At 43.0% G+C, this 288,358-nt stretch overlaps 4 protein-coding genes and 1 long non-coding RNA gene across 16 annotated transcripts; 4 read left to right on the top strand and 1 right to left on the bottom strand.

Annotated features, from left to right (window-relative positions):
* Positions 1-65,813: 65,813 nt before the first annotated feature.
* Positions 65,814-187,076, top strand: LOC118391197 (voltage-dependent R-type calcium channel subunit alpha-1E). 4 transcript variants are annotated; one of them, XM_052458081.1, is made up of 46 exons: positions 65,814-66,815; positions 72,036-72,141; positions 73,298-73,437; positions 104,169-104,272; positions 104,871-105,029; positions 107,303-107,493; positions 141,643-141,746; positions 141,968-142,083; positions 142,218-142,271; positions 147,104-147,193; positions 147,567-147,776; positions 148,034-148,146; positions 148,836-148,948; positions 149,255-149,386; positions 149,896-149,965; positions 155,789-155,906; positions 156,022-156,089; positions 156,200-156,291; positions 159,271-160,011; positions 160,201-160,445; positions 160,653-160,764; positions 165,233-165,362; positions 166,332-166,391; positions 166,705-166,811; positions 168,619-168,715; positions 170,355-170,515; positions 170,693-170,830; positions 171,115-171,316; positions 171,816-171,980; positions 172,526-172,636; positions 172,746-172,826; positions 172,930-173,049; positions 173,288-173,353; positions 173,484-173,575; positions 173,664-173,826; positions 174,295-174,422; positions 175,560-175,656; positions 176,499-176,604; positions 176,734-176,841; positions 176,960-177,060; positions 177,160-177,266; positions 180,873-181,017; positions 182,912-183,040; positions 183,593-183,737; positions 183,982-184,163; positions 184,283-187,076. In XM_052458081.1, the coding sequence occupies exons 1-46, from the start codon at positions 66,547-66,549 to the stop codon at positions 184,832-184,834; spliced, it is 6,840 nt and encodes a 2,279-aa protein (XP_052314041.1). In that variant the 5' UTR covers positions 65,814-66,546; the 3' UTR covers positions 184,835-187,076. The 4 variants fall into 4 exon arrangements, with proteins under 4 accessions (XP_052314041.1, XP_035638254.1, XP_035638245.1 ...); XM_035782361.2 differs by having other exon boundaries at positions 159,133-160,011; XM_035782352.2 differs by lacking the exon at positions 175,560-175,656 and adding an exon at positions 174,734-174,830 and having other exon boundaries at positions 159,133-160,011.
* A 7,296-nt stretch (positions 187,077-194,372) lies between these two features.
* On the top strand, positions 194,373-224,003 carry si:dkey-21p1.3 (collagen alpha-1(I) chain). 3 transcript variants are annotated; one of them, XM_035782299.2, is made up of 66 exons: positions 194,373-194,517; positions 194,894-195,089; positions 199,335-199,436; positions 199,780-200,980; positions 201,218-201,288; positions 202,056-202,109; positions 202,319-202,438; positions 202,621-202,659; positions 202,884-202,937; positions 203,064-203,117; positions 204,336-204,443; positions 204,549-204,602; positions 204,933-204,986; positions 205,211-205,255; positions 205,392-205,445; positions 205,537-205,581; positions 205,684-205,737; positions 205,821-205,865; positions 205,955-206,008; positions 206,181-206,225; positions 206,339-206,392; positions 206,509-206,553; positions 206,844-206,900; positions 207,075-207,182; positions 207,302-207,355; positions 207,451-207,504; positions 207,633-207,677; positions 207,874-207,927; positions 208,125-208,169; positions 208,310-208,363; positions 208,458-208,511; positions 209,779-209,832; positions 209,931-209,984; positions 210,112-210,165; positions 210,293-210,337; positions 210,434-210,478; positions 216,307-216,414; positions 216,525-216,578; positions 216,690-216,743; positions 216,920-216,973; positions 217,064-217,171; positions 217,286-217,339; positions 217,457-217,564; positions 217,690-217,743; positions 217,829-217,882; positions 218,051-218,104; positions 218,210-218,263; positions 218,351-218,458; positions 218,562-218,615; positions 219,245-219,298; positions 219,406-219,459; positions 219,566-219,619; positions 219,725-219,778; positions 219,911-219,964; positions 220,076-220,129; positions 220,244-220,297; positions 220,384-220,437; positions 220,562-220,615; positions 220,730-220,747; positions 220,830-220,892; positions 221,021-221,095; positions 222,613-222,757; positions 222,908-223,014; positions 223,228-223,308; positions 223,396-223,605; positions 223,836-224,003. In XM_035782299.2, the coding sequence occupies exons 1-66, from the start codon at positions 194,378-194,380 to the stop codon at positions 223,983-223,985; spliced, it is 5,718 nt and encodes a 1,905-aa protein (XP_035638192.1). In that variant the 5' UTR covers positions 194,373-194,377; the 3' UTR covers positions 223,986-224,003. The 3 variants fall into 3 exon arrangements, with proteins under 3 accessions (XP_035638192.1, XP_052314022.1, XP_052314028.1); XM_052458062.1 differs by having other exon boundaries at positions 199,780-201,288; XM_052458068.1 differs by lacking the exons at positions 194,373-194,517; positions 194,894-195,089; positions 199,335-199,436; ... (3 more) ...; positions 202,319-202,438; positions 202,621-202,659 and having other exon boundaries at positions 202,894-202,937; positions 203,064-203,121.
* Positions 224,004-225,570: 1,567 nt separating this feature from the next.
* On the top strand, positions 225,571-235,433 carry soat1 (sterol O-acyltransferase 1). 2 transcript variants are annotated; one of them, XM_035782310.2, is made up of 16 exons: positions 226,841-227,003; positions 227,689-227,825; positions 228,715-228,773; positions 229,881-230,029; positions 230,153-230,215; positions 230,363-230,470; positions 230,568-230,850; positions 230,965-231,043; positions 231,147-231,240; positions 231,363-231,408; positions 231,517-231,646; positions 231,825-231,922; positions 232,077-232,175; positions 232,376-232,511; positions 232,624-232,769; positions 232,925-235,433. In XM_035782310.2, exons 1-16 carry the CDS (start codon positions 226,942-226,944, stop codon positions 232,997-232,999), a joined length of 1,764 nt encoding a protein of 587 aa, XP_035638203.1. In that variant the 5' UTR covers positions 226,841-226,941; the 3' UTR covers positions 233,000-235,433. The 2 variants fall into 2 exon arrangements, with proteins under 2 accessions (XP_035638213.1, XP_035638203.1); XM_035782320.2 differs by lacking the exons at positions 226,841-227,003; positions 227,689-227,825 and adding an exon at positions 225,571-225,660.
* Positions 235,434-235,908: 475 nt separating this feature from the next.
* LOC118391160 (tyrosine-protein kinase ABL2-like) lies at positions 235,909-287,921 on the top strand. 5 transcript variants are annotated; one of them, XM_035782273.2, is made up of 12 exons: positions 236,496-236,645; positions 236,991-237,299; positions 243,024-243,098; positions 270,388-270,552; positions 271,909-272,204; positions 272,376-272,648; positions 272,948-273,032; positions 273,148-273,510; positions 273,608-273,760; positions 273,921-274,010; positions 275,847-276,038; positions 283,963-287,921. In XM_035782273.2, exons 2-12 carry the CDS (start codon positions 237,212-237,214, stop codon positions 285,735-285,737), a joined length of 3,555 nt encoding a protein of 1,184 aa, XP_035638166.1. In that variant the 5' UTR covers positions 236,496-236,645; positions 236,991-237,211; the 3' UTR covers positions 285,738-287,921. The 5 variants fall into 5 exon arrangements, with proteins under 5 accessions (XP_035638150.1, XP_035638158.1, XP_035638175.1 ...); XM_035782257.2 differs by lacking the exon at positions 236,991-237,299 and having other exon boundaries at positions 235,909-236,645; XM_035782282.2 differs by lacking the exons at positions 236,991-237,299; positions 283,963-287,921 and adding an exon at positions 275,565-275,657 and having other exon boundaries at positions 235,913-236,645; positions 275,847-275,987.
* Positions 278,753-280,827, bottom strand: LOC127906328 (uncharacterized). 2 transcript variants are annotated; one of them, XR_008060898.1, is made up of 3 exons: positions 280,579-280,827; positions 279,007-279,040; positions 278,753-278,863 (listed from the first exon to the last, which is right to left on the bottom strand). It is a non-coding gene; the product is annotated as an uncharacterized LOC127906328 (long non-coding RNA). The 2 variants fall into 2 exon arrangements; XR_008060897.1 differs by lacking the exon at positions 280,579-280,827 and adding an exon at positions 279,246-280,449.
* Positions 287,922-288,358: the final 437 nt, after the last annotated feature.

Genomic DNA, 288,358 nt, shown 5'->3' with positions numbered 1-288,358 from the left:
TGCTCAAACCTTCTCCAACCTATCTCCTGATTCTGCCTCCTCAACCCTCCTCTCCTCCCTTTCTGCATCCTTTGACTCTCTATGCCCCCTATCCTCCAGGCCGGCTCGGTCCTCCCCTCCCGCTCCGTGGCTCGACGACTCATTGCGAGCTCACAGAACAGGGCTCCGGGCAGCCGAGCGGAAATGGAGGAAAACTCGCCTCTCTGCGGACCTGGAATCCTTTCGCTCCCTCCTCTCTACATTTTCCTCTTCTGTCTCTGCTGCTAAAGCCACTTTCTACCACTCTAAATTCCAAGCTTCTGCCTCTAACCCTAGGAAGCTCTTTGCCACCTTCTCCTCCCTCCTGAATCCTCCCCCCCCCCCCTCCTCCCTCTCTGCAGATGACTTCGTCAACCATTTTGAAAAGAAGGTCGACGACATCCGATCCTCGTTTGCTAAGTCAAACGACACCGCTGGTTCTGCTCACACTGCCCTACCCTGTGCTTTGACCTCTTTCTCCCCTCTCTCTCCAGATGAAATCTCGCGTCTTGTGACGGCCGGCCGCCCAACAACCTGCCCGCTTGACCCTATCCCTCCTCTCTTCTCCAGACCATTTCCGGAGACCTTCTCCCTTACCTCACCTCGCTCATCAACTCATCCCTGACCGCTGGCTACGTCCCTTCCGTCTTCAAGAGAGCGAGAGTTGCACCCCTTCTGAAAAAACCTACACTCGATCCCTCCGATGTCAACAACTACAGACCAGTATCCCTTCTTTCTTTTCTCTCCAAAACTCTTGAACGTGCCGTCCTTGACCAGCTCTCCCGCTATCTCTCTCAGAATGACCTTCTTGATCCAAATCAGTCAGGTTTCAAGACTAGTCATTCAACTGAGACTGCTCTTCTCTGTATCACAGAGGCGCTCCGCACCGCTAAAGCTAACTCTCTCTCCTCTGCTCTCATCCCTCTAGACCTATCGGCTGCCTTCGATACTGTGAACCATCAGATCCTCCTCTCCACCCTCTCCGAGTTGGGCATCTCCGGCGCGGCCTACGCTTGGATTGCGTCCTACCTGACAGGTCGCTCCTACCAGGTGGCGTGGCGAGAATCTGTCTCCTCACCACGCGCTCTCACCACTGGTGTCCCCCAGGGCTCTGTTCTAGGCCCTCTCCTATTCTCGCTATACACCAAGTCACTTGGCTCTGTCATAACCTCACATGGTCTCTCCTATCATTGCTATGCAGACGACACACAATTAATCTTCTCCTTTCCCCCTTCTGATGACCAGGTGGCGAATCGCATCTCTGCATGTCTGGCAGACATATCAGTGTGGATGACGGATCACCACCTCAAGCTGAACCTCGGCAAGACGGAGCTGCTCTTCCTCCCGGGGAAGGACTGCCCGTTCCATGATCTCGCCATCACGGTTGACAACTCCATTGTGTCCTCCTCCCAGAGCGCTAAGAACCTTGGCGTGATCCTGGACAACACCCTGTCGTTCTCAACTAACATCAAGGCGGTGGCCCGTTCCTGTAGGTTCATGCTCTACAACATCCGCAGAGTACGACCCTGCCTCACACAGGAAGCGGCGCAGGTCCTAATCCAGGCACTTGTCATCTCCCGTCTGGATTACTGCAACTCGCTGTTGGCTGGGCTCCCTGCCTGTGCCATTAAACCCTACAACTCATCCAGAACGCCGCAGCCCGTCTGGTGTTCAACCTTCCCAAGTTCTCTCACGTCACCCCGCTCCTCCGCTCTCTCCACTGGCTTCCAGTTGAAGCTCGCATCCGCTACAAGACCATGGTGCTTGCCTACGGAGCTGTGAGGGGAACGGCACCTCAGTACCTCCAGGCTCTGATCAGGCCCTACACCCAAACAAGGGCACTGCGTTCATCCACCTCTGGCCTGCTCGCCTCCCTACCACTGAGGAAGTACAGTTCCCGCTCAGCCCAGTCAAAACTGTTCGCTGCTCTGGCCCCCAATGGTGGAACAAACTCCCCACGACGCCAGGACAGCGGAGTCAATCACCACCTTCCGGAGACACCTGAAACCCCACCTCTTTAAGGAATACCTAGGATAGGATAAAGTAATCCTTCTCCCCCCCCCCCCTTAAAAGATTTAGATGCACTATTGTAAAGTGGCTGTTCCACTGGATGTCATAAGGTGAATGCACCAATTTGTAAGTCGCTCTGGATAAGAGCGTCTGCTAAATGACTTAAATGTAATGTAAATGTAATAAGTCAAGGTGTATGAATACTTTCTGAAGGCAGTGTATATCTACAATCAAAATATTCATTTTCGGGAGGGAACATTTTTTCGGGATGAAAAAAGTATGTAGAAAAGATAAGGGACCTATATCTTTTTCAAATAATATAATCTATGTTAACTAACACACCAAAGTAAAAGCTGGACAGTCAGGAACAATTGAAAATTCCCCAAACAATGAATTGAGCAGTATTCATTTTGTTATTATGTTTGAGCAGGACAAAGCATTAGCCATGGCAAAATGCATAGAATTGCAGGAAACTAGCACATTTTCTCTCAGTTCCATGGCAGAATATGTAGAATCGCAGAAAATTACCTTTAAAACTGCAACATTTTCTCTCAGCTGCATGCGCAAAATGTGTAGATTTGCAGGAAATCAGCTTTAAAAAGGCAAAAGGTCTCTGGCTGGAACTAGTCTGATTGGAGCATCCTCCAGGGTTTTGGCTGCTACAAACAAATAGATTAACAGAGATGGACATATTGATACACTCAGTCACAAGCACACACACACATACACGCACACCACACACACAAGGCTCTTCGAGACTCATCCAGAAAGACTCACAGCTGTAATCACTGCCAAAGGTGATTCTAACATGTATTGACTCAGGTTTTTTTTTATATACAAATGTTAGAATTTTTCTTCCACTTTGGCATTATATCATTGACAAATAAATACACTTAATAATTAAACCCATTTTTAAACCCATTTTTGTAAGACAAAAAAATGTGGAAAAAGTCAAGGGGGTGTGAATACTTTCTGAAGGCACTGTATATAATTTTAGCAAACATATTTAAATGTACTTTAAGCCTATTGGACTCTCCACCTATTCAAAAATGAGGTTACCTTCGCACATTCATCCAAAATAATTCCAGCATCCGAACAGTACACTGTGCACCCGCCAACTTCCTTTCAATTGACACGGCTGAAACTACTGTATCTCACCGGAGAAAGCATCCGAGCAAGCTAAACAGTGCCCCTCTGTCTTACTATATGTAGCCCATGTATCTGATGTTGTCTGGCCGGAAAGAGTATGAAATGCTATAATCTTTTTGACCAGACAGCATCAGATACATGGGCTATACATACTGAGACAGAGGGGTGCTGTTTCGCTCGCTCAACTTCCTGTACGTGCCACAAGCCTATTCAAACCATACTGGGTACCTATAGATCTGAGAGGATTGGATAGGTGTAAGCAATATGGTGGCAGGGTAGCCTAGTGGTTAGAGCGTTGGACTAGTAACCGAAAGGTTGCAAGTTCAAATCCCCGAGCTGACAAGGTACAAATCTGTCGTTCTGCCCCTGAACAGGCAGTTAACCCACTGTTCCTAGGCCGTCATTGAAAATAAGAATTTGTTCTTAACTGACTTGCCTAGTAAAATAAAGGTAAAATGTAAAAAAATTGTAAATGTATAACTCCATCTTGCCCTCTGCCATACTGCAGATGCCTATCCTCTCAGACCTCCAGTGCCTATGCTACGGGTTGATTGGCATTCAGATTGGCAGCAGTTATGTTCATGAGCCCAGGTTGACGACCACGGATATGGGAGGAGACAATAATCAACTTAACTGCTCTTTATCCCTATTTTTAAAGTTGGAGTTATGCATCATTAAGATCGGGATGCTTGTATTTTAGGCCAGGAAGAAAAAAAGGTTATTGCGATATGATTGGACAGTGGAGTAGTCTGAAGAATCCTGTCATAATCCAATGAGTCACCTGCCTCCATTTACTTCTCTTTGCACCTAGTGCTTCTTCAGCTTTTGATGTCATTATGTAGAAATGGCCTATTAATAGCTCCACTTTCCAGACCAGCTTCAGTACAACCTGTTTTAGTAATGTTCCATGTTCGTATGACTAACCATAACCATAACAAAGTGCCACAGAAGTGCCACAAAACTGAAACAAGGCCAAGTGCTTGTGTAACTGTCTCTGTTTTTAAAGATATTTTGGTCACGCTTTTCAAAGGACTTCATGTTTCAGTAAGTTTCATGATAGTGTGCATTAATCCAGACTTTACCCACATGAATTAAATAGTCTTAATAAGAAAGGAGGCACAGACTAGATCATTTTAAGAGCTATGGTGTCGGGAAGAGAACCTTTCCAACACAATAAGAGAGGTGGAAAAAAAGCAATGATTACCATAGCTAGACAGAAGAGGATTAAAGACAATACTATGAAATGAGCTGGGACTCCTAATAACTAAATCTAATAACTTTGCAAAGTTCCATCTAAAGCACTGAAAATCTAATATAGTACAGTCCATATTCATAAAAAAAGTCACTGTTGTAGACATTCAGATTTTGCATAACATTACATTTGTAGCATTATGATAGTATCAGTTGTTTACTAGCTAATGAAATGTGTGTAGTGATGTATGTACTAACTTAACTTTTGGTAATTAAATGTACAATTTTAGCTATGGCATGTTTTCTTTGAAGTCTGCTGAGGTTGACAGCAAAGCAGCAGCTATAAAAAGTTATGTTTGGGTGGAAGATGACGGTCCTTTGGGCTCAGTGTGCTTATTGAGGCTTCCTCACTTCACAGACCTCTCTTCTGAACCTGGGGTCAAACCTGCTACTTCCTGAATGTTGCAGGAGAATGAAAACATACTGCTGTTGGCTTTTGGATCCAGAAGAAAAATCAGCAGTGAGAATATCAAACTTTGTTTTGTCATTATAAACGTTGATTATTTTTTGTCAAGTTCATGTTAGGTTTCATGTTTTGATTTAACACCCTGTCCAGTTTGTACTGGTGATAATTAGATTTATCAAGTGCAAATTAAAGCCATGTGTGATGAGGGAAGACATCAGGAAGTTGATATAAAAGCAATGTGTTTTCACCCCACCAGTTAAACAAAGCCACTATCAGCTGAACTAATCCTCTGTTAGATCCATTTACATCGCTAACAAATGCCTGCTACAGACATTTTGGCTTCATGTATGAATGCTCTGATTATTGCTAATTGAGACTTTGTTTCAGGCCCAACATTTTTTAACATGTGGACCAATTATTGAGCTTTGAGAGCAGACTAGATTCTAGAACAAGGAAGTTACTTGTTCAGACACCTTTTTTTTAATCAGACAAATGACAAGTCCATGTTCCTCAGACAAACCTCAGCACAGTCCCACCTCTAAGGCAGTTCTCTCCTCATTAAGTTTAAACAGTTGCTTTCTTTCATTGAAGTTAGAACATTATTAGATTCAATAATGGCTGTTAATTCAAGAGTGTACTTTATTAGGTCATTTCTCAAAATGTTGCATTTGCATTTCTGAGTGTAATACATTTTACAAACAGATCTGTTTACAAACAGTATTTTATTGATACAGTTCCTCTTCTATCCCTGAAGCAATACTGAAAAATTACATATTTTAAGAGCACAGCATGCCGTTTTTGGCTCTTGCTTGATTCTGTAAAGAAGCCTACATTTTCCTGTTGCTATTGGATACATCCATATGTTCTCTGTTCTCCCTACAGCAATTAGGCTAATTGAAGGTAGTAGGCTTATTTGAAAGCTATTTGATGTTATGGTGAAATACCTTTGAGAAGCTATCAGTGTAATTTATGAAATACGTTTTATGGACCTTTGCCTTAAGTGTATGTGCAAAGATGTATAAATGAGGCACATGTATGGTACCATACATGTGAAATACAAGGAGACATGGTGAGTGTGCAGACAGGACACTTACAGCAAAAAACATGTCAAATTTGCAGTTTCACATGTGAAATAGCTGCTTTCACATGTTGAACTTAAAGTTCCCATGTGAAACCATATTTTCACATGTATTAAATGTAAAGTTCACATGTTAACACCACCTTTTCACATGTGAGGAGAATACTATGTTTTCACCTCACATGTCAATTACACTTTCACATGTTAAAAACCTTCATATGTGATAATTGGATTTGCAGTTTCCCAAATATGGTTAAAACCGCCGGATGCGGATGTGGTGCTCGATGAGGATCGTTCGGCTCGGATTCTCAGAAAACACGCCCATGTTCCAATCGATGAGCTCCCGGAGCACTTTCTTCTGGGCCGGTCCAAGGTCCTCTGCTCGGGACCATTCGACATCCCTGGTTTTGACCACAACATGGCCAAGGCTGTCCTCACATGCCACCTCTTCAACAGGTTCACATGGTAAATCTATTGGGGTTTCCGTCTCCCCGGCTGCGGTCTCCCAGGCTGCCTTACACGGTAATTTACTGGTCCCAGCTTCTCTGTCACCTTGTACGGCTCATGCCATGTTGCCAGGAACTTACTTTCTGCGGTGGGGATTAAAACTAGCACCTTGTCACCCCCATAGAACTCTCGGGGCTGGGTACCCCAATTGTAGACCTTGGCTTGGGCGCGCTGGGCCTTCTCCATATGTTTCCTTACCAATGGCCATATGGCTGTCATCTGCTCCCTCATTATCTCTATGTTTTCCACCACGCTGCTTAAGGGGGTCGGCTGGGCTTACCACACCTACTTGGCGAGACCCAGTTGGCCGCGTGGTCTCCTCTCGTAGAGGAGTTCAAAAGGAGTAAACCCAGTGGAGCCCTGGGGCCTGAGGCCACATTAGATGGGGTAGTAGCTGGTTCCAGTTCTTCCCATCCCGCTCGATGACCTCCGCAGCATTTGTTTGAGCATCTTATTGAACTGTTCGACAAACCCATCCGTCTACAGATGTAAGACGGAGGTCCGGATCTGCTATATCTGTAGGAGAGCACACAAATCTTTCATTAGTCGAGACATGAACTTGGTACCTTGGTCAGTCAGGATCTCATTCGGGATGCCCACCCGGCTGAAGAGGTGGAACAGATCCCGGGCAATTCTCTTGGAGACTGCCGCCCATAGGGGAGAGAGCTCAGGATATCGAATGGCATAAGCTACTATTACCAAGATTACCAGTGTCCTCGGGCTGTTTTTATCAGGGGGCCCCCATTCTCCACTCCGATGATCAGTACGGGAACCAGCGGGTTCCAAAAGTGTGCTTTTGGGGTGGAGATTTGACGCTCTGGGCATCTGCGATAATAGTCTTCACAGCCTGCCTCATCCCGGGCAGCGATCCGTTCCTGGGTCTTCTCCATTCCCAGACGCTCCCCCAACAAATGGGTGTGGGCCAGTTGAAGAACGGTTCCGACGTAACGGCGGGGTAGCAACAGCACCTCTTGAAGTTCTCCCTATTCGTGCAACACCTGATACAACAGGTTATTTTTTAATTGGAAATGGGGGTATCGCCAGTCACTCACCCTCGGAAGAAGCTGGCCATCCACAACTATCACTTGGGCTGCAGCAGCTTTCAAGTTTGGATCCTCCCATTGGACAGTCCCAAACTGTCCTCTCAGAGGGCTCAGGGCAGGTGTCTCGGCGAGTCCCTCGAAAACAAGGAGGGGGAGCATGGGCTTCTTGTCCGGTTGTTCACCTGGTGAGGTTGGTTCCAGCACCCCTTGGACCTTGACGCTGGGTCCGTAGACACGGGATTGGCAACCGCTTGCTTCCTCACTGCTCTCGTCAGTCACCGACTCATACTCTTTTTCCCAGCTTGTGGCGCGAACAGTGGACAATCTCATCCCACGAGGAGGGGTACCGGCAACTCAGGTACGACACCCACCGCCATCTGGCAGCTACCTTGTGGCGTCATGATGGTGGCCTGCCCAGGCGAATACTGCTTGTTGTCGCCGTGGACACAGGAGAAGGACATCTCCTCACTACTGTCGGTCGGATGGGCCAGTAGATGTGCTTGTACAAGTGTTACCACACTCCCGGAATGCAGAACAGAGCGTGGGTGTCATGACCGCCGACTTTCACCGGGACCATGGGTGCTGCACAACACAACATACACTGAGTATTACTTTTTAGCTACAGTATACATATCTCCCTGGCATATTACATAATTTATGCAGCAGCATACAATACATTTTTTGACTTACCTTGTTGTGCTGTGCTCACTTGAACAGGACGGTGGAGCGGCAGTCCTTCGTGGGCAAATTTTGTCATCAAACTTTTTCACCAAAGTCTGGCATTCTCTGGATTTATGGTGCTTTCAAGACAACTGGGAACTCGAAAAAAAACAAGGTCGAATCAAGACGTCGGAGCTGTAGAAGGAGGCCCGAGTTTTCGACTTGGAATTCCGAGTTGGATGACCGGTCAAATGTTATTTTTCCAGTTATTTTCCCACTCACTTTCCGAGCTCCCAGTGGTCTTGAACTCACTGAAGTCTGAGATTTCCCAGTTCTGAGTTTCCAGTTGTTTTGAACGTGGCAGAAATCATGCTGGTTTGACAGCATGGCTAATGTTGAATGTTTATCCCTTTAAGCTTTGAAAAGATACCCGTAACCCCAGGCATGAACCACACACCCACTCACTGAATAGCAGGCTAGTGATTGCTTTGCAATGCTTGTGTAACAGTATAACTTTAGACCATCCCCTCGCCCATACCGGGGCGTGAACCAGGGACCCTCTGCACACATCAACAACAGTCACCCACGAAGGATCGTTACCCATTGGTCCACAAAAGCCGCAGCCCTTGCAGAGCAAGGGGAACCACTACTTCAAGGTCTCAGAGCAAGTGACGTCACCGATTGAAATGCTATTTAGCGCGCACCACCGCTAACTGGCTAGCTATTTCACATCCGTTACACTCACCCCCCTTTTGACCCCCTCCTTTTCCGCAGAAACCCAGGGACCCTCTGCACACATCAACAACAGTCACCCACGAAGCATCGTTACCCATTGCTCCACAAAAGCCGCGGCCCTTGCAGAGCAAGGGGAACCACTACTTCAAGGTCTCAGAGCTTGAGTGAAACGCTATTTAGCGCGCACCCCCGCTAACTAGCTAGCTATGCTATGTCCAATGGCCGATGAGCACCGATACGTTTTATCTATAATTTCTCGTTATAATTTATTTTCATATGAGGATGAAAGGATTGAAAAGGATTTGCCAGTAGATTGTCACTTGATTCATGACGATGACTGCTTGCTAGCTAAGATTTTGAAAGTATGACGTTGACATGGTCAGTCCAATCAAAGCTACGGTATATATTTTTTTATTTATTTCACCTTTATTTAACCAGGTAGGCTAGTTGAGAACAAGTTCTCATTTGCAACTGCGACCTGGCCAAGATAAAGCATAGCAATTAGACACATACAACAACACAGAGTTACACATGGAATAAACAAAACATACACTCAATAATACAGTAGAACAAAAGAAAACAAAAACTCTATATACAGTGAGTGCAAATGAGGTAAGTTAAGGAAATAAATAGGCCATGGTGGCGAAGTAATTACAATATAGCAATTAAACACTGGAATGGTAGATCGGCAGAAGATGAATGTGCAAGTAGAGATTCTGGGGTGCAAAGGAGCATATGTGATTTGACGTCATTTTATGCCAATGACCTTGAGCCGTCTTGGATGGGCGCTTGTAATGTAACTCTATGGCAGCACCCAAGGTGCTTGAATTTTCAAGCTCTCCCTGTAGATTTGAAAACACTGAGCTAGGCTGAAACACCTGCATTTTGCAGCTTCCTTACTCAAGAAATCAAAAAAGAGACCACGTTTGTATGAGGCTTTATTAACTCAAAGATTATATATTTCTTTACATTGTTTGCAAACTGATATGTGACATGTATTAATGCCTAAATAACATGCTAAACAAGTGGGGCTTAAAACAGATGGGGCTCTGCCCCACCTGCCCTGAATGACAGGTCGCCACTGCTATGAATTTATGTAAACGGGAAAATTACCATATCTAATTGCTAGCTTGTCAAAAAATGTACAATAAAGGTGTCACGTTCTTCCTGGGGGTGTATATGAACACATTTTTATAAGATTTCATGTTGCCAAAATGCTGTCAGTTCCACTTTAAGCTAACCAAGACCAACAACACAAACAAACTATACAGCTACAAGTAATGAGGAGTTACAAACAAACTATACTAAACAAGTTAAATGTCTTACCTATGATGAAATGTTTTCCACACCGGACCCCACATTTCCCAATCTCCCACTCTGAATAGCCTGAAGCCACAGGGCTCTTCTAGCAGGCCCTATTTGCCTACGTTGGAGCATTGTGTACCGCAGGTCAGGATCTTTGACCTGGTTACATGTGCATGGAACAACACAGCAGCTTTTTGCTATGTTTTGTTTTTTCTGTACAACAAAAACAATCACTGGGGGTCAATGGGAAAGAATGTTCGTTTTCCCCAATTTGTGGGCATGGTTGAGGGGAATTCCTTATTATTACATGAATATCGACTCGGACTATCAGTTGATACTGTAGAACATTCTAAAATTAAATTAAAAGGATTGCATGACAATATCAGGCAGCCATTGCGAGTTTACCAGTCAAATTGCCAGGGTTAGTGCTTCCAAGGCTGTTCTGTTCATTCTATTTCTATACTTTTTGACCCCCTGACACCTTTTTGACGCTCCTGAATACCTGCACCTATTTCAATCCAAGTCAAGCACTCTGTATATGTCTGCTTAGTCCATGAAAAGCTCAGTAAAGGCATCTCACAATACAACATGCAACTTCTATCCAATATCTTCTGCTGAGTATAATAGGGGCATAATAGCTTCCGTGAAGCCACGGCATACATTGTGCAGATAATAATTTTGATTTAACATGAACATTCACTAACCTGATGCTCTATGTTCCTCGCGTTTCCTCCAGTTATTTGGGCCTGATTGTTGATGTTGATGTTTTTCATGTGGTCATCATGTTATGTGCCATGGTGGCAAAACAAATCGCAGTATCTGAGCGGGGGCACAGACCTTTTCTTTCCATCATCTGCAGAAAGGCGGCATGAGTCTGACAGAAAATTGACACATTTGATTATGAGCCTTTTACTGTATGAGTTAACCTTCTGAGTCAGGTTGTTTATGAACTAAACTGCATTAGTTATACATGCTAGGGAGCTGAAAGATACATTTGCACTCAATTGACTGTGTCAGGAGCATTGGAATTATCTATTTACTTCATCCTAAAACAAGATGTGAGCCATGACTGTGGCAAGTCCCTCAGCAAGTGTATGCTGAATGAAATGGAACCCCATAGTTCATTCATTGCACCGTAATGCTGAGGATTTGTTATGACACAAGGACAGGGACAGGGTGTGCAGAGTGCAACATTATATGATGTGCGATCCAAGAAGAGTGTCCAAACATGTCGTTCAATTGGACCACCCACACAGCCCAGCAAGCACATTTGGTTCCTTGGAAATTGTGGGAATATATGTTTTTGGTTTCACATTGGTTGTGGGAACGAAGCCATACATTTCCTGACCGGTAAAACTCAATGTTTTTAAACATTCTGAGAACAAAAGTAAGCATTTTTGTCTGTTCTGGGAACATTTATTTTTAGGTTGCAGGGAGGTTCTGCGAACATTTTACTCTGGTTTCTTGAAAGTTTTTCTGGGAGGTTTTATTAACTCTCTGAGAACGGAAATTATATAATAGTTAGTAATAACGCTTCTAGCTTTGGGTTCAATTTTTTTACTCCAAGCACTGATGTGACACATGGAAATTCATTTCATTAGGCATTAATCATGCAAATACATCTCTTTTTTTAATTGTGATATGGCGAGACAGTGAGTTTCAAACCTATAATATTCTGTTCTCTATCTATGGAATGAGTTCACTGCCCCACCAGGATGATGCTAGCATGCCATGTGTTCATTTTAGTCTATTCAAACAGACCCCATTTTTAATGAAACAAGCATTCATTAAGATCACACCTGAACACATTTAAGATAGAGGATAGAGAGAGTATTGTTAATGCTGAGAACGGAATGTATATATGTGTGTGTGTGTGTGTGTGTTCTGAGGCGCATGTGCATACCAATAGGACACATGGGGAGGGAGTAGCTCGACTTTGTACCGTCAAAACTGTGATTATATGTAGAAGCCAGACAACATAGTTTAATTCATCCTTTCAAATCAATAGATCAATATATCCCCAAGCAACCAGGAGAGAATGAGTGGTGAGTTATATACAACAGCGAACCAATCTGTGGGTAAATTGACGCTACGACTCGAACCCAACAAGCCATGGCTTCCCTTAGAAGAAAAAACAAAGAACAATTTGGAGATGCAAATGAGAGCAACGAACATCTGAAGGATATCCAGGAAAACATAGCTAAAATTCTCTCAATACTCTGGCCTTCTGGAAATAAAGGTGCAAACTTTAGAATATGAACTGGACCAGCTAGGTAACAGAACAAGACCAAATAATACGAGAAGATTGTCCCTACCGGAAGATGAGGAAGAAGGATACTTTTCAAGCTAAGTGATCAAGGATCTTGGTGTGAATATATTACCGGAGGATTCAGGATAGTCCTGAATGAATCATGAATAATGATGAGTGAGAAAAATGCTAACCTCCCCTGTTATTGTAATGGTGAGAGGTTTACATGTCTTGGGGGTATGATATTTGTGTGTCTAACTTTCCCACTCATCATTATTCACAATATATTCAGGACTATCCATAATCATGGTAGCATCCGCATGAATGTAGAAGTGTTTAGAAACATATTCTTACTTACAATAAAAGTGACTCCAAAATTACACAATTAATTATTTACCGTTCAAATTTTAAATGAAACATAATACAAAACAAGAAACACGAACACCATACAGACAGGAAACGGTCATAACAGATGGGCAAATAAAATGCATAGGATAAAAAGGAAACTTTTGCATCTTCCTAAGTCTGAGGTGATTTTAATCTTCCAGACTCAGAATTGTATCAACTCACTACCCAAGGCTTTTACTTTCAACATATAGTTATTTTCACTAAAGAGGAACAATGGGTACATTTTGAAGATGAGCATTCTCATCCCCAGAATCTTTTTACCACTTAACATCTTCATAGTTAAGAACACAGTAACAATATAGAAGAAAATGAAATGTATTATACAAGAGCCCATATCACTCCCTAAAAACACAATCTTATGGAACAATCCTTGGATAGCTTTTCAGAATTCACCGATATATTGGTCCATATGGAAAACTAAATGCTGAGAAACAGTAAATGATTTGGTTTCAGGAAATACATGTATTTCCATGACAGAATTAAAACATTAGTTTGGACTGACCAATGTAGACAGTTTCAGATACATGCAACTTAAAACAATGACATTTCACCTTGAAATCTTTTAGACATTAGAGCAACCTTGAGGGAATATTATCTGAGTCCAAAAATGATGTTTATATGATAGGGAAGATATGCAAAACCTTGTAGAGAGCATATCCAACTGACAATCTCTTTGAAAAAACAATTGGAATCAAGACTGATGTTGGCACAAGACGGAGGGAAAGTTGGAGCATAACTAACACATTTACAGCTAATATAAATGTATCCTTAATCCAGGATAAACAACTGTATAGAATGTATTTTACAGGAGGAACAATTCACTAATTCTACAGCACAACGGCAGTCATGTCTTAAGTGTAAAAATAATAATTACTCAATAATCCAGCGGTTCTCAAACTAGTGAGGTCGCCTGATATGAAAATGGGGTGGTGGGAGAATTTCCAAAATACTGAGAAAAATAAAACCTTAAAAATGTAAATTAAAATGGTTTAAATCTGAAAGTAAAATACAACCAGAGCGCGCCCTTAGATCATGGGAAAAGACCGCACTTGACCGTTGCACTTGAAATCATTCCCACGCTGAATGGCTAAACAAGCTAGGTTATGAAACGTCACATTATTGCAGAGACTTTGATATTACCGGCCGCAATTGATATGGTCAAAACAATATGTGGGGAGGCAGAGGCACAGAAACTCACATCAATACCTTTGTCAGAAAGCACTGTGAAACTAAGAATTGATGCTATAGCTAGCAAGCAAGGGGAAACTCTTACTGAACAGCTCAATAACTCCCCACTTTATAATCTCCAAATGGACATTAGTTGTGAGGGCCGAGATGCCTATGCATTGACTTTTGTTCACTACTTGTTTTTATTTTTTATTTTTTTTATTTTACCTTTATTTAACCAGGCAAGTCAGTTGAGAACAAATTCTTATTTTCAATGACGGCCTAGGAACAGTGGCTGTTCCACTGCCTGTTCAGGGGCAGAACGACATATTTTGTACCTTGTCAGCTCGGGGATTTGAACTTGCAACCTTTCAGTTACTAGTCCAATGCTCTAACCACTAGGCTACCCTGCCGCCCCGTTTGGGGGATACTATTCACAATTAAATTCTGTCCCACGATTCCCGAGCATGAAACGGCACAGGGGATATGTTGGCTGTATTAATGAAAAACAGATTCCACAGATTTGCACAGATGGGACTCCCTCTGCCATATGGGCCCATCGTAAGATACACCCACTGAGCTATAATGGATACATCAAGAGCAACTGGCAGCAAAAGAGCTGAGCGCAGAACTCAGAGAGATGCAGCAGGTGACTTTGATTGTAAACTACATTAACTACATCTACTGGCAAAACTATGTTGAGATATGGGGTCAGAGCATGACAATGTTCTATTTCACACCGAGGCTTGCTGGTTATCAAGGGGGAGTGTCGGAAATATTTTTTAATTGAGAGAGGAATTGTTGTCATTTGCAATTGATGTAAAAAAATACTTTCTGTGTAATGAAATTAAATGTGTCTCCTTACCTATGTAGCAGACAAATTTGGGAAACTGAACGAACTGCATGCCAGCAGGCAGGGGAAATACAAAAAATGTATACAGATGTGAGAGACGGAATCAGCTGATCAAGCTGTCATGTGACTGAATTCTGCAGACATCGCTTTCACGAGAGACTATGGAGGAGTTTTGGTTCATGACTCAAAGCGAATACTGTGCTGTCTCCCCCCGCGCATTAAAACTCACGGTATGCTGATTCAGTGCTCTCGTCTGCATTAAAAACAAATATCGATCCAGGTTGGATGTGACAGCAGGGATGAGGTGCGCACTGTCGGCCACACCCCATGACTTTTAGAAACTCCGACGCGACATGCGTCAAGCACACACATTTCATGAGTGATGGTGAGATAAGATAAATTATATCAGACTCATTTGCAATTGACTGTCATAGCCCCACATTAAAAGTAAAGTATATGATAGTAAGTTGAGAATACAATCAGAAATACTGTTAGAATGTTTTGCAATTGACTGCCGTAGCTCTAATTTAAAAAGTTAAAATTGATTGTTAATTACATACTTTTTTCCACATGGTTGGGGTTGTGAGAATTTTCAGATATCACAATGGGGTCGTTGGCCGAAAGAGTTAAGGAATCCCTGCTTCCTGGGAATGCTATAATCTCCGTAAATTGTGGGTTGAGCACTTTGGCTGTCAGAAGTATTACAATGTAAACATGTTTATTTATTTGTATATTTTTACCCACTTTTTCTTTCATGATTTCGATCTTGTCTCATCATTGCAACTCTCCACCTAACTCAGGAGAGGTGAACGAGTCACTAGAGCGCAATGAGTCAAGTAAAGCCACCCCCGGCCAAACCCTTCCCTAATCCGTACAACACTGGGCCAATTGTGCGCTGCACTATGGGACTGACGGTCACGGCTGGTTGTGACACAGCCTGGGATCAAACTCTAGGCTGTTCTAATGCCGCAACACCGCGATGCAGTGTCTTAGACAGCTGCACCGCTGCACCATTCAGGAGGCCCTGTAAACATACTTTAAATCTGTCTGTCTGCCTATTTCAAGACATGTCATATGGGGGTGTAGTGAGATACCCAATGGGCTGGACAAGTATTTGATACACTGCCGATTTTGGAGGTGTTCCTACTTACAAAGCATGTAGAGGTCTGTAATGTCCCTCTAAGGTTCTTCTGCTAGCTTGCTAGCCCCGGCCTGCTAGCTGCCTGAATCGCCGTGTCTCCAGCCAGCCTAACTACTCACTGCACCCATATGATCACTCAGCTACGCATGCCTCTCCCTAATATCAATATGCCTTGTCCATTGCTGTTCTGGTTAGGGAGTATTGTCTTATTTCACTGTAGAGCCTCTAACCCTTCTCAGTATTCCTTAACCAACCATTTAGTTCCACCTCCCACACATGCAGTGACATCAGCTGGTTTAAATGTTTCTAGAGACAATATCTGTCTCATCATCACTCAATGCCTAGGTTTACCTCCAATGTATTCACATCCTACCATACCTTTGTCTGTACATTATGCCTTGAATCTATTCTATCACTCCCAGAAACCTGCTCCTTTTATTCTCTGTTCCGAACGTACTTGACGACCAGTTCTTCTAGCCTTATCCTACTCCTCCTCTGTTCCTCTGGTGATGTAGAGGTAAATCCAGGCCCTGCAGTGCCTAGCTCCACTCCTATTCCCCAGGTGCTCTCATTTGTTGACTTCTGTAACCGTAAAAGCCTTGGTTTCATGCATGTTAACATTAGAAGCCTCCTCCCTAAGTTTGTTTATTCACTGCTTTAGCACACTCTGCCAACCCGGATGTCCTAGCCGTGTCTGAATCCTGGCTCAGGAAGATCACCAAAAACCATGAAATTTCCATCCCTAACTATAACATTTCCCGACAAGATAGAACTGCCAAAGGGGGCGGAGTTGCAATCTACTGCAGAGATAGCCTGCAGAGTTCTGTCTTACTATCCAGGTCTGTACCCAAAAAATTCAAGCTGCTTCTACTTTAAAAAATCCACCTTTCCAGAAACAAGTCTCTCACCGTTGACACTTGCTATAGACCTCCCTCTGCCCCCGGCTGTGCCCTGGACATCATATGTGAATTGATTTCCCCTCATCTATCTTCTGAGCTTGTGCTACTAGGTGACCTAAACTGGGACATGCTTAACACCCCGGCTATCCTACAAACTAAGCTTGATGCCCTCAATCTCACACAAATTATCAATGTACCTACCAGGTAAAACCCAAATCCGTAAACACGGGCACCCTCATAGATATCATCCTGACCAACTTGCCCTCCAAATACACCTCTGCTGTTTTCAACCAAGATCTCAGCGATCACTGCCTCATTGCCTGCATCTGTAATGGGTCTGCGGTCAAACGATCACCCCTCATCACTGTCAGAAGCTCCCTAAAACACTTCAGGGAGCATGCCTTTTTAATCGACCTGGCCCGGGTATCCTGGAAGGATATTGACCTCATCCCGTCAGTAGAGGATGCCTGGTTATTCTTTAAAAGTGCCTTCCTCACCATCTTAAATAGACATGCCCCATTCAAAAAATGTAGAACCAGGAACAGATATAACCCTTGGTTCACTCCAGACCTGACTGCCCGTGACCAGCACAAAAACATCCTGTGGCGTACTGCATTAGCATCGAACAGCCCCCGTTATATGCAACTTTTCAGGGAAGTTAGGAACCAATATACACAGGCAGTTAGGAAAGCTAAGTTAAAACAGAAATTTGCATCCTGTAGCACAAACTCAAAAAAGTTCTGGGACACTGTAAAGTCCATGGAGAATAAAGAGCACCTCCTCCCAGCTGCCCGCTGCACTGAGGCTAGGAAACACTGTCACCGCCGATAAATCCACTATATTTGAGAATTTCATTAAGTATTTTTCTACGGCTGGCAATGCTTTCCACCTGGCTACCCCTACCTCGGTCAACTGCCCTGTACCCCCCACAGCAACGCGCCCAAGCCTCCCCATTTCTCCTTCACCCAAATCCAGATAGCTTATGTTCTGAAAGAGCTGCAAAATCTGGACCCCTACAAATTAGCCGCGCTAGACAATCTGGACCCTCTCTTTCTAAAATTATCTGCATCACTACTCTGGACGGTTCTGACTTAGAATATGTGGACAACTACAAAACTTCCTGATTGATGTCTTGAGATGTTTCTTCAATATATCCACATAATGTTCCAACCTCATGATGCCATCTATTTTGTGAAGTACACCAGTCCCTCCTGCAGAAAAGCACCCCCACAACATGATACTGCCACCCCCATGCTTCACGATTGGGATGGTGTTCTTCGGCTTGCAAGTCTCCCCCTTTTTCTCCAAATATCACAATGGTCATTATGGCTAAACAGTTCTATTTTTGTTTCATCAGACCAGAGAACATTTCTGCAAAAAGTACGATCTTTATCCCCATGTGCAGTTGCAAACCGTAGTCTGGCTGTTTTATGGCGGTTTTGGAGCAATGACTTCTTCCTTGCTGAGCAGCCTTTCAGGTTATGTTGATATAGGACTCGTTTTACTGTGGTTATAGATACTTTTTTACCTGTTTCCTCCAGCATCTTCACAAGGTCCTTTGCTGTTGTTCTGGGATCGATTTGCACTTTTCGCACCAAAGTACGTTCATCTCTATGAGACAGCACGCGTCTCCTTCTTGAGCGGTATGACTGCTGCGTGGTCCCATGGTGTATATACTTGCGTACTATTGTTTGTACAGATGAATGTGGTACCTTCAGGCATTTGGAAATTGCTCCCAAGGATGAACCAGATCAAGCAAAGAGGCAGTGAGGTTGAAGGTAGGCCTTGAAATACATCCACAGCTACCCCTCCAATTGACTCAAATCATGTCAATTAGCCTATCAGAAGCTTCTAAATGCATGACATAATTTTCTGGAATTTTCCAAGCTGTTTAAAGGCACAGTCAACTTAGTGTATGTAAACTTCTGACCCACTGGAATTGTCATACAGTGAATTATAAGTGAAATAATCTGTCTGTAAACAATTGTTGGAAAAATGACTTGTTACATGCACAAAGTAGATGTCCTAACCGACTTGCCAAAACTATAGTTTGTTTACAAGAGATTTGTGGAGTGGTTGAAAAACTAGTTTTAATGACTCCAACCTAAGTGTATGTAATCTTCTAACTTCAACTGTATATACACACTGTATTAGACACGTATACTGTTCATGTCAACAGTCATGTCATGTTTTAAAAGCATGCGGCATAGACTGTTTATAACCTGTTCTACTGTGTTTCATGATTTGGGCTCAGTTCATCAATTCTTAGATGCCTATGCGGTCTCCATTCCCAATGAATATTCTACATCTCCTGTTTTTGATTTTCGAGAGTTGCTGTGTGTAGTGATGTCAATATCACTCTAATATTTCCCTATGATGCTTTTTCTATGAATTACATCTCTTAATTAACCTCAATGTTGTTTTTTGTAAATAATGGGAATAACCTCACATAAACTAGAGCTACTCAACGAGATGTATATACGGAATTTGCATACTGTATGTTTATGTGTGCCCATTGAGATGCAGAAAACAATTGAAAGTTGTACATTTTCCCTATAGATGTTGGCCCCAGGCCATGCACCCTGTCACGGATTATAGACAACTGTAATATTGGCGAGTAATTCTGTCAGTGTAGAGATCGAGAGGCCCAGAAGAGAAACATAATATTCTACCAAGGCAATATTGCTTTGCAATATAAGTAAGAACATGTATTTTTTTTGTTCTTTACATTGCTCTTCTAATGTTGTAATTGTATTTCACCTTTATTTAACCAGGTAGGCTAGTTGAGAACAAGTTCTCATTTGCAACTGCGACCTGGCCAAGATAAAGCGTAGCAATTCGACACATACAACAACACAGAGTTACACATGGAATAAACAAAACATACAGTCAATAATACAGTAGAACAAAAGAAAACAAAAAGTCTATATACAGTGAGTGCAAATGAGGTAAGTTAAGGAAATAAATAGGCCATGGTGGCGAAGTAATTACAATATAGCAATTAAACACTGGAATGGTAGATCGGCAGAAGATGAATGTGCAGGTAGGGATACTGGGGTGCAAAATAAATAAATAAATACCAGTATGGGGATGAGGTAGATAGATAGGCTAAGTACAGGTGCAGTGATCTGTAAACTGTTCTGACAGCTGGTGCTTAAAGCTAGTGAGGGAGATGTGAGTCTCCAGCTTCAGAGATTTTTGCAATTTGTTCCAGTCATGGGCAGCAGAGAACTGGAAGGAAAGACGACCAAAAGAGGAATTGGCTTTGGGGGTGACCAGTGAGATATACCTGCTGGAGCGCGTGCTACGAGTGGGTGCTGCTATGGTGACCAGTGAGCTGAGATAAAGCGGGGCTTTACCTAGCAGAGACTTGTAGATAACCTGTAGCCAGTGGGTTTGGCGACGAGTATGAAGCGAGGGCCAACCAACGAGAGCTTACAGGTCACAATGGTGGGTAGTGTATTAGGCTTTGGTGACAAAACAGATGGCACTGTGATAGACTGCATCCAGTTTGTTGAGTAGAGTGTTGGAGGCTATTTTATAGATGACATCACCGAAGTCGAGGATCGGTAGGATGGTCAGTTTTACGAGGATATGTTTGGCAGCATGAGTGAAGGATGCTTTGTTGCGATATAGGAAGCCGATTCTAGATTTAATTTTGGATTGGAGGTGCTTAATGTGAGTCTGGAAGGAGAGTTTACAGTCTAACCAGGCACCCAGGTATTTGTAGTTGTCCACGTATTCTAAGTCAGAGCCGTCCAGAGTAGTGATGCTGGACGGGCGAGCAGGCTGCGGGCAGCGATCGATTGAAAAGCATGCATTTAGTTTTACTTGCGTTTAAGAGCAGTTTGAGGCCACAGAAGGAGTGTTGTATGGCATTGAAGCTCGTCTGGAGGTTAGTCAACACAATGTCCAAGGAGGGGCCAGAAGTATACAGAATGGTGTCGTCTGCGTAGAGGTGGATCAGAGAATCACCAGCAGCAAGAGCAACATCATTGATGTATACAGAAAAGTAATGCTGAAAGCAGTCTATGTACTTGATCATCTCCAGCATTTGTGTGTTGAATTGAGCTCTGTTAACATGTCCTGACAGCCTTTGGCCACAGCAAAGGGAGATGAATCAACAGTGGAGAGGAAGAGATGAGACATACATGGTTAATCAGGCTCTGTCGTGGGTAGCAGTTTATTCTCCTCCTCGCTCTTGTTCTTTTCACCCCGTAATAATTAGCCACTCTTGGATTTGACTTCAAAGTCTTCCGATGAGCATGAAACAGGATTGTATGTCTGTGAGTTTATCTTTCCACTCAGTTTGACGTTATCAGTTGGTAGTTGGTGTAGAAAGCAAAGTGACTGGTGTGAGACAAGGGCTTAGGGCTGGGGGTTTGAAAGTAATGATAATGGTCATGAGGGAGGGTAATGAGAGGTGGTTGTTACACAGCTGTTCAGCTATGATCTACACACACAAAACACACACACACACACAACCAAAGGAAATGCCTCTTCCTCTTTCTGTCAGATGTTTTTTTCACCCATTCACATTCAGCTCTACCAACCTAGGATTATATGATCCATGAACAATATGTGTCATCCAGTCTTGCAAACATGTTTGCCTGGCCTATACAGTACCTTCAAAATAAAGTGGGATAAGTCAGGAAACATAAGTGGTGGTTGTTAACCAGTGATCCACAGCCCTGAGTTAAAGAAATACAAACAGTGTTCGCAGATAAGACTTGGATTGACCCTGGTCTGGTGCATTTACAGTTGAACTCGGAAGTTCACATACACCTTAGCCAAATGCATTTAACCTCAGTTTTTCACAATTCCTGACATGTAATCCTAGTAAAAATTCCCTGTCTTAGGTCAGATGGGATCACCACTTTATTTTAAGAATGTGAAATGTCAGAATAATGGAAGAGAGAATGATTTATTTCAGCTTTTATTTCTTTCATCAAATCAAATCAAAGTTTATTTGTCACGTTCGCGGAACACAACAGACCTTACAGTGAAATGCTTACTTAAAAGGCTCTAACCAATAGTGCAAAAAAGGTATTAGGTGAACAATATGTAAGTTAAGAAATAAAACAACAGTAAAAAGACAGTGAAAAGTAACAGTAGCGAGGCTATAAAAGTAGCGAGGCTACATACAGACACCGGTTAGTCAGGCTGATTGAGATAGTATGTACATTTTGATATGGTTAAAGTGACTATGCATATATGATGAACAGAGAGTAGCAGTAGCGTTAAAGAGGGGTTGGCGGGTGGTGGGTGGGACACAATGCAGATAGCCCGGTTAGCCAATGTGCGGGGGCAGTGGTTGGTTAGCCCAATTGAGGTAGTATGTACATCAGTGTATAGTTATAGTGACTATGCATACATGATAAACAGAGATCAGCAGCAGTGTAAAAAGAGGAGTTATGGGGGGGTCTCACAATGCAAAGAGTCCGGATAGCCATTTCATTACCTGTTCAGGAATCTTTCATCACCTTCCCGGTGGGTCAGAAGTTTACATACACTCAATTAGTATTTGGTAGCATTGCCTTTAAATTGTTTAACCTGGGTCAAACGCTTCGGGTAGCCTTCCACAACCTTCCAACAATAAGTTGGGTGAATTTTGGTCCATTCCTCCTGACAGAGTTGGGGTAACTGAGTCAGGTTTGTAGGCCTCTTTGCTTGCACAAGCTTTTTCAGTTCTGCCCACACATTTTCTATAGGATTGAGGTCAGGGCTTTGGGATGGCCACTCCAATACCTTGATTTTATTGTCCTTAAGCCATTTTTCCACAACGTTGGAAGTATGCTTGGGTCATTGTCCATTTGGAAGACCCATTTGTGACCAAGCTTTAATTGTCACGAACCTCGCTGAAGAGGGTGCCTCTTCCTGTTCGGGCGGGGCTCGGCGGTCGTCGTCACCGGCCTATTAGCTGCCATCGATTCCTTTTCCGTTTGTGTTGGTTAGTGGTTAATTGGGTACACCTGTTTTGTATTAGGGTTTGTTTGTAGGGTATTTAAGGGCACTAGGCCCGCTGGGTATTTGTGCGGGTTTGTTTATTGTTACTCTGTGTTTGATGGTGTGATTGGTTTTCGTATCTTTATTCTGTGGTCTATTTGTCCTGTTGTTTTGGACTGGCAACTTATATACGCCCTGTGTGTTGACGTGATCATTTCGGTTGCACCGGTGTAATAAATTTGATAAACGACAGAACCCTGCTCTCTGCGCCTGATTCCATCCACCACTCATAGTTATTCATAACATTAATTTCCTGACTGATGTCTTGAGATGTTGCTTCAATATATCCACATAAGTTTCCTACCTCATGATGCCATCTATTTTGTGAAGTGCGCCAGTCCCTCCTGCAGAAAAGCACCCCACAACATGATGCTGCCACCCCCATGCTTCACGATTGGGATGGTGTTCTTCGGCTTGCAAGTCTCCTCCTTTTTCTCCAAACATCACAATGGTCCTTATGGCCAAACAGTTCTATTTTTGTTTCATCAGACCAGAGAACATTTCTCCAAAAAGTATGATCTTTATCCCCATGTGCAGTTGTAAACCGTAGTCTGGCTTTTTTATGGCGGTTTTGGAGCAGTGGCTTCTTCCTTGCTTAGCAGCCTTTCAGGTTATGTTGATATAGGACTAGTTTTACTGTGGTTAGATACTTTTGTACCTGTTTCCTCCAGCATCTTCACAAGGTCCTTTGCTGTTGTTCTGGGATCGATTTGCACTTTTCGCACCAAAGTACGTTCATCTCTATGAGACAGAATGCGTCTCCTTCCTGAGCGGTATGACGGCTGCGTGGTCCCATGGTATATATACTTGCGTACTATTGTTTGTACAGATGAATGTGGTACCTTCAGACGTTTGGAAATTACTCCCAATGATGAACCAGACTTGTGGAGGTCTACAATTTATTTCAGAGGTCTTTGCTGATTTCTTTTGATTTTCCCATGATGTCAAGCAAAGAGGCACTGAGTTTGAAGGTAGGCCTTGAAATACATCCACAGGTACACCTCCAATTGACTCAAATTATGTCAATTAGCTTATCAGAAGCTTCTAAAGCCATTACATCATTTTCTGGAATTTTCCAAGCTGTTTAAAGGCACAGTCAACTTAGTGTATGTACACTTCTGACCCACTGGAATTGTGATACAGTGAGATATAAGTGAAATATCTGTCTGTAAACAATTATTGGAAAAATGACTTGTGTCATGCACAAAGTAGATGTCCTAACCAACTTGCCAAAACTATAGTTCCTTAACAAGAAATTTGTGGAGTGGTTGAAAATGAGTTTTAATGACTCCAACCTAAGTGTATGTAAACTTCCGACTTCAACTATAGTTTTATGAACTGACAGTGGCTTTGTTCAGTGCTGTATGTGATATGGAATGACTGATTTGTGTTCTCATGCCTACCTATTGATAGAAGTCTGATTTCTATTTCATATAGAGTTCCTTGTTAGTAATGACTATGTTACTACAGTAATCTATTACAGTGTGTTGATCTCAAAAGGTTTCCCTTCTGCTGTCAATTTGTCATGATTTTTCTGCGTTGTTACCTTCAGTGGGGAATTGTTCATATTATCAGTATACTGTTTTGGCTCTGGTCTATAAAATCTACATAGATTTGCTTCACACTGCCATATTTCTCCCAGCCAGTTGAGCTGGCTTTCCCTGAAGCCACGTTGAAATGTAATTTTCTAATGGATAAGTTAGGCTCCAGATCAATGAATGACTCTGCATTTTTGACATGGCCCCTGTGCCAGAAACCTGAATAGCTCCATTGTTTGAACAAATTCATATTTATTCTACTAGGGTGCTCTTCATTCTGATATTGCCAAACACAAGTGCAGCTAAAGAGTCTAATTAGGCTCCTTGGAGGAGACTTGGCCGCGGCAGGTGTACCGTTTTCTGACTCTGTTGGAGCACATTCATTATTATGCAGCTGCAAGTAATCTGTCTGATTTCACTTTCCTGGAATCCAGTGCTGGTGTCATCAATCAGCCTTTCATTATCTCCAAAAGCCACATACAGCAGGGCCACATATAACAGGGCCACAAAGAACAGGGCCACCTAGAGCAGGGCCAGATAGTACAGGGCCGCATAGAACAGGGCCAGATAGTACAGGGCCATATAGAACAGGGCCATATAGAACAGGGCAATATAGAACAGATAGAACAGGGCAATATAGAACAGATAGAACAGGGCCATATAGAACAGATTGAACAGGGCCATATAGAACAGGGCCATATAGAACAGGGCCAGATAGTACAGGGCCATATAGAACAGGGCCATATAGAACAGATTGAACAGGGCCATATAGAACAGTTAGAACAGGGCCATATAGAACAGGGCCATATAGAACAGATTGAACAGGGCCATATAGAACAGGGCCATATAGAACAGATTGAACAGGGCCATATAGAACAGATTGAACAGGGCCATATAGAACAGATAGAACAGGGCCATATAGAACAGTTAGAACAGGGCCATATAGAACAGGGCCATACAGAACAGATAGAACAGAGCCATATAGAACCGGGCCATATAGAACAGATTGAACAGGGCCATATAGAACAGATAGAACAGGGCCATATAGAACAGGGCCATACAGAACAGATAGAACAGGGCCATATAGAACCGGGCCATATAGAACAGATTGAACATGGCCATATAGAACAGATAGAACAGGGCCATATTGCACAGTTTGATTAAGGCCATATAGAACCTGGCTATATAGAACAGATTGAACAGGGCCATATAGAACAGATAGAACAGGGCCATATAGAACCGGGCCATATAGAACAGATTGAACAGGGCCATATAGAACAGGGCCATATAGAACAGATAGAACAGGGCCATATAGAACCGGGCCATATAGAACAGATTGAACACGGCCATATAGAACAGATAGAACAGGGCCAGATAGAACAGATAGAAATAACAGGGTCAGCTAGAACAGGGCCATATAGAACAGATAAAAATAACAGGGTCAGCTAGAACAGGGCCAGATAGAACAGATAGAACAGGGCCATATAGAACAGGGCCATATAGAACAGATAGAAATAACAGGGTCAGCTAGAACAGGGCCAGATAGAGAAGGGACACTACTTTCACTGCTCAGCGAGCCTTCATGCGGCAGTCAAGTAGGAGTTATGTAGATGGGAATGACTGATGTGAAAATTTTAAAAATATCTGTTGTAATGGTTGCTGATGTGTGGCTGACACAGTAAACGTTCTGTGTATCTCTCCATTTTCGAAATAGAATATCATGGCTGGGGCGGCACGGTAGCCTAGTGGTTAGAGTGTTGGACTGGTAACTGGAAGGTTGCAAGTTCAAACCCCCGAGCTGACTGTCGTTCTGCCCCTGAACAGGCAGTTCCTGTTCCTAGGCTGTCATTGAAAATAAGAATTTGTTCTTAACTGACTTGCCTAGTTAAATAAATAAAGGTAAAAATTAAAACTCCCAAGTGTTTGGTTTTCATTATACAGTTGAAGTTGGAAGTTGACATACACCTTAGCCAAATACAATTAAACTCAGTTTTTCACAATTCCTGTTCATTTAATCCTAGTAAAAATGTCCTGTTTTAGGTCAGTCACACGGATTAATTTTGTCCCCCCACACCCAACGTGACCACGACACGCAGGTAATAATACAAAATAAAAAACTCTGAACCAATTATATTAATTTGTGGACAGGTCGAAAAGCATTAAACATTTATGGCAAGTTAGCTAGTTAGCTTGCACTTGCTAGCTAATTTGTCCTATTTAGCTAGCTTGCTGTTGCGAGCTAATTTGTCCTGGGATATAAACATTGAGTTGTTATTTTACCTGAAATGAACAACATCCTCTACTCTGCCAATTAATCCACACATAAAACGGTCATTTCTAGTCATCTCTTCCTTCCAGGCTTTTCTTCTCTTGACTTTATATTGCGATTGGCAACTTACATAAATTAGGTGCATTACTGCCACTAACCTCGTTCGTCTTTCAGTCACCCACGTGGGTATAACCAATGAGGAGATGGCAAGTGGGTGCCTGCTTCTATAAACCAATGAGGAGATGGGAGAGGCAGGACTTGCATCGCAGTCTGTGTCAGAAATGGAACTGATTTCTATTTGAGCCCTTGGCAACGCAGACACTCTTTGGTGCCCGCTAACAGTGTGGGTGCAATAATTGAATAACATAGATATCTAGATTTATTTTGCAACGCTCGCGCACGCGACGCAAGCTGTGTAGTCAGCCTGTTAGGATCACCACTTTATTTTAAGAATGTGAAATGTCAGAATAATAGTAGAGTGAATGATTTATTTCAACCTTTATTTCTTTCATCACATTCCCTGTGGCTCAGAAGTGTATTTAGGTGGATGGAATGTAGCGTAGTGGTTAGAGTGGTGGACTTGTAACCGTAAAAGTTGCAAGATCAAATCCCCAAGGTAACAATATGTCGTTCTGCCCCTGAACAAGGTAGTTAACCCACTGTTCCAAGGCTGTCGTTGAAAATAAGAATTTGTTCTTTAACTGACTTACCAAGTTAAATAAATATGAAATCAAAAAATAGTTGGCTATTCAGAAAATGTTTTTGCCAGGGAGTTTTGCTCATCTACCCCGTGTGTACACGTATGTGTATGAACCTGTTCCCTGTTTTTACTAGAGATTTGGGCCACAGTAAAGATAGGAATGCAAAACAAAACACCCTACTAGCACTGTCACCAACTGCTCCACTTTCAGTTGTTTTAATGAGCTGCAACACTAGCTGCATCTAGGATCAATGTGATGGATTACTGCACTCCAAGGCAAAAGATTAATATATTTCTTTGTCACAATGTTTTATTTATTCCATCTTTATAATTTAGGTCGTGTCAGTGTGTGCTTCATGATTTAGAAAAATGTGATACTGGATCATTATGGTCATGACATATGTTTTTATTAACAAACTGTTTTCTGAAAAATGATGCTGAACAATATTTACTTCAATTAACCCTCTTCATGAAAGAAAATAAAACAGTCTGTGTTTTCGGAATTGTCCCTTCGATTCCTAGGCAGTCGTGATCAAAGGACTTCCTGGAATCAAAATGACAGTACCATCATCAACTCAAGCGAGTCACAGCAATTTACTAGTGCTCTTTTAACGGTGGTTTCTTATGTCATTCTCAGTAAGGCAGCACAGATGATATTGATTCTTTGCACTCTTGTGGACGTCTGAAGGCCAGCTGGAGAAATATGTATCCCTCTATATTCACCATTTAGCTGAAGTTTTTAAGTATTACATAAAAGTCCAATACAATGTTATTATTCTCTGGAGGATGGAGCTTCAGTCTAAAGATGAGTGAGTCGAATCCTTAGAGGACCTAGTTGTGGAAGAACAGGTGTGATGAGTATTCCTGTTGCTCCTAAGAAGCATATCACTGGAGATATTAGATAACCACATTTGTTTACTCTCCATTTAATTGGTTCCCATTCTAAGGGGCTGGGGAGCCTGCTACAGCCTTAGTCATTTTAAAATGTTAAAATGAGTGCTTCATTGGCAAATTACCTTTGAGGCGTTGCTGAACAAATGAACGCTACTAAAGCGGCATTTATCATCTGGCCCTGTTGATTCATCCACTGGCCCTGTTGATTCATCCACTGGCCCTGTTGATTCATCCATCCATACATCACATTCCACCATTAAGTGCTCCATCCCTCAGTGTAAGATATCTCAGTGTACACAGTTCTATTATTGAAAATGACAACACTTATTGTAAGCTTTTTTATGTTGTACAACATTTGAATTGGGATCTGTTGAGCTCTCAATAAGTTAGTGTGTGTATGTGAGAATAGACCTCTGCCCTCCCACTGGGAGATCCTTTAGTAACCCCACCTAGTTTTCCCCATTGTGGTGTGTTAACTCTCTCTCTCGCTCTCCTCTCCACAGCACTATGCTAAGTGCCTGGCCCCAGCATGTTGGAATTGGGCTCCTGTTCAGTCAGTGCTCAGACCCTGGCGGACCACAATGCCCTGGCGGTGCCCCATCTGGCCAGGGGGGGCGTCTGTGGGAGCAGCAACCCACGCCACTACATCCTCCACCCCGAGTCAGAGAACTGGCGCAAGCACCGTCTGGGCCTGACCGAGGGTTCCCACTCCTGCTCCCTGCTGGAACCCCAGAGCCTGTCAGACAGCCTGCTTTCCCACACATCCAGCTTCAACACCCTCTACCTCCCCCACAATGCTCATGCCCCCCATGGCCTCTCCCCGGATGTGGCCAGCTCCTACGACAGGGCCGGGGAAGCGCTGGTGATGGACCCGGACCGACCTGTCAGCCCCATCGTCATTAAAAGGCGCCGGGGAGGACTGATCGAGCAGCGGGACATTGTTAAAGCCCACCAGGCTCATAAGATTCAGAGCACCCCACAGGCCCTGCGCAAAGAATGGGAGTAAGTACTACGTGCCTCTCCTCTCTAAGCAAGTTACATAGGATATACAGGAATTAGTATATACAGGAAGTATATACAGGAATGGGTATATACAGGAATGAGTCTGTGAAACATCTTTCTATTATTTTTTCTACTTCTATTCACGGATGTAAGCCTAGCTTCACCAAAGAACAAGTTTTTAATATCACCTGCACAAATACAGCTCCATACCCAACAAGCTCCATACCCAACAAGCTCCATACCCAACAAGCTCCATACCCAACAATGCAATAATCAATATCAACGTAGAACTCAAATTAACATAAGGTAGAACAAAAACAAAGTAAGCTATATACAGGGTCAGTTCCAATACCTATATTTACAATGTGCAGGAATACTGGATCAATAGAGGTAATAATAGTGAGGGAGAAAAGTACTTTATCCCCTGCTTATTTTGTATATTTGCCCACTGACTAAGATTGTTGTTAAATTTACCAGGCAAGTCAGTTAAGAACAAATTCTTATTTTCAATGACGGCCTAGGAACAGTGGGTTAACTGCATGTTCAGGGGCAGAACGACAGATTTGTACCTTGTCAGCTCAGCAACGTTCCGGTTACTAGTCCAACGCTCTAACCACTAGGCTGCCCTGAGGATCAGTCTATAATTTTAATGGTAGGTTTATTTGAACAGTGAGAGACAGAATAACAACAAAATAATCCAGAAAACCTCATGCCAAAAATTTTATAAAATGATTTGCATTTTAATGAGGGAAATAAGTATTTGACCCCTCTGCAAAAAAAGTACTTGGTGGCAAAACCCTTGTTGGCAATCACAGAGGTCAGACGTTTCTTGCAGTTTGCCACCAGGTTTGCACACATTTCAGGAGGGATTTTGTTCCTCTCCTCTTTGCAGATCTTCTCCAAGTCATTAAGGTTTCGAGGCTGACGTTTGGCAACTCGAACCTTCAGCTCCCTCCACAGATTTTCTATGGGATTAAGGTCTGGAGACTGGCTAGGCCACTCCAGGACCTTAATGTGCTTCTTCTTGAACCACTCCTTTGTTGCCTTGGCCGTGTGTTTTGGGTCATTGTCATACTGGAATACCCATCCTGGCTGAGGGAAGGAGGTTCTCACCCAAGATTTGACGGTACGTGGCCCCGTCCATCGCCCCTTTGATGCGGTGAAGTTGTTCTGTCCCCTTAGCAGAAAAACACCCCCAAAGCATGATGTTTCCACCTCCATGTTTGACGGTGGGGATGTTGTTCTTGGGGTCATAGACAGCATTCCTCCTCCTCCAAACATGGTGAGTTGAGTTGATGCCAAAGAGCTCCATTTTGGTCTCATCTGACCACAACACTTTCACCCAGTTGTCCACTGAATCATTCAGATGTTCATTGGCAAACTTCAGACGGGCATGTATATGTGCTTTCTTGAGCAGGGGGACCTTGCGGGCGCTGCAGGATTTCAGTCCTTCACGGCGTAGTGTGTTACCAATTGTTTTCTTGGTGACTATGGTCCCAGCTGCCTTGAGATCATTGACAAGATCCTCCCATGTAGTTCTGGGCTGATTCCTCACCGTTCTCATGATCATTGCAACTCCACGAGGTGAGATCTTGCATGGAGCCCCAGGCCGAGGGAGAGTGACAGTTATTTTGTGTTTCTTTCATTTGCAAATAATCGCACCAACTGTTGTCATCTTCTCATCAAGCTGCTTGGCGATGGTCTTGTAGACCATTCCAGCCTTGTGTAGGTCTACAATCTTGTCCCTGACATCCTTGGAGAGCTCTTTGGTCTTGGCCATGGTGGAGAGTTTGGAATCTGATTGATTGCTTCTGTGGACAGGTGTCTTTTATACAGGTAACAAACTGAGATTAGGAGCACTCCCTTTAAGAGTGTGCTCCTAATCTCAGCTCGTTACCTTTATAAAAGACAACTGGGAGCCAGAAATCTTTCTGTTTGAGAGGGGGTCAAATACGTATTTCCCTCATTAAAATGCAAATTAGGATATATGATAAACAGAGTAGCAGCAGCGTAAATTATAATTGTAGGTGTGTGTGTGTGTGTGTGTATGTGTGTGTGGAGTCAGTATAAATGTGTGTGCATGTTATGTGTGTGTTGGCGTGTCAGTGTGCACGAGTGTGTAGAGACCTGTGAGTGTGCATAGAGAGTGCAAAAATAAAATACAAGGGTCAACTCAAATTTCCCGGCAGCATCCTCCTTGTGTGGCCGTATTGCCCCCCTAAAAATCCATGCCTTTTTTTTGCGAAAGTGGCAGTTGTGCACTTGGGCTGAATATAATATGCTAATTATAATTGATTTAGCCAATGACCGTCATGTGATCGGGTCCAACTCACAGGCATTTCAGAAAAGAAGTAGACTACAAGTAAATGAATGCAGACACATCGTGGGTCCCTCTTATCGAATTCAGAAGCAAATATTGAAGATGTTAGAACGGTCCACATTTAGCCTACTTTTCGTCAGCCAACAAGATGAGTAGGCCTAACAAACATCAAAATACTAGCTTATGTCAGTCTACTATCCCCCATAGTACAAAAGTTGACCTATTCTATTCTGTCTGGGACAGAGGTGGGATGGGGTGGATCCCAAAAACACTTTTTTAAGCAATGAGGCTAATACAACAGATCAGAACGGTTAGCTTAAAATTTTGATGAACTATTAGGCTATTTCTTCATATTATACACATAATGCATTCATGGCAGTAGGCTATAAGCGCAAATGTTCCATTAGCGGGAAAACACCATTCTCAAAAGTGAGGCAAATGTGATTATGCTTTTATTGCAAAGGTGCATTTTTATGGAGAAAATTATCTTCCCAAAACTTGAAACTCACGTGCTGCACACGTGCTGCCAGTTAGTGTCACGACTTCTGCCAAAGTCAGTTCCTCTCCTTGTTCAGGCGGTGTTCAGCGGTTGGCGTCGCTGGTCTTCTAGCCGTTACCGATCCACTTTTCACTTTCCATTTTTTTTGTCTTGTCTTCCCACACACCTGGTTTCAATTCCCTCATTACATGTTGTGTATTTAACCCTCTGTTCCCCCCATGTCCTTGTCCGGAATTGTTTATTGTAAGTGCATGTGCACGTTTCTTCTGATGTGCGACAGGTTTTGAACCCATTGATTGTTTGTTCTGGATGCCGGTGGTTTTATGCATTAAACTGCTCCGTTGTAAACCTAGTTTTTGCTCTCCTGCGCCTGACTTCCCTGCCGCCAGTACGCACCCCTTACAGTTAGGCTCTATATCCATTGTAAAGTGGATTAATGTGCTTCATTTTAAGAAGTAATTTGACTACTTTAGTTGTGATACAAACCTCACCAACCCATATAGGCCTATGGGCTAGGCTACATGAGATGTGCGACTATGATTTTAAAAAGTTGCAAAAAAAAGGCATACGTTCCTGCACAAGAGCTGGGCATCGTTCACAAGTGATAATATATCATTGACAAGTGTTAGGCTAATATTGTCACCCATCACACTATTACTGATTTAATCTTGTCTTCACATATACTAAATCATATATGTGCGAAATTTGTTTTGATTTAGAATGGACCATTATCATGCACCTGTCTTGAAACGGGCAAGAGGAAAAAATGCATGTCATCTATGCACTTAAATAGCGAATACAGGATGCTTTTCTCGTGGTTCATTTTCATGCCAGCCAGATAGGCTATACTCCTGTTGTAAAGAGAAACAATGCGCTTAATATTAGGAAAGTTGAGAAATAAATATAGCAGGTCTAGCCTATAGAAAGCTGATGGAATCCTCCTCTTTATAATAGAGGCCATCACTCTATTTTCTCACGCACTTGCATAGCCTATATATTGATGTCAGAATGATTAGAGGGACAATAGAGTGCTGAGTACCAGCACGTTTGGTAGGCTACTAATCAGCAGCATCAGAGTTTGGAGAAACCTAATTACCGTGACTAAGCTGTTGACTGCCATCCTGACTCTGACCACTGGGTTGGCGACAATACGGTCATTGAAACAGCCCTAATCCCTACCATCAGAAACAATGGAGAAAAATACATCCCATAACATTTAAACATGGAAATTGCTGCTCTGTCATTCAACCTACATTAGCAGCAAATGTGTGGTTTTCAATCTAGGCCTACATTCAATGAGACTTTTGAAGAAAAAAACATACAGGGCTCGACGTTAACCTGTTCATCCACTTGTCCTTTAGACAAGGAGGTGACTGAAAATGTTGTGTTGTTTGATGCAAGAAACCACTTTACAAAATAACATTCATTATCAAATTCATTATTATTCCCATACCATTATTACAGAGAATCAGACAAATTATGCTACCCTCTGCCCATTGGCTACTTCTCTTATTCAAGACCACTCAAAATACAACACTGCCACTTTAAGATATATAAAAAAACCTCTTTACCGGACTGCACACATGTTGTGCTCCTGTAGGCCTACTGCAGCTCTGATTTGTTGCACTGGCCTGTGTAGAGTATGGGCCTGCTTGTAATTGCAGTAGAATCTTATTTTATTTATTTTTATTTCACCTTTATTTATTTGCAACTACGACCTGTCCAAGATAAAGCATAGCAGTGTGAACAGACAACAACAAAGATTTACACATGGAGTAAACAATAAACAAGTCAATAACACAGTAAGAAAAAAGGAGACTATATACATTGTGTGCAAAAGGCACGAGTAGGTAAGCAATAAATAGGCCATAGGAGCAAATAATTACAATTTGGCAGATTAACACTGGAGTGATAAATGATCAGATGATCATGTGCAGGTAGAGATACTGGTGTGCAAAAGAGCAGAAAATTAAATAAATAAAAACAGTATGGGGATGAGGTAGGTAAAATGGGTGGGCTATTTACAGATGGACTAAGTACAGCTGCAGAAAGGTAAATAAATAAAAACAGTATGGGGATGAGGTAGGTAATATAATAAATAATAATATATGCCATTTAGCAAACGCCTTTATCCAAAGCGACTTACAGTCATGTGTGCATACATTCTACGTATGGGTGGTCCCGGGGATCGAACCCACTACCCTGGCGTTACAAGCGCCATGCTCTACCAACGGAGCTACAGAAGGACCATAGGTAATTGGGTGGGCTATTTACAGATGGACTATGTACAGCTGCAGCTATAGCAGGTGTTTAAAGTTGGTGAGGGAAATAAAAGTTTCCAACTTTAGCAATTTTTGCAATTCGTTCCAGTCACAGGCAGCAGAGAACTGGAAGGAAAGGCGGCCGAATTAGGTGTTGGCTTTGGGGATGACCAGTGAGATATACCTGCTGGAGCGCGTGCTACGGGTGGGTGTTGTTATCGTGACCAGTAAACTGAGATAAGGTGGAGTTTTACCTAGCATGGACTTATAGATGACCTGGAGCCAGTGGGTCTGGTGACGAATATGTAGCGAGGGCCAGCCGACTAGAGCATACAGGTCACAGTGGTGGGTGGTATAAGGTGTTTTAGTAACAAAACGGATGGCACTATGAAAAACTGCATCTAGTTTGCTGAGTAGAGTATTGGAAGCTATTTTGTAGATTACATTGCCGAAGTCGAGGATCGGTAGGATAGTCACTTTTACGGGGGTAAGTTTGGCGGCGTGAGTGAAGGAGGCTTTGTCGCGAAATAGAAAGCCGATTCTAGATTTGATTTTGGATTGGAGATGTTTAATATGAGTCTGGAAGGAGAGTTTACAGTCTAGCCAGACACCAAGGTATTTATAGATGTCCACATATTCTAAGTCGGAACCGTCCAGGGTGGTGATGCTAGTCGGTCGGGCGGGCGGGTGTGGGCAGCGAACGGTTGAAAAGCATGCATTTGGTTTTACTAGCGTTTCAGAGCAGTTGGAGGCCATGGAAGAAATGTTGTATGGCATTGAAGCTCGTTTGGAGGTTAGATAGCACAGTGTCTAAGGAAGGGCCAGAAGTATACAGAATGGTGTCGTCTGCGTAGAGGTGGATCAGGGGATCGCCCGCAGCAAGAGCAACATCATTGATAAATACTGAGAAAAGAGTCGGCCCGAGAATTGAACCCTGTGGTACCCCCATAGAGACTGCCAGAGTACCGGTCAACGTGCCCTCCAATTTGACACACTGAACTCTATCTGCAAAGTAGTTGGTGAACCAGGCAAGGCAGTCATTAGAAAAACGAGGCTACTGAGTCTGCCGATAAGAATATGGTGCTTGACAGAGTCGAAAGCCTTGGCCAGGTCGATGAAGACGGCTGCACAGTACTGTGTTTTATCAATGGCGGTTAGGATATCGTTTAGTACCTTGAGCGGTGGTGCACCCATGACCGGCTCGGAAACGGGATTGCACAGCGGAGAAGGTACGGTGGGATTTGAGATGGTCAGTGATTTGTTTATTAACTTGGCTTTCAAAGACCTTAAATAGGCAGGGCAGGATGGATATAGGTCTGTAACAGTTTGGGTCCAGGGTGTCTCCACCTTTGAAGAGGGCTTTCCAATCCTTTGGGATCTCAGACGATATGAAAGAGAGGTTGAACAGGCTGGTAATAGGGGTTGCGACAATGGCGGCGGATAGTTTCAGAAATAGAGGGTCCAGATTGTCAAGCCCAGCTGCTTTGTATGGGTCCAGGTTTTGCAGCTCTTTCAGAACATCTGCTATCTGGATTTGGGTAAAGGAGAAGCTGGGGAGGCTTGGGCGAGTAGCTGCTTTTGGGGGGAGGAGCTGTTGGCCGAGGTTGGAGTAGCCAGGAGGAAGGCATGGCCAGCTGTTGAGAAATGCTTGTTGAAGTTTTTGATTATCATGGATTTATCGGTGGTGACCGTGTTACCTAGCCTCAGTCCAGTGGGCAGCTGGGAGGAGGTGCTCTTGTTCTCCATGGACTTTACAGCGTCCCAGAACTTTTTGGAGTTAGAGCTACAGGATGTACATTTCTGCTTGAAAAAGCTAGCCTTTGCTTTCCTGACTGACTGTGTGTATTGGTTCCTGACTTCCCTGAACAGTTGCATATCGCGGGGACTATTCGATGCTATTGCAGTCCGCAACAGGATGTTTTTGTGCTGGTCGAGGGCAGTCAGGTCTGGAGTTAACCATGGGCTATATCTGTTCTTTGTTCTGCATTTTTTAAACAGGGCATGCTTATCTAAGATGATGAGGAAGTTACCTTTAAAGAAAGACCAGGCATCCTCAACTGACGGGATGAGGTCAATATCCTTCCAGGATACCCGGGCCAGGTCAATTAGAAATGCCTGCTCGCAGAAGTGTTTTAAGGAGCGTTTGACAGTGATGAGGGGTGGTCATTTGACCGCAGACCCGTAGCGGATACAGGCAATGAGGCAGTGATCGCTGAGATCCTGATTGAAGACAGCGGAGGTATATTTGGAGGGCAAGTTGGTCAGGATAATGTCTATGAGGGTGCCCATGTTTGCAGATTTAGGGTTGTACCTGGTGGGTTCCTTGATGATTTGTGTGAGATTGAGGGCATCTAGCTCAGATTGTAGGACTGCCGGGGTGTTAAGCATATCCCAGTTTATGTCACCTAACAGAACAAACTCTGAAGCTAGATGGGGGGCAATCAATTCACAAATTGTGTCCAGGGCACAGCTGGGAGCTGAGGGGGGTCGGTAGCAGACGGCAACAGTGAGAGACTTATTTCTGGAGAGATTCATTTTAAAAATTAGATGTTCGAACTGTTTGGGTATGGACCTGGAAAGTATGACATTACTTTGCAGGCTATCTCTGCAGTAGATTGCAACTCCTCCCCCTTTGGCAGTTCTATCTTGACGGAAAATGTTATAGTTGGGTATGGAAATCTCAGAATTTTTGGTGGCCTTCCTAAGCCAGGATTCAGACACGGCAAGGACATCAGGGTTGGCAGAGTGTGCTAAAGCAGTGAGTAAAACAAACTTAGGGAGGAGGCTTCTGATGTTGACATGCATGAAACCAAGGCTTTTTCGATCACAAAAGTCAACAAATGAGGGTGCCTGAGGACATGCAGGGCCTGGGTTTACCTCCATATCACCCAAGGAACAGAGGAGGAGTAGGATGAGGGTGCGGCTAAAGGCTATCAAAACTGGTCGCCTAGAGCATTGGGGACAAAGAATAAAAGGAGCAGATTTCTGGGCGTGGTAGAAAAGATTCAGGGCATAATGTGCAGACACTGGTATGGTGGGGTGTGGGTACAGCAGGGGTAAGCCCAGGCACCGGGTGATGATAAGAGAGGTTGTATCTCTGGACATGCTGGTTATAATGGTTGAGGTAACCGCATGTGTGGGAGGTGGGACAAAGGAGGTATCAGAGGTATGAAGAGTGGAACTAGGGGCTCCATTGTAAACTAAAACAACAATAACTAACCTGAACAACAGTATACAAGGCATATTGACATTTGAGAGAGGCATACAGCGAGGCATAAAGTAATCGCAGGTGTTGATTGGGAGAGCTAGCTAAAACAACAGGTGAGATAACAACAGCTAATCAGCTAACACAACAACAGCAGGTAAAATGGTGATAACTGGGCAGAACATCTCTGCCTACAAGAACATCTCTTGCATAGTTTGTTTTGTTTCAGTATGCTTCATTGAAAGTGGCACATTTTGCATTTATTCGAGCACAGTAGAGCGAAACGTTGATAGTGTTAAGGGGAAAGCTCTAGAAAGTTGAGTGAAGTTCAATCTCGTGCTTCTCTGCACGAGCTGATATTTCTTCTGCGTGGCAGTCCAAGGGGAGCTGCACGCTTGCAGCTTAGAGGGAACATTGGATATCACACTGAGTAATATTATCAGGCTTAGCATAACATATAAGCAATAGCAGCAGACAAATCAGGTTGAAAGCAGCATACTGCAGACTGAACTCTCTCACCACCATGCTAATACCCAACCCAGCTATGGAGGAGGAGGGGAGACCGGCATCTTCCCTCCCCGTGGTGCTGTGGAATCTGTGATTTCTGACAGTGATGATTGCCTCTCTCTCGCTGTGGAGCAGCCCTCCAGTGACCCTGCCTTCCTCCTCAGCACCCCATGCACAGGAAGACTTGCCTGGTTGGGGAGGGAGAGGAAGATGGGGGTCTTTAACTGGAGCTGATGGTGTCCTTAATTGCTGCTTTAATTCTCTGCCCTGACCCCTCCCCTTGGTTTTCATTAACAAGGTGTCAGGGGAGGAGGCAGGGAGCAGGGAATCCAGACATGATTTAAGCAGCTGATAGCATAGTAGTAGTATGTGTTGTGAAAGTAGAAAATAGATAGTTAATCAATGGTTAATTCCTGCATCATCTGGCCGGTTCAAATGATTGTCACAGTTTGGTTTGATAATTGATGTTACTCTATTTGGGACAATAATCTACCTAGCCATGTTATTACCATGGCCTTCACTGTCATCTTCTCGGAAGTATTAAATCACCCAAACAACAGTACTTAAAGGCCTAAACTGCAAATGATAATGACAGTACTCTTGCAGAGTTGATCTGACATTTCTTTGAGCTGAGAATTAGGTTGGAGGGCATACAGGAAGGCTATTGGTTGACTATGGTAAATCATGGCTGGATCGAAGTTACACTATACAGTACATTTATTTAATAGTTTCTTTGCGCTTTGACCTAAAAAGAACTAGGAGACACAGCCTTTGAATGATGTGCTTTACTTTGTTCAACTTTTATTTTTATTTTAATGCGTAAATAGCAGAGTCACAGATGAAAGAGAAAACACTAGGCCCAAGACAAGTTGTTCAACAAGTGAGCTCCTCCCCTCAGTGAAAAAATCAACACAGAGGATTTGAAGACCGACATTCTTGCTGTCCATTTTATCAATACTCAAGGAGGCGCTCAGTGAGGGCTTTAATTTTATTAAGTCGAAGGCAGTGAGATCGATACTTAAAGCTCATTAAAGAGCAGTGATACTATCAAGAGCAGTGTGCGGGTTCCCTCTTTTTTCAAATTTTATTCAAATGTTACCATGCACCTCTAAAACCGATAGCTCAGATGTGCGAGTGTCTTTTGAATTTTGAATTAAGTCGGAGTTACAAGCAGTCAAGAATGAACTCGCAAAGCATACAGCATGTCTCTGACATGGAACAAGGCTTGTCAACATGCTCAGACAACACAACTACGCTACAAACCATAGTTAAGAAGCTTGAAACGGATGTGGCTAGCCTTAAGGAACAATGCATACATTTACAAGGTTATATGCGAAGAGCCATTATCAGGATCATGGGGGTAGCTGAGGACCCGGGCTCAAGTTCTACTTCATAGGTCTCAAAGTTATTGAAAGAAGCCGTCAAATTGGACAAAGAGATCCTTGTAGACCGCTCACACCAGAGCTCTCAAGCAAGAAAGCCTTTCGGAAAACCTTGCGTCATTGTGGCTAAACTACACTACTATCAGGATTGTGGTAGATGTTCTCCAGAGAATTTGACCCACTTTGATGGAACAGAGCACCCATCTCTAACTTCCCAGACTATGCCCCAACCGTTGCTCGTGACTGTGCCTCTTTCAACGATGTCAAGAGTCTGCTCCGTGGACGGACCAACGTTCGGTATGGTGTGGCTTTTCCTGCCTGCCACCGTATAACATACAACGGCACGAGAAAGAGTTCCAAGACCCCCATAAAGCGATGGCATCTGTAAAGGCCAACATTCTACCGAGGTCGGACGAAGCAAATGGTTGAATTTTCACCTGTTTGACGATTATGGTAATAGACGAATGTGTCTACCACTGCAGACTCGGTTTCTCTTTCGTAGATACTGTATAGCGTTGCCAGTGGTATCAGTTGATATTGTTATTATTAGGTAATGTTAATGCCTTAGTTCTGGTGAGTCAATTCTCTGTTTGTTTTAACGTTTTATTTTATTACCATGAAGCTGCTGAGTTCTACTTCTCGATGGTACCCGTATCCAGGGTAGATAAAGCATAGTTCTATTATTAGGTTATATCATTTCTTTAAAGACGTTGCTGCTAACTTAGTGGTATTGTGGTAAGATGTGATTTATAAAAATGTATTATACTTTCTTGTAAAACAGCTTAGTTCTGGGTTGTAAATAAGCATTTATTATTTATTTATTATGTGCAACTTGTTTTAAAGTCCTTCACTATTTCAGCAGGGCTCTCTACTCGATATGTTTAGTGTTCCCCACTACAAGCACATCATGTGTGGATATCTTTACGTGCGGATTAGTGGTTACCTTGTTCTATTAAGTGACCAGGGTGGGTTTTCTTTTTCATACCAGACTTCAGAGTATTGTTGTTGTAATCTGGCATCTATCCTTTGCCCACCTGACTATACATGGCCTAATATCATGAGAGGGACAGCTGGTTGCTTTTGCTCGCTGGAATGTTAAATCTTTAAATCACCCAGTGATCATTTAAATCACCTTAAAGTACATATCGCCTTTCTTCAGGAGACACATCTCCGAACTTTTGACCACTCTCGTTTAAAAGCAGGGTGGATCGGTCAATCATATCATTCCAATTTTCATTCTCAAACTAGAGGAGCTTTGAATATAATGAGTAAAAACATACCGTTCGCAATGTCAAGTGTAGAGGCACAACTCAGCAGGCCGTTTCATTATTGTAGTAGGAAGATTATATAATACACCTGTTTTCTTGGCTAACATTTATGCACCAAATTGGGATAACAGTGAATTCTTCACAAATGTATTTTCTCGATTACCAAATATGGACACACACCACATACTAGGTGGTGATATTAATTGTAGATCTCCTAATGTATCATCTATCATCTTCATCAAAGACAGCATCCACAATTCAGCTATTTCTTAAGACATATGTATATATTTTTCACCTTTATTTAACCAGGTAGGCTGGTTGAGAACAAGTTCTCATTTGCAACTGCGACCTGGCCAAGATAAAGTAAAGCAGTTCGACACATACCACAACACAGAGTTACACATGGAATAAACAAACATAGAATCAATAATACAGTAGAAAATCTATAAACAGCATGTGCAAATGAGGTAGGATAAGAGAGGTAAGGCAATAAATAGTCCATGGTGAAAGTAATTACAATATACCAATTAAACACGGGAATGGTAGGGTGTGCAGAAGATGAATGTGCAAGTAGAGATACTGGGGTGCAAAGGAGCAAGATAAATAAATACAGTATGGGGATGAGGTAGATTGGATGGGCTATTTACAGATGAGCTATGTACAAGTGCCAGCTTCAGATTTTTTTGCAGTTCGTTCCAGTCATTGGCAGCAGAGAACTGGAAGGAGTGGCGGCCAAAGTAGGAATTGGCTTTGGGGGTGACCAGTGAGATAAACCTGCTGGAACGTGTGCTACGGGTGGGTGCTGCTATGGTGGCCAGCGAGCAGAGATAAGGCGGGGCTTTACCTAGCAGGGTCTTGTAGATGACCTGGAGCCAGTGGGTTTGGCGATGCGTGGCAGTATCCTTTTTTCCCGTCAGTTCATAATAGCTTCTCACGTATAGACTACTTTTTCCTAGACAATAGATTTCTGCCACTTATCACGTAGTGTGATTACCTAGCTATAGTAATTTCGGATCATTCTCCTCTTACTATGAAACTACTTATAATAAATACACAGCCTAATTATCACACTTGGTGGCTTAACTCACTACTATCAGAATAATCCTTTGGAGCTATTTGGAGCTATTTGTTGCTATTTGTTGCTATTTGGAGCTATTTGTCAAGCTTAATCAAACCCCTGGAATGTCTCCTACAACAGTATGGGAATCAATGAAGGCTTATCTAAGGGGCCAAATGATTTTGTACAGCGCAAGATTAAGGAAGTGCAATATTTAACACCTAGGGGAACTTACAAATAAAATATTGGCTTTGGATATGGCATATTTACACTCTTCATCCGCAGATTTACTAAAACAACGTTTGACACTTCAGACAGAGTCTGAAGAGTCTTTCAACTCGACAAGCTGAAAATCGAGTTAGTAAATCTCGATACAAAAATGATGAACATGGAGAGAAATCAGGGAAAGTGCTAGCACACCAGCTGCATCAGAGAACCGCAAATCAAACCATACCTGAGATAACTGACGAGCTGGGTATCAATTCATGCTTTCACAACTTTTACTCATAATTATACACTTTGGAATCCTCTGGTAATGCTACCTTACTCGACACCTTCTTTGAGAACTTAGATATTCCTACATTTAAACCTGAGATAGCTGCTGATTTAGAAGAAAAGTTCTCCGTAGAAGAGATTGTGTTGGCAATTAAATCTTTGCAGTGTGGTAAATCCCCTGGACCCGATAGATTTCCCAGTACATTCTTTAAAAAATTCAACGCTCTCCTCTCTTGCGTTCCGTATTTGAGGAATCATTCTCCTCAAACTCTTTACCCTCAACAATGAGACAAGCATGGATTTCACTTATTCTGAAAAAAAAGAAGTGCGTGTGGTAAATTTAGGCCAATTTCTTTACTGAATTGCGATGTAAAGATACTTTCTAAAGATGATTGACTGCCGTTTTGAGTCAGTCTTTCCCTCCATTATCTCTACAGATCAAACTGATTTCATTAAAAATCGTCATTCTTTTTTCAACATCAGACTTTATAACATACTTTATAATCCCTTTTCATCTGACACTCCAGAGATCTTGTTATCACTTGATGCTGAGAAGACGCGTTTGATCGGGTGGAGTGGGATTATCTATTTTATACTTTCAAACAATTTGGATTCGGTTCCAATTTTATGTCCTGGATCAAAGTTCTTTACTCCTCCCCTATAATATATAATATAATATATATGCCATTTATCAGACGCTTTTATCCAAAGCGACTTACAGTCATGTGTGCATACATTCTACGTATGGGTGGTCCCGGGGATCGAACCCACTACCCTGGCGTTACAAGCGCCATGCTCTACCAACTGAGCTACAGAAGGACTGCAGTGCTCACAAATAATAACCTTTCATCCTATTTCCAACTTCAACGTGGGCAAGACAGGGTTGTCCTCTATCCCCTCAGCTGTTTGCCATGGCAATTAGGCCTTTAGCCACAGCAATACATCATAACACCACTATCAAAGGTATTTGAAGATGGAGCTTAGAGCATAATGTTTCACTCTATATGGATGACATGCTATTATATATGTGTCAGGAGAATTCTATACTCCTGTTCATTTATCAATTAAATGAAGTTACCCTTAGTCTGTTATATCAGGATTTGTAAGATACTGATAGAAAAGGAAACAGACAGAGGCCCAGTCTACCAAAGTAAAATGTTTATTCACGGGAACGTTCTGAAGTCAAGAATACAAATCAATTCATTTTATACTGACTTCTCACGCCCACACATACACACAATCATAAGCACACACATACACACAATCATACGCACACACATACACACAAACATACGCACACACATGTCCTGCTACACACACACTGTCTGTCTCACTTCCCAGCCGACAGAGATAGTGACTTTGTCCTTGATACGTACTCCCCATTCTCACCCAAATCTCTAGTCAGGTCGGCACCAAGCTCAGACAATCTGTGTTTAGAATACCATAAAGGCATATTGTTTCACCCTAATTCTGACTAGGACTACACATTTATTGATTAGGATTTCATACATTATAATCAATTCCATACAATTATATGTTTCAGGGCGGAAAATTCTAATAATTCAATTAACAGACAATTCTCACCTATCAATATGTCTGACCCTTTAACTGGTCTTCCAGAGATGCACGTTCTACTAATGACATTTGGTAAAATATCCAGGTATAAGGTTAATCTACAAAAAAGTTAATTGATGCCTACTAATCCTTCTGCCATGCAAACTTATTTTAGTCATGTGCCCTTCAGAGTAACTACACAGAAATTTAAATATTTGGGAATTAGGATCACACACAATTTCAAAGATCTCTATAAAACCAATTTCCCAGTGTCACGAACATCGTCTTGAAAATGACCGGACCAAGGTGCAGACAAGACCCTGCCATGGAAACAGGCGGAAACAGCAAGTAGTCACGGCAACAAGGAAAGCACGAGAGGCAGCCCCATTTTTTGGGGGGAGTGGGCACACAGGGAGAGTGGCAGAGTCAGTGTTCAGACCTGAGCCAACTCCTGGTGCTTACCGTGGGGAGCGAGTGACCGGTCAAGCACCATGCTACCCGGTTCTGCACACCATGCCTTCAGTACGCATCAACAGCCCGGTGCGCTCTGTGCAAGCTCCCCGCAGTGGCCGTGCTAGAATGTGCATTCAGCCAGGACGGATTGTGCCTGCTCAGCGTTCCTGGCCTCCGGTGCGTCTCTTCGGCCTAGTTTATCCTGCGCTAGCTCTACGCACGGTGTCCCCGGTTCGCCAGCAAATCCCTGTGCAGCCTGTTCCAGCTCCCCGCACTTGCCGGGCTAAGGGGGATTTCCAGCCAGGATGAGTTATGCCAGCTCTGCGCTCCAGACCTCCGGTGCACCTCCACGGTCCAGTGCGTCCTGTGCCAGCTCTCCACACTCACCGAGTTAGAGTGGGTATCCAGCCAGGACGTGTTGTGGCAGCTCCACTCACTAGGCTGCCAGTACGTCTCCTCAGCCCGGTGAGACCTGTTCCAGCTCCACGTTCGAAGCCTCCAGTGATGATCCATGGCCCGAAGCCTCCAGTGATGTTCCAAGGCCCGAAGCCTCTCGTGATGATCCATGGCACGAAGCCTCCAGTGATGATCCACGGCACGAAGCCTCCAGTGATGATCCATGGCACGAAGCCTCCAGTGATGATCCATGGCCCGGAGCCTGCAGTGAGGATCCATGGCATGAAGCCTCCAGCGTTGGTCCCCGGTCCGGAACCTCCGGCAAAGGTCCCCAATCCAGAGACTCCAGCGACGTTCCGGAGCCTCCGGCAAAGGTCCCCGGTCCGGAGCCCCCGGCGATGATTGGTGGTCTGGTTCCGCCGGCGAAGATCTGCAGCCCGGTTCCTCCAGTGAAGGTCCATGCACCAGGGCCGCCACCAAAGCAAAGGGATCTGTGGGCGGAGAGATGCCCACCCAGACCCTCCCCTTTAGAGTCAGGTTTTGCGGCCGGAATCCGCACCTTTGGGGGGTACTGTCACGCCCTGGCCATAGAGAGGCTTTTATTCTCTATTTTGGTTAGGCCAGGGTGTGACTAAGGTTGGTATTCTAGTTTCTTTATTTCTATGTTTTCTATTTCTTTGTTTTTGGCCTCGTGTGGTTCCCAATCAGAGGCAGCTGTCTATCGTTGGCTAAGTAGCCTTTTCCACACCTGTGTTTTTGTGGGTAGTTGTTTTCTGTATAGTTGATTTGCCTTACAGAACTGTTCGTTTTTTCTCTTTGTTATTTTGTTTGAGTGTTTTGAGTAATAAATAATCATGAACCCTTACCACGCGGTGCTTTTGTCCATGCCTTCTGACGAGAGACGTAAAACCCCCCCAAATTGTATTTGTCACATGTGTCGAATACAACAGGTGTACAGTGTACAACCTTACAGAGAAATTCTTACTTACAAGCTCTTAACCAGCAATGCAGTTTTAACAAAATGCCTAAAAAAGAGTAAGAAATAAGAACAACAAATAATTAAAGCAGCAGTAAATAAATAAATAATAGCCATTTGATTAGCTGTTCAGGAGTCTTATGGCTTGGGAGTAGAAGCTGTTTAGAAGCCTCTTGGACTTGGCACTCCGGTACCACTTGCCGTGTGGTAGCAGAGAGAACAGTCAATGACTAGGGTGGCTGGAGTCTTTGACAATTTTATGGCCTTCCTCTGACACCGCCTGGTATTGAGGTCCTGGATGGCAGGAAGCTTGGCCCCGGTGACTTACCCAGCCGTATGCACTACCCTCTGTAGTGCCTTGTGATGGGAGGCTGAGCAATTGCCATACAAGGCTGTGATGCAACCCGTCAGGATGCCAAGGAACTTGAAGCTCTCAATCTGCTCCACAACAGCCGCGGTGATGAGAATGGGGACATGCTCAGTCCTCATTTTTCTGTAGTCCAGAATCATCTCCTTTGTCTTGACCACGTTTAGGAAGAGGTTGTTGTCCTGGCACCACATGGTCAAGTCTCTGACCTCCTCCCTATAGGCTGTCTTGTCATTTTCGGTGATCAGGCCTACCACTGTTGTGTCATCTGCAAACTTAATGATGGTGTTGGAGTCGTGCCTGGCCGTGCAGTCATGAGTGAACAGGGAGTACAGGAGGACTCTGAACACGCATCCCTGAGGGGCCCCCGTGTTGAGGATCAGCCTGATGGATGTGTTGTTACCAACCCTTATCACCTGGGGGTTGGCCATTCAGGAAGTCCAGGATCCAGTTGCAGACGGAGGTGTCATTTAGGCAGGTTACCTTGGGCACAGGCACTATGGTGGTCTGCTAGAAAAACATTGGTATCATAGACTCAGAGAGGTTGAAAATGTCAGTGAAGACGCTTGCCAGTTGGTCAGCGCATGCTCGGTGTATACGTCCTGATAATCCGTCTGGCCCTGTGGCCTTATGAATGTTGACCTGTTTAAAGGTCTTACTCACATCGGCTGTGGAGAGCATGATCACACAGACGTCCAGAAAAGCTGATGCTCTCTATGACTAGGGGGAGTGAGACTGTACTTGCCTCGAAGCGAGCATAGAAGTTATTTGTGGTCCTTCTGTAGCTCAGTTGGTAGAGCATGGCGCTTGTAACGCCAGGGTAGTGGGTTCGATCCCCGGGACCACCCATACGTACAATGTATGCACACATGACTGTAAGTCGCTTTGGATAAAAGCGTCTGATAAATGGCATATATTATTATTATTATTTACTCGTCTGGTAGGTTCATGTCACTGGGCAGCTCTCGGCTGCGCTTCCCTTTGTAATTTGTAATAGTTTGCAAGCCCTGCCACATCCGCCAAGCATCGGAGCCAGTGTAGTACGATTCGATCTTAGTCCTGTATTGATGCTTTGCCTGTTTCTTATAAGCTTCCGGGTCAGAGTCCCGCTCCTTGAAAGCGGCAGCTCTATCCTTTAGCTCAGTGTGAATGTTGCCTGTAATCCATGGCTTCTGGTTGGGATATGTACGTACAGTCACTGTGGGGATGACGTCATCAAATGCACTTATTGATGAAGCCAGTGACTGATGTGGTGTACTCCTCAATGCCAATGGAAGAATCCCGGAACATATTCCAGTCTGTGCTAGCAAAACAGTCCTGTAGTTTAGCATTGGCTTCATCTGACCACTTTTTTATAGACATAGTCACGGGTGCTTCCTGCTATAATTTTTGCCTGTAAGCAGGAACCAGGAGGATAGAATTATGGTCAGATTTGCCAAATGGAGGGCGAGGGAGATCTTTGTATGCGTCTCTGTGTGTGGAGTAAAGGTGGGCCAGAGTTTTTTTCCTTCTGGTTGCACATTTAACATGCTGATAGAAATTAGGTAAAATATATTTAAGTTTCCCTGCATTAAAGTCCCCAGCCACTAGGAGTGCCGCCTCTGGATGAGCGTTTTCCTGTTTTCTCATGGTGGTTACAGCTTATTGAGTGCGGTTTTAGTGCCCGCGTCGGTATGTGGTGGTATGTAAAACAGATCTGATGAAAACTCTCTAGGTAGAATGTGTTGTCTGCAACTTATCATGAGATACTCTACCTCAGGCAAGCAAAACCTTGAGACTTCCTTAGGTATCGTGCACCAGCTGTTGTTTACAAATATGCATAGGTCCCCGCCCCATGTCTTACCAGAGGCTGCTGTTCTATCCTGCCGACAGAGTGCATAACCCGCCAGCTGTATGTTATTAATGTCGTCGCTCAGATACAAACTCGGTGAAACATAAGATATTACAGTTATAGATTTTAATGTCCCATTGGTAGAATATACTTGCTTTCAGTTCATTCCATTTATTTTCCAGTGATTGAACGTTAGGTAGCAGTACAGAGGGCAACGGCAGATTAGCCACACTTTGCCTGATCCTCACAAGGTACCCTGATCTCTTTCCGCAAAATCTCAGTTTCCTTCTCCAGCGAATGACAAGGATGTGGGTCTGTCCGGGTGTTTGGAGTATATCCTTCTCGTCTGACTCATTAAAGAAAAACTCTTTGTCCAATTCGAAGTGAGTAATCGCTGTTCTGATGTCCAGAAGCTCTTTTCAGTCATAAAAGGCGGTAGCAGCAACATTATGTACAAAACAGGTTACGAACAACGTGAAAAGAAAAATAGCACGGTTGGTTAAAAGTCAGTAAAATGGCAGCAATCCCCTCCGGAGCCATCTTTCTCCTTTCTGCATTATTTGGAGTGGCGCCAGAGGAGGCCCCTCTAAACAGTTCTAAGGGCAACATACTGGCATTTACTATGCTTCTAACTTGACGTCTTATACAATTTAAGTTAAAGGATCGGTTTCCTCCTACTTTTAACCATTGAAAAAAGGATGTTATGCAACATCTCAAGCTAGAGAAAATACGCTACTCCATTAGGGGATCTTTAATTACATTTTAAAATATCTGGAAACCACTCCTTGTCACGTTTGTTTGAATGATTGGACCAAGGCGCAGCGTGCGTACAATTCCACATGTTTAATAAATATGACACTCGCCAAACAAAACAGAAGAAAATGAAACGTGACGTTCTGGGCTGCTCACAGGCAGCTACAAAAAAACAAGATCCCACAATCTAAGGTGGGAAAAAGGGTAAACCTATAAGTATTGTTGTAATTGTCATTGTTACAAATAAAATAAAAAAATACATATAAAAACGTCCGATTAATCGGTATTGACTTTTTTTGGTCCTCCAATTGCCTCTGATTGGGAACCATACTGGGCCAACAAAGAAATAGAAACATAGATATGCCCACCCAAGTCACACCCTGACCTAACCAAATAGAGAATAAACAAGGCTCTCTATGGTCAGGGCGTGACACTCCTATCCTTTGTAGAAGACAGGAACCCATCTAATTTCACAAATCCATAAACCAATCCAAATTAATATTTTGTAACTTTATGTTTTATAATATGTATTTCTTTTTACTATTTGATTATATTACTAATTTTACGGTATATGCCTGCTGTAAGTCTGGGTTTGGGGTTGGGCTCTATTAGAGCACGGGGGTGTTGGGGTGGGTTTGATTTGATTTGGTATGGTATGGGGATCCGTGTGTGTTCTGCCCTCTACCTGTTCTGTCTGTTATCTGTAGAATCATAAAAAATGCCTAAAATACAAATAAAAATATTTCATAGATGACCAGCAGGATCAAATAATAATCACAGTGGTTGTAGAATCAATCCTCAAGGTGTTTTTCACATATCTATTCGATGATATATCATTCGTGGAAGTTTGGTTTCTCCTCTGAACCACATGGGAAAATGCATGCAGCTGGAAATTACGCAATAATTTCGAAGCGGACACCTGGTAAATGTAGTCTCTTATGGTCAATCTTCCAATGATATGCCTACAAATATGACACAATGCTGCAGACACCTTGGGGAAACAACAGAAAGTGTAGGCTCATTCCTTGCGCATTCACAGCCATATAAGGAGACATTGGAACACAGCGCCTCCAAAATCTGGGGCATTTCCTGTTTTAAACATCATCTTGGTTTCACCTGTAGCATCAGTTTTGTGGCACTCACAGATAATATATTTGCAGTTTTGGAAACGTCAGTGTTTTCTTTCCAAAGCTGTCAATTATATGCATAGTCGAGCATCTTTTCGTGACAAAATATCTTGTTTAAAATGGGAACGTTTTTCACCCAAAAATGAAATACTGCCCCCAGAGTTTCAAGAGGGAGTTGATAGGCTTGAAGTCATAAACAGCTCAATGCTTGAAGCACAGCGAAGAGCTGCTGGCAAATGCAGGAAAGTGCTGTTTGAATGAATGCTTACGAGCCTGCTGCTGCCTACCACTGCTCAGTCAGACTGCTCTATCAAATATCAAATCATAGACTTAATTATAATATAATAACACACAGAAATACGAGCCTTAGGTCAAACCTCTTGCGACGAGCAATCCCGTATCCGGGAGCGTAATTATAGCCTCAAACTCATTACCATAACGCAACGTTAACTATTCATGAAAATCGCAAATGAAATTAAATAAATATATTGGCTCACAAGCTTAGCCTTCTGTTAACAACACTGTCATATAATAACACACAGAAATACGAGCCTTAGGTCATTAATATGGTCAAATCCGGAAACTATCATTTAGAAAACAAAATGTTTATTCTTTCAGTGAAATACAGAACCGTTCCGTATTTTATCTAACGGGTGGCATCCCTAAGTCTAAATATTACTGTTACATTGCACAACTTTCAATATTATGGCATAATTATGTAATTATGTAATTAATTGCAGTCTTTGCTAGGAAAAAATGGTCTTCACACAGTTCGCAACGAGCCATGCTGCCCAAACTGCTGCATATACCCTGACTCTGCTTGCACAGAACGCAAGAGAAGTGACACAATTTCCCTAGTTAAAAGAAATGTATGTTAGCAGGCAATATTAACTAAATATCCAGGTTTAAAAATATATACTTGTGTATTTGATTTTAAAGAAAGGCGTTGATGTTCATGGTTAGGTACACATTGGTGCAACGACAGTGCTTTTTCGCAAATGCGCTTGTTAAATCATTTGATTTGACTTACTGTTGGGCAGCTCTAGCAAGGCAGAAACTGACTTGTTGGGAAGGTGGCATCCTATGATGCTGCCATGTTCAAAGTCACTGAGCTCTTCAGAAAAGCCATTCTACTGCCTATGTTTGTCTATGGAGATTACATGGCTGTGTGCTCGATTTTATACACCTGTCAGCAACGGGTGTGGCTGAAATAGCCGAATCCACTAATTTGAATACTTTTGTGTATATAGTGTGTATAACTTTTAATGGAGGAGGAATATGCATGCGTGTTATGTCCCCCCCAGTTTAACTACTGACACTGTAGAATACTACTGTAAAATACTACTGACACTGTAGAATTTTACTTAAATGGTGGTGCGTAACAGTCATCTACGTAATTATTTACTTTACTTTACTCTTTACTTATTCATCCGTGGAAGATTTGTATTCATGGATGTGTACATTTCAGTGGAATGTTGACTTTGAGGGCAGGGTAAGGAATTCACCTTGTAGATGTAATTACTAATTGACTGGGTCTGTTGAGTGGATGAGGAATAGTTTAAATAGTTTGATAGCTCCCAGAGGCTCCCATAGCAATATGTGTAATACAACATCAAGTTATGGATCTGTTGTTTTCTGTCAGCCAAGTGTAGCTGAGGGATGCAGTGCCCTACTACCTAATAATCTCACACCATCATCACTTATCTGTAATGACTTTTATGGTGGGACTATAACACTGAGTGGCTGCTCACTGGGGTGGAAATGCACATTTATCATCAAACCCAAACAAAAAAGAAAGGCAAGAAAAGGAATGAAAGTGTTTTAGCTCTACCAATATGCTGCCTAATGCCTGAAAACACTCATAAAGTATCCTTTCAGACAGCAACTCAAGCATACCTTTTCTAGTCTGTCATTATGTTTGCTGTGCACCTCTCAAGTTATCTCCATACCCAGAAAGTATGAGTGATTTACCTTCCTAGTTCCCTTTCTCCTCCACACAAACACAGGTAAAGATAATTATATACTCAAACAACTACCCCTAGAGGTTATTCTTCTCAAAGGATAACTGCAATATGTGTGTGTGTTATTTTTCAGTTTACTGGGCATGTTGTGTCATGAATAGGTTTGCCAACTTGCGGCTCCTCATGTACAACATGCAGAAGACCAGAGCAAAGAAATTAGAGACATAAGAGGTGGCTAATATGAATATATGACAAGGCATCAGTCTGTGTTGTACTTCCTCATTCAATCAGATGATTCATATTCATTGGCCCCAAACAAATCTATTAATGTCCCCAATTGGGTGATGGCGGTATGTGGGAGTTACTCACAGAGCCACGAGTCTGGCTTTTTATCATCTCAACAGTGTCCCTCTTACAGATATAGGATCTTCATTTGATCACTCTTTTGTTGCAGATGATTTTCCTGCACTGCAGGAAATACAAACTTGTCATGTCTTTGAGTTTCAAAAAGGCTTCTAAAGTTTGTCATTTCCACTTAGACATTTCAGACTTGATTTGCGGTAACAAAATTGTATCAACCCCTTCAAAAATATCCATTGATTATAGTCCACATTATAATTCACATTTCCTGTTGATGGAGGATTATTTCCCTGCCCTAGCAAACTGGCTCAAATGAAGATCCTACATCCTACATGTGTCATAAAGATAATTGATCAAATTTTCTACTACAACAAAATATGCTTTCTGTTGTCATTGTCTTCAGGTTACAGTGCTAGACATGCGTAGGTTGGTATCTGCAGAGTAGACATTTTTGGGGAAGTTAAATCAACAATATACAGTTGCTGTACTCTACAGAGAAGCAGGAAGACTCTGCCCCTGGACATGAAAGTAAGAAACATCAGATCAGCATCAGTTAACATAGCACACCATGTTCAATTCTGTTCTTGACCTTGCTACAAATGATCCTGGTCCTGTCCATAACTATATCTCCATAGAAACCACCATGTGTTTAGAAAAATGTTTCTAAGAATCTTGGTTCTGAAACGCAGTCAAACGTAATAACTTGCCTCAGAACCTGTAGCTATGGTTACCTGGGACAGGTAGAAAGGTGAGGGGTCTGTTCTAGTGAACACAGCAAGTCCACTATTCTAATGTCTTCCTCAAATCGGTCGACTAAGAGATTGAGAAACAACAGATTTGTGAGACTGCTACCATGTGACCATGAGATTGTGATTGGGAATGGCACATGGAGGTTGCACTCAAACACAGGGTTCTGGTTGATTGTGGTGATGGTATGAAGGGCTCTCACAGTGCCAGGCATGAGCGTAGTGTGCAGTAGTGTGCTGCAAGGTGGAGGTGTTCCTGTGTGCACAGGATTTGGGTTGACCAGGTCCCGACACAGGGAAACTGAAACCCCCGGCTTGTTTTCTGTCATGGTTTCTCAGTATATCTCTGCCCATTGACCATGCTTATAGAAATGGCTGCACTTTGTATCTGTGAATGAAACTCTCTGTTTAGGTTATCCTCAGATCACTTTGTTTTGAGGCGGTCGTATAAGCTTGATTACACCAGTCAACAGCAGACCCAGAGGTCATCTGTAAACCTGTGAACAATATGTAAGACTCAACATATTAATCCAACTTCTACACAGACTACTCCATTGCTTTCAATGATTCCCCTGGCCCCTCTAGATCAAGAGAAGTCATAGATAAGCTTTAAAACGTCTTTCATCAGCGTTTGGAGCTCTAAGGTGAAGAGTGGGCCAATAGTGCAATAGATTTGGCCTTTATACGACTGCATCTGATACACAGCTGAAATAACTTATTTCTCAGTTGTTGTCATCAGCCTATAGATATACACTTTGCCTCAGAAAAGCAGCAAAGTGTAAATGTCAGTGGTTTGTCACAGCTGCATTATTTATGTTGACATATTGAGAAGGCCTATTCATCAGCCCTATCTGATGTATCTGGCATCCAGCATAAGGGTAAAACAGAAAATATGTAATAGAAAAGTACAGTAACGCATTGCCACTGGCTGTATCACAGTAATGTTTTAATTTATATGGTTTAACGTCTTCATTTATGACATACGGACTGTTTGAGCAGGACGGAGAAGACTGTCTGAGTGATGGACTACACTCATTGTCTGCATTCATCTCTGTGGCTGTGGTGGTGGTGCAATGGTGTTGTGTTCAGGCAAGCTGCAGAGTGTCTAAGAATTGATTATCTGAGCCCAAATCATGAAACACAGTAGAACAGGTTATAAACAGTCTATGCCGCATGCTTTAAAAACATGACATGACTGTTGATATGAACAGTATACATGTCTACTACAGTGTATATATACAGTTGTAGTTGGAAGTTTACATACACCCTAGCCAAATGCATTTAAACTCAGTTTTTCACAGTTCCTGACATTTAATCCTGGTAAAGATTCCCTGTCTTCGGTCAGTGAGGATCACCACTTTATTTTAAGAATCTGAAACGTCGGAATAATAGTAGAGAGAATTATTTATTTCAGCTTTTATTTCTTTCATCACATTCCCAGTGGGTCAGAAGTTTACATACACTCAATTAGTATTTGGTAGCATTGCCTTTAAATTGTTTAACTTGGGCCAAACGTTTCGGGTAGCTTTCCACAAGCTTTCCACAATAAATTGGGTGAATTTTGTCCCATTCCTCCTGACAGTGCTGGTGTAACTGAGCAGGTTTGTAGGCCTCCTTGCTCGCACACGCTTTTTCAGTTCTGTCCACAAATTTTCTATAGGATTGAGATCAGGGCTTTGTGATGGCCACTTCAATACCTTGACTTTGTTGACCTTAAACTATTTTCCCACAACTTTGGAAGTATGCTTGGGGTCACTCCTAAATGCAGGTGTTTCAGCCTAGCTTAGTGCTTTCTGCCAGGGGAAAATATTGAGTGTGGGGGTTGGTAATGTTCTCTTGTTGCGCCGTGATTGGCTCAGTGTTCTGTCACTCATGGAGACACTATGTCACCGCAAAATCTACGGGGACAGCTCGAAAATGTAAGCTTCTTGGGTGCTGCCATAGAGTTACATTAGAAGTGCCCATCCAAGAAAAACAACTTGGAATTCCAAGTCGGGAACTCTGGCGTCTTTCTAGAGCTCCGACCTGAGGATCACCAACGTCATAAATCGACCTTGTTTTTTTAAAGTTCCCAGTTGTTCCCAAGTGACTATGCATAGATGATAACAACAGAGAGTAGCAGTGGTGTAAAGGAAGGGGGGCAGTGCAAATAGTCTGGGTAGCCATTTGATTAGGTGTTCAGGAGTCTTATGGCTTGGGGGTAGAAGCTGTTTAGAAGCCTCTTTGACCTAGACTTGGCTTTTGTACTGCTTGCCATGCGGTAGCAGAGAGAACAGTCAATGACTAGGGTGGCTGGAGTCTTTGACAAATTTTCGGGCTTTCCTCTGATACCGCATGGTATAGAGGTCCTGGATGGCAGGAAGCTTTGCCCCGGTGATGTACTGGGCCGTTCGCACTACCCTCTGTAGTGTCTTGCCGAACAGTTGCCATACCAGGCAGTGATGCAACCAGTCAGGATGCTCTCGATGCTGCAACTGTAGAACCTTTTGATGATCCGAGGACCCATGCTAAATCTTTGCAGCCTCCTGAGGGGGAATAGGTTTTGTTGTGCCCTCTTCACGACTGTCTTGGTGTGCTTGGACCATGTTAGTTTGTTGGTGATGTAGACATCAAGGAACTTGAAGCTCTCAAACTGCTCCACTGCAGCCCCGTCAATGAGAATGGGGGAGTGCTCAGTCCTCTTTTTCCTGTAGTCCACAATCATCTCCTTTGTCTTGATCACATTGAGGAAGAGGTTGTTGTCCTGGCACCACACGGACAGGTCTCTGACCTCCTCCCTATAGGCTGTCTTGTCATTTTCGGTGATCAGGCTTACTTACCACTGTTGTGTCATCGGCAAACTTATTGATGGTGTTGGAGTCGTGCCTGGCCATGCAGTCATTAGTGAACAGGGAGTACAGGAGAGGACAGAGCACGCACCCCTGAGGGGCCCCTGTGTTGAGGATCAGTGTGGCGGATGTGTTGTTACCTACCCTTATCACCTGGGGGCGGCCAGTCAGGAAGTCCAGGATCCAGTTGCAGACGGAGGTGTTTAGTCCCAGCGTCCTTGATGAGGCTTATTGATGAGCTTTGAAAGCACTATGGTGTTGAATGCTGAGCTGTAGTCAATGAAAGGCATTCTCACATAGGTGTTCCTTTTGTCCAGGTGGGAAAGGGCAATGTGGATTGCAATAGAGATTGCGTCATCTGTGGATCTGTTGGGGCAGTATGCAAATTGGAGTGGGTCTAGGGTTTCTGGGATAATGGTGTTGATGTGAGCCATTACCAGCCTTTCGAAGCCCTTCACGGCTACAGACGTGAGTGCTACAGGTCGGTAGTCGTTTAGGTAGGTTACCTTAGTGTTCTTGGGCACAGACACTATGGCGGTCTGCTTAAAACATGTTGATATTACAGAATCGGACAGGGAGAGGTTGAAAATGTCAGTGAAGGCACTTGATATTTGGTACAGTACATTTCGCTGTACACGTCCTGGTAATCCGTCTGGCCCTGCGGCCCTGTGAATGTTGACCTGTTTAAAGGTCTTACTCACATCGGCTGCGGAGAGCGTGATCACACAGTCTTCCAGCTGGTGTTCCCATGCATGTTTCAGTGTTATTTGCCTCAAAGCGAGCATAGAAGTAGTTTAGTTTGTCTGGTAGGCTCGTGTCACTGGGCAGCTCTCGACTGTACTTCCCTTTGTAGTCTGTAATGTTTTGCCAGCCCTGCCACATTCGACGAGCATCAGAGCCGGTGTAGTACGATTTGATCTTAGTCCTGTGTTGATGCTTGGCCTGTTTGGTTCGTCGGAGGGCATAGCAGGATTTCTTATAAGCTTGCGGGTTAGAGTCCCGCTCCTTGAAAGCGGCAGCACTATCCTTTAGCTCAGTGCGGATGTTGCCTGTATTCCATGGCTTCTGGTTAGGGTATGTATGTACGGTCACTGTGGGGATGACGTCATCAAATGCACTTATTGATGAAGCCAATGACTGATGTGGTGTACTCCTCAATGTCAACGGAGGAATCCCAGAACATATTCCAGTTTGTGCTAGCAAAACAGTCCTGTAGCTTAGCATCTGCTTCATCTGACCTTTTTTTATTGATCTAGTCACCGGTGCTTCCTGCTTAAATTTTTGCTTGTACGCAGGACTCAGGAGAATAGAATTTGCCAAATGGAGGGCGAGTGAGAGCTTTGAATGCTTCTCTGTGTGTGGAGTAAAGGTGGTCCAGAGCTTTTTTCCTCTGTTCGCACATTTAACATGCTGATAGAAATTAGGTAAAACAGATTTAAGTTTCCCTGCATTGAAGTCTCTGGCTACTAGGAGCGCCACCTCGTTTTCTTGTTTGCTTATGGTGGAATACAGCTTATTCAATGCTGTCTTAGTGCCAGCCTCTGACTGTGGTGGTATGTAAACAGCTACGAAAAATACAGATAAAACTCTCTAGGTAGGTAGTGTGGTCCACAGTTTATCATGAGATACTCTACCTCAGGCGAGAAATAGCGCAAGACTTCCATAGATATCGTGCACCAGCTGTTATTTACAAAAATACATAGTCCGCCGCCCCTTGTCTTACCAGACACCGCTGTTCTATCCTGCCGCTGCAGCGTATAACCAGCCAGCTGTATGTTGATAGTGTCGTCGTTCAGCCGCGACTCCGTGAAGCATAAGATATTACAGTTTTGAATGTCCTGTTAGTAGTTTAATCTTCCGCATAGGTCATCTATTTTATTGATTGCACATTTGCTAGCAGAATGGAAGGAAGCGGTGGTTTATTCGATGGCCTACGAATTCTCAGTAGGCAGCCCGCCCTCCGGGCTTTTTCTCCACGTCCTCTTCACGCCAATCACGGGGATCTGGGCCTGTTCCCGAGAAAGCAGCGTATCGTTCACGTCGGCCTTGACAGACTCGTTAAGGGGAAAAAAGGATTCTGCCAGTCCTTAACGCAGTCCTGATGTCCAGAAGTTATTTTCGGTCATAAGAAACGGTAGCGGTAACATTATGTAGAAAATAAGTAAAACAATAAGTTACAAACAACGCAAATAAATTAACAAAAAAACATAATCGATTGGGAGCACGTAAAATGCCGTCTTCTCCGGCGCCATATTACTGTGCCTGTATTTCGTTTTCATGCATGTGAGGGCCGGGAATCCACTCTCACATAGGTACGTGGTTGCAACGGTTCATGTGATTGGATGTTAATTGTTTGACTAGGCTATCTGTATTTGACATTGTCTTGTTATTTCGCTGAACACTAGATGGTTTAATTTTATTTTTGGCAGTGAAACGAGGCTAAACAGGCGAGAGAAAACAACTCACCTAAATGTATAGCCCCTTTGAAAAATATAAATGAACTGTTGAAAATGTGAAGAATTTATTATTATGTTTTTAATTTTTTAAAATGTGAATCACATTTTGAATTGGGCGTACCCCCGACGGCATTGCACATACCCAGTTTGGCAATACCTGCTTTAGATGTTTATAACAGCTGAATCTGAAATCAGTTCACATTTAGCCTTGAATACAGGAAGTGTTATATATAAGTGATTAAATTGGAGAAACAAAAGGGGCCCAGAAAAATAACGTTTTTTGATCGGCACATTCATTAGCTACCACTGCATGGCATTTGCAAGGCCTTTAACAATAGTAGTGAGTGAAGACGTAACACACTCCAGGTCCTATAGCTTGTCAATGTCAGGCATAATGGCAATGTGAAGAGGGCTTAATTATAGGCCCATTTGTTGGAAGAGTCTGACTAATTTGTCATTTTTAGCTGTATTAATAAAGAGATGTTAGGAAATTGAAAACTGATTTAGAATGGGCTGTAATTATTCGTTCTATGGATCAAATCTTACAGACTAATTTGTGCAGAGGTCGAACATTTTAATCCAATCTAAAGGAAATTAAGACAAACCTATATGACCTAATGGCAGGTCCATTTTCACTTTGTGTTTTTACTCTTCTATAGCAAAACCTTATCACCATACATCTCAGGCCTCTGCCCCACCAACACAGCACAGCGTCTCTAGAGAGAAACCTGTGAAGTATGTCCATGGCCCTCACATTCAATGTGACAACACGGTCATGTGCACTATACTGCGCCCACATCGCTGTCTGTGTTTCATTATTAAAGGGTACCAATTTATTGATATCTCACTGGCTGCAGGCAATATCTTGAAATAACCTGTCAGCCACTGTTTGATGGGGATATTTCAGTTGTAATTTCATCAGTTTCTTAATATCTATGTGTTGAGCAGCTGACTACTCTCAGACACATTTTGTCTTTAAGAATCTTCTCAGATGAGTTAATTCATTGCTTACTATAACCACTTAATCTGATTTCATTTCAGTAGCTTTAATAATAAATAATAATATATGCCATTTAGCTGACGCTTTTATCCAAAGCGACTTACAGTCATGTGTGCATACATTCTACGTATGGGTGGTCCCGGGAATCGAACCCACTACCCTGGCGTTACAAGTGCCATGCTCTACCAACTGAGCCACAGAAGGACCACAATTTTATTAGTCACAGTCTTTAAAACAATACACTCACAAACATCACAACTGCTACAGACCCCTTTGCACAGAGAATAGACATTAATATGTTTTTAGTGAGATTGAAATACACCCTAGATATGAGCAGGCAGCGACAAGTGATTTTTTTTCACCATCTAATGACCTCACATCTTGCTGGGTGATATTAAACCATCCAACACAGTCAAAGGCCACATTAGACACACAACTTACTCCACAACTGACAATATTGTTTCAATTACAGATATGCAGCTTGCTTCACCTGTGGGTATACTAACTGTAAAGATATTAAATAAGATAGCCTAGTGGTTAAGAGCATTGGGCTGATAATCACAAGGTTGCAGGTTCAAATCTCTGAGCCAATTAGGTGAAAACTTGTCAATGTTCCCTTGAGCAAGGCACTTAACCCTAGTTGCTCTGGATAAGAGTGACTTTTAAATAATGTAAATGGCATAATAGTTAAGTGAGGGCTTAGTGGATAAGTATTGGTGTGTTCTCCAGAAGCAGTACTAGGTCCTGATGCCATTTGCTAGAGGCTCTGTCAAATCAGATTTTATTGGTCACATTTACATATTTAGCAGATTTTATAGTGGGTGTAGCTCAATGCTTGTGTTTCTAGCTCCAACAGTGCAGTAATTCCTAGCCTACCTTGGCTTGCTTTCCTAGTCTCATGGTCTCAACATCTGGGCTCTCATGTAAGGTACAGTAGGCTACGTAGTGAACAAGACAACTGTAGCTTAGTCCTAATGCCCCATTTGAGAACTCTCTCCCGTTCTCTCTCTTTCTTTCTCTCTCTCCTCCCTCTCCCCCTATCACTCTCTCTCTCTTTCTCTCTCCTTTCTCTCTCTCTCCTTCTACATCTCTCGCTCTCTCTCTCCCTCCCCTACTCCCTCTCTCTCTCCCTCTCTGCATGTGGGTAATCTATCATTTAGACTCCCCAAATCACTAACAAACAAATCTAAATGCTCTAGTGTGGTGACTAATGTTGCTCTTGGGAACTGTTTGACAAATAGCTGACGCACATAAAGCATCAATCCCACCATGTCTTTATCAATCCACTGACATCTCTATATATCTATATATCCCTGCTCCCTCTTGTGGAGCTATGGGGAACTGCTTACAAGAGCACAGGTTGATTTGTTTTCCATTGGAGTTTATTTTTTCAATGAATCTTGTTGCAAGCACTAGCAGTCGAGGTGATTTTATATACCCCCAATCAACTGATAAAATGCTGTATTTGACACACACACACACACACACACACACAGTGAGTAGGTCTATAATCAAAGGGCAAACATGTTTATCCCTCCCCTGTCCTTACTAAACAGGATGAGAGGGAGAGCACTGCTGTAATAGATTCTGATAGCAGTCATAATACGCCATTGTCATGATGATTCACAACACAACAGGTTGGGCACATTCATCAGAAAGGAATGGCAGCACTTGAAAATCCATTAGTGTTATTTGCCACTTCTCCTGGACTGATGACACATACAATCCCCGTACAATGTGGGAGAAACTTTCAGAGTTTATGCTGTTTTATCAACTCAAAAACTCTGATGACTTTGTGATTTGATGTCCTTAAGGTGGGGGTGCAGTCCACCTCTCTATTGAAGATAGTAGTTGCATGGACAGAACAAGCCTAATCCCACATCAGTCTTTCATTAACGCAGGGCTCATGCACATAATGCCTCTCTCCTCTGCTCAAGGATGTCAATCACGCTGGGAGATGAAAAGAGTTATGTGTTTTTATTTATGGGTGCTAGTAGATTTGTGAGGTGGGTGGAGTGGGGGAGAGGGAGAGACCCTTCAATCTGGCAAAGACACACAGTAGTCTCTCTCTCTCTTTCTCTCTCTCTCTCTCTGCCAGGCCAATCTTCCTGTCTTCAGTTAGGTACCAGCTCTGTCTATTAAGCGATCTGCTGCCTAGCCCCCGTCTCAACTGTGGAGCTGCCCTTCGCTGGTGGAGGGAGGGAGCCAGGCAGGTTCAATGTGGGGGCCACCAGTAGGTTGCCTCCTGCCCTGGGTCTGGTGCAGTGGCCTGGCAGGGAGGGCTCAGGGGAACCGTTTCTGATTAGCAGACTACTGTGCCGGGAGGGAAATGTACAGTCCACTCTGGACAATATTGATCTGATGTGCTGCCAGCATGACAATTCATATAACATTCCTTTCATTCTTTTAATATTTAGTCAGATAGAGATATGATTGTTTCGTTAAAAAGGTTAACTGCAGTGAGAACTTACTCACTCTTCAGATTAAACATTGCATATTCTTGGCAGTTTTGATTACTCCCCAAATCATACATCATTTCTCTCAGCAGTTTTTTTTTACGATTTCTTCACAGTCATAAACTTACCCTCCTACTTTTGAGTGTAAAGAAGCCTCCTTCATGTTGCCACAACCATTTCCCATGGATTCATTCCTTCTCCAAATAGAGAGATTGCATAGCTTTGGATACTGCCTTTGTTTATAGGCCACAGCAATGTGTATAACTAGTGCAATGGGTCTATCCATATGGCAAAGAAATGCTGACTACTAATTACATTTCATCTCTGGTATGAATAAATGTTTGTGTTGACCATTTTAGAGACAGTACTTACAGTACTCCACCAGAGGGAGGTAAAAGCTCAGAGAACACCTTATCCCAAGAATTACAGCCACAATCAAAGACAGCCACAACGCAAATGCTAATATTGCCACATTTAACTGCCTATGGGTTAATGTGCCTGAAACTGTTATTTCCAAACTGAAATGATTAGTTTACCTTTATTTAACTAGTCAAGTCAGTTAAGAACAAATTCTTATTTACAATGATAACCAAGGAACAGTAACTGCCTTGTACAGGGGCAGAATAGATTTTGATAGATTTGATTGATTTTTACCTTGTCAACTCTGAGATTTGATCTAGCAACCTTCCAGTTATTGGCCCAACGCTCTAACCACTAGGCTACTTGCCGCCCCATGAATGGTAAACATAAGACTGAAAATGATCAATCTATCCTTTGTTTATTGTGCTACGTTTACAGAGGCTACTAGTCTACTAGTCTAAATACATGTCATACAAATATTTGATAATCACATCCTTTGGAGTATGAAGCATTGTGACTGTGCTGCAAACAATATGGCTCTGTGTGAGAAGCAGGCCTTTGTGGTGGAGGTTTGGGAGAGAGAAGAATCCCAGTGTTGGCAAGTAGGATGACAAATCAGACATTCATGGGTGTACTGTCGCTATGGAAACTACTGTTAAGATGACAAGGAGGCAGCATTATGCAGTAGCGGGAAATCTTTCAAGCTGATACTCCTTGGCTAGCTGCTTAATTAAAAAGGCTTGCGTAGGGAAGCAGAAACATTTGCATTTAATCATAACTTTGATCCACCTGGAGATGATTAACATCAGGTATCCTGACACTGGCCTGACTCGTCTGTGGTAATACTCTCTCTTTCTGTCTAACAGAGCTGCTTGGCTCACAAAGTCAAATGTAACATTTCCTTATAAACTCCAAATGCAACAGTTTGTAAGTTGTTTTGAGAGTGTATAGATCAGTTGGAAAAGTGTGTTTGCTACTTTAATGCTACCATGTCATGACAATATTTTCAAGCCAGTGTCTGAGCATTTTTTTCTCTCGATTTTGTGTTATTGACTGCGTCTCCCATGCTTTTCATCACATGCATTCAGTACATTATGAAAAACTGTTGACATGTTGTACACGAACACACATGCTCATAGACACGCTCACACACACACACACACACACACACACACACACACACACACACACACACACACACACACACACACACACACACACACACACACACACACACACACACACACACGCACTTTTGTTTTACAGAGATGTACTTTACCGTTTTATTTAATAATTGGCCTTTCAGAAAAGGCTTTGACAGCTTAGGGAGGCTGGGGTCTTTGTGTTAGGAGAGCTCTGTGGTTATACTGAGAATACCTTATTTACAGAGCAGGTCTATTCTATCCACAGAGCCTGTCAGCGTCAGCATCTGCAAGGCTCTGTCCCCAACAGAGACTTATTTAGTTCAAGACTTATTTTCACAAACATCAGTCTCATAATCAGGTTTGAGAGAAGAACCAGTTTTGACCTCTATGGGATCGGTGTCCCCCCCCCCTCGTGGGACGGTTGAGCTAACGTAGGATAATGTGATTAGCATGAGGTTGTAAGTAACAAAAACAATTCCCAGGACATAGACATGTCTGATATGGGAAGAAAGCTTAAATTATTGTTAATCTAACTGCACTGTCCAATTTACAGTAGCTATTACAGTGAAATCAAATCAAATGTATTTATATAGCCCTTCTTAAATCAGCTGATGCCACAAAGTGCTGAACAGATACCCAGCCTAAAACCCCAAACAGCAAGCAATGCAGGTGTAGAAGGACACAATTTACCATGACATTGTTTGAGGAGAGAGCACAGTTATGAACTTGAAAATGTATTAATAAACCAATTAGGCACATTTGGGCAGTCTTTATACAACATTTTGAACAGATATGCAATGGTTCATTGGATCAGTCTAAAACGTTGCACATACACTGCTGTCATTTAGTGGACAAAATCTAAATTGTGCCTGGGCTGGAATAACACATTATGGCCTTTCTCTTGCATTTCAAAGATGATGGTACAAACAAACAAATACTGTTTTTTTCTTTGTATTATCTTTTACCAGATAGAATGTGTTATATTCTCCTACATGAATTTCTCAGTTCCACATACTTCAAAGTGTTTCCTTTCAAATGATATCAAGAATATGCATATCCTTGCTTCAGGTCCTGAGCTACAGGCAGTTAGAATTAGGTATGTCATGTTAGGCAAAACATTTAAAAAGGGGTCTGATCCTTCAATGACAGGTGCTTTCATTCTCTGAATGGTCTCATGTATATGAATTTGTTCTGTAGCTGTAGGTTTGTGATCCTTTGATCTTAACTAATGGATATGGCAGGACCAATATTGAAAACTAATCACATAGGACAGATAACACAAATCCAATGTGTCTTTAATCTTTAACATTTAACACGCCCTCTCTCTTTTAATTAAAAAAGGCTTTAAAATCCTTCTTAAACCTGTCTCCTACCCTTCATCTACATTGATGGAAGTGGATTTAACAAGTGACATCAATAAGGGATCATAGCTTTCACCTGGACTCACCTGGTCAGTCTGTCATGGAAAGAGCAGGTGTTCCTAATGTTTAGTACACTCAATGTATTTGCACTACATATTTGATGGACAACAGGATAGATTTTCCATTCTCCTTGTGGATTTTGGCTTTAAAAAAACATAGATGTAGCTTCACAATGACACTCTTTACCTTGGACAAAGTAAAGCATGATTTCCCATGTGTTCTATTTCTGCCCTCCATGCTCTGCAGCTGTCTTTTTAATGACCTTGATATGAGACAATACTGGGTCTGTTACTGGATCACTGCCCTCGCCATAATAATTCATTAAACCGGAGCCTATTGGCCAAACTGTGCTAGTTTAACTCTGCAAAATATGCTTATTAGCCTCTTACCTTTCGCCCCACATCATCATCATTTTAATCTCGCCGTTGACGATATTATAAGGCCATGCATAATGATTTCCAAGTCCTCGCACGCGGGTTTCTGTGGGTTAGTCTAGAAAGTTTTAGCTTAATTTCCCTTCTCAGTATGAAATATTTTAAGGTTTTTTTCTTAGCTCTCAATGAGTTTCAATGCTTGTTTGAAATAAGACTGCCTGTTTGCTCCACACATCAAAATATAAATTAAATAGTTGATGGATATATATATATATATATGTTTTTTTTTGGAACTGCCATTGTTTCTGTTAAATATGCTAGCAGCCTCCCCTGACGTGTGCACACTCCACACATCCATTTCCCGTTCAGAAAATACAGCAGCAGCAATACTCCCACTCACTAGGAGATCATGTCCTGAAACAGTGACTTTTACCCAGCAATTACCTTTGATCTTCGCGCAGACTGTCTCATAGTGGAGAACCTACTCGAAAAATCTATCACGCCTCCCCTGTAATGAATTTCTAGCAGGTGTTTGCTCTACATTTTGGTGCGTTGACTTCCACATTATGAAAGTTTTACCTGAATAATATTTACATTAAATATGTAGGCTATGCATGAATGTAACTTGCATTAAATACCCTTTATTTCTAGGCTTTGAAGGCGGCCTTATATAAGGGCAGCTAATATAAAAAATGTTAATAAACTTTTGAATTAACATCATGGCTATTACAAATATTGTTTTATTCTCATGGTATTGAATTTGAGACACATAGCCTATTTGAAATGTATGGGCTGGAGATAAAAGGCAAAAATAAGCCAAAGCATATAGTAGAGAGACGCATTTTCTGTGAGTAGTGTAGCCTAGCCCTAGAGCCTTGTGCTTTGCATAACCAGTTGACACCTCATTGCGGAGAAACCCTCTAAAAAACTGCGCGGACATGGTGCCTGTACCTTGTACTTGTGTGACTTCCAGTTTAGCTTGTTGCGCATCATCGCATGCCATCTACTCTTTGAGAAGTGGTGGGGTCCTTGTGGCAACGAAAAGCGAAGCAAGATTTTAGAAAATGCAAAAAGTTTGCTCGGTGCTTATTTTTTTGCAGTGGGAATATGTTTATGACAGATGTGCAAGGGAAAATGAGAGAGTGAGGACAGGGATGTCGGTGTATCCATGGACCCATACAAAATGCTCTTGTTCTTCTCTCTCATGAGGACAAACCTTCGGGAGACGTGACTTACGGCGGTTTTGTGCTGAGAACACTTCCAGTGGGATCTGGATTGATTTTATTAACATTTGTTTTAGTGAACAGATTTAAGTTAGAATTTGACATTTTGAGTCTCGAATGATATTTTTTTATATTTTTGCTTATTGGGTTTGAATTTTATGCGGACAATTGTTGTGTTGCTTTATAACCTACCCACTCGATGTAGACGTGCGTCGACTTTTATTCACAAGAAGTGCTATAGCCCACGGTCAAAGAAGTCAAGGCTTGAATTCTAACTTCAAAACGGAGGAATATTTATTTGTGAACAACTCGACATGGGGATATTAATATTTATCATCACTTGTTGCCTTGGCTAAGAACATTATGATGGACTAAAACAAGTATTTCTTCTGTCAGATCTGTTGCTGTAACCTACCCCGCCCTGCTTCCCAGGGGCTAACCCTTTCCCCTCTATTCTGTTTTCCTTACTCCTCGCAGAATGGCCCGGTTCGGAGACGACGTCCCCGGCTTGTTGGGCTCTGGGGATGGGGGCTCTGAGCGCAACAGGACCCGGGAGGGACCGGCTCTGTCTACAGGTGGTGGAGTGTCCCCAGCCTTCAAACAGACCAAGGCGCAGAGAGCCCGCACCATGGCCCTGTACAACCCCATCCCTGTCAGACAGAACTGTTTCACCGTAAATAGATCACTCTTCATTTTCGGAGAGGACAACATTGTTCGGAAGTACGCAAAGAAGGTCATAGAGTGGCCATATCCTTTGTGTTTAAGTGTAAACACACACACACACATTCGACAAAAGTTCTTAACTATATTGAACTGTCTATCTATTATGTTAACGTTTCTTTTATAATAATGAATACCGTGGACAGTAGAATTCAGCACCATGGACAGCACCAGCAGTGGTTGTTAAACTTATTATAATTCCACTGAAAATTAGGCGAATACAAATATTTTACCTATAGTACAATCTTTTTACAAATTAAGTTCCAAAATGTAACACCTAACAGGTCCACTTCACTGACCACTCACAATCCACTCAAGGTTAAGGCAGACATATTTTAAACCATGATAACTTCCCACTGAGTAAAGTTGCTGTTCATGATGCTGAATGATTTCCACAGGAGTAGACTTCAGGGTTCTGCTGTGTGTCATTGATCAAAAGTCCTACAGGTATTGATATCCCCAACGGAATAAAAGGACACAACCAAATGGAAATGCATGTGATGAGTCAGAGTCAAGAGATGTGTCTGGGCAGAGCACAGACAACAGTATAACACTGTCAGTGGCCCCTTCTTTGTGGTGCTACTAACACAGCCCTTGTTAACCTGTTGGGATTCAAGCCTCAGTCTCCTGGTGGTGAATTAGCATGATGGAGCACGACAGGACAGGCTGTCGTAGAGGCAGGCAGCAGGATGCAGGATAGGTCTGGCACTGTAATTGACTGCCAGGAATGAGCATAAACCACGATGAAGTGTTTGAGACTGAAGTCTTGTTAGTTGACAGTGTTTTACTCAGTCGTAATTCTTATAGCAATACAGCTCTGGGTATAGATCTTTATTATCAGTAGATTTCAGATTCCTTGTAATTCTACCTTTACCTTTGCATTATAGCTGATGGGCTTCATTACCACCCCTCTACCTCTGGTCTGTCCATCATTTTATGGTTAATTCACTGTGTTGAGATAAATTGATTTACCTAAATTGGATCAATATCCGAAGGCACTCTTGAATATCATTTAATGTCACCATTTTCCACTATTCTAAGGTTATTTACAATGGTTGATTTGACTATGAAAATAATGTAATATGGTCTAAGCATTTTTCAAAATATCATAGAGGATTTGCATCAGATTTTAAGGTGTGTATGATGATCAAAATGCATGAACAAAATAATATGTGTTATCATTGGAAGACTGCTGTAGAGTATGTAAGGCTTAACATGCATGGTTGTCTTTGCCTTTGTCTCTCAGTGGGAGAGCGTGACTCACATGTCAGTCAGTGGAAAGTGAATTACACACGTAGACCTCCATTCTGCTCCATGCAGCACTTTCTGTCAACAAGATGCAGGTGTTGTTGAGCGTGATGATCACTGGCTGTATATTTGAGGAATATCACCACATTACCACATGTCACTGAGGAGAGGCGATGGAGGGATGGAGAGATGGAGGGATGGAGAGATGGAGGGATGGGAAGATGGAGGGATGGAGAGATGGAGGGATGGAGAGATGGAGGGATGGAGAGATGGAGAGATGGAGGGATGGAGAGATGGAGAGATGGAGGGATGGGAAGATGGAGGGATGGAAAAATGGAGAGATGTAGGGAACGAGAGATGGAGAGATTGAGGGATGGGAAGATGGAGGGATGGAAAAATGGAGAGATGGAGGGAATGAGAGATGGAGAGATGGAAAGATGGAGGGATGGAGGGATGGGAAGATGGAGGGAACGAGAGATGGAGAGATGGAGGGATGGAAAGCAGAGACGGTCACGAATAGCCTGCAAATGACTTTGCAAAACACCAAACCAAATGTATGGCCATTTCTTAGTGAAAAGGAAGCAAAACAATGCCCTTCTGTTGGTCAGCTACTGTTAATCTACACTACAACAGGTGTCCCAGTTGTGTTGTTATTGTGCTGCCTTGCTGAATGGCTTTTTGATAGACTATTATAGCAAAATAGTCCTTACGCTATAATTTTCATGGGAGTTCATATTTGTGGTCTGATTTCCCATTATTAATTCAACATCGAACCCACTGTTTACCCATTGAACATATCAAATGAGATTGTAGTATGTGGTGAGGGTAGCCAACATGTGGAGGAGTTCAATCCATATATCATTGTGACTGCAAGCATATCGTTGTTTATGCAGTTCCTGACTGGTTCTCTGCAGTTTGTGGCTATCTTGCTGTTTTGTTGTGTGGAAATTGCAGAAACTAACCCCAAGGTTAATGTGGCATTGTGTGGGGAGTGTCTCATATTATCTAATTGACTTTGCCAATTTAATTAACAACCATTACATCTAATGACATCTGATCAGTTTGCTGTATCATGTGGTATAAAGTGATTAGAACTGTAACTGAGGATCTCATTCAGAGTAGTTTCCTATCATGATGTGGCACAGCACAGGCTGATGTTGGTGAGCTTTAGATTCAGCATTTAGAGAGCGCTGGCAAATATCCAACATGAACCTTGTAAGACATCCTCACTTGTTCACACACACACACACACACACACACACACACACACACACACACACACACACACACACACACACACACACACACACACACACACACACACACACACACACACACACACACACACACACACACACACACACACACACACACACACACACACACACACACACACACACACACACACTCTCTCTGCATGACTTATCAGAAGGTCATGGCTGTGTGCAGAACAACATGCTCCATGGCATAAGCAGTTCTTTATTTTTGAGTGCTCAATTAAAACCAGTGATTGATGAGGGGTTTATTTCCAGGCTTCCATAACTGGCTTGATGCAGGAGCAGCAGGGTTGTGTCAGGGTCGATGTGGAGGCTGGCAGGGACTGGGTGGAGGAGCCAGGCAGGCCTAATGAAATGTGGCCCACTCTGGTGCAGGTGGCCTGGGGAGGACGAGCAGCTGCTCACCCTGCCTGATGCCCACTGGGAGGCTGCTACGGGAAGTGCCCCGGGGTGTAGATACTCCTTTAATAATTGATCCTGCCCATTGCAGAGGAGGTCTGAGGGGCGTGGAGCTGACACCACCCTCTGTAGACACACCCAACCTTTAGCGTCACATTCACTGACAGCAGCAAGACTGGCAAATCACAATTGATCTGGCATTGGCACGTCATTATATTTGCCTTTTCTCTTGGTTCCTGTATTCTTGGTTGATCTATGCATCATTTTATTGCGATCATTCAAAATTATATTAGCAAATTTCTTAAGACAGCCTTGCTATTCTAGATCGAATTCCCTCAACAAGTTGCCTTCCATCAATCCAGTAACCTTTACATTCATAAGATAATGGTAATATACTTTCAATCAGAAAGGTACTTAAAAGGCTACCTGTTGTGTTTCAATGTCTTTGTTTACTATTATAATCCATCTACAAGCACTATTTGGCATTTTCTCATGTTTGTTTAAAATCATGTTCCCCTCTTCAGTAACCCAGAAGTGATTTGGTTATTTTCCTCCATATGTGTAATAAGGTTTGAATCCAGTCTAAAAACACAGATGCACCCTGTATCACATTCCATATCCACTGCTATTTTTAACCTGTTTGAGAAGCGGGAGCCAGCGCAAACTTGTCAATATGACTCACACGTCCCCACGAGCCCTCATCACAAAGTCCCTTCGTGGATAAATGACACAGTTTCCTCAGAAGACAGTTTGTGAATGATAAAACTGAATTATACATATTGAGATAGAAAACCTTGAGGTTTCTCTGCAGCCCCATGCCTCCTCAATATAGGCTGATTATAAGATGATACTGTAGATACACCTGTCCCTGGTGAAATCACACTTCTCTCATTGGATGATAATAAAAACACATGGCTTTGTGTATGTATTTGATATATTGTGTGTGACTCTGAGTGGAGAAGAGATTTTAAACGCAAATGAAATGAATAAGGCAGGGTTGGATTGTCAGGAGGGTGGTTGCAGCATGTGGGCCGTCGCTCTGACTGACGCCCATTAAATGTGAGCGCTGACTTTTGGCCGAGAGGAGCCTGTTGCCGTGGATACCTCTCTCTCTATCTCTCTGTTCTCTCCTCCCCTCTCTCTGAGTGCAGTGTCAGTGCTCTTGTGTTTGAGGGGATGGGGGTAGGGTGTGGTTGTAGAGGAGTGCCCATAACAGAAAGAGCCATGGGAGTTTGGGTCCCATTTTGTGAGACAGTAATAGCTACAGTAGCACAGTTTTCTATAAGTCCTGGTTGAATATAGTTTGTTCAGTGCTCCCATTAGAGCAGGCCAGTAAGTATTTAAACCCAGCAGAATGGTAAAGGTGTGACGGTATGGGAGCTTCTGTTTATTTAGTTCTTCAATGCTCAGACGATGAGGGGCGTCCCTGTGTGACCCTCCAGGCAGCAGCTCCAGCTGCCAGCTCTGTTTGCATTGATCTCTTTCTCTTCCTCCCTCTCTCCCCCCCTCTCTCCACTGAGGAGATTTAGGCTCCCTCGTTCTCTACCTCTTTTTTCCAAACAGCCAAAATAAATTCAGTGCCCACGCACAACATTTGAGAAATACACATCCTTGGTGTCATCTATGTGCTCCATTTAAACCTCCAACCACCAGGGGTCCCTTGGTACAAGTTGTACGCTTGTAGTAAAGTGCCCTTATTTGTAGGATCAGACTCCTGATCTTCCCACACATCCCCAGTGTGCCTATACTCGCCTCTCCTCCAGCTCTCCTACAGCTTTCAGGGTTATGGCCTGTCTCCTGCTACTGTCCCCAGCTATTGTGCACAGCAGTCTCATGCCCCTCTCCATGGCTGGCTGGCTGGCTGGCTGGCTGGTTGGACAGCCTCAGGGCATTGTGAGGAGCTGACAGCCAGGGCCTCTGTGTGCCAGCCAGCTGTATGGAGGAGAGGAGGAGGCAGCAGCACTCTGCCAGGTGCTCAGCAGCAGGCTAGATTCACACTGGTGTGCCTGACAATGGAGAAGTCAGAAGAATAGATACATCCTGACATTCAATCAATGAGAGGGATTGTCATCAGATGTCTTAGGAGGGTGGTGTTTTAGATAGGGCTGATGATACTGTCATCCTTGTCAATCTGTATGGGGATTATTAGGCCTCAGCACTCTATGATATATCTCTCTCATGGTGGGACTGAAATAATGCATTATGTTTTTGAATATCACAGGTTACTGTATTTGGAAAACTGTGATTTTGAAATTAGATAGAAGAACAGTATTTATGTGAGGTATATTGTGACACAGGATTCTTCCTTAACTTGTTGCTTCACTCCGTTTGAGTACATGATCTTAGCCACCATCATCGCCAACTGTATCGTACTGGCTTTGGAGCAGCACCTGCCTGGAGAGGACAAGACTCCCATGTCCAAGAGACTGGTGAGTCAACCATCTACTAATGCACTGTGTCTTTATTCAGTTATTATCAGTGGGATTCTCTAACCTTATGGAGTCTTGTTTAAAAAACACTAATTACTTCAAAATGTCTTCTTCATGAAGCTTGATATTTATTTAAAACCTGAAATGTTCTCCAAAGATTAAGTGGATAGTTGCAGCAAAACGAGAACACAAAATCTTGTTTTATTTCTTTATAGTACATTGTTAGCTTAGAAATTAGTATTTTGTGGAAGGCATGTCCCATATTTCTGAGTTACTGTGCGGTGTTGCTACATTGTTTATTCATGAATTCTGATTTCAGTATACCCGTTAAACCAGGTCCCAACCGGGCTGTATCCTCTCAGTTCCCTACTGTCTGTGAATGCCCAACACAGAAGAGTACAAATAACTGTGTACTACTGTGACATTTATTATAAACCGGGTAATTTGGGTCCTGGATGGTGATTTGCTGAAATAGCTTTCAGGCGTGTGTATATTTGACAATATGTCATTGGTATGATGTAAAAATACTTGTTTACTGTTTTATTTATGTTGGTAACCAGTTGATAATAGCTATAAGGCATCTCTGGGGTTTGTGGTATATGGCCAATATAACACACACCCTTTGGGCCTTATTGCTTAAATATAGCCTGCTATTATATGGGTGTTTTGGCAAGTCACAGTTATCACCTCTAGCTTGTTTGTAGCTCGTTAGTTTTGCAGTTGTGTTTTACAGCTTCCTCCAGTAGAGTAAGAAACTAGCTGGATTAATTGGTTCTCATTCTATAGCTATTAGAGCCACAGCCCTCCTCTATATTATCATGCCTAGTGCATCTGAGCGCATGAGAGTGCTTACCTACCCGCTGAGAGAAAGTGTAATTAATCCTTTCCTGAGCATGTGTAAGGGTTAGAGAGAAGCTCTTGGCAAGGGCAAACAGCGATGATTAGAACAGTATTGTTTGTTATGTAGTACCTATATTCAATAGGGTTATAGTATATGCATCTCCTTTTACACAGATTTCAGTGTTTTTTCTAAAGTGTGATAAATATGTTCACACACACAATGCTGTTATTGTATAAGCCTCTGTTCTGTGACCTTTCATCTTAACATGGCCATTTTGTGCTCTATTTGTCTGATGTGTCCGTTTTTAATTCACAGGAAAAGACAGAGCCTTACTTCATTGGGATGTTCTGCTTTGAAGCTGGGATTAAGGTTGTGGCGTTGGGATTTGTATTCCATAAAGGATCCTACTTGAGGAACGGCTGGAACGTCATGGACTTCATTGTGGTTCTGAGTGGGTGAGTACCTTGGCCACTGAGACACTACAGGACTACTACTGCTGTATTACATTCTGTATTACATTCTGCATTGCATTCTGTATTGCATGCTGTATTACATTCTGTATTACATTCTGTATTACAAGCTGTATTACATTCTGTATTACATTCTGTATTACATTCTGCATTGCATTCTGTATTGCATTCTGTATTGCATTCTGTATTACATGCTGTATTACATTCTGTATTACATTCTGCATTGCATTCTGTATTGCATTATGTATTGCATTCTGTATTACATGCTGTATTACATTCTGTATTACATTCTGCATTGCATTATGTATTGCATTCTGTATTGCATTCTGTATTACATGCTGTATTGCATTCTGTATTACATGCTGCATTACATTCTGTATTACATTCTGTATTACATTCTGTATTACATGCTGTATTACATTCTGTATTACATTCTGTATTACATGCTGCATTACATTCTGTATTACATTCTGTATTACATTCTGTATTACATGCTGTATTACATTCTGTATTACATTCTCCTGTTTTGACACCCTGTTTATGGCTGCTGCCTCAAAAAAGACAGTTGTGTTGCACTTGCACTAGCCTAGTTCACAAAATAGATTTTTGTTATTTTTTTAAATTGAATGTACGTCAATGTTACTGGTGTGTTTAATCTACTATTTTATATGTATTAGACTTTATCGGATGGATGGTTATCTGTTGTTAATTTCCTGGAGGGAGTTGAATACATTTCTGAGGCAAATATCGTGGCACATCTTCTCAGTTCTAAAAACACTGTCCATGGAATAATCCGATTTTGCGGAGGCATAGCTTTAGGGCTCTTGGTGTCGTCCACTAAAATAACACACAAGATTGCAGTTTACCTTTTACAAACAAGGAAAGGAATGAACTGTCTCGACTCCTGGAGCAAATTATTGCAGTGGTCAATGGAAAGGTTACTGCAGGTTATTTGCAGAGTGGTCTTTGATTTACAATACAATACCTAAAAGGGGTAAGGGATTCTCTTGAAAGGCTGAGGTATGGAGGACAGAGACAGTTTATGTTCGTAACAGCACTGCCTGTTAAAAACAGGGGGGGCAACGCTGGTTACCTTCTGCTCCAAATCAAATAGAAATACACACATACGTTCACAGATGAAATATTCATCCATTACAAAGTGTGGCAAGGCTCTTACAGAATTGTACATGTTTCTCTGCGTTTCCTTATTAATGCGTGCAGGCTCACAGTGCTGAATGAGGCCCAGCCGTCTGCTGAAAGGAGGAGAGGAAAAGAAGGAGAGGAGAGAGGGATGAGGTGGTGAGAGAGGGGTGTCAGACTGGGGCTGTGGAGCTCATTTTGGCATATTTAACAAAAGGCTTGTAACTCAGAATGAATTTGTAGCACACTATAGGTCCAATGAATAAGTCCTATGAGTTATTTTCAGAATAACCAGAGCATATAACCAGCACTCTATTATGGTCAGTAAAAATGTATATTGGCTCTAATGTTGGAGCGTATGTACAGTACTAGAATCAAAAGAATCAAAGTATGTATTGTAACAGTGTCACGTCTCCTAGGAGTAGTGGGTTTGGTCTTCTAGGAGTAGTGGGTTTGGTCTTCTAGGAGTAGTAGGTTTGGAGTCAGGAGCAGAGAGCAGAGGGTTCGGACAACCGTATTTTGTTCTGGTACAAAAGGTCACCCCAAAACACTAGGCGCATAACACTGACCGGCCCAAACACAGGACCCAAACAGTCCGGAAAAAATAGAATACAAATGCACATCCACAAACGAACAGAGGAACAATCCCACACAAACATAGGCGGGCCTAACAGGCTTAAATAGACATAAATCAAGAAACAAAATAAGAGACAGGTGCAACCAATAAGACCAAACGAGCAGAAAAGGAAAAAAGGATCGGTGGCGGCTAGTAGACCGACGACGACGACTGCCGAGCCCCGCCCGAACAGGCAGGGGAGCCCCCTTCGGTGGGAGTCGTGACAAACAGTGAGCAGAGCCCATCTGCTACTGCCTAATACGACAGGCTTGTGCTATAACACACTCCACATATGGCTAAAATCACACTCTTAACATGAAATGTTCCTTGCCTCCTTCCCTCTGTGCCCCATTGGAAGATCCAGCAGACCAACATTAGTAGAACACCAGAAATGTAGTCTGGAGCCTCCCGCGGCCATTTTTGAAAATAGGCCTCCTCGCCACTGGAAAGTCATCCCCTGAGCCAAACTGGTGCTCTGTGATCATTTGAACCGGTCATGGCCTTTAAGGTATTAAACATAACAGTGTTGTGTTTGGCCTACAGCAGGATTCAGAGTAATCACTCAGCGGGAAACTCTGGATCTTTCTGATGAGGCTTGAAATATGCTCTCTGGCTTCGAAGATCAGTGAAATACGCTTTTATGATTTTCTCATATCCACGGGGCAGAGAGTAACAGTGTTATAGTGATCAGATGTTAGGTGGCTCATTTCTGTGATGCCGTGTCCTTAAAGCTCTGATAATGTCTCCTCAACCACACTGCCCTTGACCCCCTCCTCACCCCTCCTCCACTCACCCCTCCTCTCTGGCTGTGTGTCGTGATGTGTGTGTAGATGGTTGTGAGTGGAGATGTTAGACTTGTCAGATAATCCCGCCAGGTGAGAGGAGGGTGGTCTGGCTATAGCTATTCTCTCTTCTGCATTAATTACCGCACCACAGCCCAAATTAAAGATTGGATTAAAACACAGCAAGGAGCAGATAATTCAAATTGATTGGTTTACTCCGGTTCACTTTCTCTGTAGACTCCTTCTCATCTGGTCTCATTTCCCCTTAAATTACCTGCCGTGTCTAACCTTTGAGATACATGATTAACACTCTACTCAGACATTTGTCTTCTCACACTGTGTATATTGATAGTCGTACATCTTCCTTTTCAGGCTTTACTGAACATTACATTATTTTCAGGGATACAGTTGAAGTCTGAAGTTTACATCCACCTTAGCCAAATACATTTAAACTCAGTTTTTCACAATTCCTGACATTTAATCCTAGTAAAAATTCCCTATCTTAGGTCAGTGAGGAACACCACTTTATTTTAAGAATGTGAAATGTGAAAAATTACTTGTGTCATGCACAAAGTAGATGTCCTAACCGACTTGCCAAAACTATAGTTTGTTAACAAGAGGTTTGCGGAGTGGTTGAGTTTTAATGACTCCAACCTAAGTGTATATAAACTTCCGACTTCAACTGTATGTGCCGGATGAGTAAATTCCAGACTCTTGATACTTGATAGACCAATATCTTGTACTTTTAATGTCAGACAATAGTGATGTAAATTGAATATAAAATTCATATAGTGTGGGGGGAGCAGTCTGCTTCTCAGATGATTTCGCCAAATTCCTCAAGTTGCTTGGCTTACCAGGCGTACAGTATGTGTTGTTAGATGACTGTATTTGGCAGTAGTTTCTTACCTCACCTGTCAGTGACTGGCTCTTGCCAACTGATCTCAGCTTCCAGATGTGACATTCTTGCGTTTCTTTAGATTTCATTACTCTTGGTGAACCCTTTCCACTTTCCAGCACTGACCACTAGACAGGTTGACATCTGTGTCATATTTTCTCCACTTTGAATGTACAGAGAGAGTTGAATGATTCATGGACCTGGATGCTAGAAGACATCTGCTTTCTGACTGATAGTAAATCTGGGCACATATCAGCTTCCAGTCAAGCATGACATCAGTCAAGGAAGTCATCAGGTCTGGCATACAGCATGATCAGTATATTTCACATGAAATGGTCCACAGCATGAATACAGTATGCCCCGATCTCATCTTGAAAACATCCCCCTCTGTGGGGGATTTGATGTAGTCTGGAGGTCATTTGCTTGTAGGTTTCATTGGATTCATTTTGAGTATAATGAAGTGACGTTGAGATGATTTGTTTCTTTATTATTGTTCTGTCCACGGCAACCGTAATGTAATGCAATGAATTTCCCTCCCGCTGTTGTTCTCTCTCACAGACAATCACACTCACAATTCCGGCAGGGGTTTGCAACCTTGTTAAGAAATGAGTGAAGATTATGAGATTTGGTGGTAATAGGGGATGAGTCATCAGTATCCATTCGTTATTAATTAACAGATGTGCAGACAGCGGTCAGAGGGAAAAGGAACGGTCTAAGGACTCAACATTATATTTCTCTGCAACCTAAAGGATTTTACAGTATTGCTATTCTCTGCTGTAGCCGAAATGTATTTCACTACAAGTGAAGTGAAAGAGAAAGGGATTTTGTGCGTTCACTTGTGTTTATGTGAGAGATTTCTACAACTGTACTCAAATGTCTTCCCACTGGGCACACCACGTCATTTCAACGTGGAAATGTGGGGAATTTTTGGTTGAGATGTTGATAAATGGGATTTCAACCTTTATTCACCCACTCAACAAGACAGACAGAAGTGTATTGAATTCCCAAAGTGTTATCACTGCACTTTCAACCATTTAAAAGCACCCCAACGTTCAAATGAGAATACAATGTGAGATATTTTGTATTTATGTTATCACTGTGCTTCATCTAATTGCACAACTAAATGACCTGGATTGTAGTTGGGATTACATTAAAAGTACATAGTGCACGTGATCAAGGCTGTTTGAGATACTGCACAGATATCTATATTGTGAAGATCTCCACAGACCTGCAACCTTTGCATGCTATCTTGAACATGTATGCTTTCTATGATTACATAAGAAGTCGCAGTAACCTCTATGTGGCCATGGATGAGATAAAACATTTTAAGGTTGACTAAAAACTGTTACATTAGTTTGTAAGATAGCCTTAACTTTAGGCTATTTACTGTATTACAAAAGTCATATTGAATAGTGTTCATGTTGACAATGCAACCAAACATCAACATTTAGAGATGTATCTAATGCTTGGATAGTATCATCTGAGCCAATGGCTTAATCCTATTCTTTAACTTTATTTTTGGTTTAGTTAAGACTAAAGTTAATAGGCTATGTAATGTATCGCAAAAGTGATATTGAATTGTGTTTGGTTGGCAATGCAACCAAATATCGACATGTGAAGGAGATATACACTACTGGTCAAAAGTTTTAGAACACCTACTCATTCAAGGGTTTCTCTTTATTTTTTATATTTTCTACATTATAGAATAATAGTGAAGACATTAAAACTATGAAATAACATATGGAATCATGTATTAACCAACAAAGTGCTAAACAAATCTAAATATATTAGGGCTATGTTCTGTAACCCCCCACACACACACACACACACACACACACACACAACTGATTGGCTCAAATGCATTAAGAAGGCACACCTGTTAATTTAAATGCATTCCAGGTGACTACTTCATGAAGCTGGTTGAGAGAATGCCAAGAGTGTGCAAAGCTGTCATCAAGGCAAAGGGTGGCTATTTGAAGAATCTCAAATAATAAATATTTGGATTTGATGAACACTTTTTGAGTTACTACAAAAAGTTAAAGAATTTAACGAAGTTAAAGAAAGGGACTAAAATCTAACTTTAAATGCACTTTAAATAAAGTTTGATTTGATTTAGTCTTATTCTTTAACTTGTGGATGTGAATCCAACATATTCAGTATTATCTTTGAGATTACATTTGACATCAACCAAAGATTGAAACTTTAGGCTTATATGTATTGTCTATTTTTAGTTGAAATTAAACAATAGCTGTTGGTTGATAACTTTGCAAATGCTACATAGGCCTAAATAGTATTAAGAGTGATATATGACTTATAGATAGAGTATGGTTACATTTCATTTGCAATGTTAAACCTATCCTTTGGAATGAATTCAAGAGCAACAGCAAATCTATTAAGAGATCTCTCAATAATAGTTCTGACAATAGCACATTGGTTATAGTCATTGACACATATCAAAGCTAAGCAACGCTGGTTTTGGTTTAAATCCTGCTGATAGTGGATATAATGTTGAAGATCTGACATTGTTTTAAAGGTTCAAATTCAACATATTTTATACACGGTTTGTCTATGATGAATATTGGTTACCATGATGATACAATTATGTGGTTGAAATTCCCCCCTGAAAACAACAATTGACTTTTTGCAAATTCAATGTGCACAACATTACTTAAAGAATGTGGACACGTATTCGTCGAACATCTCATTCCAAAATCATGGGCATTAATATGGAGTTGGTCCCCCTTTGCTGCTATAACAGTCTCCACTCCTCTGGGAAGGCTTTCCATTAGATGTTGGAAAATCGCTGCGTGGACTTCCATTCAGCCACACGAGCACTAGTGAGGTTGGCCGCTGATGTTGGGCAATTAGGCCTGGCTCGCAGTCGGCGTTCCAATTCATCCCAAAGGTGTTCGATGGGGTTGAGGTCAGGGCTCTGTGCAAGCTAGTCAAGTTCTTCCACACAAACCATTTCTGTATGAACCTCGCTTTTCACACAGGGGCATTGTCATGCTGAAACAAGAAAGGGCCTTTCCCCCGAACCATGAAAAACAGCCCCTCTCCATTCTTCCTCCTCCACCTAACTGTCAGATGGTGAAGCGTCATTCATCACTCCAGAGAACGGGTTTCCACTGCACCAGAATCCAATGGCGGTGAGCTTTACACCACTCCAGCCGATGCTTGTCATTGCGCATGGTGATCTTAGGCTTGTGTGCGGCTGCTCAGCCATGGAACCCCATTTTAAGAAGCTCCTGACGAATGGAGCGCTACGCGCTTCAGCACTCCCGTTCTGTAAGCGTGTGTGGCCTATCACTTTGCGGCTGAGTCGTTGTTGCTCCGAGACGTTTCCACTTCACAATAATAGAACTTCCAGTTGACCGCGACAGCTCTAGCTGGGTAAAAATTTGATGAAATGACTTGTTGGAAAGGTAGCATCTTAAGGACAGTACCACGTTAAAAGTCACTGACCTCTTCAGTAAGGCCATTTTACTGTCATTGTTTGTCTATGGAGATTGCATGTCCGTGTGCTCGATTTTATACACCTGTCAGCAATGGATGTGGCTGAAATAGCCAAATCCACTAATTTGGTAGGTTCACATACCTTTGCATATATAGTGTATTTTCCACATACTGTAGATTCCACATCACAATATGTTGCAAATTACATTGAAACAACGTTTATTCAACCAGTTTGTACCCAGTGGGTTGTGTGTTTGTGTAAGCTTAATACAAGGTAAACACAGGAAGTGCAGATTTGCCTACCACACTATAGCAGTAGATTAAAAAATACCTGATTAGTGCAGTGAATGTGAGTGGGAGGGTTAATGGATTGCCAATCAAGCCTAACGCCTGTTATCGGCCAGCTGTGGACTGTAGTGAATTAAATGCAAATACAATGTTGCTAATCTTAGGCCTGGTTACAAGTGGAAACGTCCCCAGCACCATGTAGAAGAGAAGACAAGAATCCCCCCATGTGTAATGGTATTAATTGGCACCTTGGTCCTGGTGGCACGCAGCCCCTCTATTAGACTGAGAACACAAGACACTGAGCTCCTCCCTCACAGGCCTCACTGTGACAATGGCACTGCTCTGAGTGTGTCACTGCTCTGTGTCACAGTGCCGTGCCACACTCACACTGGAAAGAGTGAGTTCATCCATATAATTCACAGTATTTAATTGTGTCTGATTACATCAATTTCTGGAACCTTGACTTGAGCTTCAGATTACTAGAATAATTGGTAGATATAAGATCTACAGATGCCAGAATACACTGACAATATTTTGCGAAAGCAGCAGTTACTTTTCCTAGGGTCCACACAAAACATAAAACATGACACAATACATTAATAGACAAGAACAACTCAAGGACAGAACTACATCCATTTAAAAAGGCACAAGTAGCCTACATATCAGAACATACACACAAACTATCTAGGTCAAAATAGGGGAGAGTCATTGTGCTTTGAGGTGTTGCTTTATCCTTTTTTTAAAAACCAGGTTTGCTGTTCATTTGAGCAATATGAGATGGAAGGGAGTTCCATGCAATAATATATATATATAATATATAATACTGTACGCTTTCTTGATTTTTTTCTGCATTTGGGGACTGTGAAAAGACCCCTGGTGGCATTTCTGGTGGGGTAAGTGTGTGTGTCAGAGCTGTGTGTAAGTCAGTGGCGGTTGGTGTCGTTTAAGATGAGGGAGGATGCTACATTTTTTTTATGAACATGGCCTTATTTCTATTACAGCATATTGGATGACTGTCATTCATATTCCATTCACCTAGCTCAATGCAACATCGGTTAGGGAAGTGCTCCCGCTATGGGGATCAAATCAGTGGAAATTTCAAGTGCGCCACGTATAGTTTTTGATAAAACTCACTTTCATTAAAATGCACATACAATGTACTGAATTAAAGCTACACTCGTTGTGAATCTAGCTACCGAGTCAGATTTGTAAAATGCTTTTCGGCGAAAGCATGAAAAGCTATTATCTGATAGCATGCACCCAAAAGTACTGGAACTTCATCTAAAACGACAGATTTTGCGGTAGCCGGTCCTAACCAAAACGCAGAAATAAAATATAAAACATTCATTACCTTTGACGAGCTTCTTTCTTGGCACTCCTAGATGTCCCATAAACATCATTTGGGGTCTTTTTTCGATTAAATCGGTCCATATATAGCCTAGATATCGATCTATGAAGAGTGTGTGATCAACGAAAAAAAATAGCGTTTTTTAACGTAACGTCATTTTTTAAAATTAAAAAAGTTAACGATAAACTTTCACAAAACACTTCGAAATACTTTTGTAATGCAACTTTAGGTATTAGTAAACGTTAATAATCTATCAAAATGATCACGGGGCGATGTATATTCTTTAGCTTCACGTCTTGAAATCATGTCCGGATATATCTCAACCAAAACATCCTGTCGGAGACCGGAAGAAATCGGCTTCCTTGTGTCCGTTTGACCAAGAAACAAATCCGAGACAAATGACAAGACTGTTGACATCGTGTGGAAGCTGTAGGTATTGCAACCTCGGCTTCATTTAATGTGGGTCACTTTTAACAATTGGTTGAAGTTGCGCATGGATATATTTTCCCATTTTCAGTGATCAGATTTTCCTGCACTTTTCGATGAAACGCACGTTCTGTTATAGTCACAGCCGTGATTTAACCCGTTTTAGAAACGTCTGAGTGTTTTCTATCCACACATACTAATCATATGCATATACTATAGTCCTGGCATGAGTAGCAGGGCGCTGAAATGTTGTGTGATTTTTAACAAAAAGCTTCCTTAAGAGGCTTTAGGCTACTACATGATACTCAAATTTTCCCTGTACCCATCATGAGGTTGCTACAACCTAGCCTACGAAGGAACATTTACAAAAGTAGGTGCACAGGTCGGGAGAATTTTGAGTAATCAAGATGACAGACAGTGACACATTCAATACCACATTGCACACTCTTGCCTGAATCTAGCTGACCTAGGGTATAATCATTAGTCCAACAACATCAGTCCAAGAGTTTCTATTGGACAAATTTAGGTATGTTTATCCCCGTTGTGTTTTTCAGCCGAATCGGTGCTATGAATACACACCTGATCACATGCAAACACAGTTCACTTTCATACGAGACACATACAAACAGCTTGTTGTATTTATAATTCCTTCCTGCATCTATCTGGAAGGCAGGGTATCCTAGTGGTTAGAGCATTGAACTAGTAAGTTCAAATCCCCAAGGTACAAATCTGTCATTCTCCCCCTGAACAGGCAGTTAACCCACTGTTCCTAGGCCGTCATTGAAAAAAATAATTCGTTCTTAACTGACTTGCCTAGTTAAATAAAGGTAAAATTAAAAAATCTATGCACTCTCCTTCTCTGACCTTTTCCCTTCGCTTGTGGACTTCAGTGCAGAACACATTGCTCTCTATGCCTTAGCTAGCCATTTTGTTCTACCTCCCACACATGCAGTGACCTCACTTGGTTTAAATGTTGTCTCTAGAGACAAAACCTCTCCCATTGTCACTCAATCCCTAGGTTTACCTCCACTGTATTCACATTTTACCATACCCTTGTCGGAAAATTATGCCTTGAATCTATTCTTCCACGCAAAGAAACCTGCTCCTTTTACTCTCTGTTCCGAACGCACAAGACGGCCAGTTCTTATAGCCTTTAGCCGTACCCTTATCCAACTCCTCCTCTGTTCCTCTGGTGATGTGGAGGTTAATCCAGGCCCTGCAGCGTCTATCTCCACTCCCATTCCCTAGGCGCTCTCATTTGTTGACTTCTGTAACCGTAAAAGCCTTGGTTTCATGCAAGTTAACATTAGAAGCCTCCTCCCTAAGTTTGTTTTATTCACTGCTTTAGCACACTCTGCCAACCCGGATGTCCTAGCCATGTCTGAATCCTGGCTCAGGAAGGCCACCAAAAATGCTGAAATTTCCATCTGTAACTATAACATTTTCCGACAAGAACTTCCGAAGGGGGCGAAGTTGCAATCTACTGCAGAGATAGCCTGCAGAGTTCTGTCATACTATCCAGGTCTGTGCACAAACAATTCAAGCTTCTACTTCAAAGAATCCACCTTTCCAGAAACAAGTCTCTCACCGTTGCCGCTTGTTAAAGACCACCTTCTGCCCCCAGCTGTGCCCTGGACCATATGTGAATTGATTTCCCCCCATCTATCTTCAGGCCTCGTACTGTTAGGTGACCTAAACTGGGACATGCTTAACACCCCGGCCGTCCTTGTGGAGTTTGGAGTGTGACTGTTTGAAGGTTGTGGACAGGTGTCTTTTATACTGATAACAAGTTCAAAGAGGTGCCATTAATACAGGTAACGAATGGAGGACAGAGGAGCCTCTTAAAGAAGAAGTTACAGGTCTGTGAGAGCCAGAAATCTTGCTTGTTTGAAGGTGACCAAATACTTATTTTCCACCATAATTTGCAAATAAATTCATAAAAAATCCTACAATGTGATTTTCTGGATTTTCTTGTCTCATTTTGTCTGTCATAGTTGAAGTGTACCTATGATGAAAATTACAGGCCTCTCTCATATTTTTAAGTGGGAGAACTTGCACAATTGGTAGCTGACTAAATACTTTTTTGCCCCACTGTATAAGTATAGTTTTATCTAAAACTTTTTAATGTTTCACTATTTTTATTTTTATGAAATTCACTGAGAAGCATGATCCTCCTCTTCCTCTTCTGGGGAGGCCCCACTGGTGTAAGTTGACTATGCAAACTATTTTGAATTTCAACACTAATGTTTCTTATAAAAAGAAGACGTGATGCAGTCAGTCTTTCCTCAACTCTTAGCCAAGAGAGACCATCATGCATAGTATTTATATCAGCCTTATAATTACAACGAAGAGCAAGACGTGCCGCTCTGTTCGGGGCCAGCTGCAGCTTTACTAGGTCTTTCCTTGCAGCACTCGACCACACGACTGGACAATAATCAAGATAATACAAAAGTGTCTTGCTTTTTGGAGCATGTCTTTGTTACGGACAACCCACTCCCCATCTTTACAACCATTGAATCTATACTGAACAAAATTATGAACGCAACACGTAACAATTTCAAACATTTAGCTTAGTTACAGTTCGTATAAGGAAATCAGTCAATTTAAATAAATAAACCCACGGTATCCAATCAGAATGATTTTTTTCCCCACAAAAGGGCTTTAATTGGACTCCCACTTCATAGGACTGTCTCTTGCCTCTGGAGTTTGAGGGGATGAGCCTGTCCGCTGGAGGGGCCCCTCACTCAGATATGAAAATGCGTAATGCATTCGGAAACAAGGGTGCCTATTTCGTCACATATACACTTCGGTTAATTACAAGTGAAAACTATATAGGTCATGCGTGCATATCATGAATCCTACCCTTGATATGCCCTTCTGTCACCTCGTTGTCAATGTGTTATTAATCATTAGCTAAAATAAATGTTATTAACGTGACCATACATAATGTGTCCATAAAGAACACATACTTTTGGCTACTCACCCTTGCTCAGCATTGGGGGAAAATATGGAAGACATTTTACCTATTGCAATGTCAACCATAACAACCCAATCAATATGTCCTAACAGCTCGCAGTAACTATTAAGTCTGTTAAATCCGATTAGTGTCTTCCACCTTCTTGATGGAAATGCCTGAGTCTCTCTCGGATGTGAACGTCCTCTCAATGAGGTGATTTCCTTCTTTTTCTGTGACTCTGCTCGCCGACAACGATCTATGGGATGGCCTGCTCTAGTCTTTCCGCCGGTGAAGAAGTCTTTCTTCTTGTGGTATACTCCACTGGGATGTCCTTGACTTCAGGTCCTCAGCCGCCTCGTCTGCATGCTCGTATGTAACCTGGCCATTATCCAGAAATACCTGCATTTTTGCCGGGAATGGTTTTTGGAAGCGAATACCTTTCTCTTTAAGTATCTCACCCGCGTAGTCATGATCAAAGAACACTCGTTGGCCTTTGAAGTTAACAGGCTTTCTGGCTGCATGTAAGACTTTCTCTTTGATGGAGAATTTTAGGAACCGTAGTACTATGGATATAATATATAATAAAAAATATATATATGCCATTTAGCAGACGCTTTTATCCAAAGCGACTTACAGTCATGTGTGCATACATTCTACGTATGGGTGGTCGCGATAATCAAACCCACTACCCTGGCGTTACAAGCGCCATGCTCTACCAACTGAGCTACAGAAGAACTCTTGGTGGGACGTCGCTGGAAGGTTTTGAGGCCAGAGCTTGGTGTGGTCTCTTGATTCCCAGGTCAATGTCGTCTTCAAGTATTTCTTTGAATAGACCCTTCACAAATTTGTGCATAGAGTCTTTTTCTGCAACTTCTGCTGCAGAATAAGGTCTAAGGTTGTTTCGACATGAAAATTTAAAATCATACAATGTGATTTTCTGGATTTTTGTTTTTAGATTCCGTCTCTCACAGTTGAAGTGTACATATGATAAAAATTACAGACCTCTACATGCTTTGTAAGTAGGAAAACTTGCAAAATCAGAAGTGTATCAAATACTCGTTCTCCCCACTGTATATGGTTGAATGATCAGTATACATGGACACACATACTTTGTTTAATGCCAGTAGCAGTTCATTGGTCAAAATAGAAATGGTAGAGGGTCTAGAGAGCTGCCCTGCGGTACACCACACTTTACATGTGTGACATTAGAGAAGCTTCCATTAAAGAAAAGTTATATTAGAAAGATAGCTCTGAATCCACGATATGGCAGAAGTTGAAAAACCATAACGTATAGTTGAAGTCGGAAGTTTGCATACACTTAGGTTGGAGCCATTAAAACTTGTTTTTCAACCACTCCACAAATGTCTTGTTAACAAACTATAGTTTTGGCTAGTCGGTTAGGATATCTACTTTGTGCATGACACAAGTAATTTTTACAACAATTGTTTACAGACAGATAATTTCACTTATAATTCACTGTATCACAATTCCAGTGGGTCAGAAGTTTACATACACTAAGTTGACTGTGTCTCTAACAGTTTTAGAAACTTCAGAGCGTTTTCTATCCAATGCTACCAATTATATGCATATCCTAGCTTCTGGGCCTGAGTAACAGGCAGTTTACTTTAGGCATGTCAGTCATCCGAACTTCCGAATACTGCCCCCTAGCCTTAAGAAGGTCTTACAGTCAGTTTCTTAACAGGTGCATGTTTATAAATAATTGGAAGAAGCAATTTCATAAATTCATCAAGTCCAATGTCTAGATGCTCATTATTAATCGCCTCAATCACATTTTTGACATCATCCACATAAGAGTCACTGCCAAATCTTTTGTATGATCTCTTATACACTATTTTAGCTTTATACACTCCTTTAGGCCCAGGTTTTGGAACTTTGTCTTTCTTGGATATAGCCACTATACTGTGGTCACTGCATCCAATGGGTATGGATACAGCTTTAGATCAAAGTTCTATAGTATTAGTAAAAATGTGATCAATACATGTGGAGGATCTTGTTTTTGTAGTGTTTGTAGACATCCTGGTAGGTTGATTAATAACCTGAAACAGATTCCAGGCAGTGGTTACAATGATAAGCTTCCTCTTAAGTGGACAGCTTGATGAAACCAGTCAATATTCAGATCCCCAAGAAAGTAGACCTCTCACATACACTATCTGTTTGTCTGTTGCCAGTTCGTATGGTTTGTCAAGTCAACCAACGTTTTGTTTCTCAGCTCCTGCTTTTCCCCAGTCTCTCTTTTCTCGCCCTCCTAGTTTTGACCATTGCCTGTCCTGACTCTGAGCCTGCCTGCCGTCTGGTGCCTTTGTCCCTACTCTGGATTACCAACCCCTGCCTGCCTTGACCTGTCGTTTGCCTGCCCCTGTTGTTGTAATGAACATTGTTACTTCAACACAGTCTTACCTGAGTCTTACCTAAAACGTGATACTATCAAGCATTTAAAATCAAATCAAATCCAAATCAAATACCTCTCTGGTATTTCACACATATTATTTAGATACTGACTGTTAGCACTTTGTAGCCTATACCAACACCCCAAAAGAGAAGGTTTTTGATGTTCCAAGTGAACCTGCAACCACAACACTTCAATAAAACTTGACATGAGATATTTTACAGGGATTTGGCTCTGAATATATACAGCAACACTTCCCCCATAAGCATTCCTTTCTCTTCGATAGGCGTTATTTCCCTGTACTGCTACTGATGTATCATCAAATGAATTATCTAAGTGAGTCTCAGAAATGGCTAATTATGAATGTTATCTGATGTTAGCAAGTTATTGATTTCATGAACCTAATTTCTAAGGCTATATATATTAAAATGGGCTATTTTCAGCCCTGTCCTGGGTAGCTTATCATAATATCGAAAAGAGCAAACAAAGCAAGAGAAAAAAATATACATTCAGCAGTCCATTAATCAGTTGGTGTGTGTAAATAAGTATGTGTGTGTGCTGCAGGGTTGAAACTACAAATCCATTGGCTTGGCTCTCTCATCCCTTCCAGGCTTTTGGGAGGGAGGGTAGACAATAAGCCTGTCATAGCGGATGTAAGCAATGTCCCCACGCGCTCTGGCAGCTTTCATGGCTGGGATAAGTTCTTTCCTCTTCTGGCGCAGAGCTTCGTGATAGTCCTCATTGAGGAAGATATACTGTGCATTCAGAAAAGTATTCAGACCCCTTGTCTTTTCCATTTTTTTCCAATTACAGCCAAATTTTTTCCAATTACAGCCAAATAAAATTCATTAAATATTTTTTTCCTCTCATCAATGTACACACAATACCCATTTTTTCGCTATTTATAAAAATTGTAAAACTGAAATATCACATTTACATAAGTATTCAGACCCTTTACTCAGTACTTTGTTTAAGCACCTTTGGCAACGATTACAGCCTTGAGTATTCTTGGGTATGACGCTACAAGCTTTGAACACCTGTATTTGGAAAGTTTCTCCTATTATTTTCAGCAGATCCTTTCAAGCTCTGCCAGGTTAGATGGGGAGTGTTGCTGCACAGCTATTATTAGGTCTCTCCAGAGATGTTCGATCAGGTTCATGTCCGGCATCTGGCTGGGCCGCTCAAGGACATTCAGACTTGTCCTGAAGCCACTCCTGCGTTGTCTAGGCTGTGTGCTTAGGGTCGTTGTCCTATTGGAAGGTGAACCTTCGCACCAGTCTGAGGTCCTGAGCTGTGTGGAGCAGGTTTTCATCATGGATCTCTCTGTACTTTGCTCTGTTCGATCCTGTCTCCCAGTCTCTGCCGCTGAAAAACATCCACACAGCACAGCATGATGCTGCCACCACCATGCTTCACTGTAGGGATGGTGCCAGGTTTCCTCCAGACGTGACACTTGGCATTCAGGCCAGAAAATCTTGTTTCTCATGGTCTGAGAGTCTTTAGGTTCTTCTTGGCAAACTCCAAGCAGGCTGTCATGTACCTTTTACTGAGGAGTGACTTCCTTCTGGCCACTCTACCATAAAGGCCTGATTGGTGGTGTACTGCAGAGATGGTTGTCCTTCTGGAGAGTTCTCTCATCTCCACAGAGGAACTATAGAGCTCTGTCAGAGTGACCATCAGGTTCTTGGTCATCCCCTTGACCAACGCCCTTCTCCCCCGATTGCTCAGTTTGGCCAGGCAGTCAGCTCTAGGAAGAGTCATGGTGGTTCCAAACTTCTTCCATTTAGGAATGATGGAGGCCACTGTGTTTTTGGGGACCAATGCTGCACAAATGTCTTGGTACCCTTCCGGGGGATCTGTGCCCCGACACAATCCTGTCTCGGAGCTGTATGGACAATTCTTCCAACCTCATGGCTTGGTTTTTGCTCTGACATGCACTGTCAACTGTGGGCCCTTATATAGACAGGTGCGTGCCTTTCCATCATGTCCAAGCAATTGAATTTACCACAGGTAATTTGTGGAAACATCTCAAGGATGATCAATGGAAACAGAATGTACCTGAGCTCAATTTTGAGTCTCATAGCAAAGGGTCTGAATACTTATGTAAATAAGGTATTTCTGTTTTTTATTTTTAATATATTTGCATATCTCCTCTCAAGTTCTTGGCTCTTTCCAGAACAGCTACCTTGTCCTTGAACCTCAGGAACGTGACCTCTTTCAGCCTGGGCCTGTCACCTGGGCCGATGGTGGGTTTTCCATTTCTGTGGGTGCGCTCCACCTCAATCTGTCCACAACCATGTTGTTCCACCTTGATTATCCCTCGAGACAATCTGATTTCTCTGTCATTGTTATCATGGATTCACATACAGAACTGATGTCCTCTCCCAATAATTTACAGATTGTGTTCATTTTGCTCTTCTCCTGTTTAAACTCATCGAGCTGACCCTGGGAGATCTGCAAACTGTTCTTCAGGTCTCTGGTCAGGTCGTCCATTCTTTTATTAGTTCACTCCACCAGTATTTGGACAAAACACTTGAAGCTATATTGTTGTTGTTGTAACAACTGCTTGTATAATTATTTTTGTTCGTTTAAATTATCCTTCACCTGTAATAGAGAGACACCACTGTCCTCAACGGTGCTCCTGCCGGCTTTGGTCTTTGTCATGGTAGTAAAGTAGGTTACGCTCTTACTCCCCGCAGTTCCAGACAGGGCAGGTTGCAGGGAAGATTGAAAACAACAACAAACAGCAGGGCTCCAGACAGCCACAAGCCCGGGACAATCCACGGTCCCAGCCACAATGGCTAACCGTATCACGGGCTGCTTTCTAGCCCTCAAGAAAACCCTGTTAACTTGTTTGTTTTAAACTCTAGTCTGCACTTTGTTTCTCTGTCTTCAGGGACATTGTGACATGAATGATTTGGACCTGCTTCACCTCCATCCAGATCTGGCTGTGTATCAGCGCTGACTTATGACCCGTGCTGCAGACTGAGACATGTATATGGCAGAGCTTTGAAAAGTGGGGCAATTCAATCCTTGACTCTAGGCAGGATTTACAGCTGTGTCTGAGAGTAGAGGAGAGGAGAGACGGATGTGACGGAGCGGGACGGTGCAGGAGTGTCCACACAGACAGGACAGACAGACAGGACAGACAGCTATCACAGCTAGCAGGCCCATTGTTCTTCCTGGGCTTTATAGCCAGGCAGCTATTTTAAAAAGGCTTCTAATGGGAGAGTTTCTCAGTTTCCGTCCTGTCACAGCATCAGCAAAGAAACTAGCACTGGCAGAGCCGACAGAGCCATAATGACGGGAAGAGGAGTAAGTATTGGGAGCCCATGGTTAGTGTCACATTTAGGAGTGAGCAGGAGGAGTGAGCAGATGAGGGCTGACTGTACTTTGAGTGTGCCGTGGGTCTGGTCACAGCTCCATGAAGGAGTGACTGTGTTAATCAGACATTCAGTCTGTTGGTTCTCTTCACCATGTGATTCGGGTGCTGTGCTGATCTGTTCACACACTATTATTATCTCAGGCTGACTTAAGAGAGGGTGTTCCGTGACAATGTGGCTCTGGAATGGGCTGGCCAGAGGCAATGCTTTACTGAACCTAAGGGAGGATCCCAGACAGTGTAGGCTTCTATCATTCAGCCGTCACGCACACACGCCCCTGCCCACATATGCTCACACACACACACACACACACACACACACACACACACACACACACACACACACACACACACACACACACACACACACACACACACACACACACACACACACACACACACACACACACACACACACACACACACACACACACACACACACACACACACACACACACACACACACACACACACACACACACACACACACACACACACACACACACACACACACACACACACACACACACACACACAGTCTCAAGAGTCCATCTGCTGTGTGATCCATTGATGAGTATGGACAAGGCAGGGGAGTTTGTGTCTCCTGGAGCAGTGCCCATGGTGACCCTCCACTATGTCCCTCTGTTCTGGTCTGACCACCAGGGACAGCATGTCAATAGACTCTGTTTGGAGGTTTCACATAATGCTTTGGGACATCCAACTGGTTCAGGGAGTAAATCATTATTTCTGGACAGAAAGAGTATTATTGACCCCTTTATATTTTTGTGTGGACTGTTTTCACTTCATTCAACAACATTATGAATTGTGTTAGAGTAGGCAATGGAGTGAACGTGTTTTATCTCTTATTTAGGATTTGTCTAGTGAATGATAATCGGATTGGTCAAGTACCCACGGTGAGCACTTGTTGCTGTGCTTCAAAGAGAGGATGAGTGGGAGAGACACAGGGAGAGATTTTAGAGAGCTGTCTGCTCCTCTCTACACAAGTGCACTGGAAAGCTTTTGAAATCAGACAAAACAGTTATGATTTTTAGGGTAGTGTACATTATTACTTGTTAAAGGTTTGGTAAATTGCTGTTAAAGTGTCACAGTTTGTTATATTTGTGAGAGAGATAGGCCTCCTCCACAAACTTAAGGCATTGTTCAAGTTTTGTAAGATGGAGAGAACATGTACTTCTCTAGGAAGAAAGGGGCTGGTTCTCTGTACTGCTTCTCTATATCACAGCATGATACAAACAAGCCCCCTTACAGATATTTGAAAATTATCAGGATGTTAAAGGTCCCTGTTTCTGTCCTCTGCTCTTTGTCACCGTGTATTGATAATGAACTAAATCAGTTTATACTGTATCCTCAGAAAGAAAAGTGAAGGCAGATTAACCACAAACACAACTGAATTATACTCCTCTTGTCTTTGCTCAGTCTCTCTATGGTCCCCTCTAAAGGATATAGTACCCTGAACTATAATAGATATGACCAGTATATTGAATTTGATCAACCTTTCTGTTTCCCATCTGGTCTCAGTGTTCAACATATAGTACAAAAAAATATCCAGCCATGTTGTAACTCTCAGAGGACTTATAGGCTATTATAAAACGGGTGGTTCGAGCCCTGAATGCTGATTGGCTGAAAGCCGTGGTATATCAGAACGTATACCACGGATATGACACATTTGTTATTTTTACTGTTCTAATTATGTTGGTAACCAGTTTGTAGGAGCAATAAGGCACCTCAGGGGTTTGGGGTTTATGGCCAATATACCAGTGTCACGTCTACTCCCGCTCCTCCTCTCTGGCGCTCGTAGTCGCTAGTTTTCTTATCATTACACACACCTGTCACCATCGTTACGCGCACCTGCGCCTGATGAGACTCACCTGGACTCCATCACCTTCCTGATTACCTCCCCTATAACTGTCACTCCCTTTGGTTCTTTCCTCAGATGTTATTGTTTCTGTTTATATGTTTCATGTCTGTACGCTACTCGTGTTTCTTGTTTTGTTCCATGTTCGTTTATTTATTAAATTCACTCCCTGTACTTGCTTGCTGATTATTAGTGTATACGTTACAACCAGGGCTAAGGGCTGTTCTTAGGCATAATGCAACTTGACCATATACCACAACCCCTTGGGCCTTATTGCTTAAATATAGCCTGTGCTTTCAAGTGACAACACTGGGATCATGCAGTGTTAACTTCTGCAATGTTAACACCCTTTGGGCTTTGGTTGGTATATGAATTTGAGGATGCAATTTCCAACCAAATCCTAAAAGACATGGAATATATTTTTTCTATGTGGGTTATTACATTTGTATGCTGCTGTAAAGAAACCAGATGGCTCTACTGTATAGTTCTTCTACTGTTTCTCTTTCTATTTACCTCTTGATCAGACAAACAAAGACACCTGGCATCTGCTAAGGATAATTAATATCTATAGCAGCACAAATGATCAACCTGTGGTTTTATTCCCCGTGGTGTGGGTTTGTGGGGCAAGCAATGTTAAGGTAACTCACCATTCTCCCTTTTCCTGTAGAAATGTGTTTTGTAATTGTTTTGGAGTCACATTGTTTCACTGGGACACAAGGTATTTGCTGAAATTGTCCTCAGGGAGCTTCAAATGGCCCATTTAGGTGAAATTGCGTTTTCACTTCTGTAGGATGCCTTTTCTAACTCCTCTCTATGAATAGTACATGTTTTCATTATTGGCTGTATTGATATCCATGTTCTACAGCACATATGTCAGAGTCAAGGCCCGCGGGCCACATCCGGCCCGCGAGAAGGTTTTTTACGGCCCCTGGGATGATCTTGATTTATTATTAGAACCGGCCCGCAGACCGCAGCAAGCCGGCAGCCCGCAGATCTTTTACACGCACCAATACTACATTTCCCACAATGCAACGGTGACGCACCGAGCAGTAGGCTGCTTCATTTCAATATTTATTGGCACAGCAGTTGTCAGCATCACAGTAAAATTAACTTTCAGATACCCATCAAAAATGGCAAAACGGAAGGTGGACACTGAGAACCGGGGTTTCAAACAAGGTGGGAGTCGGAGTATTTGTTCACGGAGGTAGCTGGAAAACCTGTGTGTCTTCTGTGTGGAGAAAGTGTGGCGGTACTGAAAGAGTATAATCTGAGACGACATTATGAAACGAAACACGCGGACAAAAACAAGAATATGGACATGGAACAAAGGCTACAAAAGGCAGAGGAATTAAAACGAGGCCTCAAATCTCGACAGGCTCTGTTCAAAAAAGCCAAATCACAAGGCCAGGCTGCTGTCAAGGCCAGTTTTATTTTGGCAGAAGAGATCGCTAAATCAGCCCGGCCATTTACGGAGGGGGATTTCATCAAAACTGCATGATTAAAGTTTGTGACGAAGTTTGCCCAGAAAAAAGGCAACTCTTTTTAAATGTGAGTCTGAGCAGAAACACCATTGCCGAGAGAGTAGACCAGTTGTCCATCAATCTAAAAGAGCAGCTTGTGAAAAAGGGAAAAGATTTCATTGCATATTCCTTGGCTGTGGATGAGAGCACCGACATTTCTGACATTGCCCAGTTGTCAATTTTCATCCGCGGAGTGGACTCCAGCCTAAGCGTGACAGAGGAGTTTTTGGCTTTACGTCCTATGCATGGCACAACTACGGGGCATGATTTGTATGAAGAGGTGTCAAGATGTGTAAATGAGATGGAGCTGCCTTGGGAAAAACTCGTGGGTTTGACAACCGACGGAGCACCTGCGATGTGTGGACACAGGAGCGGACTGGTGGCGAAGATACGGGAAAAGATGCAAGAGGAAAACGCGACAGGTGAGCTGACAGCTTATCATTGTATCATACACCAGGAAGCGTTGTGCGGTAAAGCCTTGAAAATGGAGCATGTAATGAGCATCATCACGCGCACAGTTAACTTTATCAGAGCCAAAGGTTTGAATCACCGCCAGTTCAAGGCATTTCTGACGGAGTTAGAAACGGAGCATGGTGATTTGCCTTATCACACAGAGGTGCGATGGCTAAGCCAGGGAAAGGTGCTTCAAAGATGTTTCGAGCTTCGTGAGGAGATTTGTCTGTTCTTGGACAGCAAAGGGAAAGACACAACACAACTCCGAGACGAAATGTTTCTGTGTGAAATGGCTTTTCTGTGTGACATTACGAGTCATCTGAATGCAATGAACTTGCAGCTGCAGGGTCGGGATCGTGTCATCTCTGATATGTACAGTACAGTGAAGACATTTAAAACCAAACTGACTCTGTGGGAGACGCAGATGCGGAAAGAAAATTTGAGCCACTTTCCCAGCTGCCAGACCATGAAAGAGAAGCTCTCTACCAGTGCGTTCCCGAGCGCACAGTTGGCTGATAAAATAGGTATGCTTGCCGCTGACTTTCGACGCCGATTTGCTGACTTTGAAGCACAAAAAGCAGGTTGGAACTGCTCGGTAACCCATTTGCTGTTGACGTGGAAAGCTCACCACCAAACCTCCAAATGGAGTTGATTGACCTCCAATGCAATGATGCACTGAGGGCAAAATATGCGGCAGTGGGTGCTGCGGAGTTCGCCCGTTTCCTCCCCGACACAATGCCCCAGCTGCGCATCCAGGCTGCTCAAACGTTGTCTATGTTTGGCAGCACATACCTGTGTGAACAACTGTTTTCTTTGATGAACTTGAACAAAACATCACACAGAAGTCGACTTACTGCTGAACACCTCCACTCAATTCTGAGGATTTCCTCAGCTCAGAGCCTTACCCCGAACATTGATGAACTTGTGGAAAAGATGGGACACCACCAAGTATCACCCTCAACCTCAAACAAGTGAACATTACTGTGCAATCACATATTTAGAGTTTTTACTCAGTTCAAGTTTAAAAGTTAAAGTTTAATATTTGTTTTCACTGCATGTTACTTCTCCTTAAACAAAGTGTTGTTTTTGATTAATAGATTTTTGCACTTTATTTTATTGTATTTCAATCCAATTATATTTTTAAAATATTTCAGTTGAGTGGATGATAGAAAATTGCTATTATTGTTTTTTTCTTTGAAGTAAATTTAGCCCACTTTTGCTAAAATAGAAAATATAGGCTACTGATGGTGCCTTGAATACCGGTTTCTTTCATTTAATGTTCATGTTATGGGGATTTTTATATAAAGGAAATTTGTCTTTTGTGTCTGTTGAAAATTAAAGATTACTGACAGAGCCATAAGAAAATATTGCTTTATTTATCTGATCATATTGGAATATATTTGTTAGGTTTTCAGTAGGTTCAATTAGGTTCACTAGACTATATGCGTCATTTAAAAATTTTTCAATGAACATTCGAACAGTCCGGCCCTCGGCTTGTAGCTAAATTTTTTATTTGGCCCTCCGTCCATTTGACTTTGACACCCCTGTTCTACAGGATACCTTAGATATAGTTAGGGTGTTTGACTGTGTTTGACCAAAGCGTTTGGTTTGGGGACACTGAAATCAAATGGGCCTTCCTTAGCACAGGGAGGTACAGGCTTCCTCCTGCTACACACACATCATGGCCTTTGATAGCTGCCCACTACTGGACTGTCTGAAAGGGCTGGTATCCCTGGGTGTGGATCCAGTTCCCACACATAAAAAGTGCCCACAGACTGCAAAACAAATGACTGAACTCAGCTTCAACTTTTGTTTTTAATGTAGTGGCTTTAGGGCCTGTAGTTGTAGTATACAGTTAGCTCAGGCCCTCTGGTCCAGTGGGAGATTCAGGGGTGAGGCTGGGCAAGGGCATTCCTGGGATGCATGGAGATACAGACAGAGATTATGAATGAAATAAAAGGCTCTTTGACGTCTGCATGTGGTAGTTATGTAATGGAGGAAGAGACTCACCCTGCTGGGTCAATATGGAGTGTAATATAGTTGAGACATTCAGTTTAGTATTGTAGGCTACTAGGTGATACAGTAACCATTGATGTCAGATGCCTGAGAGTACAATTTTTGAGAAAACATGATTTCATCCTGGCATCCTGGTGTAACATAAGCTATTTTTCACAGCAGATGGCCGCCAGCGAGAGAATGCTCTTCCAAATACAGTATTTTGCTTAGAAACTGTCATGTGTCAAGGTTCTCTGGTACACTATAAACATATAGAGCAACAGAATGAATTTAGCATATTATGTTTCAGTTTCAATTTTTATTGTCATGTGCACAAGTAGGGTGAAATGCCTTTCTTGCAAGCTCTTTCCCAACAATGCAGTAATAAATAACCTATATCTACAAAAGTATGTGGACACCCCATTCAAATGAGTGGATTCGGCTATTTCAGCCACACCCATTTCTGACAGGTGTATACAATCCAGAACACAGCCATGCAATCACCATAGACAAACATTGACAGTTGCATGGCCTTACTGAGGAGCTCAGTGACTTTGAACGTGGCACCGTCATAGGATGCCTCCTTTCCAACAAGTCAGTTCGTCAACTGTCTGCCCTACTAGAGCTGCCCGGTCAAAACGTCTAGGAGCAACAACGGCTCAGCCACAAAGTGGTAGGCTACACAAGCTCACAGAACAGGACCGCCGAGTGCAGAACCAGGTTCCAAACTGCCTTTGGGAGCTACGTCAGCACAATAACTGATCGTCGGGAGCTTCATGAAATGGGTTTCCATGGCCGAGCAGCCCCACACAAGCCAAATATCACCATGCGCAATGTCAAGCATCCGCTGGTGTAAAGCTCGCTGCCATTGGACTCTAGAGGAATAGAAACGCGTTCTCTGGAGTGATGAATCCCGCCTCACTATCTGGCAGTCCAACAGGACAATTTAAAAAAAATAAAAAACAACAACATTTTTACCCCTTTTTCTCCCCAATTTCGTGGTATCCAATTGTTTTAGTAGCTACTATCTTGTCTCATCGCTACAACTCCCGTACGGGCTCGGGAGGGACGAAGGTTGAAGGTCATGCATCCTACGATACACAACCCAACCAAGCCACACGGATTCTTAAGACAGCGCGCATCCAACCCGAAAGCCAGCCGCACCAATGTGTCAGAGGAAACACTGTGCACCTGGCAACCTTGGTTAGCGTGGCAACCTTGGTTAGCATTGTCATGTTTCAGCATGACAATGCCCCCGTGCACAAAGAGTGGTCCATACAGAAGTTTGTCGAGATTGGTGTGGAAGACCCCTCAGGAAACTAAAAAGATTTGGTATGGGTACTCAGATCCTCAAAAGGTTCTACAGCTGCAACATCGAGAGCATCCTGCCTGACTGGTTGCATCACTGCCTTGTACGGCAACTGCTCGGCCTCCAACCGCAAGGCACTTCAGAGGGTAGTGTGTACGGCCGGGTACATCACTGGGGCTAAGCTGCCTGCCATTCAGGACCTCTACACCAGGTAGTGTCAGAGGAAGGCCCTAAAAATTGTCAAAGACCCCAGCCACCCCAGTCATAGACTGTTCTCTCTACTACCGCATGGCAAGCATTACCGGAGTGCCAAGTCTAGGACCAAAAGGCTTCTCAACAGTTTTTACCCCCAAGCCATAAGACTCATGAACCGGTAATCAAATGGCTACCCGGACTCTTTGCATTGTGTGTCCACCCAAACCCCTCTTCTACACTGCTGCTGCTCTTTGTTTGTCATATATGCACTTTAACTATACATTCATGTACATACTACATCAATTAGCCCGACTAACTGGTGCCCCCGCACATTGGCTATTTATCATATATGCATAGTCACTTTAACCATACCTACATGTACATACTACCTCAATTTGCCTAATTAACCGGTGGTGCCTGTATATAGCCTCTCTACTGTATATAGCCTCTCTACTGTATATAGCCTCGCTACTGTATATAGCCTCGCTACTGTTATTTTTCACTGTCTTTTTACTGTAGTTTTTATTTCTTTGCTTATCTATTGTTTACCTAATATCTATTTTTTACTTAAAAATTGCACTGTTGGTTAGGGCCTGTAAGTAAGTAGTTCACGGTAAGGTTGTTGTTGTATTCCTGTTGTATTCGGCACACGTGACAAATAAACTTTGATTTGATTTAATAGGGGCCAAATCTTTTCCGCAAAACTAAGTGATGAACATGTGAACAAGCAGATAATGCACTTTGTCTTCATAAAGTACATGATAATGAGGTCTTCTGAAATCCCCAGTGAATCAGAGCAGTTTGGAAATAATCTGTAAGCTCCAGTTATTCATATGAAATCGAGGTGTCGTCATTGACACTTCTCTGTCTCTCTCTGTTGTCTCTCTATCCTTGAGTGTCTATCACTGGTTCTCTATATTACACCTTGTGACAATTAGCTAAGTGTAGATCTGGTGGTGAGTGAATGATTCATAAGACACAGAGGAACAGAGCAGGGTTGGTGTGAGACGAGCCCTCATCAAAACACAAGGCTCTCTCTCTGAGTACTGTAGAGTAGACAGGTTATAGAGCGGTTATATATAGGTGCAAATACACAGAGTGCTGGCTAACATTTGGCCATGTGTCTTACTGGTCCATATGTATTACTGGTGATGGCTTATGTCATTGAAGGTCCCCACCACCTTATTTAATCACCATGGTCACCATAGTCTTGCCACGTGAGTCATTGTATTTGTCATTGCATTTGAATATTGTAATATATACTGAGGAGTGATGCAGGCCTGTTGTGACTGGTGTGGGTCGTGTGTTACCATGACAACAGCCCAGGGTCAGGGTGACTGATTGAGACAGACGGTGTTTGTTGTCTGTCTCTCAGGCTATAAAAAGGCCCCATCACACTTACCACAGACACACCATCATGGGCAAACACATAAAAGGTGTCTTGTCGAAACGGTGAAGGCACAAAGGTAGGCCTTGGTTACAGCAATCTGTCAAAAGCAAAGACTTCAATGACGCAGCTGAACTCTCCATGTCCTCCCTATCAAAGTAGTCAGTTAGATAACTTCCTAACCTAGATTTGCCCTCAAGAAATTACAGCTGTCTGTCATTTGACATAATGTTAATGACAGGTGTCAATCATGTCACGATATTGATAGTATTATGACTTACAGTATGTCACTGTCAAGTGAATTACTATTGTTGTTTCTTGTGTGTGGATTTACAGTTGAAAATGACACCAGCGGATCATTATCAGAAACGGAGGTAAATAGGATCAGTAATGAGTGTGAATTCTGCAGCTGAGGGTCCAAGTGGTGTTAAAAGTGAACAGCTTTTGTTTCCTGGCATGATGCAGTAAAATCAGTGACAATACATTGTTCCCTTGCATGCAGTGGTAGCAGTGACAGTGGATCGTCCTTACCCAGGCTTTGTGCTGCTGAGGTACTCCCACACTGCTCTGCTTTCTGGCACAAAGAGATAGCATCCTTTCCTTCTGGAGCCTCCCACAGTGTCTTCACTCCTCACAGGGTTTTAACATGCTGGATTATTCTCCTAGGTTGAAAACTTAAAAAACAAACACCGTTGCTTCTGAATTTTGTTGCGTAAATTGTATTTGCTGAATGAAATATTAAATTGTAGGAATGTGCACCATCTACATAGATAGGGTTTGTCCAGTATCCAGATTTTCATACTGTCATACCGTTTCTGTATCATACCGGGTTATACGGTATTATAATATACATTATTATAGAGCCACTTGCACACATATTTTTTTTATCAATATTATTTTTGACACACAAAACAATTTAGGCAACAGGGATCTTGATCCAGGAGGGGATTGAATGTCTCTAGTCTGGGTACCAGTCTCTTTAGCTAACATTAACCTCATTGCCACTCCATGTCATTACCAAAGAGACCTTCGTTTCGCAGTGGTTTAAAATACTTAAGTAAAAATACTTTTAAAGTACTACTTAAGTTGCTTTTTTTTTAGGCATTTGTACTTTACTTTACTATTTATATTTTTGACTACTTTTACTTTTATTTCACTACATCCCTAAAGAAAATAATGTACTTATTACTCTATACATTTTCCCTGACACCCAAAAGTACTCAAGTTACATTTTCAATGCTTAGCAAGACAGGAAAGTAGTCCAATTCACTCACTTATCAAGAGAACATCCCTGGTCATCCCTACTGCCTCTGATCTGGAGGACTCACTAAACACAAATGCTTTGTTTGTAAATCATATCTGTGTGTTGTAGTGTGCCCCTAGCTATCTGTAAATAAAAAAACAATTTGGTTTTCTTATTATTAGCAATTTGAAATTATTTATACTTTTACTTTTGATACTTAAGTATATTTTTGTAATTATATTTACTTTTGATACTTAAGTATATTTAAATCCAAACTACTTTTAGACTTTTACTAAAGTAGTAGTTTTCTGGGTGACTTACTTTTACTTGAGTCATTTTCTACGAAGGTATCTTTACTTTTACTCAAGTATGACAATTGGGTACTTTTTCTGCCACGGGCATTTCAGCAATCTCCATATGCAGCTGGATTTATGGTGGAGTTGCTCATTGGTTGTTGGAAACATCATTCATATTTTCAATGACAAAATGTGTAGCCTCAAAAATAGCATTACAATTAGAATAAAGTGAAAAACAAACATTTAGCTGCTAGCTAGGCTGAAAATCAAAGCAGGGGTTTTGTGGTTTCAATTGCAGTATGTATTTAGTTTTAGACGTGAGTTAGCAACTTTTGACAGAATGGTTTCATCTGTACAAACAAAAAATGGTTGCTTAGCAAACGGTATTGAAATCATACCGTCAGTTTTTCAAAATATATCTGGTATACAGTGTAAACGGTAAATTACGTAAATCGAATGTAAAGTTCTCTTTGTACTTTATTTATGCCTTCTGTTGAATGGGACTTAACGGCTACACATGTACTGTAACTATGTATCATCAAGCTCATGTACCGAGCCTACACGTGTGTCTGCCCAGTGGCCACTCTCTCTGTCCATTAATATAGACCAGACCAGAGTACAGCTCACCTGGCTGGCTCCTCACAAATCACAAGGGTGTCTGCCTGAGCAGGAAGTCCATCAGCAGAATAAATGGGGATTACATTTTTAGCTCCTAGATCCCCCAGTCTCCATAACAACTAAAGAGCAGGCCAGACTTGGTAATGATTTGGAGAAGGGGAGGAGGCTCTGTCTGTTCTCAGCTCATCCTAGATGGAATAATATCATTTCTGTCTCTGTATGGACGTGCTATTTTAAGATCTCTATCCAGTCTTAATTAAAATGGCTGACACCCCAGATGTGACTAATCTTCAGGCTATAATTGGATCTATGCCATATTCAATGTACTCTGTATTATTTATGTGTAACACTGTGTTAACAGAAAATGACAAAACAGGGATATAGCAATTTACTAATGTTGAAAAAAGTACCCCCTTCTTTGTTGTTTGAAGACATCATCTGCAGCCGCACGTCATTTAATCTCTGTATCTCTGAATTCAGACCTCAGGTTTTTACTTTGAAATTTGTTCTTGGAACTAAGCCTTAGCATCTCTCTCCAGTAAGTCCTGCTTGCTGTGTTCAGAGGGGTCCCAGACTACACAACACTGGCGTCCTGTCGGATCTGGACAGAGAGAATTGAAAGGCAAAAATGAATGAGGGCGAAAACAGTGAGAGGGGTGACCACGGGTTGTCTATCACTCCCATTATGGTGTAAAGTGAGTCGCGCTGGAAGTGTATTTAGAGAGAGAGGGATGAGGAGAAAACGGGGGAAGGGGGAGCTGAATCCCCCCGAGTGTGCACAGCAGCCTAGTGCCACTAACACGTGAAGGAGAGGAGGGAAGGAGTAATGGAGGAGATTGGGAGTACACAGTAAACATTTAGGCCTCCCTGAGCTGTATCTACAATGTGTACCCTCCTATTAAGAGGCACATCAGAGAAAGGACAACATTTGCATTTTATAATGAGCTGCTTCACATGTGCTGCAGGTAGCTGCTGTCTGTGGACTGCACCATTTTATCCAGGGTGCTGAAACTCTATGCCCAATGCTTAAAGTATTGAAACTCTGTGATCTTGTTTTCATTCAGTGTTTTAGTATGTAAGCCACAGCAAGAATACGATTCAATAATATATGTATCTATTTAACAGTTTACAGCATATTAGCCAGAATGTGCATTGCCTTGATAGAGCTGCAGCCTTCATTTCCTTAATAGAATTTGTCCTTCCTCCTACGCAGTGCAGCCAAAAAGAAGACTTGTTTTCTCCTGCATTCACTGCCTGTTGTAGACCCTCACACTCCCTATTATTTGTGTCTGCGTGCAGGCACACCTGTGTGCCTTTCACAAACAAGAACCAGTGAAACCAGATTGCTTGAACAACAGTACCCCCTTCCCCTCCCTGCTCCTCCTGAACCTTCGGAGAGGGACACATCTATAATGGCTGGTGTCATTTTACTCCAGTCTGATGGGAAAACATACCTAATGTGGTTAGCTGCACACATGTGACAGATGACTCCGATGATAAGACCCAGAGATGAAGTGCTAGGATAGCTGCTGAATGTTAGCTAAACAGAGTAGGAGCAGAATTACACTAATGGACCATTTCACTGCAATATTGATCTGTCAATCATATGTGTTGAGTCTTGACCAATGCTATTTTATTGTTTAAAATCAGGAATTTTCTAAGATTCTAGTATTATCCATGAGTAATAGCCACGAATAGTCTTAAGTGTAGACCAATTTGTAAAATATAACAGCCTTGATAGACTGTGTCGTGTTGTTTTGAGCCAATTTTGTTCTAATAGCATGAAGGGGACACACGGTTCTAATTGCGTAGGTACATAGTTTAATTAGAGCTAATCAGACTGTGTCATGAAGAAGTGTCATGTTTTCCTGGGGAGCTGATGTGATGAATATACCGCCAACAAGTACTTTATTTGGGGGCACCAGTGCCAATACATTACCCTCTCCCCCAACTGTGGTACAGGTTCAGTCATGACCGGTCCTGGACCTGCACAAAGAAATGTATCACACAATGCCTGATTCAGATCATGTTTGACATTACATTCAGACCCCTCTTTGAAATATTAATGGAATATTAACGGTGTATAAATGATTTAATAATTCCCTGTGTTGTGTGTGGTTTTATGCAGGATTCTGGCCACAGCGGGAGCTCACATGAACATCCCAGTGGACCTGCGGACCCTGAGGGCCGTACGCGTGCTCAGACCCCTCAAACTGGTCTCTGGAATCCCCAGTGAGTAGCTTACACCACCAGATGTACTGGGTGTCCATGGATCTGCTCTGCCTATCTAAATCTATACTAATGGAGGCTGGTGGGAGGAGCTATAGGAGGACAGGCTCATTATAATGGCTGGAATGGAATAAATGGATTGAGTCAAACATGTGGTTTCCATATTTGTTTGATGTGTTTGATACCGTTCCATTTATTCCATTCCAGCCATAGCATTGAACCCATCCTCCTATAGCTCTCCCCACCAACCTCCACTGATGTATACAGTACACATATAGGTATCTGCACTGGTTCTACTGGTGTTTTCTGGACCCCTGTCTAACCTCAATTTGGAGTCCGTAAAGTTAGTCCTAATGAGTTCTTCTGTTGGCAGAACACATCTGAGTCCGACTGACAACTAGCAGATGCAGTAGTGACCCACTCCCAAAAGGCAACGATGTCTTAGGGGGATTGTTGTGTTAGCCAAAGTGAGAGTGCTGACAGTATCTGCTTGAAGTGGTTCCCACACTTACCATTTACAAATGTTTTGTGCTGTTACTCATTGTTGGCACTTATAACACATGACAGTTGTCTCTTTCTCTATCTTTCTGTGTGTGACCAGGCCTGCAGATAGTCCTGAAATCCATCATGAAAGCCATGGTGCCGCTGCTCCAGATCGGCCTGCTGCTCTTCTTTGCCATTCTCATGTTTGCCATCATCGGCCTGGAGTTCTACAGCGGAAAGCTCCACAACACCTGTCTGCCCATGCCAAATATCCTGGGTAAGACAGAATATGCATCCCAAATAACCACTGTATTCCTTTTGTAGTGCACTACTTTTGACCAGGGAATATATAGGCTATAGAGTACAATTTGGGACTCACCAGGACAGAGAAAGGGCACTTTGAGCTCCAAGCCTTAGAGAGATGCCATCAAGTCTGCAGTCATCTAGGACGCACACTGCTCTGCATATCAATTCGGGTTGGTTCTGTAGCTGTTGGTGTCCCTTTATGAGGTTGAATCTGTTGTATGCAGTGTATTTATACCTGTACTTCCTTATAGCCTATGCTTGCATTGAACACCTAGCTACATAGAATTGTTTTAAACAATGCTGTGATCCTTCGCTCTGTTACATGTATACATTTAGGGTAAGTTATCGTAAACATCCTTCAAGCCGATCATTTATCAGCAAGGTTTTACTGCGCCTACACAACAAGTGGATTATTATTTTCTACGAGGCTTCCTCAGCTGTAATGATAAGCCTACAAATGTCCTGTGAGTGCTCTCTGCTGTTCCCTCCCACCCGCCCAGTGTAATGTATTGTCAGTGGTCAGGATGACACTAGCTGTGTTACCCAACAGACCTGAAACACACAGTACCAATCCTGACTGCACCTGTAAATGTAACCACAGCCAACATGACTGCCTATGTAATTAAACCCCACAATATAGCAGCTCAATACAGTACCTCGACTAATTGTAAAGTCATAGATGCATGAATCATGTTATAATAAAGTGGGTTACACAGTTCTATTCACACACATGTTTATCTCCTGAACATAATTTGTTATTCAGGTAGTGTGGTCTTTTAATTAACAAGCTTACTGGGGATTTGTTCCTTCGTTTTTTTTACATTATAGGAACTTAGTTGTCACAGATAGAGAAGATGATGAAGTTATCTTTCCTTCTCAAAAACGTTGTCCTTACCTTCAGCTTATCTTTTGTCGAGGGTTCAATATCACTCACAGCTTGACTTGGTTATAAAAATGTTCCTTGGTCTGCCATTGACAGACTGTAGGGTGTTCACTCACTGCTGTACAATGTGGAATAAAATCTGGCAATTCAAGAGGGTGCTACGAAATGAATGTCAAAACATAGTTGTCTTTGCCCTGTGTCATTATAAATGACATATAATGCATCATTAGATCATTTTCTACAATATTATAACCTTAATACACTAGTACTTGACAGTGTTGATGAAATAAAGTGTTCATTTACTGTGACCATTGCTCGTTTAGACTGCGCCGCTTCTATATTTAATGTTGTGATGTTGTACCATTTGGAGGTGTTTTCGCTGGTTGGACCAATCAAAATCAACTTTATACCTTTGTCATTTTCATCTCCAGATCCTTGGCTTTTATTGCCTTTTTTATTGCCTATATTGGCGATATATATATATATATATATATATTTAGTCGCTATTTAGTTTTATATTGAGCGGATTTCATTTAGAAAAAGCCCATATTTTCACTCACGAACCTGCAGCCACAAGTTAGCTTGTTAGCTGATGTTCGAAGTTAGCGCTGTTCTTCCGCGGAGCAGCACCACAGGGTTTTATTCAGCAGTGACGACTTATTTGATCATGCCTGTGATGACCTTCCATTCACATGCTACATAAACATGCTACATATTTCTATAAATATTTGTATAAACCTTGAAGGAATTAATCATTTTATGGGTGAACACTCTACACTCTGTCTCGGTGGTTTAATACAGTAAAGAGTTATATATCATATATTCTAGTATTCCTTTACTACATTTCAAATATATCCGATTTAATACAGTACCCAATTGTATCAAACAACATACTGTCATTTTTAAGATGACATCATCATAAAGGTTATGTGGGGACCACACTGTACGAGTTAACATTATTTACCCCCTATTGGCTTTAGAGAGATTATTTATTATAATCACACATTGCACAAATCAAATAGCATATTATTAGTGTCATCTTTCACAAGGGTTCAGGAAAGGACTTTCACACAGGGAGCTGCTGCTGCTCACTTCATTGATCGAGTCATGCATTACATTACAATCATCATATTGTGCTACTTATTCATGCATCTCCAGTAGATGCAAGTCATTTCTCAGAATTGACCCATTTCTCTGAAGTCATCATATCTCTCATGGGAAAAACACATTCAGTTAGATTGGTTTCAGTATTGCATCGTTTTTAAAATCTTTAGCCTAACCTACACATCCTATAGTGGACTCTGACTCGGGGACAATAAGAACAAGTTGAGGAACTTTATTCTCTCTTGTCCCTCTGTCAGAGAATGAGACGGTGGACAAGTCGGAGTCAGAGTTCCCGTGTGGGGTGAGGAAGTGCCCTGACAAGTACGCCTGCAGTGAAACCTGGATCGGCCCCAACGATGGCATCACCCAGTTTGACAACATCCTGTTTGCTGTGCTCACCGTCTTCCAGTGCATCACCATGGAGGGCTGGACCACCGTGCTCTACAATGTGAGTCACACCTGCTTCTGCTATAGATGAGGGAAAAATAAGCCTATTATTTGACCTGGTAATATATTTCTTTGATATACCTCTCCGAATCCTAGCTAGCTGTTTTTACCTGTCATTACTAAAGCTATTGGATATTTGTTGCAAGATGCACTCAAACATCCCTTACAGTAGCTTCCCTGTTCTGTGATTGTGAACACAATTGATTACACACCATACCTGAGAAATGATTGAAGCTTTGCACAACGATAAACAAACACACCATTTAGGCTGCGTTTACACAGATAGCCCAATTCGGATCTTTTGCCCAATTATTGACAAAGCAGCTGATCTGATTTGTTTTTTTGTTTCTGTTTTTTAGAGGGTAGATCAGCTTTAATATTGAAGATAGAATGTGGTTTCTATCAATGTCGGAATCATTTCCAAACACCTGGAACACCCAAACCAGATGGGATGGTGTATCACTGTGGTAGCCATGCTGGTTAAGTGTGCCTTGAATTCTAAATAAATCACTGACAGTGTCACCAGTAAAGTACCCCCACACCATCACACCTGCTCCTCCATGCTTCACGGTGGGAACCACACATGTTAACCTACTCTTACCTAAACGAAAATCTCAAATTTAGCCTCATCAGATCAAAGGACAGATTTCCACTGGTCTAATGTCCATTGCTCGTATTTCTTGGCCCAAGCAAGTCTCTTCTTATTATTGGTGTCCTTTAGTACTGGTTTATTTGCAGCAATTCGACCAAGAAGGCCTGATTCATGCAGTCTCCTCTGAACATTTGATGTCGAGATGTGTCTGTTACTTCAACTCTGTGAAGCATTTATTTGGGCTGCAATTTCTGAGGATGGTAACTCTAATGAACATATCCTCTGCAGCAGAGGTCTTTCTTTCCTGTGGCGGTCATCGTGAGAGCCAATTTCATCATAGCGCTTGATGGTTTTAGCGGCAGCACTTGAAGGAACTTTCAACGTTTGTTAAAATTTCCGGATTGGCTGACCTTCATGTCTTAAAGTAATGATGGATTGTTGTTTCATTTAGCTTATTTGAGCTGTTCTTGCCATGATATGGACTTGGTCTTTTCGGGCTATCTTCTGTATACCACCCCTACCTTGTCACAACACAACTGATTGGCTGAAACGCATTAAGAAGGAAAGAAATTCCACAATATAACTTTAACCTGTTAACTGAAATGCATTCCAGGTGACTTCCTCATGAAGCTGGTTGAGGGAATGCCAAGAGTGTGCAAAGCTGTCATCAAGGCAAAGGGTGGCTACTTTGAAGAATCTCAAATATATTTGGATTTATTTAACACTTTTTTGGTTACTACATGATTCCATATGTGTTATTTCATAGTGTTGATGTCTACACTATTATTCTACAATGTAGAAAATAGTAAAAATTAAGAAAACCCTTGAATGAGTAGGTGTGTCCGAGCTTTTGACTGGTACTGTATATTTGTAAAAATATTTTCCTTCTCTAATATTTTCCCTTGACCCTTTCATCCCTAATTGGAGTATAATAATGTTTCAAGTTCTAATGTCTCATGCACAAGTGCAGTGAATTGCCTTTCTTGCAAACTGAAAACCCAACAATGCAATATTCAATAACAAGTATTACTAGAAAAAAATACACAAGAAAGTAAGTAAGTAAGCTTACTATATACAGGAAATATTTTAAAAGTCAGTTCCAATAACATATTTACATGTGCAGGAATACTGGAGTGATGGAGGTGCATATGTACAGTATAGGGGTAAGAGGACTAGGCAACATGATATAAGATTAACAGAGTAGCAGCAGGTTGTATGTGAGTGGGTGTGCGGGTGTGTAGAGTCAATATAAATGCATCTGCATAATATGTGTGAGTGAGCAAATGATGGAGTGAGTGTTTGTGTGTGTGTTGGAGTGTGTGTGTGTGTGTGTGTGTGTGTGTGTGTGTGTGTGTGTGTGTGTGTGTGTGTGTGTGTGTGTGTGTGTGTGTGTGTGTGTGTGTGTGTGTGTGTGTGTGTGTGTGTGTGTGTGTGTGTGTGTGTGTGTGTGTGTGTGTGTGTGTGTGTGTGTGTGTGTGTGTGTGTGTGTGTCGGGCCCTTTGAGTGTGCAAAGAGACAAGGTAAACTTAGATAGTCCATGTAGCTATTTTGTTAGCTATTTATCAGTCGTATTGCTTGGGGATAGAAGCTGTTGAACATCCTGTTGGTGTCAGACTTGATGCACCGGTACCTCTTGCCGTGCGGCAGCAGAGTAGATAGTCTATGGCTTGGGTGGTTGGAGTCTGACGCTTTTACGGGCCTTTTTTTCACACCGCCTGATATAGAGGTCCTTGATGGCAGGGAGGTTGGTCCCAGTGATGTACTGGGCTGTCCGCACAACCATCTGTAGGTCCATGCGATTGAGGGTGGTGGTATTGCCATACCAAGCAGTGATGCAGCCAGTCAAGGGCCCATGCCAAACTTTTTCAACCTCCTGAGGGGGAAGAGGCACCGTAATGCCTTCTTCACAACTGTGTGTGTGTGTTTGGACAATTTGAAGTCTGTAGTGATTTGGACACAGAGAAACTTGAAGCTGTCTACATGCTCCACTGCCACCCACGTCAATGTGCTCTGAAAATGTGCCCTGGAATACCGTTGGGGCATGCGGCCTTGCAGGTGTTGACCTGATTAAAGACCCTTCTCACGTTGACCTCAGAGAGCGAGTTCACCTAATCCTCTGGGTCGGTGACGGCCTCACACCTGGCTCGATGTTGTTGTTGTCAAAGAATGCATAAAATGCATTGAGTTTGTCTGGTATTTGGCATTTAGTATTTGATTAGGATCCTGATTAGCTGTTGCAAATGCAGCAACTACTCTTCCTGGGGTCTACACAAAACATGAAACATAATACAGAATGACATAATACAGAACATCAATAGACAAGACCATCTCAAGGACAGAACTACATACAAAAATGTAATGGCACATGTAGCCTACATATCAATGCATACACACAAACTAGCTCGGTCAAATAGGGGAGAGGTGTTGTGCCGTGAGGTGTTGCTTAATCCATTTTTAAACAGGTTTGCTCTTTATTTGAGCAATATGAGAAAGAACGAAGTTCCATGCAAAAGGGCTCTATATAATACTGTACTCTTTCTTGAATTTGTTCTGCATTTGGGGACTGTGAAAAGACCCCTGGTGGCATGTCTGGTGGGATAAGTGTGTGTGTCAGAGGTGTGTTGTTTTTGCAAATGATTTGGGATTTCCAACACATTAATGTTTCTAATAAAAATAAAACGTGATACAGTCAGTCTCTCCTCAACTCTTAGCCAAGAGAGACTGGCATGCATAGTATTTATATCAGTCCTCTGATTACAATGAAGAGCAAAATATGCTGCTCTGTTCTGGGCCAGCTGCAACTTAACTGGGTCTTTCCTTGCAGCACTGGACCACACGACTGGACGATAATCAAGATTAGACAAACTAGAGCCTGCAGAACTTCATTTTTGGAGTGTGGTGTCAAAAAATCAGAGCATCTCTTTATTACGGACAGACCTCTCCCTGTCTTTACAACCATTGAATCTATATGTTTTGACCATGACAGTTTACAATCTAAGGTAACGACAAGTAATTTATTCTCCTCAACTTGTTCAACAGCCACACCATTCATTACCAGATTCAGCTGAGGTCAAGCACTTAAGGAATGATTTGTACCAAATTCAATGCTCTTAGTTTTAGAGATGTTCAGGACCAGTTTATTACTGGCCACCCATTCCAAAACAGACTGCAACTCTTTGTTAAGCTTTTCAGTGACTTTATTAGCTGTGGTTGCTGATGAGTATATGGTTGAATCATCAGCGTACATGGACACACATGCTTTGTTTAATGCCAGTGGCAAGTCATTGGTAAAAATAGAAAGAGTAGAGGGCCTAGAGAGCTGCCCTGCGGTAAACCACACTTTACATGTCTGACATTAGAAAATAATCCATTAAAGAAAAGTTGTATTATATAGATAGCTCTGAATCCACGATATGGCAGAGGTTTAAAAGCCATAACACATAGTCAAACACCATTTTTTCCAACAGTTTGCTAAGAGCTGTCAGCAAGCTCATAAGTCTGCTGTTAGAACCAGTAAAGGCTGCTTTACCACTCTTGGGTAGCGAAATTACTTTGGCTTCACTCCAGGCCTGAGGACAAACACCTTCCTCTAGACTCAGATGAAATATATGACAGATAGGAGTGGCCATAGAGTCAGCTACCATTCTCAGTAGCTTTCCATCTAAGTTTATGCAAGAGGTCTATGCAAGAGGTTTGTCATTATTGATCGATAACAATCATTTTTCCACCTCTCCCACACTAACTGTACAAAATTCAAACTTGCAATGCTTTTCTTTCATTATTTGTTTTTTTATGCATGAATAGAATTGCTCACATTTTGTTGTTGGAATTTCCTGCCTAAGTTTGCCCACTTTGCCAATTAAATAATCATTAAAGTAATTGGCAACATCAAATGGTTTTGTGACGAATAAGCCATCTGATTTTTTTATTAAAAAAAAAAAATGTGTACCTTTATTTAACCAGGTAGGCTAGTTGAGAACAAGTTCTCATTTGCAACTGCGACCTGGCCAAGATAAAGCATAGCAGTGTGAACAGACAACACAGAGTTACACATGAAGTAAACAATGAACAAGTCAATAACACAGTAGAAAAAAAAGGGGAGTCTATATACATTGTGTGCAAAATGCATGAGGAGGTAGGCGAATAATTACAATTTTGCAGATTAACACTGGATTGATAAATGATCAGATGGTCATGTACAGGTAAAGATATTGGTGTGCAAAAGAGCAGAAAAGTAAATAAATAAAAACTGTATGGGGATGAGGTAGGTAAAAATGGGTGGGATATTTACCGATAGACTATGTAGTGCAGCGATCGGTTCGCTGCTCAGATAGCAGATGTTTGAAGTTGGTGAGGTAGATAAAAGTGAAAGATGTTGTTGAATTTGTCTGTCTGCCAATAATTCTGTCTGCCAATAATTTAATTTAAAGTACTCCAAAGTTTTTTCCCCATCTTTCTTTATATCATTGATCTTGGCTTCATAGTACAGTTTGTTCTTCTTTTTGTTGAGTTTAGTCACATAATTTCTCAATTTGCAGTAAGTAAGCCAGTCAGATGTGCAGCCAGACTTATTGGCCACTCCTTTTGTCCCATCTTTTTCAACCATAATGTTTTTCAATTCCTCATCAATCCATGGATCCTTAACAGTTCTAACAGTCAGTTTATTAACTGTTGCATGTTTATCAATAATTGGAAGAAGCAATTTCATAAATTCATAAAGTGCAGCGTGTGGATGCTCCTCATTAATCACATCAGACCAACAAATATGTTTAACATCATCCACATAAGAGCAAAATCTTTTGTATGGCCTCTTATACATAATATATGTCATTTACATTATTTCACATACATTACATACATTACATACATTACATACATCACATACATTATTTTAGGCCCAGCTGTTGGAACTTTGCCTTTCCTGGATATAGTCACTATACTGTGATCACTGCATCCAATGGGTACAGATACAGCATTAGAACAAAGTTCTACAGTGTTAGTAAAAATGTGATCAACACATGTGGATGATCTTGTCCCTGTAGTGTTTGTAAACACCCTGGTGGGTTGATTTAATAACTTGAACTAGAATACAGGCACTGGTTACAGTGAGAAGCTTTCTCTTGAGCGGACAGCTTAATGAAAACCAGTCAATATTCAGGTCCCCAAGAAAGTAGACCTCTGTTTACATTACATACACTATCAAGCATTTCACACATATTATTTAGATACTGACTGTTAGCACTTGGTGGCCTATAACAACACCTCCAAAAGAAAAGGCTTTAGATGTGCCAAGTGAACCTTCAACCACAACACTTCAATAACACTTGACATAAGATCTTCTCTAAGCATTACAGGGATTTGGCTCTGAATATATACAGCAACACCTCCCCCATAAGCATTTCTGTCTCTTCTATAGATGTTATATGCTTGTATTGCTACTGATGTGTCATCAAATGAATTATCTAAGTGAGTCTCAGAAATTACAAATGTTGTCTGATGTTAGCAAGTTATTGATTTCATTAACCTTATTGCTAAGGCTACATATATTAATATGGGCTATTTTCAGCCCTTTCACCCTGGGTACAATGTCACCAATGCTTTTTCTAATGTAGCCGGTGACGGAGGTGGTTAACTTGTCCATGTTTTCGGCGGAGTCTCGTTACATAATCCAATTAGCGCAGTCCTGTAGCATAACCTCGGATTCTGATGACCATTTATAAACGGAGCGAATCGTTGGTTCTTCCTGTTTCAGCTTCTGCTAGTAAAGAGGAAGCAAGAGTACAGAGTCATGATCTGATTTGCCGAATGGCAGGTGAGAGAGGGCCTTGTATGCTTGCTTGTGTTTAGAATAGCAGTGGTCCAGGACTTTATCGCCCTTGGTGGCGTTGGAGATCTCTTCGTGTTGGAGTCTCTTAGTGATGCCAATCGCCGACAACCAGAAAGGCAGCCACTTGGTGTAGGTTATCCTACTTGTTTATAGCCTTGTACAGTTCATTAAGTGCCAGCTTGTTATTTTTATTGTCCTGAGGTGGAATGTATACAGCAGTCACGATAACAGCTGAAAACTCCCTCAGGAGGCAGAAGGGTCGGCATTTGACCATCAGGTATTCCAAGATGGGTAAACAGTGGGTCGACACTTCCACCGCGCTGGAATTAGAACACCAGTTGTTGTTGATGAAGAAGCAAACCCCTCCCCCTGTCAATTTCCCTGGCCACACGGTGAATGAAGAATCCATCGAGTTGGATAGCTGTGGGGGGTATCTTGTCCGAGAGCCATGCTTCTGAAAAGCAAAGACTATTGAAGTTTCAAGAGTCCTGTTTTTAGTAAATCCGTGATCGTAAGTCATTCATCTTATTATTAAGTGTCTGTACATTACCCAATAGAAGGGAGGGAAGAAGTGGCTGGTTTTCACTTCACCTTAATCCTACAAGGACCCCCCCCCTCCCCCACTTGCCTCTGTAACGCCGGTGTTCCCTATTGGGTAGCCCGACAATTGGATTGGAATTACTTAGAGAACCCAGGGTAGATGAGTCGAAGTAGATGCCGGAATTGGGGTCAGTAACTGCCATTCTGATGTTCAAGAGTTCTTGTCGGTTGTAAGAAATAACAGCAGAAACATTTTGTGAAAATAGAGTAAAAATAAACAACAAAACAATTACAAAATAGCAAAGTTGTGTTGGAGCTTGCAAAACGGCGGCCATCCAATACGACGCCAACAATACTTAGGTTTCTACTTCCAGCTTATACATACTATATACAGTTGAAGTCGGAAGTTGCACTTAGGTTGGAGTCATTAAAACTTGTTTTTCAACCACTCCACAAATTTCTTGTTAACAAACTATAGTTTTGGCAAGTCGGTTAGGACATCTACCTTGTGCATTATTTTTCCAACAATTGTTTAAAGACAGATTATTTTACTTATAATTCACTGTATCACAATTCCAGTGGGTCAGAAGTTTACATAAACTAAGTTGACTGTGCCTTTAAACAGATTGGGAAATTCCAGAAAATGATGTCATGGCTTTAGAAGCTTCTGATAGACTAATTGACATAATTTGAGTCAATTGGAGGTGTACCTATGTTTGTATTTCAAGGCCTACCTTCAAACTCAGTGCCTCTTTGCTTGACATCATGGGAAAATCAAAAGAAATCAGCCAAGACCTCAGAAAGAATATTGTAGACCTCCACAAGTGTGGTTCGTCCTTGGGAGCAATTTCCAAATACCTGAAGGTACCATGTTCATCTGTACAAACAAAAGTACAGAAGTATAAACACCATGGGACCATGCAGCCGTCACACCACTCAGGAAGGAGATTCGTTCTGTCTCCTAGAGATGAACGTACTTTGGTGCAAACAAAAGTGCAAAATCAATCCCAGAACTGCAAAGGACCTTGTGAAGATGCTGGAGGAAACTGGTACAAAAGTATCTATATCCACAGTAAAACGAGTCCTATATCGACATAACCTGAAAGGCCACTCAGCAAGGAAGAAGCCTGCTCCAAAACCGCCATAAAAAAAGCCAGTCTATGGTATGCAACTGCACATGGGGACAAAGATCGTACTTTTTGGAGAAATGTCCTCTGGTCTGATGAAACAAAAATAGAACTGTTTGGCCATAATGACCATCGTTATGTTTGGAGGAAAACGGGGGAGGCTTGCAAGCTGAAGAACACCATTCCAACCATGAAGCACAGGGGTAGCAGCATCATGGTGTGGGGGTGCTTTGCTGCAGGAGGGACTCGTGCTCTTCAAAAAATAGATTATGTGGATATATTGAAGCAACATCTGAAGACATCAGTGTTAAGGGAATTTTAATCAATGATGACTAATTATGTATACATTTCAATCAGGACTGACTAATCAGAATACTATGATGTTACTGTATATGTACTAATCAGAATACTATTATGTTACTATATATGTATGCATTTTATTTTTAATCCTAGTACTGAATATAATGTGTGTAAATATAATCAAGAATTAGAACAATGACTGTCTGTTCCTTGGTAGAAATGAATGAACTATATCACCAGAAGGCTTACCTTCAGAAGCATGTCCTTGGCTCGGTCGTATATTATCTTAATAGGGAGAGATATGTGAGAACCATGCAGCCCTTGTATTAGAACGGAGATAACACGGGTTGGTGCTGGAACTAATGACATCATTTTAAGTTTATAACCTGTGGTAAAATGTGTAAGGAGTAGTACTCTCGTGAATCAAATCTGCTGTTTGACCTTAAGACTGGGCTCTGTCCATTACTATAAAATAAGGGTCTTACAAATCCTTATGAATTGACAGAGTGTTTAATTTTAATTGGGTGTTAAAACAGAGCAATTTAATTCAGTCAGGAAGTTAAAGCTTGGTCACAAATGGGTCTTCCAAATGGACAATGACCCCAAGCATATTTCCAAAGTTGTGGCAAAATGGCTTAAGGACAACAAAGTCAAGGTGTTAGAGTGGCCATCACAAAGCCCTGATCTCAATCCTATTGAACATTTGTGGGCAGAACTGAAAAAGCGTGTGCGAGCAAGGAGGCCTACAAACCTGACTCAGTTACACCAGCTCTGTCAGGAGGAATGGGCCAAAATTCACCCAACTTATTGTGGGAAGCTTTTGGAAGGCTACCTGAAATGTTTGACCAAAGTGAAACAATTTAAAGGCATTGCTACCAAATACTAATTGAGTGTATGTAAACTTCTGACCCACTGGGAATGTGATGAAAGAAATAAAAGCTGAAATAAATGATTGACACGCAGGCGTCCCATCTAGACATCTGGAAATGCAAATGCGCTACGCTAAATGCTAATAGTACTAGTTAAAACTCAAACGTTCATTAAAATACACCTGCAGGGTATTGAATTAAAGCTACACTCGTTGTGAATCCAGGCAACAAGTCAGATTTTTAAAATGCTTTTCGGCGAAAGCATGAGAAGCTATTATCTGATAGCATGTAACACCCCAAAAGACCCGCAGGGGACGTAAACAAAATAATTAGCATAGTCGGCGCTACACAAACCGCACAAATAAAATATAAAACATTCATTACCTTTGACCATCTTCTTTGTTGGCACTCCTAGATGTCCCATAATCACTATTGGGTCTTTTTTTTTCTTCGATTAAATTGGTCCATATATAGCCTAGATATCGATCTATGAAGACTGTGTGTGACTGTGTGTGATAAACGAAAAAAATAGCGTCTTATAACGTAACGTCATTTTTTTTAATGAAAAAAGTTGACGATAAACTTTCACAAAACACTTCGAAATACTTTTGTAATGCAACTTTAGGTATTAGTAAACGTTAATAATCGATCAAATTGATCACGAGGCGATGTATATTCTATAGGGGTACGTCTGGAAATAATGTCCGGGTAAATCTCAACCAAAATATCCGGTCCGAGACCTGAAGAAATGGGCTGTCTCTTCTTCGTTTGACCAAGAAACAAAGCCTAGGCAAATGATAAGACTGTTGACATCGTGTGGAAGCTGTAGGAATTGCAACCTCGCCTCCAGGTAATTTGCTTTCCCATAGACAATCCATGCAAGTGGCGCATTGATATATTTTCCAATTTTCGGTGATCAGATTTTCCTGCACTTTTCGATGAAACGCACGTTCTGTTATGGTCACAGCCGTGATTTAACCAGTTTTATAAACATCTGAGTGTTTTCTATCCACACATACTAATCATATGCATATACTATATTCCTGGCATGAGCAGCAGGGCGCTGAAATGTTGCGCGATTTTTAACAGAATGTTCGAAAAAGTAGGGGGTAGGAGTAACAGGTTAAATGTCAGGAATTGTGAAAAACTGAGTTTAAATGTATTTGGCTAAGGTGTATGTAAACTTCTGTCTTCAACTGTACATTTTATGGACACAGTATATTTTACATTAGTTATCTTGTTTTTTTGTTATTTTTAGTCCCACCTTTCAGCTCCCCTCACACCTCCCATCTTTGTCTGAACACCATCTAGTTTAGATTTCTGTTAGACATATTTCTTTCAACTGTGCTGTGAAAAAGTCCTGAACCTTTCTATTCTCGTAATTTCTACAGATTGTAAATTAAAGATAAAATATTTTGCTAAGAGTATAATTATATTATTGATGAATTGACTATAACTTTTCAAATCACCCAGCAGTGCTATTTGCAGAGTTAGCTCCAGATAAATGATGTAAATCTTTAGCCATTCCTGTACCTGCGACCAAAACAAGCTACATATGGGCAGTACCAAACAAGTGTTCAAGAGCTGATCTGATTGTTTGAAAGACATACAGTACCAGTCAAAAGTTTTGACACACTCATTTTTTATTTTTTTATTTTTTTTATTTAACCTTTATTTAACCAGGTAGGCCAGTTGAGAACAAGTTATCATTTACAATTGCGACGTGGCCAAGATAAAGCGAAGCAGTGCGACACAAACAACAGAGTTACACATGGGATAAACAAACGTACAGTCAATAACACAATATAAAAATCTATATACAGTGTGGGCAAATGTAGTAAGATCAGGGAGGTAAAGGCAATAAATAGGCCATAGTGGCGAAATAATTACAATTTAGCAATTAAACACTGGAGTGATAGATGTGTAGAAGATGAATGTGCAAGAAGAGATACTGGGGAGCAAAGGAGCAAAAAAATTAATAACAATATGGGAATGAGGTAATTGGGTGGGCTATTTACAGATGGGCTGTGTACAGGTGCAATGATCGGTAAGCTGCTCTGACAGCTGATGCTTAAAGATAGTGAGGGAAATATAAGACTCAAGCTTCAGTGATTTTTGCAATTCGTTCCAGTCATTGGCAGCAGAGAACTGGAAGGAAAGGCGGCCAAAGGAAGAGTAGGCTTTGGGGATGACCACTGAAATATACCTGCTGGAGCGCGTGCTATGCGTGGGGGCTGTTATGGTGACCAGTGAGCTGAGATAAGGCGGGGCTTTACCTAACAAAGACTTATAGATGACCTGGAGCCAGTGGGTTTGGCGACGAATGTGAAGCGAGGGCCAGCCATCGAGAGCATACAGGTCGCAGTAGTGGGTAGTATATGGGGCTTTGGTGACAAAATGGATGGCACTGTGATAGACTGCATCCAATTTGTTGAGTAGAGTGTTGGAGGCTATTTTGTAAATGACATCACCGAAGTCAAGGATCAGTAGGATAGTCAGTTTCACGAGGGTATGTTTGGCAGCATGTGTGAAGGATGCTTTGTTGCGAAATAGGAAGCCGATTCTAGATTTAATTTTGGATCGGAGATGCTTAATGTGAGTCTGGAAGGAGAGTTTACAGTCTAACCAGACACCTAGGTATTTGTAGTTGTCCACTTGAATATGTGGACACTCCTCCAACACTCTGCTCAACAAATCAGAACCGTCCAGAGTCGTGATGCTAGACGGGCAGGCGCGAGAGGGCAGCGATCGGTTGAAGAGGGCTTTTCTTTATTTTTACTATTTTCTACATCAAAACTATGAAATAACACATATGGAATCATATAGTAACCAAAAAAGTGTGAAACAAATCAAAATATATTTTAGATGTTAGGTTCTTTATAGTAGCCACCCTTTACCTTGATGACAGCTTTGCATAGTTTTGTCTTCAATATTATTTTAAAATGTAGAAAATAGTGAAATTAAGAAAAACCCTTGAATGAGTAGGTGTGTCCAACCTTTTGACTGGTACTGTATTTGCGGCTACCCATCCCGGATCCGGTATCGTGACTACGGCTCAAGCTCATTACCATAACGCAAAATGCAAAAAAATATTCTTAGAAATATTTAACCTCCACACATTAACAAGTCCAATAGCTCAAATGAAAGATAAACACCTTGTTCATCTACACAGCAGGTCAGATTTCTAAAATGTTTTACGGCGAAAACATAGCACATATTTATATTAGATCACCACCGAAACAAAAGACAAGCGGCGGCCATTTTGTCCCAGAAAAAATACAATTTAAAAGTAGGATTAAAAAATAAATAATTCACTAACCTTTTGAAAATCTTCATCAGATGACAGTAATATTACATGTTACACGGTACATTTTTTTTTTTTCAATAATATGCCATTTATATCCATAAATCTCTGTTTACAATGACGACATTTCAAAAAATGCTACTCAAATGTCCGGAGAAATGATGATAGCTCCGACAGATAACGTCAGATAACAAGCAATAAACATGACTAAATATACATGTTCTACATATATTTACAAAGATACACTTCTTCTTAATGAAACCGCTGTATTACATTTATTTTTAACGTTACAGACATCGTTCACTGGGCTATACAATGAGACGGCGCTCAGATATTAGCAGTATGTCTCCTCTACGTTTGGAGTCCACAGAAACCCAAAATAACCACATAAATATTCCCTTACCTTTGATGTTCTTCCATCAGAAGACGTAGAAGGAGTCATACTTACCCAATACATCGTTTGGTTTCACGTTGTGTTTCTCTGTATTAGCATATGCTAACAGCTTCAGCTGAAATGCATCCAAAATGACTTCTGGTCCAGCACTCTTGCGCATCAAAACTTCCAATTTACATATTATATGTCGACTAAACTGTGAAAAATTGAGCTTTATGATGTTTTTAGCATGTAGAACAAAGATCAGCGCGAACAGACAAACCGGCTTCAAATGCTGGATCATGGAAAAGAACGTACTCCAAATCGGCCACGCGCAATAGAGTGCATGTTTTTCAGAGGGACACGAGCAATTTCGCCCGCCAAACGTCGAGGGCTCGTGGGATTCTCACAATGAATGCGCCATTTGAAAGCAGGCATCGCGCTGAACAAATACATACTGTTCCCAGATCGGTAGCTGCCTGGGAAGGGTGGGGGCGATGACGTCAAAGTTGACCCAACTTTTCTCTCCACAAGAGAGAGTTTGGGAGAAAGGCTGCCCTGAGAGTTCTGCTTTACATACAGACATCATTTAAACGGTTTTAGAAACTTTAGAGTGTTTTCTATTCAATACTAATTATTATATGCATATATTAGCAATTTTGGGAAAATATATTTTCAGTTTACTATGGGCACGCACTTTCTCCAACGGGGGCAGTATTGAGGCCTAGTCTTAAGAGGTTAAAAAATATCATAATTGGGCTGCCTGGCTAAACGCAGCCATAGAGAAGTCTATCTGTGTCAAGTGAGTAGGGGAATTAAATTCAGTGAATGGGCTAGAGCATTAGGGTGGTCATTAATTCTCCTAATCTCCCAGCCAACCTCCCTCCACTGACTCACTACTAACATCTGCCTGCCCACGGACCCACTTCATCTAATCCCACTAAATTACATCCTAAGCACATGGGCATGATTGGGCCGGGCTGGAATATTGCTTGTAGACATTTAATGCTGACACAATTTTTTAAATTATCAGTTACACTCATTATCTGTATGTTAGATCAGTTGCTTACAGATTGACCATTGTGTCATGATAATAATCGTGTTAGGACATTATAAGCATGTTAGGATATTACTGAGTTCAAACTGGTTCTCTTTCAATAATTAATTTCAATATCTCACATGTGGGATACACCTGAATCTCAGAAGCTTGATGCACCTGAGTCTCAGAAGCTTGATGAACCACATGTCTGTCGGAGGCAAATTAGATGAGCCCCTCCCCTCATGATAAGGAGCCACTCGCCCTCCGTATGGTCATTCTCACCTTTGTTCCTGACAAAGAGTACCTACAGTATATAAGCTCTCCTCAGCATGACTTGATCCCTGTTTTCCTGCTTAACTGTTCACCGGTGTGCTGCGAGGTTACACTTCCGAGTGCAGATTTTTCATCTTGTCTTTTGTGTTGGGTGACTTTACCAAAAGGAAAGTTTTCACTTCGAATAAGAATTAGCTTTTCAGCTTTTTCTTCCCTTTGTCTCAGTAACATCACACGGAGGCTACTGAGACTTGGCTATGCAAGGCTTAGCTAACCTGGCTAGCCCGGCCGCAAAGCTAGCTACCCTAGCAACTAGCTTTTCTACCTGGAAGGGTAGAATTACAAGCTTGCTCTCTCATTTATCACAAGCCACTACCGTGCCACGTTGACTAGACCGTAGTGCTGAGCAATTAACAAAATGTAGGTTATTTTTCTTTTTTTTAAAGAACTAATTGACCGCAGTCTGTTCAATTATTTGATTTCCATTTATTTGTTCATTATTTGCTCAATGCGCACATTGCTCAGTTTCTCTAGAGATCAGAGTCAGATCAAGCCTGAACTGTGCGATGCAGTAGGGAGTTGTAGTTTTCAACAGGCCAATATTCTGCATAGTTTAGTGCAGACAACATGGTAATTAACCACAATCCATTGTGCACCTACTTGTTCGGTCGGTCTGTGTGTTTCTTTTACACCTGCTAAGTTTGGTTACAGTGGAGCAGACATGAAGACAAAGAGAAGAGACAGAAGAATGTGCGATCGAGAGGGATAGAGAGCAGTTGCTTCTACCTGAAAATACATGATCTAAGTGATTGATAGTTGGTATTCAGCAGTCATAAAAGTATGCCTTATTTACTAATAAAATAGTGATTTTGTCAAAAAGCATAGGCTGCAGCTCTATAGAAATTATATGATGACTTAGAATCAAATCAAATCAAATTGTATTGGTTAGCAGATATTAATGTGAGTGTAGCGAAATGCTTGTGCTTCTAGTTCCGACAGTGCAGTAGTATCTAACAAGTAATCTAACAATTCCACAACAACTACCTAATACACACAAATCTAAAGGGAGGAATAAGAATATGTACATATAAATATATGGATGAGTGGCGTAGATGGTATAAGGTACAGTATATATACATATGAGATGAGTAATGTAAGACATGTAAACATTATTAAAGTGACATTGTTTAAAGTGACGAGTGATCCATTTATTAAAGTGGCCAATGATATGAGTCTCTATATAGGCAGTAGCCTCTCTGAGTTAGTGATGGCTGTTTAGCAGTCTGATGGCCTTGAGATAGAAGCTGTTTTTCAGTCTTTCGGTCGCAGCTTTGATGCACATGTACTGACCTTGCCTTCTGGATGGTAGCGGGGTGAACAGGCAGTGGCTCGGATGGTAGTTGTCCTTGATGATTTTTTGAGCCTTCATGTGACATCAGGTGCTGTAGGTGTCTTTGAGGGCAGGTAGATTGCCACCGGTGATGCATTGTGCAGACTACGGCACCGTCTGGAGAACCTTGCAGTTGAGTGCGGTGCAGTTGCCATACCAGTCGGTGGTACAGCCCAACAGGATGCTCTCGATTGTCCATCTGTAATAGTTTGTCAGGGTTTTAGGTGACAAGCCAAATTTCTTCAGTCTCCTGTGTGTCTGTGTGGACCATTTCAGTTAGTCTGTGATGTGTACGCCGAAGAACTTAAAACGTTTCACCTTCTCAACTACTGTCCCTTTGATGTGGATAGGGGGTGCTCCCACGGCTGTTTCCTGAAGTACACAATCATCTCCTTTGTTTTGTTGACGTTGAGTGAGAGGTTGTTTTTCTGACATCACACTCCGAGTGCCCTCACCTCTTCTCTGTCGGCTCTGTAGGCTCTGTAGTTGTTGGTAATCAAGCCCACTACTGTTGTGCTATCACCAAACTTGATGATTGAGTTGGAGGTGTGCATGGCCATGCAGTCATGGATGAACAGGGAGAACAGGAGGGGGCTGAGCACGCACCCTTGTGGGGCCCAATGTTGAGGGTCAGCGAAGTGGAGATGTTGTTTCCTACCTTCAACACCTGGGGACAGCCCGTCAGAAAGTCCAGGACCCAATTGCACAGGGCGGGGTTGAGACCCAGGGCCTCCAGCTTAATCATGATCTTGGAGGGTACTTTGGTGTTGAATGATGAACTGTAGTCAATGAACAGCATTCTTACATATTCCTTATGTCCAGATGGGATAGGGCAGTGTGCAGTGTGATTGCGATTGAATATTGAATATGTCCGTTGTTAGAGGAATCCTAAATTCCTATATGTTTTATAGCCAAAATCAAATTCGCACTCTCTCTAGTTCATTAATGAGTTGTAAATTCATTAATTATGCATGAAGTAGATCGAGACCAGTCTTAAAAGCCAGGTAACAGCGTTTATTGCAAGAGAGTACTGCCACATACACATATTTCCATAGGTTATAAACTGAAAATGACGTCAGCGTTTTCTAAACATTCTATCTATTTCACCAGTAGAGGGGCCCTCTAGCTCTCGAGCCTTCGCTCCACGCCTGAAGTCAAGGTCAGTCAATATAAATCAGCATTCTAGACAGTCTGGAGATAGTCCATTCCTGCCACCTGGAGATTGTACAAATGAATGAACTAAGGAACAGACCTTCATTGTTGCTAAATATTGATCAAATATTATACATTCAAATCTACATCTAACTTTATCAAACATAAAAATAAAAATATTAACCTACTAATAACTAACCTTATTATAAAGGTTTATCATATTATCACATGAATAGACACATAACCAACATTATTATAAATATTTATCCGACTCTTCACCCATCATTAATCAAATCTAACCTTAACTCCAACTTAACCCTTAAACCTACATCAGAATTATAACTCTTCTTAACAGGATTTCTGTTACAATCTTTATTAAAAAACAGTCTATACATTGAAATAAGGAAACATCTAAATTTCCTAAACATCAAATATTGTCTCCTCGCGAGTGAAAGGATCCGGATTCTTCTATTACGTCCAAGCCATGTATTTTGTATTCCACTGGTCAGAGCTTAGGATTGGTCCAGATATCTCCATCTGAAGTGTCATCGATTTCTCCAGAGTCCTGGAAATGATAACTTTCATACATACACGCAATCAACCACGTCCGTGCAAAACTAACACAGTCACACAGGTGAAGGTAGCCCATAACACAGCAATCATAACATTTTTCCATCTTTCAAACACACTGTCAACCCAATTTAGTCAGATCCACCCCTGAGTTTATTTCCAACTCGTGAACTAGGGTGTGTAAACCAGACAAGGCCTTGGTCACTGATCCATCCTAACTGTATATCCTGGAGTCAAACTACCTATACACCCCACCCTCTTCAGCCAGCAAACATCCAAGACTATTCTATTCTGCCATGTCATTCATTACATCTCTAAAATAATTGGTGAAGCGCTGTGGATTTTTAATAGATATAATTGATCCAATCCACATTCTCATTGAGAGTGGACCACCAAAAAATCCTTGACTCTAATCCTGCCAGGATCTAATTTATAGCTTTGATCTCATCTGCCACCCTTGGATCCACAATGTTATTAATACCAACCCTATCATCAAAAGACCCAGTCGGAGTACTTCTTTTCTCCCGTTTAGTCAACACCATGTCATGGTGTTGAATGAGCGTAAAAGGCATTCTCAAAATGTTTCAGTACACATACCTCTGTTCAATTAGCCAGTAATACTCCGCCATCCTGTCATTCTCCCACACATTCAACAGATATGAGCCCTGAGCCTCCTTATCTTACTGAAATACCCAGATCTCAACCAGTCTGCCAAATCACTCATCACCCCATCAGTAGTAATATTCTCTGTCTCCTTGCAGGTACTGACTTCCCCTACATATTTCCCATAAGCACTATACCGGGCCAGACAGTAATAATCTCCTCTTGTCACTTTGAAAGGAGGAAGCATAGATTTCAGAGGAACATGTGGATATAAATAGTGCAAATCCACACAACTGTTGTTATCCTCTTGCTTTTTCTACCTGGAATGCACTAGGTTATCAACTGAAACCATTACTTTCACTACACTCCATCTCCTTCCATGCTGGGTATGTCACATGATGTGAGCTATAACTTGTTTCCATGAACTACAGAGACTTGCATATATGTCTTCCATAATAGCTACTCTTAGTCCTGTACTGCCAAGGAGTCAGACACCACTTGGTTTACATAGAACTCCACTGAGACAGCCCTCCCTATCCTACTCTCACTTCCTGTTTATCCAGATCAAGTGATCTCTTATGCTTGGTTAATACTAATTTCTCGTTTAATTATGTCAATATTACCCTCTAGCCTTCTCGGGTTCATGTTGTAGGAATAAGATCTCCAACCATACAGTTTAGGATGGACAGCTCACCTATAAAGCCCCACCCTCTTCCAGAAAACACATCATTAGCAAGAGTCAGACACATTTTCACTTCTATGAACAAGAACAGTGAGGAAAGGACAGGTAAGGTATTTTTCATTCGAGAGATGGCCCCCAGAATTCTGTTAATTCCAGTTCTCCTCACGAACTCTGTTATTGTTCGACAGTGTCATGGTATCTTACCCTCCCACAGTGTGATATGAATCCGGGTAGTTCTTTCTGCTAGCTGTCACCAGGAGTCCTTAGTATGGTCCCCCCAACAGGCCTCAGGGACTGGATTGAGTGACTTCACCTGTAATTCACCTGTAGTGCATAAAATCTTGGACATACAGGTTTGGTTAACAAACAGTTTCTCATTTGTTCTGTTTATTAGCTAATTTTTTTTAATCAGTTAATTATCCCGTAGGTCACATCCTATTCTAGAACACAATTTACCCATCCCCCCTTTGTTACCTGGCTCTGCCCGGGTAACAACCTTGCCTATACTTAAACAAAGACTTAGGTAAGATTAGTAAATTATCCTTATGTCTGACATCATCATGTAGGAGCCCCTTTTAATTTTCCACATGTCCAATTCTCCCTTGGGCGTCCATTCATGTCGATCCTGTACCAATTCCCTGTCAAGTTTCTTATCTACTTTTAAGAACTATATGCGCTACTTATATATTTTCTTAAATATATATATATTCCCGATAACCCTTTTCTCTCATATCTCTCAAATTCCACTAAGCTTCTAACTGTTTGACTTTATCTACAATCATTGATTTTAGAAAAAACATGTCTATGAGCGGCTTTTCTCTAAAGTCCTTACATTTCCTTAATCAATCTATCTTAATCCTAACAATAATCCTAAATCATCACAGATGTCCTATATTCCTGTTAAACGTAATACTATTTAAAAACGTATAATAATCAAACAAAGTCTAATAAATGCTAACCATATTAAAAATTCTTCCTACACTAACAAGCCCTCTCCTTCGGGGACCCTCAGTATTCTATCTGACAATAACATGGATTTAATATGTGTTGCAAAGTGTGGAATACCTTATCTACAGTAATTTATCACTCCTAAAAAACTGCAACTTATTTTTCTATGTAATTCCCTGCCCTATTGGCTTAATCTATTTTATCTTCCCCTATTTATTCTCAATGATAAATATGACTTTTTCTCTGTTACAATACCAAATCATTAATAGCCCATTCAAAAACTTCACAGCTAATGTTGTAAAACAGAATCCTGAACCACTTTCTCATTTGCGGTTCAAACAATAATTCTAACCCCTCAACCAAAACTCCATTATAATGAATTTACCTTAAAACTAGTAACTCAATATGACCACATTCATTATACAAATGACTCTCCCCTGAGGCTGATCAGACCTCAGAAGACAGTCACAATAAGATCAATAGGTCATAAAATTTAAAGAGAATTCACTTGTATAATTAAAACTCTTAATGTTCCATATGTGAGTGTGCCTCTTTAAAATACCTTTGCACTAAAACAAATAGTCCTAACAATGGTTTTATGTGTATATACTTGCAGACCTGTTTTAATTCGGTCGTTTATGGCCTCATTCTCCCCAAGATTACAATCCCAGGAAACATCTAAAATTGAGACACCTTAAACATAAATGTTCCCAGAAGAACACAACACTCCTAACTAGCATTCACTATGCTAATTCCGATTCAGAAACTCAAAAGTGAACTATAAACCAAACCTAATGCTGATTCCCCTTTAACTAAAATCATTAATCATAAGTTTTAAACAACGTCAATGTATGTGTTTACTCGTACATTTCTCAGTGTAAGAAATCCGTAATTTAATCCCCGATATTTAATAAATATGCATTCGCATTCTCCCATGGCTCCTTTAATTGACTTATTTTAGATAACTTCCATCCGTCCCGGAATGAAGAATCCTACTTAAGCACGCATGTCTACGTATCAGGGGAAAAGTTCGAATAACCAAATTCAACCTAGCTTACTTCCCAAAACATATGCAGTTATGTTTTTCTATAGAGGTTGCTTTTCAAACTTTAAATACCCTAACATGGTTCCACACAATTGAAAGTGCTCAAATTCACTGGTGTTACATAAACAATCAAACCTGGAATCACAACCATGGAATCCATTACCACGATGTTTTACGATTCATACATCCAGTCTCTCTCTCCCTAACATGGTTCAATCCAATCAAATGCCACAAACCTTGATGCCTACCTAGGTATCAGCTGATAGTTTTTAGCATCTTTCCTGACTATCCTGGCAACTCTCAAATTACTGTTAAAAATGTATTTTGTCATTTATATCAACTTCTGAAAAGTTACTCGAAACACCAATACACACACTAACAGACAAACAATTTTCTCCGTTATCCCCAGTCCCTGGCGACAAAAGTGCCTCGCTAGTGACGTCATCATCAAGAGCTCAACCTCAGCCCAATTCGTAGCGACTTTAAATTAATTGTAAATAATTATTGTTCGATTAACCAAACCTAATTTATCACATCTGTTCAAATCCTGAATTATAATTTACCACCCCAACCAATATCTCTACATTCGCTAATTTTATAAAAACATTTCGATGGGCATAAATCGTAATTGTCTCTTTGTTATCATTTAGAAAATATATATTCCCTATTCAGATTTTGTTCAGTTTTAAATTCTAATCATCAAAGTGAAACCAACCCAACTTCTCAACTTACCATACTCTAACATTTAAATGTACCATGTTTTGTGCTTAACTTATCATATGTCAGTCGATTCATATATAGCTATAACATCCGGATAGCCCGAAATTGTATCGTATCTCTCCGTTATTCCCTACATTTAACTTTAGGTGACTTTCTCTTCTATGATACATTTATTTAAATACGACTCCCATCTCAATACATTATTCCACCAGATCATTTTGGGCAATATAGCGTATTACATCGAAATTGTCTCGCCATTATTTTTAATGACTTATTTTTTCAATTCTATCTAAAACACATAATAAACATTCATTTCATATCTTTTGCAAACACTGGCGACCGTATTTGTCAGGCAAAACATGCAAATAGGTCAATTACGATCTAAAATCAATTTTAGTTAACCGCCTCGGCCGGGAACCGAACCGTGGATTACCGTTGGTGAGACTGCTGCGCTCACCACTATACTACCAGCGCAATGGAAATGACTGAGACTCTCTGCAAATTTACCCATTTTACAGTTATCTGTATTTGTTAGCCCCAATTTAAACGCCCAAAGTTTTCCCTCAGTTAGAATTCTCGTTAATCTCGCTCCCTTTGTATCTGAACCTTCTCTTTCTTTACTCGATTGTCGCCTCTGACTTCCCCACAGTTAAATTACAACCTGTTGACGACTTTTGCGGGGAGTGTTACACTCCCGGGCGAAATGTCCAATTTCGTTACAATTAAAACATCTTGTATTTTTTTTTGACTCACCTTATCCATTTTTCTCGACTTTATTATTATAATGTGGTCCTTCTGTAGCTCAGTTGGTAGAGCATGGCGCTTGTAACGCCAGGGTAGTGGGTTCAATTCCTGGACCACCCATACGTAGAATGTATGCACACATGACTGTAAGTCCCGTCCGCTAAATGGCATATATTATAATTGTCCGTAGTCCCAAAACTTCGACACCGGGAATTCCCAGAAAATCGTCCTAATTTAAAAAAACCCTTCCTTGCCATATTCGTAATATCAGCTTCCATTCAGGTTCTTTGTCTGAGTCAGATTTTGGACACCTCCCTTCCATTCTCTTTGTTCTCCTATTACGGTAATCTTCCGCTAGTTTCGGGGCTTTCTTTGAAGCATTCCCACCCATTCTAAATCCTTGCCGTTACTAGTAGCTATGGTATCTAATCACTTATCTATGTCTTTCTATATAATTTTTAATTCTATGTGCGTGCAGTTCTATAAATTTGTCATTTACCGTTACTTAGTTACTTTTAGTTATTTTTCTGTCTGCCTATGTGTGTGTTCCTTTAAAAATAATCAGTATGTATTTTCCATCCTGTGAACCGCGTCCATAGAAGACTTTTGATCGGACATCACATTTCACCCATAGGATATTCCTTTTGGGACTTTCAACATTAATGTCTCATATCTCACTACTCTAGACTAAGTTGACCTCTCTTGTGAACCACGTCTATAGAAGACTTTTGATCGGACATCACATTTCACCCATAGGATATTCCTTTTGGGACTTTCAACGTTAATGTCTCATATCTCACTACTCTAGACTAATCACTTTTGATATTAATTTCTTTCAGCATTGTACAGGTTCAATTATTCTGTTCGACTAGAATTACCCTGCCTTCTCACCAAGCCTAATTTATCTTTATTTAGGTATGTCTTTTGAAGTATTGGCCATCCTATTTGTACGGAACAAGCGTCCTAATTCTCCAATGCGTACTATATCACTCCTTAATAACCTTCTGGCTTGCAAGACCAGGCTTTATTAAGCTCTAGTTTATTTGATGGTAGCGCACCTTACCACAGGTCAATTTCGGGCCTGCTTCCCTCCTATTGATTTTGGTTAATACCCCCGGTAGAAACCCATTTTATTTGTTCAGAATATTCAAGCACCTATTATTGATCAAATTCAACTCCTTCATAACATTTTAATCAATAAATATCCTAAATAATCCCTCCCAAATTCGAGAATAAAGGCTACTTTACCTGCTGCCGACTGGGATAAGCACTGTTCGTTGTGGTAGTACGCAGGCCTGGATTTTAACCACAATTCAGTGGTCAGGTCTTTTTAGTAAAACGAGTCAAAAACTCGTCCGTGCACGATTTTCAGCGTACTACCTCCAGATAACAGGGAGGGGTTTTCTAAACGTTCTATCTATTTCACCAGTAGAGGGGCCCTCTAGCTCTCGAGCCTTCGCTCCACGCCTGAAGTCAAGGTCAGTCAGTATAAATCAGCATTCTCGACAGTCTGGAGATAGTCCGTTCCTGACACCTGGAGATTGTGCAAATGAATGAACTAAGGAACAGACCTTCATTGTTGCTAAACTCCTGACTACATTATATACAATTGGGAATGGGAGCAAGAGAGAAAATTCATATGTACAGTACATTATAGCATTTGGACGAGTCAGTTCTGATTGGAATGTATACATAATTAGTCATTTCAACCATAATTTCCTCTAACATCCGTAAACACACCAGCCAGCTTGTCTGCACATGCTCTGAGCTAGCCTTGCGTGGGATAACACATTTAAATGTCTTACTCACGTCAGCCATGGAGAAGGAAAGGGGAGGGGGCCGCAACGGTGGCATTGTATTTTCCTCAAAGTGGGCAAAGAAGGTGGGCAAAGAAGGTGTTTCATTTGTCTGGAAGCGAGAAGTTGGTGTCCGTAACGTGGTTGGTTTTCTTTTTGTAGTCCGTGATTTCCTGTAGACCCTGCCACATACGTCTCGTGTCTGAGCCGTTGAATTACGACTCCACTTTGTCGCTATACCAACATTTCACTAGTTTGATTGTCTTGCGGAGGGAATAACTTCACTGTTTATATTCGGCCATATTCCTAGTCCTCTTTCCATGGTTAAATGAGGTGGTTCGCACTTTCAGTTTTGTGTGAATGCCACCATCTATCCACAGTTTCTGGTTAGGGTAGGTTTTAATAGTCACAGTGGGTACAACATCTCCAATGCACTTCCTTATAAACTCACTCACCGAGTCAGCGTATAGATCAATGTTTTTACATGAGGCTACCCGGAACATTTCCCAGTTCACGTGATCAAAACAATCTTGAAGCGTGGATTCCGATTGGTCAGACCAGCATTGAATGGTTCTAGTCACGGGTACATCCTGTTTGAGTTTCTGCCTATAAGACGGTTGGAGCCAGATGGAGACGTGGTCGGATTTGTCAAAGGGAGGGCCGTGTATGCATCGCGGAAGTACCAGCGATCAAGTGTATTTCCTGCACGAGTGCTGCAATTAATATGCTGATAGAATTTAGGTAGCCTTGTTTTCGAATTTGCTTTGTTAAAATCCCCAGCTACAATAAATGCAGCCACAGGACGTATGGTTTCCAGTTTACATAGAGTCCAGTGAAGTTCCTTGAGGGCCGTCGGGGTGTCTGCTTGAGGGGGTATATACACAGCTGTGACTATAACGGACAAGAGTTCTCTTGGGAGATAATATGGCAGGCATTTGAATGTAAGGAATTCTAGATCGGGTGAGCAGAAGTACTTCCTGTATGTTGTAATAATAATCAAGTCATCAATTTAAAAAAATTGCAATATACACAACACATGAAATATTGTATTAAAGTAAAGTAATGTGAATGAATGATGGTTAATAAGTGATAAGCAGTAATGGGCAGTCGTTCATTCATTGTTTTATTCTGTGTTGTTACAGCATTCAACACACATAATAAAAAATGGATCAAAACCGAAATCGTCATTTTTTAAATAATTGAACTGAAACCAAACTGACCACAAAAGCACAAATTTCTCCCCAATACTAGACTGACCGTCCTAGCCTCACTGCTTATCAGTCGAGAGACACGCTTTTGTTCGTTACACTGACTAGTAGGACAGGAGGAAACTCCCCTCACACCGTCCCAGGCAAGCAACTCCTCCCAGCCATCCCAGCTTGCGTGGCAGAAGCCAAACGTAACTGGGACAGACTTTTTGCCAACATGAATGTCAAATACATGGAAGAGCTGGGACACCAGTGGTAGAGTAGCCAACCAACTCAACCCTGCTAGCCTACCAATCTGTTTTGATGCTACCGGATAAATTTCTCTTTGCATTGTATGAAAACGTTTTCGCTGGCACACGCTGTTCGCTGGCACACTCTTGGCCGAGGGTGCTGCTTTACTCTTTTCCTCCTCTAACCCTCATACACCCCAATCTATTCAAAGTGAGAAAATGCCTCGATTGCCAGGCAGATCGTTCTCTTGCTGTACGACAAGCCCTGGCAACTCCAGTTACGCAGGGATCTTTTGACCCAAGCAAACTGATATTTTCCACTCTCACCTGGACACCATAACCCTCTGGGCCTGGTCCGTGACAGGTTAAATCTGGATATGACAGGGTTGCCTCTTGGAGTCATTGAGACTATCCAGAGTGCCAGCCAATGTTACCTCAAAAAAATGGGGCACTGAGCAAATTTCAGGTTTGCTGAGCGCAAACTTGAACGTTGTGAAAATTCTATGCAACTTCCTGGGTGCGTTTACTGTGAGCACTGAGGCTGTACCCACTTTAAGTTACAGTTTTAACAGTGGCCAAGTACGCTACTGTGGCTATTTGATCGTCGTGTAGGCTTAACATTGTGGCCTATCATCAAAAACAATGGAGAAAATTAAATGTTAATTTGGAAATAGATGTTCATTTAGCCTACAGTAGCAGCCAATGTGTGGTGTTCAAAATAGGCCTACATTCCATGAGACTTTTGAAAAAAAAATACACAGGGCTTGTCTCGGGGCTACTGCATGCCCAAAAACAGATAATTCATTACCAATGCTCTGTATCTGAGGTTTTATGCTTTTTGTAGGACCGCAAAGTGAGTGAGTGAGCTGCATGAACTGTCAGTTCACCATTCGTGCCTAAGGTTTGCCCCAGGTTTTTCCAAGGTTTCCTTGTTGCTCAACCCTGCTTTTATGCCTATGGTCAGCGACTATTACAATTGAGCTTGTGACTTTCCACCCACCGCCCTTCACTTCATAATATTAGAGAACCGGGGTAACGAAAGTAACCTTGAGTTTTACTCTGTCAGGATGGTGTATTGGAGACAGAGGTCAAGTGTAGGAGAGCAGATACAATGAACAGGGGAACTTTTATTATAGTTCCAAAAATGAGAGCACCACATGAAACAAAAAGAACATAAAAGTAGAGCGCGTAAACTAACACCACCTAACATGAAAACAATTACACACAAAACATTATGGGAAACGGAGGGTTAAATACAAGTAGATTGATTGTGGAAATGTAAACCAGGTGTGTATGGAAACAAGACAAGACAAATGGATATACGAAAAATGGAGCAGCGTTGGCTAGATAGCCAGTGATGTCGATCGCCGAACGTCGCCCGAACAAGGAGAGGGGCTGACTTCAGCAGAAGTCGTGACATACTCAATGATCTGGGCTTTCTGTTCAGTGCAGCTGATTGATTTCTGATTAGAGTCCTGGAAGCTAATATGAAATTCTGATTACATGATTTTTCTCCTTCAGATTCAACGAGCAATATGAAATGACTGAGATGATGTTGTTGACACTGCAGAGAGTTGTGATGATTCTTACATGTCTGACTGCTGCTTCACAGCTTTTGATTTCCATTTCATTACTGATTATCTTGGGACTCTGAGGGATGAGAATACTCTCCTATATATAGCACACTGTTACTCTCCCCTTCTGTTGCTGCCAAATGACAGCCAACAGTTATCCATATTACAGTATACGTAACATAACACTTCCTCAATATTATACTATACATGGATTCAATATGAAAAGGGTACAGCCGCTGGACTAGGAGGAGCAGTTGTATTAGTGTGTTTAGTTTAATGGTTAACTCCCCCTGTCCTCCATCCATAGATTCGTCAGCAGCATACCACCCTGCATCCCACTGTTGGCTTGCTTCTGAAACTAAGCAGGGTTGGTCCTGGTTGGTCCCTGGATGGCACACCAGATGCTGCGGAAAGTGTTGTCGGAGGGCCAATAGGAGGCACTCTTTCCTCTGGTGTATTTTTTGTATATCCCAATACCCCAGGGCAAGGATTGTGGACATTTCCCAGTGTAGGGGGCCATCTTTCGGATGCGACGTTAAACGAGTGCCCTGACTCTCTGTGGTCACTAAAGATCCATTGACACTAATCGTAAGAGTAGGGGTGTTAACCCTGATGTCTTGGCCCTCATACCATGATGGCCACCTAATCATCATGGCCACCTAATCATCCCCAGCATCCAATTAGCTCATTCATCCCCCACTCTTCTTCCCTGTAACGAATCCACAGGTCGTTGCTGTAAGTAAGAATGTGTTCACAGACAATCTTACCAGGTAAAATAAGGGTTACATAATAATAATAATAATAACATTCTGTCTGACGAAGATCATGTCACTGAGCGTTTTCTTAGAACGTCCCCCATGTCCAAACCACCAGTGCCTGACTGGCTGGCTGGTGTTATGTTGCGGCAGGCAACGTCTATTTATGGAGGGGTGCAGAAAGACAGTGTAGGAATTCCCTAATCTGATCATCTGCCTGCCCAGTTCAAGCAAACTCAATCATGTTCGCTCTTCTCCCTCGGCAAGCTGAATCAGTTCTCATCATTAAAGATGGGATCCGCAGTAGGGGGAAACAGCACCGTTGTCAGCCTCACAAGCGTTGTTATTGTCTTTGTTGCCGAGCTGAGGAGCGTTGTGTGGAGTGGTGATTTTGCCTGTAAATCTTGGTGGGGCAAACTCCCACCCAGAATGTTTGATGCATGCCAGCAAAGCCACTACACTACACAACACAACAATAAACAGTACATGAATTACACTATAATGGTGACGAACGGTGCCCACAAACTGTTAGGACCTACATAAAGCTGTCCCAACAGCAGTCCCAACACCTTCCTATTGCTACCCCTGGCTATCAGCAGAGCCTTGTCTGGCAGCGAAAAAGTTCATTTATTGCCTTTTAAAAAATATAGTTGATATGGCTGACCTGCTTTAACAAATGTGGTTTCTACTGTCAACTGAGATGGACAAACTATGACATAAGGGGACGACGAGTAGATAAGAGGCAATCCGTAATTTCGATAATGACATTAATGAGCTAACTAGGATGGACATACAGTTGTCAATATAACTATTTGTTCAGCAGAGCAACATAATTCAGAACATGGGACATCCTTAAAGTATTCTCCATGTACACCAAGTCAGAACCGTAGGATAAATAAAGGGTGCATATAGGCAGACAACGAAAGCCATTACAATATTTATAATTACATTTCTCTAAAACAGGCTGTAGGCTACATGTGCACCAGGGAACAAATTATTAGGGTGAGGCACATTGGCTCCTAACAGCTTACCACACAACATACACTTAGTATTACTTTCTTACAGTATACAGTGCCTTCAAAAAGTATTCAGACCCCTTGACTCTTTTCACATTTTGTTACATTGCAGCCTTATTCTAAAATGGATGGAAAAAATATTTTAGCAATCGACACACAATAACCCATAATGACAAAGTAAAAACAGGTTTTCAGAATTTCTTTCAAATGTATTACAAATAAAAAAAAACAGCTATCAAATCAAAACCCTTATTTACTTAAGCATTTGCTATGAGACTCAAAATTGAGCTCAGGTGCATTCTGTTTCCATTGATCATCCTTGAGATGTTTCTACAACTTGATTGGAGTCCACATGTGGGAAATTCAATTGATTGGACATGATTTGGAACGGCACACACGTCGATATGGATCAGCACACACCTGACAGAGCTTGAGAGGATCTGCAGAAAAGAATGGGAGAAACTCCCCAAATATACAGTAGGTGTGCCAAGCTTGTAACGTCATACCCAAGAAGACTTGGTGCTGTAATCGCTGCCAAAGGAGCTTCAACAAAGTACTGAGTAAAGGGTCTGAATACTTATGTAATGTGATATTTCCGGGGGGGGTTAATTTGCAAAAATGTCTAAAAACCTGTTTTTGCTTTCTCATTATGGGGTATTGTGTGTAGATTGAAGAGGGAAAAACAAGTAAATACATTTTAGAATAAGGCCGTAACGTAACAAAATGTGGAAAAAGTCAAGGGGTCTGGATATTTCCGATGGCACTGAACATATCTCCCTGGCATATTACATAATTTGTTCAGCAGCATACAATACATTTTTGGATTCAAGGCGGCAGGTAGCCTAGTGGTTGAAGCGTCGGGCCAGTAACCAAAAGGTTGCTGGATTGAATCCCCGAGCTGACAAGGTAAAAATCTGTTGTCCTGCCACTGAGCAAGGCAGGGTGCGCCGAAGAACCCCCTGTTTTCTGGGTGCCAAAGATGTGGATGTCGATTAAGGTAGCCCCCCGCACCTCTCTGATTCAGAGGACCAATTTCAGTTGAATACATTCAGTTGGACCACTGACTAGGTTTTCCCCTTTGCCTTGTGCTATGCTCACCTGAACTGGAAGGTGGTGCTGCAGTCCTTCGTAGGCTAATTTTGTCATCAAAGTCTGCCATTCTCTATAAACTCTGAAAAAAACAAGGTCGAATCATGATGACGTCAGTGATGATTTAGAAATGACAAACTTCTACTGTGTTGGATAGCATCTACCACAAGTGTAACTTTTTGAACGTGATAGCAATAGCATTTTGTCAGCTTGTATCTATTTTTTTTTTCTAGACATGGTGATGGCACTGGTTTCAGAGCAAGAATCAATGAGTTGCCAATTGAAGACGGTTGAAGCCCTCTTGCCTTTTTGTGTTGACAAAATGAGTCAATATAGTGAAAAGGGCCTGGACACAAGAACATAATATTTTATCTCATTTCAGCAATTTATCAAATGCTAATTTGAAAATGAAAATGCCTGTGGCTTTACTCTGGATAACATGCTTGCCATATGCTCCACAACCTCTGAAAACCACTGTCCTCACCAGGGTAATCATACAGTTTAGATCAAAGATACCCTGGGATTGAGATTCACGGAAAGATTATCCTAACACATCTTCCGTAAGGTAGTGGAAAATACATTGAATTGATTTTGATTAAAGATGTCATTTCCACTGCTTGACTACCAGTGTAGCACAGTGTATAATAGGCCTACCCACAGAGCATAGATGCCAGGCCATACTTTCTGCTCACTGCTTTCACGGCTCCTTATTTAAATTGATGGAAGCAGATGATTTTCTGCTGTGATTATATTATGTTGACTGACATTATGGTGAATGTAATTTATTAAGGAATGAAGAGAGACAGTGGAGGGTAGAGAATGAGAGGCTGCTCTGGTGGTTAAAAGGGCTAGCAGACAAGATAATCTCTAATACAGTTTGCTGTTTTATATTCCTTTCTACAGGAATGCAAACACTGCATGCACGTACACACACACACTCAGTCAAACACTGCATGCACGTACACACACACACTCAGTCAAACACTGCATGCACGTACACACACACACTCAGTCAAACACTGCATGCACGTACACACACACACTCAGTCAAACACTGCATGCACGTACACACACACACTCAGTCAAACACTGCATGCACGTACACACACACACTCAGTCAAACACTGCATGCACGTACACACACACACTCAGTCAAACACTGCATGCACGTACACACACACACTCAGTCAAACACTGCATGCACGTACACACACACACTCAGTCAAACACTGCATGCACGTACACACGCACACTCAGTCAAACACTGCATGCACGTACACACACACACACTCAGACAAACACTGCATGCACGTACACACACACTCAGACAAACACACGTGCACATGAAGAGTGTATTTCCAAAACGCTACATCCACCAATTTTTCAGATTTTGTTTTTTTCATCAGTAATGATTGCTTATGGGTTCCTTCATGTGTGTGTAAAATATTACTGCTTTCTTCAATTTGTAATTGGAGATTTATGTATGAAAATGTGGTTTTCTGCAAAACGCTATATATCCATTGTTTAACTGGAATGAAATGTTCTAATCCAAAATATTTGACTCTGATATGTGGTTGTCTCACCTAGCTATCTTAAGATGAATGTACTTACATTAAGTCGCCCTGGATGAGCATCTGCTGAATGACAAAAATGTCAAATGTAAATGTTTTCAAGTACCCAACAATGCAATAATCAATAACAATCAATAACAATGTATTACTAGAAAAAACACATGCAAAGTAAGAATAGGAAATTAGAAATACACAATAAAGTAATTACGTAAGTAAGCATACATACAGTACATAAAATATTTACAAAGTCAGTTCCAATAACATATTTACATGTGCAGGAATACTGGAGTGATGGAGGTGGATATGATATGTACAGTATAGGGGTAAGAGGACTAGGCAACAGGATATAAGATTAACAGAGTAGCAGCAGGTTGTATGTGAGTGGGTGTGCGGGAGTCAATATAAATGTATCTGCATAATATGTGTGAGTGAGCAAATGATGATGGTGTGTGTGTGTGTGTGTGTGTGTGTGTGTGTGTGTGTGTGTGTGTGTGTGTGTGTGTGTGTGTGTGTGTGTGTGTGTGTGTAGGGTCATGTTAGTGTGCAAAGAGACAGTGCAAATATTGAAATAAAAGGTCAATAAATATACTAGGTACACTCAGATAGTCCATGTAGCTATAGTGTTAGCTATTTATCAGTCGTATTTCTCGGGATGAAAGCTGTTCAAGAGCCTGTTGGTGTTGGACTTGATGCACCAGTACCTCTTGCTGTGCGGCAGCAGAGAAAATAGTCTATGGCTTGGGTGGTTGGGGTCTTTGACAATTTTCCTGGGCCTTCTTTTCATAGTGCCTGATATAGAGGTCCTGGATGGCAGGGAGCTCGGCTCCAGTGATGTACTGGGCTGTCCGCACAACCCTCTGCAGCGCCATGCAATCGAGGGCGGTGCTATTGTCATATCAAGCAGTGATGCAGCCAGTCAATATGCTCTCAGTGGTACAGCTGTAGAACCTTTTTAGGATTTGAGGGCCCATGCCAAATTTTTCTTTCTTTTTTTTACATACGGTACAGAGCTCATATTACTGTATTGAATTATTTTAAATAATAATAATAATAATATTGTACATTTCTTTATAAAATGTTTAGCTATTTGTTACATTTGACTGTGTAAAACCTACTGTGTAAAAGCTAGCAGTACTACTTATTTATAAGAGTGAAGTGCAAAAAAACGTGATTATTTGCCTCTCCGAAATGAAACCATCATGTGATAGATTTTAAATTAAACAAATGTGTGTCTGTCATTGAACAACCCCATGCCTTGATAAGATAGTGAAAAAACACACCAATCTCTTTCATAATTTCTTTAAACAATAAAAACTAATTTACCAACATTTCTGAAAGTGGAAACAGTATATAGTGTTTTGGAGTGAAACTCTTCATATGTACACTTACACAGACTCTTAGTCAGTCAGTAAGTCACTCACAAACAAACCGATCCATCCACTTCATTGCAGTCTGCTAAAACAAGGTTGAGTACAGATGCTGCTCTTTATTGTTTTCATTGCATTCTCTGATACAGAATCCACTTACTGCCATACAGGATCCAACCTCCCCTCTCATGTTGGCCCAGAGCTAATCAATACTTCTGTTCTCTCTAGGATTGAGACACCAGCAGGCAGTTGTTGCCTCATCCTCCCTGCTGCACACTATATCCTTCTGTTTTATTTAACGCAGATCAAATTGCTTTTCAGTTTCATATATATCCATTATGTTCCCCAAAGTCCACATTCAGTGAAAACCGTTTATACAGTGAAAACCGTTTGTGAATCGTGGACAAAGGGAATTGTCACATGGAGGTAGAGAACAGAAAAGGCCCCCTCATAAAGTTATTGAGAGCTCTGTATAACTGTGAAACTGAGAATTTGGGGTACAGCCTAATAGCTTGTTAAAGACTACCACTCTCTGACTCTGAATGCTGCTGTCTGATAAAGCACAGATACCCAAGGTGCAACAGCATGCAGACAGTGCACAGCAGGTCAATGGAACTCAAGCCAGTACGCTTTACACTGGCTTTAGTCAGGAGCTCGTCATAGCCATGTTTACTTGTTAACAATTGCTTGGGATCGTGGTAACACCACCTTTTAGATAATTAAGGGATAGCTCACCCAAATTACCAAATGACACATTGGTTTCCTTAACCTGTAAGCAGTCTATGGACAAGCTAATCCATGCCATGCTTTGGTCTTATTTCCCTGGGACTGTTTCCAAATGCTGTTTAAGCATTTGTGGCACCAATCCCAACCAGGTCCTAGCACCAATGTTAGCATTTTTCACACATCATGTCCAAATCATCCAAAAATATCTAAACTTGATTGTGAAGATCAACAAAGTCATAGATGATTTGAACATGGTTCACACAAAAATATAATATTGGTACCATGACTTTGTGGTATTTGTGCCGATATTATACATTTTTGTGTGTGTGGACGGTATCTGGAGCCCAGACTGTTTACGGCTCCGTCTGCAGCTCTGCACTGCCTCAACGCTTCAGGAGCATTCCCTCTGGTTCCTCTCTCATGGCGTCCCACTCTCACTAATGGATGAATAAACTCTGACTGTAGGATGGAACAGAGCCAGAGACATGCATGTCCATATTGGGCTCAATCCTGTCTTGAGACAGGACTGTAACTTGCACTTTGCACAAATCATGCATTGATGATGATGTCAAAACATGATTTATAATCATGGGTCTCAGGTGCAGAACAACAATGTGGGGCTCCATTTTTTGTGTTGGTATGTAGTATAACAACACAGTGCTTTCTCCTGGATTCAATAGCTCCTGGTTATTGTCTGCTGTTTGTTTTTTATCTCTACAGACCAACGATGCCTTAGGCCCCACGTGGAACTGCATGTACTTCATCCCTCTGATAATCATCGGCTCCTTCTTCGTGCTGAACCTGGTTTTGGGAGTTCTCTCAGGGTGAGTCCAACTTAACATTACAGCCGGGGTGGCTGACATGTATGTTTTCAAAAGGTGAATGCACAATATGCTCTAATTAACTGCATGGGAAGGAGACAAGGTTAGAGTCTCTCTCCTCCACACTACTTCTCTCCCATGGTGTCTGAATGATGCAGAGAAGAATAAGCGCTGAACAGCAGGTCCCAGAACAGTCATTATCTGCTGTTGTGTTTGGCTTGCAGGGAGTTTGCCAAGGAGAGGGAGCGGGTGGAAAACCGCAGGGCATTCATGAAGCTCCGGAGGCAACAGCAAATTGAGCGGGAACTCAATGGCTACCGAGCCTGGATCGACAGAGCAGGTACTAAAACCACTGTCTGTATTACACTATAGACCCAATACATGTTATGCTTTTAAAAGGTTACCTCAGAAATGTCCTTAATATTTACTTTCATACTGTATGAATCAGACTTCATTGTTGGGTCTGCTTTGCAGAAGAGGTGATGCTTGCGGAGGAGAATAAGAATTTAGGACCTTCCGCTCTTGATGGTAAGAATGGAAAGATGGCCCCATTGGTTATATTGTCTTTAGACCCCTGCATTAGTTTACAGTTTATCTGTCTGTACTGGATTATTGGCATTCTGTTTTGTACACATGACTGTCTACCATGAGAATATTTCTCATCTGCCTGTCCTCTAAGACAACCACACATAACCACACATAACTAAAACATTGGCTGAGACTGAAACATATAATTTGTAGAAAATTGTAATTGTTATTTGTAATTTAATAATATCATATTACCCTATGCGCTGTGCATGATACATACAGTGGGGCAAAAAAGTATTTAGCCAGCCACCAATTGTGCATGTTCTCCCACTTAAAAAGATGAGAGAGGCCTGTAATTTTCAATGACAGACAAAACGAGAAAAAAAATCCAGAAAATCACATTGTAGGATTTTTTATGAATGTATTTGCAAATTATGTTGGAAAATAAGTATTTGGTCAATAAATAAAATGTATCTCAATACTTTGTTATATACCCTTTGTTGGCAATGACAGAGGTCACACGTTTTCTGTAAGTCTTCACAAGGTTTTCACACACTGTTGCTGGTATTTTGGGCTATTCCTCCATGCAGATCTCCTCTAGAGCAGTGATGTTTTGGGGCTGTTGCTGGGCAACACGGACTTTCAACTCCCTCCAAAGATTTTCTATGGGGTTGAGATCTGGAGACTGGTTAGGCCACTCCAGGACCTTGAAATGCTTCTTACAAAGCCACTCCTTCGTTGCCCAGGCGGTGTGTTTGGGATCATTGTCATGCTGAAAGACCCAGCCACGTTTCATCTTCAATGCCCTTGCTGATGGAAGGAGGTTTTCACTCAAAATCTCACGATACATGGCCCCATTCATTTTTTATTTTACACGGATCAGTCGTCCTGGTCCCTTTGCAGAAAAACAGCCCCAAAGCATGATGTTTCCACCCCCATGCTTCACAGTAGGTATGGTGTTCTTTGGATGCAACTCAGCATTCTTTGTCCTCCAAACACGACAAATTGGGTTTTTACCAAAAAGTTATATTTTGGTTTCATCTGTCTGACAATATGGCATTCTCCCAATCTTCTTCTGGATCATCCAAATGCTCTCTAGCAAACTTCAGACGGGCCTGGACATGTACTGGCTTTAGCAGGGGGACACGTCTGGCACTGCAGGATTTGAGTCACTGGCGGCGTAGTGTGTTACTTATGGTAGGCTTTGTTCTGGGATTTTTGCTCACCGTTCTTGTGATGATTTTGACCCCACGGGGTGAGATCTTGCATGGAGCCCCAGATCGAGGGAAATTATCAGTGGTCTTGTATGTCTTCCATTTCCTAATAATTGCTCCCACAGTTGATTTCTTCAAACCAAGCTGCTTACCTATTGCAGATTCAGTCTTCCCAGCCTGGTGCAGGTCTACAATTTTGTTTCTGGTGTCCTTTGACAGCTCTTTGGTCTTGGCCATAGTGGAGTTTGGAGTGTGACTGTTTGAGGTTGTGGACATGTGTCTTTTATACTGATAACACGTTCAAACAGGTGCCATTAATACAGGTAACGAGTGGTGGACAGAGGAGCCTCTTAAAGAAGAAGTTACAGGTCTGTGAGAGCCAGAAATCTTACTTGTTTGTAGATATGATTTTCTGGATTGTTTTTCCTCATTTTGTCTGTCATAGTTGAAGTGTACCTATGATGAAAATTACATGCCTCTCTCATCTTTTTAAGTGGGAAAACTTGCACAATTGGTGGCTGACTAAATACTTTTTTGCCCCACTGTGGATAACCACACATTGTTTTACTTAGGTAAGTGCTAGCGAGGAAAAGTAGGTGTTTTGATTCTCACTGTTACTTTCAGTCTCTCCTGAGGCCTGATATGTATACATTATGTCTCATTGAGTGTTGGAACTTACAGTACAATCTGTTTGGTTGACTCTGAAAGTCATTTACTAACACTTTCTCATGACAGTGTAACTACTTTGAGCAGTTTTGTCTCGCAATACTCTTAAACGTGTGTGCTATCCTGTTTTTGTAATATATCTGGGCTTGTGTGTACTCACGATATACAGTACCAGTCAAAAGTTTGGACTAACCAACTCATTCAACTCATTATTTTTACTATTTTCTACATTGTAGAATAATAGTGAAGACATCAAAACTATTAAATAACACATATGGAATCATGTAGTAACCAAAAAAGTATTGGTAGCCACCATTTGCCTTGCTGGTTCCATTAGTGCAATTCTCTCAACCAGCTTCATGAGATAGTCACCTGGAATGCATTTCAATTAACAGGTGTGCCTTCTTAAAAGTTTATCTGTGGAATTTATTTCCTTCTTAATGCGTTTGAGCCAATCAGTTGTGTTGTGACAAGGTAGGGGTGGTATACAGAAGATAGCCCTATTTGGTAAAAGACCAAGTCCATATTATGGTAAGAACAGCTTAAATAAGCAAAGAGAAACAACAGTCCATCATTACTTTAAGACATGAAGGTCAGTCAATCTGGAAAATGTAAAGAATTTTTAAAGTTTCTTCAAGTGCAGTCACAAAAACCATCAAGTGCTATGATGAAACTGGCTCTCATGAGGACCGCCACAGGAAAGGAAGACCCAGAGTTACATCTGCTGCAGAGGAAACGTTCATTAGAGTTACCAGCCTCAGAAATTGCAGCCCAAATAAATGCTTCACAGAGTTCAAGGAACAGACACATCTCAACATCAACTGTTCAGAGGAGACTGCGTGAATCAGGCCTTCATGGTCAAATTGCTGCAAGGAAACCACTACTAAAGGAAACCGATAAGAGGAAGATAATTGCTTGGGCCAAGAAACATGAGCAATGGACATTAGACCGATGGAAATCTGTCCTTTAGTCTGATGAGTCAAATTTTGCGATTTTTGGTTCTTTGTGAAGCGCAGAGTTGATGAACGGATGATCTCCCCATGTGTGGTTCCCAACGTGAAGCATGGAGGAGGAGGTGTGATGGTGTGGGGGTGATTTGCTGGTGACACTGTCTGTGATTTGTCTATAATTCAAGGCACACTTAACCAGCATGGCTACCACAGCATTCTTCAGTGATATCCCATCTGGTTTGCACTTAGTGGGACAATCATTTGTTTTTCAACAGGACAATGACCTAACACACCTTCAGGCTGTGTAAGGGCTATTTTACCGAGAAGGAGAGTGATGGAGTGCTGCATCAGATGACCTGGCCTCCACAATCACCCAACCTCAACTCAGTTGAGATGGTTTGGGATTAGTTGGACCGCAGAGTGAAGGAAAAGCAACCAACAAGTGCTCAGCTTATGTGGGAACTCCTTCACGACTGTTGGAAAAGCATTCCAGGTGAATCCAGTTGAGAGAATGCCAAGAGTTTGCACAATTCTTGAAGATTATAAATACATTGTATAATAATATTGAAGACATCAAAACTATGCAAAGCTGCATCAAGACAAAGGGTAGCTACTTTGAAGAATCTCAAATATAAAATATCTTTTGATTTGTTTGACACTTTTTTGGTTACTGCATGATTCCATGTGCGTTATTTCATCGTTTTGACGTCTTCACTATTATTCTGCAATGTAGGAAATAGTAAAAATAAATAAAAACCATTGAATGAGTAGGTGTGTCCAAACTTTTGACTGGTACTGTATATCTATTCCAAAGACATATTTAGAAGCAAATCTTCACAAGAATAGCTATGCCCAAAATACCATTGTTGTTGCTTCTGATGTGGTGTACTTCAAAAACAACTTTGGTTAGGATTATTGAGGACCATGCATGCTGTACCCCCAAAATAATCATCTCTGCTACCTCAATATCAATATGGACTTTTAAACCTTCAAGACAAGCCCATGCACAAAGCTATGCCTCTATCAAGTGAAGCATGATTCCCCCCCCCCCAACAAACAAACAAACAAATCGTTTTTATTAAATGTTGATTGACAGCTCCCAAGAGGCTGTCTGAATGGAATACAGGCGGTAACCATGGTGAGGAACAACTTCTATTCTACACTTACTTGCCACCTTTTGTTCCTTTTCAACAACTCAGTCTGACTTGAACATTTAAATAAAGCCAGCTATTGTTCCACAAACCACACTTACAAATAAACCACGAGCCATTCTGAACTTCAAACATTTAATTTGGCACAAGCGAACCAAAAGTAGCCGTAAAAAGTTCCAGCTGTTCCAGTGGAAACAAATTCAGAAGATGTAATAGCTTTGAGAGAGTGCGCCAGTGTTGCCATAGCAACTCAAATTAAATGTCTGGGTGTCAGCCAGTGTGTGCCTCATGCAAACACTATTGGTTCACTGGCTTATTAAAAGGGAGAAAGTCTAGGTAAATATTAATAAATAAATGAGATTCTAACCAAAAGGTGGTGGGGGTGTACGAGGGTTGGCTGGAGGAAGAGTTCAACTTACCCTGATAATTCATGGTTATTTCCGCATTAGGCACATATAAAATTATATGTGTGCATCAATACAGCTCTTTTGAATGCTTATGGTATGATATTGTCTCAAACGTAATGTGAGTGTGGGTTATAGCCCAGATAATAGAACCAACAAAAACAACGATTAGTTGAAGTTAATAACAATAGATGCATATTTTAATAACACCATGTTGCTGTAATCTGTTGCACATGTCTACTAAATGCATATGTTTGTACTCTTGTTTCACACTACCCAGAGCACCAAACACAGTGGCATGTAAATGCATTTATTATTTTCACCATTCTCTTCTTGTTAGTAATGCCCTCATGATCTTGTGTGTCTCATGACATGTTTGGAGTGTCAGACACGTTGTGTTTTGTGTGGGCTTTCTGCGGGGTGACAATGTGAAACCTTTGGCTGCAGTGCTGAAGAGGACCACCATCAAGAGGAGAGGGGTGGATGCCGTCCATCGGGGCCCAGAGGAGGAGCAGTACGGTGACATCTCTTCTGTGGGTGAGTGTGTGTGTGAAGCCACTGAAAAAAGCTGTATGTTGTAGCTAACATCCCAAATGGTTGAATGATCTGCCATCAGGCAACAGGCACCCCCTCCGTATTAGACTCTGTAATTACAGAGGAGATTGTCATTGTCGTATTGGGAATAAGACTGGAAATGGCAGCTCATCAGTTCCAGCCATCATTACATGTTACAGTCAGTGGCGAAGCTAAATGGACGAGAAGGCCTTTGGCTCTTTGTTTTCCTGTTGGAGAAATTGTATCTATTGTGCAAGTGAAACAATTGACAGAGGAGAGATCTAAAATATACTGTCTTGTGATTGCACTACTAGGGGGATTTTAGTAATGATCTTAAATGGGCTGTCCCCTCCAGGCATCCCGATGACCAGAGCCAGCATCAGGAGTGCTAAGAGAGGACCCACGGCTTATTTCAAGCGGAAGGAGCGTCTGCTGCGTATCTCTATCCGCCGCATGGTGAAGACACATACCTTCTACTGGACCGTACTGGGCCTGGTGGCCCTCAACACACTCTGTGTGGCCATCGTCCATCACAACCAGCCCCACTGGCTGTCTGTGTTCCTCTGTAAGTCACACACACACACACACACACACACACACACACACACACACACACACACACACACACACACACACACACACACACACACACACACACACACACACACACACACACACACACACACACACACACACACACACACAGGTACATACCATCATCTCCATCCAAAATAAATCAAGTCGAGTGACATTAATCTTTGAGATGATTGTTTTCTGCTGTGTTTATGAGTGTTGTTGTTGCTGTTGTTGTCTGCATTTCAGACTATGCAGAGTTTCTCTTCCTGGGTCTGTTTCTCACTGAGATGTGTTTAAAGATGTACAGCCTGGGTCCCAGACTCTACTTCCACTCCGCCTTCAACCGCTTCGACTGCGGCGTGAGTCCCTTTATTTTTCTGCCTCATCTCTAACCAACATGGAGACACCATGCCAGATGGAAAGACAGGGACATACTATAGATTATAACATTTCCCCCAGTACGAGGGAGTGAGAGGAAATGCTTAACTTAAAACATTGGACAGTGACTTAAAGGGGCAATCCGCAGTTGTTGCTTCCATTTTAAGACTTATGAATTCATTATATATACTCATTGATTCTTGAAGAATATAAATGCAACATGAGCTTAGTTCAACCGTTGTACCCCATCAGAACCGAATATATAAACTGTTTTACTCCTCAAAATGTGCTTAAAACAAGAATTGTGACATCTTGGATGGTCAGTCCTTGCATCAGTCGCTCTGTCTTTGAATGAGTGGCTACATTTCTCCAGACCCATCCCTCAGAATTTTTGCCAAAACCGATGTGGGGTGTCTGCTTTGTTAATTTTTGTTAACAAAATTTTTGTTAACAACAAATTGCACCTGTAAAGACTTTTTAATGAAAGTGACACTGATGGGTGTAACTTAGTTAATGAAGTGCAGTAAATGTCCCTGTTCTGTTTCTGTCACCTCTGCACTCAGCTGTGAACGGACATTCTTTGTCTCTCTGTATACTTACTGTATGTTAAAGGCTGCTGTTGGTGTGCTGGTACATCTGGTGACTATGTTGTTTATGGCTCTGTTGACAGGTGATAGTGGGCAGTATCTTTGAGGTGATGTGGGGGTTCTTCAGGCCTGACATGTCCTTCGGCATCAGTGTGCTGCGCGCTCTCCGTCTGCTGAGGATATTCAAGATCACCAAGTTAGTCCAAGGCCTCCTCATTGGTTTCTAACATTCTTCCTGCAGTATGCAATGAGGCAATGCACTGGCACCTAGCTATCAATGTCCTAGATTATGAAGATGCTGGGTGTCACGCCTGTGTGATATTTGTAGCCTCCTGCTAGGGATAGGATATACAGATAAGTGTGTTCATATCCAGGCTGGCTACAAATAATTGAAAACACTCACAATAGCAACATTTAGACACTGTTAATTAAGCAATTTGTCTCTTATTTCGACGGAATTCAAATGCACCCAATCCCGCCCCCGGTTGGTTGTGATTGACAGGTACTGGGCGTCGCTGAGGAACCTGGTGGTATCTCTGATGAATTCTATGAAGTCCATCATCAGCCTCATCTTCCTCCTCTTCCTCTTCATCCTGGTCTTTGCTCTGCTGGGCATGCAGCTATTCGGTGGCAGGTACTGTACCATAGACACAAGGACGAACTACTACTGCCCGTCTGTCAGATCTCATCACAAACTATGATGGACATTGGCAGTCAATGTAATCAAAGTGGATGTAGTACAACTGATTGTTTGATTTGTGTCACCATGACCTTCTCCTTGTGACATTTGATATTACAGAGGACATTCTCATCCCCTGTGGCAATGTAAAAACACCCTGATAGGGCTCAGTCTTTCCCAAGAAGATTCTGTCACACATCAAGTCTTAGCTGTTGTGCCGCTATGTTCCCACGGATAAAGGACCATTTCTGTGAAACTGTCACTTCAATGAATGCAGTGCATGCCGGAGACGTATGTTGCCTGGTCACTGGAGTACAGAAAAGAAAACAGACTTTGTGGAAAAAGTCCCCCCTCTATTACCGAGAAAAGGAAAATGTTTTCTCTCTCTGGGAAAAAAAATATTTTAAAATCCTGGCTCAACTCGATGTCCTCTCTGTCCTCTCTGTCCTCATCCTTCTATGCAGGTTCATCTTTGAAGACTACACTCCTACAAACTTTGACACATTTCCTGCTGCCATCATGACTGTCTTTCAGGTCTGGCTCAATTCAATTGTTTTGATTGAGTAAAGTTTTGTGTTTTTGATTAAGGTAACAAAGCTTTGCATGTGGAAATCTTAGAGTCCATATAAATAGTTGGATTGTCATGAATTTACAGATGATCTACTCTGTAGCTTGTGAGAGAATCCTGTGATACAGTATGTGGTATTTCCAGTCGCTAGTGAAATTCTACACACCCCTTGCACAATCTTAACATTTTGCTGTCCTAAAATGTAAAAAATGTACATGTATTGATTGTGTGTCTTCACACCCCAGAGTTAAAACTTGGAGGAAGCACCTTTGGCAGCCATTACAGCTATGAATCATTTTTAATAAGATTCTACCAACCTTGCACAACTCTACCAACCTTGCACAAGATGGAGCCGAAGAACATAGCTGACGTTTTACATTCTCCCAAACAATTGTGCAATTTTGTTCTTTTTTTGCATTTTGTGTAACTTCTTTTTTCACTTATTGTGTACATAATGTTGCTGCTACCGTCTCTTATGACCGAAAATAACTTCTGGACATCAGAAAAGCGATTGCTCACCGGACTGGAAGAAACCTTTTCCTTTAACTAGTACTTCGAGAAGGATATCCTGCTTTCACTGGAATAGGCCCAGATCCACGCCTTTTGCGTAAAGAAAAGACGCTGGAAAAGGGGACGCAGATCGGGGATCCTTCTGAGAAGCCGGAGACGAGCGAGTAAACTCCCAATGCTTTCCATTCTCCTTGCTAACGTGCAATCGTTAGAAAGTAAAATTGATGACCTACTATTAAGATTATCCTACCAACGGGACATTAAAAACTGTAACATCTTGTGTTTCACCGAGACGTAGCTGAAAGAAGAAACGGCCAATAGAGCTGGTGAGATTTTCCATGCACCGGCAGAACAGAGACCCTACCTTGAGGAAGACGAGGGGTGGGGGTGTGTGTCTTTTTGTCAGTAACAGCTGGTGCGTGATGTCTAATATTAAAGAAGTCTCGAGGTATTGCTCGCCTGATGTAGAGTACCTTATGATAAGCTGTCGACCACACTGTCTACCAAGAGAGTTCTCATCTCTATTATTCATAGCCGTCTATTTACCACCACAAAGCGAAGCTGGCACTAAGACCGCTCTTAGCCAAATCTATAAGGCCATAAGCAAAGAAGAGCGGCGCTCCTTGTGGCCGGGGACTTTAATGCAGGCAAACTTAAATCAGTTTTGCCACATTTTTACCAGCATGTCATATGTGCAACCAGGGGGGGGAAAAATTAATCCTAGACCACATTTACTCCACACACAGAGATGCATACAAAGCTCTCCCCCGCCCTCCATTTGGCAAATCTGACCACAATTCTATCCTCCTGATTCCTGCTTACAAGCAAAAACTAAAGCAGGATGTACCAGTGACTCGCTCAATACGGAAGTGGTCAGATGTTGCGGATGCTACACTACAGGACTGTTTTGCTAGCACCGACTAGCATATGTTCCGGGATTCATCCAATGGCATTGAGGAATACACCACCTCAGTCATCGGCTTCATCAATAAGTGCATCGATGACATCGTCCCCACAGTGACTGTACGTACACTCCCAACCAGAAGCCATGGACTACAGGTAACATCCGCATCGAGCTAAAGGCTAGAGCTGCCGCTTTCAAGGAGCAGGAGATTAATCTGGATGCTAATAAGAAATGCCGCTATTCCCTCAGACAAACCATCAAACAAGCAAAGAGTCAATATAGGATTAATATTGAATCCAACTACACCGCCTCTGATGCTCGTCGGATGTGGCAGGGCTTGAAAACTATTACGGGCTACAAAGGGAAACCCAGACGCAAGCTGCCCAATGACGCGAGCCTACCAGACGAGCTAAATGCTTTTTATTAATCTCCCGTTCCAACACTGAAGCGTGCACGAGAGCACCAGCTGTTCTGGATGACTGTGTGATAACGCTCTTGGTAGCCAATATAAACAAAACCTTTAAACAGGTCAACATTCACAAAGCCGCTGGGCCAGACGGATTACCACGACTTGTACTCAAATCATGCGCAGATCAACTGTCAAGTGTCTTCACTGACATTTTCAACCTCTCCCTGACCGAGTCTGTCATACCTACATGTTTCAAGCAGACCACCATAGTCCCTGTGCCCAAGGAAGCGAAGGTAACCTGCCTAAATGATTACTTCCCCGTGGCACTCACGTCGATAACCATGAAGTGCTTTGAAAGGCTGGCTCACATCAACAGCATCCTCCAGGACACCCTAGACCCACTCCAATACGCATACCGCCACAGATGACGCAATCTCAATCCCACTCCACACCGCCCTTTCTCACCTGGACAAAAGGAACACCTATGTAAGAATACTGTTCATCAACTACAGCTCAGCGTTCAACACCATAGTGACCATGAAGCGCATCACTAAGCTAAGGACTCTCGGACTTAACACCTCCCTCTGCACCTGGATCCTGTACTTCCTGATGGGCTGCCCCCAGGTGGTAAGAGTAGGCAACAACACATCTGCCACGCTGATCCTTAACACTGGGGCCCCTCACGACAAACGGGGCAACAGGGGCAACAGAAGTTGAACAGCAGAGGGGCTAATGACTTTGCAGATGGGAAATGGGCCAATAAACCGTGTGGACAGCAATACCTTCTGCCCTAGCCGATACCGGGGAGCCAGGGTCCAGTGGCAATCTACTTGTCGTCGATACCTGGAGGTGGTCTTGAGGAGGACCAACCGGGCTCTCCTCCAGGTATGACGACAGCGGTGGACAAACATCTGGGCAGAATTTATGCCAACCTCTACTTCCTGCTCAGTGAAGAGCGGGGGCTGATACCCCAGGGAACATTCAAAAGGTGATAGGCCAGTGGCAGAGCAGGGAAGGGTGTTGCGGGCGTATTCAACCAACACAAGCTGCTGGCTCCAGGTGATGGAGTTGGTGGAGACCAGGCAACACAGAGTACAGAGTCTCTAGTTCCTGGTTGGCTCGCTCTGACTGGCTGTTGGACGGGGGTGGAACCCAGATGACAGGCTGGCCGATGACCCAATGAGGGTGCAGAATGCCTTCCAGAACTGGGACAAGAACTGAGGACCACTGTCAGAGACCATGTCTACTGGTAGACAATAGGTCCGGAAGACATACTGCACCATGAATTGGGTAATCTCTTTGGCAGAGGGTAGTTGGTGGAGAGGAAGGAAGTGGGTGGATTTGGAAACCGATGCACCATGGTCAGGACGGTGGTATTGCCATCAGATGGGTGAAGACCATGACAAAGTCCAGGGAGATGTGAGACCAGGGACGGTGAGGAACAGGCAGAGGTTGGAGGAGACCAGCTGGAGCTTGCAGAGGAGTCTTGTTCTATGCAGACACATCAGGGACCATGGTAGGCCACCAAAAGCGTTGTCGAACAAAAGCCAGGGTCCAACGGGAGCCCAGGTGGCAGGCTAGCCTAGAGGAGTGGGCCCACTCCAGGACGGCGTCAGGAACGAACATCCAGTTATCAGCGCATCCGGCTTGACATTCTTGGATCCCGGCCGGTAAGAGAGGGAGAAATTGAACCATGTGAACAGCAGGGCCCATCTAGCCTGGCTGGAATTGAGGCGCTTGGCGGTGCGGAGATACTCCAGGTTCTTGTGGTCGGTCCACGCGATGAACGGCCGTCCCTCACCCTCCAACCGGTGCCTCCATTCCTCCAACGCCATCTTCACAGCGAGAAGCTCACGATTCCCCACATCGCAGTTCTTCTCCATGGCGTTGAGGCAATGGGAAAAGAAGGCGCAGGGATGTAGCTTGAGGTCCAGGGCAGAACGCTGGGACATGATATCCCCCACACCGACATCCGAAGCATTGGCCTCTACCAAGAACTGACGGAATGGGTCAGGATGAACCAAGATGGGAGCTGTGGTGAAGTGATGTTTGAGGTTCCAGAACGCCCGGTCAGCAGCTGGAGACCACATGAACAGAACCTTGGGCGAGGTGAGTGCTGACAGGGGAGTAGTAGGCTGGGGCCAATCCACCACCGCTCTCACCTTCCCGGGATCCATTTGTACATTCCCTGCAGCAATGATGTAACCCAGAAAAAGGAGGATGGAACTCGCACTTCTCTGCTTTTACAAACAGCTGGTTCTCCAGGAGGCGTTGGAAAACCTGTCGGACATGGACCACAGGTTCTTGGGTGGAGCGGGAGAACATCGTTAACTAGAGTCTGGAACACAGCAGGGGCGTTGGTAAGGCCAATTGGCATGACCAGAAACTCGTAGTGACCGCTGGCCATGTTGAAGGCGGTCTTCCACTAGTCCCCTTCCCGTATCTACACCAGATCTGTCCCCCTGGAGCGGCTCGAAGGCCAAGGAGATGAGGGGTAGCGGGTATTCACCGTTATGTCGTTGTGACCCTGGTAGTCGATGCACGGGCACAGGGTCTTGTACTTCTTCTCCACAAAGAAGAACCCTTCGCCAGCGTGAGAGGAAGAAGGATGGATGAATCCTGCAGCGAGGGAGTCCCCAATGTAGGTCTCCATCGCCTTGGTCTCTGGTCCCGACAGAGAGTACAGTCATCCCCGGGGCAAAGTAGTGCTAGAGTCCTGCGGGAGTCCTGCCGAAGCTGGAGTAGCTTCCGGGCCGCCTCTCTCCCGGAGAATGGGGCATCAAACACCTTCTTGACCTCTCCCACAAATTCATCCAGACTGATGCATATGGCCAGCTGTTGCACCATACAGCTCTAGCCCAGGTGAGTGCCGTCCCGGACATCAGCGTGATAAGGTACGCTATCTTAGAGCGGTCCGAGGGTAAAGAGGAGGGCTGAAGCTCGAAGATGAGGGCACACTGAGCTAGAAACGCCTGACAGGTGCCCGAATAGGCTCCCGGGAAGGCAGAGTGACCGGTGAGGCGACGCTGCTAACAGCTGAGGTACTGAGGGGCTGTGAGGTTACAGTCATAGTAGGCTGCCTCTCAGCCAACCCGCGGAATTGCTCCAGCAAGATGTCCAACGCCAAGTCATGACGTTCGGCCAAGGTGTGGACCCCCTCCATGAGGACACGAAGCAATTCCTTGTGCCTATCAATGGTGACTCCTTGGGAGAAGATGGCGTGGCGCAGCTGGTCCGAGTCTGCTGGTTCAGTCATGGCCAGTTCGTACTATCATGTTTCAGGTAAGACCTAGATGCAGACAACGTCGAAGTAACAACAGATTATTAATCCAACAGGGGCAGGCAAAAGGCAGGGAAAAGGTACAAGACGGCAGGCAGGCTCAGGGTCAGGTCAGGCATGCTCAGGGTCATGGCAGGCAGAATGGTCAACAGCGGGGAAACTACGAAAGAGGAACAATAAATACACAAGGGATAATGGGGAAGATGGGCGACACCTGGAGTAGGGTGGAGACAATCACAAAGACAGGTGAATCAGATCAGGGTGTGACAGTATTGTGTGTAGATTGATGAGGGAAAATGTGAATTTAATCCATTTTAGAATAAGTCTGTAACATAACAAAATGTGGAAAAAGTCAAGAGGTCTGACTACTTTCCGAATGCACTGTATGTTCCCCTAAGAGGTTAGTAGAATCTTATTCAAAATGATTAACAACTGTAATGGCTTCCAAAGGTGCTTCTACCAAGTATTAACTCTGGGGTGCCAAGACATGCGCAATCAAGACATCTTAGCTCTTTTGTTTATTTATTAATTTGGCAAATGTTTTGTAACCTTCTTTCACTTTGAAAATGTGGAGTAGGTTGTGTAGATCTGTATGAAAAAACCCAAATGTAATCTGTTTTTAAGGCAGAAAACTCTGAAGACTGTGCAAGGGGTGTGTAGACTTTCACTAGGCACTGTATATCTAGATCCTGACAGGAGAAGACTGGAATGAGGTGATGTACAATGGGATCCGCTCCCAGGGAGGAGTGAAGTCAGGAATGTGGTCCTCCATATACTTCATTGTGCTCACACTCTTTGGTAACTGTATCCTTTCTCAGCTAGCAAATCACTTTTCACACTGTCAGTATGATTAGATTACATGTCTGATGTGTGGATTTTGTAGATCAGACATGTAGGTCCTTGACATGAGTGTGACCAGACACACTGCTGAATGTCTTCTTGGCCATTGCTGTGGACAATCTGGCTAATGCCCAGGAACTAACCAAGGTAAAAAATCTCCTTTCAACAATTCACTAGTCTTCCCATAATTGAAGATGATACCCGCTCTCAACAGCATCTGTGATTATTTATTCTGTTCTATGCAATCTTATATCTAGGACGAAGAGGACGAAGAGGCTGCTTTCAATCAGAAACATGCTCTCCAAAAAGCCAAGGAAGTTGGGGCCATGTCTTCCCTGATGTCATCACAGTAAGTGGTGTGTGTACCCCTGCTGCCTGTTCCCCTTCTTCTCTGTCTCCCTCGGGACTCTAATAGACTGCTAACTAACCGTACTAACACTGTGTAATCCCACCAGAGGCTATTGCTGCAGCACAGACAACACTAAAGGAAGGGAGTGGTTGAGGCTGACAGAACGACAGATTTGTACATTGCCAGCTCAGGGATTTGAACTTTCAACCTTTCAGTTATTAGCCCAACACTCTAACCACTAGGCTACCCTGCCACCCCTAACCAGTGCACCTGGCACCTACTACCATACCCTGTTTAAAGGTCCTTAAATATTAAGTCTTGCCCATTCATCCTCTGAATGGCACACATACACAATCCGTCTCAATTGTCTCGAGGCTTAAAAATCCTTCTTTAACCTGTCTCCTCCCATTCATCTACACTGATTGAAATGGATATAACAGGTGACATCAATAAGGGATCATAGCTTTTACCTGGATTCACCTGGTCAGTCTATGTAATGGATGAGCAGGTGTTCCTAGTGTAGTTTGTGTTACTGGTAAATTATAGTTTATTTAGTCAGTTTGATCGAGGCACAGGCTACTGTAATTGGAGCCTTATAATGGAGCCCCAGACAGTCGTAGTGCCCTTCATAATGATGTTTATATTGCTGAAAATATGTACTGGAAACAACTGAACTACTAATGAGGTATTGATATGCCCTTCATGATAAGGTCTATAGGTCTGCTTTAGCTTGTACCTATATAATTTGCTCTAAATTCAACAGTGTGTCACCATGGCTACCGGCAGTCTTCCCAGGATCTGCAGGGATGAGCCTATACCGTTGTCATAGAGACAGCATTACTGGCATCCAAATTAATATATCATTCCCATTAGAGAAATATACTGCAGTACTTAGTCACCCTTACTTTCACAATACTGATTTTTTTTGTAATCATTATGTTTTTGGAATAAGTAGAAGAATTACCAAGTGTCAGGAAGTGATCTAGACATGCCATGTTGGGTTATAACAGACAAGAGTAATAAAGTAATGTTATTTCATCAAAGCCCACGGTATTGATTTCCTATATGAATGGTCTGACACCCAGTCTGTCTGGTGGAAGTGCATGTACTTGGGCATGGTGCAACATAGAGAGATGGTACGCATGTTGAAAATGAACAGCATATTGCATGGTCATTCAAACCACATGCACGGAAAAATAATTAAAAAATGTTTCATAATGAAACATTTTGGTCTCATGCTGTGCAGCATTAGTTCTCCTTGGAAATACGTTAGTACAGCAGGAGTAAAGATTAGCAGAGCTGTGGTGATACAAATATAAACAGTTCCATGAATTGCTTATGTGGAAAGATCAAACTGCAGGATTTTTGCCTCAGTATCTTGAAGTTGTTGGTTTTTCATCTAGGTTCACCCAGGTTGAGGCATAGATATACGTGCAGGGTTTTGCAGTGTACCTTATGACATATTCAGGGTCAGGCACTTGTCGAATCACATTGATGAGATTTGAATACCATAGGGTTTTCCAGCATCTGTGTTTGGAGAAAACTTTGAACTTTGGTAGCATTGCATCATGTCAGTGATGTTTGGGGTGAAATGCTATAACTGTCTTCCTTCCGGGGGCTCTTGCACAACTGACCTTCAGAGCATGATGATGATGATGATGTTGACTAAGTGAAAAAGGTTGAAGCATGTCTGAGACTCCTGATAATGTAGAGAGCGGTGGGTGCATGTCTCTCTGACCAGCATGACCAATGAGAATGTTACCCTGGCACAACTTTGGAGAGGAGCGCTGCACACATAATGCAAACTGATATGGTTGCTTTGCCTAAACGATCTCCGTCTCTGTTCTGTTTGTGCCAATGAAGGCCATTTCTGTGTTTTATTCCTGTGCCATACTGTATCTCTGAATGTCTTAAACATTTCAAACTTCCTGAATATTTTATATGTTGCACCTGTTGATGTTAATGTTGTTCTGATCTAATACTGCAGCCATCCTGTTTGTCATGTGGCGCTTTGCCTGGCTAGAGGCACAATACAAAACATTTAGGCAATATTCATTTGGCTGAATCATTTAAGAGGATTTCCTACTTGGTAATACAGAAAATAATGATTTCGGCTTTACAGAAATACAATGCAATAGACTATAGTCGAATAGTGATCCATTGAAATTGGTCATGTGTTTTGAACTGTGTCTCAGGGCCTGTTTTGTCTCTGCTCACAAAAGCACTAATGTCTTGTTTTCAACCAATCGCTTATTGATAACACGGACCACACAAGAGTACAAGTACGAGTAAGTATTAACACTGTCTGTTCATTTCAATTTCAAAACAAACTGCCTGATTTTCTTAACTGGGTAAATCTTCTGTTCTCATTTTATTACATTCCTCGTTTTACTTCCAGAATCTTACAGTACTTGGCCCTGCATTTAATATCAGTTCCACTGGTTTCTACATCTCCCACTTTCATTATAGTTATGACATTTTGCTTAATTTATTACATAACATCTTCATTGATCCAGTGAATTGTTTTTCATCAATGCTTAATTAAAATTCTGGATCTTGTTTTACCAAGCTTTGAAAATCAGACTAGATTGCCTTTTCTTGAATGTGTTCCAACTGCTCACTGGTTTTGTACAAATGTTGTATTTATAAATGTATATTTCATAAACATTTGTACACAAGCAAGTAAAATAAATAAAAAAACAATTCTAACACATTTTGGAATGGGTTGAAAATAAAAAAGTAGAGCTTACAACATTCAGTGTATATCACTGTTTTAGACAAGTACTGTGTTGCTATCTCCCTTATTGCTCATCCTGACAGTGTTGTTGTCCTCTCTCCCAGCAGGAGGAGGAGACCTTACCTGTACAGGAAAAGAGCGATACACAGGAGCCGGCCTGCCTACTCTCTGGAGGAGGCTGAGAGCCTCGCCGAGGGGCCCCCCTGCCCGCCACTGAATTCCTCTAACTCTTTCATGTCCAGGGGAGAGAGGAGAAGACGGATGACCATGTCTGTGTGGGAGCAGAGAACCAGCCAACTGCGCAGGCACCGGCAGATGTCCAGCCGAGAGATCCTCTTCAGCAGCCCCAGTGAGGAGCAGGAAGCGCCCCCTGGATGCCCCCACAGCCTCAAAGCCACAGGCACAGGCAGCCTGAAGCTGGCTGACCCCACGGCTGACCCTACGGCCTCCACAGCTCAGCCCCCCAAGCCCATGGACCAAACTCTAGAGGAGCCACCCCTGTCCATGGGGGTCCTTGAGGCCCCCTTGTCCGTCCCTTTAGCAGAGCCACCCATACCCATCGACAGTCCCCTGCCTGACCCCCCCACGTCCACAGTTGTGTCCATTCCGGAGCCCACTGAATCTGAGCCATGCCCAGAGGGCCAGCTTGATGACACCGACCACTGCCACCCAGGTCTCAATGGCCGCAGGAGCCCCAGGTTAAATGGGGAGAGAAGGCAGAGAGCAGTGCGTAAGTTCCGCCCTCCTGCTGGTGACACCCTGACCCCTGACATGGCAGCGATGAGGCTCAGGAGGCCAAGGGGCACAGGGCACCAGGAAGCCCAGGTTGGGGCTAGAGGCCTGGACTCACCCCAGGGGGAAGGGAGCAGTCGCTCTGTCAGCAAGGAGAGAAAGACCCCAGAGGAACGACAGGACAAGGAGAGGAGAGCCTGTAACACGGGAGAGACCAGCCAGCCTTCTGAGACCAGAGAAGCTGAACACAGGTGAGGAGGAACTGACACTGACGTACAGCTAGTTCTATTAGTTCAATAAATAGTAGACTGTTTGTATAGTATTCTGTAGACAGTTTTCTGCTATGTTCAATGTATCAGACTTCAGGGTGCCCAAAATGCAACAAATCCCCAGTGAATCCAGACTCCAAGCCAATATCTTGTCCCTCTGCTCCTCCACAGACAGGGTGACCCTAACCAGGCTGGGGGTCCTGAGCTGCAGAAGAGGGAGGAGGGTCCACAGTCAGAACCACCCCCCATTCAGCCATTTCAGGCTGCAGTACCGGAGCTCCCAGAGGGCCAGACAAGAGACAGTGATACTGGTAACAACGCCACCACTCTGATCCAGGATAAGTCCCCCATGAGCTCCAGTATCTACATAGAGGTGACCAATGTTCAGTCTTCATTAGAGCTCACCCCCATCACAGGTAACACCTTCAAGTGTGTCCTTATTCTATCACATATGTGCATTCAGTGTGCTCTACTCACATTAAAAATAGTTCAGCTGTGAGGTGTATGAAATGCCTTGGTGTATGAAAGCCTCCATCTCTTGGGGGTTGGAGATATCTCTGATATCACAGCATGGTACCACAATCAGAGCACAGCAGCACACCCACATTCTCTACCTCTTCCAGGTAACAGTAAAGACATGGAGGCGTCCAAGCCTGTGAAAGAAGAGGAGCAGTTGACCAGCCCAGCCAATATTGTCACGCCTGACAGCATGTTCATCTTCAAACCTGGAAACCCGTAAGTCTCCCTCTGTTCCTCTCTGCTACTCCTATTACATTGTCCTAACACCATCAACCTAACACCATCATCCGAGTACCATCATCCTAACACCATCTACCTAACAACATCATCCTAACACCATCATCATAGTACCATCCATCATCATAGTACCATCATCTCAACACCATCAACCTAACACCATTAACTTAAAACCATCAACCTAACACCATCATCCTAACATCAAATCAAATGTATTTTTAAGGCCTTCTTACATCCGCTGATATCTCAAAGTGCTGTACAGAAACCCAGCCTAAAACCCCAAACAACAAGCAATGCAGGTGTAGCCGAACGGTGGTTAGGAAAAACTCCCTAGAAAGGCCAGAACCTAGGAAGAAACCTAGAGAGGAACCAGGCTATGAGGGGTTTCCAGTCCTCTTCTGGCTGTGCCGGGTGGAGATTATAACAGAACATGGCTAAGATGTTCAAGTGTTCATAGACGACCAACAGGGTGAAATAATAATAAGCACAGTGGTTGTCGAGGGTGCAACAGGTCAACACCTCAGGAGTAAATGTTAGTTGGCTTTTCATAGCCGATCACATTCAGAGTATCTCTACCGCTTCTGCTGTCTCTAGAGAGTTCTACTGCTGTCTCTAGAGGGGTCAGGTGGACTGGGGACAGCAAGAAGTTATCAGGCCAGGTAGTCCTGAGGCATGGTCCTAGGGCTCAGGTCCTCCAAGAGAGAAAGAAAGAAATAAATAGAATTAGAGAGAGCATACTTAAATTCACACAGGACCCCGGATAAGACAGGAGAATACTCCATATATAACAGACTGACCCAAGAGCCCCGACACATAAACTACTGCAACATAAATACTGGAGGCTGAGACAGGAGGGGTCAGGAGACACTGTGGCCCCATCCAACGATACCCCAGACAGGGCCAAACAGGCAGGATATAACCCCACCCACTTTGCCAAAGCACAGCCCCATACCACTAGAGGGATATCTTCAACCACCAACTTACCATCCTGAGACAAGGCCGAGTATAGCGCACAAAGATCTCCGCCACGGCACAACCCAAGGGGGGGCGCCAACCCAGACAGGAAGATCACGTCAGTGACTCAACCCATGCAAGTGACGCACCCTTCCTAGGGACGGCATGGAAGAACACCAGTAAGCCAGTGACTCAGCCCCTGTAATAGGGTTAGAGGCAGAGAATCCCAGTGGAGAGAGGGGAACCAGCCAGGCAGAGACAGCAAGGGCGGTTCGTTGCTCCAGTGCCTTTCCGTTCACCTTCACACTCCTGGGGCATACTACACTCAATCATAGGACCTACTGAAGAGACAAGGCCGAGTATAGCGCACAAAGATCTCCGCCACGACACAACCCAAGGGGGGGCGCCAACCCAGACAGGAAGATCACGTCAGTGACTCAACCCACTCAAGTGACGCACCCTTCCTAGGGACGGCATGGAAGAACACCAGTAAGCCAGTGACTCAACCCCTGTAATAGGGTTAGAGGCAGAGAATCCCAGTGGAGAGAGGGGAACCGGCAAGGCAGAGACAGCAAAGGCGGTTCGTTGTTCCAGTGCCTTTCCGTTCACCTTCACACTCCTGGGCCAGACTACACTCAATCATAGGACCTACTGAAGAGATGAGTCTTCAGTAAAGACTTAAAGGTTGAGACCGAGTCTGCGTCTCTCACATGGGTAGGCAGACCAGTCCATAAAAATGGAGCTCTATAGGAGAAAGCCCTGCCTCCAGCTGTTTGCTTAGAAATTCTAGGCCTGTGTCTTGTGACCGTAGTGTACCTGTAGGTATGTCCGGCAGGACCAAATCGGAAATATATGTAGGAGTAAAACCTTGAAATCAGCCCTTTCCTTAACAGGAGGCCAGTGTAGAGAGGCTAGCACTGGAGTAATATGGTCAAATTTTGGGGTTCTAGTCAAGAATCTAGCAGCCGTGTTTAGCACTAACTGAAGTTTATTTAGTGCTATATCCAGATAGCCGGAAAGTAGAGCATTGCAGTAGTCTAACCAAGAAGTGACAAAAGTATGGACTAGCTTTTCAGCATCATTGTTGGACAGAAAGTTTTTAATTTCTGCAATGTTACGTAGATGGAAAAAAAGCTGTCCTTGATATGTTTGTCAAAAGAGAGATCAGGATCCAGAGTAACACCGAGGTCCTTCACAGTTTTATTTGAGACGACTGTACAACCATCAAGGTTAATTGTCAGATTTATCAGAAGATCTTTTTGTTTTGTCCGAGGGTAAAAGTAGAAAATTTGCAGCCATCCACTTCCTTATGTTTGAAACACAGGCTTCCAGCGAGGGCAATTTTGGGGCTTCACCATGTTTCATCGAAATGTACAGCTGTGTGTCATCTGCATAGCAGTGAAAGTTAACATTATGTTTCCGAATGACATCACCGAGAGGTAAAATATATAGTGAAAAAGATAGTGGTCCCAAAAAGGAACCTTGAGGGACACCAACATTTACAGTTGATTTGTCAGAGGACAAACCATCCACAGAGACAAACTGATATCTTTCCGAACAGATAAGAACTAGAAGCATAAGCATTTTATTACACTCACATTAACATCTGCTAACCATGTGTATGTTACAAATAAAATTTTATTGGATTTTGATTGGATTTGGAAGTGAGGGATCTAACATTAAGTAGCCCTATTTTGAGATATGAAGTATCACAATCTCTTTCAATAATGGCAGGAATGGAGGAGGTATTTATTCCAGTGAGATTGCTAAGGAAAACACCGCCATGTTTAGTTTTGCCCAACCTAGGTCGAGGCACAGCCACAGTCTCAATGGGGATAGCTGAGCTGACTACACTGACTGTGCTAATGGCAGACTCCACTAAGCTGGCAGGCTGGCTAACAGCCTGCTGCCTGGCCTGCACCCTCATTGTGGAGCTAGGGGAGTTAGAGCCATGTCTATGTTCGTAGATAAGATGAGAGCCCCCCTCCATCTAGGATGGAGTCCGTCACTCCTCAACAGGCCAGGCTTGGTCCTGTTTGTGGGTGAGTCCCAGAAAGAGGGCCAATTATCTATAAATTCTATCTTTTGGGAGGGGCAGAAAACAGTTTTCAACCAGCGATTGAGTTGTGAGACTCTACTGTAGAGCTCATCACTCCCCCTAACTGGGAGGGGGCCAGAGACAATTACTCGATGCCGACCAATCTTTCTAGCTGATTTACACGCTGAAGCTATGTTGCGCTTGGTGATCTCTGACTGTTTCATCCTAACATCGTTGGTGCCGACGTGGATAACAATATCCCTATACTCTCTACACTCGCCAGTTTTAGCCAGCACCATCTTCAGATTAGCCTTAACATCGGTAGCCCTGCCCCCTGGTAAACAGTGTATGATCGCTGGATGATTAATGGTGGGAGGCTTCAACGTCTCAGACGCCGTAACAGGAGGAGTAGAGACCAGAAAGGGCTTGGCCTCTGACTCGCAGCTTAATGAGGAGAACTGGTTGAAAGTTTCTGTCGGCTGAATGAGCGACACCGGCTGAGCATTCCTACATCATTTCCCTCCAGAAGCCGTGAGAAAGTTGTCCGGCTGCGGGGACCGTGCGAGGGGATTTATACTACTATCTGTACTTACTGGTGGCACAGACACTGTTTCATCCTTTACTACACTGAAATTACCCTTGCCTAACGATTGCGTCTGAAGCTGGGCTTGCAGCACGGCTATCCTCAACATAAGACAATCGTTCTCCTGTATATTATCAGTACAGCGACTGCAATTAGAAGGCCTCATGTTAATGTTACTACTTAGCTTCGGCTGGTGGAGGTCCTGATGAACCACGTCCAGATAAAGCTTCCGGAGTGAAAAAGTTGAATGAAAAAAAGTAGAGCAAAAAAGGGAAAAACAAAAAATATAAACGTTAATTAAAAAGTAAAAACCGTAAAGTTGTCAGGTAGCAAAGTAAGGTTAGCAGCAAAACGCACAGCAGCACGTAAACAAGTCTGTAAATTGTGACTGGAAATTACAAAAAAAGAGTGTCCATGACAGACAGCCATCATCCTCACACCATCAACCTAACATCATCCTAACACCATCATCCAAGTACCATAATCTCAACACCAACAACCTAACACCATCATCCTAGTACCATCATCCTAGTACCATCATCCTAACAACATCATCCTAACACCATCATCCTAGTACCATCACCCTAACACCATCTACCTAACAACATCATCCTAACACCATCATCCAAGTACCATCATCTCAACACCATCATTCTAGTACCATTATCCAAGTACCACCATCCTAACATCATCATTCTAGTACCATTATCCTAGTACCATCATCTAACACCATCATCCTAACACCATCATCATAGTACCATCATTCTAGTACCATCATCTAACACCATTAACATTACACCATCATCATAGTACCATCATCCTAACACCATCATCATAGTACCATCAACCTGTGTCCTCTGTTCCTTCTCTAGGATCCGCCGGGCCTGTCACTATGTGGTGAACCTGCGTTACTTTGAGACATGCATCCTGCTGGTGATCGCTGCCAGCAGTATCGCCCTGGCTGCAGAGGACCCCGTGTCAGCCACCTCTAACTGGAACAAAGTGAGAGCCAGTCTGGTCACTGGGCTATACATGGACTCAACAGATGGCTGTTTTCCTCGCTGACCTTGAGCCTCACTATTCTAACTGTCCTTCTCCACAATGGTGGCTAGGCTATTGTCTTTGGTGTGTGGTTGCTTTTGTTTTGCTTTGTTTTCCTCTGCTGTATTATCTTTCTCTCAGCATAACGAGTGGTGCGAGCGTGCGCCCACTGACGGGGATTGTGTCTGCGTCTGACACTCTATCTGATCTATATTAGAGTTGTCACTCTCTGCTCACACTGAGGAGCCAGATTGAGGAGAGGAGGGTGTTGTGGGGTGTAGAATCATCACATCACATTCCCTACAGCTGCCTCTGCTTTAGCCTCTTCACACGACAACAAACCAAACAGATAGCACATCATTTTTTTTGATGCCATTGTTTTGTATGTGGTTACAGAAGTTCCTTCAAGTAAAAACAAATCCTTGGGAATGTGTGCCTGGGGTCTCATATCTGGCCCTGTACTAGCTGAATGACTAAATGAAAGCATTAATTAAACTGCTTTGTGAGGGTCTCCCACGGTGACTTAATGGGGGGTCTTCTCTGGATGTTGGTGATTGAGGCAGATTGAGTTGGAAATGAAATGGGCCTGTGTGATATGCAAGGAAGATAATCAAAGCACATATTCATCAGAAGGGCGCCACTTAAAAGCATCGTCTTAGAAATAAAAGGCCTTCGGGGTAAACGTAATCAATGTGACCATTAAAGAGATAAGTTGTTTTCCTAAAAGCAAAATGTGTCCCTAGTTCAGTGGTGAAGAACAGATGCAACACATTAAACATAGTGTCTCAGAGTCTCTCTCTGGTCATAAGTGGTTTTTGTTCTCATGTAATGTATGAGCTAATGGCAAATAATTAAATGTTCTTCATCAACCCCTGGAGTCCAATATTGTGATTAATGTATTAATATATTTGTCTACTTTGTACCCCACAGGTTTTGCGTTACTTTGACTACGTGTTCACAGGTGTCTTTACATTTGAAATGATAATAAAGGTGAGTTATTCAATCAGCAGGAATCCTGTTTTAAAACAGTGGACATACCATACTGTAGTGGTGTCAGTTGGATTTGACAGATGTTACATGAACATGTTTGCCATAAGCTGTTACCCACTGGGCACACACTGGTTGAATCAATGTTGTTTCCATGTCATTTCAATGAATGACGTCTGTGCCCAGTGAGTAGTCCAGGGAAAATGTCATGTCAGATAGACAGAATGTACAGTATTTTGCTAATTAACAGTGAGGCCCCCCTATGCCAATATTTAGTGCTGTTTTCAAATGACTTAATAAGATGTGTATTTGACAGATGATAGACCAGGGCTTGATTCTCCATGACGGCTCCTATTTCCGGGACCTGTGGAACATTCTAGACTTTATTGTGGTGATCGGAGCTCTGGTGGCCTTCGCCCTCACGTGAGTCATGTGACCTTGCATATGTTATAACTTCCTGTGTAGTGGTTTGTGTAGTGTACAGTGCTAGACTGTAAACTGCCAGTGTAGCTTGACTGGATTGGACATAGCATCGCTTTTCACTCTGTTTTGTGATATACATGTTTTTCCCACCCTGAGATGTACATGTTCAGTATCATGTCTTTCTCTCTGTTATCCTCTGCTCCTGTGGATTGTGTTGCTGTGGGACTGCCAGGAATGTGTTGGGGTAAAAACACTTTCTTCACTCCCTTTCTTTCTGCTCATTTCTTAACAGTTGCCAACAGCATCCTGTCTTTCCTCTTTCGTGCTATGAAAAAGTATTTGCCCCCTTTATAATTTTCTCTACTTTTAAATATTTTTTATACTCAATGTTATAAGTTCTTCAACCTAAACCTAAAATTAGAATAAAGGAAACTGATTGAACAAATAACACAACAATTACATACCTCTTTAATTGATTTCATAAACAAAGTTATGCAACACCAAATTCCACTGTGTGAAAAAATAATTGCCCCCTTACACTCAATAACTGGTTGTGCCACCTTTAGCCGCAATGACTCAAACCAAACGCTTCCTGTAGTTGTTGATCAGTGTCTCACTTTACTGTGGAGGAATTCTGAACTGCTCACATGAACTGCTCGTGTCAAGTTCTGCCACAACATTTGGGATTAGGTCTGGACTTTGACTAGGCCATTCCAAAACTTCAAATGTGTTGCCTTTTAGCCATTTTCATATAGACTTGATTGTTCGTTTTGGATCATTGTCTTGACCCAGCTGCGCTTCAGCATCAGCTCACAGATGGATGGCCTGACATTTACCTGTAGAATTATCTAATACATAGCAGAATTCTACTCTACCACCACCATACTTGACCGTTGGTATAAGGTTCTTACTGTGGAATGCAGTGTTTGGTTTTTGCCAGGCATAATGGGACCCATGTCCTCCAATAAGTTATACTTTTGACCCATCTGTCGATAGCACCTTCTTCCAAGGGTCTTGCTGATCATCCAGGCGCTTTTTGGCAAACTTGAGTCAACTTTTTGGACGAGGTGGGTCCCATTATGTCTGGCGACGACTTGCCTTAATAGAAGGAATGATAAATTCTGCTTTGTATCAGTGAATTCTACAGGAGAATGTCAGGCCATCTGCAGCTGGGTCACGCAGCAAGTCAATGATCCCAAACACACAATCAAGTCTACATGAAAATGGTTCAAATGCAACAAATATTGAGATGTTGTAATGGCCTAGTCATTCCAGACCTCATCCCAATTGAGATATTGTGGCAGGACTTGAAACTAGCAGTTCCTGCTTGAAAACCCACAAATGTCACCGAGTTAAAGCAGTTCTGCATGCAAGAGTGGGCCACAATTCCTCCACAGCGATGTGAGAGACTGATCAACAACAACAGGAAGCATTTGGTTTCATTCATTGCGGCTAAAGGAGGCACAACCAGTTATTGAGTGTAAGGGGGCAACTACTTTTTCACACAGTGGAATTTGGTGTTGCATAACTTTACTAATTAAATAAATAAAGTAAGTGTACTTTCTTTTTGTTATTTGTGAACTCAGGTTCCTCTTTATCTAATATTAGGTTTTGTTTGAAGATCTGATAACATTCAGTATCAAAAATATGAAAAACTGAGACAATCAGAAAAGGGGAAAATACTTTATGGCACTGTATCTCTTTCTAATCCGAGATGTAAAGTACAGCAATACATCTCCTGTAATATGGTTAGCTCAGTGTTGGAGTGAGTTTATCAGGTCTTCATTCTATGTGTTTTTACTTGTAGAAATAATAAAGGACGGGACATCAAAACCATCAAGTCTCTTCGGGTCCTGCGTGTCCTGAGGCCCCTGAAGACCATCAAGAGACTACCGAAACTTAAGGTAACCTTTTCCATTTGCTTTCTCAGCAATTGCTTCCCATGTTAACAGTGCCTGCCCCAGTCAACAGTTGGAGGGATAGACTACAGAGCTGCTCTATCAGGCTGTTCAGGGTTTATCAAGGCTGCAGTACTGTCTATGTGTGTGGTATAACGGTATCAGGTGGCAGTAGCCACTGCCACACATCCATTTAGTCACACCTATTTCCACATGAGGGTTTCCAGGCAGCAGAGAATCATCTAGAGAAAAGATTGATAGATGAGGTGATAAACCTGAGCGTTCGAGCATGAAAACATTTTGTGAAGACTGAATTTCCCAAACCTCACACATTCCATTTCTGCTGGTGGGGGGTGGGGGGGGGTTAGTGTGTATCTGTCAAGGGGAATGAGGAAATGAGTCCGACTGATATCTGTGTGAGTGGACCAGGGAGTCAGTCAGTCAGCTGATACCAGACACACTGCAATCAATAGACCTGATTGTCCTGGGAATGGAAAGTGAAATAAAGATCTACAGGGTCATACAGTCCTCTTCCAATCACTCATGTAGCAACAACAGTTTGGGATCATATTGGACAAGTGTATGCTATTTATACCACTTGAGTTAGAAGTCAGCGTTAAGGGCCTCCCGAGTGGTGAAAAGGTCTAATAAAATCAAATCACATTTAATTGGTCACATAGACATAGTTAGCAGATGTTAATGTGAGTGTACTGAAATGCTTGTGCTTCTAGTTCCGACAGTGCAGTAATATCTAACAAGTGATATAACACCACAACTACCTAATACACACAAATCTAAAGGAATGGAACAAGAATACATATATGGATGAGCGATTGCGAGGCATATAGACAGGTGCAATAGATGGTATCAGATACAGTATATACATACAGAATGAGATGAGTAATGTAACATATGTAAACATTATTAAAGTGGCCTTAGTTAAATTGACTAGTGATCCATTTATTAAACTGGCCAATGATTTGAGTCTGTATGTAGGCAGCAGCCTCTCTGTGTTAGTGATGGCTGTTTAACAGTCTGATGGCCTTGAGATAGAAGCTGCTTTTCAGTCTCTCAGTCCCAGCTTTGATGAACATCTAAGGCACTGCATCGCATGTGCAGCCTGGGATCGAACCAGGATCTGTAGTGACGCAGCTAGCAGCAACTGGGAGACCCATGAGGCGGCACACAATTGGCCCAGCATCATCTGGGTTAGGGGAGGGTTTGACCGGCTGGGTCGTCCTTGTCCCATTGCGCTCTAGCGACTCCTGTGGAGGGCTGGGTGCAATGCACACTGACACGGTCACCAGGTGTACAATGTTTCCTCTGACACATTGGTGCACCTGGCTTCCGGGTTAAGTGGGTTTTGTGTCAAGAGGCAGTGCAGCTTGGCGGGGTCCTGTTTCGGAGGACACACAGCTCTCGACCTTCGCCTCTCCTGAGTCCGTATGGGAGTTGCAGCGATGGAACAAGAATGTAACTACCAATTGGGGAGAAAAATTTGAAAATAAATAAATAAAAGTCAGTCTCAACAAATCACTGGCTAACTGGACGAAAGCTGAACCCCCACAGTTTTAGTGTATCACTTTCTTTGACTCTCTTTTTCAATTGCCTTCCCTCATGCTTCGTCCTCTGACTGTGTGTGTAGGCAGTGTTTGACTGTGTGGTGACCTCTCTGAAGAACGTCTTCAACATCCTCATCGTCTACAAGCTCTTCATGTTCATCTTCGCCGTCATCGCTGTGCAGCTGTTCAAAGGGAAGTTTTTCTACTGCACAGACGGATCCAAAGACACAGAGAAGGACTGCCAGTAGGTGTCTGCTGAGCTGCCTGTATACACTCATACACTGGGCCTTACAGAACACTAACATACTGTAGTTGTGGTGGATGGAGACCTATTGGAGACCTACAGTATGGTCATGTTTTTTACTGCTTCTTTGTCCACTGAATGTCTATTGTACACTGTGTGTCTGTCTCTTCCTTTCAGAGGCTTCTACATTGACTATGAGAAGGATAAAAAGGAAGTGAAGAGAAGGGATTGGAGGAGACATGACTTCCACTATGACAACATAGTCTGGGCCCTACTCACTCTGTTTACTGTCTCCACTGGGGAGGGCTGGCCACAGTAAGTCTCACTCTCTCCATACACACTTTCCACTACATTACAACAGCACCTTGTGGACTAGTGGTTAGAGTGTCCTGCCTGAGATAGAAAGGTTGGGAGTTCGATCCCTAGCCGAGTCATACTAAAGACTGCAATAGATTAGCGTTAGATTAGTAGATTAGCAGTTCCGACTCGCACAAGACTACTTTCTTTTACTATGTCACTACTGTACATAAGTTAGACTGAAATATCTTTCAGAAAGTTCATTGCTGAGTACACTTTGGTCTGTCTGTGTGTCTGTCCAGGGTCCTGCAGCACTCTGTGGACGTGACAGAAGAGGACAGAGGTCCCAGCAGGGGCAACAGGATGGAGATGTCCATATTCTATGTCATCTACTTTGTGGTCTTTCCCTTCTTCTTCGTCAACATCTTTGTGGCTCTCATCATTATCACCTTCCAGGAGCAGGGAGACAAGATGATGGAGGAATGCAGCTTGGAGAAGAATGAGGTGATGGAGTCACACACATACACAAACACACACACACACACACACACAAACACAGTGAATCATAAAACAAGCAAAATGGAACCTAGACATTCCTTTTTAACTGTAGACTTTCCAGTGATAATCTAGAACACACCAGCTCAGTGTATGTGTTATTGATATGGTTTGCTGGTGGAATGTAGCACACACATCAAAATGACCCCATCTGCGCTTTTAGATTTAACTCGCTCAGTCTTGACAGGTTATTACACAGAGGAGCACACTGGCTCATGGAAAATGCCTGGTAAATATACAGGAATAGTGAGATTTCCCCTCCAGACTCACATAGTCTCTCCCACCAGGAATCCCTCAGTCAATATTGACCAGAATGTTCCCAGCAGTCCATACAGCAGTGTCTCTACTTCAAGGAGAAAATATAAGGACTTTCCCAGAGCTAACCGCTTCATGCTTATTCCCAACAAAGTGTTCTTCAACTTTCCTTTGTGTGTGTTTTCCCTTACAGAGGGCTTGCATTGACTTTGCCATAAGTGCCAAACCCCTGACCCGCTACATGCCTCAGAACAGGCAGACGTTCCAGTACCGCCTCTGGCACTTTGTGGTCTCCCCCTCCTTCGAATACACTGTGCTGGCCATGATTGCACTCAACACCATTGTCCTGATGATGAAGGTGTGGATAATGATCACATTCAAACAATATACTGAACTAATCCCATTTGTAAAGCAGAAGACTAGTCCCTGTGGTGCAGAAGGTATTATGGCGCCTGTAGCTGATTGGGGTTGTAAGATGCATGTCCCTCTACTCTGTGCTGTTCTCTAGCTAACGGTCTGGGTTTCTTCCATCCCCATCCTTGTGAGCATTTCATTTATTCCAAGAAAAGGCCTTCAGTCAGACGGAAGGAGAGGATGACTCAGCCTCTATTAAATATTGATCTATATCCACCGGCTAGTATTTAACATGGCCTCGTTAACTCTGTCTGTACAACTCAGAGGAATGACTCCTTTTATAGCCTCAGCTTAATGTTACGCTATTTATGTATCAGAGGAAATCTGCTATGAACCTGTGGCTATAGATCTACAGTTGTATGATGATTGAGCAAGATGGTCTGTGTTTAGGTTCATTGTGTTATTTTGGGTTGTCTGTGCATCCCAGCAATTTGGGGTCATTCCAATGGTGTTTAATAGTGTCTCTCTTTATCTCCTACATGGTGGTAGTATTACTCTGCCCCACCAGCATATGAGGCTGTGCTGAAACACCTGAACACAGCTTTCACTGTGCTCTTCTCTGTGGAGTGTGTCCTCAAGATCATGGCCTTTGGCTTTCTGGTGAGGAGCAAGTTAATGCCTTACTGTCCATGACCTCATGATCTGATCCTGTTTGCAATGCTACTAACATCTACTGACTGAAGAATGGATGTGTTCCCCTCTTCTTCAGAACTACTTTCGAGACACTTGGAATATATTCGACTTCATCACAGTTTTGGGAAGCATCACAGAAATAGTGGTAGACTTGCAGGTAACAAAGCATTACGGAATATCAATCACTCGCTGATTGTGTTTCCATTTCTATACAGTGCACTGCTAATGAGCTGTAAACATACTCTCTCATCTCCCTGAAGTCAATTGAGACCTTCAACATGGGTTTCCTGAAGCTGTTCCGTGCAGCCAGACTGATCAAGCTGTTGAGGCAGGGTTACACCATCCGCATCCTGCTCTGGACCTTTGTCCAGTCCTTTAAGGTCAGCTCCACGCACAGTACAGTACAGCACTGGATAGAGACACTTAACATTGAAGGCAGGTGTGTGTGTGTGTGTGTGTGTGTGTGTGTGTGTGTGTGTGTGTGTGTGTGTGTGTGTGTGTGTGTGTGTGTGTGTGTGTGTGTGTGTGTGTGTGTGTGTGTGTGTGTGTGTGTGTGTGTGTGTGTGTGTGTGTGTGTAACGTCTGTTACTGTGTCATGACACAGGGTTTCTCTTTCAGGCTCTCCCCTACGTTTGTCTGCTCATTGCCATGCTCTTTTTCATATATGCAATCATCGGAATGCAGGTAAGGTGTTGCTCACACTCTTTATCTATTCTGCCACTTTCTAAGTCATTGCATGGTGTGAATCTGTCATTTCTGTATGCAAGACTGAGTCAGGACATATCTCATGATATATGCCTGAATATTCCTCAAGGTTTTTGGAAACATCAGACTGGATGAGGAGACTCACATCAACCAACACAACAACTTCAAGACCTTTTTTGGTGCTCTGATGTTGCTATTCAGGTACAGTTGGATATCCTTCATGTGTCACACAGTGGCAAACCGGGGCTCATTTTCAGTCTCTGAACGACACACCGCTGTCTGCCTGCAGGAGTGCCACGGGGGAGTCGTGGCAGGAGATCATGCTGTCATGTTTAGGGGGGCAGAAGTGTGAGCCAGACCCCTTAGCTTTAACATCAGACCACGAGGAGCGCTGTGGAACTGAGTTTGCCTACTTCTACTTTGTCTCCTTCATCTTCTTCAGTTCATTTCTGGTAAGAGTCCTACTCTGACTCCTACTGTCCTACTCTGACTCCTACTGTCCTACTCTGACTCCTACTGTCCTGCTCTAAAAGTCCTACTGTCCTACTCTAAGAGTCATACTGTCCTATTCTAAAAGTCCTACTATCCTACTCTAAGAGGTCTACTGTTCTACTTTAGAAGTCCTACTGTCCTACTCTAAGAGACCTACTCTAAGAGTAATGCTGTCCTATTCTAAGAGTCCTACTGTACTACTCTAAGAGCCCTACTCTAAGAGTCCTACTGTCCTACTCTGAGTCCTACTCTCCTACTCTGAGTCCTACTGTCTTACTCTAAGAGGTATACTGTCCTACTCTAAGAGTTCTACTCTTACCAGAAATTAGCGGAAGAAGTTGAAGGAGACACCTACATGCATATATATTTCACTTTCATACACACATACTGTAGTTCCTTGTCTATGACCTCCTCTAATCACTGTTCAGATGCTGAATCTGTTTGTGGCTGTAATCATGGACAACTTTGAGTACCTCACCCGGGATTCCTCAATATTGGGGCCTCACCACCTGGATGAGTTTGTTCGTATCTGGGGTGAATATGACCGAGCTGCTTGGTAAGTCAGAGGCCCAACAGCAACACAACACATACAAAGTAGCATCACATCTGTGAATTATTTACTATTTTACAGTTATTCTAATGTTACTCCCACCTACTTACAAAGACCACCATATAGCCCTAATGTCCAAAACATCTCATGATATGAAAAGTATTGCATATTTGGCTAATTGCTGTCCATTGTGTCCTGATGCTTTGCTTTCCAGGTTATTTATCTTAGGGCAATGCTGGCACTTTGGCTCTGGTAAACTTCAGCAAAGCTGAATCTCTATGTTCATTGTTAACTACATAAATGTATGTTCTTTCCAGTGGAAGGATTCACTATAAGGAGATGTACAAAGTAGTACGCACTATTTCACCTCCCCTGGGCTTTGGAAAGAACTGCCCCTACAGGGTGGCCTACAAGGTTTGGCTCCCCCACCACTATCCCTCGCTCCCTCAACCCCTTCCTACGTTGGGATCCTTGCTCTGCCCCCCACCACCTCCATTCCTCTCTACCAGTTACTACTACTGCTCTATGGCCTGCTTGCACTGCTGGAGGAGGCCAGCTCTGGCTCTGCTCCAGGCCAAAGAATGACTGGGCTGTGGCTTCAGGATGCAAAGAGATGGGTGTTCCTCCTACATACAGAACATTATGCACTTCATTCTGTAGATGCAGAGCAATGAGCTATTGGAAAATGTAGTGTAAAGTTAACAACTACACAAAATCAGTTTTCTGTGATACCCTGGCTCTCTGTGCCTGGTTGGATCTGGTACCTCTGGGTTAGCTGACTGGTCCTAGAAGGATGAAAAGTGTTATGGTGGTGACTTCATGGCCTACTGTAAGTCCCCCCCTGACAAGTGTCAGCAGTACAGGTTTAGGATGTGATGTAAGTATCTGCCAGAACCACAGAGGACCCTACTGTCATTCCTTTGGTCATGTTAGATTTCTTCTGCTCCCTCTTTTCTATGCCAGGTCTGCATAGAAAGACCACAACCTGATCTTATCATTTTCCTCTTTCTGTGTAATGCCATTGAATAACCCTCTTTCTGATATCTCTTCCCTTTTACATATTCCTTTCCTCCTCCATTCCTTGGGAATGCCTTCCTTGCCCTTCCTCCTCGTCATCTGCCTTGCTCCCTGCCTCCTCCCCAGCGGGCGTATTCATTACACTGACATGTATGAAATGCTGACCCTCATGTCGCCACCTCTAGGCCTCGGCAAGAAATGTCCATCCAAAGTGGCTTATAAGGTAGACCAAATGCAGACAGGCAACGTTTCTATGTTAGGTCAATGGAGACGGCAAACTAAAACCTTGCTCTCTGTCATACCGGATCATCCCAATTCCAAATGAAGTGTGGGAAATGGCTGTTGTCTATCGTATCGTAATGTGTCGCTTGTCCAACTGTAAGATAATCTACAATGGTGTTTTTTGATTGGTGGATGACAATACGTACAGTAAAAAGAAATAAGCATTGTGCTTTGGTGTTTTCTTTTTTTCTATTGGTTTGCATCTTGGCAGAGAACTGACTGAGTAATTAATTGATGTTTTGTGTGTTAAGAGATGTCTGTGGAGTAAATGGCTTTTACAGTCAGTAAGAATGCAGCTGTTTTGAAACGGGTGCATAAACCTGACATATACTTCATAAAGCCACACTGTACAGTGTCAGAATGTCATACAATCTTCCTCAATCAGTGTTTCTTGATTACTTCATATAAGTATATGCATGTGCCTTCTGCCCTTGCACTCTGTTGCTTTTTTTCACATATCATTTCCCTGTCATTTATTTCGTGATATGTGTGCATGTGCAATGACAGAGATGCACCTACCCTCTTTGTACATGCTGTGTTGTGAGAGTCTCTTGACTGTTCTTACTATGACATTCTTATTATTAGAGTATTGTCTTATCACATGTGTTTTTATCCTTATATTGTAAGTTTAGCTTAAACAGTGAAAACATATTATCAAGTAGAGACTTGAGTACTACATTAAGACTGCAAATGGCTAGCTCCTCCCATTTGCATCATGTTGTCTCCTGTTTGATGAGATATATTTCCTGCTTCCCCCTCTGTCCCTTCCATGGACACCCTCAGAGGCTGGTGCTAATGAACATGCCTGTGGATGAAGAGATGTCGGTTCACTTCACCTCCACCCTCATGGCCCTGATCCGAACCGCCCTCGAGGTGAAGATAGCCAGAGGTCAGGCGCTAGCTAACATGCTATATACTTAGTATAACCTTGTTGTTTTTCTCTACTTTCTCCACACACTGTTGATCAATTTCCTCCATAACTTGCATGCTTGATCTGCTGTTGTTGTGGTGGTTCCAGGAGGGGAGGACCGAGGTCAGATGGATTCAGATCTACAGAAGGAGATAAGTGTCATTTGGTCACACCTTTCACAGAAGACCCTGGACCTGCTCGTCCCCATCCACAAAGGTGACAGTCAGAATGTATGGTCCCACTGGCATTAGTCAATGTAATTGAACTATTTACTCTAGGAGTTATGAATTTGAAAGAATTTCAAATTAGTGACATTATGCCATTGGTCTTCCAGCCAGTCATATGACCATTGGGAAGATCTATGCAGCCATGATGATCATGGACTACTACAAGCAGAGCAAAGCCAAGAAGCTCAGGCAACAGCTGGAGGAGCAGGTATATACCTCTATGTACAGTATAGTTAGGAAACCACCTCCTCTTAACAGTAGTTTGCATACTCTCATACTGTACCTGTTTCATCTTCACCCTCTATAGAAACACGCTCCCATGTTCCAGCGTATGGATGCGTCCTCTCTGCCTCAAGAGATCCTCTGCAGTGCCAAAGCCCTCCCTTTCCTGCCCCACAGCCCTGGATCTGCCCTGTAAATATGTTATTTTACTCATGAATAGGGCTGTTGCAGTGACCGTATTACCCCCACACCGGCAGTCATGAGTCATGACCGCAGTAAAATTCCACGTGACCGCTACCCATCCCTGTCGCGGGATCATTTTCGTCAGCAACCGCTGAATAGCATAACGCAACAGTCAAATAATATTAATAAATAATATGAACATTCATGAAATCACAAGTGCAATATTGCAAAACACAGTTTAGCCTTTTGTTAATCCACCTGTCATCTCAGATTTTGAAATTATGCTTTACAGCGAAAGCAATCCAAGCGTTTTGTGTAAATGTATCGATAGCCTAACATAGCATTATGTACACTTAGCATCAGGAAGCTTGGTCACGAAAATCAGAAAAGCAATCAAATTAACCGTTTACCTTTGATGATCTTCGGATGTTTTCACTCAGGAGACTCCCAGTTACACAACAAATGTTCCTTTTGTTCCATAAAGATTATTTTTATACCCAAAATACCGACGTTTGTTTGTCGCTTTATGTTCAGAAATCCACAGGAAAGAGTGGTCACGTCAATGCAGACGGAAATTCCAAATAGTCTTCATAATGTCCACAGAAACATGTCAAACGTTTTTTATAATCATTCCTCAGGTAGTTTTTAAAATATATGTTCGATAATATATCAACCGAGTGTGTAGGTCTTTCAATAACAGCGGGAGGAACAATGGAACAACTCTGTAGCGCAAAAACTCACTCTGAGAGCCCCCACCTATCCACTTACGCAATGTGATCTTTCACGCTCACTTTTCAAAATAAAAGCCTGAAACTATGTCTAAAGACTGTTGACACCTTAGGGACGCCAGAGAAAAAGGAATCTGGTTGATATCCCTTTAAATGGAGGATAGGTATGCAAAGGAACAGAAGGGTTTCAAAATATAAGGCACTTCCTGATTGGATTTTCCTCAGGGTTTCGCCTGCAATATCAGTTCTGTTATACTCACAGACAATATTTTGACAGTTTTGGAAACTTAGAGTGTTTTATATTATAATCTGTCAATTATATGCATATTCTTGCATCTGGTCCTGAGAAATAGGCCATTTACTTTGGGAACGTTATTTTTCCAAACATAAAAATAGTGCCCCCTAGCTTCAAGAGGTTAAGTTATGGTAATCACCTCTTCTGCACTCTGGACATGCTTTGATAGTACCCAACTTGCTAACTACCATCAGGTCCTACTGGCCTGGTACTCAGGGCCCTCTAACATCATCGCAAATGCAATTTAAAATCACAACAAACACTTATCATCAAAACAGTATAGTGCTTTTAAAACTGACTTCACTGTGATGATCAGTTTGAAGACAGAAGTTCAACAGCAGGTTGCATTAAGTGTAAAACATGGTAGTTGTGGATGTTATTTCAAAGCCTAATACAATGACATGGACAGTGCTTTCTAAGGTGATGATTCATTCAAAACACCTATACACATATTAGAGCATATACATGTGCATAGACTTATGTGCTCAAGCCTGGGGGAAAAAACGGAATAAAATTATGATTGTGCGGTTATACAATACATAGCCTTCCACATATTTCCCATGGCAGACAAACATAAAACAAAACTGATTTAAAATGTCTGGTGCATAATTGGTCTGACCTATACTTTAACATTAAACAAATTAGAGTAATCGCCTTTGAGAGTGGTGGACTGTATTATTATGCATACTGGATGGACTGGTTACCTTATGCTCTGGTCCAAAATGTCTATCCATGATTCTGGTAGAGAGCCCTATGCGATGCTGTTGTTTCATTGTGCAGGGCAGGGCAGCTTACAGGTAGCCTACAATTAAAGTAAATTTGTATTTGATTTTGAATAGCCTAGTAATAGGGATTTAACAAAAATATTTGTATAATGAATTGGGTGGCACATGACCTTTTAGCTACAGAATCTCTCACCACCGTGCGTTTCCATCTCCTCCTCTCTCCTTTATTCCTTTCTCAAGCATGCAGAGGGGCTGTCAACAGTTCAGTGAAATATGTTTTGTTTGCGAAAACATGTTACTATTGATGTTCCCGAACAGATTTCATTCACTTGGTATCCCAAATCAAGCACTAGGTAGCTGCAGGAATAGGGTTGGATAGCCCATTGCATACAGAGTTTGGGCGGAATATCACCTGTCACACAGCAAGCGCATGCTCCTCAAACAGTGATGTATGGAGTGAAGTAAGTTTACTTATATGTATTTCTCAGCTGGTCATCTTAAGCATAGCTCCACTATAAAACCAAAGTAGCCTACCGGACCAGCGGGAAAGCACAGAGCCTCCATTCGCTATTCCAGTGCATATAGATGACATGTATTTTTATCATGTCCTTGTTCCTGCCCATTTGATAATGGGCCATTCTAAATCCGAACTCATTTTACATATTAGTAAAGACAAGATTATATTGCTTATAGCCGCATCATGCAGCCTATATATGTTTTCATTTCTAAGACATTTTAAGGTTTGTATCATTCACAACTAAAGTTGCCAAATAACTCTAAATCTTGTGTATTGGAGGACCTGTTTCAAATGATTTTTTTGCTCCGGAATGTTAAAAATATCCTATCTTATTCAGCTAGTTAAATTATATTCTTCTTACTATAAAATCATATAAAATAATGGAACAGGACTTATAAGCATATCTTGTAAGCTAAATGAACAAGCCTACAGCTTATGGCGCACAGCCAGATAACATACAGTCACGGCCGTTGCTGGAAGAAGACCAAGGTGCAGCGTGGTGAGCGTACATTTTCCTTTTTATTTAAAAATGTCGCCAACAAAACAACAAACAAAAAAACTACCGTGAAGCTTACAGGGCATTAGTGCCACAAACCAAGTTAACTACCCACAACGAAAGGAGGGAAAAATGGCTACCTAAGTATGGTTTCCAATCAGAGACAACGATAGACAGCTGTCCCTGATTGAGAACCATACCCGGCCAAAACAAAGAAACACAAAATCATAGAAAACTAAACATAGAATGTCCACCCCAAATCACACCCTGACCAAACCAAATAGAGACCTGAAAAGGCTCTCTAAGGTCAGGGCGTGACAGAGTCGGCCTACTCCTATTCTGTTTTCTGAAATACATTTTCTTCGTATCATAATGTTTCTTTAGACTTGACTAAAATATATAATGGAATTATTGTGAAGGTGTATATTAAATTGATTTATTATACTTTTTAAATGTAGATGTTCATCGGGCAGGCTTGTATGCCACTCATATGCGTGGAGGGCTGGAGATGCTAAACATGTTTACATTAATTAATGGTCAATTACAGTGAGACCGACAGTCTTTTTACATCAACATTTTAGTCATTTAGCAGACTTACAGTAGTGAGTGCTGGTCCCTCATGGGAAATGAACCCACAACCTTGGCGTTTCAAGAGCCACGCTTTACCAACTGAGCCACAATAACCAGCTGCATGATAATAACCGTCTGACAAAATGTCATGACCGTCACAGCCCTACTCCTGAAGTCCCCGATCCTGTGTGTGCGTGCCTGTAGATGGAGTTAATAGATATGTGTTCACGCTAGATAGGCATGCCTCTCTGAGCATCTGTCTGGCTTCCTATCTGTTCCATCAGGACCAGAGGAGGATTTGTGGCCTTGAGTCCCATATCTCCTCAGGAGATGTTCATGCAGCCAATGTCCCAGGACCTAGAGGACAGAGAGGAGGACTACCACAACTATCACCACCACCACCTGCTCCACCACCAGCTCCACACACTGGTAAGGACTTGGTCTCAAGTACTGTAACACCCCCATGAACACACTCACCCAATGTACTATAATCAAATCAAAATCAAATCAAAGTTGATTCATCACATGCACAGTTTACAGCAGGTATAAACGGTGCAGTGAAATGCTTACTTGCAAGCTCCCTCAACCAAGCAGTACAATACATGTCACATTGTATTTTATATGTATGTATTACTGTGTTACACACTTAATGGGGAAATAATTGTGTTATAATTACAAACATAATGCATGAGTAGACTTTTGATGGGTAAACCTCCAGTGAGATAGGATGGAGTGAGAAGGGTTGCATTATGGTCTGGTAGGCTGTGGTTGTGATCCAGAGAGATGGGGAGGAGAGGAGTGGGGGTTGAGGCTGTCTCTCCCAGGAGAGGCAGCGTCTGACTGGACTCACTCTGACTCATCCACTCCCCCATCCATCTCTTTGGCACTGTCCAGCCAATTAGCTGTCTCTGTCCACCAATTGTTACCCAAGAGGCCCGGCCCAATCAATATTCAGTATTTTGACGCTAGTTGATTAGTGGGGTGGAGTTGGTTGGGGGGTGGTTGTGGGAGGGTGTTGATTTGTGATTTGTGTTGAAATATTTGATGTATGGTGCCAGTATATTCTGATTCATCATCAAACTCTTGTCTGAAACAACATTGTAAAAAGCATTGCTGTTGATCAGACTGTAATCATAACAATTAGACCCAGAACAGATTGGTCACTCATTTGTGAGTCATGCACACTCTTACCTTACACTCAAAGCCATTCAAAACACACACCTACTTTAGTTAACTCTACACAGTCCAAGCCAGTTCTATCTAGCAGAGCTGGATTGCAGTCGATGATACGGCTGTCTGGCCCCTTCTGTGTCATTCTCAACTTCACCATGGCAATGTCTCACCCTGCTCTTCACTCCACACAGTGTCCCTTGTTTAAGGCATTTATCACTACTCACCCATTTCTTTGAATGGTATCATAATTTCTCCGCCATAGGCTTTGATGAACCATGCGTATTATGCTTATTTTGCAAGATTGTTGTGATTCTGCTGAGTTTTGGCACTGTGGGGAGTGTGACTTTGACGACATGAAAGCGTGTGACTTTCTGTAAGTGTGTGAATGGAACAGGGACAGAGACGGCGGCTTGTCTCTGGTGGTTTGGTGTCAGCCCTCTTCTCATGGTTTTGTGGTTTAATTATGCTGTGTTGGTATTTGGCACCTTTGTCATCAACAGAGCTATATGCCATATGGCACTCCCATCCATCTCTCTGTTCTTTGAGCAGCTGTACCGAGTTCTGTTGGAGGATACTGCTCATATTTCGTGGTTATGGTTTCTCAGCTCTTCTCAGCTCTTTAGTGAAGAGTGGGGCATTTTGGTTTCCTATGCCTGCATGCCTGTGACTGGTTCTTGCCTCCGCTTCATGGCTTTCAGTTATTCAAGCTCCATTTTAAGCTTTAAGCCGTTGTTGCGCATGTAGACACCGCCCCCTTCCTTCCTTCAGCCCCTCCTATCTGCCCTGCCCGCCTGGTTGTCAGCCCCTCGTTGACAGTGGTACTCCTACCAACAGTACTTCTGAGCACTCCAGACAGTCACCACTCACACAGGTTCACAATGGATAATGAAAAATTAATACATTACACTGCCAACACACAGTGCTTTGGCTGCCGTTGTGCTCAGCCAGTGCTTTTAATCTGAGTAAAGAGGGTGTACGGCTATTCGATAGCAATACTGTACAAAATCTCAGTCAGCATACTACATCTGCTTGTGACGTGTTGGTACAGTAGCCCTCTGCTGGTCCTCTGACGTCATTGCTGCCAACTCTGTTTTCACACATTAGAACTCTGCTGTGTTTCTCTCTCCTCCTTCTTTCTCTGACTATATAGGTTCCGGAGCGCAAAGAGTTTAACCGCAACCTTTGCCCCACTAACAGGCAGGATGCCCCACTCAGGGTGCCCGGGCGGGCAGTCTCTATCCGAGCCTCCTCTATGCCTCGGCTGGCTGTAGACACACAGGTACCTGTTACTGTATAGCCCCTCACCTCCCCTCCTCTACCCATGGGGCCTCAGAGAGAACAGGACCCAGGCAGACAGCCTCTGTGGGGGCTTCAGAGGGACTGAACACTGGAGCAGTGCAGCCACGTATATACAGCCATGAAGTGGAGGAGGATTGGGTGTTAACTAGGTTGCTACAGTATATACATCTGATTTCAGCTGCTACCTTCAATGGTTGTTGACAGTGTGGATGGCATACTTTGATGGTTAATCCTTGCGTGGCAAACATGTCAGTGTGCCATGTTTCCGAAACGTTGTATTTTTAGTCCATGGTAATATGGATAGGAAGTGGCTTTGGGTCCTCAAAAAGCACAATATAAATACCATGTGTTAAACATGGAATGTGTGTTGTGGATGAGAGAAAGTCTTCTGCTCAGAACTCAGATTAGAACTCCACACACTTTCTACCCTCTCACATTCTCTCAACCAAATGTATACGTGTGTATATGTCTGTATATCTATATGTGTGTGTGTCTACTGTATGTGTGTATGTGTTTATCTGTTTGTGTGTAGGTGGGGACAGACAGCAGCAAATCGATGAAGCGCTCCTTCTCCACTATTGGGGATCAATGTGTGAATGGCCTGTGGCAGGAGGAGTACTCTCTGAAGAGGGTCAGTCCTGACCGTCTGAATAGACCACGACAGAGGAGCATCAGAGGTATACTACACACAGTAACAGTCAGCCACTGAGTTTACATGGCATCTTTTCCTTCACTCTGGTTAAAGCTGGAATGTTTTCAATATGGCTCTGCTTAGGGTCCATTCACTGATCCTGACCCCTTTCATACTTTAAAACCATTGAAGAACAGTGGAAGATATCAGTTTCAGATGCCCCCTGATGGCTGTGTATTTGCTATACTGTGTCCCTCTTCAAAGCTCCCCTCTCTCCCGCTGCCTCTCAGGAATCAGGTGCAACATCAGGGAACCAGTGGATCATGAGCGGGGGCGCTCCAAAGAGAGGCGTCACCTGCTGTCTCCCGATGTGTCCCGCTGCAACTCTGAGGAGCGGAGCCAGGACCCGTCACAAGAACGCAAGCAGTCCCGTTCCCCCAGTGAGGGACGCACACATGCCCTCCACAGACAGGTGACTGTTCTCTCAACGGCCCTGAGCCTATTATTATTCAATTCCTGGCTTTATCTATCAAACACTGTCCCTACTACCATTGAAGCTTGGTTTATGTGTGAGGTCTCTACTCTCTGCAGGGCAACACTTCAGGCAGCCCAGACCTGTCCAGCATACCTCGCGGCCGGCGCCAGCTCCCCCAGACGCCCTTGAGGCCACGCCCTCACATCTCCTACTCCCCCCTGGTGTGCCGAGCCCACCTCTCCCCCCCTGCTGCCAGTGAGGGCAGAGCCCGGACCCAGGAGGCCCCCGGAGAGACGGAGGATCCCTCGTTGCGGGAGGAGGGGGAAAGGCTAGCCCCAGAGTCAGGAGCGGGGGTGGGAATAGGGGTGGGTGGCCCAGGGTTAGGGGTCAGTCACCCGCACCCCTCACCTCACCGGTACATCTCGGAGCCGTACCTGACCCTGCACGAAGAGTTACACAGCCCAGACTCCTCAGGCCTGGATGAGACTCTGACCTTCGAGGCGGCCATTGCAACCAGTCTGGGCCGGGCCAACACCATCAGCTCTGCCCCCCAGCTCAGACACAACTGGCAGGTCCCCAACGGACACTTCCATAAACGCCTGGGTCAGGCCAGCTCTGTGGTTGCCTGCGAGCTCTTGAGTGACACGGACGAGGATGACCGCTGTTAGGGCCGGGACTTGTAGAAGAAGAGCAGGAAAATGGACAGCAAAACTGGGTATCAGAAAGACAGGGGTCCTCAGTTTGAAGCACACTGTCAGGTCGTGTACTGAGTGTGCATCTGTACGTGTGTGTATCTGCACTCTTAGAAAAAAGGGTTCCAAATGAGTTCTTCAGCTGGCTCCCGAGTAACGCAGCAGCCTAAGGCATTGCATCTCAGTGCTAGAGGCATCACTACAGACCTTTGTTTGATCCTGGTTTGAACCCGAGCTGTATCACAGCCGGCCGTGATCGGGAGTCCCATAGGGCGGCGCACAATTGGCCCAGCGCCGTCCCGGAGGATTTGGCCGGGGTAAGCTGTCATTGTAAATAAGAATTTGTTCTTTACTGACTTGCCTAGTTAAATAAAGGTTCAATAGGATCACCCTTTTTAGTTCCAGGGGGGAACCCTTTTGGGTTCCAGGTAGAATCCTTTTGGGTTCCATGTAAAACCCTCTGTGGAAAGGGTTCTACATGGAACCCAAAAGCATTCTACCTGGAACCAAAAAGGGTTCTTTAAAGGTTCTAGAAAGCACCTTCTTTTCTAAGAGTGTGTGTTTGTAGGAGTGCAATATGTTTGTCAAATCAACAAGACAAGGAAGATATGGGGACTGCTGGCATACAGTGCAAACGTTCACCAGTTGCATTTTGATTAATAACAAAGTTGAATAACTCAAGATGTAAAGAATGTTTCCTCACTTCTTAGACCTATGAAACAGAGTACGTATGTGTTCAGTACAGTGTGTAGCAGAAAAATAGTATGTGGCACTGAAGTATCAGGAATGTATTGAAATTGTGCTCTTTTCCTCCTGTAAGATCAGAAGTTCTCAGTTATTCGATCTTTATTGATCATGACACAGTGGTAGGTGTGTAGGGATCTGAAGCAGACATTGGTTGTCACAGACACTGTTTTAAAACAACTCTCCTCTCTCATTTCACACTACATCAATGGGGTATTTCTCAGGCAGTGACGTGAATGGTTCCGTGTCAGTCAGCCAATGGGGAAGAAGGTGTCACAACAGAAATGACCGTATGCACCAGTTAACTCACCGATCGTGAGCTCTCACCTGAGAACAAAAAAGGTTGTTGAACAAAGTGAGAGGAAAGGCCTTTCCATTTGTTGTAATGTTCTCTCCAGTAGATATGACGATCTAGACGAGACAAGGACCTGACCTTTCCCTGATAGATGCTGTACATTTCCAGAGCTCTGGTGCTTTGATCCCTCTAAAGTCAGGTGTTCCAGCGTCATTTCATGTCAATGCTCTAGTTGTCATTTTCAGCCTAAATATGTTGGGTACTTCAGTGTGTCTCTGGACAGAGGACCCTCTTCCCTGCTTTTGTCTGTCACTGTCACCTCACTGGATTACGCATGATGTCCACTGTGAGGCCCTGGATGAGGTCCAGCCCTGAACTATAGACCCTCACTGGACAGCAGAAAAACTGGCCTCTTGTACAGAACAATATAGAAACAACAGACATAGCATGTCCATGTGCTGGATACTACTGAAAAATATAGTCTACAAAGCCATTTGTCCTGTAAATAGAATCAAGTGTCTTGAGGATGTGTTGCCTTTTATGTCATTATGAATACTATCTGTCCTTTGATGCAAATTATTTCAATATGGATGTGTTTATGGATGATTCCTAACTATGATTTATTTGTAAGTTAACTCCCATGGTACTCTGAAAGCTGACTGAGTCGATTTTTGCCAACAGGTTTTACAGTGCTGTATAAAAAGAGAGTTTTCCCTGATACAGCTCTTTGTTGTAGCAACATGATCGTGATGGTGATGATGACGGTTATGGTGATAGTGATGATGATGGTTGTGGTGATAGTGATGATGATGGTGATGATGGTTATGGTTATAGAGATAAAATGTGCCTGCCTGTGAGTAGGGCGACTCAGAGCAGTTGATGGATCCATGTGCACTCAGTGGTGTTCTCTCTCTCATCAGACCCCAACAGAATGATGTTTACATTTTGAACAGTGATTGTCGCCAAAAAGAGAGCTTATATTATATCATGTGCTGTGTTGTAATTTGTTTTGTTGACATGTTTCTGAAATGTGAACAGGACGTATTTGGTCCGATGTTCTGCTGGCCTATATGGGCCCACTGCTGTGTGAAACATGATGAGTTTTATGTTGCTTCTGAATTTCTGGTATAGAAAAGCGTTCTGGTATATATGTAGTATATATAAATAAATACATGTCTAATTTAATGGATTGTTTATACTATATTTCAATCTAGATGCCTGTATGACTTTGACAAAAACAATTTGCATATCTATGTTGTGGCAGAACAGAGAGTTTGGTCCAGACGTTTACACAGATCAGACATGGACAGAGAAGGATTAGCTCAGTTTCAAGGGAGTTTATTTAAATAATAAATCAAAAAGAAAAGGGTATGTCTCCCCTATGAGACCCTCTCCGGGATACCGTCTTCGGCGCTCCGGATCTTGCGGTATCCTGTCGGGATCAAAACTGCACTCCCTCCTGTTACCTCTGTAACCGTCCCCAACTATACAGGAGTCCTTTCTTCCCCCACTCTCCCTGTGTGCTGCCCTTCTGGAAGCTTCATGGGCTTTGCACAGCTGGTGAGCAATCAGCCCATGAGATTACTCACCAACTCCCAATCAGCCCCAATTAGTACTGGCCGGAGAACCCGTCGAGACCTGGCACGTCCAGCAGATGGAGCCATCGCCTCGTGATGTATACACCATCTGTCACCAGGCCTCTACGAGTCTCCCCCTGGTGGCTGATGTGCTGTATGTCACCCCCCCAGGTCTATCGGGGAGGGGACTATGATCAGTGCGACATATGTCTCCCTTCTCGATAGGGCATCCGCGTTTCCATGCTTCGCCCCTGACTTTTGCACAACAGAAAAAGAGAAGGGTTGAAGGGACAAGAACCACCTGGTGACCCCACCGTTTGTGTCCTTTCCCTGGCCATCCATATCAGGGGAGCATGGTCCGTGCCCAGGGTGAAGTGGGTACCTAACAGGTCATTCTTGAGTGTCTAGCACCCCATCGTGTATCTGGGACAGAACAGCCCCTAGTCCCGTATCACATGCATCCGTCTGGACCACCATCGGCACCTGGAAATCAGGCGTTACGGGAATTGGATGGGAGCACAGCGCTTCCTTCAGACGGCTGACCACCGCTTCTGTCTCGTCCGTCCATCTCACTGTTTTCGGGAGGCGGGCTCTGGTTAGATCGGCGAGTAGGGAAGCTATATCCGCAAAGTTGGGGATAAACCGGCTATAGTATCCTGCCAGTCCCAGGAAGGACTTGACCTGTGTCTTTACTTCCCTGTCTGATCAAATACCCCAGGTGCTTCACCTCCTCAAAACCTAGTTTGCACTTCTTGGGGTTCGCGGTCAACCCGGCTTGTCTGAGCTCGTACAGCACCGCCTGGAGGTGCATCAGCTGCTCTTCCCAACCTTGGCTGTGGATGATGATATCATGCAGATATGCCGTTGCGTACTGCTGGTGGGGTCGAAGCATTCTGTTCATCAGTCGCTGGAAGGTAGGCGGGGCCCCATGGAGACCCGAACTGGAGGACCCGGTACTGATACAAACAGTCAGGTGTCGAGAACGCCGTCTTCTCCCAGGAGGAGAATGTCACCGGTACCTGCCAATATCCTTTGGTCAGGTCGAGGGTGCTGATGTACCGGGACTTTCCCAATCGGTATATGAGCTCGTCCACCCTCGTCATTGGGTAGGTGTCGAATAAGCTTATGTCGTTCACACCCCGGAAATCATTACAGAAGTGGAGGCTACCGTCCGGTTTGGGCACCAACACGATGGGGCTGCACCATGCAATGTGAGACTCTTCAATGACCCCCATCCTCAGCATAGCCTCCACTTCTTGTTTCACGGCCTTCCTTCAGGCCTCCAGAATCCAATATGACCTCTTTCATACCATTTCCCCACGCCAGGTACGAATGTGGTGTTCAATGAGGGTCGTGCGGCCCGGCTTCTCGGAGAACACCGCCGTGTTCCGATCGACAAGCTCCCTGAGCTCTTGCTTCTGGGCCGGGTCGAGGTCCTCGTTGCTCGGGACCACCACTGGTACCATTGGCCACTTCTTCAACAGGTTCACCTGGTAAATCTGTTAAGGTTTCCGCCTTCCCGGTTGCCGTACGCGGTAATTGACAGGTCCCAGCTTCTCGATCACCTCGTATGGCCCGTTGTTGCCATGTTGCCAGGAACTTACTTTCGGCGATGGGGATCAAGACCAACACCCTGTCTCCCACCTGGAATTCTCGGGGCTGGGATCCCCGATTGTAGACCTGGGCTTGGGCGCGTTGGGCCTTCTCCATATGTTCCCTCACGACTGGCCATATGGCTGTCATCCGCTCCCTCATCGTCTCCATGTGCTCTACCACGCTGCGTAATGGAGTCGGTTGGGCTTCCCACACCTCCTTGGTGAGGTCCAATAGGCCGCGTAGCCTCCTCCCGTAGAGGAGTTCAAAAGGGGAAAACCCTGTGGAGGACTGGAGTACTTCTCAGATTGAGAACATTAGGTGGGGTAGTAGCTGGTCCCAGTTCTTCCCGTCCTGCTCAATGACCTTCCGCAGCATTTGCTAAAGGGTTTTATTGTTTCTAGGGAGTTTTTCCTAGCCACCGTGCTTTTACACCTGCATTGTTTGCTGTTTGGGGTTTTAGGCTGGGTTTCTGTACAGCACTTTGAGATATCAGCTGATGTACGAAGGGCTATATAAATAAATTTGATTTGATTTGATATGATTGAAGCACTCGACGAGCCCATCCATCTGCGGGTGAAAAACGGCAGTCTAGATCTGCTTGATCTGCAGGAGGGCACACAACTCTTTCATGAGGCGGGACATAAACTCCATACCTTGGTCTGTCAGGATCTCGTTCGGGATGCCCACCCGGCTAAAAAGGTGGAACAGCTCCGGTGCGATTCCCTTGGATACCGCCGCCCGTAGGGGAATGGCCTTGGGATACCGGGTGGCATAGTCTACTATTACCAGGATGTACCTGTGTCCTCGTGCTGTTTTTACCAGGGGTCCCACTATGTCCATGGCAATTCGTTCAAAGGGCACCCCGATGATCGGTAGGGGGACCAGTGGGTTTCGGAAGTGGGCCTTTGGGGCAGTCATTTAACACTCTCGGCAGCTGCGACAGTAGTCTTCCACGGCCCTCCTCATCCTGGGGCAGTGGAACCGTGCGGCGATCCGTTCCCGGATCTTCTCCATTCCCGGGTCTTCTCCATTCCCAGGTGCACTCCCAACAGGTGGGTGTGAGCCAGCTGAAGAACGGTTCCCACGTACCGTCGGGGCAGCAATAATACCTCTCAAAGTTCCCCCTTTTGGCGTGACACCTGATACAAAAGGTTATTCTTGATCTGGAAATGGGGGTGTCGCCAGTCACTCACCCCCAGAAGTAGCTGTCCATCCACCGCTATCATTTGGGCTGTGGCGGCTTTCGAGTTAGGATCCTCCCACTGGGCCGTCCCAAATTGTCCCCTCAGTTGGCCCCCCGCGGGTGTCTTGACTGGCCCCTCGAAATCGAGGAGGGAGAGGCTGGGCTCTTCCTCCCATGGTTCCCCCAGAGGGGTCGGGTTCCGGCACCCCCTCCGACTCCAGACCCGTAGAAACAGGTTGGTCAACCGTTTCCTTCCGGGCCACACAGGCGTGTGGTCGTCCTCGCTCTCGTCTTCGGCCAGCTTTATGGGCCTTGCACAGCTGATGAGCAATCAGCCCATGAGATTACTCACCAACTCCCAATCAGCCCCAATTAGTACTGGCCGGAGAACCCGTTGAGACCTGGCACATCCAGCAGATGGAGCCATCGCCTCGTGGTGTATACACCGTCCGTCACCAGGCCTCGACGAGTCTCCCCCTGGTGGCTGACATGCTGTACGCCACAGTGTAAACAGTAGAACCATTAAAAATATGAATCCTCTTAAATTAAATGTCAACTAAGCTGTGGTAACAAATCGTCTTTTGAAAATCGATTTATGGCTTAATTTTTATGCACAGCGAAAACGCTGAAGGATTATCACAGAATTTTGACTCCAGCGAAATAAGGAGAAGAGATATTTATTTTGGAGCAGATGTTTTAGTCTCATCTTTGATGATTAAATGTTTTATTAAACTTATATAATGTATAAATCACACAGCTCACTGCTTAAGATTTAGCAGATATATTTATGATGATGTGGAGAGCTGTCTCTCTTCTTGCTTGGCTGCTTGGCTTTGTCTCGGTATGCTAAAGATAAACCACATGTGGTTTGATATGTAGTTTGATATGGGCGTGTGTGTACCCACAGAGCTCAGGTGAGAGTGGTTCAGTGGTGCGGTAGACAGGCAGTGGTGGAGATCTCTACAGTGTTTGTGAGAGGAGAAGACAGTCATGACAACGCTGATACAGTGAGTCATCGTGATCGTGTCCTCAGATCCTCCTGACTAGTCCCCCTGGGATATGATGGGCACTGGAAGGGAACCTGGAGGGGTTGGCATGGCTGAGACCTTGCTGTTTCTCTGGGCAGGACTAGGTCTGTTTGGGGTTCCGGGAGAGGGAGCTTCTCAGGATGGTTCCTCACACGGGCTGTGCCCTGTCCAGCCGGGACCAGAGGAGTATGGGGGATGCAGGGGAGACCAAACACCAGCCCTGGCTAAAGGTGAGTAAGGCATCCCAGGATAAATGGGATCTGGTCATGGCAGCAATATATTGTATGTATGTTTGCATGTTTTGTGTATTTACTGCAATTGATACTGAAGGTTCTGAGATTCTTTTTGATACAGAATTGTGATAATTAATTACAAAAGAACTGTAACAAACATACCTGTGTTTAGCAGGAAGGTGTTGTTTTGTGTAATGTGTTCCTTCTTCGTTACTATAACCATGCCAACTTCACCAGAGCCATATATCTATATATCCTTATTGTTCTGGCTTTCGCCACACTGTGCCGTCGTAGAGCCCCTTAAAATAGGCAGAGAGTTGGTCCATATCAAACATGGGGTTTGCTCTCATGCTTGGGGAGATTCCACCCAGACATTCCATACTGGCAGCAGGTGAGGCTCCAGGCTTTGATCTCACAGAGGGCAGCCAAGTTCTCTCTTCTCTAGGTAGACACAGCAACCTGTTTCAATTATCAGCGGCTAGTATCTCACCTTGCCCTCACAGTGGCTGGCCAAACAGATGTGGGAGAACATGATCACATCCAGCTTATTTTTAAACTAACTCATGAACTCTTATGTACAAAGTCCTGCCCTGATCAGTTTGTTTCAATTCCATTGATTGAGGTGATGATGAATACAGTACTGGCTGATGAATTCCTAACATTCATTTCAATCAAAGTTGGGTATTGCCACGGCTATCAATTCATACCCTGTCTCTGAGATGCATGTTTTGTTCCCTTTTCTAGAAGTGGATCTGTTGGACCTCTTGGACATGCTTTCCCCAGACCACTACAATGTCTCTACAGCAGAGGATGACAGGGGCTGCTTGGCCTATGAAATCGGACAATACGCCACCTTGTTCCTCCCCACACACACAGCGTTTGGCTCTCAGTAAGTCATATAGATAAACAGCTTGTGGAAATGGTAACCAGCGAGCTGATGTAATGAGAAAAAATAAAATAAAATAATGTTGAGTTTGAAAGCATTGATGAAATACCTTTCTAAGGCCTGCAATCCCATTAAGGTGATTGATATGACAACAGCCGGTGAAAGTGCAGAGCGCCAAATTCAAACAGAAATCTCATAATTAAAATTCCTCAAACATACATGTATCGTATGCCATTTTAAAGGTAATCTTGTTGTTAATCCCACCAAAGTGTCCGATTTCAAATAGGCTTTACAGCAAAAGCACCACAAACGATTATGTTAGGTCACCACCAAGTCACAGATTTTCTTTTGCCATTTTTCCAGCCAAAGAGTGGAGTCACAAAAAGCACAACTAAAGATAAAATGAATCACTAACCTTTGATGATCTTCATCAGATGACACTCATATGTATTGTGTAACATCAAGTCCTATATGTTTTGTTCGATAAAGTGCATATTTATATAAAACAATTCTCATTATACATTGGCGCGTTACGTTCACTATTTCCAAAAACATTCGGTGATATTGCAGAGAGCCACATCATTTTACAGAAATACTCATTATAAATGTTGATAAATACAATTGTTAAACATGGCAATATAGATATACCTCTCATTAATGCAACCGCTGTGTCAGATTTTTTTTAAACTTTACGGAAAAAGCAAACCATGCAATAATCTGAGTACAGCTTTCAGACAACAAAGCAGCCAAAAAGATATCCGCCATATTGGGTAGTAAACAGAAGTCGGAAATAGCATTATAAACATTCCCTTACCTTTGATTATCTTCATCAGAATGCACTCCCAGGAATCCCAGTTCCACATTAAATGTTTGATTTAGTTCGATAATGTCCATCATTTATGTCCAAAGAGCTACTTTTGTTAGCACGTTTGGTTAACAAATCCAAAGTCATGAAGTGCGTTCCCTAGTTGCAGACGAAATGTCAAAAGGTTCCGTTCCTGTCCGTAGAAACATGTCAAATGATCTATGGAATCAAGCTTTAAGATGTTTTTAACATAAAATGTCAATAATGTTCCAAACAGAGAATTCCATTGTCTTCAGAAGTGCAATGGAACAGAGCTCCCTCTCATGTGAACGCGCATGGTCAGAGCATGGTCAGAGCATGGTCAGCTCATGGCAGACCTTACTCATTCCCTTCTCATTCAGTCCCACTTCACAGTAGAATCCTCAAACAAGTTTCTAAAGACGGTTGACATCTAGTGGAAGACTTAGGAAGTGCAACATAACCAATATCTCACTGTGTATTCAATAGGGGCTGGGTTGAAAATCGACCAAACTCAGATTTCCCACTTCCTGTTTGGATTTCCTCTCAGGTTTTTGCCTGCCATATTAGTTCTGTTATACTCACAGACATCATTCAAACAGTTTTAGAAACTTCAGCGTGTTTTCTATCCAATACTAGTAATAATATGCATATTTTGGCAACTGGGATTGAGGAGCAGGCAATTTACTCTGGGCACATTTCATCAAAGCTACTCAATACTGTCCTTGCAGCCATAAGAAGTTCATTTACTGGGTAGATGAGGAAATTCCCTTTCGATGAATTGTCTTGCTCTCAAGGTTGAGATTATGCTTTGGTGCTGAACCTGAAGTTGAATGTTGACATGTCAGGCACTAAAGCTGAATTAATTTGCCAGCGTTGTGGTAAACTTTGCATTGGCTTGTGAAACTGGTCTGGATGGACCCACTCGTCACATTGCTTCTATGTGTTTAAAGGAACAGTATACCCCTTACCCTGTCTGAAACATAACCTAAATTCAATTTCACTCCACTTGGAATGCAAAATAGCCTTATTTGGCTTGCTAATTTGCATCAGTCACAATTGTATAGACAAGACTGTCAAGTGTGTTTCTGCTTGATGATGCAGTGAGCCTGATGTGTGTATGTGTCAGGTTTTCAGATGAGTTGAGCATTGTGATGAGGCTGAGGCTAGGGGGGCTGTGGGTGGAGGAGAGGAGCCTGCTAGCGGTACTATCAGAGGAAGGGGAGGAGTTGCTACAGCTGAGATTGGGACCTGGACTCCTCACCTTCATCAGTACCTGGAGCCGCCATTACGAGTGAGACAGCACCACAACATATACATTACATGTGCCATGCTCATGGACACACACAGTCACCAAGTTATTGTTACGCATTGTGTATTTATTCCTCGTGTTATTATTTTTGTATTTTCTCTCTGCATTGTTGGGAAAGGCCTGTAAGTTAGCGTTTCACTGTTAGTCTACACCTGTTGTGTAGTGTACAAATGATTTGAATTATTTTCCGGAAACCCCAACCATTTGCTTCGACAAAAATCAGCCCGCGGGTGAATCTAGTTGCTTAATCCTGCTTAATCCTCATAGGCACAACGTCCTCTGCAGTGGAGTGGCTCTATACCAATTGTCTATACTGATCCACCACACCTCTCTTTCTGTGTCCCCCTCCTCTGGGCAGGTTCCCAGCAGGCCTCCTGTGGGATGGCGAGTGGCACTGGCTGGCCCTGTCTGTCTCGCTGTCCAGACTGGAGGTGTATGCTGACTGCAGCCTGCTGGAGAGTGTACCCTGGAGGAACTACCCCGGCCTGGAGGTCTCCACCCAGGGTCTCATTCTGCTGGGAGGGGCCACCCAGCCCCACCACACACCCTTTACCGTAAGCCCACTGCTTTTCTGACCCCCGTGCTACATTCCTCACATTGGCCCCAGTCCTCCTCCCACCCCAGGGGAATAGAGGGGGTTGCACCAGGGAGGACGGTTGGCTCAATATGAAGTTCAATGGCACAGAAAAAGGTTTGGCTTGATTGGACTAATCAGTACCCACTGAGCACACACTGGTTTGTGCCATTGAATCAATGTTGTTTCCACATTATTTCAATGAAATTAGTTGAACCAACATGGAATAGACATTGAATTGACCCAGTGAATTGACCCACCATCTTCTGGTGGAGTTAGTAATATTACTGTTATTTTCTAATGAACTTGTCTTATTTGAACTGATATTGCTCTTGATGATGAAACTGTTTTACGAAGCATTTAATGCATAATTAGAATTTTGTCCATTTGAAGCAAATGAATAAAATTAACATTTGAAGATGTTCAGAGCTTCTTTTTTGAATTTCATATTGGCCCTTTGGGTAGTTCTACACAGTTAAAGCTCTGCCTGATAACATATTAAAATCAATGGAGAACCATCATCATATTATATTTGGTGGTCCTGTATGGCTTCTCTAAGCCAGCCAAGGTGTGTGGATACAGGCAGGTGTGTGGTGTGGGTGGTCTCTGAGTCCAGCCATCTCAGGAGACATCCTTCATCCTGGCCCACGTCAGTGACAAGGCCTCTATGGGTGACGCTGCTGCTGTCTCACTGATGCCCTGCCTGTATAAAACCTCACGTCTCCCCTCACTCTGTCCTTCCCTGCACAAAGCAGGACTAACACACACCACACACACCAACAACTAGCACTGCCGTCTGAAAATAATTGACCAATGCATATGGAATATACTGATGTTTACGCGTAAGAAGATCCCTGGTGGATACTGACCTGACTGTCTGGAGCTACACACTGTACATAGGAAGTGGACCTGTCACCTTGTGAATTTGTTGTGTGGCGATTGTCTGCTGTGGTTGAGGGCTATTTTCCTGGTCATTCCGTCACTGCTATGGTCTGTGTCTGTGGGAGCCAGCCTAGAACTGGCCCTTGTCCAGGGAGGGGTCTGTTCTAGCACTGCACTGGGTGCGGAGTTAAGTGTGTGTGAGTGAGAGGGGGAGACCTGTTCTTACTGCAGTCAGAGGGATCAACCGTCTGTCAGCTCTGCAGCGATGCAGGGCCCTGCCGTGATTCTGCTGCTACTCAGCTATGTAAGTCCACCTCTGCTATTAGCTCTATGGGGTACATTATGGGGTAAGGGAAGAGCAGGGGATTCTGTTGATTTGAAATGTAGTTGTTATGGATTCTGCTTGAATTCTGGTTCTTCTGTGCTCGATTTTTCATTGACAGTAGTACCTCACATGTAAAGTAAGAGACAAGTGCTGTAAGAATTATAATGCAATACTTTTTAAAAATATAATACAAGATTGGACAAGATTGTTGTGTTTTGCTTTCTTTTGTTGTGTTAGGAGGATTGTTCCTGGTCACATGCAACATAGGATGAAGGCCCAGTACTAACAACTTACTAAACCCTTTGGATAGAGTTATTTCATTTTTAATCAGCCTTCTCCCAGTACAGCATTGCTTGGTTATTTTTTCTGGTTTTCTGTAAATGCAACTGTTAGTAACTACTTGCCCCTGCATCGTCATGTGGTGCGTACACAGTGTACAGCCTGTGGCTGGAATATGCCCTGGATCTGTGGATCAAGCCTGAGGCCTTTTTACATGTGCATGAGAGCAGATGACGGACAGAGAAGATTTTCACATTTGCAAGACAACTCTCATAAATCGTTGGGTAAAAAACTGGCCTCTTTGCAGTGGCAAACCCAAGACCACAGTCATATCTCGGTACTTTATGTAATAGTTGCCTATGCAACAAGTAATATTATACAGAATGAGTGTAATATTATGATGTAATACAGTCTTATTCTGTCTTTGGCCTTGACATTCAAGTGAAAACAGGGATAAACTGAGAGGCCTGAATATGATTGAGTTCTTTGTTCAGTGAAAAGTGACATCTCAAAGGCAACCTAATGCATTCGAGAGTAGATACTTCAGTTGTTTTGGAGGTTTTTTGCATGTATTTCCACACTACTTATACACTCTATGATTTAAAGTTCCAATCACTGCTATAGCTGTTTGACATGTGAAGACTCAGATAGTGGTGTCTCTGACAAGGCCTCTCCTCCACATCAATGGGACTTGTTTTGTTTTCAGCCGTTCCCATTGGAGACTATTTTGGCCTAAATCACTGCCCTGGTCTAATTGTAGACCATTTATGGTTTGTGGGGGATGATATCATTCCGTTAACTCACCATTTTTAAAAATGTTTTCCCCTAGTTTGACTGCATTTAAATCAGAGACAGACATATATGAGAACGGCCTGCACTCTCAGAAAAAAAACAGTACGATTAGGCTACAGTATTGATCCCTGGGGCACAAAAATATCAATATATGGGTGTGCCTTCAGAGGTACAAGATCATATGAGTATCTTCAGAGATATGCATATGATCTCACATGGTACTGTTATGTACCTTTTAGGGTACATGTGCGGATAGTCTAGTATAATGTTACATTTTTGGACTATATTTTGATTATAAAAGTACAACCATCACACACTCTAAAAAAAAGTGAAGGTAGATTTCTGGTTCCCAGGGTGGAGGCGTGGTTCATGGGGGCGTGACTTTCAGGTAGTTATTTTTGGCCACCCGTGAATGGACGTATTGTAGCAGTTAAAGTGGTCTATGGTTATGTTAATTAAAGTTTCAGCATGTCTGCTGCCAGTTCTGAAGTCTTTATAAAGAGCATGTGACAATAAAGGGCTGTAATTCATATTGTAGTGACATTAACACAACACTGAGAGGCCTTGTCTTGAGGTACAGACCTCTTTGTGTAATGGTTAAGGTGTTGAAAATCGCTGGACTCAGGTTTGAGTCCCGTTTGGGGCTACCCCCCAATTCGCTCCATTGGTGTCAGAAGTGGGATGGCGGAGATGTATGTGTTCGTGAGGAACTTGATATAGAGAAGAGGAACATTTTTGCCACTTAAAGGGACAAAAAGCTTTGTTACTGTGGTGGTGCCCTAAAAAGGCACATTTGTACCTTTTCTGAAGATACGGTTTTGTACCTGTGGACTATATGGTATACTATTGGCATATTTAAGGTACAATCTGCAAGGGTACAACTATATACATATAAGTAAATGGTACAATGGACGTACCTTACAGGGTACCACTACAGTGACAAGCATTTGTACCCTTTTAAGTACAATAAGTGTGGGATGGGATGGAGCTTGTCTGAGCCTTGTCTAGACAAACATGTGACTAGTGAAAGCTGCCACAGATTCATGGCGAGGCTCTACTTCCCAGCTGCATGGCAGTCGGCTTCTTACACAGGGTCACAGGGCCCAGGAATCAGGATCAATGCTACTTGACCCTAAGTGGACCCATGGAATAACACTGTCATTGTATGACATCATCAAACAAAGGCCGCCAGTCTGACCGCAGTGTCAACACTGTCTGAGACCTGTCCTGTCCTCCCTGGCTAGGTCATTGACCCAAAAGTTCTCACTCAACTTTGTTTGAATACATGCCACATTGTGGAGTACAACGTGATTGATGAGATGTCTGGTATCTGCTCAGATTAAAAAGATAGTTAACAGCATTTCCCCCCCAAAAGAACACATCATTTAATGAAGTAAACTTAATTTATTGATCATATCAAATGTTTTAGGCTGTCATTAGTTATGTTTAATGAGCCAAATATTATCTTTCCCAAGTTCTCTTGGTTCAGGAATTGAACTGCTGAGATTGCTGTTTTTGCCTGTTATTTTAGTATTTCAGGTAATATTATTCATACCAATTGATTTCCCCTATTGAGAAGATTACATTTTTTAATTGACTTTTTATTGTGTAGCCATTGCCTCATGGGCCATAGATTTTGCCCAAAGCTCTCATGATATGATATTCCATCTGATTTGTTTTATAGCTAAGCATTTCCCATCCTCATCATTGTTTGTGTCACAAGGGAAACCAATAGATCTCTACACTGGGATCAATAGCCAATGTGAATACATACCGTATGAAAAATGAGCATTCAATTAGAGTTTTGCAAAGACATGAATGACAGCTTCCAAATGATTTGAAAAAATATTACACAGACAAATCTGAGATACAAGGTATTGCTCCAATGCTGATGATTTGAAAAAGGCATTGATAGCATGTTTTATTGTTTGGTTGATCCATGTCCAGGGCACCATACAACAGATGACCTTCATAATGGGTGATCCTACAGCAGCCAGACAGCACTGTCAAGACTACAACTCCACCTGCATCCCTCAAACAGACAAACAGGTATGGTCCCCAGGTCTATAGCAGGTGTAGGGCTTAAACTGACCATCAATAATGCTATATGTAACTGATAAGAATAATGTTTTGTTTGTGTGACACTAATGCTTGGAATTTTAACTTCACCACAATTCCATGTCTGTCTGTTCGGTGGCTCCATAGGGTCATGAAAACAGTCTGCATGAGAGTGCAAGGTTTATGAAAGAATAATAACCTGTATTTGAGGGCGGTCTTCTTTTAAGCACACTCTTTTCTTTACAGGCATATAACAATCCTGCTTAGATTCTTATTTTTAAAATGGACATGAGAATTAACATCTTACATTAGTTTTTATTTCAACTTATTCCAGGAGAAAGTGATTTTAGCTGCTGAGAAGGTGCTTGGTCGAGTTGCGACCAGGGCAACATTCAGAGAAGAGTCTCATGGACCCAGGCTGAGAGATCAGACTGCAGAGCAGGACACAGCCAAGAACTCTAACCTATCAGCACAGTCATTGCCATCTGTAAGAGCTCAGTCAGTGCCAGAGACACAGAGAAAGACAAGGATAACACCTGAAACAGACAAATTAAAGCTCACTCAGAAGATAGGATGGCTGAATGAAACTTCCACACTGCAGGATGATAAAGCAGCAAAGATCACTAGAAACAGAACAGTATATTCACAAACCGCTGGATCTCTTCATCAGCCAAACCAAACCAATACAGCCAGAGATGTCTCTGGCATGAAAGGTGTAGTAGTACCATCTCAGACAGTGGAGACAGCCGTTCTCAGTCCCACTGCATGGTCAGAAAACCCCACTGAACCAGCCCTGCTGATCCAGGAGTCAGACAGTGATGGAGAATCAATAGGCTCAGGGAGAAATACATCAGTGAGGTTAGATGATTTACAGATCCCACCTGAACCCAAACAGGGCTTTGGGCCTACAAGACAAACATGGTCCTTAGAACACACCATAAAACCCAATCTTTTGGAATTCAAGAAAATAGATGCGGAGGAGCTACTGAGGCAGGCTGTGATTCCTCTGCCTCCAGTGCTACCTCCAAATAATAGCACTGTCACAGGGAGAAAGACAGCACTAGAGGCAGAGGAGCCTCTGGGACAATCTCCAACACATCAAAACACCACTGATATCACTTCCACATCAACAGGTGACAAAGCTTCAAAGAGACAAAGGGGCCAAAAGACTGTGACAAAGACTTTGACAGATTCTGGACAAGTCATAGAGAAGGGGGATAAAGTTTTATCCCAGGAGCCACCCACAGAGGATCTAGAGACAGACACAGAAACAAAGACAGAGTTCGAGTCAGCAGAAGAGATGGACACAGAAATGGAAGAAGTTGATGAGGACAATGATAAGGAATCAGAGACAGAGGAAACAGATGTAGGCGACAGCAGGTTGGCACACGACATCACTCAAGTCAACACAAGGCAGTTTAAAAATAATGGGGGAGCCGTCAAAACTGATGTTCTAACTGAGCTCATGTCCCCGGAGCCGAGAGGATTAGAGCGGGAACTGCCGCCTTCCCCTCTGCCTCCTGCCAGTGTGCCAGGTAAAGTACACAGCATATGTCCTTTGACACAGTACCCTCACAGCATGCACCCCTCAGACTCTCTGTGGCCCGAGTTTTACTTCTGTTTCCTCAGAGACACTGAGCAGAGAGGTCAAAGGTTCATCGCCATGACAGTAGGGGCAAGGACTCAACCTTTGACACAGGGTCTGTCTCTGAAAGCTCAGAGGATGCTGTACGAGTCCAGGATGAACACCCTGTCCGTTCCTGTCGTTTCAGCCAATCACCAACCAAGACACGCACTCAAAGAGCGAGGGACAGCCTATAGACCGGAGCTTCGAGTGCAACAGGTAAAAAGTTCCACTCATACTCACCGAGATGCACATCACACTAAAGCAGAGGCATGAACACTTTAGCTGGCTAAAGAAAATATTTGTGATGGTTTTCATAGCATGTTTTGGGGAGTATTGGCACGCATTTGAGGATTACTTTGGAGCACGTTTCAGCATATTTTCCTGTATTTCTCTTCTAAGTTTGTTTGAATGAGCAGAGAAACATTTAACATGCACACATGTATCCTTGAATATACAAACACCATTATTTGCATATTGTTCAAGAACATCCTTCAAGCAATGAAACTATGACGTTATGAAGGGGCATAGCTGTCTGAAGACCTTCATATGAAATTGAGTTTGCATTGAGCTTATTGAATTAAGCCGAGGGTGGTGGAGGAATGGGGTCATTTAAATGTACTAGCAAAGCCCTACAGATGGGATTTGGTCCATTATGCTGTATATATATAGAAATTACCCATATTGAAAGCGGGTGGGGATGCTGTTGATCAATCAGTGTGGCCGGTGGGAGTCTTTTGCCCAAAAATGTAAGCAAGACACATGCCTCCTCCAGTGGTAGGTTTTGGAATTGCAGAATTTAAGCACTCATCAATACCAGTACATTAGCAGTGGGCATGCAGTCATTGCAAACAACTTCAATGGTAATGGAGTTAAATGATAATTCATCGTAATTGATTTACAAAAGTTTTACTTCATGTATCAAGACATCATACAAGACGTCATAGATGAAAACAGACACTAATGGAAATGGACTGTTTTCCCAGGGACTTCAGGGCCCACCTGGTTTGACAGGGCCACCTGGACCAAAAGGGGATAAAGTATGTGTTAATTTTTTCACACAATATCTACTGAATCTAAACTACTCATAGTGACACATATGATAATTCTGTTGCCCACTATTATTGGGTGCTCAGTATTATTTATAGAGTGTGCTGTGTGGATTCCTATTGACATACAGGTCTGCATGCAGATGTTTCCATATTGTGGAATTTCTTAAAACACTTAAGTGTGTATTGTCTCCTGACAGGGCTACGCTGGCGGGATGGGCCGGACTGGACGCACAGGTTACCGAGGCCCCATTGGTCCACCAGGGATGCCCGCCATCGTAGTGTTCAAGAGCTCTGAGGAAGAGTGGGAGGCCTTCAAGGTGCTGTTATACTGTGTTTCATAGTACACGACAAAGGCTATGTCAATGCATTCTTGTTTGGTTGAGTGATTATAAAATGTGATTATATTTCAGCATAAAGCCATTGATTATTGAACCATTGCCCAGACCTTTGATTTCTTATTAATTCTTTAAAAGATGTGTGTACTGTTGTTCTCTTGCAGAAAAAGACATTCTACAAAAAGCTTGTTGCAACTTGGCCGGTAGGTGATCTCAGCTCTATATCAGTAGTTTCTAGGCAGAAACAACTAGAAGAATATGCCCTTTAGGTGGCAGTATAGTAGCCAAATCATAGGCGTTTAAATCACAGCTTATTGTCAATGCAGAATATCAAGTAATTTATTGCATCATATCAGAAGGAATATAATTTAGTATTTTGAAATGATTACCCAGTCTATGTACTGTATGTACGGTTGTTTATCCTCAGAGATTGAAGGGCCCTCCAGGGCCCCTTGGCCCCCCTGGGGATGCTGGACCTCCTGTGAGTAAATGTATAACTGTATACTGTATGTCAGTATCCCAACATTGCTCATTATTAGACTCTACTGATTGACACATCACTCTCATAATGCTTGTTCACTGACAGAAGAGATTGTTTGTATTCCAGGGACCCCCGGGAATTACTGGAAAACAAGGACGAAAAGGAGATGGAGGAAAAATCGTAGGTATCTCCATTTTATCTGAATATGATCACAGTCTACACCGAGGCATAACTTGTTTTGCCTGTGAGTTGAAACTCAGTCAATGATATGTGGACACGAGTGGAAATGTAATTATATGCATGTGATCACCCAAATAAATTATAGATTCATTCCAATTGGCAGTTCCAACCGTAAGAACACAGGATAAGTATCTGTTAAGTGTGTCTATACGGTATGCTGAATGTAGCTGTTAACTACAATTACTTCAACTCTGAGATCTTAAAACAGAGCAGTGAGGTGAAGCTAACCCATCTGCTGTTTCTATTCTCCCTCCTCTGCTATCACAGAATGTTAACAACACTGAAATAGGATCACAGGATGCTGTTAGATGAGTCAGATGACTGCTTCCACACTCCACAGTATCATAGCAACACCCACTTCAGGCAACAGGTCAACGCAGTGCTCTCATTAGCATTCATTGGAGATCTGAGCCCAAAAACCACATACTGCTTTTGCTTTCAGCACTTCTGTTTGTGAAGCAGCAGCACTTGAGCATTTCCAGTGAGTGCCCAGGGCGTCATTAGTATAAGTGTTAACAGCACCTTAGCGCTTGAGCTCTTTTTCAATGATCATGCGTCTGAAATGCATCACCGCTAAGTGTTGCTCTTTTTGCCTTGGCACACTGCTACTGCTGTGAAGCCCAGTAATGCAAAGCTGTCCCAGACAGACGGTGTCAATAGTGGCACTACACAATGGCAGCAGACTGGGCAAGCTGTCCACATCTGATTGCCAGTGAACCCAGCTGACATACTGAAGGAACCGCTTTCACCACAGTGTTACCTCAGCTGTGACACAGAAAGTGCAGAAAGCTGTTGTTCTGATTGTATACAACACCACTATCGGGGTTGGTCATTATCTGCTAGTCTTGTGTAGCCAGACGAGACGCTGTACCCTCGCATTTGTTCTGCATCCTGGCTAGAAGAACTTGGAAGCCTGTCACACGAGGCTACTTGTCTGCTAACCAATGAGGGGAAGCCACCCAGTGAAATCTATACTGGCCATTGACGGAATGAACTACTATACAATTTAATTTAAAAATTGTGAGGGTCGCTTTCAGTCTTGAACTGGACTTATCATGGCCCTTGGGCTGCATGTTGTCTGCCATTATCATTGGCTATAGGATTGTCCGAGTCCGAGACTGAATTCCTCATCTTATGCCGTCCGTGTCTGTATTCAAGGGTGGTCCTGGACCACCAGGGATGCCCGGGCCTCCAGGAAGAACTGGGAGTGATGGGTTTGATGGTATAAATTCTGATGATGGCCCTGCAGGACCACCTGGGGAACAGGTAGGACACATTTAACAAAGACTGAAGAGTTTTCATGTGTTATACATCAATAGAGACTGTTCCAGTGTCAGTGTTGTTGACAGAGCTCTCTACTTGTACTAACAGGGTCTCCAGGGTTACAGAGGAGAGAAGGGCAGCAAAGGGGAGCTGGGTGAGTGGGTAAGAATGGCTAGGACTTCTAACGTTATGTAGATTATATCTTAGTTTGACCAATAGAAACACATTAGATATCAGTGGACAGATTACAGACACTCAAAGTAAATGTTTTAAGCAGGGCAAACTTATTTACTGTACTCTGACCATGAAAGTTTCATTGTGACTGGACATTTCAGCACTGCCAGCTGCAGTATATGCCGTCAAGCTTTCCATCGATTGGTTGTGCAATAAATCCCTGCAAGGCCCAATTAAGAAATGTTTTGTAGGCTAGACATTCATACCAGTATGTCTTGCCACCAATTCTTTGTAACAGTAATTCTGTGTATTGTTAAGGGTTATGAAGGAGAACTAGGACCCCAGGGAAACAGAGGCCGGAAAGGAGACAAGGTCAGACTGAGTGTCTTGTTTTCATGGAACTAAATGTTCTCACACTTGAGTCTTTTTCCTCACTGGTTCCGGAGCTCTGCTGTGAACGCTAATTTTCATTCCAGCTAATCCCAGATTGATATCGGTTCAGTTCAATGAGCAACCCAATCACACATTGAGGGATTCATTTGAAGTTCATAATGGGTTTCAACATGAATTCTAACTTGTGTCTTTGTTGTCGTCAGGGGAATAAAGGAAACCGAGGGCTCATAGGGATCACTGGATACATAGTGAGTAATACCTACCTTTGAATATTGCTATTTCATCAGATACGATACATCAGCTGTTTGATACTGAACCCTCATGTTAAGTATGAACATGTTGAAGTATGTTGAGTGTTTAAGTTGTTCTTTTCATGCTGTGTAGGGAATACCTGGAGCCAGAGGACAACTGGGCTACCCGGGAACATCTGGACCTCCTGTGAGTATATTAAAACAGTTACAACACAGTTATTTACCTGTCTTCTGAATAATGTCTGCACTGTCTTGAGAGAGTATTTTCTGTTATTAAGGGAGACATCGGTGGCATTGGTTTTGTTGGATCACCAGGCCCTCCTGTAAGTTATTCTGCTTCACTCTCAATTGGATCATATGCTCTAAAATGAATGTCAACCAAGTCACCCAAGCTGCTTATATGAACCTATACATCTCCTTTTCAGGGCAAAATGGGGCCAAGAGGGCCAAAGGGGGTACCAGGAGTCAATGGACCACCAGTAAGGACACATTTGAGCATGATATTGTAGGTATTGAGCCACATGTGTCAACAGCCCTGTCTAATCTCTCTGTCTGTCATTAGGGCCAACCAGGTGAGCGAGGCCTAAGGGGACCACTCAGGCCTCAGGTGAGAATGAATCTTCCTGAATTGAAAGCTGAATTGACATCTAGGTAAATGTACTTGTCCACAATTCATATTATTGTCTCTCATTCCAGGGAGAGCCAGGTCCTGATGGGATTGTTGGATTCTCTGGCGTTCGTGGACCTCAGGTAGAATCAGATATTTTTTTCCTCACTCTCATTGATTTGATCATGCTACATTTACTCACAAGAGAATATGCACAATCCATACATCTGTGCCAGTGATCATAGACCATCATCAATTCACATTTATTATCTTATTATTATTATTATCTTTATTAAGTTTTGAATGTGTCCACAGGGAAAAACAGGTGCAGATGGGCCTACAGGTCCGAAAGGGGATCCCGTGAGTATCAATCAAGGCTGAATCATTTATTTATTAAAGCATTTATGATGAATGTTTCCATAAATTTGACTTGTAATCTACAATCTTACGCAATCCTTCATGTTTTTAAACAGGGTGACGCAGGTGATGAGGGAAATATAGGAGAATCAGGACTCTCTGGGCTTCACGTAAGCACACATGAATGTACACGTAAGAATTGAAAACTCAAAGCAATGTATTTTATTAAACCAATTATACTGAATAAGTCATTCACAAACTTGGCCTGTTTTTTCCTTCTTATCAGGGAGCCAATGGCAAACCAGGAAAAACTGGACCCTCAGGTGACCCAGTAAGATTACTTAAAGCAATTTCTTTATTTTGTATTGAGTTGATATCTAAGTCTTAAGTATTTAACAGTAATCATGTTAACACTATAAGGACATGTAGTTTTGTCCCACAAAGTAAAAATTCCATGATACAGTAGTCGTTTCTTCCTGTCCCTGAAACTTTACTTAGTCTGAAAATGTTCTGTGCGGGTTTTCTTACTAATTCATATTTCCCTTCATATCCAACCGCCTAGTACTAACTGTGTAGCTGTCTTTGTTTGTCTGTCTGTCCATGTTCACCTTCCTCCTGTAGGGGATCAAAGCATCTAAGAGAAGTGACAAGGGTGACCCAGGATTTAAAGGGGACCAGGTGAGTGGACATTATGCACATGGCTAACATTACTACATACAGTATAGAAGTTGCTTTATGTGACCTACTCTTCTGTCAGACATGACAGTTGTGTATTTGCTTGCATCTGTTAGCAATTGACCTCCTTCCATCCCTTCACTGTGCATTCATTTACTTGTCCTCCCTGATGGGCAGGGTCGACCCGGGCCTCCAGGTAAAAGAGGCTTTAAAGGCAGAGGAGGAGCATCAGGGCTGCTAGGTAATGTTGGACCAGTGGGGCCCCCTGGATTTCCTGGAACCACAGTAAGTAGAACCTCTTTAATCTGGTCACTGCAAAGTACTGTAATGGGATGTAATATCATTACACCTGTTCAGATCACCATATCCTGATGTAATGGTACTTTACCTTTCTGTTTCTTCAGGGTTATGATGGAATCATTGGGGAGAATGGTAAGCAGGGAAAAGATGGGCCAAAGGTAAGAGCAGTCTGGAGGTGGAGCTAACATACCTTGTACAGTACTTATCCAGATTGACTATTGTATTTTAAAAATCCGTCCTTCTGTCTTTGCAGGGTGGCAGAGGTCCTAGCGGTGGGCCAGGCGTTGTTGGACCTAGAGGTGATAAGGTACTAGAAGAGCTTGCAATTTCTGTTGCTATCTGCCACTTATTAATCTTGTAACATCGTTTTGATCTCAGTGGTGCGTACCAATCCAGTAGGAGATGTACTGATGCTGTTGTTTGTTGGTTTCTCAGGGGCGAGAAGGTCGAGTAGGATTTGCCGGTTTGCCAGGGCCTTTTGTAAGTGGGAATAGCATAGTCTTCATTTACGAGACAATTCAGAATGATCAAGGTCAAGGAATTATTGACTTTCATCCATCATACAGTGGTGAAATACTATTTTTTACCTTGTTTCAAGTAAACATGATCACAGATTTCTGATTTTAGATGTGACTACCAGTTTTACTATGGCTTGATGTGTCTGTCCTGTCCACAGGGAGAGATGGGGAAGTCAGGAGAGAGAGGAGCTGAAGGAGAACCCGGTATTAAGGTTCCTAAGTACCTACACTTCTTATTCTGTCTATATAGTTTCCTGCCATCATCAGTTGAGAAAAATGCACTCACACCAATGATCTATACACCAGACCATTGAAGAACAGATCTGATGTTATAACATGGTATATATTGAGACCGGTCAGTATGTTTGAGGTCTTGTTTTCATCTAACACTTGGATTTGAATCACACAGGGGAGGACTGGAATTCCAGGAGTCACTGGACTGAAAGGGCTGAAGGTAAAACTTTTATTTAAGGATGCAGTTATTTTCACTCCTTGCCACACCTGCACATGTACATATTACTAAGGAGGGCCAGAGTTCAGAAAAGTGCAATGGAAGAGAACATGAAAACAGAACAATTGTCTTTCTCCACTCAGGGACTTCAAGGCTATCTAGGAGGTAGGGGACTGGATGGAACACATGGACCCCCGGTAAGATCCCATCATACTCTATGTGTCCTGTGCCAGAGATGGTCCTGTTTATTTCAATCACAGGTGTGGTTTGACCATGATCCCTGTCCTCTAGGGACCCATCGGAGGAACTGCATCTGACGGGGATACTGGATCTACTGGACTAAGGGTAGGTATTCTACAACTTCAATTATTATTTTCTATTTTGGGATTTTTGGTCATTTTTTGGGACTACTTGACCTTACACTTTTGATACACTATATATACAAAAGTATGCGGACACCCCTTCAAATTAGTGGATTAGACTTTTTCAGCCCCACCCGTTGCTGACAGGTGTATACAATCAAACACACACCCATTCAATCTTCATAGACAAACATTGTCAGTAGAATGGCCTTACTGAAGAGTTCAGTTCCAACAAGTCAGTTCGTCAAATTTCTGCCCTACTAGAGCTGCCCCGGTCAACTCTAAGTGCTGTTATTATGAAGTGGAAACATCTAAGAGCAACAACAGCTCAGCTGCGAAATGGTAAGCCACACAAGCGCACAGAACGGGACCACTGAGTGCTGAAGTTTGTAGCGTGTAAAAATTGTCTGTCCTCGGTTGCAACACTCACTACCGAGTTCCAAACTGCCTCTGAATGGAATGTCAGCACAATAACTGTTCGCTGGAGCTTCATGAAATGGGTTTCCATGGCCGAGTAGCCGCACACAAGCCTAAGATCACCATGCGCAATGCCAAGCATCGGCTGGATTGGTGTAAAGCTCACCGCCATTGAAGTCTGGAGCAGTAGAAATGCGTTCTCTGGAGTGACTCCACCTGCCCAAATCCATAGTACCAACTATAAAAGCTGGTGGAGGAGGAATAATGGTCTAGGGCTGTTTTTCATGGTTCAGGCTAGGCCCCTTAGTTCCACTGAAGGGAAATCTTAATGCTACAGCATACATTACATTACATTTAAGTCATTTAGCAGACGCTCTTATACAATGATATTCTAGACGATTCTGTGCTTTCAACTTTTTGGGGAAGGCACCTTTCCTGTTAAAGCATGACAATGCCCCCGTGCACAAAGCGAGGTCCATACAGAAATGTTCTGTTGAGATTGGTGAGGAAGAACTTGACTGGCCTGTACAGAGCCCTGACCTCAACCCCATCGAACACCTTTGGGATGAATTGGCACGCCGGCTGCGAGCCAGGCCTAATCGCCCATAATCAGTGTCCAACCTCACTAATGCGCTTGTGGCTGAATGGAAGCAAGTCCCCGCAGCAATGTTCCAACATCTAGTGGAAAGCCTTCACAGAAAAGTGGAGGCTGATATAGCAGCAAAGGGGGGACCAACTCCATAATAATGACCATGATTTTGGAATGAGATATTTGATGAGCAGGGGCCACATACTTTTGGTCATGTAGTGTATATTTATATATGATTTCATAGGGAATGGTGGGGAAGACTGGGGCACCAGGGATTCAAGGTCCAGTTGGGAAGAGTGTGAGTATTGTACTGTTCTTGGCTATACACACTAATTTACAACAGGCGATGATAAAATTATCATACTGACCAAGCATGGGGATATTATTTGTCAACAGGGGGATTCTGGTGGTAGAGGGATCACTGGTAAGCCAGGAAAGCCAGGAGTCAGGGTAAGTCCACGTTACCCCATAAACATTCCCTAACTCTTTTACTTAGCTATGTCTGACAAAGCAGTTGTGTTTGTCAGTGTATCAGCACAATCTTTTTTGTCAGTTTGTTTTACCATCCTTTACATAGGGTGCCAAAGGTAAAGAGGGTCCGAACGGCCTTCTGGGAAATCCTGGCCTGAAGGTACTGAAATGGACCTCCTAAAATACAAAACATTAAAAATTGTTTCCCATAAAGCAATAAAGGAGTTATAAACTGTTTCGTAATACTATAGTGTGGACATAGCTTACTGATATGTTGATTTCGGAAGGGAAACAGAGGTCAAGAAGGTTCGAAGGGGAAACGCGGAAGTCCAGTAAGTGTCAGATTAGTTCTATTCTCAGAGCTTTATAAAGTGTGTCTGACTGAATCTACATGGAGACTCATGACATTTTCTCACATTGTGTTTCAGGGCGTGCAGGGATTGACAGGGATACAGGGATACAGAGGAGCTCCTGTAAGACTAAGCCACATTTTAGTCATTGCAACAGGGGCCATTTTTTTATATACACGGCAATTCAAAAGTTTTGGTCACTTAGAAATGTCCTTGTTTTTGAAAGAAAAGCCCATTTTTGGTCCATTAAAATGACATCAAATTGATCAGAAATACAGCGTCGACATTGTTAATGTTCTAAATGACTATTGTAACTGGAAACTACAAATTTCATTATGGAATATCTACTGTACATAGGTGTACAGAGGCCCATTATCAGCAACCATCACTCCTGTGTTCCAATGGCACGTTGTGTTAGCTAATCCACGTTTTTCATTTTAAAAGGCTAATTGATCATTAGAAAACCGTTTTGCAATTATGTTAGCACATCTGAAAACTGTTGTTCGGATTAAAGAAGAAATAAAACTGGCCTTCTTTAGACTAGTTGAGTATCTGGCACATCAGCATTTGTGGTTTCGATTACAGGCTCAAAATGGCCAGAAACAAATAACTTTCTTCTGAAACTTGTCAGTCTATTCTTGTTCTGTGAAGTTAAGGCTATTCCATGCGAGAAATTGCCAAGAAACTGAAGATCTTGTTCAACGCTGTGTACTACTCCCTTCACAGAACAGAGCAAACTGGCCCTAACCAGAATAGAAAGAGGAGTGGGAGGCCCCGGTGCACAACTGAGAAAGAGGACAAGTACATTAGAGTGTCTAATTTGAGAAACAGACGACTCACAAGTCCTCAACTGGCAGCTTCATTAAATATTCCCTCAAAACACCAGTCTCAATGTCATCAGTGAAGAGGCGACTCCGGGATGCTGGCCTTCTAGGCAGAGTTGCAAAGAAAAAGCCATATCTCAAACTGGCCAATAAAAAGAAAAGATTAAGATTGCAAAATAACACAGACACTGGACAGAGGAAGATTGGAAAAAAGTGTTATGGACAGACAATTCTAAGTTTGATGTGCTTCGATCACAAAGACGAATATTCGTAAGACACAGAAAAAATTAAAAGATGCTTGATGAGTGCTTGATGCCATCTGTCAAGCATGGTGGAGGCAATGTGATGGTCTGGGGGTGCTTTTGTGGTGGTAAAGTGGGAGATTTGTACATGGTAAAAGGAATCTTGAAGATGGAAGGCTATCACTCCCTTTTGCAAAGCCATGCCATACCCTGTGGACGGCACTTAATTTCCTCCAACAACAGGACAATGACCCAAAACACAGCTCCAAACTATGCAAGAACTATTTAGGGAAGAAGCAGTCAGCTGGTGTTCTGTCTATAATGGAGTGGCCAGCACAGTCACCGGATCTCAACCCTATTGAGCTGTTGTGGGAGCAGCTTGACCATATGGTACGTAAACCGTGTCCGTCAAGCCAAATCCAACTTGTGGGAGGTGCTTCAGGAAGCATGGGGTGAAATCTCTTCAGATTACCTAAAACAATTGGCAACTAGAATGCCAAAGGTCTGCAAGGCTGTAATTGCTGCATATTGAGGATTCCTTGACGAAAGCTAAGTTTGAAGGACACAATTGTTATTTCAATTAAAAATCATTATTTATAACCTTGTCAACATCTTGAATATATTTCCTATTAATTTTGCAACTAATTTCATGTATGTTATTATAAAAACCAAAGACATTTCAAAGTGAAACCAAACTTTTGAAGGGTAGTGTATATACAGTTGAAGTCGTAAGTTTACAGTGCCTTGTGTAAGTATTCGGCCCCCTTGAACTTTGCGACCTTTTGCCACATTTCAGGCTTCAAACATAAAGATATAAAACTGTATTTTTTTGTGAAGAATCAACAACAAGTGGGACACAATCATGAAGTGGAACAACATTTATTGGATATTTCGAACTTTTTTAACAAATCAAAAACGGAAAAATTGGGCGTGCAAAATTATTCAGCCCCTTTACTTTCAGTGCAGCAAACTCTCTCCAGAAGTTCAGTGAGGATCTCTGAATGATCCAATGTTGACCTAAATGACTAATGATGATAAATACAATCCACCTGTGTGTAATCAAGTCTACGTATAAATGCACCTGCACTGTGATAGTCTCAGAGGTCCGTTAAAAGCGCAGAGAGCATCATGTAGTACAAGGAACACACCAGGCAGGTCCGAGATACTGTTGTGAAGAAGTTTAAAGCCGGATTTTGATACAAAAAGATTTCCCAAGCTTTAAACATCCCAAGGAGCACTGTGCAAGCGATAATATTGAAATGGAAGGATTATCCGACCACTGCAAATCTACCAAGACCTGGCCGTCCCTCTAAACTTTCAGCTCATACAAGGAGAAGACTGATCAGAGATGCAGCCAAGAGGCCCATGATCACTCTGGATGAACTGCAGAGATCTACAGCTGAGGTGGGACACTCTGTCCATAGGACAACAATCAGTCGTATATTGCACAAATCTGGCCTTTATGGAAGAGTGGCAAGAAGAAAGACATTTCTTAAAGATATCCATAAAGTGTTGTTTAAAGTTTGCCACAAGCCACCTGGGAGACACACCAAACATGTGGAAGAAGGTGCTCTGGTCAGATGAAACCAAAATTGAACTTTGTGGCAACAATTCAAAACGTTATGTTTGGCGTAAAAGCATCACCCTGAACACACCATCCCCACTGTCAAACATGGTGGTGGCAGCATCATGGTTTGGGCCTGCTTTTCTTCAGCAGGGACAGGGAAGATGGTTAAAATTGATGGGAAGATGGATGGAGCCAAATACAGGACCATTCTGGAAGAAAACCTGATGGAGTCTGCAAAAGACCTGACACTGGGACAGAGATGTCTTCCAACAAGACAATGATCCAAAACATAAAGCAAAATCTACAATGGAATGGTTCAAAAATAAACATATCCAGGTGTTAGAATGGCCAAGTCAAAGTCCAGACCTGAATCCAATCGAGAATCTGTGGAAAGAACTGAAAACTGCTTTTCACAAATGCTCTCCATCCAACCTCACTGAGCTCGAGCTGTTTTGCAAGGAGGAATGGGAAAAAATTTCAGTCTCTCGATATGCAAAACTGATAGAGACATACCCCAAGTGACTGACAGCTGGAATTGCAGCAAAAGGTGGCGCTACAAAGTATTAATTTAAGGGGGCTGAATAATTTTGCACGCCCAATTTTTCAGTTTTTCATTTGTTAAAAATGTTTGAAATATCCAATAAATGTCGTTCCACTTCATGATTGTGTCCCGCGTGTTGTTGATTCTTCATAAAAAAATACAGTTTTATATCTTTGTTTGAAGCCTGAAATGTGGCAAAAGGTCGCAAAGTTCAAGGGGGCCGAATACTTTCGCAAGGCACTGTACATACACTTACTGTATGTTGTATGTCATTAAAACACATTTTTGGTTAACAAACTATAATTTTGTCAAGTCGGTTAGGACATATACTTTGTGCATGACAAGTCATTTTTACAACAATTGTTTACAGACAGATTATTTCACTTATAATTACTGTATCACAATTCCAGTGGGTCAGACGTTTACATACACTACGTTTACTGTGCCTTTAAACAGCTTGGAAAATTCCAGTAAATTATGTCATGGCTTTAGAAGCTTCTGATAGGTTAATTGACATCATTTGAGTCAATTGGAGGTGTACCTGTGGATGTATTTGAAGACCTACCTTCAAACTCAGTGCCTCTTTGCTTGATATCATGGGAAAATCAAAAGAAATACCTGAATGTACCACTTTATCTGTACAAACAGTAGTACGCAAGTATAAACAACATGGGACCATGCAGCCGTCATATCGCTCAGGAAGGAGACACGTTCTGTCTCCTAGAGATGAACGTACTTTGGTGCGAAAAGTGCAAATCAATCCCAAAACAACAGCAAAGGACCTTGTGAAGATGCTGGAGGAAACAGGTACAAAAGTATCTTTTTCCACAGTAAAACGAGTCCAATATCGACATAACTTGAAAGGCCGCTTAGCAAGGAAGAAGCTACTGCTCCAAAACCGCCATAAAAAAGCCAGACTACGATTTGCAACTGCACATGGGGACAAAGATCGTACTTTTTGGATTAATGTCCTCTGGTCTGATGAAACAAAAATATAACTGTTTGGCCATAATGACCATTGTTAAGTTTGGAGGAATAATGGGGAGGCCTGCAAGCCGAAGAACACCATCCCAGCCGTGAAGCATGGGGGTGGCAACATCATGTTGTGGGGGTGCTTTGCTGCAGGAGGGACTGGTGCACTTCCCAAAATAGATGGCATCATGAGGGAGGAAAATTACGTGGATATGTTGAAGCAACATCTCAAGACATCAGTCAGGAAGTTAAAACTTGGTCACAAATGGGTCTTCCAAATGGACAATGATCCCAAGCATAGGTCCAAAGTTGTGGCAAAATGGCTTAAGTAAAACAAGGTCAAGGTATTAGAGGGGCCATCACAAAGCCCTGAACTCAATCCCATAGACAATTTGTGGGCATAACTGAAAAAGCGTATGCGAGCAAAGAGGCCTTACCAACCTGACTCAGTTACACCAGCTCTGTCAGGGGGAATGGACCAAAATTCACCCAACTTATGGTGGGAAGCTCCTGGAAGGCTACCCGAAACATTTAACCCAAGTTCAACAATTTAAAGGCAATGCTACCAAATACTAATTGAGTGTATGTAAACTTCTGACCCACTGGGAATCTGATAAAAGAAATAAAAGCTGAAATAAATCATTCTCTCTACTACATTTCACATTCTTAAAATAAAGTGGTGATCCTAACTGACCTAAGACAGGGAATTTTTATTCGGATTGAATGTCAGGAATTGTGAAAAACTGAGTTTAAATGTATTTGGCTAAGGTATATCTAAACTTACAACTTAAACTGTACCAATAATCCTGAATATTTACACTTCCGGTCAAAACATTTGGAACACCTACTCATTCAAGGGTTTTTCTTTATGTTTACTATTTTCTACATTGTATAATAGTAAAGACCTCAAAACTATGCAATAACATATATGGAATCATGTCATAATCAAAATAGTGTTAAACTTCAAAATCAAAATATGTTATAGTTGATATTCTTCAAAGTAGCCACCCTTTACCTTAATGACAGCTTTGCACACTCTTGGCATTCTCTCAACCAGCTTCATGAGGTAGTCACCTGGAATGCATTTCAATGAACATGTGTGCCTACATAAAAGTTTATTTGTGGAATTTCTTTCCTTCTTAATGCGTTTGAGCCAATCAGTTGTGTTGTGACAAGGTAGGGGGTATATAGAAAATAGCCCTATTATTTAACCCGCATGGCTACCACAGCATTGTACAGCAATACGCCATCCCACCTGTTTTGGGCTTAGTGGGACTATCATTTGTTTTTCAACAGGATAATGACCCAACACACCTCCAGGCTGTGTAGGGGCTATTTTACCTAGAAGGAGAGTAATGGAGTGCCGCATCAGATGACCTGGCCTCCACAATCGCCTAACATCAACCAAATTGAGATGGCATATGTGGGAACTCCTTCAAGACTGTTGGAAAAGCATTCCAGGTGAAGCTGGTTGAGAGAATGCCAAGAGTGTGCAAAGCTGTCATCAAGGCAAAGGGTGGCTATTTGAAGAATCTCAAATATAAAATATATTTTGATTTTTTGCTTACTACATGATTCCATGCGGTATTTCATAGTTTTGATGTCTTCACTATTATTTTACAATGTAGTAAATAGTAAAAAATTAAGAAAAACCCTTGAATTAGTAGGTGTTCTAAACTTTTGGCCGGTAGTTTACTACACTGTCCAAACACCCTGGTTTTAGCACTAGACTAGAGCATGTCGTGTTAAGTACTTGATTTCAGAGTTTATGTTCTTAATGGTGTGTATTGATCTTATTTATACAGGGCATAGCAGGCAATATAGGACCATGGGGTGAGGTGGGCCTCCAAGGGCCATCAGGGGACAAGGGGCCCCCAGGATTAGTTGGGCCCCGTGGAGTTGTAGGTTACCCAGTAAGTTACCTTGACGATTTGATTGATTGCTGTATTCTCAACGATTGTGGGGCGATTGACATTTTCTTTCATTTTGATATCTTCACATTTTGAATGTCCTTAAATTCTAGGGTAAAGATGGACCACAGGGAGGTATTGGGCCATTGGCAGACAATGGGGATAAGGTACAACTATACTCTATACTACTGTATATTCTGTCATTATCCATGTCATTGGGGCATCAGCTGTATCCAGTGTCTTTTTATAATCCTCTGAAATATCCTGTGTTTGTGCAGGGGTCCAGAGGAGCTATCGGACAGAAGGGAGTTGCTGGTGTCGATGGTGAGGAGGTAGATTGATTATACTGTATTGATTATTTAGTCATTCTATTTATTCTAAATCTAGATTTGGTCATCCAAAATACAGGCATAACATTTTTGACTAAAGAGTCTGATGTAAATCCATTGATCCTCAATGGGTAAAGACAATGATTGCATAAGAAGGGACAAGTGTTGCTGTGCTTTAGGGCCCGACTGGATTGTGGGGTCCAATGGGGCCACCAGGACTGAAGGGGCTACCGGTGAGTATCACAGGATGTATTAATCATGGTTGACAATAACTGTGATATTCAACCGACAAAAAGGATCAATATGACATTTGAATATCTTAGGGTGAAAAGGGGAAGATGGGCGTTCAGGGGGAAAGAGGTGGAAAGGGGATCCAGGGAGACAGAGGCAACCACGGGCAACAAGGACCAAAGGGCCCACTGGGGAAAGAAGTAGGTGTTGTGTTTTTTCAAAAAATTTGATTGTGATGGCTTAGAATCAGTCTTCCTGTGAGTTTACAGTATATCTTTAAAAAGTAGCTAATGCTGGTGTCCTCTGATTCACAGGGATACTTAGGGCCATCAGGGGACAGAGGGAAAGAAGGAGCTTCAGGACTTAAGGTGAGTCACAAACCATCAAACAAGATCATTTTTTTCAACCCCACATAAATCCATAAATTTGATTGAAATTACTGCCTGATTTCTGTGTCTCCTGATGATGTGGATGTGTCTTGACAGGGCCAGCCGGGCATCAGAGGCCCTACAGGTCTCGCTGGGCGTTACGGACCAGGGGGCAACACCGGAAGAGGCCGTGCCAAGGGAGAGAAGGGGCTCCCCGGAACCACAGTAAGTGTTGTTATGGTACCACTATTTGGAAATATACAGTACAGTATGAAGCTGAAATGTTGTTGAGAAAGATGTTCTGGGTTGGGAATGAGTGTCTGACTGGTGTGTTCTCTCTAATGTTATAGGGGCCTCCTGGAAGGTTTGGGCCTACAGGCTTAGTTGGACCAAAAGGACCAACAGTAAGGACAGATTTCAAGGCACATTATTTAGAGTTAATTTAACCTGAGAATACATAATAGGACACTTAATGTCCTGTCATTGCAGGGTTTACCAGGAAAAAGAGGAGTCGATGGAAAAAGTGGACTTGGTGGACTTAAGGTGTAATGCACCATTCAATCTGTTACATTTACATGACCATGTTAGTCATTTAGCATATGCACTTATCCAGATACCTTAAGGATGTTGAGTAATTCATATTGTTTAACCAGTTTATATGGATTTCAGTTACCATGATGCAATTTTAATACAATTTGTGTTTGATCCCAGGGAGATTATGGGGAGAGGGGAAAGACTGGGGCTGGTGGTATCAAAGGAGACCTGGTACGTTTTGCTCTGCAACTTTTAGATAAATAACCATTCAACTTTTTTTTCATCGTTTTAGCCTCCACATCTACTCTCCTTCTCCTTCCTTTATGTTTTTCTCAGGGATTGCAAGGTCCAAGGGGGAAGAAAGGAGAGTCTGGAACAGGAGGCAAAATGGTGGGATATTTCATTTTGATTTAATACAGAGTTTACTAGCTGTTTTTGATTAAAGTTTTAATATGTTTTGTGGATGTTTGTACACAGGGGACATTGGGAAAGAGGGGGTTCACTGGGTCTCCAGGAGGTAAAGGCAGATCTGGGCCTGCTGGTGCCCCTGGAGAGAAAGGTGGTAAAGGAATAGAAGGGCCAAAGGTGAGAGGTTGTGTCATGCAATACACAATCCCTCTTGAAATATCACACTCTTCATATGAAGTGGCTTTGTTTGACCTGACTTTCTCATTTATCTTTGATGAAGGGATTGCATGGCAGCCCAGGAAAGAGGGGAGGCAGGGGAGTTAGAGGCAAACCAGTGAGTTTAATCAGTTCTTTCTTTCAATGCTTGCTCTACACTCCACCCTCTCGCCACAATCGGGGTTGGGTAGGTTACTTTCTAAATGTAATCCATTAAAGTTACTAGCTACCTGTCAAATTGTTATCAGTAATGGAGTTTGGATGACCCAAACTCAGTAATGCACTGATTACTTTCAGTTCCTTTTGGACTACTTTCCCCTTTAAGGAATTAGAAGACAAAAGGGATCCATCAAACAAATTTGGTGTGTCATAGCAGTCTCTGACTTATTTTCAGACTTGCTCAGGTGGAACAAACTTAAACTTGCTTCTTTTTCAGCGCTGAGTTGAATGTCCTTGAGGAAACAAAGGTGTCATAATGTTTTTGTTTTTTTTACAAACATCCTTTGTGAATTTAACATGTAATCCAAGAAGTTATCTAGTTTTTTTAAAGTATCTTTAATTTGATTACATTATTTTAGCTGGTAATGTAAATGATTACAGCTACAGTTTTTTGCAATCAGATTACATGTAATCTGTTACTCCCCAACCGTGCCCACAATGATTTCCCCCACAATGTATTCAAGCGAAGAGTCAACAGTACAATTTTAACCTTTCTTCTGTGCCACATTTTCCTCCTCTTGCTTATAGGGAGAAGAAGGCCCATTGGGACCGGATGGACCAGTTGGAAGATCTGGAAAGCCAGCAAGTATCCCTATAGGGCACGATCCTATCACAGAAAATACAATATAATGTGTTATGATGATGTTGATCCTATTGAGCTGTTTGTTACATTGTCTTTTCTATCTCAGGGACTTGCTGGTTTGGATGGATTGCTGGGGGTTGAAGGAAATGAAGGAGATAATGTAAGCATTGTCTGGTTCCCAAGCATAATCTTAATGTATATATTTGTCAATCAGTAGCCCCAGGACATTGTCTAATAGATCTTCCTTTGATTCTATTTGTCTCCAGGGTGATATTGGTTACAGAGGAACCCTTGGGAGGCCTGGTCTACCAGGGAAGATGGTGAGTGAAATACAGACTTGACTTAAGCATAGTGTTTTTAAGGCTGTATAAGTACACAGTATGTTGGAACTTGATGCATCCCAACTCTAATGATTAATGTTACAGGGTCAAAGTGGACAACCTGGATTGAGTGGTGGTCACGGAGCACCAGGGTCAAAGGTACGACCTGTGTTTGACTAATTGAGATATCCAACAGTGCATGTACATAGAAATACAACAAGAGCTATTTGGCCAAACATCTTTATTTTGCCATGGTTTACATTCAGAACCTTCCACCAATGTTTTGTCAAGGGTAATCTTGGATCAAAAGGAAAACGAGGACCTGCAGGGCCAATGGGGCCAAGGGTAAATACATTTGTAACCTTTATGTTAATGTTTATAAATCCCTGTCTATATTCTCAAACATTTTTTCTTATGCTTGATAACTAAGCACTCTGATATTGCTATTTTGCATAGGGTATGCCAGGGTTTGGAGGAGCAAAGGGGAAGTTTGGCCAGCATGGATCAAAGGTGCTGTATATGTCTCAACACTCAATAACACCTACAGTATGTTATAGAGTAAAACAACAGCATTAGTTTTCTATGTGGTCACATCATCGCTCCTTTATATCTGTTATCTCTCAGGGTCAGGCAGGCGGCAGAGGCCTGCAGGGACATATTGGACCACGAGGAATCAAAGTAGGTCATTTGGAATGTATTTGGAAATCAATGAACCACACCTCATATTTAGAGAGCAGATGACTCTTCAGTCTGTTTTCTTTTAGGGGAATCCAGGACTGCCGGGGAATAACGGGCGGCTCGGCCCAAAAGGCATACAGGTTAGCTGGTGGTATCTCTTTTCCATATGAATTGTTTTAAAGGAATTATATCCTGATACATGCTGCACAACAGTATCAGCACAAATGTATTATCAGTTTATGTCAATGTATTGGTAATTTATAGGGAGACATTGGTCCTCGTGGTCCACCTGGGAAAAAGGGCTTCCCTGGTCTACCTGTATGTATTTTGTCCTTATTTCACAAACCTTCTTCATCTCTTCCAGTATAAGTTTGCTAACATTATGACATTTTGAAGTCTTGTTTGGTAAATTGTGTTTGTTTTATTTTACAGGGTCTCTTTGGAAATAGGGTAAGTAACCATTTCGCATTCTAATGTCTATTGTTGGGTATATTTCCATGGTTTCCATCTAAATCCACCATGCTCTTCACAGGGAATGAAGGGGATACAAGGAATGCCTGGAGTTAAGGGACTGAAAGGTGTGCGTGGACAACCAGTACGTAGAATTATATTATTCATTATAGTCTTATGATCCAAATTATTAACAGTAACTTAATCATCCAGAATGCAGAGTACAGTACATAATGGATCCCATGTAAATGCAAGCCCCCATTTATGTCACAGGGAAAACCAGGTCCTCCTGGCCGTCCAAGAAACAGGCGACCTGGAGCCCTTGGTAAAAGAAGAGGATCCAAAAAAGTTGGTACCCGATTTATTGTAATCTATACCTCTTTATTATACTGTCAAATGGAGGAATCATACGCCATAGTCCAAGCAGACCACCATAATCCCTGTGCCAAAGAACGCTAAGGTAACCTGCCTAAATGACTATCGCCCCATAGCACATGTGGAACCATTAAATACTTTGAAAGTCTGGTCATGGCTCACATTAACAACATCATCCCAGACACCCTGGATCCCCCAACAGATCCACATGACACAATCTCTATTGCACTCCAAACTACCCTTCCCCACCTGGACAAAAGGAACACCTAAATGAGAATGCTGTTCATTGACTACAGCTCAGCGTTCCACACCATAGTGCCTTCCAAGCTCATCACTAAGCTAAGGAGCCTGGGACTGAACACCTCCCTCTGCAACTTGATCCTGGACTTTCTGACGGGGTAGGCAACAACACATCCGCCACACTGACCCTCAACACATGTGCGTGCTTGCTTAGTCCCCTCCTGTACTCCCTGTTCACCCACGACTGCGTGGCCGTGCTCAGCTCCAACACCATCATTAAGTTTGCCGACGACACAACGGTGGTAGGCATGATCACAGACGAACATCAATCTTTCCCTCAACGTCAGCAAGACAAAGGAGCTGATTGTGGACTACAGGAAAGTCAGGGCAGAGCATGTCCCCATTCACATCGATGGGGCTTTAGTGGTGCAGGTTGAGAGCTTCAAGTTCCTCGGTGTCCACATCACTAAGGATCTATCATGGTCCACACACACCAACACAAAGGCTTAAAAGATTTGGAATTGGCCCTCAGACCCTGAAAAAGTTCAACAGCTGCACCACTGAGAGCATCTTGTCTGGCTGCATCAGTTAAGCAACTGCTTGGCATCCAACCACAAGGCGCTACAGAGAGTAGTGCGTACAGCCCAGTACATCACTGGGGCAGTATAGAGGAAGTCGCAAAAAATTGTCCAAGACTCCAACCACCCAAGTCGTAGACTGTTTTCTATGCTACTGAACAGCACCAATTCACCAAGTCTGGAACCAACAGGACCCTGAACAGCTTCTACCCCGAAGCCATAAGACTGCTAAATAGTTCATTAAATAGTTAACCAAATAGCTACCTGGTCTATCTGCATTGACCCTTTTTGCACTAACTTTGTTTCATCACATACGCTGCTGATACTGTTTATTATCTGTCACTTTATTCCTCGTTATATGTACATATCTACCTCAATTACCTGGTACCCCTGCACATCGACTCTGTACTGGTACCCTGTTTATGTAGCCAAGTTATCTTTACTCATTGTGTATTTATAATTAAATATATTAATATGTATTTTACTTTTCTATTATTTCTCTTTTTTTCTCTACATTGTTGGGAAGGGTCCATAAGTAATAATTTCACTGTTAGTATACACCTGTTGTTTACGAAGCATGTGACAAATAAAATGTTATTTGATGATGTATCAGTCTTTATTTATTAGTTAAACCTATTGTGAGTTGTTTTTTGGATGGCCCTGTTTTCCCAGCAAACACGGGCCATGACCAGGAGAACGCTTACCTCACTGCCTGACCAGAACCCAAGCAGCTCCATCAGCTGGCCTCAAGGCAGCAAAGACAGCCCTGCAACCACCTGCCACGAGCTGGGGCTGATTCGTCCACACCTGCAGGATGGTGAGTAGAGCTCAGCAGGTAGCAGTTAGAACACTGAGCTGATGTAGGTAACAGATCAAGTGAAAGCCAACCTCCTCTCCTCCTTTTTACAGCTAGAGTCCTTTGTCCAGTAATATGTTTTGTAAAACTAACAGTGTCTGATCTTTCCAGGACACTTTTACATGGACCCTAACCAGGGCTGCCCATTTGATGCCGTGCAAGTCTTCTGTAACTTCACTGCAGGAGGGATGACCTGTATACCTCCTGTCCAGTCACAGGTAAGTAGCTGGTCCTGGCATCAGTCAGGACACTGGGGAAAGTGGTTGCACAGAATATCCGAGTATGAATGATGTATCTAAAACTTTGCCTCTCCCTTGAGCAGAATATTAAGGAAGGCTTTCTAGTGAGCATCAATTATGGGTCACACCATTTCTCACTTACACGTATTGTTTTCATTTTGAAAAGGCATGTTGTGGTTTATCTTTCTATAGATAATAGGAAAATGGGAACCAGAAAAAAACATGTCAAAAAAGTATATCCAGTGGTTTAGCCAGCTTGATGGTGGCTATAAGGTAAGACATACTGCATGTTACATTTATAATTAAATCTATAACTACATTACTGTAACTGATCCAAATAATTTCCCCCTCCTACTGTAGTCGGAGTATGCTGGTCTTGATGTGGTCCAGCTCCGATTTCTACGGTTACACAGCCACTCTGCCTCTCAGCACCTGACCATCGCCTGCCCGTTTAACCACAATAGTAGAGAAATCACGAAAAATGCAACAAGCAGGGTTCTTCACTTTCTGGGTGACTCTGGTGGGGAGATTGGTTCAAGCTATATGACAGTATCGAAGAATGGTTGTGAAGTAAGACCCAAAGAACAATGTAACCCTTTATACACACCAAGTACATTTGTTGTTTTATGTCAGCTACAGAACAACTCATTCTACACAACCATTGTAATTCATGGCCTGGCCACTTGATGTCAGTCAAGACCAATACAAAGACGACAGGGCTACTGCAATGTGAGAACAATGTTGTGTACTGTAATGACAGACAGGTATTTTCAGCTTGTTTTCCCATGTTTGTCACTCAGGTGGAGGTGGAGGTACGAGTGAGGGGAAGCACAGAGATCCACAGAGGGGACATGGAGCTGCTGCCCCTCAGGGATGTTCGTATGGAGGGAAGGGGAGACCACTGGGACACAGACCTCAGAGCTGTCCTGGGACCTTTGTGCTTTTTGTAGCCTCAGCTTATCCATAGAGAAGCAGGACGCTCTGACCAGTGTATGGGTCAAGAACATTTGGGTGCAATTCCTCTTCAGGACAAAAGAACGAGATATCATCATGTTGTGTGATCGCTGTAGCATTTGTGTAATTGTGATAAAAACTAGTGCTATATAATAAAATTTAGTTGTAGAGTTATTTGTTAATCTTATAATGTGTCTTTTATAAAGAAAAATATAAAGCTGTTGTGTTTATCTCCCGCATTTCTATTTTTTTGAATGATTGATTTTTCTTAGTGATGTACTGTGTATATATATTCTTCAGATTAGATTCATGTGGATGTTGTATTTAATTGTTAAGCTTTTGTAAGTATGTCTTTGCTATTATTTGATGTCTTGTTTTTTATTCCTGTCGACTAATACCTGAAGTTTGATGTACACCGATATCTGGATGGTCTAAACTTCAAATTGTTATAAATTGAAATGTTACTTCAGTTTACATTACAATAACTTGAGCACACATTTTATGGTTTATACCTCAAATGCAGTAAACAGTAGTACACCCTGTTGTCACAAATGGAATTAACCGAAATATGTGCAATGAATTATATAAATGGTTTTCGTAAGATGATGGAAAACTGTTGTAGTAGGCTGCTGTATTTATTACAGAACATAATTTGCAGGACAATAAACCCATGCTGGGTAAAACTGTTGTTCATACAGACAGTGTGCAGTAGGTTACACATTCATACATTGAGGACTTATGTGTAGGAATGTGTTCTCTCTTGTGGTGTCACTTCCCCATTACTCATCCTCTCCTACCATGCTTTTTGACCAGGGGTACTCAACTACTATTTGAGAAGGTCCGGTCACACACATCGGTCACACACATTTCCTAGGCTGCAGTTTTTAAACTAATTTCCTGCAATTCTACACATTATGCCTCCTGTGTTCATATGATACCTGAGTGAGTCAACAAAATCAATGTGGTCCCCCTGGGGGTCAAGGACCCCATGGGCACAATCTGGCCATGATAACTACAAGGTTTAAATAGCTGATTAGCCTAATTTACCTAACATGGGCTAGTAGTTGATCAACTGGACATTTCTGACAGGTTATATACTGTAGTTTACAAAGACTGTTGTTTAACATTCTGTTATCAATGTTCTCTCTCACCATTCTCCATGGTCAACATAACTTCGGTGACATTTTGCCTAAAGCTATGGAGGACAGTATCAGTGTGTCTTCTGACAGAGGTTTCTTACATGGACAGCTTGGCACGGAAAATAAAATGTAATTTCCCAAATTGCTCGAAAGCCATGTAGACAGATTTAATTCACCATGCTATAGCACATGTTTACCATTATACCAGCGTGGTCTCATAGATTAAACGTAATATAGTAAACGTAAATCCAGGAAACTGACATCAGTATTATATGTTACATTTGGTATGGTTACATAAGACAGAAGCTTACATAAGGCAAAAATGATATACAACGCAAACGTCTAGCATCCCAAAGGTTGCATGTTCGAATCTCGTCATGGACAACTTTAGCATTTTAGTATGCTGGGGATGACAGTGCCCTGCGCTGCCGCAGCGCTTTACCTAAAATGCCCACCATTTCAGACCTGGATGGTATGGGTGGAGAGGGTAGCAATGGAGAGAACCCTTGCAATGGAGAGATCCACAGTAATGGTGCGAGAATGGAGCTTGATTAACAGGTGTCAGAGCTAAATGCAACACAGGTGGTTGAACAGTTGGAAAGTGTTTATGCTTATGAGTAAGAATGATCTATGTGGGGTGACATTATCAGGATATAGATGGTGCAATTCCTAGGTCATGGGTTGAGCTCTCAAATGTCATTGTTTTATTGCCACATAGTCAATGGTCAAACCTGTTTAAATTCTGAATGCATTTTTCAATTAATGTATACCTAACTATAAATGGTCTTAAAAACAGTGGAAGACAAGCGATGATCTCTTTGCTTACTTGCTTGATTGCTAACTGACCTCATTGGAACTGAAAGACCTGGTCTGTCAAAAAGTTAGTTGAGGGTCAGCGGACGGTTGTGATTTTCTGAGCATGCCTTGCTAGCTGGCAGCAGTCAGAGATTTGTACATAGCCAATAATATAATAATGTTCGAACCATCATGGTAGTCATTCAGTACAGTCATGGGTGTGTTTGAATGGTTGTACAGTGGCATTTGCTTAAACCCCAGCAGGTGTTTCTCACTAGTCATGTCTTTATAGTGGTTACATTTGTTTCTCAAGACCAGTCGTCAATGACTCTCAAATGACTAAGCACCTCATGGAACTTCCCTGATCTGTCCTTTTGCCCAGTTCATTACAAAGTTTTTACATTTCTTATAAAATTATTTTTCAACAGCATTCAAAGATCGGTTGTTATCTGTAGAACTATATCTGGTCTAAAGGCTAAATGGTAGCGTAATGCAAACGTCTAGCATCCCAAATGTTGCATATTCGAATCTCGACATGGAAAACGTTAGCATTTTAGCTAATTAGCAATTACTTAGCATGTTAGCTAACCCTTCCCCTAACCTTAACCTAGCAACCTAGCTAACATTAGCCACAACAAATTGGAATTTTTAAGATATACGTTTTTCAAATTCGTAGCATATTGTACTAATTGCAATTCATAACATATCATACAAATTTGTAATTCATATATTATATGAAATGGATGACGGACATCCACAAATTAATACACACCATACGAAACTTAACATATCATACTAAATGGAGTGGCTCGGATTTACTTACAGCATAATGTGAAATGCTCTGAGACTAGGTTGCAGCCAGTATTCTAGTCTGGGGGGGGGGAGCTAATAGGCCGAGTGACGAAAGATGATTGATTTGGGACCGACCCTCTCGTCATTTAGAGGCGGGGTGGTGGCGTAGAAAAAGAAGAGACATCATCGCATCACGTTTTTTCAACATTGAAGTGATGAGAATGTGATGAACATTGAAAGTAACAGATTAACACGGGGGTTTCATTTCAAGACACGGCTCAGTGAAGGGTGAGTAGCATCAGTATAGCTTGCTAGCCAATTCCTTATCTCCCTAACCAAAAAAAACACCAAACGCCGAACTTGACAGACAAGCTCTGCTAGTTAGCTCGCGCTTGACTGACGTTTTCTTGAGCAATGGAACCACAGAATTTGAACTCCCACAAGAACAAATATTTTTGTGACTTAATTAGCTCGATTGTAGCAAGTTTGTGACGTATGTCCAGGGCACTAGCTACATAGCATAGCTTGTTGTTGAATACCTGGCACACTGATCACTGGCGCAAGCCAGTAATTTATCCATGATGGTTCGAACATTATTATATTATTGACTATGTACAAATCTCTGACTGCTGCCAGCTAGCAAGGCATGCTCAGAAAATCACAACCGTCTGCTGACCCTCAACTAACTTTTTGACAGACCAGGTCTTTCAGTTCCAATGAGGTCAGTTAGCAATCAAGCAAGTAAGCAAAGAGATCATCGCTTGTCTTCCACTGTTTTTAAGACCATTTATAGTTAGGTATACATTAATTGAAAAATGCATTCAATGGCCACTGATGTTTTCACATTTTGGCGTTATGTTTTTCTAAGACTAGGAAGTTGAATTGTTTTAACTATTGTGTGGAACTCCATCTAGCTTGTCAGGTGAATATGATTTGTGTGTGTATACATATCCAACATTTTGTTCTCTTACAGGATGGAGAGTGGGGATGACAGTGTCATGCGTTGCCGCAGCGCTTTACCTAAAATGCCCACCATTTCAGACCTGGATGGTATGGGTGGAGAGGGCAGCAATGGAGAGAACCCTTGCAATGGAGAGATCCACAGTAATGGTGCGAGAATGGAGCTTGATTAACAGGTGTCAGAGCTAAATGCAACACAGGTGGTTGAACAGTTGGAAAGTGTTTATGCTTATGAGTAAGAATGATCTATGTGGGGTGACATTATCAGGATATAGATGGTGCAATTCTTAGGTCATGGGTTGAGCTCTCAAATGTCATTGTTTTATTTTCACATGGTCAATGGTCAGACCTGTTTAAATTCTGAGTGAAGATAACCTGGATTAACCCCAAGTACAGTCATTCAGTCATGGGTGTGTTTGAATGGTTGTACAGTGGCACTTCCTTAAACCTCAACAGGTGTTTCTCACTAGTCATGTCTTTATAGTGGTTACATTTGTTTCTCAAGACCAGTCTTCAATGACTCTCAAATGACTAAGCACCTCATGGAACTTCCCTGACCTGTCCTGTTGCCCAGTTCATTAAAGTTTTTACATTTCTTATAAAATTATTTTTCAACAGCATTCAAAGGTCGGTTGTTATCTGTAGAACTATATCCGGTCTAAAGGCTACATGGTAGCGTACTACTCATTTGATCCTGTTTGAAGACAAAAATGGATTTAACCACACCCCAGCTCGCTCTGTTCCTTGTCTTTAATGTTCCCTGAGACTGTGCTTATTATTTCCCATGGGGAATAATGGCAAATTGTCCACCCGCTATATTGATTTAGGCATTTATGTAAATATTTAACATGGTATTGTTTACTCATAGTAGGCCTATATTAATCTTCCTCTTGGGTAACCTGGCAACTGTATTGGTCCTGAAGTCATTCAGGATTCATATTCCTCACTGGCACTGCTAGACTTTGGAACTGAATGAATACGAAAGCCTGATCCACGCTTTATTGCTTTGCGTAAATGACATTTTCTCCATCTATTTCAGGAAAAATGGAAGTGGAGCGACTCATCAGCAAGAAACTCCAACTGAAGAGGAAAGCAGAGGTGAGACTTAAAACAGAATGTGTTGTCAGCAGGTCAAATTTGTTCTGAGCCTGTGATTAGATTCTGAGTAATGATGTCAAATCCTCCAAACAATGTTGTCTGTTCTCACAAGTCACCTGTCCATTGTTTGAGTCTCAATGATTCAACAAAGTCCTCTTAGTTCTGTCACTGTTTGTGGATGTGCCTAATCCTATATATTTTTTTAAGTGTTTTGTGCCTTGCTTCTGCACTGCCAATCCCTACTGGACTGATTCAATATTTTCCTTAAGCCTATGTGAGCTGTAACATTATCATTTTAACCTGGCGAGCTGCTTTGCCTTGACTGTTTGTTTTCAAATCCTGTCATTATTTGTGCATTAGAAAAAGAGCTAACAACTAGCAGTGAGCCAACGTGACGTACAAGGCTATTCTAATCTCCATCTTTCCCACTTTCATGCCTGGAGAATGGAAACATACAGCAAGATTCAGTTCTGCTTTTATGACGTCCAAACCCTTGTCTGATTTGAGTCCATGGGTATTGCATACCAGTGAGGAAATTACTGAAATGCATTGTAGGGGTCAACCTCGGTGACTGAGTGTCCAAACGAAAGTTTCACAATTAATTGGGAAGTGCAAACTGAAGAGGGCCACTTGAAACATGTATTGATGTATGGTGTAATTGGCTGAACTATGAAGTGTTATTCACATCTTATCGCATTATAATAGATGGGTGAAATTAACACGTCCTGTCTTTACTGTACAGAACACCCAAACCCAGAGAGCGCCCTTATTTTCACACAATGTAAGAGGAAGAGGATTGTTTTCTTAAAGCGATCTTTTAAGGGCAGTTTGTTTAGTATAAAGGTAAACTAACCTCTACTGTGCAAACAGATCAAATAGACAGACAGTCACCAGTCTTTCTAGACATGAGGTCATCATTAAAATATATATATTTTTAAAGGGTCATCATTATCTCCAGCTACAAATGGTTACTTTCTGTTTTGACATAATGTTTGTCAATTTAATATTTGTCTTTATGATGTGGATTTAAATAAAAATTCACAAGCATCCTTTTCATTTAACTGAACCCTGTGACTTGCTGATTGTGGATGTGTGTCTGGTTTACAGCACTTGAAGTTTGACCTGATGAGGCAGTTTGACTCCCAGGTGTTGGAGTTCATGGACAGTCTGATAGAGGAATCGGCCAGCCTGGAGCCTGCTCCTGTCCCTGCTGTCTTCTCCCCTCCTCTGTCCGATAAAGAGAGGAGTAAGCTCAGGTATTAAGCCCCTCACTGCTCCCTTTTGCCTTCCACCCTTCTCCTTTCTGACCTACTCTCTTACTATGTCAGAGGTCAACATCTATTTAACTAATATTTTGTCAATGATTTTTATTCTATTAGGCATCTCCAAGGGTCATCCCAGGGCCAAGGCAAACAGTTTGTGTTCCGGAGGTCCTTGTTAGAGTAAGTGACGAGTTAATAATAGACTGTGTGTGACTGCTTTTGACAAAAAGCTCCCTCATCGAACGCTATATACATTGTGCTTAAACTGAAATGTTGCTGGTTCCGTATTGTTTATGTTTATCATGGTCTATGTCTCTTGTTTCACAGTGAGCTGTTTGAAGTGAACCACATCCGGACCATCTACCACATGTTCATTGCCCTGCTGATCCTCTTCATCCTCAGCACCCTGGTGGTTGACTTCATCGATGAAGGCAGGTGAGGTGTAACACTGACTCTTTACTGATCTCTCTCTCTCTCTTTAAATATAAACTACCACTTGTGTATTGACTCTTCATTCCCCCCTCTTCCCCAGATTGGTGCTGGACTTTGACCTGCTGGTCTATGTATTTGGACAGTTCCCCCTGGTGGTGATTACCTGGATCTGCATGTTCCTTTCAGTGCTGGTGGTGCCCTACAGCCTGTTCCACACCTGGGCCTCTCACTACCATGAGTCCCACCATGGAACCCTGTGGTCTCTTCTACTGGGTGCTCTCTTCCTGCTCTACCAGGGCCTGGGCCTAGGCTTCTTGCCTACCTTTGTGGTGGTGAAGAACAGCTTTCCCCCTGCATCCTGCTTCATCATCATCCTGGAACAGGTACTCTAAATGCAGGCCCGCCCGGGGCATGACATGTTCTTTGTTTTATTGATGTTCAGTCTACTGATGGACATGCATTGTGATTGGTTGACAACATGTGCTGTCTCCCTGCAGGTGCGCTTGATGATGAAGGCACACTCTTATATCAGGGAGAATGTCCCCAAAGTTCTGGCTTTGGAAAAAGACAAATCCAGTAAGCAACTTTTTTTAGGAATCATTTATATACACTAGCTTACATTCTGTTTTTGTCTGTAGATGTATTCAGTTCCCTTTTTTATTTATTTTTTATTCTCCAGGCTCCTCCCTAGTCTCTCCACGCATCCCACAGCTGAGCCACTATATCTACTTCCTCTTTGCTCCCACCCTTATTTACAGAGATAAATATCCCAGGTAAGCAGAGTGGAATGACATAAGACCTAGTTTAAATTAACATACCTCTTGCATGTTATACTCAGCTGCAAGAGCGCTATTTGCCTTTCTGTAAACATTCAAACTCTTGTTTCCCTCTGCAGGAATCCCATCATCAGGTGGAGTTATGTGGCCTCTAAGTTATTACAGGTATGATTTGAGAATCTAAATGAATAACTGAGCATAGTTGAAGACCTTGTCCAGGAGATCAGTTCATTTATGTAGTTTCTCTCTCTCTCTCTCTCTCTCGTCTTTCAGGTTCTAGGATGTCTCTTCTATGCCTACTATGTGTTTGTGCGCCTCTGCATCCCACAGTTCCGCAGCATCAGCCAGCAACTGTTTGACCTGCGGGCCATGGTCCTGTGTGTGTTCAACTCTATCCTGCCAGGTAACTCCAGTCAACACATCCTCACTTGCAGCTTGTGTCATCGGCACCACAGTATTCCTCCTGCACGTTCACTATATTGTCTTCTGGATCACTCTGTCTAGATTATTTTGTTAACTAACTACAAAAATATTTGAATGAATGGAGGGAAATCACATGTCATCTGTGTGTCTCTCTCTAGGAGTTCTGGTTCTCTTCTTGGCCTTTTTTGCCTTCCTGCACTGCTGGCTCAATGCCTTTGCTGAGATGCTGCGGTTTGCTGACAGGATGTTTTACAAGGTACACAGGCAGATGCCTTTCCTCTGCCATATTACTCATTTAGTCAATCACTGACTAGATCTACAGCGCAGTAGTGCCACAGTGTTTACTACACTGCCTCAATCAGCTCTTTGCTGTGTTCTTTTCAAAAATAATATATTGATTTGCTTCACAGGATTGGTGGAACTCTACATCCTTTGCCAATTACTACCGCACCTGGAATGTGGTGGTACACGACTGGCTGTATTACTATGTGTATTGTGACTTCCTATGGGTGAGTTATTGTTGCACTTGGCATTAATGTTAATCTCTCTGTTTTTACAATACTTATGAAGTATCCCTCCCATTGCTGTGTAACTCTAATCTTAAACAAGCAAGCCAGTTGAGCAGCTTTGATTTAATTTAGTCTATGCCCGTCTTAACCCTCTGGTCTTTCGTCTGTTTGTTTTTTTCCCCTACTCCACTGCCTGACAGATGTCGAAGAAGAGATTTCGGGCGGCAGGCATGTTATTGGTCTTCACTATGTCTGCAGTAGTGCATGAGTACATCTTGGCGATCTGCTTCGGCTTCTTCTACCCAGTCCTCTTCTGCCTCTTCATGTGCTTCGGAAGTAAGACCGTACCTTCATTACAATACAACAGACACAATATAAAAACAGAAGGTTTTTTTCTGACTCCCAATCCTAACTGCTCATCTTCTTTACTGTGCTGTTCATCTGGCAGTGATGTTTAACTTCATTCTTCATGACCGAAGAAAAGGCCCAATTTGGAACGTGATCATGTGGACTGCTCTGTTCCTCGGTCAGGGGGTCATCATCTGCCTCTACTCCCAGGAGTGGTATGCACGGCGCTACTGCCCCCTTCAGGAGGTATACACCACTGCACATCTAGGAAAAACATTAATTTTAGGCTCATTTTTCATAGCTGTTCGGATCATGGAGAGTAAATATTTTAAACAATTGAGATGCAACCTTAGATTCAACCAAGTCTTTACATGCCATGTTTTTTTTTGTCTTGTTTTTAGCCCTCTTTCCTAGAGCTGCTGAAGCCGCGTTCCTGGAGCTGTCACCTCCAGACCAACCCAGCAGTCGACTCTTGAAGGGCTGTAACTGACATCACATTGAACTACTGAACCGACAACACTCACCAATCTATTGAATGTGTTTAGGAAGAGCACAACCTCCTGTTTCTTTCAAGCCTTTTTACTTATTTTTTTTTGTGTTACACTAGTCAATCTGACTGATATTGAGAGACTGCATTGTTCATTTGAAAGGGCATGGAGTGAGTGAGACATATATAATGGCCTCTGTTATTCACAAAGATGCCTTATTTATCCTTTTAGTTTCATGACAAACCCATTGGAAATCAGGGTAACAGAGCACAGAAATGTGAACCGAATAAATATATATATTTTTATTTTATTTATAATTTTATGTCCAGCCTGGATACAATTACCGTACTCTTTCATTTGAAATGCACTTTCAATGCCAATATGGTAAATTGTCAAATTGCTGCTTTTCCCAAAAGTTAACATCTTAGCAAACATGCAGTATATATTTAGCAAATAATTTACTTAATTTTTTTTTTTTTTTTAATGAACCCAGACATTTCAAATGTTCAGCCACTGTATTTTGTGTCGTCTATTCTCCAAGGTGTTTTAAGTCATGTTGATGGAGATCAGCGTTGGGCTCATTTCAGAAGTTTGAAATTAACTCCCATTCAACGCATGAGTTGAAATTAGAGTTGAATTGGCTGCACTCCACGGGATGTAGAGTTTGTGTGACAGAAAGTAACTCAAGGAAATTTCACACGTCATACAACATGAGTTTAATTGAATCTCACAGTTCCAGACACCAAATAATAACTTTTCTCTGGAAATAATGCTTATAACTTTGGTGCTTAGAATCGCCAATTATATTTCTGCCAACCCTTTCATTTGTTTGGCTTCTTTTTGAAGTCCTCAGGGTCAACTGCAGGGTTACACTAATGCATTCTGGGAAATGTATTTTCCTCATTGAACAAAATGTAATCAATTTAATGAAATACAATAACTTTGAATATTCACATGCAGGTTTTGTTTCCCTTGAACATTCAGTTTGTCCTGAAAATCAATTGTTTTAACAATTCTATATGCATGTATATAATGACATGTTTCATGTCCAATATGTATATTTGTATAGACCACCTAATATAGAATAGAGGCATTTGAATTTCTCTGAACTCGATTACATTTCTTTTCAGTCAAGTTTGAATTGCAATTGTGTTTGCTGTTTACTATTTAAATTCAACATTTAAATTGGAATTTGAGGCATTCTCCATTTCAATTCTGAAGTGAGCCTGACCTTTATGGAGATGTTAGCTTATTAAACAAAATGGAGATAAGTTTGCTCTGTGTTTACTGCTATGAATGTTTTGTCAGATGTGAAGCCTTACACAAAGATTAATGTTAATTAAGAATATGTATTTATTCAAAAGCAATATTGAAAGTGTTCCTATACCAATCAGAAATTCCACACCTGACCTTGAGTTGGTGGAAACTGCACTGCTGTTGCAGCTGGCTGCTCCGATGTTGCCATTATCAGTATGACTGATGCGTGTATTGTTTATTTACTTGATTAGTGCCAATGCCTAAATATACACTCGTGCATTATTTGCTTTTGGCAGAAATTACATCATTACACTAACTGTTGCCATTAATGCTGTAAATTAGGGATTCAATTTCAGCTTCAATCCATAAGTCTGACTTGTCATTTTGTGATTGTCTCTCTATGGAACAGTTTTTGTTTTTGACTCAAACCATGTATGGTGATAATTTAAACCACCAGATGGCGGTGTAATGTAACATTTTTGAATTCCCACTTGTTTCTCATGACAATCTATTTTACTCATAAGTAATTATTTAAGAAGGGCGGTTAACAAAACATTGTTATATAGAGAAACGTGAATGTGTGTGTTTATATATATCCTATCGAGATTTTGTTGCCAGACTACTTCAGCCTGTATTGTAATTGGGAGAATGTTTACTATTTGTGGTCGTATTTCAGTGGTTATTTCGAGCCCACTTTTGAGATTATTATGATGCTCTTTTGATCATTTAGAAAATGAGTGATACTTTTGTTCAGATATTTCTATTTTTGAACAGAGATTGACATTCCTCTATTTTCCTTGATACATTTATGGAGTTCTAGTGTTTGAAACATTTATTTGGTATTATACGAGATATGTTGTATACTATTTACCATTACAGTTCATTAGGTATATGTCAGATTGAAAATAAAGCTATAAATCTATATTTTTGGTCTTTAAACCAAACCCTGGGTTAGAATCGAGACTGCAGCATTTTTTTACTTTAAAAAGAACAGTTCGGGTTTTTGATGTACTTTCCATATAGAATATTGTACATTTCACAATGTCAATACAATACAAATTTGAATGGATTTTGCAAAAATGTTTTTTTGTCAAAGTTTATTGTTAATATTTATTAATCAAATGGCCACCCTTTTGTTTTTACACTGCTGCTACTCGCTGTTAATTATCTATGCATAGTCACTTTACCCCTACCTACACATACAAAGGACAGTGTTACTTTTATTTTTCAAATTGTATTTAGTCAATATTTAAAAAAAGGTATATATTTTGTATTCGGCGCATGTGACAAATACAATTTGATTTTATTTAATATAAAATGTAGTCAGTTCAAATCACAGATGTGGGATCCTATCCATGAAATCACACCAGTATGTATGTACACTAGGAATAGGGGGGAGGAGGACATACAGAGGCATGAAACATTAGCTGTCAAGTCAGTGGTATGGAGCCGAACTGTCACTGCCAAAAGAAAACAGCCATAGGTTGTCTTTTTAAGTGTTCTTTGGTAGAAATGGCTTTCACACAAATAACATTTGGTCAATGTTATGACAGTATTTCAAGAGTGTATATTCTAACGTTGAACATTTCGTTTTTCCAGAGGTCTTACTTCATACATAAAAGTTGTGAACAATGCAATCATGATAGTAGTTGGTCTAGCGAATCTCGACAGAGGGTCTATGGTTGGTCCTCGAGCTGTCCGCCTAGTGGCTCGGAGGTCCTAGTAATATTGGGGACAGGGATGGGAATGGAGTTTGGTGAAGGGTGAACCCCCCCTTCTTTGCGAAATAGCAAGCTCTATTCTGTGGTAAAGATGGCGGCGGCAGAGGGGGCGCGCAGTGGCAGGAGCACGGCGAAACGACCCTGAAAGGCTCCATATTTCATAGAAACTCGGACGTGGGGGACCGAATATTACTGTCTCGAGATCCCACGGGCCGTTGGCAGAGAGTTGTTTTCAGTGATTTATCAGACTTTTGCTTTATTGTTTGAGGCAAGGTGGGTGGGTTTCACAACGATAGAGCTAACAGCTAACGTCAAGCTAGCTAGCTAGGAGACGGGTTGAGGAAGACTTCTGAACAGGCCGCTCCATAATTGGGGGATGTGAACTGGGAGTGTGCAGGGTTGGATAGCTTCGTCCCGAACATCTTTACACTGAACTGCGGGGATGGGACAACAGGTAGGCCGCGTTGGTGAGGGGACTTCGACAGGGCTGCCACCGCCACAACAACAGCAGCAACACCCGGGGAAGGGGAACAGGGGAAATGCCGGGAGGAGACCCCGGGAAGTCAGTAACGTTAGCAGCACTGGAACACCGCCAGGCAGGGTTGCTGCCGTTAACGTGCCGGACCCAGCAATTAATATATTCACCCAGCATTCAGGTAGGAATAGCCACATGGTATTACACCAATAGTTTATTTAATCAATTGGTTTGTGCAATAGTAGTCAAACTGTGATTTTTAATTGGCTAGATAACCAGCCAATTTACTTCTACTAATCAACACTGTGCTCGTCAACGACGCGTTAGCGGAAATACAACCAATTGCCATCAGTGCCAGCTCTAGTTGTACGGTTAGCCAGCATATGTTTGCTAGTTTTCTTGGTTTCTAATGTGTTCTCGTACATTATCAGACAATGAAGTTGAAGAGCACAAGCGTGAAGTGACAATGACAGCTTGACATGTCCCACAAGTAGCCTAATGGTTGTGTGTTTTTTTCTTCATGCAGCTGTCTGGCATGGGCAGGTAACAGTGCAGTCAGTGCTACTAACGAGGATTGGGGTTGTTATTCTGATCCCAAACAGAGTGATGAAGAAAGAGCCGTTTCAGGACTACACAGCTGCAAGCAGCAAAGGGACTGTTCACTTCTCCTGCCACTGAGAGATTCTTGTTAAACAATGATCTCTGCCACAAGGGGATGCAGTGGCAATTCCACTCCATTAACTCACTATGGCAGCCACAACAGTCCCACATTTCAGCCTGAAGAGGTTTACACATGCTCGGTTACAACATACTCAGCAGACAATTGCAGCTCAAAGTAATTTTTTAAATTATGTTTGTGTAACTGACTGTAATCCAACATATTCTTTGAGGATACTCTCATTTTCATAGACATTGTAAGGTACTGAAAGACTCACTGTGGTCAAATGATCTAGTGCCCCAGTGACACACTCAGTGGTCTCTGAGGGTCAAACTGGATAGATGCACTCTCATTGTGCTGCTGTCTAGGCCTGTTATGTGTCATTGGCACTCATGATTTGGTCAAGAGAAGGCAATCATTAAGGATCTCCCTGCAGGGAAACCATTATTGCATTTGGTCAGCTCTGAGCAAGAATGAATTGCTGTTGTGTATGTATGCTATTAGGTTCTGTATGACCATTAGGGAAGTGTTATGTTGAGGGGGATGTTATTATTCTTTGCATGACAAAGCTATAATATCCATCCATGATTGTAAAACTATCCAGTCTACTGCTTCCATTGAGCTTCTGCTTGCCTAAGGGAAGGTCAGTCAAAGTCTCGTATGAAATCAGATGTGATGTCCAATAGTTGTTTTTTCAGCGCTCTACACTGTGGCAAAGAGATACCTGTCACATCTCCACAATTAAACTCTTCAGATGGAAACGCAAACCTGAAAAGTGCACACTATCTATTTTTTTAAATGTCAAGTGTCCTTTTTAAGCTGGATGCATAGCCAAGTTGTTGGAAGGCTGTTAACATTGTAAACCTTCCATTATATTTTGAAGTATGAAAGCATTTGTTTGTGCAACTCTCCTTGACCTAGCAGAATCAATTCTAATGTTAGTCTAGGCTATATGATGCAGTTATTACCTGGCAGTGCCACTGTTCGGTAATATCAATGTGTTGTGAAGTCATTGGACCATGTGAGTAAATTAGCAGTGTGTCAACGTCGAACATGGTTCTGTCTGTTCATAGAATTTGAGACCTGCACATCTGGCTGAGTTATGTGACCACACACCAAGGCTGCTTTAACAAAGTTATTTTGCAACAAAGCACATTTCCTCCTTTCTTTGCTGAGCAAGATGATTTGAGATCCTTCCTCCATTTTGCCATTTGTGATTGCCACTGTTGAATAGTTTATCTTTTGTGTGGTTTGTCAATGGTGAAAGTCCTAGGTGTACAGTGCAGTTTTTACCAAATGAAAATGCAATGACTTCGTAATCATGTTTTGATACTGTGGCTATTTTAGATGTATGTCTCAGTCTGTGACCTTTTTCAGGTGTGTGTGTGTGGTAAGTGTGTACTGGTGTCCATGTTTGTATGGGTTATGCTTGTGTACGTGTCTTTTTCCTGAAGGGATTCACGGTGGGGACAGACAAGTTTTCAAAATCAATGGCATCTGCATGTCACTGTCCCCCTTGGTGACTCTGCACATCCCTGTTGGGTCACGATGCCATTTTGGTATTTCTTTATTTATTCATTGTCTCCGGATCTTAGAATACGTTTCTTTGCAGCGTTATGAAAACTAAACCCTACGTAACGCAGTGGCATTTTAAAGCCGAAGGGAACGGTATCTTTGATATGTAATATGTAACCTCAGTGAAAGAAGGTTCACATTCCCCCAAACCACATCATGAGTTTAGAGTGCTCATCCAGTGTAATGCTCTTCCGATCAAGTGAACTTAGAATTCTTCAATCGTCTAATGGCTTGTGTGGAACTATGGTCTTTCATTTTGCTCTGCCTTGGGCTCTCTCTTGTTTGCAGAATTCACAGAAGTGCTGATTTGGCTATCAAGCCCATAAGCAATTCAGCAGGTTGAGCGGTCAAGAACAGATTTCATATACTTGATTAGGAAATGGGCCACTTGTATTTGACATCTCTGCTCTACATGTTCTCCCTCTGCCTAAAATGGAATGAATTCCAGGGCAGGCAGGACAGTGGATAGATGATCTGCCCATTATCCCTGATACATAAACTGATTTGCATTAGGAATGAAATTGGATTAGACAAATCCTCTTTTCTATATGTGCAAAGGCCCCTACAACCAAAATAAGCCTCACAGTACTGCCAATTGACTTTGAGGCAACTGTAAGATTTTAAGAAATGTAAACTTGATGTGTTGAAGTAATCGTGTCCTTTGGTGGCTTATCTGGGTGACTGGATCCTCTCCCCCACCCAGCAGGTCACACCAAGTTGCATCGTTCAGCCACTAGAAGGAGCTCCGTCTTGTAATTTTCAGCCCTATAAATGCTGGGTAGTTGTGTTTTTTTGCATGTTTACCAGGGTATGTACTATGCTTATGCATGCCATGAAGTGCATTGATTATTGTGGTGAACAATGTTCTGGTAATATAGTACACTCTGTACTATTGCTTCATTAATTATTCATTCTTCCTCTTGCTCCTCTCTGTGCCTGACTGGTGAAAGCATGAGGCTAGAGACTAAAGACAGCACTTAATCCTGGCTCATTTTCCCCTTCCCAGTGGAACTCATTCTACTCTCATTAAAATAACCAAAGGAAATGGTCGGAGTCGATGTTGCTGCTGGTGCAAATGATAACTGTCCCACCTGAGCTTACATACTCCCCACATATATATCATATTGGGACTTTGTTTACCCTACATAAGGTCAAGTTGTTTACTGTCGATCTTGTAAAACCAAGATCAGTAGTTTTCAACTGGTTTTGCTTGGGGAACAAAATCGAACCAGGTTGTCTCGATCGCGAGGCAATATTCGCATTGTGGAAAAAGAATCACCAAATTACAATCTGCAAGCTATTTTTAATGCTATATTGATAGTAAATGTATCGGTTATAACAAGTTAACAACATTCCCACCTCTTTCATTGACAATAATACAATGGTGCCCATATTCTTGATGAAGAATGTTAATAAATTCACTGACTTTGGACACAAAATCAACCAAAATAAGCGCTGCTCTATAATGAAAATACTGTGATTGAATACTTTTTTTTCAGATATTAAATTATTAACAAATGTAAGTCTTATGTTCAGACTGGTGTGTGTGTGTATACGTTTGTATAGAAGAAAAAACATGTAAAAAAAAAAAACTGACATCCAGGACCCACTTAAACTACCGTGAACCAAATTTGGGTCTTGACTCGCCAGTTGAGAATTGCTGACCTAAATCATATCCCGATACAGTATGTCATGCTGCTGTTGGTTTTCCAAGTGGGAGACTGGTCTATTGGGCTGCTTAGTGAAGATGCCTGATTTTGAAACGCAAAACCAGGTCAGTGTTGTCTGACTGCTCTATCAGTGCTTATCCAGAGATCCAAGCTCCTGGCTTGGACCCTATTCCCTCAGCGAGTCTCTATCCACTATCACTCTCATCCCAGACTACTTGGTTCTCTCTGTGCCCAAAGCTCAGCTCAAATCCTTCATCTTCATTCCCTGTCTTCTCATCTGCCTCTCTGTGTCATCTTAGTGGAGTTGAAATTGAGCACTGCTTATACCCGGGATAATCCTCTCCGTCCTCCCTCTTCTTCCTCTCCTGTTTAATCACACACCAGAGTCGGCCTTAATCTGGCCTTTAATGTGGTGCTGCCAGGGCCGCCTCCATGCTCTCTTGTGTTGAGCAGTGGGGGTGAGACCAAGAAGCTCAGCCACAGAGAGGGCCAATTTCTCTTTCAATAGACTGGGATAATTTGCCCCATTTCAAAGAGAATGATGCGAGTGGCTAACCTGGGTGCTATCGGAAGCCTTTGATACGGTGCCTTGGGCAGGGCTATTTGGGTGGCCAAGCCCTCCATATGGAAGCAATGGGAAAGTAATCTCATCAAGCTCAGTGTATTATCACAGGAACATGAATAGACCCACTGAAGTCAGTGTAATCCTCTTCAGCCAGGCCTGAATGTTCATAGTAATTTCAGCAGTTCGAATACCCGAGTCAACAAGGTAAAAATAGAGGGGAAAAAATCTGTGCCCTTGAGCAAGGCATTTAACCCTATTTTGCGTCCAGGGACGCTGTACTACTATGGCTGACCCTGTAAAACAACAAATTTCACTGCACCTATCGAGTGTGTGACAATAAAACATATATACACTGCCGTTCAAAAGTTTGGGGTCACTTAGAAATATCCTTGTTTTTGAACGAAAAGCAAAAAATGGTACATTTAAAATTACATCAAATTGATCAGAAATACCGTGTAGATATTGTTAATGTTGTAAATTACTATTGTAGCTGGAAACGGCAGATTTGTATTTTTATAGAATATCTACATAAGCGTGCAGAGGCCCATTATCAGCAACCATCACTCCTGTGTTCCAATGGTACGTTGTGTTAGCTAATCCAAGTTTCTCATTTTAAAAGACTTGACTGATCATTAGAAAACCCTTTTGCATTGCAATTATGTTAGCACAGCTGTAAACTGTTGTTCTGATTAAAGAAGCAATAAAACTGGCCTTCTTTAGACAAGTTGAGTATCTGAAGCATCAGAATTTGTGGGTTCAATTACAGGCTCAAATGGCCAGAAACAAATAACTTTCTTCTGAAATTGCCAAGAAACTGAAGATCTCGTACGCTTTGTACTACTCCCTTCACAGAACAGTGCAAACGGGTTCTAATCAGAATAGAAAGAGTAGGAGGCACCGGTGCACAACTGAGCAGGAGGACAAGTTTTTATTTTATTTTACCTTTATTTAACTAGGCAAGTCAGTTAAGAACACATTCTTATTTACAATGACTGCCAAGGAACAGTGGGTTAACTGCCTTGTTCAGGGGCAGAACAACAGATTTGTACTTTGTCAGCTCGGGGATTCGATATGGCAACCTGGCCTTCTAGGCAGAGTTCCTCTGTCCAGTGTCTGTGTTCTGCTCATCTTAAACTTTTCTTTTTATTGGCCAGTCTGAGATATGGCTTTTTCCTTGCTACTCTGTCTAAAAGGCCAGCATCCTGGAGTCGCCTCTTCACTGTTGACGTTGAGACTGTTGTTTTGCGGGTGCTATAATGAAGCTGCCAGTTGAGGACTTGTGAGGCGTCTGTTTCTCAAACTAGACACTCAAATGTACTTGTCCTCTTGCTCAGTTGTGCACCGGGGCCTCTCACTCCTCTTTCTATTCTGGTTAAAGCCAGTTTGAGCTGTTCTGTGAAGGGAGTAGTACAAGGCGTTGTACGAGATCTTCCATTTCTTAGCAATTTCACACATGGAATTGCCTTCATTTCTCTGAACAAGAATAGACTGACGTTTCAGAAGAAAGTTCTTTGTTTCTGGCCATTTTGAGCCTGTAATCGAAACCACAAATGCTGATGCGCCACATACTCAACTAGTCTAAAGAAGTCCAGTTTTATTGCTACTTTAATGAGCTCAACAGTTTACAGCTGTGCTACCATAATTGCAAAAGGTTTTTCTAATGCTCAATTAGTCTTTAAAAATAATTAACTTGGATTAGCTAACACAACGTGCCATTGGAACACAGGAGTGACTGTTGCTTATAATGGGCCTCTGTACGCTTATGTAGATATTCCATAAAAAATCAGCCATTTCCAGCTACAATAGTCATTTATGACATTGACAATGTCTACACTGTATTTTTGATCAATTTGATGTTTTTTTACTGGATAAAAAAATAGCTTTTCTTTAAAAAAATAAGTACCTTTCTAAGTGACCCCAAACTTTTGAATGGTAGTGTGTGTATACATGTTTTTTAAAATCTAGCGTAGCCAAACTATGGACAAATGTAACAAATGGCTAATGAAAAGCCAGCTGCTGCTGTATACTGCCTTACAATTTCCAAAATATCATGGGGTCAATTGAAATGAGATGTTATATTTTCTGCCTTAGGACTTTTGCTCCGAGTCCCACTTGATCCTGTCAGGCTGATCCTATCATCTCACCTTGGCTGGACTGTGATGCAACGTATGTATACCATTTTGCTTCGTAACTGATGTAATCATCTCTAGGCTTATGTCTCTACACCACACAGAAGGCACTCATGTCTCTCCACACAGTGTTCCAGTTGGTTTCACATTGCCAAATGTCAAACGAACTAAAACTCCTCAACAAAACCAGTTGTCCATACAAGTAATTTGTTTATTGGACAAAAATGCTCATGCTAAATCATCTACCATTATCATGAAACACTACTTGTGTGTCCCAATCGTCATATTTCTTTTTCAACAACATGTGGGAGGAAACCGTGCAATAGCCACTCTAACTGTGAAGTGAATAGCCAATATTCAGTGGCCTATAGCCCCCGTACCACTAGTCTGCATCGGATGCTCTCATAAATGCGCTGGTTAAATCCATATGAATTCAATCACTTTTTGACAGCACCCCTTTTGATTTGAACAAAACCTTCCATAAATATTTGCCCATTGTTGAAGTGAACAGAAAGTTACTCTTTGGACCTGAATGCCAAGACATCTAAGAGAGAAAGTTGACCTATTTTGCGTACCCCACCATACCATGAAACATCTTCATTACTGGAAAATATGAATGGTTGAGATTTGATATAATTTAAAAGCTTACGAACAAGGGTGTCAAACTATTTTATAATGTTTATAACAATTAGAATATTTGAACCTTGTCAATTCTCTAAAAACACATGAACCTCAAATGTTTTTCATATTTGCATATGTTGTTGCTTAGACCTTTCTTTACATCCTGGGGTTTTTGTGTTGTGAACGCCATCGGTTGAGAAACAACATGCTCTTGAATACAGGGTGGGTGTCATGTTTTGGCTGATAAATGTACTAAAGTTGAAATTTCAACTTTCAAATGGTACCACAAAAATAATTTTGAGTTGAATGGGAATACCTGTTCTGAAATAACCATCAACCCTCAAAAGGAAACTTATTGAAATCATATAAATATTTGTATTGCTTGTAACTGTTTCGGGTAATGCAAGTTCTTGTGCTGTTCAGGGAATATCCTGTGTGTAAATGTAATCTGTTGCTTTATTCTTTTGTGTTATCTGTGATCGTTTTGTTTGTCTTGTAGTGTAGTTTCTTAATCATTGTACCTAAACTCTGTGTAAACATGTATATGCAGGGCCCAGTTATAAAAGAGACCTTGATCTCAGTCTGTGTTCCTTGAAATGAAGGTATAATAATAGAATAGACATGACCATTAAGTTGATATTCGATGGTGGGTGGACCGGCGTCCATCTTTATGGTACTAATTATAATGAACAAAAATATAAATGCAACATGGAACTATTTCAGCAATTTTTACTGAGTTATAGTTCCTATAAGGAAATCAGTCAATTGATATCAATTCATTAAGCCCAAATCTACAGATTTCACATGACTGGCAGGGGATCCAGGCCCAGCCAATCCGAATGCGTCTTTCCCCAGGAAAGGTTTTTATTACAGACATAAATACTCCTCAGTTTCATCAGCTGTCCGGGTGGCTGATCTCAGACAATCCCACAGGTGAAGAAGCTGGATGTGGAGGTAGTGGCGCTGGCATGTTTACACATCGTTTGCCGTTGTGAGGCCGGTTGAACATAGAGAATTTGGCACTGAAATGACGTTTATGGCATTTTCTGGCAACCGCTCTAGTGGACATTCCTGTAATCAGCATGCCAATTGCATGCTCCCTCAACTTGAGACATGTGGTGTTGTGTGGCACAACTGCATATTTTCAAGTGGCCTTTTATTGTCCCCAGCACAAGGTGCACCTGTGTAATGACCATGCTGTTTAATCAGCTTCTTGATATGCCACACCTGGCAGGTGGATGGATTATCTTGGTGAAGGAGGAATATTCACTAACAGGGATGTAAGCAAATTTTTGCGCACAATTTTAGAGACGCTTTTTGTGCATATGGAAAAATTCAGTCATCTTTTATTTCAGCTCATGAAACAGAACCAACACTACATGTTGCGTTTTTATAATTTTGTTCAGTATAGAATTAAAAATGTACTTTCAATGTACATTTTCATGGCATACCAGCTAAGTTACTCTGGTCTGAAGTAATAGAAATAGAATTCATAGAATGGACCTATGATTGAAATGAAGCCCACTCTGTATTCAAGAGCACGTGTCTCAACCAATGGTCTGCTACAACAATGTAAAACAAATCAGAGTTTACACGTCTTTTTATAATTGATGTTAAGGAATTGATGTTAAGGTTTTGTCGTCATTTTTATAGAATCTTTTTTTAAGATACTTTTGGTCATGTGTATGTGGACCACGTGCTTGTCGAACATCTCTTTCCAAAATCATGGGCATTCATATGGAGTTGGTCCCACCTTTTGTTTCTATAACAGCCACTACTCTTCTGGGAAGGCTTTCCACTAGATGTTGGAACATTGCTGCGGGTACCTGCTTCCATTCAGCCGCTAGCATTGGTGAGGTCGGGCACTGATGTTGAGCGATTAGGCCTGGCTCGCAGTCGGCGTGCCAATTCATCTCAAGGGTGTTAGATGGGGTTGAGGTCAGGGCTCTGTGCAAGCCAGTCAAGTTCGTCCACACCGATCTCGACAAACCATTTCTGTATGGACCTCACTTTGTATACGGGGGCGTTGTCACGCTGAAACGGGAAAGGGCCTTCCCTAAACAGTTGTCAAAAAGTTGGAACCACAGAATAGTCTAGAATGTCATTGTATGCTGTAGTGTTAAGATTTCCCTTCACTCTAACTAAGTGGCCTAGCCCAAACCACGAACAACAACCCCAGACCATCATTTTTTCCTCCTCCACCAAACTTTACTGTTGGCACTATGCATTAGGGCAAGTAGCATTCTCCTGGCAGCCGCCAAACCCAGATTCATCTCTCAAACTGCCAGATGGAGAAGCGTGATTAATCACTCCAGAGAATGCGTTTCCACTGCTCCAGAGTCCAATGGTGGCGATCTTTACACTACTCCAGCCGATGCTTGGCATTGCGCATGGTGATCTAAGACTTGTGTGTGGCTGTTCGGCCAGGGAAACCCATTTTATGAAACTCCCGACGAACAGTTATTGTGCTGACGTTGCTTCCAGTGGCAGTTTGGAACTCAGTAGTAGTGAGTGTTGCAACCAAGGATAGACGACTTTTACAAGCTTCAGCACTCAGTGGACCCGTTCTGTGAGCTTGTGTGGCCTACCACTTCGGGGCTGAGCCTTTGTTGCTCCTAGACGTTTCCACTTCACAATAACAGCACAGGGCAGAAATTTGACGAACTGACTTGTTGGAAAGAATGTGTGTCCACATTCTGTGTCTATGTAAACTCAGCAAAAAAAGAAACGGCCCTTTTTCAGGATCCTGTCTTTCAAAGGTAATTTGTAAAAATCCAAATATAACTTCACAGATCTTCTTTAAGGGTTTAAACACTGTTTTCGATGTTTGTTCAATGAACCATAAACAATTAATGAACACGCACCTGTGGAACGGTCATTAACCTCTCTGGGATATGTGGGGCCAAAAGCCAGAGAAAATGCAGAGCGCCAAATTCAAATAAATTACTATAAAAATGAAATTACACATGTAAGATACCAAATTAAAGCTACACGTGTTCTGAATCCAGCCAACATGTCAGATTTCAAAAAGTCTTTTTGGCGAAAGCAAACTATGCTATTATCTGAGCATAGCACCATAGTAAACAAAGCGAGAAAACATACAGTGGGGCAAAAATGTATTTAGTCAGCCACCAATTGTGCAAGTTCTCCTACTTAAAAAAAAGAGAGACCTGTAATTTCCATTATAGGTACACTTCAACTATGACAGACAAAATGAAAAAAAAAATCCGGAAAATCACATTGTAGGATTTTTAATGAATTTATTTGCAAATTATGGTGGAAAATAAGTATTTGGTCACCTACAAACAAGCAAGATTTCTGGCTCTCACAGACCTGTAACTTCTTCTTTAAGAGGCTCCTCTGTCCTCCACTAGTTACCTGTATTAATGGCACCTGTTTGAACTTGTTATCAGTATAACAGACACCTGTCCACAACCTCAAACAGTCACACTCCAAACTCCACTATGGCCAAGACCAAAGAGCTGTCAAAGGACACCAGAAACAAAATTGTAGACCTGCACCAGGCTGGGAAAACTGCATCTGCAATAGGTAAGCAGCTTGGTTTGAAGAAATCAACTGTGGGAGCAATTATTAGGAAATGGAAGACATACAAGACCACTGATAATCTCCCTCAATCTGGGGCTCCACGCAAGATCTCACCCGTGGGGTCAAAATGATCACAAGAACGGTGAGCAAAAATCCCAGAACCACACGGGGGGACCTAGTGAATGACCTGCAGAGAGCTGGGACCAAAGTAACAAAGCCTAACATCAGTAACACACTACGCCGCCAGGGACTCAAATCCTGCAGTGCCAGATGTGTCCCCCTGCTTAAGCCAGTACATGTCCAAGTCAGTCTGAAGTTTGCTAGATAGCATTTGGATGATCCAGAAGAAGATTGGGAGAATGTCATATGGTCAGATGAAACCAAAATATAACTTTTTGGTAAAAACTCAACTCGTCGTGTTTGGAGGACAAAGAATGCTGAGTTGCATCCAAAAAACACCATACCTACTGTGAAGCATGGGGGTGGAAACATCATGCTTTGGGGCTGTTTTTCTGCAAAGGGATCAGAACGACTGATCCGTGTAAAGGAAAGAATGAATGGGGCCATGTATCGTGAGATTTTGAGTGAAAACCGCAAGGGCATTAAAGATGAAACGTGGCTGGGCCTTTCAGCATGACAATGATCCCAAACACACCGCCCGGACAACGAAGGAGTGGCTTCGTAAGAAGCATTTCAAGGTCCTGGAGTGGCCTAGCCAGTCTCCAGATCTCAACCCCATAGAAAATCTTTGGAGGGAGTTGAAAGTCCGTGTTGCCCAGCAACAGCCCCAAAACATCACTGCTCTAGAGGATATCTGCATGGAGGAATGGGCCAAAATACCAGCAACAGTGTGTGAAAACCTTGTGAAGACTTACAGAAAACGTTTGACCTCTGTCATTGCCAACAAAGGGCATATAACAAAGTATTGAGAAACTTTTATTGACCAAATACTTATTTTCCACCATAATTTGCAAATACATTCATTAAAAATCCTACAATGTGATTTTCAGGATTTGTTTCCCCTCATTTTGTCTGTCATAGTTGAAGTGTACCTATGATGAAAATGACAGGCCTCATCTTTTTAAGTGGGAGAACTTGCACAATTGGTGGCTGACTAAATTATTTTTTGCCCCACTGTACACTCAATTGGAATTTGGTAGCATTGCCTTTAAATTGTTGAACTTGGTTCAAATGTTTCAGGTAGCCTTCCACAAGCTTCCCACAATAAGTTGGGTGAATTTTGGCCCATTCCTCCTGACAGAGCTGGTGTAACTGAGTCAGGTTTGTAAGGCCTCCTTGCTCACACATGCTTTTTCAGTTATGCCCACAAATTTTCTGTAGGATTTAGGTCAGGGCTTTGTGATGGCCCCTCCAATACCTTGACTTTGTTGTCCTTAAGCCATTTTGCCACAACTTTGGAAGTTTGCTTGAGGTCATTGTCCCAGAAGACCCGTTTGCATCCAAGCTTTAACTTCCTGACTGATTTCTTGAGATGTTGCTTTAATATATCCACATAATTTTCCTCCCTCATGAAGCCATCTATTTTGTGAAGTGCACAAGTCCCTCCCCCACAACATGATGCTGCCACCCGAGCTTCACAATTGGGACGATGTTCTCCCCCCTTTTCCTCCAAACATAACGATGGTCATTATGGCCAAACAATTTTGTCTTTGTTTCATCAGTCCAGAGGACATTTCTCCAAAAAGTGTGATCTTTTGTGAAGTGCACACGATGGTCATTATGGCCAAACAGCTCTATTGTTGTTTCATCAGACCAGAGGACATTTCTCCAAAAAGTCCCCATGTGCAGTTGCAAACTGTAGTCTGGCTTTTTTTTATGGAGGTTATGGAGCAGTGGCTTCTTCCTTGCTGAGCGGCCTTTCAGGTTATGTCAATATAGGACTAATTTTACTGTGGATATAGATACTTTTGTACCTGTTTCCTCCAGCATCTTCACAAGGTCCTTTGCTATTGTTCAGGGATTGATTTGTGCTTTTCGCACCAAAGTACGTTCATCTCTATGAGACAGAATGCATCTCCTTCCTGATCGGTATGACGGCTGCGTGTTCCCATGGTGTTTATGCTTGCGTACTATTGTTTGTACAAATGAACGTGGTACTTTCAGGAATTTTTCAAATTGGTCCCAAGGATGAACCAGACTTGTGGAATTCTACCATTTTCTTTCTGAGGTATTGGCTGTTTTCTTTTGATTTTCCCATGATGTCAAGCAAAGAGGCACTGAGTTTGAAGGTAGGCCTTGAAATCCATCCACAGGTACACCTCCAATTGACTCAAATGATGTCAATTAGCCTACCAGGAGCTTCTAAAGCCATGACATCATTTTCTGTAATTTTCCAAGCTGCTTAAAGGCACAGTAAACGTAGTGTATGTAAACCACGGGAATTGTGATACAGTGAAAAATAAGTGAAACTATCTGTCTGGTAACAATTGTTGTAAAAATTACTTGTGTCATGCACAACGTAGATGTCTTAACCGACTTGCCAAAACTATAGTTTGTTAACAAGAAATTTGTGGAGTGGTTGAAAAACGAGTTTTAATGAATCAAATCAAAGTTTATTTGTCAAGTGTGACGAATACAACAGGTGTAGTAGACGTTACAGTGAAATGCTTACTTACAGGCTCTAACCAACAGTGCAAAAAAGGTGAACAATAGGTAAGGAAAGAAATAAAACAACAGTAAAAAGACAGGCTATATACAGTAGCGAGGGTATAAAAGTAGCGAGGCTACATACAGACATCGGTTAGTCAGGCTGATTGAGGTAGTATGTACATTTTATTTTTATTTTCCATCAACTCCTCTTCAAAACACTCTCCTGCAACCCGCCTCACCAATTTATATTTATAAATAAGTATTATTTACCTCAAATCTGCAATCCTCCAAGAAGCTAGCCAGAAACTAACCAGAAGCTAGCCAGAAGCTAGCCAGAAGCTAATCAGAAGCTAGTTCAGAAGCTAGTTAGCTTCTTTACTGGCAAATCGTTAGTATTCAGCTAACCACGGTTTGTGGTCATCAGCTATCCTTTAGCTCAAATCTATCGCCAGTTTTTGTACGGCGCAGCTCGGAACGGAACATACCGGACCAATTTTTCTCTCCATGCCCTTGGATTTCAACTGCTCTCTGGACATTCATTCCCGCATCTCACAGCTAGCTAGCTGCTATCCGTGTGTCTATCTGCTCTCGTCGATTCCGGAGCAAACATCAATTACTCCGGAGCTAGCCAGCTCCGTCAATCACTCCTGAGCTCCGTCAATCACTCCTGGGCTGCAGTCACCTATCAGGACCCGTTTTACCGCCTACGCGGAGCCCCACCGGGCCTTCTCAACTGGACTGCCGACGTTATCTACCCGAAGGAGATCCGGCTGGCTCCTCCGTCGCAACGTTACCTGAACGCCCATCTGCGGCCTGCTAACCGTTAGCTGTCTTACCGGCTGCTCTCAGAATAAACAATCGGACAATTTATTTATTTTTATTATGTTTCTTCTTGGGCCTCTATAACTATATCTATTGTTTTTATTTTATTTTTGTTGTGTGATTTGGACTAATCCCCTCTACCACACGGAACCCCACTAATCTACTGACGGAACGCAAGAGGTGGCTAACAACAGACCTCCATCCTATGCTAGCTTGCTACCGATGTCCTGGCTAGCTGTCTAAATCGCCGTGACCCCCAAACCAACCACTCCACTCACTGGACTCTTTTGATCACTCGACTAAGGATGCCTCTCCTTAATGTCAATATGTCTTGTCCATTGCTGTTCTGGTTAGTGTTTATTGGCTTATTTCACTGTAGCGCCACTAGTCCTGCTTACTATACCTTATCCAATTTATTAGTTCCACCACCCACACATGCAATGGCATCTCCTGGTTTCAATGATGTTTCTAGAGACAATATCTCTCTCTTCATCACTCAATACCTAGGTTTACCTCCACTGTATTCACATCCTACCATACCTTTGTCTGTACATTATACATTGATGCTATTTTATCGCCCCCAGAAACCTCCTTTTACTCTGTTCTAGACGACCAATTCTTATTGCTTTTAGCCGTACCCTTATTCTTCTCCTCCTATGTTCCTCTGGCGATGTAGAGGTGAATCCAGGCCCTGCAGTGCCTAGCTCCACTCCTATTCCCCAGGCGCTCTCTTTTGATGACTTCTGTAACCGTAATAGCCTTGGTTTCATGCATGTTAACATTAGAAGCCTCCTCCCTAAGTTTGTTCTATTCACTGCTTTAGCACACTCTGCCAACCCGGATGTTCTAGCTGTGTCTGAATCCTGGCTTAGGAAGACCACCAAAAATTCTGAAATTTTAATTCCAAATTACAACATTTTCAGACAAGATAGAACTGCCAAAGGGGGCGGTGTTGCAATCTACTGCAAAGATAGCCTGCAGAGTTCCGTCCTACTATCCAGGTCTGTACCCAAACAATTTGAACTTCTACTTTTAAAAATCCACCTCTCTAAAAACAAATCTCTCACTGTTGCCGCCTGCTATAGACCACCCTCTGCCCCCAGCTGTGCTCTGGACACCATATGTGAACTGATTGCCCCCCCATCTATCTTCAGAGCTCATGCTGCTAGGCGACCTAAACTGGAACATGCTTAACACCCCAGCCATCCTACAATCTAAACTTGATGCCCTCAATCTCACTCAAATTATCAATGAACCTACCAGGTACCCCCCCAAAGCCTTAAACACGGGCACCCTCATAGATATCATCCTAACCAACTTCCCCTCTAAATACACCTCTGCTGTCTTCAACCAAGATCTCAGCGATCACTGCCTCATTGCCTGCATCCGTAATGGGTCAGCGGTCAAACGACCTAATAATAATAATAATATATGCCATTTAGCAGACGCTTTTATCCAAAGCGACTTACAGTCATGTGTGCATACATTCTACGTATGGGTGGTCCCGGGGATCGAACCCACTACCCTGGCGTTACAAGCGCCATGCTCTACCAACTGAGCTACAGAAGGACCCCTCATCACTGTAAAACGCTCCCTGAAACACTTCAGCGAGCAGGCCTTTCTAATCGACCTGGCCGGGGTATCCTGGAAGGATATTGATCTCATCCCGTCAGTAGAGGATGCCTGGATATTTTTTTTTAAATGCCTTCCTAACCATCTTAAATAAACATGCCCCATTCAAGAAATTTAGAACCAGGAACAGATATAGCCCTTGGTTCTCCCCAGACCTGACTGCCCTTAACCAACACAAAAACATCCTATGGCGTTCTGCATTAGCATCGAACAGCCCCCGTGATATGCAGCTGTTTAAGGGAAGCTAGAAACTGTTATACACAGGCAGTTAGAAAAGCCAAGGCTAGCTTTTTCAAGCAGAAATTTGCTTCCTGCAACACTAACTCAAAAAAGTTCTGGGACACTGTAAAGTCCATGGAGAATAAGAACACCTCCTCCCAGCTGCCCACTGCACTGAAGATAGGAAACACTGTCACCACTGATAAATCCACCATAATTGAGCATTTCAATAAGCATTTTTCTACGGCTGGCCATGCTTTCCATCTGGCTACTCCTACCCCGGTCAACAGCACTGCACCCCCAACAGCAACTCGCCCAAGCCTTCCCCAAATCCATTCTCCCAAATCCATTCAGCTGATGTTCTGAAAGAGCTGAAAAATCTGGACCCCTACAAATCAGCCGGGCTAGACAATCTGGACTCTTTCGTTCTAAAATTATCTGCCGAAATTGTTGCCACCCCTATTACTAGCCTGTTCAACCTCTCTTTCGTGTCGTCTGAGATTCCCAAAGATTGGAAAGCAGCTGCGGTCATCCCCCTCTTCAAAGGGGGGGGACACTCTTGACCCAAACTGCTACAGACCTATATCTATCCTACCATGCCTTTCTAAGGTCTTCGAAAGCCAAGTCAACAAACAGATTACCGACCATTTCGAATCTCACCATACCTTCTCTGCTATGCAATCTGGTTTCAGAGCTGGTCATGGGTGCACCTCAGCCACGCTCAAGGTCCTAAACGATATCTTAACCGCCATCGAAAAGAAACATTACTTTGCAGCCGTATTCATTGATCTGGCCAAGGCTTTTGACTCTGTCAACCACCACATCCTCATCGGCAGACTCGACAGCCTTGGTTTCTCAAATGATTGCCTCGCCTGGTTCACCAACTACTCCTCCGATAGAGTTCAGTGTGTCAAATCGGAGGGTCTGCTGTCCGGACCTCTGACAGTCTCTATGGGGGTGCCACAGGGTTCAATTCTTGGACCGACTCTCTTCTCTGTATACATCAATGAGGTCGCTCTTGCTGCTGGTGAGTCCCTGATCCACCTCTACGCAGACAACACCATTCTGTATACTTCCGGCCCTCCTTTGGACACTGTGTTAACAACCCTCCAGGCAAGCTTCAATGCCATACAACTCTCCTTCCGTGGCCTCCAATTGCTCTTAAATACAAGTAAAACTAAATGCATGCTCTTCAACCGATCGCTACCTGCACCTACCCGCCTGTCCAACATCACTACTCTGGACGGCTCTGACTTAGAATACGTGGACAACTCCAAATACTTAGGTGTCTGGTTAGACTGTAAACTCTCCTTCCAGACCCATATCAAACATCTCCAATCCAAAGTTAAATCTAGAATTGGCTTCCTATTTCGCAACAAAGCATCCTTCACTCATGCTGCCAAACATACCCTCGTAAAACTGACCATCCTACCAATCCTCGACGATGTCATTTACAAAATAGCCTCCAATACCCTACTCAATAAATTGGATGCAGTTTATCACAGTGCCATCCGTTTTGTCACCAAAGCCCCATATACTACCCACCACTTCGACCTGTACGCTCATGTTGGCTGGCCCTCGCTTCATACTCGTCGCCAAACCCACTGGCTCCAGGTCATCTACAAGACCCTGCTAGGTAAAGACCCCCCTTATCTCAGCTCGCTGGTCACCATAGCATCTCCCACCTGTAGCACACGCTCCAGCAGGTATATCTCTCTAGTCACCCCCAAAACCAATTATTTCTTTGGCCGCCTCTCCTTCCAGTTCTCTGCTGCCAATGACTGGAACGAACTACAAAAATCTCTGAAACTGGAAACACTTATCTCCCTCACTAGCTTTAAGCACCAACTGTCAGAGCATCTTACAGATCACTGCACCTTTACATAGCCCACCTATAATTTAGCCCAAACAACTACCTCTTTCCCTACTGTATTTGATTTATTTATTTATTTTGCTCCTTTGCACCCCATTATTTTTATTTCTACTTTGCACATTCTTCCATTGCAAAACTACCATTCCAGTGTTTTACTTGCTATATTGTATTTACTTTGCCACCATGGCCTTTTTTGCCTTTACCTCCCTTCTCACCTAATTTGCTCACATTGTATATAGACTTGTTTATACTGTATTATTGACTGTATGTTTCTTTTACTCCGTGTGTAACTCTGTCGTTGTATCTGTCAAACTGCTTTTCTTTATCTTGGCCGGGTCACAATTGTAAATGAGAACTTGTTCTCAACTTGCCTACCTGGTTAAATAAAGGTGAAATAAAATAAATAAATAAATAAAATGTGGATATGGTTAAAGTGACTATGCATATATGATGAACAGAGAGTAGCAGTAGCGTAAAATAGGGGTTGGTGGTGGTTGGCGGGACTCAATCCAGATAGCCCGGTTAGCCAATGTGCGTGAGCACTGGTTGGTCGGGCACAATTGTGGTAGTATGTACATGAATGTATAGTTGAAGTGACTATGCAGGAATGATAAACAGAGAGTAGCAGCAGCGCAAAAATAGGGGGGGTGCCCACAATGACAATAGTCCGGGTAGCCATTTGATTACCTGTTCAGGAGTCTTATGGCTTGGGGGTAAAAACTGTTGAGACACCTTTTTGTCCTAGTCTTGGCACTAGGGTACCGCTTGCCATGCGGGAGTAGAGAGAAAAGTCTATGACTGTGGTGGCTGTGGTCTTTGATAGTTTTTAGGGCCTTCCTCTGACATCGCCTGGTGTCAAGGTCCTGGATGGCAGGCAGCTTAGCCCCAGTGACGTACTGGGCCGTTCGCACTACCCTCTGTAGTAGAGTTTGACCGATTTTAATCGGAATGGCCGATTTTAATTAGGGCCGGCAGATTTCAAGTTTTCCTACCAATCGGAAATCTGTATTTTTGGGCGCCGATTTTTATTTATTTATTATTATTATTATTATTAATTATTTTTTACACCTTTTTATTTAATCTTTATTTAACTAGTTAAGAACGCATTCTTATTTTCAATGACTGCATAGAAACAGTGGGTTAACTGCCTCGTTCAGGGGCAGAATGACAGATTTTCACCTTGTCAGCTCGGGGGAACCAATCTTGCAATCTTACAGTTAACTAGTCACACGCAATAACGACCTGTCTCTCTCTCTCGTTGCACTCCACAAGGAGACTGCCTGTTACGCAAATGCAGTAAGCCAAGGTAAGTTGCTAGCTAGCATTAAATTTATCTTATAAAAAACAATCAATCATAATCACTAGTTAACTACACATGGTTGATGATATTACTAGATATTATCTAGCGTGTCCTGCGCTGCATATAATCTGACTGAGCATACAAGTATCTAAGTATCTGACTGAGCGGTGGTAGGCAGAAGCAGGCGCGTAAACATTCATTCAAACAGCACTCTCGTGCGTTTTGCCAGCAGCTCTTCGTTGTGCGTCAAGCATTGCGCTGTTTATGTCTTCAAGCCTATCAACTCCCGAGATGAGACCGATAAGTCATACAGAAAATGCAACCAAACAACACATTTCTGAATGTGTTATTATGAATTAACTTTCTCCCTGACACTGAAAACTAAATGTAAAATATGACTCTGATCATTGTACAAGAAGCCCATTTTCTAGCTATTTATACCAGAAAGAGCGTGGTGGGACTCCCCATAATAGAGGAATAAAACATCAAAGTGGAATATGGCTGGATTGTTAGCGCGCGCTACTCGCTCTGAGCCTTGGGGTGGTTGTTTCCCTTGCTCTGCATGGGTAACGCTGCTTCGATGTGGTGGTTGTTGTCGTTGTGTTGCTGGTTCGAGCCCAGGGAGGAGCTAGGAGAGGGACGGAAGCTATACTGTTACACTGGCAATACTAAAGTGCCTATAAGAACATCCAATAGTCAAAGGTTAATGAAATACAAATGGTATAGAGAGAAATAGTCCTATAATTCCTATAATAACTACAACCTAAAACTTCTTACCTGGGAATATTGAAGACTCATGTTAAAAGGAACCACCAGCTTTCATATGTTCTCATGTTCTGAGCAAGGAACGTTTAACGTTAGCTTTCTTACATAGCACATATTGCACTTTTACGTTCTTCTCCAACACTTTGTTTTTGCATTATTTAAACCAAATTGAACATGTTTCATTATTTACTTGAGGCTAAATGGATTTTATTGATTTATTATTTTAAGGTAAAATAAGTGTTAATTCAGTATTGTTGTAATTGTCATTATTACAAATAAAAAAAATTTAATCTGCCGATTAATCGGTATCGGCTTTTTTGGTCCTCCAATCCATCTGCGTTGAAAAATCATAATCCGTCGACTTCTACTCGGTCAGAGGCAGAGCAATTGCTGTACCAGGCAGTGATGCAACCGGTCAACTGCTCTCGATGTTGCAGCTGTAGAACCTGTTGAGGATCTCAGGACCCATGCCAAATCTTTTTAGTTTCCTTAGGGGGAATAGACATTGTCGTGCCCTCTTCACAACTGTCTTGGTATGTTTGGACCATTCTAGTTTGTTGTTGATGTGGACACCAAGGAACTTGAAGCTCTCAACCTGCTCCACTACAGCCCCGTCGATGAGAATGGGGTCGTGCTCTGTCCTCCTTTTCCTGTCGTCCACAATCATCTCCTTTGTCTTGGTTACGTTGAGGGATATGTTGTTATTCTGGCACCACCCGGCCAGGTCTCTGACCTCCTCCCTATAGGCTGTCTCGTGGTTGTCGGTGATCAGGCCTACCACTGTTGTGTCGTCTACAAACTTAATGATGGTGTTGGAGTCGTGCCTGGCCATGCAGTCATGGGTTAACAGAGGACTGAGCACACACCCCTGGGGAGCTCCAGTGTTGAGAATCAGCGTGTGAGGTGTGTTGCTACCTACCCTCTAGGATCCAGTTGCAGAGGGAGGTGTTTAGTCCCAGGATCCTTAGCTTAGCTTTGGGGGTACTATGGTATTGAACGCTGAGCTATAGTCAATGAATAGCATTCTCACAAATGTTTCTTTTGTCCAGTTGGGATAGGGCAATGTGGAGTGCAATAAAGATTGCATCATCTGTGGATCTGTTTGGGCGATATGCAAATTGGAGTGGGTCTAGGGTTTCTGGGATAATGGTGTTGATGTGAGCCATTACCAAACTTTCAAGGCACTTCATGGCTACGGAAGTGAGTGCTATGGGTCTGTAGTCATTTAGGCAGTTTGCCTTTGTTCTTGGGTACAGGGACTATGGTGGTCTGCTTGAAACATGTTGGTATTACAGACTGACAGGGACATGTTGAAAATGTCAGTGAAGACACCTGCCAGTTGGTCAGCACATGCCCGGAGCACACGTCCTGGTAATCCGTCTGGCCCCGCAGCCTTGTGTATGTTGACCTGTTTAAAGGTCTTACTCACATCGGCTACGAAGAGCGTGATCACACAGTCGTCCGGAACAGCTGATGCTCTCATGCATGCCTCAGTGTTGCTTGCCTCGAAGTGAGCATAGAAGTGATTTAGCTCGTCTGGTAGGCTCGTGTCACTGGAAAGCTCGCGGCTGTGCTTCCCTTTAGTCTGTAATAGTTTGCAAGCCCTGCCACATAAGACGAGCGTCGGAGCCGGTGTAGTACAATTAAATCTTAGCCCTGTATTGACGCTTTGCCTTAGTGATGGTTCGTTGCAGGGCATAGCATTATTTTTTTGTAAGCTTCTGTGTTAGATTTCCGCACCTTGAAAGCGGCAGCTCTACACTTTAGCTCAGTGCGAATGTTGCCTGTAATCCGTGGCTTCTGGTTGGGGTACGTACGTACAGTCCCTGTGGGGTGGACGTTCTCGATTCACTTATTGATAAAGCCAGTGACTGGTGTGGTGTATTCCTCAATGCCATCGGAAGAATCCCGGAACATGTTCCAGTCTGTGATAGCAAAACAGTCCTGTAGTTTAGCATCTGCTTCATCTGACCACATTTACATTACATTTAAGTCATTTAGCAGACGCTCTTATCCAGAGCGACTTACAAATTGGTGCATTCCCCTTATGACATCCAGTGGAACAGTCACTTTACAATAGTGCATCTAAATCTTAAAAGGGGGTGGGGGGGTGAGAAGGATTACTTATCCTATCCTAGGTATTCCTTAAAGAGGTGGGGTTTCAGGTGTCTCCGGAAGGTGGTGATTGACTCTGCTGTCCTGGCGTCGTGAGGGAGTTTGTTCCACCATTGGGGGGCCAGAGCAGCGAACAGTTTTGACTGGGCTGAGCGGGAACTGTACTTCCTCAGTGGTAGGGAGGTGAGTAGGCCAGAGGTGGATGAACGCAGTGCCCTTGTTTGGGTGTAGGGCCTGATCAGAGCCTGGAGGTACTGAGGTGCCGTTCCCCTCACAGCTCCGTAGGCAAGCACCATGGACTTGTAGCGGATGCGAGCTTCAACTGGAAGCCAGTGGAGAGAGCGGAGGAGCGGGGTGACGTGAGAGAACTTGGGAAGGTTGAACACCAGACGGGCTGCGGCGTTCTGGATGAGTTGTAGGGGTTTAATGGCACAGGCAGGGAGCCCAGCCAACAGCGAGTTGCAGTAGTCCAGACGGGAGATGACAAGTGCCTGGATTAGGACCTGCGCCGCTTCCTGTGTGAGGCAGGGTCGTACTATGCGGATGTTGTAGAGCATGAACCTACAGGAACGGGCCACCGCCTTGATGTTAGTTGAGAACGACAGGGTGTTGTCCAGGATCACGCCAAGGTTCTTAGCGCTCTGGGAGGAGGACACAATGGAGTTGTCAACCGTGATGGCGAGATCATGGAACGGGCAGTCCTTCCCCGGGAGGAAGAGCAGCTCCGTCTTGCCGTCATCCACACTGATATGTCTGCCAGACATGCAGAGATGCGATTCGCCACCTGGTCATCAGAAGGGGGAAAGGAGAAGATTAATTGTGTGTCGTCTGCATAGCAATGATAGGAGATACCATGTGAGGTTATGACAGAGCCAAGTGACTTGGTGTATAGCGAGAATAGGAGAGGGCCTAGAACAGAGCCCTGGGGGACACCAGTGGTGAGAGCGCGTGGTGAGGAGACAGATTCTCGCCACGCCACCTGGTAGGAGCGACCTGTCAGGTAGGGCGCAATCCAAGCGTGGGCCGCGCCGGAGATGCCCAACTCGGAGAGGGTGGAGAGGAGGATCTGATGGTTCACAGTATCGAAGGCAGCCGATAGGTCTAGAAGGATGAGAGCAGAGGAGAGAGAGTTAGCTTTAGCGGTGCGGAGCGCCTCCGTGATACAGAGAAGAGCAGTCTCAGTTGAATGACTAGTCTTGAAACCTGACTGATTTGGATCAAGAAGGTCATTCTGAGAGAGATAGCGGGAGAGCTGGCCAAGGACGGCACGTTCAAGAGTTTTGGAGAGAAAAGAAAGAAGGGATACTGGTCTGTAGTTGTTGACATCGGAGGGATCGAGTGTAGGTTTTTTCAGAAGGGGTGCAACTCTCGCTCTCTTGAAGACGGAAGGGATGTAGCCAGCGGTCAGGGATGAGTTGATGAGCGAGGTGAGGTAAGGGAGAAGGTCTCCGGAAATGGTCTGGAGAAGAGAGGAGGGGATAGGGTCAAGCGGGCAGGTTGTTGGGCGGCCGGCCGTCACAAGACGCGAGATTTCATCTGGAGAGAGGGGGGAGAAAGAGGTCAGAGCGCAGGGTAGGGCAGTGTGAGCAGAACCAGCGGTGTCGTTTGACTTAGCAAACGAGGATCGGATGTCGTCGACCTTTTCAAAATGGTTGACGAAGTCATCTGCAGAGAGGGAGGAGGGGGGGGGATTCAGGAGGGAGGAGAAGGTGGCAAAGAGCTTCCTAGGGTTAGAGGCAGAAGCTTGGAATTTAGAGTGGTAGAAAGTGGCTTTAGCAGCAGAGATAGAAGAGGAAAATGTAGAGAGGAGGGAGCGAAAGGATGCCAGGTCCGCAGGGAGGCGAGTTTTCCTCCATTTCCGCTCGGCTGCTCGGAGCCCTGTTCTGTGAGCTCGCAATGAGTCGTCGAGCCACGGAACGGGAGGGGAGGACCGAGCCGGCCTGGAGGATAGGGGGCATAGAGAGTCAAAGGATGCAGAAAGGGAGGAGAGGAGGGTTGAGGAGGCAGAATCAGGAGATAGGTTGGAGAAGGTTTGAGCAGAGGGAAGAGATGATAGGATGGAAGAGGAGAGAGTAGCGGGGGAGAGAGAGCGAAGGTTGGGACGGCGCGATACCATCCGAGTAGGGTCAGTGTGGGAAGTGATGGATGAGAGCGAGAGGGAAAAGGATACAAGGTAGTGGTCGGAGACTTGGAGGGGAGTTGCAATGAGGTTAGTGGAAGAACAGCATCTAGTAAAGATGAGGTCGAGCGTATTGCCTGCCTTGTGAGTAGGGGGGGAAGGTGAGAGGGTGAGGTCAAAAGAGGAGAGGAGTGGAAAGAAGGAGGCAGAGAGGAATGAGTCAAAGGTAGACGTGGGGAGGTTAAAGTCGCCCAGAACTGTGAGAGGTGAGCCGTCCTCTGGAAAGGAGCTTATCAAGGCATCAAGCTCATTGATGAACTCTCCGAGGGAACCTGGAGGGCGATAAATGATAAGGATGTTAAGCTTGAAAGGGCTGGTAACTGTGACAGCATGGAATTCAAAGGAGGCGATAGACAGATGGGTAAGGGGAGAAAGAGAGAATGACCACTTGGGAGAGATGAGGATCCCGGTTCCACCACCCCGCTGACCAGAAGCTCTCGGGGTGTGCGAGAACACGTGGGCGGACGAAGAGAGAGCAGTAGGAGTGGCAGTGTTATCTGTGGTGATCCATGTTTCCGTCAGTGCCAAGAAGTCGAGGGACTGGAGGGAGGCATAGGCTGAGATGAACTCTGCCTTGTTGGCCGCAGATCGGCAGTTCCAGAGGCTACCGGAGACCTGGAACTCCACGTGGGTCGTGCGCGCTGGGACCACCAGATTAGGTGGCCGCGGCCACGCGGTGTGGAGCGTTTGTATGGTCTGTGCAGAGAGGAGAGAACAGGGATAGACAGACACATAGTTGACAGGCTACAGAAGAGGCTACGCTAATGCAAAGGAGATTGGAATGACAAGTGGACTACACGTCTCGAATGTTCAGAAAGTTAAGCTTACGTAGCAAGAATCTTATTGACTAAAATGATAAAAATGATACAGTACTGCTGAAGTAGGCTAGCTGGCAGTGGCTGCGTTGTTGACTTTGTAGGCTAGCTGGCAGTGGCTGCGTTGTTGACACTACACTAATCAAGTCGTTCCGTTGAGTGTAATAGTTTCTACAGTGCTGCTATTCGGGGGCTAGCTGGCTAGCTAGCAGTGTTGATTACGTTACGTTGCGTTAAAAGAACGACAATAGCTGGCTAGCTAACCTAGAAAATCGCTCTAGACTACACAATTATCTTAGATACAAAGATGGCTATGTAGCTAGCTATGTAGCTAGCTACGATCAAACAAATCAAACCGTTGTACTGTAATGAAATTAAATGAAAATGTGATACTACCTGTGGAGGGAAGCGGAATGCAACCGGGTTGTTGAGTTCTATTCGGAAGACGTTGGCTAGCTGTTGGCTAGCTAGCAGTGTCTCCTACGTTAAGGACGACAAATAGCTGGCTAGCTAACCTCGGTAAATTAAGATAATCACTCTAAGACTACACAATTATCTTGGATACGAAGACAGCTATGTAGCTAGCTAACACTACACTAATCAAGTCGTTCAGTTGAGTGTAATAGTTTCTACAGTGCTGCTAATCGGTGGACGTTTGCTAGCTGGCTAGCTGCTGGGCAGAGCAGTGAAGACTACGTTAGGACGACGAAATACGATAATTACGCAATTATCTTTGATACAAAGACGGCTATGTAGCTAGCTAAGAAGAAATTGCTAAGATTAGACAAATCAAACCGTTGTACTATAATGAAATGTAATGAAAAAGTTATACTACCTGCGGAGCGAAATGCGGATGCGACCGCTCGCTCCAACCCGGAAGTACACATTTTTTATAGACCGAGTCACTGGTGCTTCCTGCTTTAATTTTTGCTTGTACGCAGGAATCGGGAGAATAGACTTGTGGTCGGATTTACTAATTGAATCTGGCAGAGACCACCCTTTCTGGGTGAACCACGGTGCGTTTAGTTCTCTCCTGAGTGCGAATAATGTTCACACCAGTCCAAACTAACTTAACTAAGTGGGTAAACGCACCAAAGTTCAGAAAAACCTCTCAAAACCAATTCGGTGTGAAAGCCCCCTAAAACCAGAAAGCTCAGACTCATCTTATTAAATACTTCCCACCGCTTGAACCTGTGTCATCACCTGGATCCTGGCTAGGTTGGGTTAGCCAGGGTTAGTCATCTTCTCTACAGGAATCTGGTAGGTTCATATTAATCAATGCTCTTAGGTTTCTCCTGCTTTCATACCCCACCACACAACCCCTTAGAGTACTTTACACGTTTACTCTTGAAAGAGCCTGTGGCTAAGCATGTTATTGTGTTAAAGGCAGGTGGGGACTCGGTACTATAAGGGAGAAGGTAGGAGGATCTCTGGCTTCAAACCTGTCATTTGTTCTCTGAGATGAAGAGGAGGATGTAAAGTGAGCATCACTCATGGTGTTCTGTTCTGGCATTCCACTCAGGTCTTTGTTGTGTCAATGGGAGAGTGACTGGGAGGGTCTGCCTTTGGCCCTGGTGGGGGAAACACTGACTGGGACAGGTTCTCAGAAACAGTGAACCAGTAAACACTGTGTCTAGAATAGATTCTCAGTAACAGGGACTCTTCTCCTGAGTGATGCTGCTGAGTGGTGATTAGTTAGTTACAATATCACCCCATCCGATTGGGGAAAGACCCTCCTATCGGTCTGCCTGTCTAAGCCTCTCTTGGGATCTGCTGGATCGTATCCTTATAGTGGATGATGCCAATCATACCTCCACCCTTCTGCTATGTCACAGAGCCCAGCCCAGCACAACATAACGGTAGACTACTGCCAGACCAGGAAGAACAAGTACTTCAGGTAGTACAAACTGAGTGAACCAATGAGCTGCACACATGTTACAAAATAGAGGTTCTCTTGAAATGTTTGCAGTGAACAGAAGGAGCAGGCACATCTATGGAGGCATGCCAAATGCCTTGACTTTCAAGTGACTTAATTTTCCACTCATCACTTTTCATTGTTCCAAACTAACAATACTGTGTACTGTAACTTAGCATTTTGCAGGAGTTAATTGAGACAATAATAGTGTGGTGTTGTATTTTGGTTTTGCTCACACAAACATCAACATAAACATGGATGGAATATTTTTCAGCCTCACTGTGTGCATCCTGAAGAGGAAGATTAAAGGCAGAATGTGAGGCATTGTGGATGGCCTTCCTCTAGTCCACTGCAGAGAGTTATATAGACCAATACTTACTGTGTTGTGAGTGAGCGTGGAGGGACGCACTTACTCCACATTAACCAATTAAAAGGCCATGGTGGGCAGGCGATGGGCAAGAGCCCCATTATTAGGGTGACTGATTTACACTGTCCAGTCTGTAATTGCTGTATGCCTAGTGGAGCACAGGCTATAGATGAATGGTACATTATTTTCTCACTGACATTTATGGGAATAGGATGTAGATGAGTAGGGGGGGTCCTGCCCGTAAGGCTTATTACTAGCACAGCTAAGGCGCTGGCCAGTCCTAAAGGGCTCTGGTACTGTCCTCTTCCATTATGGTTTGTACAACCATCACTTCTAAAGCCCCTCAAATGTGTCTGGATCAAACTTCAGCTATTCATTTTAATCCCCCTGATTAGGAAAAGTTGGGAATCAATTATGGTAATTGTGAGTGTGTTTCCTAAATGTGTTGGCCTAATTCAATAGTTGGGTGATCTGTGTTTTTAAGGAAGGTTTCGTGATTTAGAATTGTCTCTGTTTTTTTGGGGTTGTTTATTGTTCAACAGCACTGCTGGGGAAAGCATTTAGAACAATGTAACTCAACTCTGGAAGAATATTATTAGCCCCTGCTGTGTTGAAATCCGGTTGCATGGAAGACTTGTCAAGTTGATACTAATGCTCACTTTGCCTGGAGGTAATCAATTAAGGATGACAATCCACTTTTCCTAATCAAACCAACACCCAGAGATCGACTCCCAACTGTTGTGATTTGATGTGAATGGGTCATTTATGTGTCCTCGTTAACAACAACAGATGTCTACTGCCAACTCTGCCTCTCCTCAGCCTCTCAGCCTCTCCACTAGACTGCTGCATGGGGATCTCTGTCTGTACAACTGCCCTCTTCAGAGTGGAGTTGAAGTGGCACTGTCCTCTGCAGTCCATCCATGTCTGTTCAGCTAAAAGCATGTCTGTCTGTTCTGACCCACTGGTCCTCCAGCTAAAGGCCTGTCTGTCTGTTCTGACCCACTGGTCCTCCAGCTAAAGGCCTGTCTGTCTGTTCTGACCCACTGGTCCTCCAGCTAAAGGCCTGTCTGTCTGTTCTGACCCACTGTTCCTCCAGCTAAAAGCCTGTCTGTCTGTTCTGACCCACTGGTCCTCCAGCTAAAGGCCTGTCTGTCTGTTCTGACCCACTGTTCCTCCAGCTAAAAGCATGTCTGTCTGTTCTGACCCACTGGTCCTCCAGCTAAAGGCCTGTCTGTCTGTTCTGACCCACTGGTCCTCCAGCTAAAGGCCTGTCTGTCTGTTCTGACCCACTGGTCCTCCAGCTAAAAACCTGTCTGTCTGTTCTGACCCACTGTTCCTCTGACCAAAGGCCTGTCTGTCTGTGTTCATCCCACATTAATTCTCTGGCTGTTTTGGCCCGGCAGCGACAGGATTTGTCTTGTGTTGTGTGCCTCTCATCCGTGACATTGTCTCAGCTTATTGTTAACATTTCCTCCAGCTCTCTATCTGAAAGCTGTGATCATTCAGGAGGTATTTATAGCCATGATGTTGCTTTGTTTTGCTCTGTGGCTAAAGATATTCCCAGGCCAGCGGGCAGTAGTGCATAATACTGCTTGTGGTTTAGATGGTTTCAGTGGTGTCTCCTTGTAATACTCATAACTAGTTAACTGTTTTACACTGACTGAGGCCTGGTAATGTGTTGGGATAAGCTATGTATTCTGACAGGGCACAGTGAAAGGATTCACATGTGGTCCTGCACAGGGATTGGGAGGGTGCAGAGGTGGCTGGTTCAGCTGCCACTTGCCTGGACAGACCCTACCAACAGCTGCAGGAGTGGTAGAGGGTGGGGTAGGGTGACCAGGGGGTTCGGTCTCTCAATATGCCCATTGAGCTGAAGCAGAACTAGAGGGGCACCACTGTCTCAGCTGTCTGGGGCTGGAACTGTGCCTGCTGCTCATACCCAAACACTGGTCAAGTCCCTGCTCACAGTCCTCAGCCCTCTGCAACCGCACAAAGGCACACACACATGTGCACACGCACCCATACAGGCACACTGACAGGCACACGACGTACCTCATGCATGACATACCAACTGGTGTGGGTCAATCTCAAGTTGTAAACCGCTTCACTGAGGAATAGTCAACCATGTATTTGTGCCACAAATACATGTATCTCTCTATTATGCGCGGAATACTTGGAACAGAGTTGGTATTTTTACAGTACCATTCAAAAGTTTGGATACACCTACTCATTCCAGGGTTTTTCTTTATTTTTACTGTTTGTGGAATTTCTTTCCTTCTTAATGCGTTTGAGCCAATCAGTTGTGTTGTGACATGGTAGGGGTGGTATACAGAAAAATAGCCCTATTTGGTAAAAGACCAAGTCCATATTATGGCAAGAACAGCTCAAATAAGCAAAGAGAAACGACAGTCCATCATTACTTTAAGACATGAAGATCAGTCGATGTGTAAAATTAAGAACTTTGAGCGTTTATTCAAGTGTAGTCGCAAACACCATCAAGCGCTATGATGAAACTGGCTCTTATGAGGACCGCCACAGGAAAGGAAAACCACGTGTTAACTCTGCTGCAGAGGATAAGTTCATTATTTACCAGCCTCAGAAATTGCAGCCCAAATAAATGATTCACAGAGTTCAAGTAACAGACATCTGAACACGAACTGTTCAGAGGAGACTGCGTGAATCAGGGCATCATGGTTGAATTTCTACAAAGAAACCCGTACTAAAAGACACCAATCAGAAGTCTTTCTAGTCCAAGAAACATGAACATTAGACTGGTGGAAATCTGTCCTTTTGGTCTTTGTGAGATGCAGAGTTGGTGAGCGGATCTCTGCATGTGCAGTTCCTACCGTGAAGCATAGAGGAGGTGGTGTGATGGTGCTTTGCTGGTGACACTGTCAGTGATTTTGAATTCAAGGCACACTTAACCAGCATGGCTACCACAGCATTCTGCAGCGATACACCATCACATCTGGTTTGCGCTTAGTGGGACTATCATTTTTATTACATTTTTTTCAACAGAACAATGACCATTTGAATGACTAGGTGTGTCCCAACTTTTGACTGGTACTGTATAATTATTACTTTTATTGCTCACAACTTGGGGGGGCAAATTTTGGCCCGCGGGCCGCCAGCTATGGAACCTTTTACATGGTTTTGCCAAACGGTGGTTGTTGTTTAGTTGTTAATATTTCAGGGATCAGCTATATTTCATTCAACATTGATTGACCAAACTCTTATTCAAAGATCAATCTTAATTGATTAAAAAAATCAATGAGCTATGAGTGTGCCTCAGCAAGTGGCAAGTGGCATCTCAAGTGGCATCTCAGCAACAGCCATCCGCTGTTGACCTCAAGACTGCCCCTACCCCTCGCTCTGCTCTGTTCCTCAAGAGACCTCCACCACAACTCACCTCCCCCAGTGAGCTCAGATTTCCTATGTCTCACACACACAGCGAGCCCCTCTCTCCCTCTCCCTCTCTCCCACCCAGTCCCTGTGGAGACGTTTTAAGAGAGGGGGAACTCGTCAGACGTCTGTACTGGGATTGTGACTGGCTGGGATTGTCCTTGCTGACTGGGTCAGGCATCTGTACTGGGATTGCCCTGGCTGACTGGGAATAAGTGGAAGATGTACTGGGAGCTGTGGCTGAGCCAGTTGACAGCGACAGACCTGCATCATATGCTGGTGGGGAACAAAGGTGGGAGAGCATCAGCTCTAGACAGGGCAGTGTCACACCTGGCCACTAGGCCAGTTTAATGTCCTTAGGAGATGTCCTGACAGATTAACTATACTGCTGCCATGTAGTGTACTGTGTAGTTTGCTTGCTGAATGGAGCAATGTGTACTTTAGTAGTTCTGTGTGTTTAGAATGGAGCAATGTGTACTTTAGTAGTTCTGTGTGTTTAGAATGGAGCAATGTGTACTTTAGTAGTTCTGTGTGTTTAGAATGGAGCAATGTGTACTTTAGTAGTTCTGTGTGTTTAGAATGGAGCAATGTGTACTTTAGTAGTTCTGTGTGTTTAGAATCGAGCAATGTGTACTTTAGTAGTTCTGTGTGTTTAGAATGGAGCAATGTGTACTTTAGTTGTTCTGTGTGTTTAGAATGGAGCAATGTGTACTTTAGTAGTTCTGTGTGTTTAGAATGGAGCAATACGTACTTTTAATAGTTCAGTGTGTTTCCTGTTTTACTCCCTATTTCAAGTGTGACACTCATTCGGCTGGATTTGGAGATCTGGGTCATTTGATCAACTTTTTATTCGCCTACCTCATGCCTTTTGCACACAATGTATATAGACTTTTTTTCCTACTGTGTTATTGACTTGTTAATTGTTTACTTCATGTGTAACTCTGTGTTGTCTGTTCACACTGCTTTGCTTTATCTTGGCCAGGTCGCAGTTGTAAATGAGAACTTGTTCTCAACTAGCCTACCTGGTTAAATAAAGGTGAAATAAAAAAATAAAAGATGCAGGACTTCATAGTTGAGGTTAAGCTTTAATTCAACTTAGTCTTACACAGTGTATATCTTAAAGGGTAAGTTCACCAAAATGACATATTGGTTTCCTTACCCTGTATGCAGTCTATCGACATAGGATGACTGCGATCCATTTTCTGGTTTAGTTTAACATTTTAGCATTTGGAACAAATCCCATTCAAGCCATGGGACCAATAATATCATTTTTTGCGCATCATGTTCAAATCATCTATCAGTGACTTTGTTGAGCTTCACAATACATTTTTAGATACTTTTGGACATGATGTGTGAAAAATTATAATATTTGTCCAATGACTTAAATGGGATTTGTGCCACAACTGCTAAAACTTTAACATGTGGAGACCGTGCCAGAGAAACAAGACCAAAGCATGGATTGCTGTCGTACCTTGTCCATAAACTGCTGTGAACTATCCCTTTAACTTCTCAGACGCTATTGTTTTTGGGAAATTCCACTGTAACAGAGTGACACTGAGACTTTAAAATGTATGTCAAACAAAAACCAATGATGGCAATGAACAGTGCAGCAGATGTGAAGTTTGGTAACAGAATGACGGTTTGCCGGTTGTGCCGTCATTCTGTTACCAAACTTTGCATCTGCACTGTTCTTCAAGTAAATGTTTATGTAACGTTTACAATGGAAATTGTTAAGTAGTCCTTGTGCACAGAGTTGTATGGTTTGTTTAACTTTGCAAATATTGTTTTTTGTTTAAAATGTCAAAGTGAAACTTCTTATCGCGTCTTATCGTCCCAAAAAATGGCCAAAAGCCACCCACGGAAGAAATAGCTAGGAAGATGTTTGGTATTATATTTATTGAATATTATCTGAATATTAGATATTAATATGGCCAATTTGGGTGCCATCAATTAGCTTAATTTCTCATATCAAATTATATTTTAACAAAATGTTTCATGAATGTTAATTGTATCTGTTACTGACTACAGAAACTATTCCAAAACAATCTGGGTGTCAAAATCCTCTTCCTTGTGCTTTTTGAGTTGGAACGACCCAGGAAGTGTAATTAGGAAGGGATGATGCCTTTCAGAAATGATATTTACTGGAACATTAGCTACTGACCACCACAGACTGACACTGATGGTGCCAGTCACTTACTGTACTGGTGTAGCCAGTCATTCCTTAGTTGTATTGGGGTAATTCCACGGTAACAGAGTGAAAGTAGTCTTTGTGCATACAGTTGTATAGTTTGTTTAACTTTGCAATCATTGTTTTGTTTTTTTACATACCTTTTATGCCAACTCTCGACTTTCTTTTCAATGCCTCTTTCATCCTCTCCCCTCTACCTGTCTTTAATTCACTCGTCTCCCTCTCTCCCTAACAGTGGGTAAGTCCCACTCAGCAGCTGCCCAGACATGCTTTAGAGTTTGTTGGCAGCTGTTAAGGAGTTATTGAGGCTCAGGCATGTTGTGTGGGCGTGGTGACCCACAGACACTGACAGAGCCCCTCCCCACAGCTACTACACTCTTTACATACAGGCAGGGAAGAAGAAAGTAGTGACTTCCTGTAGGACCTACTCCTCAGATTAGTGTGTTTGGAAAGTGAAGCGAGTCCATGTTGAGTGTGGACATGCAGAGTATGTATTTGAGGACCCTTCAACCCAGCAGCAGTTTTGAGGAAGAGTGGGTTAGGCTGACATGCCGGCCCTACACGGGGGTAACGGATGTGGACGGGCCCAACTTAGCTCTTTCTGTTTATGTTGGTAGACTCCAGCTGCCTATTAATTGGACAGCTATTGATATTAAGCTAGCACTGGTAAATGGTAGCCTATTTCACAGTTGATTAGTGCAGATTGTTAAAGAAACAGAAACTGATTTTTGGGTGAAATAAAGAATTTAGGCAAAACATAGGTGGGCCATTGGAAAGGGATGCATGTTTGGGGTCCCTAAAAGGTAGGTACATGTTTTGTTAGGCATACCTGGGGCACTCATGTGGTTTATGTATTTTGAAGGTGAGATTTCAAAAGATATTTTTAGGCCGCTTGACTTTCACTGACTCATTCACCAACCACTTTCTTTCTCTATCGCTCCCTTTCCCTCCCTCCAGAGGCCCTCCACCGACCCTTCGGCCTGGACCCGGCAGCGTTGACGGAAGCGGTGCGCTGGAGCTCCAAGGAGAACTTGCTGGGTGCTGCCGAAAGCGACCCTAACCTCTTTGTTGCACTTTATGACTTTGTTGCCAGTGGCGACAACACGCTGAGCATTACGAAAGGTATGTATTCTGACAAAGATTTTTATCAATAGCTGCCGTCCCAATAGATAACCTAGTTTCATTTCCTCACCCTGCATCATCGCAAACCACTCCTTATCTAAAGATGGTTTGCTTCGAGGTATGGGGCCCCTACCTTCTGCAGGGGAGGTCAGTTCTTCAGGAGATTTCCTCTAAAATACAGTACCATGGTACCCTCCAGTGAACTATGTTTGTTTATTCCAATCCTTGTTCTACTTTCTCTTTTTATTTAATCTGTGTCCCTGTTTTCCCCAGCAGCAGTTTGCTGATCAAAGAGCTGTCTCCTGGGTAATGCGCTTAAAATAATAATATTTTGGAGAGTCTGACTTTTTAATTAACAGATATAAAATCATTAGCTAAAGATGGAGAAATATCTTAAGCCGATGCCTGCCTTCACCAGTCGCCCCATTGCTGCTGCCTGAGATGGAGCTAATGTTTAGACTGTGAGTCACTGCATGGCCAAGGGAGAAGCAGGCAGGCTTGCCCTCCCCACACCCTTGTTAGGCTCTAATGCACTTTTAATGTGGAATCCTTTCAACTGTAATAATAACAGGTGCATAAACCCAGCAGGGTGATCAGAGAGTGACTTGGCGGCCCTGCCGGCCCTTAATCGCTGTCTCAGATCAATGCCATGTCTCAGACCAGTAATGTCCACCGCCTGACATTGTGTTTCCACCCGGAGCTCTCTGGCTCCCCACGGTGTGTCGCAGAGGAAACTGTCTAGTGTGACTGGTTAGGCCAGCCCAATGTTTTTCTGCCTCCCTGGCTGTCCAGAGTCAATAAAGCCTGTAGCTATATCCTCTGTGGCACCAGAGGGTATTGAGTCTGCAGCATGTTCAGCTCAGCCCATGATGTACAGGGAGAGCGAGTAGGAGGGTGAGAGAGAGAAGAGAGGTTAAGTTGCAGAAAGCTTGGCGGCGCTCCCTGTCCCCTCTCCAGGCCGTGTCTTGTCGCTGCCATAACAGCTCACTGTCATTATCCTCTCACTGGGAGCAGCTTTGAAGGGCTGCAGGGAGCTGCCGGACAGCCAGGGCGTGTTTCAGCTACACAGACACACAGCTCCTCTATAGTACTGCATTCTCTGTCTCTATTTAAGAGGCACTCCCTCCCGTCTCCACCGTTGACCTCATAGGACGCAAACAAAGCAGCAGTCCAAGTCACTACATGCGTAGCCCAGACCTACTTTTTGGGACTGTATTAAATTAAGCATCAATGGGGGCCATTTAAACCCTATGAAGGAAGCAACAACTTCAAGGGGTGCTAATGTCCTAAAGTGTCTCTAAATGTTTGAAGATGATGTCATTTTACCTGACTGTCTCCCTGTCCCTCTCTGCCCAGGTGAGAAGCTGAGGGTGCTCGGCTACAACCAGAATGGGGAGTGGAGCGAGGTGCGTTCCAAGAATGGCCAGGGCTGGGTGCCAAGCAACTACATCACGCCCGTCAACAGCCTGGAGAAGCACAGCTGGTACCACGGGCCCGTTTCGCGCAGCGCTGCAGAATACCTGCTAAGCAGCCTCATTAACGGCAGCTTCCTGGTCCGGGAGAGCGAGAGCAGCCCAGGACAGCTGTCCATCTCCCTGCGCTACGAGGGGCGTGTCTACCACTACCGCATCAACACCGCCTCAGATGGCAAGGTAGCTAGTGTCTGGGACCTACAGATGGGCTGTCTCTCATCCTTTTCTTCACTTTTGTTGTGAAACTACTCTGCCCCTGCTAATGTTCCTGCTCTGTCTCTGTTGGCCATCTCTTTGTTTCTCCCCACGGTGCTGACCCCTGTGTGTCCCTGTCTGTCTTTCTGTCCTAAGGTTTACGTCACAGCAGAGAGCCGCTTCAGCACCCTGGCTGAACTGGTCCACCACCACTCCACCGTGGCCGATGGCCTGGTCACCACGCTCCACTACCCGGCACCCAAGTGCAACAAGCCCACCGTCTACGGTGTGTCGCCCATCCACGACAAGTGGGAGATGGAGCGCACCGACATCACCATGAAGCACAAGCTGGGAGGGGGTCAGTACGGAGAGGTGTACGTGGGAGTCTGGAAGAAATACAACCTCACCGTCGCAGTCAAAACACTCAAGGTTGGTCTCTCTATAAAGATTGGTGGACGCATGTAAAATCTCCATCTTTTGTGTGTCTATTTTGTGAAATCCTCTATGGGATCATGTAATATAAATGGGATGTGGTATTTAGTGGTGGATGGTCACCATCTGCTGGTGAAATGTGCTATTACATCAACATGAAACTCAATGGGGGCAACGACTACTGTTGGAGATATGTTTATTCACAGTTTAACTTGTTCTGCTCAACATGGTATCCTGATACTAAGATATTGAATTAATCCAGTGAATATTGACCTTTCTGCTTGTTTGTCTTCCAGGAGGACACTATGGAGGTGGAGGAGTTCCTGAAAGAGGCAGCAGTCATGAAGGAGGTGAAACATCCCAACCTGGTGCAGCTGCTAGGTCAGTGCTGCTCACAGTACAGCTCCACTTTCTAACAGCACATGGGATATCTACCGACTGTTTCTAGACTCGAGGCGTAGTTACCTCTGACCTCTGTTGGCTTGCCTCTGTCCAGGTGTGTGTACGTTGGAGCCTCCCTTCTACATCGTGACAGAGTACATGCCCCACGGCAACCTGTTAGACTACCTGAGGGAGTGTGACCGGGAGGAGGTGAACGCAGTGGTGCTGCTCTACATGGCCACGCAGATCTCCTCTGCCATGGAGTACCTGGAGAAGAAGAACTTCATCCACCGGGACCTGGCAGCCAGGAACTGTCTGGTGGGGGAGAACAGTGTGGTGAAGGTGGCTGACTTTGGGCTGAGCAGGCTGATGACTGGGGACACGTACACAGCCCACGCCGGAGCCAAGTTCCCCATCAAGTGGACCGCCCCCGAGAGCCTGGCCTTCAACACCTTTTCTATCAAGTCTGATGTGTGGGGTGAGTCAGAGACAGATTTTCAGTCATCACGTGTACTAAATCAGTTAACATTCGTGTTAGCGTGTTTCTCATCCTATGATGGTCTTTCGTCCTTCAGCTTTCGGTGTGCTGCTGTGGGAGATAGCGACATACGGTATGTCTCCGTACCCAGGAATCGACCTGTCTCAGGTATACGACCTGCTGGAGAAGGGCTACCGCATGGAGCAGCCAGAGGGCTGTCCGCCCAAGGTCCACGAGCTGATGAGAGCCTGTGAGTATGGGCACCACACTTAGTACACACACACACACAGTACACACACACAGTCCCTCGCACGATCATCCATTCACGTATGTCCTGCATAGAAACTCTATAACCTAAATTGTCAATGGAGTAAGAAATAACATTTAACTTTGTTTTGGTGTGATGTCAGGCTGGCAATGGAGCCCGCTGGACCGACCCTCGTTTGCCGAGACCCACCAGGCTTTTGAGACAATGTTCCACGATTCCAGCATCTCTGAAGGTACTTGTACGACACAGTCACATTACTACCCTCATGGCTGAAACACGGTCAGATATGACACAGTCACATTACTACCCTCATGGCTGAAACACGGTCAGATATGACACAGTCACATTACTACCCTCATGGCTGAAACACGGTCAGATATGACACAGTCACATTACTACCCTCATGGCTCAAACACGGTCAGATACGACACAGTCACATTACTACCCTCATGGCTGAAACACGGTCAGATACGACACAGTCACATTACTACCCTCATGGCTGAAACACGGTCAGATACGACACAGTCACATTACTACCCTCATGGCTGAAACACGGTCAGATACGACACAGTCACATTACTACCCTCATGGCTGAAACACGGTCAGATATGACACAGTCACATTACTACCTTCATGGCTGAAACACAGTCAGATACGACACAGTCACATTACTACCCTCATGGCTGAAACACGGTCAGATATGACACAGTCACATTACTACCCTCATGGCTGAAACACGGTCAGATACGACACAGTCACATTACTACCCTCATGGCTGAAACACGGTCAGATACGACACAGTCACATTACTACCCTCATGGCTGAAACACGGTCAGATACGACACAGTCACATTACTACCTTCATGGCTGAAACACAGTCAGATACGACACAGTCACATTACTACCCTCATGGCTGAAACACGGTCAGATATGACACAGTCACATTACTACCTTCATGGCTGAAACACGGTCAGATACGACACAGTCACATTACTACCCTCATGGCTGAAACACAGTCAGATACGACACAGTCACATTACTACCCTCATGGCTGAAACACGGTCAGATATGACACAGTCACATTACTACCCTCATGTCTGAAACACGGTCAGATACGACACAGTCACATTACTACCTTCATGGCTGAAACACGGTCAGATATGACACAGTCACATTACTACCTTCATGGCTGAAACACGGTCAGATACGACACAGTCACATTACTACCCTCATGGCTGAAACACGGTCAGATATGACACAGTCACATTACTACCTTCATGGCTGAAACACGGTCAGATATGACAGTCACATTACTACCTTCATGGCTGAAACACAGTCAGATATGACACAGTCACATTACTACCTTCATGGCTGAAACACGGTCAGATATGACACAGTCACATTACTACCTTCATGGCTGAAACACGGTCAGATACGACACAGTCACATTACTACCTTCATGTCTGAAACACGGTCAGATATGACACAGTCACATTACTACCTTCATGGCTGAAACACAGTCAGATATGACACAGTCACATTACTACCTTCATGGCTGAAACACAGTCAGATAGGACACAGTCACATTACTACCTTCATGGCTGAAACACGGTCAGATAGGACACAGTCACATTACTACCCTCATGGCTGAAACACGGTCAGATACGGTCAGCATTTCCTTCTGCTACCTGACTATTCAAGCCTGTCAGTTTTGGCACTAAAGCGGATGCATTTGTGGACATAAGAGAGATAATGGCCATTAATGATGCTTAAACATCTCCTGTAGGGCTTTTTCAGAGTGGTACAGCATGCCTGGTGCCTCAGGAGAGACGGAGGATGATATTTGAGTGAGGATGAGGAAAGGGCAGGCTGAACTGAGGTGAGGGGAGTACAGGGAGAACGAAGGGCTTTCAGAGAACCATTATAAACTCAGCATTGATTTATTCAGTTATTCCAGTTAATGCAGTACTACTATTTCTAGCAAGGGATTCAATGTGTGTAACGGTCTAATGTAAATGTCCACTTCATTAAGCATTCCTTTCCTGTGGCTCCCTCTCTCTCTCTGTAGAGGTAGCAGAGGAGCTGTGTAAGATGGCCTCCTCTGGCCACGGCCCGTCACCACACTCCTTCAGCCACGACATGCCCCTGCTGCCCTCCAAGTTGCGCACGCTCAAGAAGCATACGGAGAACAAGGAGAACATCGAGGGGGGTCTGGATTGCAGGCAGGAGACACACACAGCCAGCACCCACAGCCCCTCAGGTACCTGCCTTGCCCGCCACCATGCCTGTAGACTGAGGACAAGGGCTGCTGTCACATGAACACCTCACCCAGTAGTCACCACAGGTGGTGCCATTACACAATCACACCAGAGAAAGGGTTTGGATTAAAGGCATTCTCAATCCTCTCTCTATCTTCCTCCCTTACCTGAAGGGCTGCAGGGAGCTGGGTAAATAGGTCTGTTTGTATGCGTCTGCGCTCATGTCTGCGCTCATGTCTGCGCTCATGTCTGCGCTCATGTCTGCGCTCATGTCTGCGCTCATGTCTGCGCTCATGTCTGCGCTCATGTCTGCGCTCATGTCTGCGCTCTTGTCTGCGCTCATGTCTGCGCTCTTGTCTGCGCTCATGTCTGCGCTCATGTCTGCGCTCATGTCTGCGCTCATGTCTGCGCTCTTGTCTGCGCTCTTGTCTGCGCTCTTGTCTGCGCTCATGTCTGCGCTCATGTCTGCGCTCTTGTCTGCGCTCATGTCTGCGCTCATGTCTGCGCTCATGTCTGCGCTCATGTCTGCGCTCATGTCTGCGCTCTTGTCTGCGCTCTTGTCTGCGCTCTTGTCTGCGCTCATGTCTGCGCTCATGTCTGCGCTCATGTCTGCGCTCATGTCTGCGCTCATGTCTGCGCTCATGTCTGCGCTCATGTCTGCGCTCTTGTCTGCGCTCATGTCTGCGCTCATGTCTGCGCTCTTGTCTGCGCTCATGTCTGCGCTCATGTCTGCGCTCTTGTCTGCGCTCTTGTCTGCGCTCATGTCTGCGCTCTTGTCTGCGCTCATGTCTGCGCTCATGTCTGCGCTCATGTCTGCGCTCATGTCTGCGCTCTTGTCTGCGCTCTTGTCTGCGCTCATGTCTGCGCTCATGTCTGCGCTCTTGTCTGCGCTCATGTCTGCGCTCATGTCTGCGCTCTTGTCTGCGCTCATGTCTGCGCTCTTGTCTGCGCTCATGTCTGCGCTCTTGTCTGCGCTCTTGTCTGCGCTCTTGTCTGCCATATTTTTTATTAACATGACGATTGAGGGTTTGAATTGTAATCCTCCGGTCTCTGTCTGTTGCATCCTCCCCATACAACACACACAACTCTAAAGATCACTAAGAATCACTGCATACGTATGTACCAATACCTCAATTAAAAGCAGATCATATTTTATATGGTGTTTGCCATGTTGTCATTCATGTTTTATTGCATGTTTTCTTGTGTAAAAACCAAAGGCGATTTATGTTCCTGTCAACCCTTATACTCACTCATTTCTCTGACTCAGGCTGGTGCCTTGGTCACTCTGGCGCTCATCTATTACACATACAGAGCCGCTTCGCATCTCTAGTACAAGCTGTCACCACAAAGTTATTGAAACAGGAATGGCTCTGGAGAGGGAGGATATGGCTGTAATCGAAGCAAATTGGCAGCCAGCCTGTGAGATTCAGATTTGATGTTGAATAAACGGTGTAACGAGTGTTGATAAGAGACCGCAGCCCTGGTACCTGTTTAACTCCCTGTCCTCTGTCCTCTGTAGGTCTGGTACCTGTTTAACTCCCTGTCCTCTGTTCTCTGTAGGTCTGGTACCTGTTTAACTCTCTGTCCTCTGTAGGTCTGGTACCTGTTTAACTCCCTGTCCTCTGTCCTCTGTAGGTCTGGTACCTGTTTAACTCTCTGTCCTCTGTAGGTCTGGTACCTGTTTAACTCCCTGTCCTCTGTTCTCTGCAGCCCTGGTACCTGTTTAACTCCCTGTCCTCTGTCCTCTGTAGGTCTGGTACCTGTTTAACTCTCTGTCCTCTGTAGGTCTGGTACCTGTTTAACTCCCTGTCCTCTGTCCTCTGTAGGTCTGGTACCTGTTTAACTCTCTGTCCTCTGTAGGTCTGGTACCTGTTTAACTCCCTGTCCTCTGTTCTCTGCAGCCCTGGTACCTGTTTAACTCCCTGTCCTCTGTAGGTCTGGTACCTGTTTAACTCCCTGTCCTCTGTTCTCTGTAGGTCTGGTACCTGTTTCACTCTCTGTTCTCTGTAGGTCTGGTACCTGTTTCACTCTCTGTTCTCTGCAGGTCTGGTACCTGTTTAACTCTCTGTTCTCTGTAGGTCTGGTACCTGTTTAACTCCCTGTTCTCTGTAGGTATGGTACCTGTTTAACTCCCTGTTCTCTGTTCTCTGCAGGTCTGGTACCTGTTTAACTCTCTGTTCTCTGTAGGTCTGGTACCTGTTTAACTCTCTGTTCTCTGTAGGTATGGTATCTGTTTAACTCTCTGTTCTCTGTAGGTCTGGTACCTGTTTAACTCCCTGTTCTCTGTAGGTCTGGTACCTGTTTAACTCTCTGTTCTCTGTAGGTCTGGTACCTGTTTAACTCTCTGTTCTCTGTAGGTCTGGTACCTGTTTAACTCTCTGTTCTCTGTAGGTCTGGTACCTGTTTAACTCTGTTCTCTGTAGGTCTGGTACCTGTTTAACTCCCTGTTCTCTGTAGGTCTGGTACCTGTTTAACTCCCTGTTCTCTGTAGGTCTGGTACCTGTTTAACTCCCTGTTCTCTGTAGGTCTGGTACCTGTTTAACTCTCTGTTCTCTGTTCTCTGTAGGTCTGGTACCTGTTTAACTCTCTGTTCTCTGTAGGTCTGGTACCTGTTTAACTCTCTGTTCTCTGTAGGTCTGGTACCTGTTTAACTCTCTGTTCTCTGTTCTCTGTAGGTCTGGTACCTGTTTAACTCTCTGTTCTCTGTTCTCTGTAGGTCTGGTACCTGTTTAACTCCCTGTTCTCTGTAGGTCTGGTACCTGTTTAACTCTCTGTTCTCTGTAGGTCTGGTACCTGTTTAACTCCCTGTTCTCTGTAGGTCTGGTACCTGTTTAACTCTCTGTTCTCTGTAGGTCTGGTACCTGTTTAACTCTCTGTTCTCTGTAGGTCTGGTACCTGTTTAACTCCCTGTCCTCTGTTCTCTGTAGGTCTGGTACCTGTTTAACTCCCTGTTCTCTGTAGGTCTGGTACCTGTTTAACTCCCTGTTCTCTGTAGGTCTGGTACCTGTTTAACTCTCTGTTCTCTGTTCTCTGTAGGTCTGGTACCTGTTTAACTCCCTGTCCTCTGTTCTCTGTAGGTCTGGTACCTGTTTAACTCCCTGTCCTCTGTTCTCTGTAGGTCTGGTACCTGTTTAACTCCCTGTCCTCTGTTCTCTGTAGGTCTGGTACCTGTTTAACTCCCTGTCCTCTGTTCTCTGTAGGTCTGGTACCTGTTTAACTCTCTGTTCTCTGTAGGTCTGGTACCTGTTTAACTCCCTGTTCTCTGTAGGTCTGGTACCTGTTTAACTCTCTGTTCTCTGTAGGTCTGGTACCTGTTTAACTCTCTGTTCTCTGTTCTCTGTAGGTCTGGTACCTGTTTAACTCTCTGTTCTCTGTTCTCTGTAGGTCTGGTACCTGTTTAACTCCCTGTTCTCTGTAGGTCTGGTACCTGTTTAACTCTCTGTTCTCTGTAGGTCTGGTACCTGTTTAACTCCCTGTTCTCTGTAGGTCTGGTACCTGTTTAACTCTCTGTTCTCTGTTCTCTGTAGGTCTGGTACCTGTTTAACTCCCTGTCCTCTGTTCTCTGTAGGTCTGGTACCTGTTTAACTCCCTGTCCTCTGTTCTCTGTAGGTCTGGTACCTGTTTAACTCGCTGTCCTCTGTTCTCTGTAGGTCTGGTACCTGTTTAACTCCCTGTCCTCTGTAGGTCTGGTACCTGTTTAACTCCCTGTTCTCTGTAGGTCTGGTACCTGTTTAACTCCCTGTTCTCTGTAGGTCTGGTACCTGTTTAACTCCCTGTTCTCTGTAGGTCTGGTACCTGTTTAACTCCCTGTTCTCTGTAGGTCTGGTACCTGTTTAACTCCCTGTTCTCTGTAGGTCTGGTACCTGTTTAACTATCTGTTCTCTGTAGGTCTGGTACCTGTTTAACTCCCTGTTCTCTGTAGGTATGGTACCTGTTTAACTCTCTGTTATCTGTAGGTCTGGTACCTGTTTAACTCCCTGTTCTCTGTAGGTCTGGTACCTGTTTAACTCTCTGTTCTCTGTAGGTCTGGTACCTGTTTAACTCCCTGTTCTCTGTAGGTCTGGTACCTGTTTAACTCCCTGTTCTCTGTTCTCTGCAGGTCTGGTACCTGTTTAACTCCCTGTCCTCTGTTCTCTGCAGGTCTGGTACCTGTTTCACTCTCTGTTCTCTGTAGGTCTGGACCTGTTTAACTCTCTGTTCTCTGTAGGTCTGGTACCTGTTCAACTCCCTGTTCTCTGTTCTCTGCAGGTCTGGTACCTGTTTCACTCTCTGTTCTCTGTAGGTCTGGACCTGTTTAACTCTCTGTTCTCTGTAGGTCTGGTACCTGTTCAACTCCCTGTCCTCTGTTCTCTGCAGGTCTGGTACCTGTTTAACTCTCTGTTCTCTGTTCTCTGTAGGTCTGGTACCTGTTTAACTCCCTGTTCTCTGTAGGTATGGTACCTGTTTAACTCTCTGTTATCTGTAGGTCTGGTACCTGTTTAACTCCCTGTTCTCTGTAGGTCTGGTACCTGTTTAACTCTCTGTTCTCTGTAGGTCTGGTACCTGTTTAACTCTCTGTTCTCTGTAGGTCTGGTACCTGTTTAACTCCCTGTTCTCTGTAGGTCTGGTACCTGTTTAACTCTCTGTTCTCTGTAGGTCTGGTACCTGTTTAACTCCCTGTTCTCTGTAGGTCTGGTACCTGTTTAACTCCCTGTTCTCTGTTCTCTGCAGGTCTGGTACCTGTTTAACTCCCTGTCCTCTGTTCTCTGCAGGTCTGGTACCTGTTTCACTCTCTGTTCTCTGTAGGTCTGGACCTGTTTAACTCTCTGTTCTCTGTAGGTCTGGTACCTGTTCAACTCCCTGTTCTCTGTTCTCTGCAGGTCTGGTACCTGTTTCACTCTCTGTTCTCTGTAGGTCTGGACCTGTTTAACTCTCTGTTCTCTGTAGGTCTGGTACCTGTTTAAGTCCCTGTCCTCTGTTCTCTGTAGTTCTGGTACCTGTTTAACGCTCTGTTCTCTGTAGGTCTGGTACCTGTTTAACTCTCTGTTCTCTGTAGGTCTGGTACCTGTTTAACTCTCTGTTCTCTGTAGGTCTGGTACCTGTTTAACTCCCTGTTATCTGTAGGTCTGGTACCTGTTTAACTCTCTGTTCTCTGTAGGTCTGATACCTGTTTAACTCTCTGTTCTCTGTAGGTCTGGTACCTGTTTAACTCCCTGTTCTCTGTAGGTCTGGTACCTGTTTCTCCCTGTCCTCTGTTCTCTGCAGGTCTGGTATCTGTTTGACTCCCTGTCCTCTGTCCTCTGTATGTCTGGTATCTGTTTGACTCCCTGTCCTCTGTAGGTCTGGTACCTGTTTAACTCCCTGTCCTCTGTTCTCTGTAGGTCTGGTACCTGTTTAACTCTCTGTTCTCTGTAGGTCTGGTACCTGTTTAACTCCCTGTTCTCTGTAGGTCTGGTACCTGTTTCTCCCTGTCCTCTGTTCTCTGTAGGTCTGGTATCTGTTTGACTCCCTGTCCTCTGTCCTCTGTATGTCTGGTATCTGTTTGACTCCCTGTCCTCTGTCCTCTGTAGGTCTGGTACCTGTTTAACTCCCTGTCCTCTGTTCTCTGTAGGTCTGGTATCTGTTTGACTCCCTGTCCTCTGTCCTCTGTATGTCTGGTATCTGTTTGACTCCCTGTCCTCTGTCCTCTGTAGGTCTGGTACCTGTTTAACTCCCTGTTCTCTGTAGGTCTGGTACCTGTTTAACTCCCTGTTCTCTGTAGGTCTGGTACCTGTTTAACTCTCTGTTCTCTGTAGGTCTGGTACCTGTTCAACTCTCTGTTCTCTGTAGGTCTGATACCTGTTTAACTCTCTGTTCTCTGTAGGTCTGGTACCTGTTTAACTCCCTGTTCTCTGTAGGTCTGGTATCTGTTTGACTCCCTGTCCTCTGTCCTCTGTATGTCTGGTATCTGTTTGACTCCCTGTCCTCTGTCCTCTGTAGGTCTGGTACCTGTTTAACTCCCTGTCCTCTGTTCTCTGTAGGTCTGGTACCTGTTTCACTCTCTGTTCTCTGTAGGTCTGGTACCTGTTTAACTCTCTGTTCTCTGTAGGTCTGGTACCTGTTTAACTCTCTGTTCTCTGTAGGTCTGGTACCTGTTTAACTCCCTGTTCTCTGTAGGTCTGGTACCTGTTTCTCCCTGTTCTCTGTAGGTATGGTACCTGTTTAACTCTCTGTTCTCTGTAGGTCTGGTACCTGTTTAACTCCCTGTTCTCTGTAGGTCTGGTACCTGTTTCTCCCTGTCCTCTGTTCTCTGCAGGTCTGGTATCTGTTTGACTCCCTGTCCTCTGTAGGTCTGGTATCTGTTTGACTCCCTGTCCTCTGTCCTCTGTAGGTCTGGTACTGTTTAACTCCCTGTCCTCTGTTCTCTGTAGGTCTGGTACCTGTTTAACTCCCTGTCCTCTGTTCTCTGTAGGTCTGGTATCTGTTTGACTCCCTGTTCTCTGTAGGTCTGGTACCTGTTTAACTCCCTGTTCTCTGTAGGTCTGGTACCTGTTTCTCCCTGTCCTCTGTTCTCTGCAGGTCTGGTATCTGTTTGACTCCCTGTCCTCTGTCCTCTGTAGGTCTGGTATCTGTTTGACTCCCTGTCCTCTGTCCTCTGTAGGTCTGGTACTGTTTAACTCCCTGTCCTCTGTTCTCTGTAGGTCTGGTACCTGTTTAACTCCCTGTCCTCTGTTCTCTGTAGGTCTGGTACCTGTTTAACTCCCTGTCCTCTGTTCTCTGTAGGTCTGGTATCTGTTTGACTCCCTGTCCTCTGTCCTCTGTAGGTCTGGTACCTGTTTCACTCCCTGTTCTCTGTAGGTCTGGTACCTGTTTCTCCCTGTCCTCTGTTCTCTGCAGGTCTGGTATCTGTTTGACTCCCTGTCCTCTGTCCTCTGTAGGTCTGGTATCTGTTTGACTCCCTGTCCTCTGTCCTCTGTAGGTCTGGTACTGTTTAACTCCCTGTCCTCTGTTCTCTGTAGGTCTGGTACCTGTTTAACTCCCTGTCCTCTGTTCTCTGTAGGTCTGGTACCTGTTTAACTCCCTGTCCTCTGTTCTCTGTAGGTCTGGTATCTGTTTGACTCCCTGTCCTCTGTCCTCTGTAGGTCTGGTACCTGTTTCACTCCCTGTCCTCTGTTCTCTGTAGGTCTGGTACCTGTTTAACTCTCTGTCCTCTGTAGGTCTGGTACCTGTTTGACTCCCTGTCCTCTGTCCTCTGTAGGTCTGGTACCTTTTTAACTCCCTGTCCTCTGTTCTCTGTAGGTCTGGTACCTGTTTGACTCCCTGTCCTCTGTTCTCTGTAGGTCTGGTACCTGTTTCACTCCCTGTCCTCTGTTCTCTGTAGGTCTGGTACCTGTTTAACTCTCTGTCCTCTGTAGGTCTGGTACCTGTTTGACTCCCTGTCCTCTGTCCTCTGTAGGTCTGGTACCTGTTTAACTCCCTGTCCTCTGTTCTCTGTAGGTCTGGTACCTGTTTGACTCCCTGTCCTCTGTTCTCTGTAGGTCTGGTACCTGTTTCACTCCCTGTCCTCTGTAGGTCTGGTACCTGTTTGACTCCCTGTCCTCTGTCCTCTGTAGGTCTGGTACCTGTTTAACTCCCTGTCCTCTGTTCTCTGTAGGTCTGGTACCTGTTTGACTCCCTGTCCTCTGTTCTCTGTAGGTCTGGTACCTGTTTGACTCCCTGTCCTCTGTTCTCTGTAGGTCTGGTACCTGTTTAACTCTCTGTTCTCTGTAGGTCTGGTACCTGTTTAACTCCCTGTCCTCTGTTCTCTGTAGGTCTGGTACCTGTTTGACTCCCTGTCCTCTGTTCTCTGTAGGTCTGGTACCTGTTTAACTCTCTGTTCTCTGTAGGTCTGGTACCTGTTTAACTCCCTGTCCTCTGTTCTCTGTAGGTCTGGTACCTGTTTGACTCCCTGTCCTCTGTTCTCTGCAGGTCTGGCAGCCACTCTGCTGGCAGGGGATGGCCGGTCAGGCAGCTCTCCTGCTCTGCCTCGGAAACAGAGGGACAAATCCCCCAGCATTCTCTTGGAGGACTCCAAGGAGACCACGTTCACACGGGACCGCAAGGCTGGCTTCTTCAGTTCCTTCATGAAGAAGAAGTCTTCCTCCAACTCTCCCTCCTCCCAGCTGCAGCAGAGCCTGCCTACGCCGCCCAAGAGGAGCAGCTCGTTCAGGGAGATGGAGACCCAGCCTCACAAGAAGTATGAGCCCACAACTGGCTTTAGCTCCCCTCCTCCCCCCCTTCCCCAAGCAGATGGCCTGGGCTTTTCACCGTCCCACGGAGAGGGGAACCACATCCAGTCACGCTGCTGTGGAGCCACTTTTGGACAAAAGGCCTCTGCCAACCACCCCTCTGGGGCGCCGCCCTCACAGGTGGGCGGTAGTAGCAGCAGCTGGGCAGGCCTGGCAGGCTTCTTCACCCCCCGCCTCATCAAAAAGACCTTAGGGTTACGGACTGGCAAGTCCACTGGGACCGAGGAGGGGGGTGGGGGAACCAAGCCCTTCCCCAGGTCCAATTCCACCTCCTCCATGTCTGCAGGGCTGCCTGACCTTGAGAGGATGGCTCTGACTTTACCCAGGAACCGCAGTAAGCCTCCTCTAGAGCGCACTGCCTCCACCACCTCGCAGCCTGAGAACGTGGCAGCACACACCTCTGAGTCCCTTCTCCGTAACATGGATGAGGGCACAGCTCAGATCAGGGACCGGCCTAAAGCCAAGCTGCTTCCCCGAGTGGTGGGGGGAAGCTCTGGGGTGGTGAGAGCTCCTGGCGTTGGGAGTGAAGCAGATTCATATTGTCCCTCGGGGACCCTACGGGGTAGGGAGGTTCAGGAGGCAGGAGGACAGGACCGTCAGGGATGGTCGTCCCCCTCCAAAACAGTGGGATCAGGCCTGTCAGCGGCTCCACACAACCACAAGGTTCCAGTGCTGATCTCGCCCACACTCAAGCATGGCTCGGCCGATGTGCACCTGGTGGGGATGGACTCTCAGGGGAACCGCTTCAAACTACTATCAGAGCATCAAGCGGACCGGGACCGACCACGGCTGGTCAAGCCTAAATGTGCCCCACCTCCCCCTCCCACTCTGCGCCTCCTTGGACACTCCTACAGCGGGGATGGAGAGGAGCAGGCTGGGGTGGCTGTGGAGGTCAATGGTGATGGGGTGAAACGGCCGGGACGAGTAAGGGAAGTTGGAACAGGGAGACCGTCAGTGCCGCCACCACAAGTGCCTCCACCTCCTTCAGCCTCTTCTTCCTCTGCCAACAACACTACCCCTACTAAGATGGCTAACTGTGCCACCAGCACTGGCTCATCCCCAGTCCCCTCTGGTGGCTCTAAGCTTCTGCGTCGGACTCGGCAGCAAGCAGAGAGGGTTCAACCGGAGACGATCAGTAAGGGGGCTCTGCTGGAGTGTGCTGAGTGCCTGAGTTGTGCCCTCCACAGCAGCCCTGAGCCCTCCTCCAGCAGCCAGGTCCTAGACGCTGCCCACCAGCTGCTAGACTACTGCTCAGGCTACGTGGACTGCATCCCACAGATGCGGAACAAGTTCGCCTTCCGGGAGGCCGTGGGCAAATTAGAGCTCAGTTTGCAGGAGCTGCGGGCATCGTCCTCCTCTGGAAGCGGAGGAGCATTCAGTGGTCCGGGGGCTAGCCCTGCTCTGGACAACTTGCACACCTGCATCAAGGAAATTAGTGATGTGGTTCAGAGGTAGCCTCCGGACCCTTTCAAACATTTCCTTTTGTATTCCCTTTGTTCTCTGTCCCCAAAATGTTAATAGAACCAACAATCTCAGAAGTACCTCAGAAAATCACTACAAATTGTTTCTCTTATTGTTTACAGTTGACTCTTTCTCAAAAATGCCAAAACAATGTTCTATTCTTTCAACATAAACATTGTTGATACCAAACTAGAAAAATAATTGTTTTGCCCCAAATTGTAACTTTTCCACCAGGTTTTAAGGCCTTTCTTTTAACTGGATGTGGAGTATATCAGCAACGTTTTCAGTCCCAGAGTTGATAAAGAACAAAGTCAGTTTGAGTATCTGTCATTTAGTAACTCAACCAAGAAACAAAGTGGAGAATAATGCATTCATTCTCCTGGCAACAATGAAAAGAGTTCCTGTGACAGGATGTCACCGGTCAAAAGTATTGTCACCTGGGACATCGATGAGTGTTCCACATAATCAGGTCTACTTTCTCTGCCATTTGGTTTGATTATTTCAATGTCACAACATTTGAATATAAAATGTAAGCATTTCAATATTGATGTCCAAATTCCCTTGCACATGACCTAGCTATATGTTTGGAGCCTATGAGAAGAGCGAAGAGAGTGCAGGGTAGTACATGAGCAGGTGGTTTGGGACAATTTCTAAGTGTCCTTGGACAGTGCTGAATTCCCTGTGGCCCTTTCCCTCAGTGCCTATAGTTTCTTAAATGATTGAAAATCTGCAAATACAACTACTCCTTGACAAAATACTGATCTCATCACAAACTGCAGTATGTCTCTAGCACATCAGTGATTTATTTGTACATTATTTGGTTTTAACTTTGGAATGGCTTTATGTATGAACTTGAATTTTAAATTATTGTTTTTTTTTTATTAAAAGCACAGACCTATTTTAAAAATGTTATGTAAATATTTGCTTAATTTCATATCCAGGAAAAGTGAGGTCACATTTGCTTGGATAAGTGTTTGAGTGTAAAAAGAAACCGCAGTAGGAAGTTTACCACAGGACTGAGGCCCAACACTCCCTCCACAACCCCATCTGAACATCTGCAAAATGAATGTATTATGTATTGTTATCTTCCTTTTCTGAGAAGATGTTTAATTGTTGTCTGGTCATCAGTCAATGCTTATGGTCAATTTACAAAATGGATTCTTAAAGCACGTTTTCTGTTTTGATATCCCTTAGTAGGTCTCATCTCTACACAAACATTTCCATATCAAGTTGCTGGATGTAATTTCATCCTGTTTGTTCTATTGTGCACAAATAACAAGTTTCACCTGTGTCTGCAATAATTTGTCAATAATAATTTGGCTAATGAATCAAGCAATCAAAAACAAAAAAAGCTTGCTTATAACAGAGTGCTCCTCAACTGTTTGAAAATTCCCCTAATCCCCACTTGAGATGTTGGCACCCTAAGTGTATCAAAAGGGGATCATCTCGCTCTCCCAGAAGCTTCACTGGTATGTAAAACCCACACATTCAGGCAAACAAAAGATGGAATGGGACTGCACTCAAAAAGATGTCCCATAAAGCCTACTTAATTTATCCATTCCTTCGCTCTTCCCTGCGTCAGGCACAGACGTCTCGGCCCTGTTTGTCGAAACCCTGAGTGTACACTGGATAAAGCCTATGATAATAGTAGACATTGATTGGTATATTGCATTTCATCTTAGTATAAACTCTAGTACTGCCCAATATATTTTCACATTTCATTCCATTGTGGTACACTACCTATCTAATCCAGCAGATGAGCTTCAGTGTGCCTCTGGTCATTCAAAGGTCCTCTTGACTAATAGCATGAAATAGTTTATTTTCACTGGGAGGTTCACTTATTATTATATATTTTTCTTTTGACACTGGATACAGCAATGTTTTTCCTATGGTTCTTGGTGCCTTTTGTGAAAGATATTTTATGTATAGTGCACTACTCAGTCAAGAAACGGATATACAGCAATGTGTAATTGTAAGTATCTTGTGCTTTTGTTTTCAGATGACAGATTTTGCAATGATGTTGTGGCCAAGTATAAATATCACTACAACGTGCATTTCTATTACTGGGAGTAAACATTTTGTTTTTTAATTTAAAACTCACATTTAATAGTATATTACTGTGAATTTCTCCCCATCAGTGTTAAACTTGATATAAATAAAATGTTGGAATAATTCTAAGGTCCTTTTTATATTTTTGATTTGTCAAAATGTTCAAGATTTTTCCAGAGAGCGAATATTCTTTTGATTAATAGCATACATGTCATTGACCTGTTGGATCAGACTGATAATGACCAATGCATTTACTACTCTTCAGGTCAGTATTGAAATGACTTTACTGTAAATATAATACAATTGGTGGGAGGAATATAATGATAGCCCAGGGGCAGTTAGGGGTTGGATCATTTTCTGGCATGTGATTCAAATCCTCAATTTATGGCACATCCTGAGAGCACAGGATCGCATCTGTCCCTGGAACTATGATCTAAAATGTCCTTTTGAAGAATAAATTGTTCTGAAACAAATCTGTGCAACCCTCCGCTGAATTTGACATTGGGATGTGGCCCTCGGCCTCGGGATAATAAAATGCCTACCCCTGCTCTATGATATAGGCCTAT

This window comes from Oncorhynchus keta, chromosome 1 (genome assembly GCF_023373465.1).
Source record: "Oncorhynchus keta strain PuntledgeMale-10-30-2019 chromosome 1, Oket_V2, whole genome shotgun sequence".
NCBI classification, from domain to species: domain Eukaryota; kingdom Metazoa; phylum Chordata; class Actinopteri; order Salmoniformes; family Salmonidae; genus Oncorhynchus; species Oncorhynchus keta.
The sequence above is the reverse complement of the archived record's forward strand: the minus strand, read 5'-3'. Positions and strand labels throughout refer to the sequence as shown.

Coding starts and splice junctions, on each gene's coding strand:
- LOC118391197 (XM_035782361.2), top strand. CDS start 66,547: ATGGCCCGGTTCGGAGACGACGTCCCCGGCTTGTTGGGCTCTGGGGAT. Junction 156,090..156,199: donor ATGCCCAGGAACTAACCAAG/GTAAAAAATCTC, acceptor TCTTATATCTAG/GACGAAGAGGACGAAGAGGC. Junction 171,981..172,525: donor CCATTGTCCTGATGATGAAG/GTGTGGATAATG, acceptor ACATGGTGGTAG/TATTACTCTGCCCCACCAGC.
- si:dkey-21p1.3 (XM_052458062.1), top strand. CDS start 194,378: ATGAGGCTGAGGCTAGGGGGGCTGTGGGTGGAGGAGAGGAGCCTGCTA. Junction 206,393..206,508: donor CAGGACTCTCTGGGCTTCAC/GTAAGCACACAT, acceptor CCTTCTTATCAG/GGAGCCAATGGCAAACCAGG. Junction 210,166..210,292: donor TGGGAAATCCTGGCCTGAAG/GTACTGAAATGG, acceptor TGATTTCGGAAG/GGAAACAGAGGTCAAGAAGG.
- soat1 (XM_035782310.2), top strand. CDS start 226,942: ATGAACATTGAAAGTAACAGATTAACACGGGGGTTTCATTTCAAGACA. Junction 228,774..229,880: donor AACTGAAGAGGAAAGCAGAG/GTGAGACTTAAA, acceptor TCTGGTTTACAG/CACTTGAAGTTTGACCTGAT. Junction 232,770..232,924: donor GCTACTGCCCCCTTCAGGAG/GTATACACCACT, acceptor TCTTGTTTTTAG/CCCTCTTTCCTAGAGCTGCT.
- LOC118391160 (XM_035782257.2), top strand. CDS start 236,432: ATGGGACAACAGGTAGGCCGCGTTGGTGAGGGGACTTCGACAGGGCTG. Junction 243,099..270,387: donor TGGCTGGACTGTGATGCAAC/GTATGTATACCA, acceptor CCCTCCCTCCAG/AGGCCCTCCACCGACCCTTC. Junction 272,205..272,375: donor ACACCGCCTCAGATGGCAAG/GTAGCTAGTGTC, acceptor TTCTGTCCTAAG/GTTTACGTCACAGCAGAGAG.